This window comes from Salminus brasiliensis, chromosome 21 (genome assembly GCF_030463535.1).
Source record: "Salminus brasiliensis chromosome 21, fSalBra1.hap2, whole genome shotgun sequence".
Classification (NCBI taxonomy): Eukaryota; Metazoa; Chordata; class Actinopteri; order Characiformes; family Bryconidae; genus Salminus; species Salminus brasiliensis.
The window spans coordinates 22,233,273-22,514,618 of NC_132898.1; the positions used below are offsets into that span (position 1 = coordinate 22,233,273).

At 41.0% G+C, this 281,346-nt stretch overlaps 17 protein-coding genes and 1 long non-coding RNA gene across 25 annotated transcripts; 9 read left to right on the top strand and 9 right to left on the bottom strand.

Annotated features, from left to right (window-relative positions):
* The first annotated feature begins 4,991 nt into the window (after positions 1 to 4,991).
* On the top strand, positions 4,992 to 34,513 carry cacna1sa (calcium channel, voltage-dependent, L type, alpha 1S subunit, a). 2 transcript variants are annotated; one of them, XM_072665865.1, is made up of 44 exons: positions 4,992 to 5,179; positions 8,583 to 8,688; positions 12,393 to 12,532; positions 12,630 to 12,772; positions 13,245 to 13,397; positions 14,172 to 14,377; positions 14,642 to 14,745; positions 16,409 to 16,554; positions 16,649 to 16,730; positions 17,429 to 17,589; positions 18,731 to 18,956; positions 20,080 to 20,287; positions 20,610 to 20,730; positions 20,817 to 20,931; positions 21,276 to 21,375; positions 21,491 to 21,560; positions 21,797 to 21,929; positions 22,161 to 22,290; positions 22,511 to 22,570; positions 22,830 to 22,936; positions 23,030 to 23,117; positions 23,223 to 23,330; positions 23,592 to 23,644; positions 24,199 to 24,345; positions 25,174 to 25,375; positions 25,823 to 25,981; positions 26,129 to 26,239; positions 26,424 to 26,507; positions 26,877 to 26,936; positions 27,924 to 27,971; positions 28,119 to 28,145; positions 28,247 to 28,372; positions 29,335 to 29,400; positions 29,587 to 29,678; positions 29,830 to 29,989; positions 30,267 to 30,394; positions 30,574 to 30,670; positions 31,964 to 32,066; positions 32,351 to 32,452; positions 33,192 to 33,322; positions 33,408 to 33,533; positions 33,743 to 33,945; positions 34,025 to 34,157; positions 34,310 to 34,513. In XM_072665865.1, the coding sequence occupies exons 1-44, from the start codon at positions 4,992 to 4,994 to the stop codon at positions 34,511 to 34,513; spliced, it is 5,457 nt and encodes a 1,818-aa protein (XP_072521966.1). The 2 variants fall into 2 exon arrangements, with proteins under 2 accessions (XP_072521966.1, XP_072521967.1); XM_072665866.1 differs by lacking the exon at positions 26,877 to 26,936.
* Positions 34,514 to 36,658: 2,145 nt separating this feature from the next.
* Positions 36,659 to 53,513, bottom strand: stk38b (serine/threonine kinase 38b). Of its 3 annotated transcripts, none has more exons than XM_072665365.1 (14): positions 53,442 to 53,513; positions 48,572 to 48,708; positions 46,178 to 46,229; positions 45,867 to 45,989; positions 45,620 to 45,703; positions 45,323 to 45,446; positions 44,868 to 45,022; positions 44,219 to 44,321; positions 43,826 to 43,887; positions 43,327 to 43,444; positions 42,420 to 42,543; positions 41,932 to 42,027; positions 41,595 to 41,689; positions 36,659 to 40,876 (listed from the first exon to the last, which is right to left on the bottom strand). In XM_072665365.1, exons 2-14 carry the CDS (start codon positions 48,700 to 48,702, stop codon positions 40,734 to 40,736), a joined length of 1,410 nt encoding a protein of 469 aa, XP_072521466.1. In that variant the 5' UTR covers positions 48,703 to 48,708; positions 53,442 to 53,513; the 3' UTR covers positions 36,659 to 40,733. The 3 variants fall into 3 exon arrangements, with proteins under 3 accessions (XP_072521466.1, XP_072521467.1, XP_072521465.1); XM_072665366.1 differs by lacking the exon at positions 53,442 to 53,513 and adding an exon at positions 50,592 to 50,818 and having other exon boundaries at positions 36,659 to 40,873; XM_072665364.1 differs by lacking the exon at positions 53,442 to 53,513 and adding an exon at positions 50,592 to 50,818.
* LOC140542595 (uncharacterized) lies at positions 53,080 to 54,921 on the top strand. The gene is made up of 3 exons (XR_011978146.1): positions 53,080 to 53,344; positions 54,695 to 54,754; positions 54,852 to 54,921. It is a non-coding gene; the product is annotated as an uncharacterized lncRNA (long non-coding RNA).
* cept1b (choline/ethanolamine phosphotransferase 1b) lies at positions 54,917 to 60,729 on the top strand. Its single transcript, XM_072665367.1, has 8 exons — positions 54,917 to 55,249; positions 55,456 to 55,603; positions 55,682 to 55,823; positions 57,252 to 57,336; positions 58,189 to 58,320; positions 58,633 to 58,791; positions 58,927 to 59,052; positions 59,944 to 60,729. Exons 1-8 carry the CDS (start codon positions 54,917 to 54,919, stop codon positions 60,058 to 60,060), a joined length of 1,242 nt encoding a protein of 413 aa, XP_072521468.1. The 3' UTR covers positions 60,061 to 60,729.
* Positions 60,730 to 63,852: 3,123 nt separating this feature from the next.
* LOC140543246 (synaptonemal complex protein 3-like) lies at positions 63,853 to 66,595 on the bottom strand. Its single transcript, XM_072666304.1, has 8 exons — positions 66,550 to 66,595; positions 66,414 to 66,465; positions 65,829 to 65,872; positions 65,619 to 65,736; positions 65,381 to 65,480; positions 64,566 to 64,664; positions 64,383 to 64,487; positions 63,853 to 63,906 (listed from the first exon to the last, which is right to left on the bottom strand). The coding sequence occupies exons 1-8, from the start codon at positions 66,593 to 66,595 to the stop codon at positions 63,853 to 63,855; spliced, it is 618 nt and encodes a 205-aa protein (XP_072522405.1).
* Positions 66,596 to 68,257: 1,662 nt separating this feature from the next.
* Positions 68,258 to 77,229, top strand: dram2b (DNA-damage regulated autophagy modulator 2b). 2 transcript variants are annotated; one of them, XM_072665945.1, is made up of 9 exons: positions 68,258 to 68,386; positions 68,672 to 68,832; positions 71,543 to 71,694; positions 71,784 to 71,851; positions 72,924 to 73,066; positions 73,615 to 73,792; positions 74,172 to 74,254; positions 74,375 to 74,467; positions 74,580 to 77,229. In XM_072665945.1, the coding sequence occupies exons 3-9, from the start codon at positions 71,564 to 71,566 to the stop codon at positions 74,694 to 74,696; spliced, it is 813 nt and encodes a 270-aa protein (XP_072522046.1). In that variant the 5' UTR covers positions 68,258 to 68,386; positions 68,672 to 68,832; positions 71,543 to 71,563; the 3' UTR covers positions 74,697 to 77,229. The 2 variants fall into 2 exon arrangements, with proteins under 2 accessions (XP_072522046.1, XP_072522047.1); XM_072665946.1 differs by lacking the exon at positions 68,672 to 68,832.
* dennd2db (DENN/MADD domain containing 2Db) lies at positions 77,020 to 87,908 on the bottom strand. Its single transcript, XM_072665944.1, has 12 exons — positions 87,845 to 87,908; positions 85,333 to 85,431; positions 84,457 to 84,739; positions 83,962 to 84,031; positions 83,559 to 83,636; positions 82,443 to 82,583; positions 82,142 to 82,290; positions 81,190 to 81,361; positions 80,315 to 80,365; positions 78,857 to 78,938; positions 78,187 to 78,429; positions 77,020 to 77,437 (listed from the first exon to the last, which is right to left on the bottom strand). The coding sequence occupies exons 2-12, from the start codon at positions 85,418 to 85,420 to the stop codon at positions 77,349 to 77,351; spliced, it is 1,446 nt and encodes a 481-aa protein (XP_072522045.1). The 5' UTR covers positions 85,421 to 85,431; positions 87,845 to 87,908; the 3' UTR covers positions 77,020 to 77,348.
* A 2,805-nt stretch (positions 87,909 to 90,713) lies between these two features.
* Positions 90,714 to 96,839, top strand: cry4 (cryptochrome circadian regulator 4). 2 transcript variants are annotated; one of them, XM_072665544.1, is made up of 11 exons: positions 90,714 to 90,814; positions 92,166 to 92,636; positions 92,857 to 92,973; positions 93,262 to 93,421; positions 93,533 to 93,670; positions 93,762 to 93,932; positions 94,110 to 94,250; positions 94,549 to 94,700; positions 94,971 to 95,068; positions 95,275 to 95,385; positions 95,890 to 96,839. In XM_072665544.1, exons 2-11 carry the CDS (start codon positions 92,224 to 92,226, stop codon positions 96,024 to 96,026), a joined length of 1,638 nt encoding a protein of 545 aa, XP_072521645.1. In that variant the 5' UTR covers positions 90,714 to 90,814; positions 92,166 to 92,223; the 3' UTR covers positions 96,027 to 96,839. The 2 variants fall into 2 exon arrangements, with proteins under 2 accessions (XP_072521645.1, XP_072521644.1); XM_072665543.1 differs by having other exon boundaries at positions 92,215 to 92,636.
* Positions 96,840 to 98,225: 1,386 nt separating this feature from the next.
* Positions 98,226 to 101,365, top strand: LOC140542692 (transmembrane protein 263). Its single transcript, XM_072665546.1, has 3 exons — positions 98,226 to 98,368; positions 98,908 to 98,989; positions 99,830 to 101,365. The coding sequence occupies exons 1-3, from the start codon at positions 98,360 to 98,362 to the stop codon at positions 100,111 to 100,113; spliced, it is 375 nt and encodes a 124-aa protein (XP_072521647.1). The 5' UTR covers positions 98,226 to 98,359; the 3' UTR covers positions 100,114 to 101,365.
* A 1,076-nt stretch (positions 101,366 to 102,441) lies between these two features.
* cry3b (cryptochrome circadian regulator 3b) lies at positions 102,442 to 115,414 on the bottom strand. The gene is made up of 15 exons (XM_072665542.1): positions 115,262 to 115,414; positions 114,292 to 114,468; positions 110,749 to 110,857; positions 109,641 to 109,783; positions 109,343 to 109,527; positions 108,977 to 109,074; positions 108,319 to 108,459; positions 107,807 to 108,118; positions 107,287 to 107,438; positions 106,813 to 107,015; positions 106,275 to 106,385; positions 105,579 to 105,662; positions 105,389 to 105,454; positions 105,169 to 105,293; positions 102,442 to 104,627 (listed from the first exon to the last, which is right to left on the bottom strand). Exons 2-15 carry the CDS (start codon positions 114,447 to 114,449, stop codon positions 104,583 to 104,585), a joined length of 1,932 nt encoding a protein of 643 aa, XP_072521643.1. The 5' UTR covers positions 114,450 to 114,468; positions 115,262 to 115,414; the 3' UTR covers positions 102,442 to 104,582.
* A 1,282-nt stretch (positions 115,415 to 116,696) lies between these two features.
* rbbp5 (retinoblastoma binding protein 5) lies at positions 116,697 to 131,273 on the top strand. 2 transcript variants are annotated; one of them, XM_072666013.1, is made up of 14 exons: positions 116,697 to 116,836; positions 118,069 to 118,094; positions 118,206 to 118,378; positions 119,119 to 119,259; positions 121,056 to 121,218; positions 122,157 to 122,266; positions 122,554 to 122,673; positions 122,802 to 122,955; positions 123,080 to 123,151; positions 123,427 to 123,544; positions 125,046 to 125,115; positions 125,291 to 125,532; positions 126,412 to 126,609; positions 130,718 to 131,273. In XM_072666013.1, exons 1-14 carry the CDS (start codon positions 116,818 to 116,820, stop codon positions 130,768 to 130,770), a joined length of 1,659 nt encoding a protein of 552 aa, XP_072522114.1. In that variant the 5' UTR covers positions 116,697 to 116,817; the 3' UTR covers positions 130,771 to 131,273. The 2 variants fall into 2 exon arrangements, with proteins under 2 accessions (XP_072522114.1, XP_072522115.1); XM_072666014.1 differs by having other exon boundaries at positions 126,412 to 126,489.
* A 3,145-nt stretch (positions 131,274 to 134,418) lies between these two features.
* Positions 134,419 to 153,878, bottom strand: LOC140543247 (uncharacterized). The gene is made up of 6 exons (XM_072666305.1): positions 153,797 to 153,878; positions 148,099 to 148,126; positions 147,643 to 147,848; positions 146,072 to 146,183; positions 142,500 to 142,595; positions 134,419 to 139,030 (listed from the first exon to the last, which is right to left on the bottom strand). Exons 4-6 carry the CDS (start codon positions 146,165 to 146,167, stop codon positions 137,006 to 137,008), a joined length of 2,217 nt encoding a protein of 738 aa, XP_072522406.1. The 5' UTR covers positions 146,168 to 146,183; positions 147,643 to 147,848; positions 148,099 to 148,126; positions 153,797 to 153,878; the 3' UTR covers positions 134,419 to 137,005.
* An 8,974-nt stretch (positions 153,879 to 162,852) lies between these two features.
* On the top strand, positions 162,853 to 165,194 carry btg2 (B-cell translocation gene 2). The gene is made up of 2 exons (XM_072665669.1): positions 162,853 to 163,268; positions 163,833 to 165,194. Exons 1-2 carry the CDS (start codon positions 163,121 to 163,123, stop codon positions 164,180 to 164,182), a joined length of 498 nt encoding a protein of 165 aa, XP_072521770.1. The 5' UTR covers positions 162,853 to 163,120; the 3' UTR covers positions 164,183 to 165,194.
* A 15,934-nt stretch (positions 165,195 to 181,128) lies between these two features.
* znf76 (zinc finger protein 76) lies at positions 181,129 to 190,659 on the bottom strand. The gene is made up of 13 exons (XM_072666171.1): positions 189,507 to 190,659; positions 188,754 to 188,837; positions 188,559 to 188,645; positions 187,971 to 188,152; positions 187,583 to 187,654; positions 186,186 to 186,299; positions 185,289 to 185,490; positions 184,376 to 184,555; positions 184,034 to 184,213; positions 183,465 to 183,568; positions 183,088 to 183,246; positions 182,760 to 182,873; positions 181,129 to 182,455 (listed from the first exon to the last, which is right to left on the bottom strand). The coding sequence occupies exons 1-13, from the start codon at positions 189,577 to 189,579 to the stop codon at positions 182,366 to 182,368; spliced, it is 1,641 nt and encodes a 546-aa protein (XP_072522272.1). The 5' UTR covers positions 189,580 to 190,659; the 3' UTR covers positions 181,129 to 182,365.
* Positions 190,660 to 191,443: 784 nt separating this feature from the next.
* c21h6orf89 (chromosome 21 C6orf89 homolog) lies at positions 191,444 to 197,634 on the bottom strand. Of its 2 annotated transcripts, none has more exons than XM_072665772.1 (9): positions 197,544 to 197,634; positions 197,240 to 197,305; positions 196,312 to 196,570; positions 195,709 to 195,874; positions 195,266 to 195,408; positions 194,992 to 195,143; positions 194,215 to 194,350; positions 193,592 to 193,715; positions 191,444 to 193,464 (listed from the first exon to the last, which is right to left on the bottom strand). In XM_072665772.1, exons 3-9 carry the CDS (start codon positions 196,498 to 196,500, stop codon positions 193,382 to 193,384), a joined length of 993 nt encoding a protein of 330 aa, XP_072521873.1. In that variant the 5' UTR covers positions 196,501 to 196,570; positions 197,240 to 197,305; positions 197,544 to 197,634; the 3' UTR covers positions 191,444 to 193,381. The 2 variants fall into 2 exon arrangements, with proteins under 2 accessions (XP_072521873.1, XP_072521872.1); XM_072665771.1 differs by having other exon boundaries at positions 197,240 to 197,308; positions 197,544 to 197,631.
* Positions 197,635 to 198,796: 1,162 nt separating this feature from the next.
* Positions 198,797 to 210,032, top strand: arl8a (ADP-ribosylation factor-like 8A). Its single transcript, XM_072666034.1, has 7 exons — positions 198,797 to 199,224; positions 202,570 to 202,650; positions 203,599 to 203,672; positions 203,898 to 203,991; positions 204,740 to 204,807; positions 204,890 to 204,960; positions 205,100 to 210,032. The coding sequence occupies exons 1-7, from the start codon at positions 199,102 to 199,104 to the stop codon at positions 205,147 to 205,149; spliced, it is 561 nt and encodes a 186-aa protein (XP_072522135.1). The 5' UTR covers positions 198,797 to 199,101; the 3' UTR covers positions 205,150 to 210,032.
* A 7,627-nt stretch (positions 210,033 to 217,659) lies between these two features.
* gpr37l1a (G protein-coupled receptor 37 like 1a) lies at positions 217,660 to 225,895 on the bottom strand. The gene is made up of 3 exons (XM_072665841.1): positions 225,507 to 225,895; positions 224,591 to 224,942; positions 217,660 to 221,842 (listed from the first exon to the last, which is right to left on the bottom strand). The coding sequence occupies exons 1-3, from the start codon at positions 225,788 to 225,790 to the stop codon at positions 220,913 to 220,915; spliced, it is 1,566 nt and encodes a 521-aa protein (XP_072521942.1). The 5' UTR covers positions 225,791 to 225,895; the 3' UTR covers positions 217,660 to 220,912.
* A 46,792-nt stretch (positions 225,896 to 272,687) lies between these two features.
* elf3 (E74-like factor 3 (ets domain transcription factor, epithelial-specific)) lies at positions 272,688 to 277,639 on the bottom strand. Its single transcript, XM_072665843.1, has 9 exons — positions 277,468 to 277,639; positions 276,875 to 277,038; positions 275,240 to 275,470; positions 274,932 to 275,054; positions 274,689 to 274,802; positions 274,365 to 274,439; positions 274,137 to 274,241; positions 273,827 to 274,022; positions 272,688 to 273,707 (listed from the first exon to the last, which is right to left on the bottom strand). Exons 2-9 carry the CDS (start codon positions 277,029 to 277,031, stop codon positions 273,602 to 273,604), a joined length of 1,107 nt encoding a protein of 368 aa, XP_072521944.1. The 5' UTR covers positions 277,032 to 277,038; positions 277,468 to 277,639; the 3' UTR covers positions 272,688 to 273,601.
* Between the last annotated feature and the right edge of the window lie 3,707 nt (positions 277,640 to 281,346).

The following is a 281,346-nucleotide window of genomic DNA, read 5'->3' on the forward strand; positions in this document are numbered from 1 at the left end:
AGCATAATGCACTGTATAATACATGCTGTACAGTGTATATACATATCGCTGCTGTCCAATGAACAACACGTATCTCCATGTTTTCCATTTTTAGCTGCTCTGTACATTAAATAATTCTGGATGAATAGGCAATAGAAATGCTCTAAACTGCTTTTAGAAACTCTTATTTAACATTGACCATTCAAAGGGCATTTTTGCCTTCTTAAAAATCACCATTTTGAACATATAGGTTTTTCATTGGACAGCAACAATATATATACTGTGTCCAAATGTTTGTGGACACCCCTTTTAATGAATGCATTCATTACTGACATTAGTGTGCCAACTGTCAGTGAAATTGGGCTCTTTGGAGCAGATATGAATGTATTGGTACCATGCTGAATGCCAGGCATGGGCTAGAGGGGTATAAAGCCCCCCAGCATTAGGCTGTGAAGCAGTGGAACTGTGCTCCTCGCAATCAAATCCTGACAGCAATGTTCCATAAGTTACTTCAACAAAAGCAGAATGAACTATTTTTTTTACCATCCTAGTAATGGGACTAGGTGTGTGTGTGTGTTTGACTGCAGTTTGAGTTTTAGGTGAATGGAAGTGATTTTTTACATAATCAAAATACACCCCAACCAACTCCTGTCCTGAACCACCTTTACAGTGTATCATATTACAGTGTGTTGCAGTGCTGTATATTATATTACAGTGTATTACAGTGCACAGTCTTGTTTGAAGTGTTTTTATGAGGATTAATGGAGCCTGAGGTGGTGTGTAATCAGTCTAATCTGTGTGTATCTAATCTCTAGCCCTGAGTCTGACAGAGGAGATGAAAGTGTCTGATTGGCTGCTGCGACAGAAGCTCACCTACAAAGGCATGGAGAGACTGTGAGAGCGAACATGAGGATGATGAAGCTGAGGGCACAGTCTGACTGACGGTGTGTGTCCTATTTAACAGCTCTACAACCACCTACAGAGCAGCAGCTCTGGCACGCCCCCAGCAGGCCAAACTATGAGTGCAAACTGATTTTTTAAACCCTACATTCAACTGAAAAAGATCAGTTTTAATGTGTAAAACAGTAAGTTCTGATTCTAAGCACTAAGCCAGGGTTGGGTGTTTAGGTGGAAATGGACTGATTTCAAACGCACCATGAGCTCCACCTTTTCGCACCCTTACTGCCACCTTAGCCAGAGCAGCCTGCACTGCGCTATGTCTCCCCCTGGTGGCCACAGTGATAATCGCCTCCACGCTCAACTGCGATCCCTCCCTCTGCTGCTGTACCCAGGCAGGGTTCAGGCTGGACTCTACAACGGCCCGTACCTGCCCTATCTAGGGCCTCTGTACGAGTGCCCCTTCGAGCCTGCCTTCATCCAGAAGCGGAACGAGCGCGAGCGGCAGCGGGTGAAGTGTGTGAATCAGGGTTACGCCAAGCTCCGAGACCACCTGCCTGGCGGGACAGCCGACAAGCGCATGAGCAAAGTGGAGACGCTGAGGGCCGCCATACGTTACATTAAGCACCTGCAGAGGTTGGTGGAAGAGCGGGAGGAGGTGCGGGGTCACGAGAGGTCAGACATCACAGGAAGCAGTGATGGAGAAGCTCCGCTCACAAGCTCCTCCCATGAGCTCCACAGCGAGGCCACCGGAAGCTAGATGCGTAAATTGGGCTTGGACGTGGCCCTCACTGACCTTTAGTGCAAATATTTCCAATAAACTTTCAATAAACCATATTTTAGCTTTGTCCCAACCCCAGTCACACCTAAGCAGTGGCATGAACAATGCTAAGCCAGTGTTAAGTAACTGGATTAAGGAACACTGCTTGATCCAATTACGGAGAGACAACACACATGAGCAATGCAATACACCTGAACTAGGTAACATACCGATGACATATGACGGGAAGTTAATGAGGAAGTTGAGGAGGTGTTGTGCTCTTGGATTACCTGGCTCAGGTGTGTTGAGAGTTTGAACAGAAGGCAAATGTGGACTGGCTGTGAACTCTTGCCTGGAACCCCAAACTGTTAGAGGATTTGATTTAGTGGATTTTTAAAGATTTATAGTGAGAGACACTTCTATGAATCTTTAATGCCATTCATTTATGTCAGGAAAGACATAAATTCTACATGTTCATGATTTGGAGGACAAGATGTGGAGGGGACACATGGACAAATCTCAGACTTCATTCACATTGTTTACAGCAGTGTGCAAGACTGTACCTTTAAAAAGGTGTGTGTTAGAGACACACTTTGGATGTTTAGGGTTCAGTCTGCTGAAGTGCTTTAGTAAAGACTGGGGGTGGGGAGATGAACAGGTGCTGTCAAGAAAGACAGCAGGGAAGACACTCAGTGCTGCAGAACATGAACCCTGTTGGACATGTGTTATTGGAAGCGACTCCACACCCTGTATCTGTTTCTGCTTGTTTTACTGTTTTTCTAATAAAGTAATATAAAGAGACCCGCTTCAGAGATTAACCTCAAGTCCTACCCTGGATGTTTCTAACAGCATGCTGTTGTTATAAAGTATGATGGAGGCTTTTTGAACCTGAATAAACATCACAGCCTGTTTCTGGAGGTTTCGTGTGCACTGCTTTTGAGTAATGTGACAAGCTAATGTTGCACTGGAGCTACAAGGCATTGTAGCTAACAGATAATGGAAGCTATACTCCACCAAATAGCACAGAAGCTATGAGGCTAATGTAGCTAACAGATCATGGAAGCTATATTTCCCCAATTAGTACTGAAGCTATGAGGCTAATGTAGCTAACAAACAATCAAAAGTTTATACCTCACCAACTAGCAATGGAGTTGTGAGGTTGATGTAGCTAACAAGTAATGGGAGCTATAATTCACCAGTTAGCACTGGAGCTATGAGACTAATGTGGCTAACAAATAATGGAGCCTTATACCTCACCAGTTAGCACTATAGCTATGAGGTTAATGCAGATAAGTGATGGCAGCTATACATCGCTAAGTAGCACTGGAGTTATGAAGCTAATGTAGCTAACAAGTAATGGATGCTTACACCCCACCAATTAGCACGGTACCAACAGCATTGCTAAATCACCACACACTCTCCCCAAACCGTGTGGAGGTGTTCAGTAATCTCTAATAGATCTGCTTATGTTATGTATACTGCATGGTTGTTAGGTTAGGTTATGGGGTTTGAAGGGAATGTGTTATGATTTAGGCCCACAGTTAGCATCATGTTAAGCTCCTTTCAGACCTGCACATTAACCCAAAACTTACACCAGAAGTCTGGGTAACGTCTGAATGAGTCCATGTATGAATAGAGCACATAACTTTCCAGAGAAATCACAGGAGGGTCACGCCGTACCTCATGCACATGCTACACAGGTGCTGCCCCCTTGCCTAAACCACATGGAACATTTCCAGTCATGAGAACGAGTCTGACTTGGAAAATCTCCAGCTGTATGTGTTCATCTCAGACACTGAATAATGCAGAGAATTTTGGGACATTGGTGAAACTGTGGGAGTACTGCGGTGAAGATTATATGGTCCCACCAGGGGCCCCTTGTTTAGGTGGGTAAGCTAAACTAAGTCTTCAATGTTGGTATGTGTGTCCAGTCCTGACAGGGTCAGCAGTGACCCGGCTGAGAGGCTGGGGCAGGTTTGGGCAGTAAGGTGACACCACAGGTCCTTAGCTTACTGACCAATCAGAGCAATCATCTTTCAGTGTTTATAACTGATCTACTACAGTGAGTTATAACACACTTACAAACACAGTTCAGAGACATTCTTCAGTCCGACCGACTATACAGTCAACAAATTGTCCATGCACACACACACACACACACACACACACACACACACACACTCTGCAATCCTCCCCCGTTAGTGAGTGACATGCATTGTCTATATTTATTCTCTTAGAAAGACAGCTGCTCTACTGACCAACACCACCACAGAGAGAGAGGCAGAGAGTAGACTGGTAGAGCCCTGTTGAGAAGATTCAGTTGGAGAGTTGGGGAAGTGAAGGAGAGAAAGGTTAAGACTGCACCAGACAAAGTGGAATAAGACCTTCTCCAAGAACTAAGTGAGTTTTATGGTGTGTGTTACTGCTTGGTAATGGCTGGTTTCATTGATATGTTAAAGTTGGGTTGATTGGTTTGTTGCAGCTCAGTTAACTGGTTTAATGGTTGGATTAATTGATGTGTTATATCTTAGTTAATTGATGTGTTGTAGGTGGATCAACTGGTGTATCATATCTGGATTCATTGATGTGTTATAGTTGGGTTAATTGGTTTGTTATTGCTCAATTAATTAGTGTATTATAGTTAGGTTAGTTGAATTGGTATAGGTGTGTTAATTGATGTGTTATAGCTGGATTGACTGGTGTATTATATCTAGATTAATTGGTGTGTTATAATTGGGTTCATTGACATGTTATAGCTGTGTTTATTGGTGTGTTGTGTTAATTGACACATTATAGCTGGGGTAATTGGTGTCTTATAGCTGGGTTAATATTTGTGTAATAGCTGGGTTAATTGTGTTAATAGCTAGATGTGTTAATAGCTGTGTTATATCTGGTTTAATATGATTATTATAGCTAGGTTAATTGATGCATTATAGCTAAGTTAATTGATGTGCTGTAGCTGGAATAACTGGTGAATTATATCTGTTTTATAAGTGTTATAGCTGTGTTAATAGACATGTTGTACATGGGGCAATTGGTGTCTTATAGCTGGGTCAATTTTGTGCTATAGCTAGGTTAATTGTGTTCTAGATGTGTTAACAGATGTGTTATAGCTGATTTAATTAGTATATTATACCTGGGTTAATTTATGTGTTACAGCTCAGTTGATTGAAGCGTTTTAGCTGTGCTAACTGGTGTGTTGTAGCTGGGTTAATTGTTGTTTTATAGCTAATTAGTGGGTGTTACATTGTATATTATAGAAATTGTTTTACAGGAGGCATAGCGCATGTGGTATATTGTACATTATAGCAGGTGTTGTTAGAGGGTGCATTACAGCAGGTGTGTTGCAGGTGAGATGGAGGGTGGTGGCGAGGTTCCGATGAGTTCCTTCATCATGGACGAGGAGACGCTGAAGAGGAAGCAGCGTGAGAAACTGAAAAAACTTCAGGCCACTGGAGGAAACCCCCGACCAGCCCGCTCCCTCCTCTTCCTCACGCTGAAGAACCCCTTCCGTAAAGCCTGTATCAGCATTGTGGAGTGGAAGTATCCTTCAAACACACCACAGTAACTCTCTCAGATGGTTTAACACACTGATTAAGGATTAGGCTTAGACTTGGACTTGAAGAGCTCATTTTTATCCTGATCTATATTTGCTGCAAGTCCTCTGTCCATTGACCCTTTTATCAGCCAGTTCAGAGCTAGGGTGTTTTTAACTGTTTTATTTTCCTTGGTAATTGAGAGAACACCTGTGGTTCTCTCTTTATTCTTTGTTTAGTTGGATGGATCAGAAGCTCCTCTGCTGCACTCACACATTACTGAGATGTTACTGAGATTCTGTTCTCCAAAGAACCTCCTTTAATTTTATAAATTATTATCCTATAAATACCATATTTGCCTTGTTCACGTGTTTATGACAAAGTCTTTACAACCCTTCATCACCCCATCTCCTCCCTTTTAACTCTCTCATATCTCTCTCTCATTTCTGGCTCCACTTATCAGGGGGGACTGGCTTCCTGTACCACAAGCAGAACTCTTACAGTCTCCTTCTATCCAAATCCTCATATGCTGATGGCATGGCCTGAGGTAGCAAAGTTTACGCTTAAATCTACATCTGAAGAACTAGTCAGTTCATCTCTGAAGGATTTGGTTCAGATTAACCTATGTAAAGAATCCCTCATGACTGAGATCCAACTGGACAAATGTGGCTGCTGTAAGACTGGGTGCTGATTGGGTGTCAGTAATAAAGATCCATAACGCTGCAGTAAACACTTCTTTTTTGCTCTGAGGAGAGATTAGCTCATCAATAAACACACAGATATCACCAGCTAACGGTACTGACCTACTTACAGTCCTCCACCTCTCACTCTCATTTGTTTTAGCTGGACAGTGAGTGGTCAAAGGAGTGAAAGGTCAGTTAGCTGGCATTGAATGTGAGATTGTGCCTGTCTATTCCCTGTGGAGAAGTACTGCCAATAAAATAAAACTCTCTGAAGCATATGAACAAGAACCTATCGGCACTATGCCTCCACAGCATTGGAACTGTGTTCTCTGAAATGTTGGTGCTCCATTCAATACTTTTGTGATGAGTTGAAGATGAGGTGAGGTGGTGAGCATCCAAAATCCTGACCTTATTAATGCTCTTTTTGCTGAATGCAATCAAATCCTCACAGCAATGCTCTAAAGTAAATCTAGTAGAAAGCCTTCCTTGGACAGCAGAGACAGTTACTCCAACAAAAGCAGGATAAAAGCAGGTTTTAATATTCTTGATTTTTAAAAAAGAAACAATGAATAAGCAGGTGTCCCAATACTTTTGTCCATATAGTGTAGTGCTTCTTTGAATTAACTAAAAAATAACAAGTTCTTGGGAGATGCCATAGAAGAACAACTTTTGATTCCATAAGGATCATGCTATGAAGGTGTGTGAGTGTGAGGAACCTTTACATTGATTAACAATTTATATTTACAAATTAAATCAAGTGATCTTTAAAAGCCTCTACACACTCAACATCTCTATTACAAACATATAGTTTATTATGGAACCAAACTGGTTCTCTAAGGGGTTCTTTGCCCATCACACAATGCTACCAGTGCTGGGAGGATGAAGGCTAGCAGACGTTTTCCTCCAAAACATGTGAAGCTTCACCACATCTTCTTAAACTGCCGCTAACACAACACCACTGGAGCTTGACGTGCTTGGAGGAGAACGCTAACTACTGATTCTGTTATGTCAGCTAACAGACGCCTGCACTGGGTAGCATCGCCCCTGCTAGCTAGCATCACCCAAGCAATCAGAGGACTATCTTACATACTCAGAGAGAGAGAAGACAGTTATGGTCTCTGGGACTGCTGCATACGTATGGCTGTGGCATCACTGGGGACTGAACCTGCAACCTTTTGAGTACAGAGCCAACACTTACGAAGAGCCATGAAAATCTAGGTGTAAACACCCCCAGGATGCATTGTGATTTAATTACGATCGATCACTCAAACCAAATTTGGAGGTGGTCAGAGACGGATTTCACACACATTTAATGCAAGCAGAAACGATGTGTTATCTGTGATCATCTAGCGGACAGTCAGGCAAACGTAAATAACTCATAACTCATAATAAACATAAATACTAATTATAAAGACTAATTATTACTGTGGATGTTGGCTTCTCTCTCTATCAGATGATGGAAATATTAAGAAGAGAGTTCTGTAGTGGTTTAAATAGTACTTCACATTTTCTGAGCTGTTATGGAATGTGAGAACCATCTATTGTTCCATTATGTTGAAGAAAACCCACCGTTCCTATAAACTGCTCACGGTATCCCAGAACTGAACCACCTTGGTGAGACAATGTTTACAGGAGGTAAAATAAAAAGTAAGTGTGTGTTAATGAGTTCTTTATGTGGGGAAATAAAATCAGATCTAATCTGATCAGTCAAAGAAGATCCAGAGACTAAATACAAATACAAAATGCATGTTAATGGCAGGTGTAAACAGGCCCTCAGTGTTTGATTGTAACCGGTTCTTCTGCTCAAAGAGGAGCTTTTTTTAACAAAGCAGGGTTCAGTAACTGTAGCGCTGTACTTTTACATTATGTGTGTGTGAAGCAGCTCCATGCTGGTACAGAGCAGCTGTTCTGTCCCCTCATACACTAAAAACAGATACGCTAAGATCAGAGAATGCAGCCTGTCACACACACACACACACACACATATACACAATCAAAACCAAATACCCTACTAACACAGGTTCTGCAGCAGTGCTTTCAGAACACACACAGGTTCTCTCACCACAAGGTCAAAAAGGGTCAACAAAAGGCTCTCAGCTATGTGTGTGTGTGTGTGTGTGTGTGTGTGTGTGTGTGTGTGTGTATGTGTGTGCCACACCTGTCACACAGGTGTCTTATAGCACATTTTTAAAAGTATTATATTTTTTAGTTCAAAAAGTGTTGAGACTTTGAAACACTGAATGGGCGGAGCTGAACTGCTGTAGGCTGAATGGGTGGGGCTACACTGCTAGAGCAAGAATGGGTGGGTCTAAACTGCTGTAGACTGAATGGGTGGGTCTAAACTGCGGTAAGCTGTGAACCAAGTCAAACCAAGTTCTCTGAAGTCATAGAGTTTCACCCAATACCTTTAGGGTCTTTGGGATTAGTGATGAACTAATCATCCAACATTAGTACCTGTACTCACTGATGCTGATGATTACTTTTGGGGCTGAATAAAATCAAATCCTCCTCACAGCAATGTTCCAACATCTAGTGTAAAGTCTTCCCAGGCTGTTACTGCAGTAAAGGACCAAAATCCCCCTGATAATAACCTTGATATCAGGCGGAATCTTTGGATGAGGGTGTCTGGATACTTTTGCATATACTGTATAGTGTTACAATATATAATATAGATTGAATGTTTGGCTGAAAGAAATTGTGTGGGTTCTCCTTAACTGTTCTCTTCAGACCATTTGAGATTATTATCCTGCTGACCATCTTCGCCAACTGTGTAGCTCTCGCTGTGTTCATGCCCATGCCTGAGGAGGACACCAACAACACCAACAGCAACCTGGTAAATACACACACTCACACACATTACATACATTGCAGGTAGCTCCAGAGATCTGGGTTGTGGGTGTGAGTTCATTAGAACGCCAGTTAGCCTATTTATTAGCTGACCCTGCATAAGCGGTTAAATCTTCTATATAGATTCTTGAAACAGTTTCTGCTTATTTACTGAAGTGAACAGATTATTTATCAGACGTTAAGACACATTTTATATGTTTAATTTGCTTATTCTGTTAAATTAAGTGAATAAAGTGTTTAAAGTGTGCAGAAAACCTATGCACATGACTGTATGCTGGGAAAATATGATTAGAAATCTGATATATAATCTGCTATATTAGTAAACTATAAATCGGTCAGAGCTCCAGTATCTTCACTGTATATTTGGAGGCCTTCCAAAAGAAATAACTGTACTGTAATCTACACACATGCATAGACACACACACACATACACAGCATGCCCAGCTAAAGAAGATCATTTACGTAGCTGCGGTATGACATCTCTTTTTGTTCACTAGTGTGTGTGCGTGTGTCCATTACTGTGTGTCCATTCTGCCCTTGACTCAGGTGACTGAAAAGAGCAGGTGGCCGTGCCAGGCTCTTGTCTGAGTGTGTAAAATCTTTAAATTTAGAACACACACACTCTCTCTCTCTCTCTCTCTCTCTCTCTCTCTCTCTCTCTCTCTCTCTCTCACATACACACAAAGTATATGTTCCTATAAGCCCCAGTACAAGCTCTCACAGGTTCACACAGACTGCTCAGAATGAGATACTCAAGTCATGTTTGTTTACACTATTTGGACTAGAGCAGTTTGTTCAGATTGCAAACCTTCAAGACCTGGAGATCGGCTCTAAGCAAAAATTGAAAGTGAGCGACAAGGTCTGTAATGTGAACACAGCCTAAAAGCAATCTGTTAAACATGGCGGTGGGAGTGTTATAGTCTAGATCTGTATAGCTGCCACAGGCTCATTCATTTGTACTGGTGTAACGGGTGATTTTCAACAGTCATTAATTACCTTTTGGACATTTTGGATTAAACACAGACATTAGCAGCTTATAAAAGACGTTCCCCGTGTTTTATCTGAAGCTTGTTATAGATGTTAGCCTGTATTGGAGCTTGTCCATTGCAGGGAACCAGCGACTCTTTCAGTAAAGAGTCCTGCACAGAGCTGCAGCCGCTCCTTTCTCCATTTCTAAAAACTGAAACTGAAACCTGCCCACACTACCACTCACATCCTATGCAGAACCTTACAGAAAGAGTTAGAGTGACAAGTATACTGTTTACAATATCACTCTTATCCAAAGCCTACCTAGAACCCCCAGAAGGACTAGAGTTACAATTATTTTGTTCACACTATTGCTCCCACACATATCCTATCTAGAACCTCCAGATGGACTAATGACATTTATTCTGCTCACACTCATACTCACTCTCACAGCCTATCTAAAACCTCTAGGATTAGAGTGATGCTTATTCTGCTCACTCTACCGCTCACACATTTACACTGTCTATGTAGAACCTCACACTACCGCTCTTACAAAGGCCATAAAGATTAGAACAACAAGGTTTGTAATGTGAACACAGCCTAAAAGCCATCTGTTAAACATGGTGGTGGGAGTATTCATCATCTCTGATGATCTTTTAGAAGTTCTAGATTAAATACAGACATTAGAAGATTGTGAAGGAAGTTCCATATGTTTGTAACCTCATAACAGACATTGCATATGTGTGAGCCTGTTTAGAACCCCCAGAAGGACCAGAGTGAAGTTTATTCTGCTCACACTACTGCTCATACCAAGGTCATAACGACTGGATCTGAGCAAGAAATCGAAAGTTAGTGGCAAAGTCTGTAGTGTAAACACAGCCTAAAAGCTGTCTGTCAAACATGATGGTGGGAGTGTTATAGCTTCCACAGGCTATATATACACTACTGGCTCACTCATTTTTTACTGATATAAAATTTGATCTCTGATGATCTTTTTGATTTTTCTAAATTAAATACAGACATTAGAAGTTCCATAGTTCCATATGTTTGAACCTGAACCTCGTAACGGACATTAGCATATATGTAAGCCTGTCTAGAACCACACCAAGATCATAAAGACTGGATCTGAGCAAGAAATTGAAAGCGAGTGACAAGGTCTGTAATGTGGACACAGCCTAAACGCTATCTGTTAAACATGGTGGTGGGAGGATTATAGCCAAGACCTGTAAAGCTGCCACAGGTACTGACACACTCATCTTCACTAATGTCACTGTTGATCTTTGGCAGTCTCAGGTGATTTCAGAAGTCTCAGAAGATAAAATCTGACCAAGAAATTATATGTGAGCGACAAGGCCTGTAATGAAGTCAAGATTCAAGAATCTTTCTCTGTAGGCTCCGTCCACTAATGTGTTCATCTGTGGCTGCTGGTGTGAGATTGAGCAAGCTTTATCGAAGCTCTAGAGGACAGGGTTACTAATACAGGCCTGTTGTGGTTGATGTTGTTGGTCATCGTAGCACAGCGGCCTGACCAGATATACCAGATATGTTCACAACACGCGTGTGTGTGTGTGTGTGTGTCGATTGAATGACCAATTAAGGCTTCAACCTTCAAATAGCTGCCCAAGCTATTGACTCATCTATTTTCACAGCATCATTCTCACACACACACATATAGCTGTACAGACAATAAAGGAGTTGGGCTGTCAGATTGAGCAACTTGGCCGGCGTGGCTGCCCGATTAGTTCGGGCCATTCCCAGAGTTCCTACAGTGAAACCAAAACTGTATACCAGCGTTCTCGGCTTCACACACACTCTCACACACACTTCAGAGTGGGTCTGTGCCTTCTAATATTACCATACCAAGTGACATCTCTGATAGTGTTCGTTTGACTCGTTACAGTGAGACCAGCAGTAAGACAAAACAATTATGATAATAATAAAACTTCGTTAATGGAAGGGTTTAGTCATAAAAGCTAATTTTCTTAAGAAAAGGAGGATGAATCATCACAAATGAACATAATGAACGTAATGAAAGGAGGATTTCTGTGTAGACTGTAGATGATTCTGGCCCAAATACAGCCCAGTTGAAGCATTTTTGGGTCAGTTGTGGCATTTTAAATTCTTAAACTGTGTTCTAGATGTTACTCAGCACTTCAGTAGTTTTTGGAGTATTTATGAGTATTGTTATAGTTGTACTGTCTTATTCTAAGTACAGTATTCTCAAAACGAAGCTTTTTAGAACATTCAACATCTATCAGCATAGGAACTATGAGCCTGAAATATCTTGTAATTTTTTAAAACATTTCTATTCCATATATTCCAATTTTCTATTCCAAAGAGCACAGATGCCAGATGCACCAGAATGTAAGAACATTTAAGGTGGAATGGAAATTTCAAATAAGGTAAAATAAAACCAGGTAAAAATAAGCAAAAAAAGAAAAAACAGAGTGAGAGGAGTGAGCTACAGTAAACCAGTCCAGGAGCTTAACCAACACAACACATTCAAACTAAACCCAGAAAAGGAGCATCAGGAGATAAAAGATCATGACTAAATCAAGAGAATATCCTCACTTCTATGGTTCAGTAGAATGAAAAGTTTACTGAAGTACGTGGATCTAGATTGCTGACCTAGGGGTTAGGTTTAAGGTTAGGTTTGTTACACACTGAGGTGTCAAATCATACATTCTGGTTAAATCATTTGAAGACTCAACTCTGTGTTTTCAGGAAAGTCTAGAGTACATATTCCTGATCATATTCACTCTGGAGTGCTTCCTGAAGATTGTGGCCTATGGGTTACTCTTCCATGCAGACGCCTACTTACGGAACTGCTGGAACATTCTGGACTTTGTCATCGTCACTATGGGGTAAGACTTCAGTCTTTAATGAATTAACAATGTGTTACATGTCTTTTTTCAATTCCATCAAATTTAAATCATATGTATATACTTCCCTGTGTCTCAGGCTCTTCACCATTGCTGTAGACTTCATCAATAACATCAGTGGAGTGGAGGCTCCAGTAGAGCAGAAGGGTGGAGGCTTCGATATGAAGGCACTGAGGGCTTTCAGAGTTCTGAGGCCATTACGACTTGTATCAGGAGTTCCTAGTGAGTCACTTTGACTAAACCAATCAACCATCAAAGATCCTCTAACAAACAGCAATCACCAAACACTGAGTACCAAAAATTTACTACCAAATATTAAACACCAAATATTCTACATCAATAACCAAAAACCACCAAACATCAAATAATCACAGTCAAACATCAAACATCTGCATGTATCACTAAACATTACCCACCAAACATCAACGACCAAACACTGCCAAACACCAAATATTCTACATTAAAAAACAACCACTAAACATCCACCGTCAAACACCAACCCCCAACACCAAATGTTCACCACCAAACATTAATTACCAACAATTCACCACTAAACACCAACCAACAACCACTAATCAAACATTAAACACCAAACATCAACTACCAATCACAACCCAGTACCAAACATTCACCATCATACACCAACCTTCAACCATCAACCACCTAACATTTACTACCATTCTGTCTCCTGCAGGTCTACAGGTGGTGATGAGTTCCATCCTGAAGTCCATGCTGCCACTGTTTCACATATCCCTGCTGGTCTTCTTCATGGTCACCATCTATGCCATCATTGGCCTGGAACTCTTCAAGTGCAAGATGCACAAAACCTGTTACTACACTGGAACAGGTACCACATCTTTCACTGCACTAGAACACCAAACATTCCCAACAACCACAGCTTATTCTGAACTCACATGCACTGTTGAAGACACCTTCCTGGCCATATCAGATGTTTCACGAATATGTTCTCACAACACTGTGACAAGGCAGAGCATGCACACTGTATGGTTGTGGATGCCCCTTCTAATGAAAGCATTCAGCTACTTTAAGTTGCACAGGTTGCTGACACAGATGTGCAAATGCGCACATATAGAGCTATCCCTGTAGAATTGAATCGGCAATACTCTGGGGCAGATGAAATGAACCTTATTGGCACCATCCCTTAGCCCAGACAAGGGCTTGAGGGGTTTAAAGTCCCCCCAGAATTGAGCTGTGGAGCAGTGGAGCTGTGGAGCTCCAGCCAATACTTTTGGGATGAGGTGGGGTGGTGATCATCCAACATCCTGACATTACTAATGTTTTTGTCGCTGAATGTAATCAAAACCTCACAACAATGCTTGAAAATCTAGTAAAAGGCTATCCCTGGACAATAGAGACAGTTATTCCAACATAAGCAGGATAAACTGTTTTTAATACCCTTGATTAAAAAAAAAAAAACATGGTGCTGGTGTCCCAATACTTTTGTCAATATTGTGTATCTAATAGTAAAGATAAGCTTAAAGGATCACCTTGGTGAAAAAAACAAAAACGTTTGATTAATTAGTTTTAGGTTTAGCTTTAGTTTTAACCTGGAATGATGCGGCCATAGCCAGTGTGTTGAGGGTGTGTATGTGTGTTGCAGATATTGTTGCTACAGAGGAATATGAGGAGGCGTCTCCATGCGCAGAGGCAGGAAATGGACGACGCTGCACCATGAACGGCACAGTGTGCAAACCAGGCTGGCCTGGCCCCAACAATGGCATCACACACTTCGACAACCTCGGCTTCTCCATGCTCACCGTTTACCAGTGCATTACTACCCAGGGCTGGACCGACGTTCTCTACTGGGTCTGTTTATGAACTCTGAGCTGTGTGGACCTGGATTTGCCATGTCTAAAATTATGCATAAGAATAAGAAATGGAATTGAAGAAAGAATGTTAGTAGAACGGATACATTCAATTAAATAATCAAGCAATGATATATCAAGTAATAATTACATAATAATGAACTTTATTACACATGTTTATATATTGAATAACACATTTGTTATCCATCAAATTACTGATCGAATCAACAGTCATCATTCATTTTATCTGTGTGCTCATGTGTAGGTTAATGATGCTATCGGGATGGAGTGGCCATGGCTCTACTTTGTGACTCTGATTCTGCTGGGTTCCTTCTTCATTTTAAACATGGTTCTGGGCGTTCTCTGTGGGTCAGTCTCAGAAGCAAACCAACCTCAACATGCTACATGCTCATTACGTACACTTCTACACAAACATACATAAACATGTATTTTTAATCTGCATAGAGACACAGGGACATTTATGGGTTTATGGATACAGGTCTCAAAGAATATGGCAAAACCTCTAAAGTGACAACTACAGTAGTGTGCAAACATTTAGGCACCTGTAAAATATTAGAGTGAAAAGCTCTTTATCTGGACAGTAAGTGTTTATTTTTTCAGTTAAAAGTAATATTAGAATAAATATGAATAACATTAATAAAAAGTAATGCTTTTTCATCACTGTTTTACATCACTATGCTGTTATCCAGTTTAGATTTTTCCTCCGTTTTCATCTAATTTTGCACCATGTGTCTCATCTTGTAATTTTTAAGATATTGACACCGTTTCAATTTACGATTATTGTTTAAGAGGGTATGATGTGGGCTTGTATACAGCTTTTTGATTGAATTTCTGTGTAGCAACCAATTTTGGCTTATTTTTCCACATAGGAATGAATGGGGTTCAAAGGTTTTGGCACCCTTCTTATATCACACTGACATAAATACACTGTTAACATCTATCCAACCACAAGGACTACAACAGCAAACACTTGACAACCACCCAAGACACCAGCGTAACCATCTGTGATACAATAGAAACTGTCTAGCAACACCCTAGCAACCACTAAATAATACCATTGCAGAACACCTTCCAACACTGTAGCACTAGATTAGCACTTAACAACATATTAGCAACCACCTAGGATACCACAGCAACCAACTAGCAACACCGTAGCACCCAACTAGCAAGCACTTAGCAACACCATAGCAACCAACTGGGATTCCAAAGCAGCCACCTAGGAACACCCTAACAACCACCTAGCAGCAACCATACAACCCTAACCATAGAAACCACATAGCAACCACTTAGTAACACTATAGCAATCGCCTGAGATACCATAACAACCCTGAAGTAACACAATGGCAACCAAAAATGGATTTTTTGGGAACCTAGCTTTGTTCATTAAACTAGCTTACAAGATCTCAACTACTTTCTTTAAGATGATACATTCTTGTTATTTTTACTGCATTTATGTTAACTTGCATCTGTTCTAATGTGATCTAAAGTTATTACAGTCAATGTTTTCAAGTCATGTGACTAAAACCTCTGCAAAGTATTAGTAGTATTAGTAGTATATTATACCTCTTCTGTTCTCAACTATATGCCTAAACATAATTTTAGAAACACTAATTCTCTAATTTTTAAACTACACATCTCTAAAATCTCATTTTCAGGTCTCTGTAATTTTAGCTACATCACACCTACAAAATATAACTTGACAGAATATAATGTAATTAAAATGGTCTTCTACCCATCTTCCAGGCCCCTCAATCCCCGCTATCTCTACTGCAATCCAGTGCAAGGTTAAAATGGGATTTCCATTTCCAAGTTTCTTCCAAGTGTTCTGTAAAATTCTGGTTGGTTAAATTCAACATTGCCCTCTAGTGCTCGTCACCATTATGTGAATTTATGGTCAGACTCATACACGGACATCAGCTGTTCAAAGAACTATGGAACTCTGAGTAGTACTAGTTCTGTTTGATACTGTGTGAGAGTGTTCACTGCTGTTTATGTATTCCTCTGCTGGCAGGGAGTTCACGAAAGAGCGAGAGAAGAGCTCTCGGAGTGGAGAATATCAGAAGCTTCGTGAGCGGCAGCAGCTGGATGAGGATTTGAAGGGTTATATGGACTGGATCACTCAGGCTGAGGTCATGGACAATGACAATGACAGACAAGGTAACTTTTTGGAAGTAGAGAACAAGAAGAATGTTTGTTCTTCACATTAGAAGCTGTTTTATTGGGCAGCTTATTTGTCTGTTGTGGTCCACAGGTCTGCTGCCGCTGCAGGAAGGAGGTTCGGACACAGAGAGCCTGTATGAGTTGGAGGGACTGAACCGTCTCATGTACTATGTGTAAGAAAGAGAACCAACTCTCAGGAACACAGCAAACACCTTTCAATATATTTCACCAACTTGCTTGTTGCACCAACAGCTTGTTGCACTGGTAGCATCCCATTCCAGTACCACATTCTCTCACAGATGTTTGTAAAGGCAGACTGCGTGGCTAGGTACTTAATTTTATACGCCTGTGGCAATGGAGATGAATGAAACACCAGAATTCAATGATTAAGTGTCCCAATACTTTTGTCTACAAGTGTGAGGTTATTGTTGTTGAGGAAAACTATGGCCCATTCACTGCCCATTCACAAAAATTCACAGACCCCAGATTCAGTAAGTCAGTAAGAAATGTTTGGCATCTGACATATGCCTCGTTAGTTCACAACAGGAGATGTTTGGCTAATACTGCTAACAAACACTGGCCTTAGACTGTCACCAATGTCATCTCTGTAAACACAGCCCCAAAATCTTTCTCCTAGATCTGTGTTAATATGGCAAAATGATCTGGTTTAGAGCATAATGTCAAATTTGTACTAGTTCCCCCTAGTGGCTGGTTGGTAATCCATCTTTGTCTGATACATCTAATCAGCATCTGCAGAAGCAGAATCAGCTGAAAATATAAGATGATGAAGGTTTATTGACCCCTTCTGTAAAACAGAGCTTTCAGAAGTTCCTGGTATCGTTCTCAGCTATTCTATATGTGTTCTCTTCAGGCGTCACGCGCGACGCTGGAATCGATTCTTCAGGAGGAAGTGCCGTGTGTGGGTGAAGTCTAAACTCTTCTACTGGCTGGTGTTTCTGTTGGTGTTCTTCAACACACTGGTCATCGCCACTGAACACCACATGCAGACCCAATCCCTTACCAACTTTCAAGGTCAGTCAGGCCCAGAGGGATGTAAGTGCAGAGGTTTTCCGTCTCTGCTCCCATTATCTGTGTTTCTACACTATATGTCCAAATGTTTGTAGACACCCCTTCTAAGGGCCTAGGTGGGTAAAAAGTCCCCTTAGCATTGATCTGTGGAGCAGTGGAACTGTATTCTCTGGAATGATGGTACTCCAGACAGTACTTTTGAAATGAGTTGAGGAATTTGGGATGAGGTGGGGTCGTGAGCATCCAACATCCTGACCTCACTAATGCTCTAGTCTAGGCTGAAACTCTAATAAAAAGCCGTCCCTGGACAGTAGAGTAGTTTGCTCTGACAAAAGCAGGATTGACTCTTTTAATACCCTTGATTTGTGGAGGAAGTGTCCCAATACTTTTTTGTACAAGCAATAAAAGCCTGAATGTCAGTAAAGTCCATAATGTCACTGTGGGCATGCCAGACGAGTTCATCTCAGTTTGAAAAGCCCCCTTTCACAAACCTCCTGTTGGCTTTTATCCTTTCCTCCTTAGTGATTAGCTTCTTGTGTTCTTGCCATTTCCAACATAGAGCCCAACTTGAAAAAGTTTCCATTTCCAAAACGCCCAGGCTGGCAAAATAACTTTTCAACCAATTTAATTTTGGTTGAAAAGGTTCCATGAGTTGATTAGCAATGGTGCTAGAAGTTGCTCGTTCAGTCCCTACGGGTGTAGGGTTAACGTCAATGTCAGATAGCACTGATCAGCACTAGCACTCTTCTTACTCTCATTTGGATTAATGGTGCAGTTTACTACAGGTCCAACAGTTTATATACATGTATATATAGTGATGTTTGAGCCAACATATTATATTATACAGAATACATTATATGAAAGTATTTGTATTTTATTATTATAAAATGTTCAGTGTAGGTGAATTTCTAAGTGTGAATTTCTAACAATCCTGAAAAGCAAGGGTTGCTGCAGCACCTTCAGCACCCCCACTTCCCTCCTCCCTAGCGTTCCTTTAAACACTCTTTGCTCTCCTCTTTGCTCCAGCTCTGAAAATTGAACCACTAAAACACTTTCCACATATTTTTATTTTAGTATTATATCATTTTTCAGAATCAAAGATATAATTGTGAGGTTGGCTTGTGATTGTTTTTCTGCTCCACAGAGAACTCGAACACGGTTCTGCTGTGCCTGTTTGCGTTGGAGATGGTGCTGAAGATGTACGCTCTGGGGCTGCCCTCATACTTCATGTCTCTGTTTAACCGTTTCGACTGCTTTGTGGTCTCCGTGGGGATGCTGGAGCTGATCCTCGTCCACATGGGCGTCATGTCCGCCATGGGCATCTCCGTCATGCGCTGCATCCGCCTGCTGCGCCTCATCAAAGTCACCAAGTACGAACTCTTAAAATTAAGTTTTACAGTGAAACATTAAATAGAACACACAGCACTGTGCAAAAGTCAGAGCACCCTTCTTTTCTTCCACTTAAAGTCAAAAGTCATTAAGTACCAGTTGTTCATCATTCGGGATATATTTCAGAGGAGATCCGAGAGAAGGTAATCTTCATTTGCATACAGAAGGACAGGAGTCTCCAAAGCTGGAGTTCAATCTAAACCCTTAACAATCACCCTGCAAGACCTGGGAGAACCCTGCTCCCAACCCTAATATGAAGGAGGTGGTGATAATGTACTTACTACAAAAAGAGACTGTAAACAGTGTTAAAAAGTTCAGCCATAAGCTTCTTTTCAGCTGTGTTTCTTTTTCGTCCATATGGCAGTGGTCGTCATGCACAGTGCTATATATAGGTATATATATCTATGGTGGTTGTGTCTCACTTGAACTATTGGCTACACTACCCCCACACGTAAAGGAGGTGAAGAAGTATGTGGGCAGTGACGGTCACATCACACATTGGAATGGACTTATTAATGTTCATATGTAAAGGAAGTATTAATGCTGAACTTTCAACCAACAATTGAAGCTGAATTGAAGGGTTGATGCACTGAGGTGGATGTTTTGATAAATTTTATTAAATTCCTGAAGCTGAAATGTGAGGAATTTAATGGAAGTTAGGAATTGAACTTAATTTTGGGAGAAGGACCACATCCTTAACCCCTTCTTTCTCCAGGTCTTCACACCCTTTATATACCCCCATCTCACAGTCTATCCCCATTCGAACACACTTCACGCCCACGTCCTCCACATCTCCTCCCTCTTTTTCAGACCACCACTCTAACAGGGGGGCAGGCGTCACACACAGAACAGCTCCAGACTCCTGGCCAAAACACTATTGAGTCTGCCCTGCTGTTTCACCTCAGGGTGTGGTCTGCACTAGCAAAATTGTTTTCACTGCAATGAAATTAATGAAGGGTGGTCTGACTTTTCCACAGTACGATGTAGATGTCAGATACACTAGCTCTGATATTGGGATATTTCAATCAGTTAAATCCATTACAGTCATTCATATCAAGGTATGCACTGATTTTTGTCTAAAATGTGTGTGTGTGTTTGTGTCAGGTACTGGACGTCTCTCAGTAACCTGGTGGCGTCTCTGTTAAACTCGGTCCGCTCCATCGCCTCTCTCCTGCTCCTTCTCTTCCTCTTCATTGTGATCTTCGCCCTGTTGGGGATGCAGGTGTTCGGAGGGAAATTTAACTTTCCTGATCAGAGGGTTCGCCGAAGCAACTTCGACAACTTCCCCCAGGCCCTCATCACTGTCTTCCAGGTACTGCCACAGCCAGGCATTGTCCTCTTCCCTTATCTTCGAAAGGGGGTAAAAAAAGGCTGAACAAGCATATTTAAGTTGTTATACACCAAACAAGTTTAAAGCATGATCTCTACAGGTTCAGGTCCTCTGGTTGCTATGAGGTTGCTAGGCAGTTGATATGATTTCTTAGTTGGTCGCTATGCAGTTGCTAGTAGGTTGCCATGTGGTTACTATGCTGTTGCTAGGCAGTTACTGTGGTATTCACAGTGGTTTCAGTTGCTAGACGGTTGCTGTGGTGTCATAGGTGTCTCTCTCTCTCTCTCTCTCTCTCTCTCTGCAGATTCTGACGGGTGAAGACTGGAACAGTGTGATGTATGATGGGATAATGGCTCATGGTGGGCCAGTCATGCCGGGGATCCTCGTCAGCATTTACTTCATCATTCTCTTCGTCTGTGGGAACTGTATCCTCTAGCCCAGTGTGTGTGAGTGTGTGCATGTGTTTGTGTGTGTTTTTTTTATCTGCGTTCTCCTGAGCTGTTTGATGTAGATATCCTGCTGAATGTGTTCCTGGCCATCGCAGTGGATAACCTGGCTGAGGCAGAGAGTCTGACCTCTGCTCAGAAAGAAAAGGCAGAGGAGAAGAAGCGCAAAAAACTGCTCAGGTTTGTCTTATGCTAAACTAACATGTTTGCTTATGCTGTCTGATGAGGGGCCAACCTGTCTGATGCCATGCTAACCCATCTGATTATGCTGTCTGATGATGGGCTAACCTGTGTGACTAAGGCAACTGATAATGCTGTTACACGCCTAACTAATCTGTCTGTTTCTGCTGTTTGATATGGGGGAAACCTGTGTGACTAAGCTAACTAATTGTTCTGATTATGCTGTTTGATGATACACTAATCTGTCTAATTATGCTGTTTGATGCGTAGTGTTTAATTATAAAGTTAAGATAACCTGTCTGTTGACTCCCATTTTTGTTACTAATCTAACCTGTCCAATGCAGGGCTAATCTGTCAGATAAAGGAGATGAGGATAAGTCCACACTGGCTAAGAAACTGGCGGAGCAGAGAGCAAAGACTGAGGGAATCCCAACAACAGCAAAGGTCAGAGATAACACCCACCTCACACACACTTCCCACATTTACACCTTACAGATACCTCATACACACCTCTATAACACTACATCTTGAGTAGCAGTAACATTTGTGTTTTGAGCAGCTGAAGGTGGACGAGTTTGAATCCAATGTGAACGAAATAAAGGATCCTTTCCCACCAGCAGATTTTCCAGGTGAGCAGCTGCTGCAAGTAAAGCCATTACAAAGTCATTACTGGCATTTCACATAACATAATTATACAAGGTAATATATTAGGTAATTAAATTACTAAATAATGAGCAGCTTAGTTACTTAATAAATGCAGGGCTTTTTTAGCTTTTTGAATACAGTGATACTGTAAGATGTTAGAACAGCAACAGGCCGTCAATTTCTTGGAACTGTTGGTCGACTGTTGTGACTTTTTTCTAAGGTGATGATGAGGAGGAGGAGCCAGAGATTCCCAATAGTCCTCGGCCTCGGCCAATGGCGGACCTGCAGCTGAAGGAAACGGTGGTGCCCATGCCAGAGGCTAGCTCCTTCTTCATCTTCGGCCCACAGAACAAGTCAGTGGTCAGGAAGCGCAGGGGGCACCCTATAGTACTGTTCATATGATGCACACGCTTATTCTGACATACTGTAATACACTACAGGAAGCATAGGCGGCGCACTGTAATGCTCTGTAATGTTCATATGATCGTCATGCTTATTCTGACATACTGTAATACACTATAGGAAGCATAGGTGGTGCACTGTAATGCCCTGTAATGTTCACAGTCAAACTTCCCCACCCCCAGGTTCCGTAAATTGTGTCACCGAATCATCAACGCCACCACCTTCACCAACATCATCCTCCTCTTCATCTTGCTGAGCAGCATCTCTCTGGCTGCTGAGGACCCCATAGACCCCATGAGCTTCAGAAATCAGGTACACACGGCTGACAGCTCAATAAAAAACTCTTGGACGTCTTAAAGCGACAATCAATCAGTCAATGAATCAATGTAGGAGTCAATAAGCCTCCTACATTTTGGGATAAAGTGGGTAAATTGGAGTGTTGGTTGAACGATTGCTTTACACAAACTGTAGCAGAAAATAATCATGACTTTCTGTTTTGTGTTGTGTCCTTATGTCTTTTGTTGGGTTGCAGGTTCTGGCTTACGCTGACATTGTCTTTACATCCGTATTCACAGCTGAGATCGTTCTGAAGGTAATGCAGCAAGCAATTATACCTTTAACACCTATAACAATGTATAGTAATACCTATACCCATACACCCATATGCATATAATACCTGTAAAACACATGTAACTCATGTATAAGTTTGCATCTGCAATAGGTAACACATATAAAACGTGTAACACCAAAAACACCTGTAAACTAAGGAACACCTAAAAGTGTTGCTGCTTTACCATGAGTGTGATGGTACTGTTTCAGTCTGATAGGCTGTTCCTCCCTGTCTGTTCCAGATGACCACATACGGTGCTTTCTTACACAAGGGTTCCTTCTGCAGGAACTCATTTAATATCCTGGACCTGATAGTGGTGGGCGTGTCTCTGCTGTCCATGGGAATGGAGTGAGTTGGAGGGAGAGAATGTATATTAAAGCTGTGTGTGTTGATCTGATGTGTGTCAGCCATTAGCTAACTCTCCTCCCGCTCTGTTTGCAGGTCCAGTGCTATCTCTGTGGTGAAAATTCTCAGAGTGCTAAGGGTTCTGAGACCCTTACGAGCAATCAACAGAGCCAAAGGACTGAAGGTCAGTTGCGGTTACACTTATCTACACTTATCAGATTTCTGCATCATCTGCTATTAAAGTCACAGTATCACATCCTACTGCTGTCCTTTCTCTCCTGTACTTCAGCATGTGGTCCAGTGTGTGTTCGTGGCCATTAAAACCATTGGTAACATTGTCCTGGTGACCATGCTCCTGGACTTCATGTTCGCCTGTATAGGGGTTCAGCTCTTCAAGGTAAGAAACTCAGAACAACAGACAGGTAAGATTGGAAAGAGTCTGGTATTAAAGTGAGAGGACGCTGGAAATGGTCGCAGGCCATTTTGGGTTCCGCTTCTGTCAGACAAGAACAGAAAGCTGAGGATGCAGTGAGCACAGGATCGCCAAAACTGGCTTTATCACCAGAATATGTAATCCGTATTTGGAGTGACCTTAGTGTGCATGTCTGTTCTGCTGATATACCGGCTGGCTTTCTCATCCTTAACTTTTTCTCTACAGGGAAAATTCTTTTTCTGTACAGATCCTCTCAAAATGACTGCACAGGAATGCAGGTGTGTGTTTCTCCTTCTCTTTAATATTTTGTGAGGTTAAGTCGTAAACTAGCTTAAGTTTGAGTGTGATACATTTATCGAGCAGCTCAGAGTAAATGTACTGATCTAAGACCAGCTCTCATTAGCTGTCCAGTTGAATTCTGTGCCATGCAAAAGGCTTTATCTCTTAGAGGCTCGACCAATATGGGCCAATGTCAGTAAATGAAAGGGACTGCCATCTGTTAACAACAGCCATAATTCCTTTTTCTAACCTGTTCACGCTGTTTATGATACTGTGCCCTTAATATTAATGTATATGAGCTCTGTTCTGATTGGCCTCTGTACTGTATTGTGCCTCATTCAAAAAAAGAACAGTGAAAGCAATACAAAACAAACTACACAGAAACAAAACTTGTTTCTGTTCTGTTCTGTATGAGTGGGCGGGGCTAAACTACTGCATGATCAATCATATGTAAACATGCTGATGGGTGTGACATCACAGCCATGATAAACTGCATGCAGGCTGTTTTGCAGATTACCTTAAGTAATATTGTACTGTTCTGCTGTGTTCTCAGGGGAACCTACATCCACTATCAGGAGAACGCTTTGCACGAGATGGAAGTCCGTCAGCGACTGTGGATGAACAGTGACTTCAACTTTGATAACATTCTGAATGGCATGCTGGCACTTTTCACTGTGTCCACCTTCGAAGGCTGGCCTAAGTAATCACCCATTCAGCCTCAACCAATCACTATCACTATCATTTCACCATCCACCTCTTTATTATTGTCTATTCACCATCACCTGTTTACCAGCACTTTCCATCATCTCCTGTTCACCATCGCCTATTCGCCATCATCATATTTACTATTACCCATTTACTGCCACCTGTTCATTCTCACATGTTTAGTACCACCATCCTTCACCATCACCTGACATGACCCATTCATGATCACAACCTGTTCACTATGACAACCTGTTCACCAACAGAACTCATTCACTATTACCCATTCACCACCACCTGTTCATCCTCACAGGTTCACCATCACCTATTTGCAGTCACTCATTAAAAATTGTCCATTTACCATCATCATTAACTATCACCTGGCAACATGACCCATTTACAATTACAACCCGTTCACTTTGACAACCTGTTCACTATGACAACCTGTCCGCTATCATGTTCACCAACACAACCTGTTTCCTATCATCATATTCCGCATTCAGCACTGTCTGTTCATCCTCATTCATTCACCATCACCCATACACCATCATCCTTCACCATCCCCTGACAACATGTAGACACATGTATTTGTGTGACTGGTCCTGCTGGTCTTGCTGGCTTTTTAAACTTTTGTCTGTTGATATTTAATTCATACAGTATATGCAGAACGCATTTTACACAACCCCCCCCCCCCCCCCCCCAACACACACAGTGTATACATTTATACAACACTCAATGCTCCCTTTAGAGGCACTTTCAAGTTGTTGTTTTTTAATTTGTGTTAACATCATGTCTTACTGAATCCATCTGGTCCGTGTGTATGTAGGCTGCTGTATACAGCCATAGACTCCAACATGGAGAATATGGGCCCTGTGTACAACAACCGCACAGAAATCTCCATCTTTTTCATCGTCTACCTCATCCTCATCGCCTTCTTCATGATGAACATCTTTGTTGGATTCGTCATCGTCACCTTTCAGGAGCAGGGGGAGCAGGAGTACAAAAACTGTGAACTGGACAAGAACCAGGTACATTATCTGTCCAGGTAGACCACTCACCTGTTCAGGTATAACACACCTACACATATATACTACTCACCTACTTAGCCAGGCTATTCACCTGCTTAGGTACATCACTATTGCTGATGTATCACTCACCAACTTAGGTACATCACACTTACTCAGGGACAACACAGTTGCCCAGGTTTACCACTCACCATCCTTAGCTATGCACATCGTACATCACACCTGCTCAAGTACACTACACCATTCACCTGCACAGGTGCACCACACACCTGTTCAGGTAAACCAAAATCACACCTGCTGAAGTATAGCATACACCTGTTCGAGTACACCAAAATCACACCTGCTGAAGTATAGCATATAGCAAATCTCAGCAGTGTGGAAAATCAGTTCAGACTTTGTAAGTGAATGAATGCCTGCGTGTGTTTGCATTTGTGGTGTGTGTCTCTGCAGCGTCAGTGTGTGCAGTACGCTCTGAAAGCCCGCCCCCTCCGGTGCTACATTCCTAAAAACCCCTACCAGTACCAGGTGTGGTACATCGTCACCTCTTGTTACTTTGAGTACCTGATGTTCCTCCTCATCATGCTGAACACCATGTGCCTCGGCATGCAGGTACCACATTCTCATGTTCTCCGTTAATGTTCTGCTCTCTCAGCACCGCTGTTCTAATGGTTCCATTCTGCTGCGGTGGAGAATAAACACATGTTGAATAAACACAGTTTAAGCTTCTATTGTATTCTATTCTGTTTTTTTTTTCAGCACTGTAACCAGTCGGAGCACGTCACACATCTGTCTGACATGCTAAACGTGATCTTTACTGTGCTTTTCACTGTCGAGATGTTCCTCAAACTCGGTGCCTTTAAAGCCAAGGTGAGCTTTAATCTCATTAACTCATTACCAATATCCATAATGCTTTCTGCTAATGTCCTCATTCTTTAAATATCATCAACAGTTTCCACCTCCATAAAGAACTACACAGCTATTTTCACTGTTTACATAAAGAACTACACAGCAGTGTCACATGATCAGTAGCAGTGTTTCACCTCTCTCTCAGGGCTACTTTGGGGACCCCTGGAATGTGTTCGATTTTGTCATCGTTGTGGGCAGCATCGTAGATGTCATTCTGAGTGAGATCGATGTAAGTATCCTCCCTGGGCCTTTTTCAGAACTGATCTTCAACATTAAAGCGATAGTTTATGTTTTTTACTGTTTCAATACTATTCTGTTAGCTACATTGGGTCAATAACTCCAGGGCTAATTGGTGGGGTGTAACGTTCTATTACTTGTTAGCTAATTAAGCCTCATAACTCCGGTACTAATTTGTGGGGTATACACATCTATTACTTGTTAGTCGTGTTAACCTTGTAGCTCCAAAAGATGCAAACATAAGAAGGGGAGAAATGTGGTAAATCTAATTTTAGATGACTTTAACCATAGTTAAATAATATGAGAGGTATGTTTTCATTGTTGTGACTGTCTGGACTGTATCTATCCCACAATGCACCAGCGGCGCTCTCGCCAAGCCACCCTGCCAGCCTTACTCTTCAACTCTAGCACACCTGAGGCGGTCAGTATTTGTACCTGTCTCCCATGGCTCTGCACCCAAGCCCCACCCACCACATGTGATACACCACATGTGTCATCCAGCTGTCAATCATTTCCACCACCTGCTCACTGCTACCTCCTTGCACAAAGTTCTACCCAGAGCTGGTTAAGGGGGAGTCACCCTCTTTATTCATTCAGTAATCCCAAAACCACAAACTACAAACCCGAGGGGGCGCCAGAATGAATGTAATCAAATGGAGGTAAATGATTGAAAGTGTGCTGCATTTGAGGTCCTCTTCAGCTCATAGTTGGTTACGACTAGTTGTTTTACTTGGAGTGGTAATCAGTAATCAAGACAGAAATTCAGTGCTGGTTGGTTAGTGGGAATTACTGCTACTGATTGCTGATTGGTTATTTAGCTGAAAAGCTCATTGGATGAGTAAAGCAGTCACTTGATACTATCAATAAAAAAAATTAAGTTCTGTATCTGGACCTGAAAGGTTTTTGTTCTCTATTTTGAAGAACATCCATAAGAACCTATTCATTTTGGACTCTAAGAAGCACAATCTAGTATCTGACCAATCTGCTCTGAAAGATGAATTAGTGGGAGCTCTCCTTAACTGCAAACTCTCTGGCTCTACCCGTGCTCTGGCTACACCCTGCCATACACCTATTCCTGTCACACCTGAGGCCTTCCTAGCTTTCATTTCTGTTACAACAGCAGCAGAGTAAGTTTACTTACAGCTCACAGATTCAAAGACTCATTTGTAAAGAATCTTCATGCAGAGAGCTGATTCACATGATTCAGATTATTCAGACTTTTTTTCTGTAATGGAGAAGAAAGCTTCACCATCTCTGGTTTGCCATCCATTCCTTTACTTTCACAACCTTTATTTTGCCTCCTGCTTCTGTTCTTTCTCTTGTCTCCTGTTTTTCTTCCTCCCCAGCAGCCCACACACACTTACACACACACTAACATTCTCTCTGTCTCTTTTCCTCTGTAATGCAGGCTGCTCTATCTGCTCAGGGTGGACTCTACTGTCTGACTGGCTGTGCGGTAACTATCTCACATCATTTTGTAGACCATCCTTGAATGTTATTTAGACATATATATAAATATATAAAAGTGAGTAATCTGATCTACCTGGTCTGTTGGAAACTAACCAATTGACTGAAAACAATTTTTCCTCATTTGTCTCATCAGGAGGTGAACCCAATGCAAGCTATAGCTGTAAGTACTGACCCTCTCCATCTTGGAAAACAAAAACACGGTTTACAGTAGTACTCTGAGTGTATGTGAGATTGGCTGACTGATTGTGTGTTTGTCTGCAGGACTCAGAGAATATGAGTGTTTCCATCACACTCTTCCGTCTGTTCCGTGTAATGCGCCTGGTGAAGCTGCTGAATCGCTTTGAGGGAATTCGAAACCTGCTGTGGACCTTCATTAAATCTTTCCAGGTACCTCTGTCAATTCCTTCCAGGTCTCTTTATCATATCTCTCTAGGTATTATAACCAGCTACTCCCAGGCACCTCCACAGATATTTCCAGGTACTTTCATTAAATTATGCTGGATACTTTAGGATACTACATTAAATCATTCCAGGTACAGTCATCAAATTCTCCCTGGTACCTTTATCAAATCCTTCCAGATAAAGTCATAAAATCCTTCTGGGTACAGTTATAAAATTATTTCCGGTACTTAATCAAATCTTTATAGGTAGCTTCATCAAACCATATCCAGGTATCTTCATCAAATCCTTCCAAGTACAGTCGTCCAATCCTTTTCAGTCCCTTTATCAAGTAATTCTTGGCACGTTCATCAAATTATGTTCTGCATACTTTCACCAATGTATTACTGGTACGTTTATCAAATCATTCCAGGCACCTTAATCAATTTTTTTTCAGATACCATGATTTAAATTCTTCCAGTGTAGTTATCAAATCTTTCCTGGTCCCTTCATCAAATTCGTCCAGGTACTTTCATAAGATCCCTCCAGATACCTTCATTCAAGTCTTTCCAAGCAGCTTTGTCAAATGTGTTCAGATATCTTCATTAACATCTTTCAAATAGCCTCATCAAATTCTTCCAGTACCTCCATCCAATCCTGCAAGGTTTCCTCCACTGAATCCTTCCAGCTGCCATCATTAAATCCTTCTCAAGTACTTACCCAGTATTTTCAGTATGATCATATGTTTAGTATCATAAGTGTAATCATTCCAGGTTCCTTCATCAAAACCTTTTATGTATCACCTTGTATAGCCTTTTTTTTTTACTTGTTAGCTACATCAGTCAAAATGTAATGTAATATGAAATACAGACAAAAATGCTTTAGAATTCTCCCATCTGCATAAAACTTGTCATTGACATGTTCCTGCCTTCATTAGCATATCATTGCCTGTGTTTTGTGTGTTTTTGCAGGCTCTGCCGTATGTAGCTCTGCTCATAGTCATGCTCTTCTTCATCTATGCTGTCATAGGCATGCAGGTGAGTCACACATATTCATTCATATCAATGCATAAACACAACAACACTTTTTGTCATTGCCTTGTGTGTGTCTTTGGAGAAAGCTGGAAAATCCACCTTTGCAGTATTGCTCAGTAGGAGGTGGGAAGTTTCTACTTTATGAGTGAGAAATCGGTAAGGTGTAATTAGTATGTTCGTCCCCTGCAGGTGTTCGGGAAGATTGCGCTGATCGATGGAACAGTGATAAATCGCAACAACAACTTCCAGACGTTTCCACAAGCTGTTCTAGTGCTGTTCAGGTAAATCCCAGCCGATCACTTTGTACTTACCTAGAACATCTAGAGCATGTGTGAGGTTGGGGGACTGACTCCAGTCTGTACAGCTGTGTTTGTGGGGGGGTCACTCGAGTCTGTGGAGGTGTGAGGCTGACTTTGGTATATGTATGTTCAGATGTGCCACAGGTGAAGGATGGCAGGAGGTGATGCAGGGGTGTCTGTACGGTCAGCGCTGTGACCCCAAATCAGACTACCTGCCAGGAGAGGAGTACACCTGTGGGGCTGGATTCGCCATACTGTACTTCATGAGCTTCTACATGCTCTGCGCTTTCCTGGTGAATAACACACACACACACACACACACACACACACACACACACAGTGATGCACTCCTTAACACATTTTCCAGCAATGTTAAGACAAAATAGCATCACAGTAAAACAGTTGCTTGTTCATAAACGAGAATTACCAGAGATGTCTACTACAATTTGGTACTCTGACCCCATAGTGGCCCTTGAACTCACTTCAAAATATTTATTTATTTATGTATTCGATCCACCTTTACACACAACCACACACACATTGGACTGATTTCCACCCGGTCCCTTTTAGATCATTAACCTGTTTGTGGCCGTCATCATGGACAACTTTGACTATCTGACCCGCGATTGGTCTATCCTCGGGCCACATCACCTGGACGAGTTCAAGAAGATCTGGGCGGAGTACGACCCTGAAGCCACGTGAGTAGCCAGCCAATCAGAGCTCAGCTGTTACAACAGAAAATGTGAAAACTGTGAAAACAAATGTGATGATACTGCTACATTTAGTATGTGTGTACAGTAACAGAAATGTGTATTTAACTGTAAGGGATAGCACTGAGTGTGAGTGTGTAAACTGTGATGCCTGTGCTGTCCTGTAGGGGGCGCATTAAACACCTGGATGTAGTGACTCTGCTGCGGCGGATCCAGCCTCCCCTTGGCTTTGGCAAATTCTGTCCTCACCGTGTCGCCTGCAAGGTGACACACACACACACACACACACTCACATATTTAAAGAATATTGGGAGATGGAGGTAATATGACTAAACACACAAAACTGAAGAAATGTCTTTTAAAAATAATTTGTAAACTGTAATAATAAAAGTATTACTAGCTAAAATGCCTACAATTAGACATGAGGTGCACCATATTAGCTGCAGAAGATTAAAACATCATTAGAAGGGAATTTTGGAGGAGCCTGAAGGAAGACATTTGGATTGGTTTGCTCTTGATTGGTAAAGTGAGTGATATCACCATGGCAAGATCCAAAGAGCTCTCTAAGGCCTTCTGAAAGAGGGTTGTAGATGCAGATGAGTCTGGGAAGGGATTTAAAAAGATCTCAGAACACTTCGAAATCAGCCGTTCCACTGCCCTCTAGATCATTTACATGGCCAGGTCAGGCTAACCTAGCAAGTTCAGTCCAACAGCAGACCACAGTATAAGAAATGTCCAACAATCCTAAAATATCATCACAGGATCTTCAGGTAGCTCAGCTGCCACAGCTGAAGTCAAAGTACAGCATCTACCATCAGCTGTGCAAAGAGGAAACATTTGCCTTTAGCAAGGCTAAAGTTTTCCAGAGAGCTTTTTCCTAGACAGAGGCCAGGACATCTGGACCAATGTGCTGTGAATCATTTGGACACAGTAAGAGAGGACATGTTTGGCATAAACCAGACACAACTTTTCAGCACAAGAATCAACTATGAAACTAGAGGTGGAAATGTCATGGTTTGGGGCTGCTTTTCTGCGTCCGGGCCTGGAGAGCTCTACAACATAGAATCCACTAGGAATTCTGTATTGTATCAGAGACGCTGGAGGAAAATATGAGACCATCTGTCCAAAAACTAAAGCTAAAACTTCACACATCTGAAAGAATTCTACATGGAGGAGTGGGAAAAACGTTCTCCCAGTTGATGTCAGAGGAAACATCTAACTAAACATTTTCCCTGCAAGAATACTGTAATTAAATTAATTATAATTATATTACAAATAATATAAAATAAAATAGTTGTATGTGCTTAGTTAAATTACCTCCTACCCACCCTTGTAAAAGGTTTTCCTGGGATGCCTTAACATTTTCACATGGCTGTATCTGATAGCTTTTAACAATAATTAAAATTATAATTGCTTACGCCTGTACTATTACTCTGGAGTGTATTTTTTGTGGTATTGGGTTTTGTAATTCATTGACTGTGTTTATTGTATTGATTGATGTGCGCATCATGGTCTTACATGCTTTGGAGTGATGTTTATTCCTCTGTGTGTGTGCAGAGACTGATCTCCATGAACATGCCTCTGAACAGCGATGGCACCGTCACCTTCAACGCCACGCTGTTCGCCCTGGTCCGAACCGCCCTTAGGATCAAAACAGAGGGTAAACATATACACACACACATACACTTATATTGATCTGCATGCGCTATATGTTTGTTCCACAATCTATATGAAATAAAAGTATGCACAGTATACTCTCCTCTGTTGAGTGTGTCGCTCAGAAAACATTACAGTATGTGTGCTGAACATTTAAACAGCTGAATTGTAAACTAATCTGGGAGGCTGGGTCTGTGGATTTGTTTTTCTTAGGAAAGGGTCCCTGACTGCAAACCTTTGCTGTAATCTACTCTAACGACCCAATTCCTCTTTTCTGTGATTGGTCAGGTAATTTCCAGCAGGCCAATGAGGAACTGCGAGCCATCATCAAGAAGATTTGGAAGAGAACTAGCATGAAGCTGCTGGACCAGGTCATCCCACCCATTGGAGGTTAGCACAGATACCCCCCTGGGGTCATAAACAAGCTGCATTTAGTGTTACTGAGATGCATTTATTTTACACCACAAAGTAGAACAGTATCGGGCCTAGCCAGTATCAGCCCATATCATCAAACTCAACTAGATTTTATTAACATTACACCTAAAGTACCTTCCAAAATATCTGCCAGGGGTGCCTCGTTGTTTATTTATGGGTCTTAGTTATAGTAACAGTGTGAGAAACTTCCTCCACCATGTTTGGAGGCTGTACTTTAGCCTGGATAGCTCTCACTGTGAGTTGTCTTCAAAAACGGTGCTCTATTACATGCCAACAAGGTACAAATAATACAAGAGTGAATTACATGACATCAACACACAACTCAGTCAACGAACACACTTACCATGAAAACACTCACTGTTATGGTAGAGAAACAGTCTTCAGGGAATATCTGGAGAAATATCTGTCTGGGAAAACTGGTAGACCACAAGGTACACAAGGCAATGACCAAAACACATTCTAGTGGCATCAGTTTATCTAAAGAACAGATCTTAATTACATTTTAGGCTGTACTTCATTCTCCTCTTGTGCTTCTGCCTAATCCTCCAGTTTTGGGCTACAATACACACTTTTGCATATTACCAAAACTGATCAGTAGGTGCCTAAACCGTATATGGGCCAGAATTAACCCCCTTTAATGTTGAAGTGATGCCATCTGGTTTACAGGTTTATCATGTATATCCATGTGTTTCAGATGATGAGGTGACAGTAGGGAAGTTCTATGCCACATTTTTGATCCAGGAGCACTTCAGGAAGTTTATGAAGCGCCAGGAGGAGTATTACGGCTATCGTCCGGCCAAAAACAAAACCACCAACGAGATTCAGGTGAAAACACAATGTCCAATTCCACTCACAACACCAATAACCAGCATACCCTCTAATGCCTCCACTCTCCTCCCCACCCCAACAGGCTGGTCTCCGCAGTATCGAGGAGGAGGCGGCTCCAGAGCTGCAGAGGGCGATATCGGGTGACCTGCTGAACGAAGATGAGATGGACCGGGCCATGGACGAGGCAGCAGAGGACGCCATCTACAGGGTACGCAAAAAATGTCACAATCATGAACGCTTTTACATATGACTGCCCTTTCAGCCAACAGCAGTTTAGCCCCACCCATTTAGCCTACAGTAGTTTAGCACCATCCATTTAGCCTACAGTAGTTTAGCACCATCCATTTATTAATAAACAGGTTTCATCATTGAAACAAAACTGCTAAATATAACACGGTGTGTCTCCATGGTTATTAGCGTGCAGGTGGTCTGTTTGGAAACCATGTCGACCCCTTCAGTCTTCAGCGGGGAACCCCTCTGCCCACTCAGGTGACCAGCCAGCGCCCCCTGCAGCTGGCCGACAGCAGAACAGATGAGGCAGAGGCTTCACCCTCATACATCAGCTACACTAACAACTACAACACAAATAACAATACACACAACGACAACTTCACACACAGGTGAGAACAGGTGGTGTGTGTCCATTCAGTGACTTTTCTGATTCACTGTACGGTTACGATAACATTTGCTGTTTCTCAGGTTGTCCTACGAGGATGAAAACTCCTCCCACTCCAGCTCTGCATCTACATCCAGAAGTGAACTCCATTTCCCAGCATGCAACAGGACGGTGGCGCAGGGTCCTTTGAGTGCTGCTGATGTGTTGGTTCAGGAGGTGAGGCTCATGTTAGGTCATGTAGCCTTGTAAACACTGTCTGTTGAAGCATCTTAAAATGAGTAATACAATACTTAGGAATAATTATTCATATCAGATGATGGCTCTAAAGGTGGTCATGTGACTCCTTCTCACCTGTTTCTTGTTGGCAGGTGCTGGAGGCGGGGGGTGTGGCTCTGCTGGCTGCGGACCGCAGCTTTGTTGAGGTGACAAAGGCAGAGATGGCATCAGCGCTGCACATGAGCCTTGAACAGCTGGAGAGAAATGCGACCACTGTTTTCAACAGACGAGAGAGGGGCGGGGCCAGAGCACTAACCACACCCACACACTCAGATGATATACAGAGTCTGGTGTAAAGTGACACTAATTACTGTGTTTAAACAGACAGAGACAAGACAATCCCATGATGCAGCAGAGGGTGACCGATGATAGACAGGCTCTGACCAGCCCAACAACACAGTCCAGTAGTAGGGGAGGGCAAAAAGCCCGGAAAGCAGTGGTCTGTAGCTTCAACAGGAGTTCCGATAAATGCATGCGACTCCCCAGCGCCCTCTGGTGGTCCGTTACAGTGCTGGGCTTCTTTAAGCAGTCTGGCTTTGGGATGAATTACATAATTACATAATTTGTGTGCTGGGTAAGGTATTTTCCATTAAATATGAGTAAAGACTCAGCATTCTCAGAGTGTTTAGGTATTGGAAATGGAGCTGGTTTTCTATTAGAAATGTAAAAAAATATATATTAAAGATTATGTATTTAATTTGTTGTGTTTCAGCGTTTGTCTTAAAGACACGACAGCAAACGCGTCACTCTCACTAGCTGATGTTAAAAAAAAGTGCTTGTCTGCGTCCCAACTGCGTACTTATTAAACTGGCGGATAGCAAAACAAGTGCAGCAACAACTTGCAGTGACGAGACAAGACGACCATGTTCACCATTGGTGTTGGACTCAGATGGAATTTGGCATTTGCCTTTAACCTATCCGTGCAGTGAACACACACACACACACACACACAGTGATACAGTGAGCACACCTGCCAGGAGCGGTGGGCAGCCATTGCTTCGGCGCCCGGGGAGTCGCAGGTTGCCGAGTCAAATTATCGAACCCACAACCCTGTCATCAATAGCTCTAACCACTGAGCCAGCACTGCCCTGCCTACTTGAAAAAGGCCTTACTCTTTTACTGTCCAATAGTTCAGAGGAGAGCAGTAAAGGCGGTAGTTGATAGGCTGAGTCGTATGTCAATCAAGCTGATGACACGCGCACGAACGCCTTTTCAGCTTAGTCAACAAATTGAAATGTGGGCGCGCGCTGTTCGGCCGGGCTGTTCGGCCAGGTTAGGAGGTCAGGGTCACTGTGGCAAGAGAAGATGCGGTCTTGTTGTGAAGGGACAGCAACATACACTTGGTTAAGACCGGTGGATGGCCAAGCAGAGAGAGCTTTTTGCCATTTAGCTATGTAAAACAGTTTTTCTGTCGGGCATGGTCTCACAGGAAATATTTCAATAAAATAATTGCACTGAATATTTAAACTTGGTAATATTTTGTTGAGATTAAATAGGCTAGGCCTGATACTTTATTTGTGCCTAATTTGATTTTAAACTGTAGCAGCTGTGCTATTATTTGGGTCAGGTAGCTAGGGTCTTCATTTATTGGTCAGGAAGGCTAAAAAGCAAGAATAAATGTTTCTTAGTAAATTAGACTTTATATCTTAAGATTAAAGTTATTACGTCTGTCCCACATCGTCCCGCTGAAACATGCTACTTGTGCCACATTTTTTCTGTCTGGAGGTCACCCTGGTTCCAGGTAGAAAATTTTACCTGGAAACCCAGAGTTCAAAATCCAAGATGGCCACACCACACATGAACAATAACAAAAGCACTGGTATTCTACAGTTTACTAGCACTTCTCTCTGTTTATGTCTCTTTAAATCAGTCATACACAAGGAACTGTCCAACTTCTAAGACCCCCAGTGAGCAAGCCAAAGGCGACCGTGGCGAGGGAAATCTCCCTCAGAGCTGGAGGAAGGAACCTTGGGACGAACCAAGAATCACAAGGACCCATCCTCCTCTGGTCAGAACTATTAATAAATTATTAATAAAACTGCCACGTAAGACTGTTCCACTGCTCAGGTGTGCTCTTATATTTATAATATCATAATATAACAATCATAATAATCATGATATGGTACAACTCTTATAATCATAGTAGAGATGGTAATGAGCAATGAGTGGCAGGAGGGTGGACAGCTGGTCTGACACAGGGTGGCAGGGGAGCTTTGCGGTCAGTCTGGTGGGTGAAATGAGTGGCAGGGGAGCCTGGCGGTCAGTCTGGTGGGTGGCAGCTGGTCTGCTGCAGGTAAAGGGGACCCCAGCGGTCAGTTTTCTAACAAGTCGGGCGGGGTGAGTGAACAGCCATTTACTCTGGGAAGGTAAAGAGGATTTATAGAGAACAGAGAATGCTGAGCAGCATCAGTTTATGGAGAGTAATGGCAGCACGCGCTGTGAAGGATTTCTGAAAGCTTTTATTGTGTGATTTTGTAAAGCTAGCAGCTTCCACTGCAGCACCTGTGCAGTTTCTAGATAGTTTACATTTAACCTAGAAACAAAACAAAGGGTCATACATACACACACACACACAACGTCACACACATCCAAACGTGTGTGGAAATTCAAGAACGTATACACACAAATGCTAAAGAGGTGATCCAGTATTTTTCATCTTATTCTTCTCCTGCTGTGTCTGTAGAGTACGGCTGCTTACCACAGACTATCATTTCAACATGAGTCTCTGAACTTAGGAAAGAACAGAAACACACTGACTCTACACTCATAATAGAAGTGAGTGGGCAGATGCTGAAGTCCCTCTGTCAATGTTAATGCAAATCAAAGTAGCCTACCCCTGAAACATCAGCTTAGTTTACAAACACCTTTCACTAGAGAAAATATGAGTGCTATATAAAAACGATGTATTTTGCATAAATATCTACTTATGGAATTGAGCATCTGCTCACTGATTTCTATTATAAGGGAGTTCCGAGTCAGTGGGCTCTATCTTACACCCTGCGCAAGGAGCGTCGAGATGCTCATTGCTATCCTACACCCCGCCAACAGCCTACAGTCAGGCATTCATTGCTATCTTGGCAGTGAATAGTCAACACAGGTGCGTGCCCAACATTGCATACACCCCTGCTTCTTACACACACATGGACACGTAGCAGTGCGCAAACCAGTTGCCAGCAATGCAGACTTTTACGCCAACAGTATAGAGAGTGCAAAATAAAATATGATTATTCTAGAGGCGAGGCGCTCCATCTCTTTAGAAAGCCTTCCCAGACCGTACGCGATGCTCCACTGAAATAGCAATCCGCCAAAGTCAGACCGCACCTGTCTCTTAAAGGAAATGGAGAGTGACATGCTGATTAGTTTAGTGCAACACACCCATGATTAGTTAAAAGACTTAGTACATGGAAGGCATACTTTTGCTGTTGTTAAGATGGCCAAGACACACTGACGTGCCCTAAATAAAGCTGTGCAGTGTGCGGTTCATTGCTCACCTAAAGATCACTAAAATAGGGCCCGGTATGTTTCTGCTCTTATCTAAGTTTAGTGACTTGTGTTGAAATTATAGTCTAAATAGAATAAGATGAAAAATACTGTAATATTCCTTTAAAACCATGTTGATATTCTAAGACATACAGACTGGGAACAAAAATCAAACCGAAAGAAAAAGAAACAGAAACAGAACGGTTACAAATAATTCAACAGATAATAAACATAATAATGGCCTCTCCTGCCTGAGGCATGATATTGTATTTGAATATGCACTATTAAAAGCTCTGTACCGCATCATGTTCAGACAGTACCTTCTAAACACACAGATAAACACAGACAAATAAATAAAGCTGAGAAACAGGATCAGAATGAGCAGAACGTCAGTCTCTCCCTTTAAAGGGGATTATTTCAGTCCGGTTCAATTCTGTCGTCAACATTTAGAGAACGAGTACAGACTGAAAACGTAATAAAAAAAGCACTTATGTGTGTCTGATCCACAGCTGGAACATCTGAAGCTCAGAAACTCCACTAAGCGTCTTTGGTTTCTCCCATCAGATCAACTTCTTACAAAGCAAACAGCTCAAACAACTCAAAATGCAGAATATCTGTTCAACTTCTGAGTAGAAGATACAAAAATAACCACAAAAGGCGAAGAGCAAAAATACACGTTATAAAAAATATATTACAATTTCAGAAGAGCATTAAAAAAGAGCTTATACAGGAAATACAGCCGTCTGCATTCAGCTCATACAGTATCAACCTTTGGTTAAAATCCAGCATACAGAGTAATCAGATGTGTGTGTTTGTTTGATAAATGATGGGAACAGTAAATGTCTTTACATTGTTAGTATATGGAAATATTGATTAAATCCAGTATGTATTAATAAGAAGTGTGCTGTAGCCAGCAGTGCCACTGTATTAAAGAATACTCCAGACTGTATATCTGCTGCATCTGTAGCATACGATCAGTTACCACAGCACATCGTTTCAACATGACCCCTAAAACTTCGAAAAGGACGGAAAATCTGTTCACTTGAAATTTGATTATATAGAAGTCAATGGGCAGATGCTGAATTCTGTCAATAAACATTTACCGTGGATTTTGTGTTGAACACTTACAAACCCTTCAGTGAAAGGGGATTGGTTCTGTCAGTGTTGGGACTGCTTTGCTTTAACATCTACAGACGAAATTCAGCATCTGCCCATCTGTTCATTTGTATCGTTAGGGATGGTGACTGTGTGACGGTAAAGACAGCTGTATATCTTTAATTCCTCCAAAGCAATGAAACACTCATTAGAATGGGATTGAACGGTTGCTGTATTGACCAAATCAGGCCCCGTTCATGCCTGGCATTAACATGCGTGTCCTGTGACCGTCTGTGACCAGACTTCTTATTCATTATTTCTGCTGGAAAAGGGGCATGGCACATATTAATATACCAATATAATAATATAATAATAATGCCGGCCAGGAATGTCACCTTCATCCATTAGTTAGTTAGTTATTGTAATGTGTATAGCTAACTCGTGAGGACAGTGTGGTCTCACGGTTATTAATGTTATGTATTTAACAGCTGGGCGGTGCTTTGCTCTCTAATGTGGTCATAAGTGTCTCTGACCACGTCCAAAATTGGTTTGAGTGATCAGATTACAGTGCGTTCTTGAAACACATTGTACACAGTTCACACATGTACTTTGTGCTGGCCACTAATGATCGGATCACATAGGACGCTTTTTAATGCCAGGTGTGAAGGGGGATCCAGAGACCCCTTTAACACCAGGTGACTTCATGTGACTTGTATCTGAATTGTATCCTGATCAGATTTCAGCCACATGTATTTAAACTTGGCAGTAAAATGCATTTCTGGTTATTGTGATTGAAATCCAATTGCTGGGTGGGACAGATTATGCAAATTCTGCATTATTATTACTGGTGATTGGTTTGTACTGGGAGGGGTTTGGTTGCAGAAGGTGTCTTTGACAAACAGATGCGTTTACACTGCTATAACATGAGGCTCCAATGTGGCTCAGATCAGCTCCCAAAGTGGTTTAAGGGATTGGATTTGTTTCTGTTTAAAGGTCTTGGCCTTACCCAGATATTATCCTGATACCTAAGACACATTAAGTGACCAGGTGTAAACGGGGTGTTTGTAAACGCATACAGGTGGGTAGTCCCTCTTTGTGGATAACTCGCTATCAGAGTTGTAACTGTAAATATGAACATAGCCCAAACTGTTGTAAGCTGTCCCCTACCTGATGCAGGAGGTACTGGTGGACAAAAGTATTGGGACACCTGCTCGTTCATTCATTCATGTTTCTTCCGAAATCAAGGGTGTTAGGATGTTGGTTGATCACCACCCCACCTCATCATTACCCAACCCAACCAATTAGTCTAGGGACTAATGCTGTCTTCAAATGTCAAATGGAAATACCATATTTAGGAGGTGAGTGCACACGTCATACTCATGGGCTCCATCTGTGCGAACTTCTAATGAGGCAGAATAAAGAGCAGTAGAACTGCTGTAGAGCTGAACCCAGTGAGGGAAAAAGACACAGCAGGTTTTCTAATATCAGCAACAGCCTGATTAGGATCGTCTACCTTAATCAAACTGAATATTTAGTGCTGCACACTCTCAGTGTTTTACTGTTTTACACTGTCTAGGTTAAAAAACTCTCAGGACCCCGTTGTATCAGTATAGTTCTAACGGCATTATCCAACCAGGAGTAAGTTTATCATTACTGTCATGATTACAGGACATGATTTGTCCTATGATCATATAATGACACTCTTTGTCATGTGCAGTCTGGACTGTCTGGAAAGTGTGAAAGGTACAGCCACAGAGGGTCTGGGTGGAGTTGTGTTTGTTGGAGTTGTAGGAGCTGTTGGAGCAGTGTCCAAAGTTTAACAGTAACATAAAACTGGATTATTTGCAGGTATAATTGAATTAAATGGTTCTAAAGCTAGTCTTGTGAAGTGTGTGCTGAGGGAGGGCGTGTCGGTGCAGAATGAAGGCAGGGGCAATCCACTCATCTCTTTCCTCCTTTCATGTATGATGGAATGGCCCCCCGAGCTGTAAGCCCCTCAAAGCGCTTGTAGGTGTAGTTAACAAACACCCAGTCTTTGTTCTTATACTCCGCCTCCACATGAGCGCTGACCACAGCCGATGCTGCTGAAAAACACAGACACACATAAACACACAAATATAAAAAAAAAATACAATATATAACATGAACAATATTGTATGTAATGTGCACACTCATATTAGAATACCATGAATACCTACCTAACAACCCATGGCTTGGATGACACTAGCGAGACATTGTAGCATGGACTTAGTCTTAGATAACTGATTGCTCTGTACTACATTGTTCCCCTCTGGCATCAATGGCCCGTGGAACACCACTGTTATCTGGTTGGGAGGCACTCAATTAGAAGTTTTACTGTTTTCCATTATTATCCATTATTATCATGCCCTTTTGGACAAAGGTGGTAGTGGTATCTTTGAAACCAATAACTTGTGATGTTCTAGAGCTGTCGTAGTGAAGGTGTACAGAGAATTAACTTATCATATTTTGAGTGCCTCCCAATGGCATAACAGTGGTGCCCCAGGGGCCATGGATGCCAGAGGGGAACAGAGACTCCACCAAGTGGTACAGAGTAATCGACACACTAGTGTGGACCAGTTAACCTCTATAATGAACACCTTTTGTCACCTATTACAGCCCATGCAGCGACATCCCGCTAGTGTCATCCAAGCCAAAGGTGATTATGTAAGAAGCCCTAGGAGGAAAGTTTTTAATTCTAATTTTCATAGGGGACCAAACCCTTTGCACAGTGCTGTATGTCAAAACATTACGACCATTATGAACATTACTAAACATTCTCACCAGCGGGCTGTAAAATATCTGACTCTGGGAACTCGTCGAAGTTTGAGGTGTCATCAATGCTTTTGATTTCAATGGGAATAGCAGCGGGTCTCTCCCTATAGGAAAACATACATACACACACACTACATTAAACTCACAAACAAAAGACAGTAACAACTATTCAAAGCTCTAGACAGACACCACAGTAAGAGTTGTTAGAAAATTAGATAGAGATAGAGGAGTTCTAGATGCCACAGTAAAAAAAATTATTTCTAGATAGATCAGTTCCTAGATAGATTCCACAGTAAGAACCACTGGAAGGGAGTTCTAGACAGATGATACATTTCAAATAATAAACCTTATATGGTCATAATCGACACCCTCGAAGAATGGGTTCCTCTTTATCTCCTCCACTCCTGCAGCTCCGATACGATGGTCTGCTTCACAGCAAAACCTGCACACACACACACAATAAACATGAGGATGAGGTGTTTGGGGTGTACAGGTGCGGTGCTAACCCGAGGATGAGGTGTTTGGGGTGCACAGGTGTGGTGCTAACCCGAGGATGAGGTGTTTGGGGTGCACAGGTGCGGTGCTAACCTGAGGATGAGGTGTTTGGGGTGCACAGGTGCGGTGCTAACCTGAGGATGAGGTGTTTGGGGTGCACAGGTGCGGTGCTAACCTGAGGATGAGGTGTTTGGGGTGCACAGGTGCGGTGCTAACCTGAGGATGAGGTGTTTGGGGTGTACAGGTGCGGTGCTAACCTGAGGGTGAGGTGTTTGGGGTGTACAGGTGTGGTGCTAACCTGAGGATGAGGTGTTTGGGGTGTACAGGTGTGGTGCTAACCTGAGGATGAGGTGTTTTGCTCTGTCAGATATTGGAACTTCAGGGGGGAAGATCAGCGTCTCTTTCCAGTTCATCACTTTCTTGTATGTCTCCTGAGGAGTCTCTGAGCAGAAAGGAGGGTAACCTGCATAAACACAAACAAAATGAACACTATATGTGAGTTTAATCTCATTGGCTGAGCCACTGGAAAACACCGCTGGTGTAAAATACTGGATATTGAATTGTGTATTAATGAAAATTCTCTGAAGAGAGAGAGTCTTCTTAGCTGCAGCTGTAATGTTCATCATGATGCTCAATCCAAACATCAGAATGAGCTTTTGCCTACACAACATGTCTAAATGTTTGTGGACACCCCTTCTAATGAATGCATTTAGCACACACAGCTTTCAGGAGCAAATAAACATGAACTTATTGGCTCTAAGCCTAATGCGAGGCATGCCAGGCAGGCTTGAGCTGTGGTGCAGTGGAACTGTGTTCTCTGGAATGATGGTGCACAATCCAATCCTTTTGGGATGAGTTGGGAAGTTGTGGATGAGATGGGGTGTTGATCATCCAGTATCCTGACCTCACTATTGCTCTTGTCGCTTAATGCTATTAAATCCTCACAGCGCTGGACAGTATAAACAGTTACTATGACAAAATATAAGGATAAGCACTTTTTAATATCCTGGATTTCAGAAGAAACGATGAAGGAGCAACCGTCCCAATACTTTTGTTCATATAATGTATGTGGTTAATCAAGTTTGGGACTGCCATCAACACAGATAGCTGAAAATAGAAAAAAGACCCAAATCCATTTTGGGTCCTTATAACCCAGACTTCAGGGAGTGTTGTTTGGGGGATGGTGTGGTGTTAAGAGTTGCTAAAGGCAACATGCAAATGTAAGGTCAGACAGTGGAGCTCGTACCAATCAGCATCTCGTACATGATGACCCCCAGGCTCCACCAATCACACAGCTTGTTGTAGCCGGTCTGCATGAACACCTCCGGGGCGATGTAGTCAGGGGTGCCCACAGTGGAGAATGCCTAAGGGCAAGAACAGAACAAAGACCAATGTATTAAAGTGCATAAATGCAGCATTATAACTTCCTTAACATGCACTAAGACAAACTACGGGATACTTATATACCTAAAGCCATTAAAGTGATAGTTTGGCCAAATATCCTTACTTTAAATGATCCGCCACAACATGTTTGCCCAACCAGTTAATACTAAAGCTATGAGGCTAATGTAGCTAACAATTAATGGAAGCCTATGCCCCACCGATTAGCATGGTGCTTACTGCATGACAACATTTATAGATAAAATTAATAGAGTCATAAAGGCAGAAACCATTTAAGCAAGTCTGAGACTGATATTTTGTTGAAGTATTAGTGTGATCTTAACAATGCATGTGTGTGTTATTACCAGCTGTCTTCTGTTCCGCTTCCAGGTCTCCGCTTTCCTCTTAGAGTTCATGTTCTGCGAGGCTGTCCCAAACACACACACACACAGACACACAGATGTACACATTATAAACCAATAGAAACTCTGATCACTGACTCTATGTTTATTTGGGATTATTCTACATAAAGTTAATTACAGGTAGACACACTCACTGACCACTGATTTTTTGTAAATTTGGGTTTCCTCTAATGTTATATAAAGTTAATTACAGGTAGACACACTCACTGACCACTGACTATGTTTATTTGGTTTTATTTGAATGTTATATAGAGTTAATTACCTGTAGACACACTCATCTATAGGCATGCTGGGAAATGTAGTGCTGTGTGTATGTGAGGAGGTGATTCCACTCACTGAAGTCGTTGGTCAGGCTGTGGCTGAGGTTTCTGTAGAACTCAGTGCGGTGAGCTTTCTTCAGACCCGTACACAGACCAAAATCACTCAGCTTAACATGGCCCTGTAACACACACATACACATACACACACATACAGAGATAAATATTACACCATAACATGTTCTCAAGCATAAGTAGCTTGGTCAAAGACGCTTGCAGCATTGTATTTAGATTTATACAGATTTCCTAACATTATTATACATTATTTAGATATATAATATTATTTTGCTCTATAATTGTCTATTTTTGTGCTGCTGTCTGTTCTGTTTACATTAAATAGTATTGCATATTCTGAGAGAAACTGAAGAGGGGAGGAAGAGAAAAGCAGAAGAGGAAGAGGGTGTGGCGAGAGAGAGAGAGAGAGAGAGAGAGAGAGAGAGAGAGAGAGAGAGGGAGAGGGATAGAGAGAGAGAGAGAGAGAGAGAGAGAGAGAGCGAGAGAGAGCATGTTTGCTGTCTCTTCCATCCTGAACATCAGCATAACACAAACACACACAGACCTATCCAGCAGGGTAAACAGACCATTCATGTTGTATATGTGTGAGTAAAGGTCTACGTGTGTGAGAGAGAGAGAGAGAGAGAGAGAGAGAGAGAGAGAAAGAGAGAGACCTTAGAGTCCAGAAGCAGGTTGTCTGGTTTGATGTCTCTGTGAATGAAGCCCAGCTGGTGAATGGAGTCGATCGCCAGAACTGTTTCAGCCACATAAAACTGAGCCTCCTCCTCTGACAGAGTGTCCTTCTTCATCAGGAGCGTCATCATATCACCTACAGGAGGTGCAACCACACCACACTGCTGTACTGCCCTACTGCAATATACACTTACACACAGGCAGATAGACAGATAGACAGGCATGCAGATAGACAGACAGACAAACAGATGGATTGATAGACAAATGGATAGACAGATATATACGCAGAAAGATAGATATTTATATAGAAACATAGACAGATGGGTAACCCAACAGGCAGACAAATACAGACAGATGCATACAGATAGATGGATTGACAGATAAACAGACAGACAGACAGATGAACTAAATTATTGCTTTAATGCTGCTTCCTCACCTCCAGGCAGGAACTCCATGAGCAGGTAGAGGTTCTGTTTATCCTGGAAGCTGTAGAACATCTTCACCACCCACAGACTGTCTGCCTGCACCAGGATATCCCTCTCAGCACGGATATGACCGACCTGAACCCGTCAACCCATCACACACTCATTTAGTTATTGTACACTCATTCATTCATTCAGTTATTGCACATTTATTCCAGCTGTTATTACTCTATTATTTATGACCTTGGCATTAGCTGTTAATATAAGAGTTATTACACTATGTAATAGACTTAATAAAGTGTGTTTTTCACCTGTTCTTTCTCCAGCATGTCTGCTTTGCGCAAAATCTTCATGGCGTATACGTGACCCGTGTCCTTCTTCTGCACCAGACGCACCTGATACGCACACACACACATACGTTGTAATAGGCAATACCTCAATTTGAGTGCACAGATTGATCAGTGAGAGTGTTTATTGTGGTGTTTATCTGAGTGTTTATTGTGGTGTATATATGGGTGTTTGTTGTGATGTTTATAATTGTGGTGTGTATGACATTACCTCTCCAAACGCTCCCCTGCCAATCACTTTAAGGCTCTCAAAGTCGTCCAGCCCGAGTCTCGTCCTCTTTAAGCGCAGGAACTCTGTTTCCTTACGAGCATGCTGAGAACGCCGCATACGCTTCTACAACACACACACAAACACCTTAAATGCTATTCCACCCTAATGAGGACATGATGATGTTGACACAATAAGTGCAATAATTAAAATGAAATAAAGCTAAATAAACAAAGGTTAAGAGAGTAAATTAATAAACTGACTTCATTTATTTAAAAATCAATGTAAACATTTACATTAAGGCTCAAATTTACCTCTTCATCAGGCAGCCCCTCCTCCTCCATCACCTTTTCCAGCTTCTGCTGCCTGAAAAAAAGTTCAAATGCTCATTTTAAATGAACAAAATTCAGCCTACATCAGTTTAGCTCCACCCATTCATCTGAGAGCAGATTACACTCGTCCATTCAGTCTACATCAGTTTAGCTCCACCCATTCATCTAAGAGCAGATTACACTTGTCCATTCAGTCTACATCAGTTTAGCTCCACCCATTCATCTTAGAGCAGATTAGACTCGTCCATTCAGTCTACAGCAGTTTAGCTCCACCCATTCATTTAAGAGCAGATTAGACTTGTCCATTCAGTCTACAGCAGTTTAGCTCCACCCAATTATCTAAGAGCAGATTACACTCGTCCATTCAGTCTACAGCAGTTTAGCTCCACCCAATTATCTAAGAGCAGATTACACTCGTCCATTCAGTCTACAGCAGTTTAGCTCCACCCATTCATCTAAGAGCAGATTACACTCGTCCATTCAGTCTACAGCAGTTTCAGTCCAGACTGCTTTGTTAATGAGGCACAGGGCACAGGGCAGCCAATCAGAACAGAGATGATTTACTTATAGGAGTGTTGAGGGTACAGTAACAGAAACAGTGTGTTTAACGCTAAGGGATAAGGAGAGGTTGGAGTAGAAATAATTTAGGACTGTGACTCTGTAGGTGCAGCTCAGGGGGGGTAATAAAGGATAAGCCTTTTTAAACAGAACTGAGCGTTCCTCACTGTTCCTCTGTATACTTCCTCTCTGCAAGGGCGTCTCCTCTCCTGCATGTGTTTACTGCACGCATCACTTCCTGTCTGAACTCTCAGTGCTCTCTCTCTCTCAGCCCAGACTGCCCAACATCATTAGTGTCTGTGCGAGGGGCAGAGACTCCCCTTTTACATCACCTCCTAGTGGATCTGTAGACCTGCTGCAGCTTTAGATTCAAACTCTGATAAAGAACTAAAGAGTTGAGACAATGGAGGATAGAAACGGTTACTAAGCAGTGACTGGAAGGAGGATGACAACTATGACAGCGCTCACAAAAAAACAAATTCATTTTATTTTCTTAAATAAATATCACTTCTCCATTCTGACAGATGAGGCCAGTGACCAATCAGAAAAGCTTTGAGGAAGATCTGCCCACCTTAATAGAAAAGCGTCCATTTGATGGACAGACTGATGGTTTGTGTCAAATGTCAAAGCAGTGCTACAACAAAAACACACAGTAGAAGCAAAGTGTTGCACCCACCTACAAACACCACTTCTTATTGGGATTTTCTTTTCCACCTTAAATTGTGCAGCTGTTACATTCTGGTCTGCATCATTTAAGGTGGAATTTGATTTTGGAGGAATTTTAATTTGGAATCTTCTTTTTTCTCTTAATTCTGTCCCTTCTCTCAGTCAGACTAGTAATAACCATAAGCACAATACCAATAACTGTAATAATAATAATTATTATTATTATTATTTCTATTGGTTATTAATTTATTTTAGGGACTTTTAGGATATCCAAGGTCACTGTAGCATTTGCAGCAGTGCAGACACTAAATGAAAAACATTAACTGTGCAGTAAGCAGAGCAGAACCACAGGAGGTCTGTGTGTGTGTGTGTGTCAGGTCATGCTCTGCTAACCCTGAAGGACACTTCTCCTTCTCTCTCACACACATACACACACACCACATTGATTGGGCTGTTGGTTGTTGTGGTTCTTTAAATGTTAATAAGAAATAAAGTGTCTCTATATTAACTGGGTCAGCACTTGAAGGAGCCGTTCAGAAGGTTCTGGTTTCTTCAGCGTTCAGCTCTTTGGAGAAGATGATTGTGTTTATAGACTAAAGTATAGTCAGTCACAGCATATTCTAACCCACATCCATTTACCAAACTAATGAAGATTCTGAGAAACATTTTAAGGCATTTGCGTTTCCAGAGGTGAGACAGGTGACAGTCTACGTCCAGTGCTTATTACAACATTACAACATTAGCCTAGCATCTCTAACTAAAGATGCACATGTCAAATACCAAACATGATCGTCTGAATCTGTGGTCAGAAGTTAATCGTGACTCTGTGATTTTACGCTGAACTGAACTTTTAAATGTTCGGCTCCTATGTCTGTGTGTGTGTTTAGAAGCTCAGCAGCTTCATATTGCCCTGTCAACTGGACGGGGCAATATGACAATATATTCATTGTAACAGATTACATCACAGTCAGTATTTCTGAGTATACGGTGGGTGGGGTCAGTAGTTAAATAACACTGACCAGCGGCATGTTTCACTAGAGATTTTAAATAGTGTTGTTCACTGGATTCGAAGCAGTGTGCACAACAATCCCGGTATTTATATTTCTAAAAGTAAGTGTGTGTGTGTGTGTATGTGTGTGTGTGTGTGTGTACCTCATCTCTCTCTCCTCATGCTGGGTGATGAGGTTAGAGTAGAAGTTCTCCAGAGTGACCTTGGCCATGGTCACTCTCTCTTTGGTGTGGTTACTCAGCAATGAACCTGAGGACTGACCCCGCATCGCCATGGTTACCTGTAACAAACACACACACCACTGAGCACCAGGTTTGAAAAACGACCTAAATATGTGCCACATTAATTTCGAAAAAAAAAAATAATTATTATAATTGTTGTTAATAATGAAATTATTAAAATCTATAACACTGTTATTACCATTACCATATTACCATTATTTTTTAGATTATTTGACATGAATTAGAACTGTTATCAAATGTTATTAATAATTATTAGTTTACTTATTTATTGTTTTATTTATTGCTATACATTACTTGCCATGTATTAATTTTGTTCATTTATAATGATGTCACAAATATACTGTTATTATTTGCTCGTTTATTGTTACTATTAGCACAACAATGACAACAATTATGCCTTACCAAGTCAGAGCTTTTCTATTGTCTATTTCCACAAACACAAACACACACTGCATAATTTGCATGGCTTGTGAAAAAACACACGGCCCAGACATTCTCCAGTTACAACCACTTCCTGTTTTAAAACAAATCCATGAAAATCCATCTTACCTTCAACACACACACACACACACACACTGCCGCAAATACAAATAAACTCTGCCTGAACATGCCTCTCCTCCACTGTGTGTGTGTGTGAGAGAGAGAGAGAGAGAGAGAGGAGCAGTGTGTGATTTGTGGGCTGAAGTCGCCGCAGACGTGACTAACTTTAGAGTCAACTCAGAACAGAACAAAAACAGGAGAGGAGAACACAGACATCCACAACCCCGACACTGATCACATTCCTGATCAAATGACACTGATTGTACTTAACTATTGATTACTGATTGCTGACTGGTTGATTATAAGAGCTGGAAGGTGAGCTGAGGTACAAAGACAGGCTGAGTTGGTATAGAGGTGAAGCAGTGTGATATAAGGCAGTTATAGAGTCACAGCTCCACTCCCACTCAGCAGCCGATGGTTATTATGTCGGTGATGTTGATGGTAATGGCTTTTATGATGGGGATAATGGTCGAAGAAACCGTTGGTGACTGTGATCACTGTGGTGTTAGTGCTGACTGTGACTGATGATTTTTGTAATGGTGATGATGCATGTGATGACTGAAATTGTGACGGATAGTGTTGATCATGACGGTGATCAGAGGTAATGTGATGACAACAGTGACGTGATGGAGATGGGATGATAGCAGCGAGTGTGATGGTATGTGACTGTAATGGCAGTGGTGCTGTGTAATGAGGTGGTGAAGGTGATGTGATGACTGTGATGATAACGGGCTATTAGTCAATAAAACAACATGTCTGTACTGAATCTGGACCCGAAAACCAAATCTAATGACACTGATGTTTCTGAGTTTTAATGCTCACACAGCTTTAGGTCCTAATTCACCTGGTTCTCGGTACAAACTGCTGTATGGTGTGCACCCGTGACCCAAAATCTTCTAAAAACTCTGTTAAAACAGTGTCTCATGCTTTAGACAGTGTATTCATAACCATCTGGTGGAAGAACTTTCTGTGAGTTCACCACCACTGTGAACAATTCTGACTGGGCAAGTTTCTCTGGACCAGAGCTTTTCACACCAAACCCAACTCTGAGCGACTTTGCTCTCATCTAAGCTGTGTGATTATGCAGAGCATTGGAGGAAATTCGGTGGCTGAATAAGTGAGTGTGACTAGTCTCTGTGTAAAGGCCTACAGGAGCCGGAGCTCCGGGCTGAGAGGAGGACCTGCCTCCCCTACAGTCTGAGCAGTAGGGCTGAGGAACAGGGGAGAACCGAGGAGAACAGTCCTGAAGGGGAATCCAGAGCGATGACGTGGTCAGGAAAACTTTCTTACACCAGACAGGACCGATATCCCCCATAGCTGTGAGCGCGCACAGAGGAAGGCTCGGGCACGCGCGGCTTTAGTAAATAAAAGGCTTGTTTACCTGCTTTAGAAGTTGGTCTATGCTCTGTTCCTGGATGCTCCTCTCGAGGCTTTTGTTCTCGGCCAACTGACATCGAGCCAGTCCCAGCAAACACACACACTCACACACTCACACTCACACACACACACACACACACACACACAAATGTGCTTTGAAGTTCTGTCCTCGCGAGCTTCCTTAACTTAAACACTCTTCATGTGTTTAAAGTTCAGATCTCTCTCTCTCTCTCTCTCTCTCTCTCTCTCTCTCTCGCTCTCTCTCTCTCTCTCTCTGTCTCTCTCTTCCTCGAGCGAGCTGAGGAAAAGCGAAATTTCAGGCTAAATGCGGAAAGCCACGCCCACCACACACACACACACACACACACACACACACACACACACACAAATAGCCACACACACACACACAAAACCACAAGTAACGGTGCAGGACTCGTTTAGCAATCACACACCCTTTCACAATACACTCACTGTTCCCAACAGTACTGCTCTTAGCTACTGACACACATATACAGACAAACTGTCTGTAGAGATCTAAATAAAACCTTTAAAACAGCCTTAAAGCCTAATCTGCTGCAGTCCATCATCACACTCACCCAGAAATATCTGTTACTGCATTTCCACAAGGCTCACAAAACTCATTAATGTCGTTAAGCTTAGCTAATGTTAGCAAAACTGGACATCATTGTTATTAATATTAGAAATATGATTAATATGATCATTTAGCACTTCAAAATTATAAGATAAAATAACACTTTATTGATCCCAAAGAAAACTGCACAATGATCACAATGATACAAATATTTTTTATCATTGCTAACTAAAGCTAATCTAAGCAAACATGGATATTCTAATAATTTCTAATACCTATTCATGTTTAGACATTGCCTTTAACATCCATGCACATCATCACAGAAATAGAACAATTTCTTCTCCCAGAAATATTTGAACTAACTTTTAACAACACTCTTAAACACAGTAGCTAGCTATAGATAAACGTGGCTACTCTTGGCATACATGACAGTGTTATAAATACAGTTGTTATTGCATTTAGGTTCCATGTCCATCATTATATTCTTTTGCTAAAAACACTCTTCATATAGTAGCTAATCTTAGCAAACATGGCTATATATCTGTTCTAATATTAAAATGATATATATATGATATATATATATGATATAAAGTATACATAGTTATAGTTTTATATATGTTATAGTTATAGATCAAGTCAAGTCAAGTCAAGTGGGTTTATTGTCATTTCAACTACATACAGAGTACACAGTGAAACGAAACAACGTTCCTCCCGGACCATGGTGCAACATAGACAGTGCATACAAGACACAAGTGCAACACAAACAAACAAACAAGTGCGGACAGACAACACAGTACAGACAGAGGATAATAAATAATGACTGTAGTGTGCAAGTTGTGCAATGTGCGATAAATAGAGTCCAGTGAGGTAGTAAAGTTATCAGTGCAAATGCTTGTGCAAAAAAATGCTTCCCATGTTATCTGGGATAAATGGTTGGAAAGAGAGAGAGAGGGAGAGAGAGAGAGAGAGAGAGAGAGGGAGAGTGTAAGATATCAGTTCAGGAGTTGAGTTGTGTTGAGGAGTCTGATGGCTTGGGGGAAGAAGCTGTTGCAGAGTCTGGTCGTGTTGGACCGGATGCTGCGGTACCTTCTTCCTGATGGCAGGAGGGAGAACAGACTGTGTGAAGGGTGGGTGGAGTCATCCACAATGCTGGTTGCTTTGCGGATGCAGCGGGTGGTGTAAATGTCCATGACGGAGGGGAGAGAGACTCCGATGATCTTCTCAGCTGTCCTCACAATGCGTTGGAGGGACTTGCGGTCAGAGGCTGTGCAGGTCCCAAACCAGGCAGTGATGCAGCTGCTTAGGATGCTCTCTATGGTTCCCCTATAGAAGAGGGTGAGGATGGGTGGAGGGAGACGGGCCTTTCTCAGCTTCCGGAGGAAGTAGAGACAATAATATATATGTTTAGATATTGCCTTTAAGCTTTAAAAGTGCAGTCCATCATCACATTCTCCCAGATTGAGAATTTTTGGGCCTCTTGATATGTATATATATATATATAACAGATAATCATTAAATAACATTATATATATATATATATATATATATATATATATATATATATATATATATATATATATATATAAAAGATATATATAACCTCTGTGTACATTATGTAACCATCATATTCTCTCAAATATATCTGGCCAAAACTTTTTCACAATGCTAAAAAATATCTTTAATATAGCTAATATTAGCAAACATGATCATATCTCTATTCCAGCCTTAAGTATAAAACAAGTTCAGATACTATGTTACTCTATAACCATCAGATTTAATATTTTATATTGTATATTTTAGATCATGTATTTCTATTTCATTGCAGATCCTATGTAATGTTGTGGACAGTACAATACGCATGCGCAGTGTAACTCTGCCCACTCTGCCCTGTCGGGTGGCAGTCTGCGCAGCGTCGCGCCGCTTTGACGTTCCAGAAGCCCCTGCTGCTGAACTGCGACGCAGCGGCCGGCGAGTTTTACGTGCTGAGTGTGTGTGTGTGTGTGAGTGTGTGTGTGTGTGTGTGTGTGGTACTGACCCAAAGATCGGTGTGTTTTAGGGGATCTAACCTTTACCCCAGCTGAGGGCCGAACAGCACCTGTGAGAGTGTGTGTTGTTGCTGAGCCGTTCTGCACCACATTCCGGAAACAGCGCTGCGTCTTCAGCAGGTCAGTGACCGCACAAACACACACGCACGTAAACAACAAACAACACGGTAAACAGTTGTTTACTGACGGGAGGTGCAGACAGCACTGCCGATCTCACCGGAATGCCAGAACACAAGCATTAGAAGCCAGAACGTGGCGGTGCGAGACAGCTAGTTAGCCTTTAGCACAGTTATAGGGGGAGCTAGCGCAGACAGTCAACGCGCAGAGGAACCCCCAGTCCGAGCTCGGTTCAGCCTACAGGGGTCCATGTCCACTCTCTGCGGTCAGGTCCGGCTGCTCGTCTCATCCTTGAAGGACTTCCATTAGCTGTGTAGCTGTGCTCTTCTAGCTAGGTAGTTCTGAGTATAACGTCATTGTGCACTACTGACCCGTCTTACGTCACGCTTTGCCTACATACTACTGACCCTTTCCCTTCATACTGACCTGCTGACTGCTAATCCACACAGCTGATCCTTCCTGTGTCACAATAACCTACTGACCACTGTCAGATTACTGACCACTAAGCCACACTACCGACCGATAATCCACACTACTGACCCTTGGTGAGTAATGTCACAGTAACCTACTGACCACTAAGCCACACTACTGACCCTTCCTGTGTCAAACTACACTACTGACCACAAATCCACAACACTGACCTTTACTTTGGAATACTGACTGCTAATCCAGTCTACTGACCCTTCCTATGTCACACTGTACTTCTAACTGCTAAACCACACTACTGACCATTAATCCACAATATTTACCCTTCCTGTGGCACACTAAACTACTGACACCTAAGCCATATTGACTGACCCTTTCTATGTCACACCACATTACTGCCTGTCAAGACAAAGTACTGACTGCTAAGCGAAACTACCCAACGCTGAAACACACTACTGTGTTGGGGTGAGGACTGGTTAGATAATCTTCATCACTCTCAGTATTGGAGAGTGTTCAGTGGGAGCACTTTAGGACACTTAAAGTCTGAAGGACTCCTGTGTGTATTATTTCTGTGCTACAGGGTTCAGGAGTGACTAAACACACAGCAGGATTATACATCTGCACTACAGAACGGTGCTAACTGTAATCCTGCACAGTAATGAGATTACACACCCTTCTGAAACAGAGATTACATTCTGAATTAAAGCTATTCATTAGATGGAGCGCAGCATCAATACAAGAGCAACACACACGCAACAGTACAGCCGACAAGCTCCCACAGAGGGTGGAGTACAGTTGTTCCTTAGTGCTGAGACTAATTTAAGTTAAGTACAGTAATTAAATGCAATTCATAATCAGTACATTACTGAAGCTGTGTATTCTTTAGAACATTAGAGACAGCTACTGATTAATCTCTCCCCTTTCCAGCCAGAGGAGTGTGTGTGGGGAGGGGTGGCCCAGGTGTGTACCTCAGAACTGGGAGAAAAGGTAAGCTGATGCCACAACCAATGAGAAACAGGCTGTTAAATTTCAGTACATCAGTGCATCTCATTTCCGTAATAGTAACCACAGTGTTTGTATTTAGGTGTAGCACGGCCGCAGTGTGGGTGAGCGGCTGTTGGAGGCAGGTTGGGGTGTGCTGGGGGGGTCATGAGTGGGCAGGCAGGGGTGAAGGGCCGGCGGGGGGGCCGGGGGGAGCAGGGCATGGACTCAACCTGCTGGCTGTCTCCTGCGGTCCTGCGGCGGCTTATCGAGCTGCCCGCCCCAGTGCTGTCCCGGCACCAGCTAAAGCGACTGGAGGAGCACCGCTATAGCAGCAGCGGCAGATCGCTGCTGGAGCCCATCATGCAACGCTACTGGGAGTGGCTGGTGTGCCGCATGCCCCCCTGGATTGCTCCCAACCTCATCACCGTCGTTGGCCTGGCAACCAACATCTTCACCACACTTGTGCTGGTGTACTACTGCCCCACCGCCACTGAACAGGTACAAGACTGATTCATTTAGTACAGATAGATTTACTGATATACTTTATGATTCATTCTGTTTAGATACAGCTTTACTAATTCATTGTAAACAGTTGTTTTGTGATTAATAACTTTCAAATAATACATTTATACAGGGCAGATAGTTCAATGTGTGTATAGTGATAGTTGTGTTGTTGTATAATGAGGTGTATGTTGTGTGTTTAGGCTCCTCTCTGGGCATACCTGCTGTGTGCGGTGGGCCTGTTTGTGTATCAGTCTCTGGACGCCATAGACGGGAAGCAGGCGAGGCGCACTAACAGCAGCTCACCACTGGGGGAGCTGTTTGACCATGGCTGTGACTCTCTCTCCACAGGTGGGCCGTAACAAACACCTACACACTTCACTACATCCAACACAAGTCATGACTAACTCCCTCTCTTTCTCTGTGCAGTGTTTGTGGTACTGGGCACCAGTATTGCAGTTCAGTTGGGGACGAATCCAGACTGGATGTTTTTCTGCTGCTTTGCGGGCATGTTTATGTTCTACTGCGCACACTGGCAGACCTACGTCTCCGGCACTCTGCGCTTCGGCATGTGAGTGGTTCACTGAGCACCCGGCGTGGAGCACTAACCCGTTATTTACGTTTACTGCATCAACAGAGACTCTTACTCGGATGCTTTGTTTGCCACTTGAAAACCTTGGGCTGTGTCCACAGCCGCGCACTAGCATTCAAAACAGTATATCTTAACAACACATAATAACACCATTGCTACACTGTAAACAAAATCATTTTAAATAAGTAAACTTAACGTTTGTCATTTTTGTATTTAACATAAGCCCTGTCAGAGGGATGTCTGTCGGCTGAATGGGTGGAGCCAAAGTACTGGAGACTGAATTGGTAGGGCTAAACTGTTGTGGGGTGAATAGATGGGGCTAAACTGCTGTAGGGCAAATGACCCTTGATTACAGAAGAAGCAGATGTATGAGTGTGCTTCAATAGAGTTGTATGACCAGTAGTTGGCCACAGGGAGCGCTGTTGTGATGGTATCTCTGTCCTGGGATGTACAGATTTGACATCACTGAGCTGCAGCTCAGCCTGGCCCTTCTACATACCTTCACTGCTAGCATCGGGCCCAGATTTTGGAACCTAACGGTAAAACTGAGCACCATGCAGCCAATCACGGCCACGCTAACAACAGCAGCCAACCAATCAGCTGCTTGATTTTCCTGCACTGCATGAATAACTGATCCACTTCAAATATATTCAGTCAGTGACCTAGCAGTGAACTGCATGCCTGTGGAATCTGCTCAAAAGTTAATTATATTAATCAACTGATTTATTTATTTGTAATGATTATTATGTGTTAATTAGTTTGACCTGTAGGGGTTTTCCTAGATGAGGTAAAAATTGTTAAATAAACTTGTGACATGTAAAATCTATCTGGGCAATACTTGTGGAATACAAAATGTGATGTTGGTTTGAACTAATAGAGATTGATTAAAATTTAAATTTTATGATTCTTTAGTTCTTAGTTATTATTCTTTAGTTTTTTTTAAATATAGTTTTTTTTTATATAATATGAATAAACTATAGGACTCAAAACTTCAATCTATAATGATTCAAGGCTGAAGGTTTAGCTAGTGGTCATTACCTTAGAGCAACAATTTAGTGTAAAATCACAGTGTCATTGATCTCAGACCCAGATTCAATCAATCAACCAAGACATTTTGGCTATCTGGCATGTACTGCTTTAGTTAGGAGATGCTAGGCTAATGTTGCTAATAAACACTGGACCTCATCTCTAATACCCCCCACACACAAGTTTACTACTTGTTCGCCTAGCATTGTTCCTTGTAGGGTAGAAGTATACACATCAGATACCAGACAGATACCTGCTTGTGTGTGTGTACAGCACTGGTCCCTGATTGGCTCCTGGCTGTGCCGCAGCAGACATGGCCTTTAGGAGAGTGTGATTATGGCTGTATCTAACTCTGCTTTCTCCCCCCCCCCTCTCACTCAGCATTGACGTGACTGAGGTGCAGATCTTCATTATTATCATGTATTTGCTGGCTGCTGTGGGCGGATCGGCTTTCTGGCAGGCTCTGGTAATTCAGAGATTCACCACTGATTATGAAACCACTACAGCATTTATGTTTACATGCACTTTGCAGAGGCAACACAAACTAAAAATGTCTAAAGTGTGACTGCAGCTTTAAAGGCGCTGTATATGATTCTGGAGAATGGCGGTTAATATTTGAACAGAAATTTAATAGCGAAACAAACACACCCCTTCCTTCAGTGCTCCTTCAGAAACTCGGTCACTCAGATATCTGTGGCCATAAAACAAATGGTATAATGTTAATATCGTATCGTGTAGTATATATAATGTTGCTACAGTTGCTGCTGTTAACCAAACCAGTTGTAATTATCTATCACAAACATTCGAAAACACAACTGAACTTTTTGTTCGACTTTTGTTTGTCAGATCTTTCGTTTGTCAGGAAGACCAGACTTTTTTCCAGTGTGCAAACAGACCGGAGAGCTAGCAAACCGCAAGACCACATTCGCTGAATTATTGGACTGAAATCATATACAGTGCCTTTAAGGAAATAAAATCTATTCGTTAGAACTTTATGTCTTTCATTAGCTGCAACAGATTGTTGTCACAATCTCCCAGTGAGTTTCTGATTTAGGTATTCGTTTAGTTTTTTTAATTCTGACTGATCTGCTAGTTGAATTATTAAAGCCTGCATGTAAACATAGCCAATATCTAATAACTAATAAGCTGTTAACATTAACTAATGTAATTTGCCTTTTGAAGTCTGTGCTAATTTTTAATCTGAAATATATATGATTTTGCATCTGTACACTAACGTATTTTGGATTATTCATGTTCTGAATTTGTAATGAAATCCAGAGAAACTGATGTGACACAGTCTGACTCTCCTCTCTGATAGATCCCCGTGTTAAACATCCAGATGAAAATAGTTCCGGCGCTCTGCACATTCGTGGGTGCGGTGGTCTCTTGTACAAGTTATTTCAGAGTCATTTTTACAGGAGGAGTGGGCAAAAACGGATCCACAATAGCGGTGAGTTCCCATTCGCTGTCCTATAAGATTCCTTCTGATATAAAATAAAAGTAGCACAAAGGGTTCTTTGAGCAAAGTCATAGAAGAAACAAACTTGGTTGCATACATATCCATTTTTGTAAAAGTAGTGTAAAGAACCTAAAGGTTTAAAACAGTCGACGTAAAAGGTTCTTCATGCTTATCTCTTGGTTCTTCATGGAACCATAGCACACTCTTTTTGGTGCTATATCAGAGCATTTTAAAAAGACACAGAAAATACAGAAGGTTCACTTGGAGATAATTTTATAGAAATGTTGTTTTCTTTTCTTTCAGGGAACCAGTGTGTTATCTCCAGTCCTGCACATAGGCTCTGTTATATTGCTCGCTATGATGATTTATAAGAAATCTGCTATCCAGCTGTTTGAAAAACACCCCTGTCTTTATATTCTGGCCTTTGGCTTTGTTTCTGCCAAAATAACCAACAAATTAGTGGTGAGTAGCATATTGAAATTTTCCATTTAACCATTAATGGTGCCGCAGTTATATTGTAGAATGGAACATTTGAGCAAGACTTGTTTTGATGTCTAGTTTTCAATGTTTTCCATGTTCACTTTTCCTTCCTAACAGGTTGCACACATGACAAAAAGCGAAATGCATCTTTATGACGTGGCATTTCTGGGCCCTGGCCTTCTGTTTCTGAATCAGTATTTCAACAGTTTTATTGACGAGTATCTAGTGCTTTGGATCGCACTGGTAAGATCAACTTTTATCAGATGTACATCTAAGGTTTAACTTCTAAATTAGGGCTGGTTGATATCTAAGCAATAGTTCATATTTTGGTCACATTTCATATTAAGTAGGCCTATTACGTTTCTGTAACAGCTGTGTAATTAAGGTGGTTTATACAAAAAAAGGAAACGGTTTGCTATCATTAGTGTGAAAGCTCTCTGGCATTCAGATTTTTTGGTGTATATTGTGAAACTTAGTAGTGCCCTGCACCAACAAAGCAATAGAACGTCACACATAAAAGCCATATTCAAAACGGAATAGTTGCAGCCCCTGAATGACAACAGCCATTACTGTATCCTGTTGTTCCAAAAATCTGTATCATCCCTAATATTATCTGACAAGCTAAAATAAAACAAGGTCTAGCCAAGTTAGTTTTCCATGTAGAAATATTGCTGGTCGGTAATCAGCAATACCCGATTATATCGCCTGTGGGCAGTGGTGGCTCAGCAGTTAGAGCGCCGGGATATCGATAACAGGGTTGTGGGTTCGATACCCGGACTCGGCAAGCTGCCACTGTTGGGGCCCTTGAGCAAGGCCCTTTACCCTCTCTGCTCCCCGGGCGCTGGAGTTGGCTGCCCACCGCTCTGGGTGTGTGTGTGTACTCCCTGCCCCTAACACGTGTGTGTGTGTGAGTGTGTGTTCACTACCAGATGGGTTAAATGCGGAGGACACATTTCGCTGTACAGTGTACAGTGACAAATACGTGCACCTTTACCTTTTTACCTTGTTATCACCCAGCCCTAATCTACACTGTAACACAGATTCTTATTGAACACTCTTCATTAAAAACACTATTGTCAGCATTATTCTTCTCTTTCTGCATTAATTAATTGTAACAAACTGTTTGATTGGCAGGTGCTGTCGTTGTTTGACCTGGTGCGCTACTGTGTGAGTGTGTGTAATCAGATCGCGTCACATCTTCATATCTTTGTCTTTAAAATCAAACCTCCAATTTTGGGAGCAGCTCAGTAACACCAAGCAACGCTGCCACTGACTTTCTGCTGTGTGTGTGTGTGTGTGTGTGTGTGTGTGTTTATATGTGTGTTTGCCTGCCTGTGTCTCTCACGCCGTGTCTGGAGGAAGATTAAGTGAATTAGTGATTTGTAGAAGGAGTAATTATGAATTTATACTGGTGTTTCTGGTGGTTTGAGTGTTATTGAGAGCTGACGAAGGTGTGTGTTTGCTTTATTTAAATTATTACTATAAGAAACTAATGCAATCTGTAAGGAAGGCGGGTGAATGGTGTAATAACAGGTGCTAATACACTCCCACTCATTTCTGTGAGAATACTTGTTTAGGTACTCCCTTTTAAATAACAGATTAAAGCTGAAAACAGTGGGAGTGAGTCTGAATAGGCTTCCTTGTTTGTTTTTTCCTGTTCCAATTTGCTTTCATAGGCATTCACTTTTCTCGTTCTCAGTATTGCATGCCTTGTCTTTGTTTTTAAAATTCTGCTTACACAAGTTTCTCATTTGATTTAAATGTAAAAGAAGAACTTCAGTCCACATGAATAATGACTCTGCGTTGTCATGGGTTGCTGCTGCTGCTACTAATGTATTATTTTTATTTTTATTGTTATCATTGTTATTATTATTATTATTATTATTATTAAAGCTGTTTGTAAGTCCTTATTTAGACACATGAAGACTGTACTGATTTGTTTTGTAGTAACAAGTATCATCTCTCACTTTGCTTCATATTGCAGAAAGTGGTAACCTCTGACTGTGTTTTTACACATAGAACAAGGAAGCTTTTTGTACTGTTAATCTAAACATAAGCTTGTTCTCACTTTAGATTCACCTATATCTATGACCTATATCTATGTCTTAAAAATGAAGGTTCCACAATGGTTCTCAGCATCTTTAAAGATTGAAGAATCTCTGTACATGGGAGGTGCTCTATCCTGGCTATAATATATAATATAAAAACTATAAATTCTGAACAATTTAGAAACCTTCATTTTTAAGACTGTCTGACTGACATGTCTGATAGGGTTAAAGGTAGTTTAGTAGCGTTTTTTCATCCTGGTCTCTATCTGCTGTATCTGTGTGTATGGTCAATTACCACGGGATGTTATTTTAGTTTGTTTCCCAGAACAGAAAACGCAATCTGAAACTAAACATACTTTCAATAGAAGTCACTGGGCAGCTGCTGAATTCTAAGATTATACATGAACGTGAAGTGCTAGCCGGTTGACTCCAGCAGTACAGGTGAGACAGATTGTCAGAGAAAGCTGTTCTCATGACATTTCCTCTAACTTTACAACACTGGAGCAACATAGTAAAAATGTGGTTAGTCCATAAAACCCTTGTCAGTCTAAAAGGCACAGTCTCTTTAATTCCTATCAATAAAAACCTTTTAAGTGAAGTTTGAGGAGAAATAGTTAACACGAAAGCATAGGATATAGGCCCTTTAAGGTTGTTTTGTATTCATAGACCGTGGAAATCCTACACAGATCACTACAGTGGTAACAAATTACCATGAACTCTGGAAAACTAGTTCCATTCACAAATTTATTAAAGTGCTCCAGTGCTCTGGTTCGAATCCCGGATCATGCTGCTTGACATCAGCAGCCGGAGTCAGAGAGGGCACAACTGGCCTTGCTCTCTCAGGGGTGGGTGGACGACACTTCCTCCCAACTCCAAGTGTGCTGTTGGTCACAGGCATCTTATTATTATTTTTCTGGTGTGACCGTTTACTAAAAGAATTCTACATCTGCCCACTGACTTCTATAAGAAGTGAATTTGAATTTGTGTTTTTTATTTTAAAGAATCATGTTGAATTTACTGTTTGTGTTAACTGACTGTACGCTACAGATTCAGCAGACAAAATTAAGTAATTAAGTGTCTGGTCTTCTCTCTTTACTTTCTGCACTGGTGTTTAAATCAGTGAAGCAAAACACTGATTTACACAGTTTGCAAGTCCAGAAACGACTCCAAAAACAAGTCAGATTTGACATTTTATGTCCTGCGTATTGAACACGGATGATTGTGCAAGAAACCCCCTTTTCTGGAGTTTAGCAGTGGAATCTGCTCACACATTAGCTGCCGTTGTTATTTTATCACTTACGCTGTTGTGAAAGACTTTTTTTATGTAATGCTAATACGCTCATGTTCCTCTGTTGCTTCACAGTCTGTGCCTAAACCATTGTGTCGCAGTTTTCTGCCTATAACTGATGAATGGAATAAAAGTAAAGAAAAACATTTAAATGCCAACTATTGACTCCAACATTTTCCATTAAACTCTTCATGGAACATGTGTGTTTACCACAGGGTAAGACAGAGGAAAGTTTCTAAACCCTGTCAGAGTTACTAATACAGGCATGTCACCCAATACTGCATATTTTTTCAAAACACGTTTTACAGTAAAAGGAGTGACCGGACTGAACACCTACTGCCCAATGCAATAAGTTTTTTCTTATAATTTGGATTCTGTGGTTATTTATGCAGAAATGTTTCACCTGATGTTAAAAGTCAAGTAGCAAATCTAAAACGCATTTTTTTATTTATGCTTAATAATAATGGCTGTGTGTAATGGTGTCTCATTGCTTGCATGTGGTTCTGTTCATGTCATCACTTGCCTTAATTAGAACTGTTTTTGGTGTATATTTTGTTTTTGTTTTTTTGGCATCATTATTACCGTAACAGTGCTTTTCTGTGTCATGCTCAGGTACATCATGATATGCATAAATTAAACGTACTTCAGAGCAACATTAGACAATCTGTCTGCTAGCTAGCCAACAGTAGACATGTTTGAATGACTTCTAGATGTTTCTGCCCACAATCTGAACAGCCAGTATGAACGATTACTACTAATCACTGCCACTGACTTAGCCCTGGTTGGTTTGTGTTTCTACTTCTTACACTTGCACAAATGTTTATGCAGATTAAATGGTTGTGAATTACATGGTAGGGTGTAGAACCGCACTCTTGTTCTACACTGACGTTATCTGACTGGACTGTTCACTTCTTACACCCCTAAATAATGACAATGTGTAAGGATAGGGCATTGAGGTAAACAAAAAGTCCAACGTTTGACTTGTATTTGGTGTCTTTGTAGTGTACAGTCGATTAGCTTCGACAGTAAACTTCCCTGAAGTTGAAATCAATGGGCAAGTGAAGGTGCTGACGTTTTTTGTTATTTTCTTAGTTCAGCGAAATGTGTTGCAATTACTGTCCATGCTGATTGATTGTGTACTACAGATACATCAAATAGAGATAAGTTTAAAGTTGCTGAACTAATCCTTTAAAGTCTTGTTTTTGAATTGATGATCTATTTGTGTAATGCTTGCCAGTTGTACAGACTACAGACATCTGTACTTCAGCAATCCCACCATCGTAAAATACATTGAAATGTACAAACATTGTTAATAGTCATGATTTTCTGTCTGATAAAGCTTTCAGTTGCTCTATCTTCTTCAATTTTTGGCAGTGTTGTGAGATGACTAGTTCTGACTCAGTCTGTCTGTTACAGTGCTCTGATTTTTAAAAAATAAAAGTACCTGTTCAAAGAAAACAATGTACAATTTAATGTATTATTTCTCTGAGAGACACACATTTATTTCTCTGTCTCATTCCAAATGAAAGTAAGCCTGGACTAAAGTAAAGAAAATCAATACAACAGATTCAATCTTGAAAAATGAGCCAGAACTAAAGACACTCCAGTACAGTCTATTTCATTAAGGGAGTGAAAATGTCTGCCAACCAGAGTGTGTGAACATAGGCTTTTGTTTAGTTGTCCAGTATTATACAGTATATACAGTACCTATATCAGCATAGACTGCAGAGTTTTGCGCACTGATGCCATCTCCTCCTGCTGCTGTAAGGAAGAAGGAACACGTATCGGCATTGTCACTAAATTCTGCTGTAATGAAATAGTAATTTAACACCCATTTTATCATAAACCTCTCCCCTGCAGCTCCACCTCGCTGATGTTAATGTTTGGGCTTGTCACCCTGTAGCCCAGTCTTAGGAATAACCAACCCTTCAGTATTTACTTCTAAACGCTCCCTCACAGAAAGTTATTACACCAAATTGTTATGAATACTCTGCCTGATGCCGGAGTCTTGAGAAGATTTAATTGGGTAGAGGGATGAAATGCATTGTGTTGTGTGGCCAAAAAACACTCCAAAAAAAATGTTTTTTTTCAGATTTGCTAAATGGGATAGAGGGTCAGGTGGGCTGTGGTCTGTAAGTAAGTTCAGTGTTTCTGATAAAATAGCCAATAAGTGTAGGTGGATAAAATCAACCTAACACTCAGATTGTTTTATTAGATTAAGTCTAACTTCAATTTACTGTGTTCATGAGGATTTTCTTTTGGAGCAGCCCCATCTCCTGGCGTAATTCGCTCACTGCTGTGGTGTTCTGCTCTTCATGGGTGTTCTGCAGCTCTTGCATGCTCTGCGGATTTAAAGCAGGTACTAAAGCAGTCTTTCCAACATCATCCTAAACAAAAAACATTGTGTTGAGTGAGTTTACTTTGACATATTGGTCGACAAGCTGCTTGAGTGTCTTCAGCCTCTGGCCTTGGGAAACTCTCATTTGCTGGAACATCACCTGCTGGTGCTGGAACAAAGACTGAAACCAGACAAGTAGCTGATTAATGTGATTCTGAAGCAGCAGGGCATATGGATGCACTCACTGTTTTATGATGTGTGTAAAGAAATAGAGAATGTAAAATTCTTCACATTTGTGTGCTTTAGGTTGTTTAACAAAACCCCCCATAAAAAGACAATGTGCATAAGTAATACAATGTGCATATAGAATATATATAAATATTTGACCTCACACTGATTTTAATTCATTAGAAAACATTAGACAACAGAATTACTGCTTGAAAAGTTTATAAGTCTAGCACTACTAGAGCATTTTGTTGCCAAAACAATGTGATAAATATTATGAAATTGTCTTTAAATGTTGTAATGTAATAATGTAACCACTAACTGGAGCTAATAATTACACAATATGCTAAGCAGTGTTTACTTTCATGTTTGCATCAGGAAATAGGTAAGTGTCTTTTTTAATATTATTGGAAATTATTTCAGTCAATTTTTAAAAAATATATAATTTTTGATCATCACCTTCAGAACTATGCACTGATAAAAGATGTTAAAATGTGTGAAATGTTAAAATGTACTTTTTATGTAATGTAAACTGTACTCTTTCTATCAAAATCTTTGCACAAAGGTTTTAGAGCGTTTAAATTATGTCAAAAGGCAAAAAATGACAAATGTGGGCATACAAAGTTTTGTTCAGCATTATGATCCTGCCAGCAGAATTGTTAGAGAGATTACCATGAGCTTCTTGTCCTGATCCTTAGTCCTCTGTATGTCTGATTTCCACTGCTGGAACACGGAGATGAACTGGGTCCAGTAATAATCAGACATCTGAGCCCTGTGATACAGCAATAACAGATCAACGAGTAAATCAGTAATCAGTTAAGCAATGCATAGAGACTCTCTGTACATGCAAAATCTATGGACAAAACACTAACGCTCAACGCTACTCCACTGTGTCTATTGGGTTTGTTACCGCTCTTTCTGCTGGGACTTCCACATGTCTTCGATCTTCAGCTGGCTTGTTTTGAGAGCTGAGCTGGTGAAGGACTCAAAACATTTCCTCTTGGCCACAAATGATTTGTTTATATCAGCTGTCAGAAAAAGAGCTCATTAAAACAGTACTCATCCAACTAACAGAACCAAACATTATTTAGACACTGATATAAAAAATAAATCACAGCACCTCCAAAATTGTCCAGCAAATTCTCCATGTTCATAACCTTGCCTCTGCAACCACAAATAAAATTACATTTGCTGAGACAGGTCACAGATAATATTACACTCTATAGTAAAAAGTATCCTGATACCGGCTCCTTCTAACCAAGAGTTTGCTTTTTCTGGGAAGGCTTTACACTTGATTCATTCAGCCCCAAAAGTGTTAGAGCATCAGTGAGGTCGGTTATTGATGTTGGATGATTAGTTTTGTCACTCCAACTCATCCCCAAAGGTATTGGATTGAGCTCCATCACTCCAGAGAACACAGTTCCACAGCTCAATGCCTCTAGCCCACACTCAGCACTGGGCACAGTGACCCTGGGATCATAAGATCATGGCTGCTCCAGAGCATCCTGTTCTATTGGTCAGTGCTTTTCTATACAGATTACATGGCTGTGTGTGAACAACTTGTGTGTTAGACATCTTAAAGCAACTTCTTCTGAAACAACCCAGTAGAAGGGTGGCTGGATACTTTAGGACATGCAATATTATACTGTTAGAGTCTGTCTCTGAATGTAACACCAGTATATTTTGATCAAAACCACTTTAATACCCCTGTGAGATGTCTGTAGATGAGCGACGTTTCCTCCCTTTAAATGAAGCACCTGGACAAAAGCACACACATCTAAGGCCTTTGTAAAATGCAGATCAATGTAACCTGATTCTTAGCCATTTTCATTTTTCAGTACCAGGTTTGTTGGTGTCATTATTGGCACTGACATCCTTTAGAGGCATTGCTGGTGTTTTGCAGCCTCTGTAAAACATAAATGAGAGAATCTGTACTTATTTAGAAGACAAGCCTGTGTAAATAATATAGAAACAAAGCTCTAGCTATATGTAGATATATAAATAAGCTACTCTGAAGGTTGCTACATTGACAGTAAGGTTTAGCTAGTCAGTATTGCAAGCAATGGTTCACTAATTATAGAGTTTGTACAGCTACACAGCCACAACGACTTACACTAGGGCAGAAAGCTAGCTAATATGTTACTGTGCTGCTTATCTAGCTAACTACTCAATAAATACTGCTAGTGCTAGCTACTGTCAGCATTTCAGCTAATGCTAGGACAGAGAAGTAAAGATAGATTTAAACAAAGTTAATTATGCTTTGGGCTAATTTAGATAAGCAAATTAGCTATATATTTTATATTAAAGCCAGTACTGTGGTAGCTATAGGTGCCGTTTCTTCCAGTAGTCAATTTTATAGCTAGGTTAGCACTAGCTAGCTAAGTAGCTCTGGTTAGCCTGTTAGCTAACACTAGTATATAGTTAAAATCAGCCTGCAAATGTGTGGAAGACGATTTAGACAACAAAGTGACAATCCTAAAGAATGTTAAAACTGTTACACTACAATACTAATGAATCCTAATGTATGAGTAACAATTAGCACACAGGCTAACGCTAATGTACTGTAGATAGCCTAGCTACATACATAGATAGTCTGACTGAATGTGAGTAATAATGTTTTAGACGACGGTGGTAAATATGTCCACAATAATTCACCAGAAAACGATTATAAACTCCTAAGTGCTGATTGTGTTTAGTCGACCATTAGCTAGCTAGCTAGTTAGCAAACTGTTAGCCTCGTCCGAAGCCCGCTGGTTCGCTCCATCTTACTGCATCATCAGTACAATCAGCAGTGCGAACTGATTGCTCACACTGCACCGATCCATGCTTATTGTCTTTTTCGTTTATTATATATATATATATATATATATCACTTAATCTGGGTCCTTTTTGAGAATCGATCCTCGCATTAAAATGTCAGTAGTGAGGGCTTTCTTTAAACAGCATACGTGTTTATTAACAATATGTATTTAACATGTATTTATTATTATTTATTAATAATTATAATTATATTAACTTCAGAATGTATTTAATAATAGTTGTATTACTATTACTAACCCCCCCCCACACACACACACTCCCCCGTTTAGACCTGCATTAATTATTTGCTTGCCTTAACTGGTTTATGCTGATCCACTAAACATGCCCTCTTTCTTTCAGTACTCTCTTTCTTTCTTTCTCTCTCTCTATAACGGCATTAGAAACAAAGTGCACATAACTTATTTAATGCTTATGCTTTCACATATACGACTTTTATTTTTACTTAATAACTTAATAAAAATAATGTTGAACAAAATGTGTGTGTATAATATATAGGAGATGTCATACTCTTACACTTATTGAATATCTAAAATATATGAATATGATTTATGGCGCCTATTACTCAGTGTGCCCTCTGCTGATGACTTACATTGATGGTGGTTATAACGGCTGTGTCTCAGTGCGCCCTCTACTCATGATTTACGGTTATAACAGCCTGTGTCCCCCTGCTGGTGGAACCAGGCACCGCAGGGTCAGTGCAGATGACGTAAGCAAGGCGCATGAAGCTGATAGGAAGTGGACTGAGCTCACAGTGAGAGAGAAAGCAGGGTCTGATCTGCCGCTGCTTTTCTTCAGGTGAGGGGGAAATGACCCCGCCAGGCCATACCCCTAGGTGACGTCAGCAGCCCCCCTAAACAGGTGAGCGCGGTGTGGTGTTCTGAGCTGGGTCAGCCGCACTGTGGAGAGTGTGTACGGGGCAGTGTGTTTATGTGGGTTAAACTCGTTCAGAGGGAGAGCTGGTTGGCTGTATGTGCAGATCTGCTCTCAGACTCACTAAAATTCAGTTACAGTAGAATGAAACCGGTTCAGAATCGTGTTTAGACTCTCTAACGGCTCTCAAACAGGTCTGTAGATTTAATTAACAGTAAAAAAAAAAAAAGAAAAGTGCAGTAAACTGAGGGTAAAGTGTTATTTCTGTCACAGGACTCTCATGGGAGTCTAACCAGAGGAAGTGAGAACCTGTGATGCTAAAAGAAAATACGGTGGCTTTCATTTCATCTGAAAAGAGGAAAGCTGTTGATTGGTCGTTTAGACTGGGAGACCTGGGTGCAGAGGCAGCTTCTCAGACTGGACTGGACTTAAAGGTATGGAGTTACAGAGATGATCCACTGCTCTCATGCACAGTGTACAGCGGTCAGTGCTTTATCAGTACTATGAGAATATGTGACTATTTGTATGTATATATAATATATATGGTACAGATGGCTCCCCTTGCTCCCCGGAACAAAGGTGTGCTGTTATCACAAATACCAGCATGGTTAGAGCACTTCTCAACCAATTAGATTGTGAGGTGTGAAGCAACTGTTGTATAAACAGAGCTCATAAAATACAAAGGGAGGGGAATAGTAATATATTTACACTAAATATTCATAACTTAGAGACTTTAAGTTGAGACTTTATCTCGATCCAAGCTGGATTTCTTTACAGCACAGAAACACAAATCAATACTGCTTTAATATTCCAGATTAAATACATTAAAAACACCACTAATAGGTCACTCCTGATTTACTCCTCTAGAAATATCTTTATTTTTGTAATTTTTTTATTTATTTATACCTGTTTTCAAACTGAGTTATTGAATTGAGTTAAAACAAGTGATTTGATAGTTCTTATAACTATTAATAGAAGACGACCCGTGCCGCTGCATTCTGCATAAGTTGCAGGGGCCTGATGGTGCGCAAAGGGAGACCAGCCAGAAGACAGTTGCAGTAGTCAGGTCTTGAAGTGACGAGAGACTGATCGAGCACCTGGGCGGCTTCATTAGAGAGGAAGGGTTGAATTCTCCGGATGTTGTACAGGAGAAATCTGCATGACCGAGTTATGTTTGCTACATGACTTGAGAACGATAACTGATCATCCATGACTACACCAAGGCTTCAAGCTTCTGTAGAAGGAGCGACCAGTGAGTTCTCAAAGGAGATGGCAAGATCGTTTTGAAGTCCAGCAGTTCCCGGGATGTACAGCAGCTTTGTCTTGCTGGGGTTAAGTCTAAGGTGATGAGCCGCCATCCAAGAAGAGACATCAGCGAGACATGCTGAGATGCGGGTAGAAACCATGTGTGTCAGACAGTTTACCAAGAGAGCTAGTGTAGAGTGAGAAAAGAAGAGGACCAAGAACCGAGCCTTGTGGAACACCAGTGGAGAGACTACGAGGACGTGTCCCCCTGCTATGTTACCTGGTATGATGCAAATCATCGCCATGCAGAGCCGGTAATTTCAAGGCCGCCACAGATAGACAGAAGGATCTTGTGGTCCACAGTGTCAAAAGCTGCGGAGAGGTCAAGGAGAATTAGAACCGATGACCGTTTGGCAGCTTTGGCTGCATGGAGCTTATCTGTAACTGCAATGAAAGCAGTTTCAGTAGAGTGTGCTGCTCTGAAGCCAGACAGGTCAGGGTCCTGTAGATTGTTCTGAGTAAGAAAGAGAGACAGTTGGTTGTAGACAGGACGCTTGAGAACACCACGGTTATTGACCTCTGACGTGGATTTTTCAAACCTGCTGATGGTAATGCTGATGCTGGGGTGGATCCACAGTTTAAGCTATTGGCCCATTCTAGCATAACATATTTAACCTATATAAGGTATTAACCGAGTTGAAGATAACATAGTTGACATTTTCCACCACTTTGTACTTCTGTACTTTCCTCAAACTAGATTCTGCACGACACATCTAAAAACAATTTTTTTTTTGTTTTCATGTTATCACTTAAAAAATTAAATGAGAGATTTACTCAATATTGCAATAACACATCTAACATAATTAAGATACTGTTGGTGTGTGCTCAGCCTTTTATACAAAATAATGAGACAAGAACTGTGCCATATCTCACTGCCTTCCTCATGTTTCTCCCCAGAGGAAGTGACATCGCTGAGTGCAGGTCACATGTTTTTTATTAGAGCAATTTTTCTGCGGTTTTAAGTCAGATGTAAGTTGACCAGACAGAACAAAGGGGTTGACATAAAAAATAATTTTAGTCACTGAGAAATTGACAAACTAGGCTCAAATATATATTTTAATAATTTAGTTAAATTTTGTGTATAAATTGTGCCTAAACTCTGAAAGTCACCAGACCAACCAATGTCCTGCCTTCTACAGAACTTCATTAAGCCAGTTCAGATTGTCACAAAGAGGACCTTGTGTCTACCACTCAACCTGAGGACTTGTAACAGTGTGAATTCCTTTAGAAGACTAGCTGAAGTCCACTTGTTCCAGTTCTTTGAATGCTATTCTGATCAATGCTACCCCAATCACCTTACTTTGTTCAACCTAATATGTTAGCCCTGAGCTAATGCTTTAGCCATGAGCTAATACGCTAACTCTGTTGTAATGGCTAATTATGCTTCAGACTGTTTTATACCTACTGCGTGTTTGTTGCGTCCGTTGTAGAAGGGTTCCTGGCCACCATACACACCGCACCTGAAAGATGTTTAATTAAATGCAAAAATACAGTGTAATCTCCTTGTAACGTCACCTAAATATGCAATCCCAAAATTCCTTTACATATAAATACCGGGGTCCTTTATTCCACGTTTGTACTCTGCAGAAGAGAGCAGTTCATTCCAGCCTCAGGCTTCAATAGCTTTGCGCTACAGTGCCACCTCTCAGCCGTGGCATCAAAGCACATGATCGCCAGGGACGGTATGACCTTTTAGCACTGCGGATGGTCCGGCGCTACAGTGCACACTGTGCCGTGTCCACGTCCACAGTTGGTATGAACCAGCCTTAAGAGGTGATGAGGAGTATTTAGAGCTCTGGACCGAACTGGGTTTCATATGGTGTGTGTTCCTACCCGCAGGATCACGTGTATGTGTAAGAGATGTGGTGGTTCCAGGAGGGGATGTGTTTCCTGCCCGTGGCACTGGTTATTTGGACGGCGGCTACGTTTATCTTTGCCTACATCACAGCGGTCAGTCTGGGGCACGTTGACCCGCTCGTCCCGTACATCAGGTGAGAGATAGACTGACAGGTAAACACACACACACTTTATGCATCTTAAACATAACCAATCTGTGTGTGCTGTGTGTTGTGTGTTGCAGTGACACTGGCACTATGGCTCCTGAGAGGTGTGTGTTCGGGATCATGCTGAACGTGTCAGCGTTTCTTGGTATGATCTAGAAGCTTCCACTGTAAAAACAAACCTCCCCTTGCTTTCACTCAGAATGTAAACACATGAACATAACAAGTATTGGATGGAGTTACACTGCTCTACAGCTCAGTGCTGGGGGACTTTATACCCCTCTAGCCCACGCCTGGCATTAGCCTGGCATTAGGCACAGACTGAGGTTCTGACCTCAGTCTCCTATTCTATTGACAGTACTTATTTACAGGTACTAATCAAGCTGTGTGTGCACATTTGCACATCTGTGTCAGCAATGGTTGCAACTTAAAGTGGCTGAATGCATTCATTAGAAGGGGTGTCCACAAACATTTGGACATATGCACATTTTATGGTCAGTTCTTTGGGTTGCTTGGATGATGTTTGTAGAACTGCAGTTTTGGTCAGTGTAAAACATTCACATTTTTTGTACAGCCTTTTCTCTCAAAGGTCCTCCCAAATTTGAAGCACGTGGTCCTGCAGTATCTCCCTGTCTAGCCACCTGTCCTTCAATGTTTAAATAGGATGCTCAGTCCTGCTAAATAAATGTGTTCACATATTGCAATGCTGCCACCACCATGCTTCACTGTGGGGAGGGTGTTTGTTAAGAAATAGGCAGTGTTTGCTTTGGGCCACACATAATCTCATTTTTGTCTCATCTGACCACAACATCTTGTCCTACATTTGATCTGGGTCACTGTGATGCTTTCCGGTAAACTCCAGACGCATTTGCTTTGTTGTTTTTTTTGGGGTTTTTTTTTCCCTTACCAACACACCTAACCACCCCACCCCCATATAGAGCTACATAACCGAGTAAATTCTCTGGTAAGGATGTTCTGGTGTTGGTTTCACCTCCACAAAATGGTAAGGGTAAGGGGAGCGTGTTTTAAATATAGGGTCTTCAACCATATAGGTCATGTCATAATAATAATATCACAATACTGTATGTTTATTGTATCAGATGTTCTAACATAAAGTAAACAAAGATGGCTACCCCATTATTTAATGGAAAATAAGGTGGATTTATAATAGTAGGGTGAACATGCTTTATACATACTTCTGTGTTTGTGTGTTTCCGCAGGTATTGCCACCATGTATGTGCGCTATAAGCAGGTGCAGGCTCTGATCGGTCTGGAACAGAAGCGACTTCACCTGCTGAACACGACTGGCCTTCTGCTGGGCTGCACCAGCTCCTTCGGCATGTGTGTAGTGGCTAACTTTCAGGTAAGACTGCAGTGATCATTTAAACAGCGCTATAATGATCCACACTCTCATCATCACAGACTGATTAATTATAATGCCTTATAATTTTCATTTGATCGGCACTGTCATTTCTGTATGAAAGGCATTAAATTATATATAATATCTTTAGCCATTCACCTTTCACCTGGGCTCAGCGGTTAGAGCGCCGGGATATCGATAACAGGGTTGTGGGTTCGATTCCCGGGCTCGGCAAGCTGCCACTGTTGGGCCCTTGAGCAAGGCCCTTTACCCTCTCTGCTCCCCGGGTGCTGGAGTTGGCTGCCCACCGCTCTGGGTGTGTGTGTGTTCACTGCCCCTAACACGTGTGTGTGTGTGTGTGTGTGTGAGTGTGTGTTCACTACCAGATGGGTTAAATGCGGAGGACACATTTCGCTGTACAGTGTACACTGTACAGTGACAAATACGTGCACCTTTACCTTTATTGAAGCTTCATTACCTTCATCGTCTGTGGTGCCCCCTGGTGTTCATAGTGGGGAAGAACAGAGTAGTCTTGATTTTTTCTGCTTTAGAAAACGACACTGTTCTCTCTGCACCTGGTGGGGGCGATGTTGACATTCGGAGTCGGGGCGCTGTACATCCTGGTCCAGACGGTGCTGTCCTACTTCATGCAGCCGCACGTCCATGGCAAGAAGATGTTCTGGACCCGACTGACCCTCTGCATCTGGACCTTCAGCAGCATCATCAGCAGTATCCTTACCCGCTGCAACTGCACTCAGGCACACACACTCACACACACTCACTATATTTCTAAATGTAGTGTTTGTAGTAACCGGCAGGCTGGGACAGTGCATGTAGGCAAGGAGAAAGAGCACAAAGACCTGTGGGTGGGGTCCAAAGATCTGTGGGTGGGACATAGATATAGCCATGGACATAATTGAATGAGTTGTTAACATATTTATATATATATATATATATATATATATATATATATATATATATATATAGATAAATATATAAATATTTTGGACTCAAAAACAGATGAGTGTGTGTGAGGGGGTGTTAATGCAATTTTCTTGTTTTTTAAATCACTCTTATATGTCAGTGTTGTTCTTTAACTGTGCTGTAGTGTTTGTGTCGTCAGTGATTATGTACAGCAGCCTGTCCGGCGTGGATGTGCCCAAAAAACTGCACTGGGACCCCACTGACACTGTGAGTGTGTGCATATTCATATCCATGTACATGCACTGCTGTATTCCTTTGTGTGTTTATTAATAGTGTACATAAGCATGGTTATAATGTTTTGGTCTTGTGTCTGTGCGTGTTTGTCAGGGCTATGCGGCCCACATGGCCAGTACAGTGTCTGAGTGGTCTCTGGCCTTTTCCTTCGTCAGCTTCTTCCTCACCTACATCCGAGACTTTAAAGTAAGACCACACACACACACACACACACACACACACACACACACACACACACAGTTTTGTTCTTTGTAAGGTAGTCATGTAATTACTGAGTGTGTGTACCTTCTGTCTTTAGAAGATCAACCTGAGAATGGAGGCAGAGCTTCAGAGCAACACCCTGCATGACTCCACCCACCAGAACTATACATACGCTCCCAGGGAGACATCACCACTGCTCGCAGGGTCCATCTAACACACACGCACACAGGCATGGTCCTGCTCTTCTGTCTGAGGACAATTTTCTGGATAGTTTTGAAAACAACAGGGTCTACAGATAAAAGAGGAATTCTGTGGATCCTGGGAATTTTCATCTCACTGAGTGTATTTCTGTATTTGTAATACTTCGAGCAGCTCGCAGATCAGTGTTTATGTTTATTTTTTTAATTACTATTTAAATCGCTGCCCTCAAATTGGGACAATTTCATAATGAACAGAATAGCGGAAATGAGCCAAAATAATTTGTTACATACGTTAAAGGGCTCATATCCTGGAAAACCAAATGCTTACTTTAAAAACATTGTTAAAAATGCTGTTTGCCTCAGAAAACTGCCTGTTTTAGCTCACTGGTTTTGGGATGTCTACAGCAGTATAGCCCCACCTACTCAGCCTACAGCAGTTTAGCTTCTTCCGTTTAGCTTGTAGCAGTTTCCCTCCACCCTATTAGCCTACAGAAGTTTTTCTCCACCCGTTCTACCTACTCAGATTAGCCCCGTCCATTTAGCCTAACAAAGTTTAGCCCCACCCATTCAGTCTACATAATCTTAGCCCCACCCATTCTGCAGCAGTTTGGCTCTGCTCCTTTGCACTATATGAAAGATTCAATCAATCAAGGGCAGCCAATCAGAGCAGAGGTAATTTACATATCAGTCTTAAAGGTGTAGTAACAAACAGTATGTGCAATTCTAAAGAATAAATAGTAATTGGGGATCAGTTTTAAGTGCTAAAATAATTATTAATTAGATACATAGATATATATCACAAATGGAGGTCGGGTACATAAAAAATACAAATACAAAAATACAGGATATGAGCTTTTTAAAGTTAACGTCCTTTTACAAAGCGACCAGTTCAGAGATTTAAGACTGTGTTGACGCTTTGAGGAAAAGGACTCTTGTAAATGAGCCTGAGAAAAACACTTTCAGATTACAGGGTGCTGTTGTTCACACTTAAAAAAAACAAAAAACAGGGATCCTCAAGTGTTCTTAATGCAATGGCGCTACATAGAACCATTTTAAATGCTTATGTAGTTGGTTCCTTGCCTTGTTAAAGGGTTCTTCAGAGTGGTAAAAAAAAATGTTATCAATGGTTCTATATAACGACAAGAAGTCGTCAGAGAGCCCTGTTTGCCTAGACTGCAGATTTACAAACACTCTAAGCTACACAAGTAGTAAACTACCACTAGATCAGGGCTTTTCTACCTGCACAGTTCACTCACCAGATGGCGCTATTAACTAAAGACTGAGCTCACATGGTGGCAACTTATCGCCATCTTTGACTCTATCAGTGTTTTATTTTCTCAATGTTGTTGATAATTATTTTTTTATTTTCCAGATTTGTATTATTAACCCAGTGTATCATCTTTTTAAATACCATGTTAGCGCAGCCTGAGTCTGACTGAATCTGAGCTTCTTTACTGTATCACACACTTATATTATTGTACTGTTTTAATCACACTGATTTTTAAAAATGTAATCCTTATCATTTACTCTAGTTGTGGCTGCTTAAAGAAAAAATAACATGGCTAACGGCGAACAGCTGAACGGTGTAAAACGCGGAGTGGCTATACTCTTTATTAGCCACATCAGTGTTAGCTAGGATTAACGCTACTTCACAGAAACATTTATTTAAACAAAAAGTGACTCAACGTCACTGTTAGATTAGTGCTTATTAATTAATACCAGTTATTACCCATGTTAGCCTGTATTTACAGAATGGCAATGTGAATGAAGGTTTCTGTTAGCTGCTGGTTAGCATCATCAGTACAGTTTAATTTCAGTTTGCTAAAATGTCATAAGATGCCTTGATAGAGTTAAAGATTGACTTAGAGAGATCGAACAGTTTTTATTAAATTTTTTACATTCATCATAAAATTATGTTTTAGGCGTCTCCCACTATATGACCTCTCTTCTAGCATGAACGGAGAAAAGTTATGTAGCTTCATACAGTGGCCCCAAGAGTATTAGGACATTTGTGCCATTCTTGAAAAACTGTATCCAAGGTCAGTCCCCAAGTGGAAACATCATTTCAGATGGTGTTTCACACCAAATCCTAACTGTTTAATTATTGTTAGAATTGAAAAACTAGTGGAGCTCCCCTTTAAATGTGTTATAATGCACCTATACACATTTAATTTAAGTAATTAATGTGTCCCGATACTTTTGGGAACCACTGTATACATGATGTTGTATTGCACATGTATGATGTTGGGTTCAGGACTGTGGAGAGTAAATTAGTAGATGGCTTCGATGATGAACTGGTTTGCACTGGGAGCTGTGGTTCAGTAATTCAGACTCTGATTCATTTCTTCTGTTTTATTTTTGTTAAGAAAACCAAAGTGCATCTCAGTCGTCCATGCTGTCAGCATGAGCGCCACATAAAAACACATATAACAGTCCACAATAAAACATTCAGATTTTCAGATACAGATTCTCTCAGTTCAGAGCTGAAGGATCTCCAGCAAGAGTCACAAAACTGACCAATAAAGCTTTTTTTATATATATAACAAACAGCTTCTTATTTTTCTGCTTAGATGAACAGACAGCAGTCACACACACACACACACACAGGTTTAAAAAAAAAAGTCTCACACAAACACTGTTTATCAGAAATGAAACACACACACAGTTCAGACTACCACCCCCTTTACCCAGCCATTCTTTGCTCGCTCCTTCTTTCTCTTCTCCCGATACTCCACCACTTTCTTATGGAAGAAACCTGAATAAAACACACACAGAGAGACGGTTATGTCACAATCCACTCTTAGACTGAGCAAATTAAATAAATGAAGAACATTAGATTACAGCTAGGCTTAATGTAGTTACACAATACACACCCTTATTTACTAGATTGGTTATAAAAACCAATCAAACAACAGTTTGGTACTAACTACTGCATACCGGGAACACTGCACAAGACCGGTCTGGTGTTTTGGAGCTGTTCTGACCCAGTTGTCTAGCCATCACAGTTTGGCTCTTATCAAAGTGTCTCATATTCTTATGCTTTTGTCCTGTTTAAGCAAATCAACTTCAAGAACTGACTTCGTAGTGGTGTCCAGAAATGCACTGTAAAGATACACTGTAACTGTCCAATAACTGACCATAATACACATACATATACACTAAACGGATGTAAAATACCCATAATCCATTACATTGTTTGGTTTGAAGATTCACAGCTGTCAGCTTCTCTAAGGAAGACTTACAGTTCAGACTGCGAATACTTAGCCCACACAACAAGATTTCAGATCGTTCACTACCTTGTTGAATTCTGTTCCCTGTAATAGTGCCCTATACAGTGATCTGGATTTTCACATGTAGGTGAAGGTGAATAGGGCAGTTTTGGACACAGCTTATGTTTTTCGTAGACGATTTCTATGAAGATTATACAGATGGGTAATGAGAACATACTGTTAGTCTGATTAAAACAGCTTATGAGAGAGTGTGGGGTGGTGTGCTGGTGCGAACCTTCATGGTTGGGCTGTTTCTCCTGTTCCTGAACGAGCAGATCGAACATCTGCGTCTGGACAAACTGTTTAACAAAGGTCCGGCTGCTTTTGGGTTCCACAGCCTTCAGGAAGCTTTTCTTCTGGAACGTCCCGGGCTGTTCACGGTCCCTGGACTTCTTAATGTGATCCGCAAAATGACCCACAGTCTGCACAAAGAAGGTCACAAAGGCTTCGGAGACCACCTGGTTCAGCTCCTCCGTGGCTGCAGGACGGACAGAGAGTGGGAACGTCAGCTCCACTGACGCCACTGCACTTGCATCGTTATCTGCCATTCCCCCCCCCCCACATTTCTCCAGAAGTGAGTAGCTCCCCCTTTCCTTTCCATTTCACATTGCATTATGGGATAATAGTTTCCATCAAAGCCACACTCAAAAGCTGCGTTCCAAAGCCTAGGCAGCATTTCTCAGCCGCTACGCATTAGAAGGTGGTTCCAAAATGAAGGACCCTTCGTATACAGCCCACCTCATCTCCAGCCTAGGCTTCGGAATGCAGCTAAAAACTACATTTAAGTATACTTAACTGACACTTCTCCGTACTGCATACTACATGCTCAAAAACTAGTTAGTATTATTAATAAATATGCAAATTAGCATATAAGTGCATTTCATAAGAACAGTAGTGAAACTCACTGGCGTTGTGTCTTCTCATGCACAGTGCCTGCAGCAGCTCCTCCTGCAGTTTGGTCGGGATCAGTGTGTCCTCATCTCCGATCTACAGCCACAGTAACATCACTAACGTTAAGGCTAATCTTACACAGTTCACCCCATCCACACACCAGCCACTTTCACCACACTAAGCCAGTCAGCAGCTGTGTGAGAGCAATGAAAGAGTGAGAAATGAGCAAAACTAGCTTCTGAAGGCTGGCTAGCTATTACACTAATAACAAACTGTCCTGCAAACAACTGCTAGTTGACCATAGCTAGAGTTAGTGATAATATAGCTGGATAAAGTACACGAAAGCTCCAAAATCCAGCTAAAGACCCTTTTTGGTTGTTTCAGATGATCTTAACTGGTCTTTGATGATCAAGCTGGTCATATATTTGAGTGCAGTTCTTCTAGTTGGTCCACCAAGGTCGTCTAGCTTGGTCCTAATCGATCAACTTAGTCTTGCTGATAATGCTGGTTGACCAGCTTGGTCATGCTAGTAGAACTTGGTGTTGCTGGACATGCTGGTCGGCCAGCTACACCATCAACCTAGTGTAGGTCAAGAACCTACTGGTCAAGAGCAGGCTGAGGACAAGAGGACACGTCCCCTTTTTGGAATGTAAAATATTGTCTGGCCAGAGTTTTTAAACTGTGTAAAATGTCTGGGATTTCACATTGATTTTACGGCTTTACCTGTACCTGTATCTACACCAACCACTGGTCAAGCTCTTTCCGACCACAGCCTAAAAATACTTGTAAATGTAATGTAAATAAAGACCAGATCACATCAGCTGGACTTTACCTGACTTTTTTTATTCATGTATTTATTAATATTAATATAAAAAAAATGATTATGTAAAAAGTTTGTGCCATTTTGCTTTTTTTCCACTTTTTATTTTATTTTAAGACACAAAAGTTGAAATAAAAGGAAATGATTTAACAATATAAGCTATAAAGACCATTAGTTTTAGTAAAATGTTTACGTAACAATGTTCATCAAAATAGCTGCAAGATATTAAACTCTGTCCTGCCCTCACAAACACATACAGTCCTACTTTAAACCCCCAGCTACAACATCCTCACCACAACGTACGCCTGCGTGTCCCAGGTGTCCTCTTTATTAAGACCAAAATGTGTCACCTTAGTCACGAGTTTTGTTTTGTTTTCCTGCAGGCTGACAACTCTAACGCAAGAAGCTAAATAGCTGTTGTGTAAATGAGGAGAATTATTAGGCGTTTACTGTGTTAGAGAAAATGAACACACACACACACACACACACACACACACACACACACACACACACACACACACACACACACACACACACACACCTAAATAAAAGACATGTGGATGTCCTTGGGTGTAGGACATGAGTCAGAAAACTAGAATAGAGGAGTGTGTTTATGTATGCGTGGGTGTATGTGTAGAAGAACGGCACTCACTTTGGCAATGAACTTGCTCCCCGTTCGTCCTGACAGATCGACGATAAGCAGCTGTGGAACACACACACAAAACACAGTCAGAATGTGTGTGTGTGTGTGTGTGTGTGTGTGTGTGTGTGTGTGTGTGTGTGTGTGTGTGTGTGTGTGTGTGTGTGTGTGCGCGCGCACACACATTAGTTAATCTGGTTTACTAATGAGAGTCACTGGACCAGTTTTAGCTGCTGCCCTTCAGTCTAGAAGCTTTTATCCCCAAACGTCAAAAACAAAAACCACAGAGATAAACACATTCTCATAATACCTCTAGCATTAAAGTAGTAGTTATAGATAAACACCAAATTCCCCCACAACTACGAGGTTAATGTAGCCAACAAGTACTGGAGGGGTATACCCCACCAATTAGCATGCCTAAATCATCAGAGACTCTCAACCAAGAAAACTTGGCTTCTCATAGGAGGTGCCAGAATGCAACTGCTGCACCATTTAAGGTGGAACAGAGAGTTTGAGCAAGAAGCCGACCTAAGGCAACAAAATGTGACTGCAGCACCATCTAAGATGGAACAAAGAGTTAAAATGAGCGGCCAAGAACCAGAATATAAAAGCTACACCATTTAAGGGGAAACAGAGTTTGAATACAATGAATGTATTCAAACTCTTGACTCATGAATTAACATGAATTAAAGCATATTATACGATCCAGACTTGAAACTGGTAGCTAATTGTGACCACACACACACACATGCACACGACACACTTGGAGCATGGTACCATACCTACTAAATTATAGGTTTTACACACAGACTTCAGCTTAACTGCTTCAGAAATGTGTGTCATTACAAACCCATCTCTCTCGTTTACACACACTAGCACACACTTACGTCAGTGTGGTCTGTGAGCAGGTGCTGTAAGCTGCTCTGGATGCCCAGCAGATACGGAGTTGGGGCCAGGTAAACATCCAGCAGCACTTTTGGGACAATGGAGATGAAGGTGTGCTGCCATAGGAATGGGTACAGTAGTGCAGCAACAGCATGGAGCACCTGAGATAGAGTACTACACACACACACAGACAGACACAGACACACACAGACAGACACAGACAGACACAGACAGACACAGACAGACACAGACAGACACAGACAGACACAGACAGACAGACAGACAGACAGACAGACAGACAGACAGACAGACACAGACACACAAAATAAGATCACGATCAAAATCTGAATCAGACTGGCTGGAAATCTTTGAGTACCAGATTTAGATGTTTTGATCCAGTTTATTGACAATAGGCCATTCTAATAGAAACAAGTTTAGACCGGTTCTGTTTCAGTCTCACTTAAGTCTGTATAGCCTATAACACCACCCAGATCACCTTTCAGACCTGGACACTCTAATAAGAAGTCAGCCTTAGATGTCAGACTCTGCTGTACCTTTTAAGGTGAAACAGAACCCCCAATGCAGAGTCACCAAATTCTCACTCTGTGATGAAATGATGTCACAGCCATGAGAACCAGTATATAAAAAAAAGTGTGTTCTCCTGCTCTAGCACATTTAACCCAGTTTATAAAAGGGATTTATAAAATCTGATTAACTGAGCTAGAGCTCCTATTGGCTGATGGGTACTAGCTAGAGCTCCAATTGGCCAATGTGTACAAGTTAGAGCTCCAATTTGCTGATATATGTACCTGGTAGAGCTTCGATTGGCCAAGGTGTTCCAACTAGGGCTCAGATCATACTGGCAGCTAGAGTTCAAATTGACCTATGTGCACTTGACGGAGCTCAAACTGGCCAGCACATTCCAGCAGCATTGTGATTGGCTGAAGTGTGTACCTGAGTTCCTCTGCGATGAAGATAATTCGTCGCTCCAGCACTGTGGCAGCGAACACCTGCAGAACCTCCTCATCCGTCAGGCAGCGGAACAGCGTGCGGAAATCTACGTGTTCCAGCCAGGAGTCCAGTGGCCGCGTCAGACTAATTATCTACAGCACACAGAGACAGAAAGGCTAAGGTTAACCGGTAAAGTTCTATAAAGAACCCTTACAGAAGCTATAATTTTAAAAAGCATATCTCCATCACCATTACTGCTCCACAGTCCTCACACAGATTCTATGCACAGCGAGTGTGTGGGTACCTCTTTTCCTGACTCTGGAATGAAGCTTGTGATGTTTACAGTGTTTCCTGGTGCGGGAAACGGCGCCTCCCTCAGGCTCTGCATAAAGGGGTAGATCATTGCCCTGGAGATCTGTCTCCTCTTCTCCACCTCATCAAAGATCTACAGAACAAACCAAAAGACAGAGATCTACAGAAAGGATCACCACCCCCAATCTGCTTCATGTCTCAGTTTGAGATTCACCATTACATTAAAAACAATAGTGTGACGCAGACTGCCGCGTGTGAAAGTCTGAGTTTTTGAAAAGCTGATGGAACATCTTGAGCTGTTTGGGTAAACTGAGTCAAAACATGCCATGTCTAATCTCATCAGAGAGAGAGCGCGAGAGAAAGTTCAATGTGAAACTGTCGTGTTCTTTCGAGTGAAGAAACGGGCCAGTGTTATAAGGCTGAGTCAGCCCAGTTCTCTTTTCGACCCTTTATTACTCCACACTGTGAACCATCAGATCTGCATTCTCTGAAAAAAAAATCTCTGCACAGAGACGATTTACAAAGGGTCAAGCAAGCATCACACTCACTCTTCACCAGTTAAGATGATCACAAACATTTGGACATGTGGGGTATTTTCATGTTGGACACCCCTTTTAATGAATGCATTCAGCTATTTAAAGTTACACCCATTGCTGACACAGATGTGAAAATGCACACACAACTTGTCTAGTCCCTGTAGAGCAGTACTGCCAATAGAATTGCCAAATGACTCTCTGGGGCAGATAAACATGACCTTTTGGCATCATGCCAGGCATGTTTTCTGGAATGATTGTGCTCCAACCCAAACCTTTGGCATGGTCGGGAAGTTGGAAATGAGGATCATCCAACATCCTGACCTCACTAACATGCTGAATGCGAGCAAATCCTTAGAGCAATGCTCCAACATCTAGCAGAAAGCCTTCCCTGGACTTTAGATACAGTTACTCCTAGAAAAGTAGTATCATCTTTTCTTAAACCCCTAGATTTCAGGAGAAACAATGACTGAGCAGGTGTGCCAATACTTTTGTGGATCACAATGTGGCAGTGTGAATAGTTTGGGTAGCTCATTGTGAGTGTGTGTGTGTAGTAATTAAATTCTTTGCTTTACCTTGGAGAAGAGGCCAAAGCAGGCCAGCCTGCTGATTATGCAGTACGCCTCAGGGGGGCGTGCGCCTTTACCATTTGGCTGAAACAAGAAACAGGTCAGTAATTAAATTCATACCCACAAATCTAGTAAAGATTACTGAACACTTATACACAGTTTGAGGAGAATGTGTGATGATTAACATACAGTTAGAAGCATGTAAATTGATCACTGGCCAATAGTTTTTCTCCTTACATTAGCCTAACATTGGTTGTGCAAACATGGTGGTTATGGTATCTCAGGTGATTGCTATGGTGTAGCTAAGTAGATAGGATATGACAGGAGCCTGCTATAGTCTTAGTCAAGCCAACTTAAATTTAGTAAGTGCTGATAAAGGAAACTGTAGAGGAGTAAATGCGTTGTTTACCAGCAGGCGTCTGCAGTAGCCGTTTCTCCTGCTCCCATCAATCTCAGTCAGAACAAATGAAAACGTTTCACTGCAGGACAACAAAACACTCAACTCAGACATACGGAGAAAGATTTTTCACGAAGACCCACACGTACGTTATGATGTGAAGACAGAATCCTAATGGGAATCATAATCAGAGTCAGAATCCGAACCAACTCTGAAGTGATGCCCAGCTCAACGCCGAACACTTTGAATACGAAACAGCAGAAGTGAATCAGAAACCTGAGTCTGTTTGATCTGCTCTGTCTGTAAAGTGTGTGATCGAAACCATGCAGATAGCCTGGTGAGAGGTCAGCAACAGTATCAGTGTGAGGAGAAGAGAAACGGTTAAGGCTTCAGGAGGTTCAGGAGGGAAGAAAACAGCACTGGGTTGCTTTGGAGCAGCACCAGGTACACACTCATGCAACCGCAACGCAAAATATCATCCTCAGAGTGTGTGTCCGTGTGTGGTACCTGTGGTATTCTGTGAGGGGGGCCCAGTTGACCCCCTCCGGAAAGCAGAAGAGTGTGATGGCTTTCAGGCACTTCTCCTCCTCCTCCTTCTGGAATCTGCTGGTGGCTTTGGGGAACTGATAGCTGATGTGGGGTTCGTAGCCTTCATCCGCCCTCTTTTTCAGACTCACCACCACCAGGTGCTCAAAGAAGAACGTCTGGCCAGGTTTGTGTGTCCTGTTGGGGTGTGCAGGAGGTCTGGGCGGGGGCGCTGACTGGGGGGTTAATACTTTCTTCTCACCTTCTAAAAGCACACAGACATCATCCTTGATCACAGATCAGCCCAGATTGTCAAGTTTACACACTGAAAAGCACTTTTACATTCACAACTAACTTGCCCCAGACAGACGCGGCTGTGATTCTGATCACATGACCTGTCTGTGGTGTTTACAGTGCAGTGCTGAGTCAGGCTGTGTATTTACTGTGACCATAAAGCAGAGCAACACAGGTACAAGACAAGGGCCTTTATTCAAGCACAATGCACCCTTTATAGCGCACACACAAACACACAGCAGGAAGTGCAACCATGCAGACAATACCATCAGTCTATGTGAGACGCACGTTTGTGTGAGAGATGCACATTTGTTTTCAATGAATGTGAGATCTGTGTGTGTACGGTAGGATTTGGATTCGGTTCAGCTGGGCTCCAGCACAGCTCGGCCTGGTTCAGCTGAGCTTTAATAGAGTACGGCAGCGTTCCGGCACAAAGCTCAACCTGCTTTAGCGGTGCTGTATTAGGGTTCAGCACTGCTCTGCACAGATTCAAACTAACAAGTCAAACTAAGCTGAGTGGAACACAGACCAGGCTTCTCTTCTGTGTGTGTGTGTGAGACTTACTGTCTTTGTGGAGTTTCTCCTGCAGGGAGGAGAACATAGAGCTGATCTTCTTCATCGGCCCGGGATCAACATCAGTCTGACCAGACATCTCACACACCCCTAGAGAGAGAAAGAAAGAAAGAAAGAAAGAAAAAGAGAAAGTGCTGGAGTATAAAACCGCAAGCTTGTCCCACTCGCCTTGAACATAGAACAGGTCAGAACCGCCCCCGGTGTTCCTGGCGCTCCGCTGCTGGGAAGTGTGGAATTTCATGGAAAGCTGCTCAGAGTGTGTTTGTGAGATTGTGACGATGCAGGAGGGGAAACTGCGGGACTTTTTAATCTGTGCTGTATTAGGGGGGTAGAAGGTTCTCAGTCAGGATGTCAGCTTGACCCCTTCATCAGAAGGGGCCAATAAAGGAGTGATTGTGAAAGCAGCAAGGAAATCCTGAGAGTGCCGAACTGGACTTCCCCATCAATGAACACTCAGTAAACTGTTTCCAGTAAAGCAGTGTGTTAATGAGGCGAGGTATACTCCGCTGGAGTTCAGTGTCTAATTCACCAGCAATGCCACAGCCATTCGCAAGCATGAGCTAATGGGTAATGGAAGCAGTTAACTGCATGCCAAAAATCCCCACACTTAAAGATTAAAAAGGCATCCTGACTGAATTTTCTACTCTCTCTTATTTGATATTTTGGTTTTCATATGATTTGATATTAGGCTAAACTACACTGTTCCTCAAAGGTTCTTTCACAAACACAATGGTTCTATAAATAACTGACAACTCAAGAAACCATTGAGGCGCTTTGAGTTGTGGTTCTTTGCCTGGTAAAGCGTTCCTTGGATTGGTGGAAAACCTTTTGTGGATAGCTCTATATAGCACTAGAAAGGGTTCCACTGTTGTTACAAGAAAAGGAACCCATCTCCAGCACCCTGGAACCCTGTGTTCCTTTAAGCTATTTGACTAATCTTAAAGTTCTGTTTAAATTCAAGGTGGAATTTCTACAGTATCAGCAACACCTACGTCATTTTCCACAGGTTAGCGCGCGCACACTCTGCATGTGACTGAGCCTGTCCTGCCAGCCAGGTGAACTTCTGCCTCCATGATCTCACAGTCCCATGACGGGTAACAAACCACCTGAGAGTCATTTTTGCTTTCAATATTTTGTGACTTTAAAAGGTGAGAATATCAGAACTGATCAATTTGACATTGTTGTATGTGCTTTAACTGTACTCATAAAGGGGAACTCTGCCAACTTCCCAAAATTCTCTCTTCATACCTCAGTGTTTGAGGTGAACACAGAGTGGGTTCGGTGTGAAACAGTGGTTCGTCAAAAAGAAACTTACAGACTACTTGCTTTACAGTCGTTGTGAATGGAACCAGGTGTTGGTTGTCATGACAACAACACAAATACAGTCATTCAATTACCTATCCAAACCCACCAGTGAACCTACATGTGTCTTGTGAGTTTTATATGGGATGGTGAGTGTGGTAAAACTCTCACCGTGGCGGTAAAACGGTGTCAAATCGGAACAAATACCTTTTCTTTGGAGACCACTTTTTTGTTGTAGGACGCCCTGCATGTATCCCTCCACTATATTAATGTGTGATTTTAAGAACACGTTTCAGACCCAAAGTCTCCTCAAAACTATAGTAAACCAGTGTGTCAGGCATCAGGCAGTGTATCCAGACCCAGAACGTTGTGTGGGAAAGGTTCAGACTATGGGTTCCTTTCATCACCCCTGAACAATCCTGACTATTTATGTTGACTATTTACAAATGACTTTGCTGATATCACACCCTGTTAATTATGCAGGCATTTTGAACATTTGGTGCACTTCCCCCTTAAATCTTCCTTTTAACTCTGTATTTTGAGCACAACAACAACAACAACAACACCCATTAACAGCAAAAACACTGTTTAAATCTTGAACTGAACACTCTCCAGGTAGTTTATTTAGTATGGCAAGGGGGAAACACTACGGATTGCTACTGTTTTATGTTATACCTTCCTTAAACAACAGAACAATATTTTTTTTTATTTTACTGATTACTTTTACTGATATTATTTTTTGTAAAATCACATTTTATACATTTCAAACCTTCCAAAACATTCTTTAGATGTGTACTGAGGTGAATAAAGAGCATTTACCCGTTCAGAGACTGAGTTCACTGAACTTTACCATTAACAAACATGACTGGACCAGCATGAGACAGCAGAGGACAAAGCAAGGTTTCCATTATTAGAGTAAATGATGAATCATCACCCCTGATTTCAACACAAATGGACTGAATAATTGCTCGTAGTTTTTAGGGAGAAACGTGGGAGGATTAAGTGCAGAGTTTACAGACATCCAGCAACGTTTCCAGTAAGAGATCCAAAGAGAAACCAGATTCAGCTTTACAAACACCTTCTGCTTAATTCGACGCTTCTCTACGGCTCAACAACTGCCATTTCACCCTACAGCTCTGCGATATTAATATATCATCTTAATTTAAACACAAAAAGAGCTTAATAAAGCCGTTTTACTCACTTTCTGTACAACTCTTCTTCTGCTCAGAATCACACACACACTCCCTCTCTCTCCCTCTCAGCTTCTTCACTAACACACTCACAGCCCAGCTGACATTACCCCGCCCCCAATCCATAGCCACGCTGTATAAATAGGCCCCGCCTCCTCTCCATGGAAACGGCGCATAATTGATCCACGCGGGTTTAAAGCACGTTTGTTTCATTAAATCAAAGGTTACCTGACGACACGTGTCACCTGTTGAGAGAAGAGAAATAGGTGACGTGGTTTACTCAGAGAAAAGAGGGCACTGTGAGTCCGGTGTCTTCAGACTGAACTCTTCTGCTGCTGCTCTCTCCTCTAGCTTGAGCTGCTGCCAGCATCAGATTTAAAACACTGGAACAGCTCCTCCATACTTGATGGCAATGGTTAAAACCCAATCTGTACCAAGGGCCCTTGAGCTTCCAGTACAGCTCAACATCCTTCCAATTGCACAGAAGACAAGCACCCAGGCCTTTTCTGTGTGTGTGTGTGTGTGTGTGTATTCATTAGAAGGGGTGTCCAAAAACATTTGGATATATGGTATATCCATAGAAATTTTGTTTTACAGTTTTTATGCTTTAAACTGACAAGCTGGTGCCATAATCAGTGAACAATTCTTTATGTAAACATCACTTAATAAGAAATCAGCAGCCATAGAACTTAAAAATTAAATTAATAAATGATCAATATGATTAATAATAAAAATAATATAACAGTAATTATTATAGCAAGGAAGACCTTTTATTAAGTAGGTTTCTACATTATAAATGATATATATGATACATATATACACTTTACATATATGTGATACATATATGATACATCATATACTAAGTACACATTTCTGTTTGTTTGTTGGAGGGGGAAATGCATACACATGCCACAGGTCAGTTTCTTGCTATTAAAGATACTGATTTAGTGATAAGTATATTGTGAGAAAATCAGCAGACAAATAGCTTAAAAAGAAAAAGATGTGGATGACTTTACATATTTTCATATGTAATGTGTTATTATTTATTATGTATTTAAATATATTGAAATTAGTACTTCAGTCTGATGTAAAGAATTTTCTAAACGTGTTCAGATGAACAATAATCATGTATAATGTACAGAATTCTTCAAACGTAGATGATGGTAATTATTAAATTAAATATTTGACTTTAATAATTACCATCATCTACGTTTGAAGAATTCTGTGACAGTCGCTATACAACGGCGCCATCTGCTGGTGGTGTGTTTTTCATAATAAAAGTAAAAAAAAATAAAAAAAAACAGGGTGACAGCACTAATCATATTTTTACAATAATAATTTTACAAATAAAACCGTGGCAGGTTACAAGTGTTCATGTGTTAAAATGTGGAGGAGGGGTGTGTAATGTAAGGTAATGTTTATGCAGTACTAAAGCAGAGTTTTGTGTCTTAGGATCTAGAAAATAGAACAGATAAGTGAGCTACAGTGAAGAGACATGCTATTTATCTGCTAACACACATCGCACATCACATGAGAGCATCAAAGTGCACAGTAAAGTGATTGTACAGGAGCTACAGGTGTTTTTTAGTGTGTACTCTTGTTCTCCTGTCCTGTTAACCGGTTGCAAAGACGGATTAGGAGTCCATCCAGAAACGTGACCAGCTGCTCATATGCTGAGGCCTGGCCTGGCCTGACTTATTCGCATAAGTGCCCTTAAGTCCAAGCTTTTCCGGTTGGAATATGCTTTAAACATATTTTAATAAATAAACGATGTGACTGCCAAAACAATAATGTTGGAAAAAGTTTAAATATGTTCAAAATCATGTTCAAATACAATGACTAAGACGATATATGAAAATATGCTGTTTTTGTGAAATCATAACATAGAATTACAATAAAATAAAAAAAGGATTTTGTGCAGTGTGGTGAACATAAATGGGCTGAAGTATTGTGAAAGTTATTAGTGTGTTTTATAAAAGCTATATAATAACAGCTTGTGATTTGGGATCACCGTAATAGTGTATGTATAGTGCAAGTTGATGTTTATATTGATCCTATCCAATGAAAACGTTTCTTTTGTCCGTTTTTTAGTTTTCTTCATCATTCATTCATCATGTAAATAATTCTGGATGAATAGACTAATAGGGAATATACTTGGAATATACTATACTATTTTTTTTTACATGAACTTCCATTCAAAGTTAAGAACATAAAGTTAATAACGTATAAAAAGTCACACAGGTCAAACAAACATAAGTATACTGTGGGAAAAATAAGCAGAAAAATGTCTAATTGAGTTTTAATTACTGTTATTATTAATTATGTAGTCTGTTTACATAGACTATTTAAATGTATACTATTTTATACTAATTTTCATTGGATATTCTGTATGTTATTGTGTAAATGTGTATTACTACTGCGGGGGACTATGCACCTACGTTTTTCACTCACCTGTAAATGTGATATGAGAATAAAAGTTATGTAATTTGATTTTGCATCACACTCTCTAATGACAAAAGCATATATGGGACCTTTAATGATATGTACCAAACACATATATTGCATTTTACAGCGTGTTTGTGATATAGAAGTGTAGTACAACTGAATTGGAAAGCACAAGAAGACACAATCTACTCTACCTCAACCCACTGAATGCGTTGTATAAACACTTAGTGTCCAAATGTATTCGGACAGGCCTTCCAAAGAGTCAACTCAGTCTTTCCAGAAGAGTACAGGCAGTTATGGCAGCAAAAGGGGGCACACTTCCTCCTAATGCCCCCGATTAGAGGACTAGTGCTCAGTGTGGTGCACTGGTATTTAATATTGGGCAGTGAAGACGTTTGACCGCAAGGCGCGCGATTTGACCCACATTTCGCCGCCTCCTGTGTTTGACCCACATCTGAGGTCTCGTGAGCCGCGGTTAGCTCCTTTTTTTGGAAGCTGCAGTTTTGCTCCGGTGCCTCTTGCGTGAGACTCCACAGGTAAACCCAATCTCTGCGAACTCACCTGTATGTTTATCTGTGTGTTTATTTGTTTTTGTTTACCTCTGCTCAGCGGGTCTCCTTGGTTCGTCTGTATTGTTGGTGGGACTTTTAGTCACACGCTTAAGTTTAAGCTAAACGGCGTCGATTGTATATATGATAGAAAGGCTAGTTCATGGTTATGTTTTAATATTTTATAGTTTAAAATCAGCGTGTTTTTGTTTGTTTTCCGTGAACGTAGCCGGCTTTGCGAGTGATTGACACGCCTGCTGTCCAATTGGCTTCCAATGCAGCAGCGCGACGTCCAATCAGAGAAGAGGAAAGGGGCGGTGCCGCGATTGCAACGTGACTCGGGCAGGACCTTTTGTTTTTGCTGTTTTAATAAAACGTACTTTATAGTTATGCGCGTGCACGTGTGTTTATTACCATTATATATCCGTGTATAATCGCAAATGTAGAAATGCACAGGTCAGTAAAGCGATATGGTATATGTGTATTCAAACTGTGTTCATGCGCACATGTTGTACTGATGTTTGGTAGATTGACTTTTCAGTCCTTCTCTAGATGAGTAATCTTCTCAGAACTGCCGAGTCATTTTCCACTCAGGGCTCTTACTAGTTTGTAGTTTGTGTTGACTGTAATGTATCCTCACCCTGTAGTTTTACTAATAGGGGAACTTTACCCACTATTCAGAGTTTTATGCATAACTTTAACAGATTAACACATTCAGAGTGGAATTTGGTGTGACCTTGTGCTTCATTATAGAGAAACTTGCAGATTTCTTTACTGTGGTGGTGAATGAAATCCGTCATGTCTACAACATAAGTATAGCCATTTTATTTACTGTCCAATCCCACCAGGGAACCTGCACATCATCTGACTTTTATATGGAGTGTTGGGGGGGGGGGGGGGTGTTTTATTATGCACAGTGCACTGCATGTATTCCTCCACTGTTTTATTAATATGTGATTTCAAGAACATGTTCTAGACCCAGACTCCTTAAAACTCTGGTAAAACTGTGTTTCAGGCATCATTATGTATTCATAACCATTTAGTGTAATAACTTTCTGTGAGACAGCTTTTAGGGGTTCAGACGTCTGGTTCCGTTCACCATCACTGTGAACAGTTCTGACTGGGTTCGTTTCTTTAGAAGGGAGCATTTCACACCAAACCCTCCCTGAGCGACTTGGTGACTTTGTTTGCATCTTAACTGTTTAATTATGCAAAAAGGAGCAATGGGCGAGTGTAAAACTACAGGAGCACCAAACATGGTACATTTAGAGTGAAAGGGAGGAAACTGGGTAAATGTTATTGGTGACAAGTCTTGCTAATGTTGTTTTGTCTCTTACAGGTTCTGAAAAGCAGCTTGTTTGTTGATTTGTTTGTTTATCTGCGAGCAGGCCGGCACTATGCCGCACCGGACGCTCCACCTGTTCCGGAAGGGTCTTCGTCTCCACGACAACCCCACACTGCTGGCGGCGCTGGAGTCGTCAGCCGTGGTGTACCCGGTGTATGTGCTGGACCAGGCTTTCGAGGAGGCGGCGATGCGGGTGGGGGTCCTGCGGTGGCGTTTCCTCCTGCAGAGCCTGCAGGACCTGCACGCTCGACTCAGTGCAGTGGGATCGCGCTTGTTTGTGTTGCGGGGGTCTCACAGGGCCGTCCTGGGTGAGGTGGTGGCCCGCTGGGGGATCACTCAGATCAGTTTGGACATGGAGACAGAGCCCCGTTACGTGGCCCTGCAGCGGGAGCTCACAGAGATGGCTGAGGAGCTGGGGCTGAGTGTGTACACCCGCATCTCGCACACACTGTATGACGTCAGAAGGTGAGCACTGTAGGCATGGCCGATGTTTAAAGCTGTGTTATTATGTGTGCAAAAGTTTGTGCATCCCTGTTCAAACTGCATGTGTTGGTGATGTCCAGAAAGGGTGATGATTATCACAGTTGTTGCTAAATATACTGTATGTCCTAAAATCAGTGTGAATGCAAAGAAGCAAACCAGCGTATGTGTGTATGTGTGTGTGTGTATGTGTGTGTTTCTGCAGGATTATAGAGGCTAACGGTGGAGAAGCTCCTTTGACCTATAAAACGTTTTTGCGAGTTGTCTCAGTCATCGGAGACCCAGAGAAACCAGTCAGAGACATCACCGCAGAGGACTTTCAGTAAGAGCCCCTCAGGTCTTTGAGTCTGTCTGTCTGTTATTGCTCAATTTAGCTGCAGATGAGTAAAAGTTTTTAATTAAACATCTCCTACTGAGGCTCTTGAGTGGAGCAGCTGTCTAAGCGTTGGAATCCCAGTGATGCCACAGCCATACATAAGCTGATGTGCTTATGCGCATAACCCTCCTATCACTCAGCGCGGGCAGTGCTAGGCAGCACTGGTGTGTGTTAGCTGAAGTAAGAGAAACTTAAATTTAAAAGTTAATAAACAGTGTGTGTGTGTGTGTGTAGGCGATGTTATACCCCAGAGGAAGTTGATTGTGAGCAGTATGATGTGCCTTCTCTGTGTGAGATGGGGTTGGAGGGTCCAGATGAGTCTCAGGAGGAGGTTCTGTGGCCTGGAGGAGAAACACCTGCTCTGCAGAGGCTGAACAAACACTTGGAAAGCCAGGTAATGCGTTCTGAGTGGGTGTTTTTTTTTGTTGTTGTTTTTTTTCATGTGCATATGGAGGGAAAAAAATAATTTCCCCTGATGTGTGTGTTGGATGTGTGTATTCTGCAGGGCTGGGTTGTGAACTCTAAGCCCCAGACAGTTCCAAACTCTCTGTGGCCGAACACCACAGGGCTCAGTCCATACCTCAGCCTTGGCTGCCTTTCCGTTCGCACGTTCTACCACACACTGGGCGGAGTGTATGCGCAGGTAAACACACACACACACACGCTCACACAAATATAATACTAGTTATAATAATAGTTTCTAGGTGCATACTTGCAAATGTGTATGTTCACAGGCGAAGAACCACTCCCTGCCACCTGTGGCACTGCAGGGTCAGGTGCTTTGGAGAGAGTTTTTCTACACCGCAGCTTCGGCCACACCCAACTTCACCCACATGGAGGGAAATCCGATCTGTTTACAGATCCGCTGGTACGACGATCAGGAGGCCCTGCTGAAGTGGAGGACAGTGAGTGACCCATCATCAAATTACAGCTTAATAACACTGTTAATAATAATGTAAGAATACTGTAATTAATTAATCAGTGTCAGACGGTGAGTCTGTCTGATGCTTTGGAACCACTGTACTGTACCTTTAACACTAATTATGTAAATGAGCTGTGTTGATGTTTTGGGGTTTCTTTAGGCACAGACAGGGTTCCCCTGGATTGATGCCATCATGACCCAGCTGAGACAGGAGGGCTGGATCCACCACCTGTCCCGACACGCTGTGGCCTGCTTCCTCACCCGTGGAGACCTGTGGATCAGCTGGGAGGAAGGAATGAAGGTCAGAAAGCGAGTCTAGAACATTCTTATGACCTATGAGACTTTATAACCCTGTAAACCACACCTGATATCTGGTGTGTTTATCTGCTCAAGAGAGCCCTAGTGTATTGGCAATACTTCATCACAGGGATTAGACAAGCTGTGCATGTGCATTTGCACGTCTGTGTCAGCAATAGGTGCAAAGTAAGATAGCTGAATGCAATCATCAGAAGGGGTGTCCAAAAACATTTGTACATGTAGTGTAAGCAAACTATATAAATGTGTGTGTGTGTGTGTGTGTGTGTGTGTGTTTTTAACAGGTGTTTGAGGAGTACCTTTTGGATGCTGATTACAGTGTAAACGCAGGAAACTGGATGTGGCTCTCTGCTAGTGCCTTTTTTCACCAGTACAACCGAATATTCTGTCCAGTTCGCTTTGGCCGCCGCACTGACCCAGAGGGACACTACATACGGTACACATACACACACTAAAAACCATGCCACTACCCTGCCAGTGTCAATGCTGTGCTGAGTTTAACTGCTGTCCCCACCCCAATAATATCTGTACAGTGCTGGCCCTGTAGTGATCCTGTGTTAGAGGTGTTTCTGATAAAGTGGCTAATGAGCATTGCTAAAATTATTTCGAATTTGGCTGTTACATTGTACAGTGATAACACAGGTATGTGTGAGTTATGTCATTTATTGGGGTGTGTGTGTGTGTGTGTGCGCGCATTTCTCTGCAGAAAGTACCTGCCTATGTTGAAGAATTTCCCTTCCAAGTATATCTATGAGCCGTGGACGGCTCCAGAGGAAGTGCAGCTGCAGGCCGGTTGCATTATTGGTATACAACTCACACACACACACACATACACTCATGTTGTGATATGACAGGTACCACAATGTTAACTTCAGTGCTGAAACCAGCTGTGGGACCTTAGTATCAGCACCTAGATTACAGGCGAGTAAGGCAAACCAACAGCTCTAACTCTGTGTGTGTGTGTGTGTGTGTGTGTGTGTGTGTGTGTGTGTGTGCATGCATGAGTGTAGGTAAGGACTATCCGTTGCCGATGGTCCGCCATGCAGAGGTCAGTGAGAGAAACCTGGCTCTGATGAAGGAAGTGCGCAGCTGCCAGGAGAACACTGCTAAACTCACACGAGGTCAGATACTCACTGTTCCTCTCTTAATTAGCATTAAAATGATACTTTATTGACACATCACATTCCCCCTGCCCCCATTCCCCCTCCTGGACACTGGAATATAGGAAATAAAAATGACATGCAGTTAGCTCCAGTGCTAATTGGTGGGGTATAAGCTTCCTTTACTTGTTACATACATTAGCCTCGTAGGTCCAGTGTTAATTGGTTGTAATTAAGCTTCCATTACTTGATATCTACATTAGCACCATAGCTCAGTGCTAATTGATTGGGTATAAGCTTTCATTACTTGTTAGGTACATTAGCCTTGTAGCTTGTGTGCTAATTGGTAGGATATAAGCTTCTATTACATGTTAGCAACATTAGCCTCTTAGTGCTACAACTGAGGAAGCACTATATATGTCTGGGCTGATTGACAGCAGTTCTGAGGTTAAACTAAGTTTGCACTAAACTATTGCTTTAATAAACCCTGTGTGTGTGTGTGTGTGTGTGTTTGCATTCCCTCAGATGTGGTGGAGGAGCCGGTGGATGTCTGTGTGAAGCGGGACCTGGCGGTGGACTGTGATGGGGACCAGCGTTCCGCCTCTAAACGCTTTAGTCTGAGATGCCCATGCCTGCCGGAGATTACAGGACAGGCTGTGTGACATTGACCCAGAACATTGCAGGTCCGGTACTGACCCGAGACCAGTTTAATAGACCTGCATGCACATTAGGGGAAAGAGGCATTTCCTGTGAATCTACGAAGTTGCGTATAAACGAGTGCAGTTTAAAGGTCTGGAACGAGTGTGATATATGAGACATCTTCAGCTGTGCAGAAATAAGCACCACCCACTGGACCTTTATTTACATGTTATTTGCATACAACATGCATACGTTTACCCTTATGTGCGTTTGACCTGCTGCTGAACTCGACACTTATGTTCACTCGAACCCTCATCTCTTCCGAGGGCTCAGATAACCACCTTCACTCCGGTTAATGGGGTAACTGAACAGGTTCCCCACTGCCCCGAGGGAAGACAGTCAGGCCATGTGGACGAGGGTGCTTTTAGACTAATACTGAAACAGAGGAGTCTTCCATTTCTTTGTGTGCTTCCTCAGTTTGCTCTTCATCAGTAGCAGTAATAAATCATTGCTGTCACACAAAACCTTGTATCTCCATTTTTGTAGTTTTCCACTTCTTGCCACAATGTGAATTGTGTGGGAGTTGTTCGTTATACTGTATTAGATTTTCATGATGAACCGACCAATAGAAATGCTACAAAATGCCCTGGAATGAAATTTGTTTACATTAATTTCCATTGAACATACAGAAGATTTGTTCTTGTTCCTGTAAAGTAGCTTTTTTGGAGATACAATTTGTTGTGTGACAGCGACATGTTTGGGAAATGCTTCCTTTTATTCAGGTCTTATATTTATGTTTTTAGTTTTATGCAAAATACCAAATAAACCAGGTGAGATCTTCATGTGTGTTCTGTGTGTTCTGATCCCCCAGCTCCTGACTGCTGTACTGGTCCTGTGTTTACATTCATTACAGAACTGTATAGACCCCCCTCCCCCTTACTGCAGTAACAGCCTCTAGTCTTCTAGAAAGGCTTTACTCTAGATGATGGAACATTGCAGTGAAGAGGACTGCATACAGCCCCGAGAGTAAGAGTCAGGTCAGGTGGTGCTGGATGATCAGTTCTGTAACATCCAATTCCAAATGTATTGAATGGTCCATCACTCCAAAGATCCCCATGGACCACAAGCCTATATACTCCTCTTAGCCACTCTCGGCCAGAAGATTATACAGCTGTGTGAGAACACCTGTATCAGACACTTTGAACAAGCAAGGCTTGAGTCCTTTACCAGGCAGGGTCACATGAAATGCTGCATAAACATAATAGATGTCATTTTATGCTATATCTTAGTAATGAACTCCTTAGGACCTTCTAGAAGCTTGTAGTCAACGCTCCTGGTGCTCTGCTGCTCCTGTCATCCCCCACACCTTTACCCAGCTCCTTAGAGACCCCCCACATACCAGTTCCACACACACCTGAGACAAGTAAACAAGAACACTGTGGAATGATGAGCTTAGATGGGTGAAACAGAGTTAACCTATGCACTATTAGTATTGTCATTATTAATATTATTTATATTATTATTAATAATAATAATAATGATAATGTTATATGTGTATGTACACTGTAAGCTGCTTTAGAAGCCCAGAATTGTGTGGAGCTGGTTGGTTGATTGGTGTCACTCAACTAAAAAGACTTTTATTTTGTCATCACTGATTAATACTGAGTTATTGATTAAGAGTCAAAGCTGCTCGTGAGTGAATCCGGGCTGTTATTCCTCCGCATGTGTTTGTCCACGCTGGAGATCCACGCGGAACAGCGATGACGCAAGATCCGTGCTGGGTTGCCAGTTTCTTCGGAAATACCCCACAGCATGCTTTATTTTATTATATAAAAAAGAAGACTGATTTATTACCACAATGTGTTAATATTAATATTGAATCATGAAACATAACCTTAATAATCACCTCTAGTAAAATTAGTATTTTTAATTTAATTTTATTTTTTTTATTTTTTTTAACATACGTCCAACCAACATACGTTGTTGTTAACCATGTACAGTGTGTTGTGCTGTATGATGTGTTGTACCATGGTATTGTACTGTTGGTGTTAGCTGAATTGTTGGTGGAGCAGATCTAGGTAGAATAACACGACAACCATGCAAACCCGCAGAGAGTCAGAGGCTCCCTCTGGCGGCCAAAAGCGTAGAGGATCGTTTAAACACGGGGATTTCGACTAAATACAGCCAATCTGGCAACCCGACGAGCGAAGAGTAGCGGCAGCGCCACGTCGGCACAGAGAGAGAGAGAGAGAGAGAGAGAGAGAGGAAAGTTAGTTAAAGAGAGGAGTGTGTGTGTGAGTGTGTGTGTAGAGATGCTGCAGTGAAATTGTGCAGAACAGAGAATACAGCAAAAAACATGGTGAAGGTAAGAGGACGTGTGTGTGTGAGTGAGAGAGAAAGTTGTTATTCTCATGTTTGCACGAGAGAAAAAAAATGTGTGTGTGTGTGTGTGTGTGTGTGTGTGTGTGTGTGCAGTCTTCCAAAGCTGAGTTTCTAAAATAATATATGAGCTGCATGTGACTAAAACTGCTGCTTCACTAACTTTATTACAGATATTACTGTAAAGCTGGTGTAAAGGTTACTGTAGTATATCCATACATATGTATATCCATATTTATAAATAAATATATTTATATAATTTTTTTTTTCTTTTATGTCAAACATATTAAAGACATTAACTCAGTTATGATAGTGAATATTAATGGACTCACTTTAAAATGTTGTTTGTAAATGTTTACAGTATTGACACTAATAGGATTCCTAATCACATTTTAGAGTTATTAAGTTATGCAATAGTAGTGTGTGAGTCAGTGTAGTTGGAGAAGTGTGTGTGTGTGTGTGTGTGTGTGTGTGTGTGTGTAAAAGCATGTGTTGAATCTGTTGGTGTTTTTTGCTCTTTTCTAGAACGTTCACTGTGAGGTGCAGAGCGGGGCCGGAGCAGGGCTGGAGAGAGAGGTGGTTCAGACTGGGACTGAACACACCACAGGTACACACACACACACACACACCAACCCCCGCAGCCTCTGCTGCGTGTATAAATAACCCGTTTGTGGCCTCCTAACACACTGGAGGTAGCAATATGCAGGAGACATTGCGGAGTGTGTCTTGGGAGCAGTGTGTGTATGTGTGTGTGTGTGTATGTGTGTGTGTGTGTGTGAGAGAGAGCGTGTGTGAGCTGGGGGATGGTGTGTTTTCATCTTTGGTTGGTACAAGTGTGCTATGATGCAACAGATGAAGTATTTTTATAACACAGTTGTTCACCAATAAAAATAAGTCTGTTAAAGGGGAACTTATCCTGATTTTCTAAATTCTCTGCATTACTCAGCGTTTGAGGAGAAATCAGAGTCGGGTTCAGAGTGAAATTACGCTTCATTGTAGAGAAACCTACAGACTCTGATTTCTTTTCAGTGATGGTGAAAGGAACCAGATGTCAGTTGCCATGACGAGAACACAGACATAGCGATTTTATTTACTAACCAGTCCCACCAGTGAACCTACACGTGTCTTATGAGGTTTTTATGGAATGTTGATGATAGACGATGCATGTATTCCTCCACCATTTTAATGATATGTGATTTTAAAAGCATGTTCTAGACCCCACATTTTCCCAAACCTCAAACCCAGGACTTTGTCTCAGGCATCAGGCAGTATATTTATAACCATTTGGTGTAATACATTTCTGTGAGGGAGCTTTCAGAGGTTCAGACGTCTAGTTCCATTCACCGTAACTGTTTGTTTTAATTTTTTTGACATAATGTGAATGTTGTTCTTTACATTTTACCAATGTAAATGCTCTAAAATGACTTGAGCTGTGCTTATGTTGTAGATGAGTGTAAGGACGGTAAGGAAGGTCCGGCCCCTGGGGTCCTTTGGAGGGTCACCGGCGGACTTTACAGTGCCACCAAGGGTGTCGTTGGAGCAACAGTTGGGGGCGTGGCCTGGCTAGGTGGGAAAAGCCTGGAAATCACCAAATCTGCCGTGACCTCGGCGCCCTCAGTAGGCGTAGGCCTGGTGAAGGGCGGAGTCTCAGCTGTGGCGGGGGGCGTGGCCTCTGTAGGCTCAACTGTGGCCGGCAAAGTTACAGGAAAGAGGAAGGATAAAGCGGAGTGAGGAGGATGAGGAGGTTGAGGAGGAGGAAGACAAAAGGACAGTGCGCCCCTGAGCCGTAGCACCACAATCATTTTCTTGCATTATTTTTCTTCAGTCGGGGCCAAAATAACATTTATTTTTCCTTCCTTTTTTATTTTCGTCTTGAAGATATGTTTGTTGTTTGTTACATTTTGTGAGTGTAATCTGGTGCTGAGCTAGCTGAGATGCTAACGGTGTTAAGACAATCAGTCCGAAAAGTTCCAGTACAGTCAAAGGAACAAGTTGTCCAAGCATGCTAATGTTGTCGAAAAAATGAATTCATAGTAGCTAGCAGTTCGCTGAGATGCTAGCGGTGTTAGGACAATCATACTGAAAAGAATACCTTGACCAAACATGTTGATTTTGCTAACAAAGAATGGAGTGCTGGCAGTCGCAGTTAGCTGAGATGTTGAGGTGCTGGGTGTTAAGATGGGTTTTGGAAAGGAACAGGTTCACCAAACATGCTAATGTAGCTAACTGTGAACAGAAGCTGTTTGTCCCCAGTTTGGACAATGTTTTAGCATAATGCTGATACTAATTAGCAACTATTCACTTGTGTTCATTGTTAGCAGCATTTTGTTGATGTTTTGTTGCTGTTTTGAGTTTCTGAAAGTATAAAATGCATCACAGACAACTTTAAAAATCACTGAAAGTCAACAGTGACGATCTCTGAATTTTTCAGAGTGGTTCCTAAATCTGGTTATTTCTTCCGCTTTCTGTTTCTGCTTTGTTTCCACAGTTATTGTTGTTTTAGTGTTTTATTTTTCAGTGTTTATATTTTTTGAGTGTGTTTTTTTATGTGTGTTTGAAATTTGTGTCAAACACAAAAATGACGATGAAAGATGACAGCGAATATTATGGATACATTTCATAAACACACTTGATTTTACATTAGTTATTACACTAATTATTGGGACATGTTGACTCAAGGTTGGTTCTTAAATCCAAATTAGTTTTTACAATAAAAAACATTTATTGAAATATTTATTTTATAAGAGGTCTGTTTGTTGAGTCGTCCCAAATCCATTCCTGTTTCTTTAGCTTTTTAGTTACTTTTGTTTGTGGTTATGTTTTATGTAATTTCTGCAGTACAATGCAAAGTGCCAGGTTTGCCACAATATGTATGTGTGTGTGTGTGTGTGTGTGTGTGTGTGAGGGTGTTTGTCTTTGCTGGGATGTTGCTGGAAAAATTGTGCTGTACATTCCAGACTGAAATAAAGCCATATAGAACTTTTACTGTTTTACCGTGAACAGTTATATTATTTTAACACACTAGACTCTTAAATCGTTACACATGTGAAAAGTGAATACTGTGAGATGTGTTATGGTTGTGAATCCTGAAAACAGTTAAGTGCAATGTAAAATACCACATTATGGTGATTCTGTTTAGATTGTTTTAATTACTGTAACCTATTTATCTCACTGAACACACTGCTGCACCTGGAGGGGGTGTGTACTCAATGTTGGAACACCACAGGGTGATTATTTATTTACTTAAATGTCTACATAAACGTATTACTTTTATTTGGACTGTAATTCATTGAATATTATTAGAATGAATAATTATTGACTAAAATCCCAAAAGTATTTGCATCTTCATCTCTGCACGGTTTATCATTTAAGTGATAAATAGATAAAAGGAGTAAAAATTAGCACTGTTGGGATAAAAGAGAAAATATACAGTATTGTCGTTATTGTGATCAATTTTATTACATTGATTTGTTCTGATGCGTGAAGAGTTTGGTCAGCACTTCCAGATCACAGAACACCTGATTTAAAGAGCCTGTAAACATCTACAACAACCTGTAAATAACAACAACCAACAACCAGTCCACAACCACCGCATTATCTACCTAGCAACAAGTAGCTGACTGAAAGAGAGCTCATTATGACATCATTTTACATCATATTAGACATTTATAGCTTCATATACATTTATTTTGATTCTTGATCATTTGATCATTTTTCTCCTTTCTTTTCATAAATGTTTTATATTTGCCAACAATATTGCTGTCCCATGTTTTTCAGTCTTTTTGTAATGCTAGTTCTGCTGTTGGGCTGGTGGCTGACCTCCTGTACCAAAAGCCCTTTAAGCATCAAGCATGGCTCGGCCCGCCTTCCATCTTTTGGATCCCAGCCGATACAAACTAGCTAAGGGTATTTTCTGAGTAAACAGTGAAGCACTTTTGTAAGTCGTTCTGGAGAAAACGTGGAAAAACTACAACATGGTTCATGAAAATGTCTGTAAAGTATCTGTAAAGTATCCCACTGTTAGTCTTGTACTACAGAAACACACATGAATCAGACGTGTGGTTTTTCTCATCACTTTATTTTCTGCGTAATTCGGTACAACATTCATAGACTGAAGCTGCAGGACAGGTGCTGGTACGATACATCACAGTCCTAAATCCTCTATTTATAAATGTAAAACTCGGCAGAGAGAAAGTTACGAAATTTCAGTAGAAAAAAAAAAAGAAACTAATAAAAGGTGAATTTACAGCGTGGAGAGATCAACAAACTGTTACATAGAAAAGCGGTGGAGAAAAAGAGAAGCCGTTGGAGGGATATTTACAGAAATGCTGGGCTGGTTTGAGGGACTGGACATGGTTTACAGTGGACAAAAGGAAGACCAAATGAAGTGCTGCAGCTTTTACGCCAGCGCTAGTGCTGTTTAACCTGATTAGCAACCAAGCTAGTGCACAATCATCTCCTCTGGAGCTTCAGAAATGTTCTCAAACATGCTCTAAATGCTCTAAACATCACAGTTTAGTGTTTTGCTGCTCTAACACACCTGATTCAACTCATACAGAAGTGAACACGCTGTCAAAAGGTTTAGCACACCTCACATGTAGCTATGTCTTAGCATGTCGGTTTGCAATTATTTCACCACATGAAGGTATTAAAGTACAACATATGTTGTACAAGTAGTGGCGAGGATGCTTAATGAATGTTTTTATTTACGTTAAAGTGCATCAGATGTTTAAGGATAAATGAAAGAGATTGTTTGAGCTACTTCAGCTGTATTAGCTAGCACTTCTAGCTAGCTGACGCCACAGCTACTGTTGCATGTCTGAAGTTAAATGAGACAGAAAGTTATTTATATTTGATACTTTATCTTAAGTGCTTTATCCTAGGCTTGTCCTAGGTACTTTAAAAAACATGAAGCTGAGAGTTGAAGCTAAATATAGCTAGGAACCCAAAGCATTAGCTAGCACGCAGCTGCTTGATCATCTTTTACGGGGAAATGTTCTTACTTTATTGAAATGTAACAGTACAAATAGAAATTTGGGTGTGTTAGAGCAAGATAAAAAACTCCAAGAATAAGCAAAACTGGAACTTCATCTGAGAGAAAGCTGCATACAAGAAGCTGGTGTGAACACAGAGGACAGATAAGCTCTATACAGCCATTTAACCTTCAAATAAATAACAAGAAAGGAGAAAGAACCAGAAATACACAGCATTTACATAATCATCCTGCTTCTGAGATAAATATCTAACTGATTAATCCAGACCACACAAAGCAATGTGTTCTACCATAGCAAATGCTGTGCCTGTGGACTTCAGTCTCTCATTAGTACTGATGGGAAAAAATGTTGTCAGCATCTGTAAAGCTTGTCCAACCTAGCAACAGTTGCTGTGGAAGAGCACACATAAGTGGGTGGAGCCTCCAGATGGGGATTGTGCATTTTTGGACCCAAACTTGACCAGCTCTGGACCATGGACAAACCATGTATCGGCTAAACATCATCAGATCCTCAGATTCAAACAGATTCAAACAGCTTACAGAAACCTGAATTCGGGACCAAGTTTTATTATCTGTTTGTTATCTGAGGACGCTTCCTTCAGGGCAGAGACAAAGTAAAAGGAGAATTTCACTGATTTGTCAACATTTAAGCATAATCTGCTGATTGAGGTGTAAACATAAAACAGATTTTATATGTATTGTAGCTAAATTGGTGGGAAATCAGTGGAATTGCCCTTCAAATTTTTCACTTTATCTGGTAGGGTATAAGAAGCTGCTGCTCACACCACTGTTGCTGTCGACTCACTACTGATTAAAAGATAAAAGATTATCTGCTGGCCTCGTCATCATGAGTAGAGCGCACAGCAGTGCTGAGCTAGCGGAGAGGTTAAAAGTGCTGAGAGAGCGACAGCTCAAAATCTGGGGTTTCTGTAAAATGTATAAAAAGCGACCATAGATTTGAAATCACTAAAAGGCAATAGAATTACATCATAATCACGTATAGTTTTTTTTTCTTTTCAAAATATATCCAAAATGCTAAGCCGATTTAGCAATGCCTCAGATTTTATGACGAAAGTACTATGATAGTTACGCACATAGCAAATTTCAGCAGAATTTAGAGTCATTGTAAGTTTGGTACAAAAAAAGAAGGGGCGTGTTTTAACACACGTATAATACAGTAATACATATTCATCAGGGTGGGCGGGGCTCACGATGGGAATGCCTGACCTGCTCCTGGACCTTCGCAACCCTCCTACGAAAACATAAACAGCACATTATAAACAAATCTTCAACAGGGGATATCAGATATCTACATTTCACTGAACTCAAATTCACTAATAATAGAAGCCTATTGTGCCATAGTGCTTCAGCAGTGTACACTGCAATGTACACTGCAGATACTACAGTAGATATTAGAATCAACAACACTGGAAGGCCCCTTTAAAATTCCCCAATGTTTCTTATTTGTGGCTAAATTCTGACAATAACAAACATCACATATGATTAGAAAACACGAGCATGCAGAAATTACTTTAAAAAAGTAAAATATAAGCAAAAAACCCAAATGATTAAAACTGTAATGAAATGTTGCTTTTAAACATATTTAGAAATGATCAGTTTTTTTAATGTTTACATTTCATTTTGTCAGACAATTTGCATTTACTGACTATATAAGAATATGTGAGAAGACTGAAAAAGTAGAAAATATTTAATTCAGATTATAATAAACTTATATGTTATAAATAAATAAATGTAGTAATATCATAATAAAAAAAAAATCTTGGTGCACTGACCTCTGTGCTGTGGCGCTGGACCTTTAGAGCAGAGGATGTGGGGTCCTTGTCGCCATGGTTACCATCATGCACTGCCTCCCGCTCCCTCTTACCTGCCCCAGACCCCGGCAGTCGAGTCATCAGACCTGCACACACAAAATCAAAATCATGAAAACAAACAAACAAACACACAGAGAGTAATGAAGTGGAGAAAAGACCCCGCCCTGAGCTCTGAGCACACCTGGATGCTGAGGCACAGCGAACCTGTGTGCATGGGAGGGAGACAGTCTGGGTACGGTACGGTGGCCTGAGAGGGACAAAAGAGGAGAACCGTTCACAGTTTGAACATTAAATCATTAAACACTGTGACAGACTGCACACACACAAGGTATCACCAAATCTTCACTAGAGTGTGTGTGTGTTTTGTGTACCCAGTGAGTGGATGATGGAGCGGTGTTTGGCTCCGCTGGGTCCAGGCTGTTCGTCAGCACTAGCCCTGCGCTCTTTCCTGCCCCCTGCAGGACACAAACATTAACAACAGCCTCCAAAACTGATCTCAGCCCAATTTCCTAAAAGTACCTTGCTCTTAAAATCATCTCAACAGTTAGAGAGAGTCCAATATGAATGAATATGTATTTTGGTACCAGGATGCTTCTGGACAAGTTGATGTATAATTCATAAAAAGGGTATTTTCCACTCCTCCGGTTCAATAACAAAATCGTGTTCGAAAGTTTGCACTTTGTCAATTTTAGTGAACCTTAACACACAAACACGTTCTTGGCCCATTTCAAAGGAACAATTCAGCAAAAAATCTAACTTTTCAGCAAAAATCATGGATGATCTTAGACTCCAGATTCATTCAATCAGTAAAAACATGTTTAGCATCTGATGTGTGCTTCTTTAGTTTACAACGGAGGATGCCAGGCTAACAACCAACAGACTTAGACAGTCAGCTTCCTCACCAATTACACCACTATTAATAAGCTTATTATTTTTTTTTAGCCACAAATGGCAAATTTATTTCTCACCCAGTGTGAATATCTGATGATGAATGGACCAACATAATGTCACGTACATTAAAGGTTTAATGTGCTTCTATTAAGTTACTGTTTCGAGATGAGACTCACTGTATGCCAGTACGCTGCCTCTGATGCGCTTTCCAGGAGAGGGCGCTGTCACATTGATTATGTTCATATTCAGGTCCTCCACATGGTTGGATGGCACAGTAGCAAGAAGGCCTAGAGAGGAAGAGAGAGAGAAAGATGTTGTTAAAACATCTTGCTACAGCTGCTACAGATGAACAGACTGAATCCGTCATAAACAACTTATCAACCATACAGTACCTGTGTGCCTGTACAGATAGCCTAGACTGAATCTTTTGACTAGGTGAATCAACTAAGATTTATGCAAACTTATTATAAATTATTAATAAACCGTACAGCACCATCACAGAGCACATTAGATTACCAGAATGAATCTTCTGATGAGGCGAATCAGTTCATTCATCCAAAAAATTGTCCAAAAAATAATGAATTGTTCACAAATTACCAATTATCATATATGACATATGCAGAATGACTTTTACACAAATTTTATGTAAAAGAATGAATCGTCTGTTAACGCCATGTCGCTAGTGTTCAGAGCAGATGCAGAATCAGGACTCACTGAGGCCTCGGTAGCGCGACAGCTGCTGGTAGATCTGCCTCATGCGTTCGATGTTGAGTCTGCTGGCCTCTGCGTGGTTCACCATAGGCTTTGGGTAGTCCACTCCAATCACACACTTCGCTGCCACCTGAACGTCCTCCGGAGCGTTCCAGGGATCATAGATGAACTTGGCTGGGAATTCTTTGAGCACAGGTAAATAACGTCTGGAAGCACAGGGAGAGATTAAACCGCAGCGCCTCATCACAATGGCCTGGGGTTGGACACATACACACTATCCTCATACATAACCACCATACAGCCTCCAGGCGAGAGAGAAACACAGAGACAGAGAGGAAGACAAAGAAAAAAGAGAAGAAGAGTGAGGGAGAAAAAAGAGAGAGCAAGACAAGCTGGTAGAGAAAAGAATGGAGAGAGAGACAGTGTGGAGTCCTTCACTGTACATGATTAACACTGGTGTGTGTATGTGTTCCATACCTGATGAAGTCCCCATTGGGGTCGATGCGGCGACCAAAGCCGACAGGGCAGTAACAGTGGAAGAATTGCTGGAAGAAAGAACTGCAGGAATGACACATCCAACTGCCCGCGTTCACGCTCCAATCAGCGTCCAGCAGCAGCTCCTCAAACACCTATACACAAACACACACACTTTACATTCTGACCCCTCCACATTTGCGCTCAACACTGTCCCTGCTCCATCCATTGGCTCCCCTCTCACCTGGATCCACCCTGTCAACTATCCAATCCTATCTGCTAGACTCCAGACTTAGCAGGGTCCTACCCATGTCTAAATCAACCCCTTTTTTGACCCCACCCCTTCCTGGCTGGCCACACTCCATCATGGTTTCACCCTTTAACTAGCACCATCCCATCGCGGTTCCACCCTTGAGTATGGCTCCACCTTCTCCCTGGCACCACCCTGTCATGGCTCAGTTTAATGTCCTTGTCTCTGTCTCATCTCCAATGCGCACACACACAAACACTCTCTCACACTGACCTTCATGCCCTCCTCCCAGCTGATCCACAGGTCTCCACGGGTGAGGAAGCAGGCCACAGCATGTCGGGAGAGGTGGTGAATCCAGCCCTCTTGCCTCAGCTGGGTCATGATGGCATCAATCCAGGGGAACCCCGTCCGAGCTTCAGCCCATTTAGCTAAAGCCTCTGGATTCCGCTCCCAGGGTATCCGCAGGCAGATCGGATTGCCCTCCATCCGGTCGAAGCGAGGGTTGTTGGTGGCAGCAGTGTAGAAGAACTCTCTCCAAAGCAGCTTATCATACAAGGAGATGGAAGGAGTTCCGTTCTGCTTCACCTGCAGGTGGAGGAGTAAACAGTACAGCTTATATATACACCTTACACATTACAGCCATATACACCCATATCACAGACATTTACATCCACATTATTGACAAAGAACTGGAAGAACTGCTGGAAGGGCATGAAGGTCAAATATACCCATAGAAACATTAATGTAGATGTTTTGACAGTGGAATGTGTGTTTGCATATCTGACCCGTTTGTAGAGCTCAGTGAGTTTGGAGTGGAACAGCCTGCAGGACAAACAGCCGAAGCGCAGGTACGGGCTGAGTCCGAGTGGGCTGGCCAGCAGCGGGCTGGAGTTCATCTTTGGCCTCTCAAAATTCTCCTGCCATGCCTGCGGGAGACAGCACACAAGATCAGAAACACTGTTAAGAGAGCACATAATCAACTTATAGGTTACTGAACACCTTCACATGGTTTGATGATTAAGGCATAAAGGTAGCACCATGCTATTTGGTGGAGTGTACATTTGCACTACTTGTTAGCTACATTGGCCTAGTGTTTCCAGTGCTAATTGGTGGGGTATACACTTCCATTACTTGTTAGCTGCATTAGCCTCATAGCTCCAGTGCTATTTGGCTGCATTAGCCTCACAGTATCCAGCGCTAATGAATGGGATACACACTTCCACTATTTGTTGTACATTAGCCTAGTGGCTCCAGTGCTAATTGGTAGGGTATAAGCTTCCATTACTTGTTAGCTATATTATCCTCATAGCTTCAGCGTAAACTAAAGAAGCACCCACATGACTTGTCTGACAAACTGCATTTGGTGTAAGGGGAGTAAATTTAATTCTGCTTAAATTATCACTTTAATGTGTTGGTTTGTGTCAGGTGTGTATTGTGACTTACTGTGGACAGGTCAGGACCAAGGTGTTTCTCTATCCGGGCCAAGGCCTCCGACTCCCCTCCGGGCCAAACAGCAGGAGCCAGACCCTCAGTCTCAAACCCTTAAACACAAACACACACACACACACATACACAAATAAATAAATAAATAAAGTCCTAAACTGACTTGCATGCACAACAGAGCAATGCTCTAATCAATGCTTTAATTTATTCAGTATTAGTATTTAAAATAATAGCTCACAAGTTGCCTCGCTATTTCAGACACTGAAAAGCTCCCTCACTGCTGTCGTCCATTCCATCCCTTCTCCTTTTACCTACTGTGTGAATGTAGCCTAAGAACCCTGGTGTTCGAATTTGTGGTTTTCTTACCGAGTTCCTCCAGTGCAGGCACTCCATATTTCTCCTGGTGGTTTTCAGAGACCGGTGTGGTACAGTGGCCCATCAGCTCAAGCGTCAGCGGGTCCAGTGGCGCCTCCGGAGGATCAATACTGCTGACCAGCGTCTGGAAACGCTTATAGGTCAAAGGAGGCTGACCCCCGTTCAGCTCTATTATCCTGAGAGAATGAGAGAGATAGAACAAGAGGTTATTGTAGGTGCTGTTTGTGAACAGGTAGGTTTTTATAAACTATGTGTATTGCAGGGTGCTGAGTGGGTGTGTAGTTCTTACTTGTCCAGGTCATACAATGTGTGTGAAATTTTGACAAGAACCTCCACACCCGCCTCAGACGCCAGCTTCTTAATTGCAGCATCACGCTCCTTGCCGAATGGCTCCGAATCGCACTCAAAAGTCAGACGATTGATCTTCCACTCCTGCATGGGGCAGCAAACAGGGAGACACACCAGACAGCTATCAGTAACACCCTCTAATGATAACCTAATGCTATGTTCAGTGCATGTTATTAACTAAATGCTAACATAGCCGCAAATTTTAATTTAAATCCATGTTAATTTATGATGTTAGCTTGTTTTGAGCTGGTGTACCTACCGGTGTGTATTGTGCAGGTGTGTTTTGAGCAGGTGTGTTTAGTGCAGTTTTTGGTACAAGTATGTTTTGTACAGGGGGTGTGTGACAGATGTATATTGTGCAGGTGTGTATTGTGTGTTTAAAGCAGGTGTGTTTTATCCAGGTGTGTACTATGCACCTAGAATTCATAAAGGTGTGTTTTGCATAGGTGTGTTAGTGTGTTTTGTATAGGTGTGTCTGTGTGTTTGGTACAGGTCTGCATTGTACAGGTGTTTCTGTATGTTTTGTATAGGTGTGTTTTGTGCAAGTGTGTTTGTGTGTTTTGTAAAGGTATGTATTGCACAGGTATGTCTGTGTGTTTTGTTCAGGTGTGTTTTGAGCAGGTGTTTCTGTGTGTTTTGTGCAGGTGTGTCTGTGTGTTTTGTATAAGTGTGTTTTGTGCAGGTGTGTTTTGTGCAGGTGTTTCTGTGTGTTTTGTATAAGTGTGTTTTGTGCAGGTGTGTTTTGTGCAGGTGTGTCTGTGTGTTTTGTATAAGTGTGTTTTGTGCAGGTGTTTCTGTGTGTTTTGTATAAGTGTGTTTTGTGCAGGTGTGTTTTGTGCAGGTGTGTCTGTGTGTTTTGTATAGGTGTGTTTTGTGCAAGTGTGTTTTGTGCAGGTGTTTCTGTGTGTTTTGTATAAGTGTGTTTTGTGCAGGTGTTTCTGTGTGTTTTGTATAAGTGTGTTTTGTGCAGATGTGTTTTGTGCAGGTGTGTCTGTGTGTTTGGTACAGGTGTGTTTTGTACAGGTGTGTTTTGTACTGTGCTGGGTTACCTTAAATAGTCGGGGAAATATGTTAGCAGGCTGTCCACGGATAACGAAGAGACGGGAGTTGAGTTTACGAAGGCTGGAGTCCAAATCCTCTAAACACTGCAGCAGAAACCTACACACACACACAGCAGGTCACGAGAGGATTTTGCTCCCACTTCAGCTGTTATACAACAGCAGCCATGGCCCACATCCTCCATCAACATGTGTATGCACAAGCTTGTGGCCTACATGCACAAACTCTAGGTACAAGTAATTGTTTTACTGTACATGTAAATGTGTTCACTCCCATATATGGAAAATAAAGTGCTCAAACAGTCAGTGTCATACATACATACATACATTTACCACAGCCATCCAGCCTACAGCAGTGTAGCCCCACCCAATCAGACCAACAAAAGTTTAGCTTTACCCAGTCAAACCTACAGCAGTTTAGCCCCACCAATTCACCCTACAGCAGTTTAGCTCCACCTATTCAGCCTACAGCAGTTTAGCCCCACCCATTCAGTCTACAACAGTTTAGCCCCTCCCATTCAGCCTACAGCAGTTTAGCCCCACCCATTCACCCTACAGCAGTTTAGCTCCACCTATTCAGCCTACAGCAGTTTAGCCCCACCCATTTAGTCTACAACAGTTTAGCTACAGCAGTTTCAGTCTACAGCAGTTTAGCTCCACCTATTCAGCCTACAGCAGTTTAGCCCCACCCATTGAGCCTACAACAGTTTAGCTACAGCAGTTTCAGTCTACAGCAGTTTAGCTCCACCTATTCAGCCTACAACAGTTTAGCCCCTCGCATTCAGCCTACAGCAGTTTAGCCCCTCCCATTCAGCCTACAGCAGTTTAGCCCCACCCATTCAGCCTACAGCAGTTTACACCACACCCATTCAGCTTACAGCAGTTTAGCCCCACCCATTCAGCCTACAGCAGTTTAGCCCCGCTCATTCAGCCTACAACAGTTTAGCCCCGCCCATTCAGCCTACAGCAGTTTAGCCCCACCTATTCAGCCTACAGCAGTTTAGCCCCGCTCATTCAGCCTACAGCAGTTTAGCCCCACCCATTCAGCCTACAGCAGTTTAGCCCCACCCATTCAGCCTACAGCAGTTTAGCCCCGCTCATTCAGCCTACAGCAGTTTAGCCCCACCCATTCAGCCTACAGCAGTTTAGCCCCACCCATTCAGCCTACAGCAGTTTAGCCCCGCTCATTCAGCCTACAGCGGTTTGTTTAGTATAAGGATGTGGTGAACTGGCAACAGGGTCATGGGCACATTTACATTTATAGCATTTAACTGATGCTCTTATCCAGAGCGACTTACAAGGTTACTCGTATTACTCGTATTAATAGGTGTAGTCTCCACGTGGTGTGGTAGCTCACTGGCAGGTAGTGGTGTTATCTGTTGCGCCACACTAACCACACAAATCACAGGACACCTTCAGCGGTCTTGTGGGATATATATATATATATATATATATATATATATGTGTGTGTGTGTGTGTGTTGACAGAGAGCAAGAGGGAGCGAGAGAGAGAGAGAAAAGGAGAGAAAGACTGACAGACAGACAAACGGGCAGACTAACACCCTGCACACTAAACTGACCCTACTAACGTCAGTAAACACCGATCAGAGCACACTATTAGTGAATAATGAGTAATAACAATAAGTTGTGATCAGTAATGGAGTGTGTTTAATGTTTTTTTTCAGCAGTGTGTGTGTGTGTGCTGTGCTCCGTATGGTAGCGCTCCCTCCAAAACTAGGTCATCACCATGGAGACGGTGACGCAGAGCGACGTGCACGCGCACTGACACACTGACCCATGATCGCATTAGCACAAAACATACCAACATTCATGCCATTTACACTCAAAACCTTCACCATTAAACAACAGGGTTATTAATGAATATACAGCTTTTATTGAGATTAACATTCAGGTTTAGTTCATATACTGTAGGTATGTAAAACAAACACTCTAATACTATATCTACAGCAGCTACAGCAACTTTTAGCATGGAGGCTGTTCTGATTGGTCTAAACTGGAGGTTTTTATTATTTTATAAATAAAAATTATGTAAGTAAAATTAAATAAAAAACTAATCTGGATTACCTGTTGCTTTTGTTAAACACTAAATTCAGTTAAAAACTTAAAACAATAAAATTAAACAAATGTTTATTTATGTGTCACGGTACAACTACATAGCAGTAAAATGTTTTGGTCACTGTCTGTTCTGAGCAAGAAGAAAAGGCAAGACAGATTAGAAAATCTATAAAATATATACAAAGAAATAAAAATGTAAACTTGCATATGTAAAAATAAAAGATAATACAGGCCACATTTATCACATAATGAATTAAAATTAATGTTATTTCAGTTGGCAGTTTTTCAGAATGAGCCTCATTAGCTTTTGGATTTAACTGAACTACATATGGAGCTGGTTAAATCTCAGTAAATCTACTCCACACTGTGTGTGAGTGTCAATATACCTGTCTGCCTGTATGTGTGTTTATACATATGTCTGGGGTGTCCAGGTGTTGCAGACAGATATACACCTGTCTGCTCTGCACCAGTCCCTGACTGTATCCTGTTAACCAATCAGACATGTGGGATTTTAGAATGAGGCCCTGCACATTCACAGTCTGACCTGCTGCTGCTGAATGAAGCTCACACACACACATAGCCGTCTGTAAACGTGTCTGTGAGTGTGTGTATGTATGTGTGGGTCTGCTTGCACAGGGACAGAAAATAGTACAGCATAAGGCTGAATTATAATCATCATCATCATCATCATAATTACAATAATAATTATAATAATATTAACAATACATTTGAATTTAAACTCTTTTGAATATTGTTCTGATTTTCCCCTCCCACACAGCGAGGGATGTGTGTGAACAAACCACAGAACAGATCATGCAGTTTTCATCTCTGTCACACACACACACACGGTTCTCTGGACTTGTGTGGGAGATGTGATGGATAGCAAACTGCGTAATCATTTAATCACTGAGAATAGTGTGTGTGTGTGTGTCTGTGTGTAGGTTGTATCCCTCCATTTCTGGCTGTGTTGAACACTGTGGAAACCTTTAACTACATTGGTGAGTTTGTTATAACTCAGACATTACAACACTTTATTTCAAATAAAACAATAATCTTAGTGTAAACCATTGTTTTTCATGCATTTTCATTGTCATGCTGTTGTATTACATGTTACTATTAATTATTCAGTAACTATGATAAATTATAACATATCGACTATGCATTACTCATGATTCGCTATGACTTTATCAGTGTCAGTATTAACAAAATGAATTATTCATGATCCACTATAAATTACTCATTAACTACTATGAACTATTATTTAACCATTATGAATTATTCAGAATCCACTATGTATTATTTATAATCCACTATGAATCAGTCCACTTCCACTATGAATTATTCATCACCCGCAATGAAATATTCAGTAACTACTATGAATTATTCAGTATCCACTATGAATTATTCCTACACAGTATTCCCTGTGTAGAAGCTAAGGGCTCTATTCACTCTCACTCACCTCCACCTGTTCACACCCAAGTTGGATGACCCAGCAAACCAGGGGTCCAGAAAGTAGACGCAGCGCAGTGTGTCTGCTCCCCGCACAGCCTCCAGCAGGGCAGGGTTATCATGCAGCCGCAGACCCTTACGGAACCAGTGTATGGAGTTCACAGCCATGATCACACAGCGCAGGGGTCTTTTGAAACACCACAAATTACACACACACACACACACACACACACACACACAAATAAAATGTTAAAGCTGTTACAACACCACACTGCTCTATCTTCAGTCTAACACATGACCCAACAGGTTTACAGGTTACAGCGAATTGTTGATAATAAAATAAAATAATAATAATAGTAATAATCATTGTAATAATAAGTTATATTTGTTGTTGTTGTTATATTTAATTTTCATAGACCACATTTTAAAGCAACTGCTCCAAGTGTTTTACATGGAAATTTGAACAAAATGACTACAAAAGTATGAATAAATTAGACGTAAACAAACCAAGAGGTAAACATGTTCATTAAATGCTGGAAAACTGAAATAACTGATAATGAAATGCTGCTAATATCACTCTTTTGGGTTTAGAAGAGGTCGAAAAGGGTCAGTTAACTCAAGTTTAATACAGAAAATAGTTATTTAATTCCATGTAGACTAATTTTGGTTCTTTCATTAGCTCATCATTTCATAAGAGTTATCCTGTATACATTATAAGGATTATGAAATTAACATGGTCAGCTCTGGCCTAGTAAACTCCCATCTGTTCTCAAGATCAAGTGCATTTATCACGTTAATCTGACATTAAATAACTGTTCTGACTAGGAGAAGAGACACAACGCTGCAATAAATAAGTTTTTAGACTTTGTGTATGAATTAAAAGCAATAGAATTGAGGTCAGTAGTCCCCCACTTATGTAAGACTGTGATGGTTGACATTCCCCCTGTGTGAAATTAAAGGTGCTGAGGTCAGAAACTCACCTTTAGTGTAGTTGTAGCAGAAGTCGTCTTTATGTGAGTCCCGGTGCTGAAATCATGTCAGTGTGTTTTCAGGCTCTCGGTTCAGTTCGTTTCTCGGATTATTGACAATTCCAGCGTTCAACTTAACCGGGCCAAAATCAGTCTGTTTCATAACCGTTCTCGCTACTGCGCATGCTCCGTACACAAGATTTACAGATGTACGCTTAATAGATCCCATAAATCAGCCCATTCATGTAATTTCTGGAGCTATAAATACATCGTGTGCAACACAAAACAACTAACTTGATCATGGTTTAATTTACTTTAATTGTTAAACGTGCATTTATGGCTGTGAGATTGAAAAATCCATTTAAATGTTGTGAACTAGAGATCTACATCTATGCTGCCCGTATTCTTGCTGTCTACATCACGCCGCAGCAATTCTATACCTGATTGGATCATACAGGCGTGACGTACTAAAACTCGACTCACGTTTATGTGGCGTGGATGCGGACAGCCTTAGACGCTGTTTTAATCCGTTTTAAACAGCACATGTGCTATGTTTGTTTTTTAGGATCAATATCATGCTTTAATTGTTAAGGTAGGTGCAGTATTTCACCTGTTAGAGACACATTTCTGCGATCCTTGTCCCCGCCCCCTTTCCTCTTCTCGCTTTTCATTGGTCGTTATTTCAAACACCCGGATGATCACGGGGGGACCGTGAGGGAACTCCTTCAGGAGCCATTGTGGATCTGAGGCGCCCAGTTTCAGTAAAAAGAGAGTGAATTTATGAAACTGGATTAAAACGGTTAAAAAAGGGCCGTTTTTCCATTTTTTTTTAATTGAATCTATTACAAAGGATAAAGGATATAATTGAAACATTACGAAGAGCCAGAAATTAAATATACAAATATATAAAAAAACAAGATAAAAACAGATAAACGTCATTATAATATAATAATATAATAGTAATAATATTACACGAATCTTTCCCTAGCCATCACAGAATATGTAAAACACAGAAAACACAAAACAAATCCATCAAAAAGTCTCTTTAGGAGATTTATATTTATAGAAGTGTTATATTTGCATAAAACTGTAATGTTTTCAATCCTCATTGGTCTATCTAGTTTTTATTCCTTATAAAATACTTCATTAATATATATATTATCTATTATATATAATCTATCAGTATTATTACTTATATATTAACATGCAATAATAATAAAAATAAATGTGTACAGTTTCGAGTTGTCCGTATTCCGCCTGTACATAAGTACATCTCACAGGGTTTAGATTTGCATTTTGACTTGTGTGAAAATGTACCCATTCTGTGCAGTTCGCGTTCCAGTATTTTTTGTGTAAATCGTACTTTTTTAAAGCAGAGAGTCTTTTTGTTTGTAAACTGTTCACTTTTGGTTCAGGCGCTTCCAGACACGCTTTGTTTTGGGGTCCTCGGCCTTGGCGCTCTTCGCTCCGGGATTTGTGTGATTTGTGTTTGTTTATTGTGGAATATTTACTGCATCCCCATCACCAAACTCTTCTGTATTGAGGCTGCGGTATAAATAAGATCAAAGATGAACCTCGAGTTGCTCGGTAAGTTGCTGTTTTAGCTCATACGGAGCGGTGTGGGTGTGAGCTAGTAGTGCTAACAGTGCTAACAAAGCTAACGCCGAGTCTGTGCTGGAGTGTGTTCACTCACTTTAACCAGATACTTTAGTATCTTTACATTCTTTATACTTCTGTTCATCTCCTTTCTACTTAAACGTTTTTGTTACATCTATTGATGAAATTATATCTATAGAGTCAGTGCGGAAGATCTGCGGAGTTCTTCCCAGATCTGTCAGATAACTTAACTTGCTAGATAGCTAACTAGCTAGCTAATGTATTCAGATATTAAAGTATGTATTAAAGTTAAAGTTATAAATAGAGGCTATACGTTAAATGTTAGCTTATCAAGGTATTCTAAGCGTTTCAACTATTTAAAACATTAACAGTTTACACTTAGTTGGAGTAAGACGTTTCTGATGAAGCAGTTCCTTTAGTTTATTAAAGGGCGTTTATTAAAGGGCGTGTGTCCTACATCGTTATTCTACTTGGTTTCCCCCCCTGACCTGCGCCTACAGTCAGAAACAGTCAGAATCCCTTTCCTCTTTCCCTTACAATTAAACACTGTGGCTATAAGTCTGATATATGTAAACAAGCTCTGTTATGATTGGCTGCTGTATGTTGCACCTCATTCAAAAAAAAAACAAAAAAAAAAACAGCTTAGTCTGAAACACCTCGTATAACCTTACATAAGTGTGTGGTGTAACTGCTGTAAAATACATTGGCAGATATATTTGAATGTAGGGCTGCACCATATTAGGGGAAAAAACTGACTGCCTTTTTAATGCAGGTTTAGAAGGTTTTTACCAGATTTCTCTAGAGGTCAGTAATCCAACATGTCATGGAATTAATAATGCACTCTGTATCTCCAAGACTGGAGTAAAATTATATTAGAGTATCTATGATATTGGTGGATATGATCTCCCTCTGAGAGATGTCATTTTTAAATATATTTAATATATTTTTAATATATGTAAACATATGGCCTTTTAATCTTTACTTAAACAAAATTGGGAGATGAACTAAACTGACATATATTTAAAAAAAAATCATTTGTAAAAATAATTAAGAACGCGCCGCAGGGTGGAGGTTTGTTCGGACGTTTTAATGTGGACACAGCTTTTTGAAAACACTGATATTGTGCCGTCAACTTGCGCACCGTTGTGAAGTGTGCTCTTTGAGTGCCTCTCTTATATCTTTGTGCTTTCTTCCTCTTATAGAGTCGTTCGGGCAGAACTATCCAGAGGTAGGATCTTTCTCAATTCTTTTAATTGAAGAAGTTTACTGCAAGACCAGAGAACATGTTTTTGTTGTTGTTGTTGTTGTGGTGGTTTATCCCATGTGATCTGGTCGACAGGAGGCAGATGGCACTCTGGACTGTATCAGCATGGCTCTGACCTGCACCTTTAACCGCTGGGGGACGCTGCTGGCCGTCGGCTGTAACGATGGCCGCATCGTCATCTGGGATTTCCTCACACGGGGCATCGCCAAAATCATCAGCGCACACATTCACCCCGTCTGCTCGCTCTGGTGAACCACTGCTCTCTTACTGTCTGTGTTTTCTGTTAGAGCTGGAAACATCCAACCATTATTGTGTTAAAAGCCATCACTGTGCTCTGTTCTGAGTGCGTGATGGGTATGGTCAGGACTTCTACAACACAGAACACCTGCATTGGTAATGAAAAGGGGGAGTTCACACTGAATGCATTTTTGAGGCGTGTGGTAAGGTGAACCTTAATTAGTGGCTAGGTTCTTTAAGTACTGCTATCCACCATCCATTTAGAAACTCTGAAAAGTGTGCTGTTGCTCATGATCATTTATCACAGTAAGATATCATATTTCCAACACTAGTGTGAACACAGTTTTTGTTAAATGTGGCTCTGCTCTCCCAACATGTTCACAAACCTCAGAAAAACAAAAACAGTTTAGTGAACATCTACAGTGTAACTTCTTAAGAAAAATATATGATCAATTGTGATTCTGTTGTCTCACACATTTTATTTTTTTAAAATCTCCATTTATGCTGTTTTTTTTTTTTTTTTTTTACTTTCTGCCATTATTTGAGCCTGGCTTTTGGTATTTACACTGTATCAGTATAAAATATTTATACTGTATAAAAGTATAAAATCTTGACAGTTAAGAGTTTTACAAGGAGATATAAGCCTTGTGTATGTATATGTATATGCCATGACTGTACTGGAGGTATATTGTTCCTGGCTGTTTATACATAGTCTGAAATTCACTGATTGCTTTGTTTGTTAATTATTCAGTTGGAGTCGGGACGGACACAAGCTGGTCAGCGCCTCCACAGATAACATTGTGTCTCAGTGGGACGTTTTGACCGGAGACTGCGACCAGAGATTCCGGTTCCCCTCTCCCATCCTCAAACTGCAGTACCACCCCAGAGATGCGTAAGAGGCTAAACACTTAGATTACACTTTATCTCCACTCACCTTTCATCATTAATTGCAAAACAGCAGTTTTGGATATAGAATATCTAAATTTCGTTTGTGTATTAAAGTATCATTTGAACAAAAACACACTCCAGGAGCAGGTTATCATCCTTCTAATGACACGGATCAACAAGAGCTTTTTATTTTGATTGAATTCTGGTTAAAAAAAACTAGGTTTGTAGTGTTGCACGATATACAGTTGAAACCAGACGTTTAGATACACTATATAAAAAGACACATGCCTTTTTTTTTTCTCACTCTCTGACATTAAATCAGAATAAACTTTTCCTGTTTTAGGTCAATTAGGATTAACAAAATTATTTCTATTTGTTAGATGCCAGAATAATGAGAGAGGGATTTTTTAAAGGCTATTTGTATTACTTTCTTCAAAGTCAAAAGTTTAAATACACTAAGACTACAATGCCTTTAAACAGTTTGGGACAGCCCATATGATCACATGTCTCTGGAGGGTTTATTGACATTTTTAAGATTGTATTAATATTTGAGTTAATTAAAGACCACCTGTGGATGTATTTTTGTTACGTTTGGAGGAAAAAGGGGAAAGCTTGCACACCTGAGAACATCATCCCAACTGTGAAACACAGGGATAGCAGCATTATGTTGTGGGTTTGTTTTGCTGCAGGAGGGACTGGTGCACTTCACAAAATAGATGTGATCATGAGAAAAGAACATTATGTGGAAATACTGAAGCAACATCTTATAACCTCAGCCAGGAAGGTAAAGCTTGGGCGCAAATGGGTCTTCCGAATGGACAATGACCCGAAGCCAAACTGGTTACAAAGTGGCTTAAGGATAACAAAGTCAATCACAAAGCCCTGATCTATTGAACATTTATGGGCAAAGCTAAAAAAAAGGCTGCCTACAAACATGGCACAGTTACACCAGTTCTGTCAGGAGGAATGGACCAAAATTCCTGCCAACTACTTTGAGAAGCTTGTGGAAGGATATCCAAAACATTTGTTCCCAAGTCATACAGTTTAAGGGCAATGGTACCAAATACTAATGAAATGTCTTAAAACTTTTGACTTTGAAGGAAGTAAAGAAAATTGCATTTAATTTTAAATTTAATTTATTTAAATTAAATTTTCTATTTTGGTAATCCTAAATTTTGGTAATCCTAATAGACCTAAATGGGAAAAGTTTACTCTGATTTCATGTCAGACAGTGAGAAAAAAAGCATATGTGTCTTTTTATATAGTGTATGTAAACTTCTGGTATCAACTGCATACATCTCAAATATATAATTATATCTCACCAATATCATTTATTTTACTACAATATTGGGTACACTATCAATATCATCACGTTGGGTCACTGGCTTCTGTTGAAAATTCCTGAAAATTATTGCAATATTCCCTTTTAAATCCCTTTTAAAAATAGTAATTTTATTTAAAGCACTTAAAGGTTCTCAATTACACGTAGAGTTTCTGTGGAAAGTTCCAAGACTATTGTGTAATATTTAAGGATTATGTTTTAAGTACTGTGTTTTCTAATACTATGTACTGTTTCTAATATTTGTACTATTGTTTCTACTATTTCTAATACTGTTTTTTTTTTTTTTAAGTTTAGCCTTTTTTGGACTTTTACAGTTAATAAACTTACAATGTAATTTACAATGTTTTTTGGTTTGTGTTCAGTTTGGGTAGTCTGTATGAGTAGAGAATATTAGTAGGTTAAGTAGATAGTAGGTTATTGGCTGAAATACTGATGGTGTGTTTACATTTGTCGGTCAGAGATAAAGTCCTGGTGTGTCCAATGAAATCTGCACCGGTCCTGCTCACGCTCTCAGACTCCAAACACGTGGTTCTGCCGGTGGATGACGACTCAGACCTGAACGTGGTAGCTGCGTTCGACCGACGGGGGGAGTACATCTACACAGGGAATGCTAAGGGAAAGGTCAGGAAAACACCACACACACAGTTATTCATGAAGTGCAGCTTACAGTCACAGCTGTGTCTAAGTAGCATGCAGCCTGATGATCTGTCAATAGCTCAGTCGGAATATAATACATACACCTCAGTTGAAATGGGCTAGAATGTGGTAGAATGTGTACACAAGGTGGGTAATCTTTTAAATAATCTCTTAAATAGAAGAATAATTGCCATGTAAACATCTGTATCTGATTAGGTTCCCGTTTGTAAAATTTAAGTACGTTTTGCGTATGTGAGCCTAGTTTGTACAAGGCTATAGCAGTATGCATTTTTATTGGAATAAAGCGGTATGTTCTACAGGGACGCGATAGTCTTTCATCAACTCCCATAAAATCATGAACGACTGCCGAAATTTCACTTCCACTCAAAAACTGTGAATTCCATCCATAGAGCTCTCTCCCACCTGTCTTCACTGTGCACTTTTATCCAGAGGTTTTGAGGTAGCAGCGGTGGGACTGGCATCCAGCTCATGCGCCTCATAATGTTGCATCTTCCTCTCGCTCCTCGCCCCTTAAAGTGAATGTGAAGTACATTTTCCACAATAATAATAATAATTATATTTTACATAATAATTTTCCGCAATTAAAAAAACTAAACATCCAAACAACCAAACATGACATCAGCTGAAAACTTGGGTAAGACACTGCTGCTTCTCTTACTGTGATTGAACTGACGTGGCAAGATGTACAAGTGGTACTCTACACACAGAACCATGTGCATATAAACACCTACATCGGATTAGAGTATAATGGTGTGTGTAAACATAGTCAGTGTTAGGATAAACAGATTAGATAGACAGAAATGATTCTGTGGATTCAGACCATTTAACTGTGGTAGTCCTGAGTTGCCCACTCCTCTGGCATCCTGGCAGGAAGAAAAATTCACTGTGTTGTTCTCTGACAGATTCTGGTGCTGAACACAGACACGCAGGATCTAGTGGCATCGTTTCGGGTGACGACAGGAACAAGCAACTCCACTGCCATCAAATCCATTGAGTTTGCTCGCAAGGGCAGGTAAGACATTACTGACTTCAGAGTTTACAATAAGGAAATTACACTCAACCAGCTAGCAAAGTACTTATGTCACCCAAGCTGTTTTTAACTGAAGCACTTCACTTAAGATGAGCATCTACTAGTAGGCCATCCATCTGCTGCTAATTCAGTCATCAATGTGAAACTTCTTTCAGTATGTTTAAAAAATAATCAAAAGCATTAGCCCTTGATAGAAGGTGCGTGCTGAGCACAATGAGTCACATCTGCCTCAAAATTCATATAAAGCTCCTCTCCTCCTCTACCCTCAGCTGTTTCCTCATTAACACGGCGGATCGCATCATCAGAGTTTACGACGGCAGAGAGATCCTGACTTGCGGACGAGACGGTGAGCCAGAGCCAATGCAAAAGCTCCAGGACCTTGTTAACAGGTACACACACTTGTTTTCCCCCCTGCTTTTAAGACTAATGCAGAGTTAACTGGGGCTGAACTGCTGTAGGCTGAATGGGCAGGGCTAAACGGCTTTGTATGACAACGTTCATGCTCCCCCTGTCTTAGGACCCCATGGAAGCGATGCTGTTTCTCTGGAGATGGAGAGTACATTGTGGCAGGTTCTGCAAGGCAGCATGCTCTGTATATCTGGGAGAAGAGCATTGGGAACCTGGTGAAGATTCTTCACGGAACACGAGGAGAACTGTTGCTGGACGTGGCGGTGAGGAACATTGACTGACACACTTAGAACATACAGTCCTGTTAAACTGACCTGCCACATTGTTTGTAATATGTTTAATATGTAATGTGAGTTTGTGTATATGTGTGTTTGTGTGTATCTACAGTGGCATCCAGTGCGGCCCATCATCGCCTCCATTTCCAGTGGAGTTGTTTCCATTTGGGCCCAGAACCAAGTGGTGGGTGGAACACTTCAGTACAGTTCCTTACCTAAATATCACTTGTGTGTTTTCTGCTTTTTACATGTGCAAGAATACATTCAGTATTTATTCACTACTGTTTTACATATCTGCACTGTGCAACAAAACAGGGACCACTCAAAATTAAGTTGTAAGCGTTTTAATTAGAAAGAGTTGTTGGTTGAGAATGAAGTAAACAGTAGTAAAGCTATAGAAAGTAGAGGTGGAGTGTGCGAGGATGAGAGCTTAAAGCTGTTTTCTTCTGGATCCTGTAGGAGAACTGGAGCGCTTTTGCACCAGACTTTAAAGAGCTGGATGAGAACGTTGAGTACGAAGAGAGAGAGTCAGAATTCGACATAGAAGACGAGGACAAGAGTGAACCTGAGCAGACAGGTTACACAAACACACACACACACAGACACACAGACACACACAGAGAATAAAAAAGACTTGACAAACTAGACATGTCATTGAGAATTTGTATACCATTAGTAATAGTTTACATTAAATTGCATATACACACGTGGACCAAATTGTTGGTACCCCTCGGTTAATGAAAGAAAAACCCACAATAGTCACAGAAATAACTTGAATCTGACAAAAGTAATAATAAATAAAAATGCTATGAAAATTAACCAATGAAAGTCAGATGCTTTTCAATCATGCTTCAACAGAATTATTTAAAATAAAAATAAACTCATGAAACAGGCCTGGACAGAAATGATAATACCCTTAATTTTAATATTTTGTTGCAAACGATTCCTATAACTTCCTGAGACCTCTCAGCAGGTATTTTGGCCCAACTGCTCCAGTTGTCTCAAGTTTGAAGGGTGCCTTTTCCGGACGGCATGTTTCAGCTCCAAAGATGCTCAATAGGATTTAGGTCAGGTCTCATAGAAGGCCACTTCAAAATAGTCCAGTGTTTTCCTCTTAGCCATTCTTGGGTGTTTTTAGCTGTGTTTTGGGTCATTATCCTGTTGCAAGACCCATGACCTGTGACCGAGACCGAACTTTCTGACACTGGGCAGTACATTTCTCTGTAGAATCCATTGATGGTCTTGAGATTTCATTGTACCCTGCACAGATTCATGACACCCTGTGCCAGATGCGGCAAAGCTCCCATGAAGTCTTTGGCTCAAACAGCGACGGATCTGCATTCTGACACTGATGTTCCTTGAGACTTGAAGTTCATCTTTAATCTCTTTAGAAGTTTTTCTTGGCTCTTTTGTTACCATTCATACTATCTGTCTCTTTGATTTGTAATCAATTTTCCTCCTGCAGCCACGTCCAGGGAGGTTGGCTACAGTCCCATGGATCTTAAATTCCTGAATAATATGTGCAACTGTAGTCACAGGGACATCAAGCTGTTTGGAGATGGTCTTATAACCTTTACCTTTAACATGCTTGTCTATAATTTTCTTTCTAATCTACTGAGACAACTGTTTCCTTTGCTTCCTCTGGTCCATGTTGAGTGTAGTACACACCATGTCACCAAACAGCAAAGTGACTACCTGTAGCCCTATATATAGGCCCACTGACTGATTTACAAAATTGTAGACACCTGTGATGCTGATTAGTGGACACGTTTTGATTTAACATGTCCCTTTATCACATTATTTTCAGGGGTACCATCATTTTTGTCCATGTGTTTATGATTTATACAGTGATATATATAACAGTAATTGAATATAAATGCATCATACTTTTTCATACTGTAAATTAATAACTGAGCTCATTATAAACCCTGCATTTCTATTCAGTTTTATTCATTCAGGCCCATTATATCCTACTAGGAGATAAAGTATAAACATATTATTATTATTATCATTATTATTATTACTATTGTTATTGATATTAATATAAGTATTATATATGTGTTGATTGCGTGTGTTAGGGGCGAATGCTGCGGAGGACGAGGAGGTGGACGTGACCTCAGTTGACCCCATACCAGCATTCTGCAGCAGGTCAGTGTGGAAGGGTTTTAAAGCAATAGTTTGACTATAAAAAAGAAACAAAAAAACAAACACCATCAATTGTTCTGAAGTAGTATGTACTGAGCTGAGGAACAGAATACCAAACCTACCTCAATCAATCAGCTTTGGAATTTTGATGATATTATACGTGTGTGTGTGTGTTCAGTGATGAAGAACTGGAGGACTATAAGGCTTTGCTGTACCTGCCCATCGCCCCTGAGGTGGAAGACCCAGAGGAGAACCCGTTTGGGCCACCACCGGATGGTGGGGGTCAGAACCCGTCTGAGGATGGCTCCGCCCACACCGGCACTGGAGACAAGAAACAGAGACAGCCATCCGTCGATGGAGCGCCACCAAAGAAGAAAGCTCGCACAACCATCATTGAGCTGCAGGGCGTCCCCAGTGACGGTCAGAGCTGCTGCTGTTCTGCTAGAATAACTGTTTACACTGCTGTAGTACTGACACTTTAGTGTTTACTTTTAGGGCTTGACAGTATGGTCAGTCAGACATATCAGTCAATATCAGTAATCCTGTGTAAAAATGTTTTTTTTTTATACTTCCTTTTAAATCTGAATAGTATTTTGATCAATGAGAAAAACATCTCACAAATGTAGTAAATAAGAAGATAAAATAATGAAATAGAAGATAAAAATCTGTGTAAATGTACACAAATCTTCAAAATTTCAACATAAATAGGAATAAAAATAAAACTGCTACTGGGAACATGGCCATTTTTGTCAGTATAAGAGACACAGCACCACCTAATGCTGCTTAACTGCTACCACATCTGCAAGCCACTCAAGTGACTCCCACTGTTCAGATAATGCACTGCACTCTACAGTGCTGTGAAAGTGTTTGTCCTCCTCCTTGATTGCTTAATTTGTTCACATGTCAAACACTGAATGACATAACATTAAACCACATTCTAATGTGTTGATGAAATCCTGAGAGAACACAATGTGAGGCATTTAGTTGCATTTATTTAAGAACAATATTAACTTTACTGTAAAAGGGATTGTCCTTCTATTAATTTCTAATAGAAACCCTTTTATCAGCAATAACTGCAACCAACACTTCCTGTTGTTAATTAGTGTCTCAACACTGAGGAGGAGTTCTGGCTAGATCTGCTTCCAGGCACATTTTTAGGCCTGTAGCAGGACATTTTAAGTAGGATTTAGGTTGGGACTTTGAATGGACCATTTCTAAAGTTTATATTTCTTATCTTTAACCATCAGTTTTGAGGATCATCAAAACTGTTATAATGGTTTACTTTCCCCTCTCTTACAGAAGTGCACCCTCTGCTGGGCGTGAAGGGCGACAGCAAGTCGAAGAAGAAGACCGCCGGCCGTCCAAAGGGATCGAAAGGTAAAGAGAAAGATTCTCCGTTTAGGCCGAAACTGTACGGAGACAGAGAGAGGGAGAGAGACAGAGGGTTGGCTGTGGACGGGGCAGTGAAGGGCAGGCCGGAGGCTGTGCCAGCACCAGGTAAGACCCCACTGGGATCAGCCTGTGATACGCTTGTCCTCTGCCGCTCCCAGCAGCCAAAGCCTCGCTGCACCGCAGACGCAAACCAGCCGCTACGTCCCAGCGAAAATCAACCCTCCACCCCCCCCCCACCACCACCCAACACCACCCCCGACACACACAGCTTTTAGAAGAACGCTTCAAAATGGGGTTAGAAACAGCCCCCACATTTATCCCCTTACCGCTACTATAGTCCGTCAGCCAAGACATGTTTTCCTGCTTATTTAGTTTTGCACTGGAGCTACGAGGCTAATGTAGCTAATAAGTAATACAAAAGCTTATACTCCACTAATTAGCATTGTGCTAACTGCATGCCTAATTCATCACACACTCCCCTCAAACCTTGTGGAGGTGTTAAGTAATCCTTAATGGACTTGCTAATGTGTTTTTGAACATGGCTCACTGTTATCTAGAACATGAACTGAAACAATCAGAGTTCAGTCTTCTAGATGCTGCATGTATATCAATAACACTGTGGCTTAAAGTCCTTAAATATTTGTTAGCTGCTAAACTAAAGTAGCTGCCTTCACATGTCAATTCCTGGCTAGTTAGTCCAGATAAGCCCAGACTATTTAGTCCAGGCTTGTTAGGATTTGTTAGTCCAGGGGCTAATCCTGATTAGTCCAAGTATTAGTCTCTGCTGGTTAGTCCAGGTCATCTAGTTCGGGCTAGTTCAGACTGGTCAGTCTATGGGGCCAGTCTAGGACTAAGAAATCCAAATCCAAATATAAGTCTCTGCTTAGTCTAGGCTACTTGGGAATGGTTGATCCAGGGGCATGTCCAGACTGGTAAATCCTAGCTAGCTCAGACATTTTAGTCCAGGCCGTTTAATCTAGGCTAGTTCCGACTGGTTAGTCCAGTCTAGACTAGTAAATCCAAATATTAGTCTTTGCTGGTCCATGCTACTCCATGTGTTGGTCCAGGCCAAAATAACAGACTTGTCCAGACTGTGTTGTCCGTGCTGATTTGTTCAGGTAGTCTGTGGTTCGGGGGTGGATGTCCTGTTCCTGGATGCGTCTGCTTCCGGCTTGTCCCTGTCCTTCCTGCTCCGCTCACTGTCCCTGAGGCCTCTGTGTATGTGGGTGTCTGGGTGTGTTTGCTTGCTGCTGGTGCTACAAGATCTTAAAGTGTGTGTGTGTGTGTTTTTTTTTTTAATGTATTTATTTATTTTTTTTATCTGTTCTTAGAGGCAGATACTTAGTATTTTTAACGTCTAATAACTAATAACTGTTCCATGATTCCACATTTTTAATTTCTGGGTCTGTAATGAGGTCACAAGGTAAGTTCCCACAATGACCGTCTGACTGAAATGACCCACAGTGGCCTAAAACTGCAGCAGCTTCAGCTAAAAACACTGGGCAGTGTCCAAATTACAATCAGCGTGTTTTAAAGGTCTTAGAAATGGGAAAGTGTGGATCCCTGCCGTTAAACTTGTGGGAACCCAATAATTTGCATTGTGGGAATGCAATAAACACAATAAAGGTGTTGGTTTCTCAGAGGTTACTCTTCTCACACTCTAACAAACATCAGAAACTCACAACGTTAAAGGAGCAGTTCACCGCAGTTTTAATCACCCAAGATGCGTTAGGAACCTAACTTGGTTCTTTAGTTCACAAAGGTACAGTGAGGAAAATAAGTATTTGAACTCCCTGCAACTTTGCAAGTTCCCCCACTTAAAAATCATGGAGGGGTCTGAAATTTGTATCTTTGGTGCATGTCCACTGTGAGAGACATAATCTAAAAACAAAAAAATTACAATGCATGATTTTTTGATAATTTATTTGTGTGTTACTGCTGCAAATAAGTATTTAAACACCTTTGAAAATCAATGTTAATATTTGGTACAGTAGCCTTTGTTTGCAATTACAGAGGTCAAACGTTTCCTGTAGTTTTTCACCAGGTTTGCACACACTGCAGCAGGGATTTTGGCCCATTCCACACTGATCTTCTCCAGATCAGCCAGGTTTCTGGGCTGTCGCTGAGAAACACGGAGTTTGAGCTCCCTCCAAAGATTTTCTATAGGGTTTAGGTCTGGAGACTGGCTAGGCCACTCCAGAACCTTGATATGCTTCTTATGGAGCCACTCCATGATTATCTTGGCTGTGTGCTTTGGGTCATTGTCATGTTGAAAAACCCAGCCACGACCCATCTTCAGTGCTCTAACTGAGGGAAGTTCCCCAAAATCTTGCAATACATGGCCCCGGTCATCCTCTCCTTAATATAGTGCAGTTGTCCTGTCCCATGTGCAGAAAAACACCCCCAAAGCATGATTCTTCCACCCCCATGCTTCACAGTAGGGATGGTGTTTTTGGGATGGTACTCATCATTCTTCGTCCTCCAAACACGGCGAGTGGAATTAAGACCAAAAAGTTCTATTTTGGTCTCATCTGACCACAGAACTTTCTCCCACAAACTTAAGACGGGCCTGGACGTGTGCTGATTTAAGCAGGGGAACCTTCTTTAAACTATGATGTCTTAGTGTATTACTGCTGCTTGGCAATTGCCCCGTAGCCCTTTCCAGCCTTGTGGAGGTCTACAATTTTGTCTCTGGTGTCTTTGGGCAGCTCTTTGGTCTTAACCATGTTAGTAGTTGGAGTCTTACTGATTGTGTGGGGTGGACCGGTGTCTGTATGCAGCTAACGACCTCAAACGGGTGCTTTTAATTTAGAATAATAAGTGGAGTGGAGGTGGACTTTTTAGAGGTGGACTAACAGGTCTTTGAGGGCCAGAATTTTTGCTGATTGGCAGGTGTTCAAATACTTATTTGCAGCAGTAACACATAAATAAATTATTTAAAAATCATACATTGTGATTTCCGGATATTTCTCCATGATTTCTAAGTGGGAGAACTTGCACAAAAGTCGCAGGGTGTTCAAATACTTATTTTCCTCACTGTAGATGCTAGGCTAACATTGCTAACAAGCTAGACTGTCACCAATTTCATCTCGGTAAACACAAATACCCAAAAACGTTTGTCTCTCAACTCGTCTCTCAAAACTCACCCAGGTCTTCATTAGTAAGCTGAGCGATAAACAGTGGAGGAAGCGGAACCACTGCCACACAGTGTGTGGTATCACCCGTGGCACTGCGCTGTACTTTAAAAGTGGAGTAGTACTACAGAGCGGTTCTGCGGATGATGTAGTTCCAGGTTTTGTATATCCATGCTACTTAAAGCAACAGTATGGAGCATTTTAGCTCATAATTATCAAAATTATGCTCCACTGACTTACACTGAATACAGAGAATGGCATCGCTGTTGCTACTCCAGGTTCGGCGTGCTGCTAACATCGTCATATTTGTGTCAAATTTCAGAAATATTACTGTGCCACGTCATTCAACATGCTTCTTTCACTTTCAGTGACTTCCGTTTCTCTCAGCTTGTCCAGAAAAATGTATTCTTTAGAGGTGGCTCCAAGCACAAATTACACTTCCTGACCTTAAGGGGAGGCCAGGAGCAAGAAAGAAAGAACCTTTGCATAGATTTCTAAAGCAAATAAAGAAACAATGGGCATGTATTTACCAATATATAATTGGTAACAGTTGGATTTCAGTGTTTACAACGTTGGCTAAAAAAAACAAATGTCCGATGTGAAATGCCTCATTCCCTTCACCTGGGATCAGTGCTAAATTATGTTTACTTTTTAATTTACTTTTTTTCAGTCTAACTAAACTGTCCTCTAACTGTAAGTTAGTATGCAAGTGTTTGTTAGGGACTACTAGATACTAAAGGTAAGTACACTGCATGTGGAGTTTTGGTCCAGTTGGTGGTGCAACTGAGTCACTCTCTTAGGAGTGAACACTAGCATCTGAACAACTCAGAAAACATTGAGTGGCTGTTCTTCTCACTACAGTTTTTGTAGCCCCAGTGTGGAAGTTTTGTGTTACTTGGTTAGCTTAGCTTGCAGTGTGGATATAGCATTGTTCATAATTCAGCTCCTTAATGAGCTTGTAATTCAGAGGATCCAGAGACATTCAGAGGGACATGTACAGAGGACGAAGTGTATTTGTTGTGTAATGTTTGTGGTGTGGTGTTTCTGTTCAGTGTACTTAAATTGCGGCTGTTTTACAGGTAACCTGGTGTCCTCGGCCTACAAACAGCACGAAGTTCAGGGTCTGGACTGATTCAGCAACCCCACAATGTCCCCCACTGTGCGGAGGCCAAATGGACTCTATAAAGACTCTGTGCTGCTTCCTAAAGAGGCTCTGGCAGCAAACAGGACGTTTTGGATTCACCTCCTTCTGTTTCCGGATCAAACGGACGGAATCAGATCCATTCCCCCCAAACACACGGCAGCCACAGCATTTCTCGCTGGCAGAGAGAGGACGAGACTGTGGAGAAGACGAGAGCAGACTCTTTTTGTTCTGTAGACTAGGCAGCACTGTCTCAGCTTCCTCCAGGGCCAGCGCTCTCACTGCTGTGTGGTCTCTTGGTGAGTCCTGTTGGGTTTTAATGACGCCATGTCAACTTTCATGCCTTTTTCATACGTATTCAACCACCTTTTTGTGTTTTCTGAGGTAATATTTGTGCTGCATTTTTGCCCCCTTTGGTTATTCCAGTTTTAAGACTGTATGGACTAACCTTTTGGCCCTTTTGGGTCAAACTTTGGAATAAAATGATCCCCCAACTGGTCTGTAATGTTTATTGCAAAAATGTATTACAATTACATAGTATAATTTATTATTAATAATAACAGTAATAATAATGTTATTATTGTTGTTAATAATAATAATAATAATAATAATAATACAAATCTACATATTAATATCTCCTAGACACTTTATCAGAAACCCCTCCCTTGAAGTACACTATAGCCCATCTGTGAACAGATAAGTGTTCATAGTAAAGTGACCAGTAAAGAGGAGATGGGGATTTCCAATAAAGTGTAAAGGAAATACAGGAACAAGGTAGGGGTTTCTAATAAAGTGGCCAGAGATTGGAAGCCCAAGGTAGGCGTAACCAATGAAGTGGACAGTGAGTAAAAGCACAAGGTAGGTGTTTCTAATAATGTGGCCAATGAGGAAGCACATGGTGGGTGGGCAGTGAGTGAAAGTACAAGGTAGGGGTTTCCAATAAAGTGGCCAGTGTGCATAAAGCTCTCCATTGTATCTTCATGCTGTAGTCTGTGCTTGTTCTTTTAGTGTAAGACTGCATGTGCCACTAGATGGCGTGAGCAGAGTGGGAGAGGTTTCCTCAGAGCTCAGATGAGGAGAGAGATTTTTTGTCATTCGTCTCCATTTTGCAGGGCTTCACTGTTGGATTCCATTTTGTGTTTTCTGTGTTTCTTTCAGTGAGGGTTATTTTCTGATTCTGATACTCGACCACCCTCAGACTGAACGCCTCGGAACCCCTCCACTCACATGTGCAGTTAATTGAAGGCCAGGGTTATTGGGTTTCTGTTACCAACCCAAAAACGGCTTAGTCAGATTTCCCCCGCCCGAGTTCTGACTAGCCCCGCGATCTGGCGCTCTGATTGGCTGGTAGTTCACAGAAGGCTAAGACTCCGCCCTCCTACACCGGGATTGGTGCAAAATCATTGACTTTCTAAAATCCCAGTCAATCACACCACAGGAGGCGTGGCTTGTCAGAACCCATACAGATGGTTTAGTTTATTAATTTTGGGACTATTTCTGGATTTGAAGTAGGAAATTTACAGTTTCTGTATTTAAATAGAAATTCTGCTTTGTTTTATTTCTACACTGCTCATTTGTGCCAATGTGTTGCAGGAAAGATCGCAGTATAATCTATACAACACACAGATACACACACTGTCAGATAATCAGTGCTGTTCACTGTTTAATGGGAACAGGAACTAGCCTAGTAGTACAATAATAGACCACTACTTTGACTATCAGTACTACTTTTGAGTACTGAGTTTAGTTTCAGGATATAAAATTGTAATAAAAAAAATAAGACTAAAAAAAATAAAATCATATACAGGTCATATTTTGGATATTCATTTTGTCAGTTGTTTTTTCATCTTCTGGCTTTTTCATTCTGATTGTAAAAATTATCTATTTTTTCTTTTTAAAATATTGATACGTATGAAGAATAGTTTTAACCTTTTAGACAAAGGCAACCATATTCACCACTTTGGTTTAACACAAATGGAATTTGGCCTCCGTCTCTAACCCAGCTGTGCAGTGAACACACACACACACACACACACACACACAGTGAGCACACATTCCCGGAGCAGTGGGCAGCCTTTGCTGTGGCGGCCCGGGAAGTGAAGAGGGTGACAGGCCTTGCTCAAGGGCCCAACAGTGGCAAGTAGCGAACCTGGCAATCAAACCCACAACCCGGTCACTACTGAGCCACCACTACCAATCCACCTCCGGGGGGCGCTACAGTGCCACTTCTAATTCTACAATTAGAATATTTATTTCAATAGTAATATCTGAAATATCTGAAAACATTTAGAGGTGATATCTTTGCTAGCAAATGCATTACTGAGTTATGATTCCCAAGGTGCTTGGGGCCCATTATTTGACACTTTTTATATAAACAACCATAACATTAGTACCACTGAAAAACACTGATGATCTTTATCTACGGTGGTATCTGGGAAGGGGTGCATATATTAGGCAGCAAGTGAACAGTCAGTTCTTAAAGGTGATGTGTTACAACAGACACTTTGACAAAAGTCAAATATGATGGAAAGACGACTGGGTCAGCACATCTCCAAACATTAGGCTTGCGGAATCCATGCCTCGAACAGTCAGATCTGCTGTGGTGGCACAAGGGGGGTCTACTCATTATTAGGCGTGTGATGCTAATGTTACAGTGATTGGTATATTTCCCCCTGGCTTTACCAAAACAGCCAAAAATACGGCATATTGGATCATTTGGAAGATATTATTTAAAAATAATAAAGCAAACAGTAGATTTAATATCTACTTATTAAAATCTGTTCTTTATTACAACAAAAAGCAAAAACAGTGTCAGACGAACAGACCAATCAGAGCGCAGAGTTCCAGAGATCTATTTTTAGATGTTCAGTCCTTTATTCAAAATAAGTGACGCATGGCGAGGAGTGACGTGGAGGAGAGAGAGAGAGGGGGGGGGGGAGTGAGAGAGAGAGAGAAAGAGAGAGAGAGAGAGAGAGAGAGAGAGAGAGAGAAAGAGAGAGAGAGAGGGGGGAGTGAGAGAGACAAGGAGTGAGAGTGAGAATGCAAGAGAGAGAGAGAGAGGGTTACGGAAAAGGAGGAGAGAGAGAGAGAAAGAGAGAGAGAGAGAGAGAGAGAGAGACGAGGAGAAGGTTACGGAAAAGGAGGAAAGAGAGAGAGAGAGAGAGAGAGAGAGAGAACGAAAATGAGAGAGAGAGAAAGACACAGAGAGAGAGAGAGAGAGAGAGAGAACGAAAATGAGAGAGAGAGAAAGACACAGAGAGAGAGAGAGAAAGACAACGAGAGAGAGAGAGACGAGGAGAAGGTTACGGAAAAGGAGGAAAGGGAGAGAGAGAGAGAGAGAACGACAGAGAGAGAGAGAGAGAGAAAGACAATGAGAGAGAGAGAGAGAGAAAGAGAGAGAGAGAAAGACAATGAGAGAGAGAGAGAGAGAGAAAGACAATGAGAGAGAGAGAGAGAGAGAGAGAGAGAAAGACAATGAGAGAGAGAGAGAAAGAGAGAGAGAGAAAGACAATGAGAGAGAGAGAGAGAGAGAAAGACAATGAGAGAGAGAGAGAGAGAGAGAGAGAGAGAGAGAGAAAGACAATGAGAGAGAGAGAGAGAAAGACAATGAGAGAGAGAGAGAGAGAGAAAGCACACCTGTTTATTTGTTTTTGTTTTTTATTGGTATTTCGCTCGTGTGCCTCCAGTGGCTCGTGCACCACAGACAGAACCAGGCAGGTGCAGGAGAGAAAGAAACAGCTCATGTTGATCAAAGAAACAGAATTACGCCTGAATCAGCTGAGCTTCACACAGGATTACTCACTTAGCCCGATCTTTTAAACCCAGAGTGACATGACTGTCCCACGGAATTGTGATCATATGTACTACATATCATATATAGCTACAGTATATCGCTGCTGTCCAGTGAAAAACATGCATGTTTGCCCTCTTCTGTAGATCCGGGTTTTCACTGGACAGCGACGATTTATAGCTCGGAATTCCAGCCACGGCAGCGCCCCCTACTGGCCCCTCTGTACTCTGGCCTGTAATGGCAGTTGACCGAGGCGACAGAAAACCTAGGTACAATTTGTATCTTTATAATATTGACTTGTTTAATCACAAGATTTCAGTTTTTAATAGCAAAATAGTCCTGCAGTCTGAAGCTCCTCTAAACCTGCTCTTAGGCGCCGGTTCGTCATTTGGAAATGTCGAGTTCACGGTAAAAGCCGCAGCTGCAAATAAGAAGGCTAGGCTAGGCTAAAACGATTAACCTGAGATTTCTCTCATTGGGAATGTGGTTCAGCAGCCAAATAAATAAATATACCGGACACAGCTAATCTATTTAGACAGATTTTATTTGAATAGCTAAAAAATAAAGAAAAAAAAAAGAGTTTTAAAATATGAGGTGACCTGCGAGGGAGACCTTCAATTAGCCTAGCTATGTTAGCTAGCACGACAAGGGTCTGACAAATCTGTATTATTATTTTATTCATAATTAAAGTTACTCAGAGTTTATAATTCATTAAAATGATTGCTATAATTAACTGAATTATTTTAAAATACTTTTTTGTATGGGATGTTTTATCGGTTCACAGCTACTGAATCATATAATACAGGTATAGCTAGTATCACTGGGCTCAAATGATTGGGTTAAGTGCAAAATCCTGCTGTATGAAACACCTGGTGGGACAAACATGTTTATTAAATGTTTATTATCTCATGTTTATAAAATAAATATATTCACTGAACTAGAATGACAATTCAGCTCATATACAGTCACACCCCTCCCCCCCAACCACACACACACACACACACACACCATAACTATGACCCTAAAGCCCGTCTGATTCCTCAGTAAAATAAGAATTGATAATAAACTAATGAGAATTCGCACTTTCATTTCTTTTTTTCTTCTTGCAAAACTGAATAATTTCCACATGAGCACAACGAAAACAACACTGAGGTGTCATCAAGCTCACTCACAAAGAGTACAGCTCTGCATTAATACAGTTAGTGAGTTAAGATTTAATAATTAGGAAATAATAATTAAAAAATCATTTAATTTCATGACATCGATTGTGAGCACAAGAAAAATAGTTGTAAATGTATTCTACACAACTAACGGTTTATAATCTAAAACAGAACCAGCGCTCCTGCTCTTAATCCTACTAGTCCCTCTCTGTTTGCCACGTTTACTAGTGTAGATGTGTGTTCTGATGTAAATGTGTGCGTTTGGATGTTTGTTTGTTTCCCAGAGAAAAATTCATTCATGAGTCAGAAGAATTAGACCAGAAACGTGCTTCAAAGAAATTACGCTTGGTTAATGCATAGCAAACGTACGGTTCTCACTTGCATTACTGTGGTGGTTAAAACACCCAGTACACAAGGGGGCGCTAGAGGACAAATCAGAGCATCTGTAAACATGAGGACAGTAGAGGACTGAGAACGCTGCGTTACTGATTCTACTGGAATGAAAAGGTGATGATGGATATATAAATAAGTTCATGGGAGTGAATCAGTTCGGGCAGCTAGCGGTTCAAGGCAGCTTGGCCAAGCTTGGCTGTCACTATAGTGCCCCCTTGTGGCAGTGTTTGTGTATTATGACAGATTTTACCGTCTTTGCGCATCTCGAAACATCTGCATTACTATGCTTGCTAAAAGTACGTTTCTGGCCTTATGATCGTCTCTCTTGTGATGGGCGGAGCCTCAAGATGGAAATGCCACGCCCCTCTGCTTTTTTTTTACGTTCTTATATCAAATGGAAGACAATCAGATTATCTGACATCATTTTGTGCAAATTTGTTGGATTCCAAACAAAACAAAACGTTTCATTTGCCTCATTTTAGTTGAACAAAAACGTTGTCTAAATCGCGTTACTGTTAGCACCAGCTAATCTGACCGCAAACTGAATTTACGCCAACAAAACAGGTGCCCGCGGAGTGTCCGCCGCAGAACCGAAGTGATTTCAGGTCCAACGTTTCCGCAGTGCAGTATTGCTCAAAGTGGTCGAATTGAAATCGCAGCGTTCGCGTTCTAAATAAAACCTAAAGTCGCTAGGTGTCACCAGTGCCCAATCTTAACCGAGTCCGAGAAAAGCCTCCAGAAAAAAACACAACAAACATCTATCTACAGTAAACATCGAGAACAGGAGGTAGCCTCATGTGGTGAAGGCAGTATATCTCACGCACACATACACACACACACCGGTCAGAAACACACATGCAGTACGCACTCACGCCGTGTGTCGCTATACAGTGGTGACGGTGAGCAGTGAGCTTGGTATCTGCAGTGCGTCGTCCCCGGTGCCGAGCCGGTTACCATGGGTCAATAGCTCCTCCACCGTGGTCCAGTCGTCCAGCAGCTTCCTGTTTCGGAGGCGGCTCAACTTCCTCTGACTCAACTCCAGCACCGCATTGGCGCCCCCCTGCGACGTGCCGGCCACACCCCCGCCGGTGCTTCGTGCTTTTTTCTGCATCATGTGTTCCCGGCGTTCCGTGCGGCTCCAGTATCGTCCAGTTCGAATCTCACAGTGGCTTTCCTCGTCCGTGCTCATGCCGCTGCGCTCGTCCGCCAGTCTCAGTGCCCTGTCCCGGAGAAGCTGGTTCCGGACGGCGCGTGGGTTCGAAGCCCCAGCGGGTGGTTTCCGTGCTGACGTGGGCGACGTTGCAGTGATGTGACCCTCAAGCGTGCTGTAAAGGCCACCCGTACTCTGCCGGCTGGCTGGTTTTGGCCACGTGTCATTGATCTCCTGCGATGGAGTGTGACTCAGGGTGTGGAAGCGACCCTGGTGGCCAACAGGGGGCTCCCTCACAAAGCTCCGGTCCTCGTGAAGACCGCTGGGCGATCTGCCCCCCTTGTCATGGCGACGGGGTTCTTGGGGCAGATGGGGCAGATCACAGTGGGGGTCTTCGAAGGAGCTGGTCAAGCTGGGCTGGCTGATGGCATGTTTTGGGCGTGGTCGGTGGGCATGATGTGTAGGGTTGGTGGCATGGGCTGGGAGGGTGGCGTGTGCAGGGAGGGTAGCGTGAGCAGGACGGGTGTGGTGTGGGAGGTGGGTGGCATGGTTAACATGGTGTGTGGCGTAGTCAGCAGGGTGCGTCAGATGGTTAGGATGATGTGTGGCATAGTCAGCAGGATGTGCTGGGTGGTTACCGTGGTGAGTGGTTTGGTTAGCATGGTGTGTCGGGTGGTTAGCATGGTGATTAGTTTGGTTAGCGTGGTGTGTCGGGTGGTTAGCATGGTGATTAGCTTGGTTAGCGTGGTGTGTCTGGTGGTTAGCATGGTGATTGGCTTGGTTAGCGTGGTGTGTGGTGTAGTCGGCAGGGTGTGCTGGGTGGTTACCATGGTGAGTGGGTTGGGTTGTATGGTGCGTTGGGTGGTTACCATGGTGTGTGGCTTGGTTACCATGGTGCGTGGCTTGGTTCGCATGGTGCGTGGCTTGGTTCGCATGGTGCGTGGCTTGGTTCGCATGGTGTGTGGCTTGGTTCGCATGGTGTGTTGGGTGGTTAGCATGGTGTGGAACATCTGTTTCAGATTCCTCGGGCAGCTCTTGCTGGATCCTGTGCCCGTAGTTTTGCAGGGTCATACAGTAGTTAGGCGATGCTGGATGACTCGCTCTCCTGCGGTGTTCCACCTGCGGCGGACGATGATGCAGTGTTCTGCTTCTCCTCAGCATCCCTGTAGAGGCGCTGTGATGTGGTGGCAGCCTCCTCTGACTGGAGGGAGTACTGCAGGTGGAGAGGGCGGCATGGGGTGGGAAAAGGGCACCACTGCTGGAGCTGTGCCGGTTCAAAGACGGACGCTCTGCCTTCCGGAACTGCACAGAAGACACCCTGAACAAGCCCCTCGGATGCCCACTGATCCCACCAGGCAAGCAGACGTTCTGGGGCTGGACCGTTAAAGCTTCTGGGATGGCCTCAAGCTCACGGTGACCCTTCTGGTTGTCCCTAAGCTCCCCCTGGTGGTGCATGCGGGCATTGTAGAGGCGCATCCTCTTTTCCAGCAGCCGCTGGAACCGCAAGAACTCCCCTGTGCTGACGCTGTAGAAACCAGAGTCGCTCAGCTCTGAAGAAATAAACGACTCTGATGAAGGTGAGCCTCCTCCTCCCCCACCTCGGTGGGCATGGCACTCCTCAAGCCCCTCCTCAGTCTCAACGCCAGAAAGTTCCCCCTGATGGAAGCTGCCGTCAGTCCAGCCCAGTCCACTGTCCAGCTCATGATGCAGGGGAAGATAACCCATCGTCTTTTCTAGCATGTAGTCCTCGTCCTCTGTCTGTAAATTTATACACACACAGTTTACTGTAGCAACTGTTATACACACACAGTTTACACACTGCAAAGTTGCCGTCCCCCAGCCACCCAGGGGACACCTCGACTAGTTAATGTCAAAATATTAGACTTTGTTATACTGAATTATGCATTTGGTTGTATTGTGTTGCTAGTATATGTCCAAATGTTTGTGGACACTCCTACTGAAAGCATTTAGCTACTTTAAGTTGCACCCATTGCAAATGTACATACGCATCTTGTCTAGTCTCTGTAGGGATGTATAGCCAATAGAATAGGAATAGAATAGGAAAATAGAGCAGATTAACATGAACCTATTGGCACCTGTTGGACTGGCCATCAAGAGGACTGGGTGAATTCTCAGTGGACTGCTATGGGTGTGGGTCAATGGGCCATTCCGCTTAGCTTAGCTTTTTACTATCCTAGGGTATGTTTGAGGTTGAGGTGGTCTACTAACATGACCAACCTGACAGTAACTGTCAAACCGCACGACTATGACCACACTGGTCATGGCAATGCTGGATGATAGTCATGCTAGCAGACCATTTACTCTATCAAAGTGGTGGTCTACCAGGGCATGCTTTCACCTGAATCAATGAATTACTTACTTAATTAATTAATTAATTAATTAATTAATTAATTTTATGCACCTTCACCTTCAAAAAACAGGTTTCCAGCAATAAACGGTCTTGAGCTGGACTTTTAAAAAGGGATCTCACAGCAAATCATTCCGTTTTTTTTTTTTTAGCCAAGCTACCACATTTTCGACGTGCTTATACTAATAAACTACACGGACAAAAGTAATAATTATTGAATTCAGGTTTCATTGAGTCCCATTGCCCCAAGTGTATAAAATCTAACCATGCAGTCTGCCTTTACAGACAAATGAGTGGTTCAAAAGAGCTCACAGTATTCCAGCGTGGTGCTGTAATAAGAGCCACCGTTGCAAGTGAGTTGGTGAAATGTCTTCCCTCCTAGATATTCCACCATCAACTGTGAGTGGTATTATTGAAAAGTGGAAGTGTTTAGAAACCACAGCAACTCAGTTATGAAGTGGCAGATCATGTAAAGTTGCAGAGCGGGGAAACTGGGTCCTGACTCAATATCTGCAGATTTCCAAACCTGCTCTTAGAGCTTTAAAACGGGGGGGGATGTCATAAAAACTCCTGTAGGTGTAATGTGTAGGTATCACTATAGCTTTGCCAACATAGTATATTTCATAAGGACCTAATATGTTTATTGATAGCATGTTTATTTGTTTATTGCCTTTACTTTCAGTGGCATTTAGTTGTTTGGGAGGTCAGGGATTTTGTGGTGGAAAACACCGATGTTCCTGTAAAATAGAGGCCTGTTCAGAAAGTCTCTGGTTGTAATGAATAGTCTCCATGACAAACAACTCTATTGAGTATTGAGTCCTACTAAAGCAAATTAAGATTTTCTGAAGATGGTTGGTTTTGAGAATTGCATTTAAGAGCATTTGAAAGCCTCTCAGCTTCTCTGTCCGCAGAGACTTCATATTTGGAAAGCTTTCAAAAGTCTGGCCTCTGATTTGCTGATGAAGGGAAGTCGTCTCCAGGAAAGATCCCTGCACTCTCTAAAAAGCTAAGTTTGCCAAATGATGAAGATTTTCCTGCTCTGAAATCTGTGTTCGCTGAATCTGAATAATTCATTCGGAGCGGTCACATCCTGAATGTGAGTGCGTTCGACGACGCTGTAATGCGGCTCGTTATTCGCAGCCCTGTTTTCAGAGCTTCATCTCAGCATCTCACTGATTAGTATAACACGGTTGCTTAGCAACACATAACTTATTTACATAACATTTGGTTCTGCAGCTGAACAGTGAGGGATGTGGAGGAGGCGTCATGGCCGTCAGACACAACCGGACAAAATATTAGCCCAAAATCTGACAAATCATATCCGTAATTGTTGTGATTATTCATTACAGGACTATATGTGTACATGTAGAACCATAAAGCAGAGTTTAGTCCGACAGCATGTGCTGAGTTAAAACGGTATCCAGAAATAAAATCACACATAGATAATTCATGTGCCTTAAATAAACCTACACCAGTTATTGTGCTGTAAATAGAAACCTTAATAACTTCATTATGATGCGCAATCACACATTTCTGTCGTCAGCTCTGTTCGTTAAAGGAACAAATGCTGCCGTTTCCTCCGGATGAATCATTTAATCACAGGCGGTAAACTGGCAGACAGTTGACGCTCCAGCATTTCTCAACCATGGTTACCAGCAGCCAATCAGAATCCACCCTATTCTGAAACCAAACTGTGCAATCAGTATATCTGGAACTAATTCTGATATCACCTGTACCACTCTATTAATACGTGTACTACTCTAATCTCACCTGTACCACTCTGTTACTGCCTATACCACTCTGTTAATAGTAGTACCATTCTGCTCTCACCTGTACCACTCTGTTAATAGCTGTACCTCTCTGCTCTCACCTGTACCACTCTAATCTTACCTGTACCACTCTAACCTCACCTGTACCACTCTGTTAATAGCACTACCATTTTACTCTCACCTGTACCACCCTGTTAATAGCTGTACCTCTCTGCTCTCACCTGTACCACCCTGTTATCACCTGCTCCACTCTAATCTCACCTGTACCACTCTAATCTTACCTGTACCACTCTGTTAATAGCACTACCATTCTACTCTCACCTGCATCATCTTGTCTGTACCTCTCTGCTCTCACCTGTACCACTCTAATCTTACCTGTACCACTCTGTTAATAGCACTACCATTCTACTCTCACCTGCATCATCTTGTCTGTACCTCTCTGCTCTCACCTGTACCACTCTAATCTCACCTGTACCACTCTGTTAATCCCTGTACCACTCTGCCCTTACCTGTACCACTCTGTTATCACCTGTACCACTCTGTTAATAGCTGTACTACTCTGTTAATACCTGTACCACTCTAATCTCACCTGTACCACTGTAATCTCACCTGTACCACTCTAATCTCACCTGTACCACTCTAATCTCACATGTACCACTCTGTTATCACCTGTACCACTCTGTTAATACCTGTACCACTCTAATCTCACCTGTACCACTCTAATCTCACCTGTACCACTGTAATCTCACCTGTACCACTGTAATCTCACCTGTACCACTCTAATCTCACCTGTACCACTCTAATCTCACATGTACCACTCTGTTATCACCTGTACCACTCTGTTGATAGCTGTACTACTCTGTTAATACCTGTACCACTCTTATCTCACCTGTCCTACTCTGCTCTCACCTGTACCACTCCGTTATCAACTGCACATTTCTAATCGTACCTGTACAATCATCTGTTATCACATCTACCACATTTTTACTCACTTAGCATTAAAATCCCACCTGTGCCACTGTTATTATCTGTACCACTCCTATCTCCACCTATCTGTATACCTGTACCACCTGTGTCACAGTACACTCACCTGACTCTGGAAGCTACTGGGTTCCTCCAGGTTGGTGTTGCAGCAGCCAATGAGACAGTTCTGTCCTTGCGGTCCCCGGGCCGACATCTCAGGGTCCTAAGAGAAAAAGAGAGATAAAAGACAGGAGATGTTTAGGATCATAGCTACATCTAAAGCCTCTGAAAGATCCCATGGTCATGTAAAATGGGATTATGCTGTCTTATGTGCTTTCTGCTGTCTTTTGCTTCCCCCTGAAACCTGTTAACGTACCATAACAGTTTATGGTTTCATGCCAAGTGTGTCTGTAGTCACAGAATTCACTCTTCTATTATTTGAGTCTCCTATAGGTGGCGTAATAGAGCACCATTTTGAAGCAGATCTTCCAGTGAGAGCTAGCCAGCGCTAAAGTACAGCTACCACACATGGTGCAGGTTCACACACTGTTACTGTAGCTAAGACTCCCAATTAAATAATGAGACCCCCCCCTCCCCATCACCTCCTCCTCCCTTCCTGTTCTGTAGATGTAAGGCTAATACTACATTTGGTTTGATGGAGCTTGTGGGGCTGATATTGGCTGTTCTACTTTGTGGTGGAAAATAAATGTACAGTGTTTGACAGTGGCCTCTCGTCACTGATCACATTTATTTGGATGCTTAGATTAATTAATATGAGCAGTGTGTGTGTGTGTGTGTGTGCTTGTGTGTGTGTGTCTAGAGGAAATTTATTAGAGGCTGCTTCAGTGCCGCCCACCGCACACGTGAGCTCAGTGTATGTGTGTGTGTGTGTGTTTGAGAGAGAGAGAGAGAGAGAGAGAGAGCGAGAGAAAGAGAGAGCTTTCCGTCACGGTTGCTCAGTGCTCTGCAGCAAGCATGAATAATTTTACGGAGAGAGGCAGAGTGGCTCCATTTTAAACACACACTCACTCACTGCCTCAGTATTAACGGATAGTTCAGCAAAAACTCAAATTAGCACATATATAATTGGTCGGCCAAGAAAACATGGTGTCTGCCTCTGTAGTTTTAGCACTGAAGCTACAAAGTTAATGTAGCTAACAAGTAATGGAAACTCATGCTGCGTTCAAGTGGTGTTCGAAACTGGGAAATACCATTAGTACCACTTGTAAACCGCACTTGAACAGCCAATGAAGTGATGTTTACAAGAGGGAAACTCCGGATTCTAGATGAGACACGAGTTTAAGAGGTGACATATCGCAACCTTTTTTTTCTATATGTTTTTAAATTCTTTTTTTTTAATTATGTTTTTTTTTTGTTATTACACTCTTAAGTTTACTACCAAAGATCATACCAAAGATCTTTATGCTTGGTGGCACATCTTCCGACAAGCCCCTGAATGGAGTGAAGTGGTATTTACTAGCTAACCATCTGGTAAATACAGCCCTCCAATGAGCACTCGAATGCAGCATAATACTTTACCAATCAGCACTGGAGCAATGCAGCTAATGTAGCAAACAGGTATGATAGCCACCCAGTTAGCAAAAGAGCTACATGTTAAATAGCAAACAATTCATTGAACCTTTTTCCTTATTAGTTGTTTTTCAAGAATGCTCCGCTCCAGTGCCTTTACATTAGCAGCTTTCTGAGTTTCTAACTGTTTATGATTTCTCTGGATCGTTCTGGAATTTTAAAATTCATATTTTTATTCCTGGACTTAAAATATCCCAAAGTACTTTTAAGTATGGAGCGAGCACCCTAACTAATGTAGCTAACAAGCAATATCCTATATCCCATCAGTCAGCTTTGGAGCTACATAACTAATGTAGTTAGCTAAGAAGTATGGAAACCTACTGCAACAAATATCACTGCAGTTACAAGGCTAATGTAGCTAACAAGCAGTAATAAATAGTAGTTTATTATTGGATTTATGTATTACTTGTTTTTTATCCTATTATTTTTATTTATTTATTATTGTTTCTTATTTAACGGCTTATTTATTATTATTCTTATATTTATTGTTTCGTATCTATTTAGCTTCCAAATAATTAAATCAGCATTAGCTGTCAATTTTAGCCTTTACATGCCTGTTTTTCAACACAAATGTAGCAAACAAATGAGTTGACTGGAGATGTTAAGAAACAATGTTATTATTATTTGTACATTATTATTTAATATTATAGCGCTGATGAAGTGTTCAACCATGTTGGAAATAGTGTTTGGGTCACAACTAGATGCTGCATCAACAATTTTATTGTGTTTCATTGTAGAACCGACACCACTTGGTAGCAGCATTAGGCATGAATTTAGCCTCGTCCCTCTACTCATCTGAAACACACTGGGTCTAAACTGGAACACGGCTGTTTGAGTTAATTATGGAAATGCGTCTGGGTGTGTTTTTAATTGACTCTGAGCTCTTTGTTGTGTAAGCCGGATCTCGGCGGGACAAAAACTTTCAGCACGGCTGACCTGTTTATTCCATTTAGAACGTGAGCTCAGTTAGCTTCAGTTCAAAACACACACCCACACACACACAGAAAGAAAGACACACTCTAGTGGCGTGATTTCCAAATAGAGGACATGTAAACATGGCTAAGCATCAGAACTCTAAATGTGTGTAATTCAGTATATCTGTGCTAAGTACGTGTACCACAACACAATTGTCCCACACAATGGGATGTTAACTTTTATTTATTATGAACAAAACAAGTTTAGATGGGAATAAGAGATTCAATAAGAGCTCCAGCTGTAATTGCTTTACTTGTTGGCCAGTCTTGTAGCTTCAGTGTAAATTAGTGGCGTGCAGGCTTGTTCCACAGTTAAATAGTGGACAAAAATGTTCCAGTCTAGTAGCCTTGTAGGTCCAGGGCTAACTAGCTGCCACCTACCAGTCCAACCATCAGGCCCCCCACCCACCACCACCTATACCAGACCAGCGGCTCACCCTCCTGCCACTGCTACCTGTCTAATGACCATGTTAAAACCTAAATGGACTCGTAACTATCTGCCACTATTAATATCACCACTATCAACTATCTGCTCTATCTGGTTTGGTCATTTTTATCAATAATTTATAAATAGTTCTGACCAGAGGAGGATGGGTCCCCTTTGTGGAGTCTTTCTTCCTCCTTGCCACTGTTGCCGTTGGCTTGCTCACTGGGGGTCTTTGATGTCTTACGTTTTTTTTTTTTTTTTGTCTGTCTTTTATTAATTACTAATTATATAAAGCTGCTTTGTGCTGACAACAGTTGTAAAAAGCTATATAAATAAATCTGACTTGACTTGACTAGTGGGATATGAGATTCTAATTGATGGGGCATTGACTTCCACATGAGACATTTTGTGTACAGGAATGATTTTTTCTTCCCTGGACAGGGAAATCTAGGATGATCCAGGGAAATCCAGGATGGGCGGCAGCCCTATTTGTAGCTCCAACAACTTCCAAACTTGATCCTTTCTAATTGTGGATGAAGCAACATCGACCAGGCCTGTGTAGTTGAAGAAGCTGGTCCAGTTTTTCAACATTTAATTGAAAAAAAAAAAAACACCTTACATTTACAAAACCATTACCTCGAATGGAAATCAAATGACTTTCGGGTACATTTGATCCCCCCAAACACACACACTTTAAACTGCACCTACGTGGCATTGAATAGCGTGCATGTCCTCAAGGTCCCGCGGGGCATTGGGTAGGTACTCATACCTGCCTCCGTCTCCATGGTCACCAGGCAGAGTCATGTGATTGTAGTAGGGCCTGGAGGAAGAATACACAGCAGCCAATCAGACACTCTTACACACACACACACACCTTCATACCAACACATCTGCTGGCAGTATTAGCTCTCAGCACAAACCACCACTCCTGTGGGTGATGTGATGTTATCTGTAACGGCTGTAATTCACTGATAGATATACACCTGGATAAATTAGTGCAATATCACTTATAATCAATGAGCTTATTCTATATACACACACACATATACAGTAAACACTAGTGAGCCAAGACATTATGACCTCCTGTCCAACACTGTTGTTTCTCTGCATGGTGCAAAAACAGCTTCCTCTACTAACATCTGAATGTGGTATCTGTGTTTATTTCTGCTTATTCTAATGTTAAGTAGAGTTTTATATAATAAGTGTTGTGTGTTGGTAAGGTGTGGATGCGATGTTGTACAATGCAGCTATATCAGCATAGCTGCATTGTACACTCCCAGCGGTGTAATAGACAACTGACCTCATTTCTGGAAGAGAATAAAGACGAGGGTCTGAAATACTCCACTGTTCCTCAAGTAGCTCTACAGCCTACAGCATTTATACTGTACACACCCTGCTGACCCACTGCACACTACTGTACTGCCATTAATACACTAGCAAAGGGTCCCAGTCTCGGTCCGGCTGTTGTTTTTCCGGCTCTAAGACTCCTGATTTCACTAATCCACTCATGAACGGCCTTTGTAATCTCACAACTTGTATGAACCAGTCTTAAAGTAGAGTTGAAGCCCAAGCTTGAGTTGATAGTGATTTACAGGCTATAGGGAAATTCAGAATTTCAACCACAATCATTATATGATCATATTTACTACACTAGTATGTCACTCCTAAATTGGAATTCCAGAAACATTTTTAAAAGTATCTTCATGATTAAACAGTTAAGATGTGAACTGAGTCACTCAGAGTTGGGTTTGGAGTGAAACACTCTGTTCTAGAGAAACTTACCCAGTCAGAAACGTACCCAGTCTCAGTGGTGGTGAGTGGAACCTCTAAAGGTTCCCCACAGAACATTCTTACTCCAGATGGTTATACCTACCCTGCCTGATGCCTGAGACATTGCTTTACCTGAGTTTTGAGAATATTTTGTGTCAAAATGTGCTTTCGTCCTGGCGGAGGGATACATGCAGAGCGTTTTGTGGAAAAAAAACAGTTCCTAAAGAAAATATATTTGTTCAGATGTGCCACTGTTTTACCATAATCAAAATCCCTATATGAATTCAGCAGACACGTGTAGATTCGCTGGTGGGTTTGGACAGTAAATAAAATGTCTATATTTGTGTTGTAGTCATGGCGACCAACGCCTGGTTCCATTTGCCACCACTGTAAAGAAATCTGAGTCTGTAAGTTTCTCCACAATGAAACTCAGCATCACCCCAAACCCACACTCTAAGCAGCTGAACGTCCCCACGACACAATCCCATCACCCTCTCTCTTAGCAGTACCTGTCAGAGTACGGTCCGTGTGTTATGGCGAGGGTGTGTAAGGGGTCCCACGGCCGTTCTGTTTGTGTACTGCAGTCTGACGTTCGGTGGAACTGCAGGCTCCGCCCCCTCCGCCCCTCTATCTGCAGCGTGATTGGCTGCTCGTAGCTGGCCAGAATTCGTAGAGCCTCTCTCTTCCGTATGTGGCTCAGGTCCCGGGTATTCACCTAATACAAACACACACACACACACACACACACAGATTTATATGTAGAATTAATTATAACTCATTGCTGCCATAACCTTATTTCCAAAGATTTGTGGACACCTTTTTCTCCTGAAATCAAGGCTATTAGCCAGAAGACTTTGATTAGATGGTTTAGACCCTCCTCTTTTTTAAGTAACAATGGAATATTGCCATTTCTTGCTCCTGGGCTCTCCTACAGTTGAGTAAGTGAAATATGTGCTTTGAGTCACCTGTAAAGGATGTCTTTTTCTGGACGAGCTGAAAGAAACAGAACCGTCACTGAGAGTGGACTGACGTGGTAAAGTAATATAACAAATATAACTTGGGTTACGCAGCGTTAAGGCTCATTTGTGCTTAGCATTAAATACGGATATGGATGTAGCCTTATGTCTGCACTCTGCGTTCATATTGTCCACATTTGTGCACATTTTTTGAAAAGGTTACAGATACGGCTGGAATGGAGCAATAGCACTGGAAACCATGTGGGTAGTGTAGACAACCAAAAGAAACATGGTGGAGTTTTTACACCGTTTACACAACTGCCTCTTTCCCATGCTCTGAACTGCCCTCTAGAGGATGTAATGCTTAACATCCATGCCAACATAAAGGACACATAGACAGCTGTCTGGCGGTAAGGCTACATTGTTTAAAACTGACGTGCTCATTTATGTATAAATGAGCTGTTATGCAGTTTTATGAGCAGTGCCTTACCCGCTTCTCCAGTTAGCAGCGAGCTGAGCCTGGAGTAGCAACGACAGCGACACTATACTCCCTAATGCAAATAAGTGAAGCATTAAAATGTTTATAAATCTATTATTTCGTAAAAAATGCTACATAGTGTTGCTGTAAGCAGTGCTTAAACAATGCCAACATAGTGCTAACGTCAGCCATCTCTGCACAGTTCTTTATTAGACTGGATAAAAATTCAGAGGAAACTCCAGGGTGGTGGTGGTGGTGGTGGTGGTGTTGGTGTTGTTATTTCAGTCATGAAGCTAAAAAGGTTTAAATTAAACTACCAAATATGAAAGACCACACTTGCAGCTCAATGTCCACACTTTAAACAGCAGCTTTAAGCTATTTCTAGCCTTGTGTTGATATGATATGCAACAATAAATTGGACAACAGAACCGTGATAAGATCAGGATGCTATCTGAGTTAGTATTTCTGAACTCATCTGTTGACAGACTAATAAATGACTTATCTTAAACAGGTCAGTACTGCACATTATTTATTAAAATATTATGTGCGAAGGTACATACTGAAGCCCTCACACTGATAGTTTTAAACATTAGAGGATGATAAGATGTCATTTCTGGATTAAAACTTCCCACAAACTAAAAACAGTGCCAGCTGCTGGTGACGTCCAACCCAGCGTCCTCAGTATGAATTTGCAGTCCTGTGACAAATCTCCTCACAATGTGTCTGCAAGCTTAACACTGTGCCACTACTTTCATATGCAGTGTGTTCCAGTAATTACTGATGATTAAAAAGCTCCAGTAAGCTTCAGTCTACTGTCACACGAAGATCAAGACCTATTTGTGTAGGAAATCCCTGTCTAGGTCTGAAGTTTAATCGGCTCCTCTGCACTCATTAAGCATGGTTAGTTTTCGGGCTGAACGGCTCAGTGTGGAGTTTACCTGAACAAGCAAATGTGGTCCAAACATCCACGGATCAGCCATAACATTAAAACCTAACAGTGTGCCGCATCTTCCAACACCCTGACCTCACTAACACTCTTTAGTGTGAATATAGACAAAATTATTGGGACACTTGCTTATTCATTGTTTCTTCCGAAATCATAATAATGTGGTATAATATTAAAAATAGTTGATCCTGCTTTTGTTGGAGTACTGTCTCTTCTGTCCAGTTCTACTAGATTGCGGAGCATTGCTGTGATGAATTGATTGCATTCAGCAACAAGAGCGTGAGGTCAGGTTAGCATGTTGGATGATCACCCCACCTCATCCCCAACTCCCTAACTCAATCCCAGAAGTATTGGATGGAGCACCATCATCATTCCAGAGTTCCACTGCTTCACAGCTCAATGCTGAGGGGCTGTATACCCCTCTAGCCCATGCCTGGGATTAGGCATAGTCCTATTCTATTGGCAGTATGTATCTACAGGGATTAAAAGGACACAAGCTCTGTGTGTGTATGTGTGCATGTGCACATTTGTGTCAGCTATGAGTGTGCGTATATTAAGGTGTGTCCACAAACATTTGAACACATAGTGTATATAAACTACTGTCACATTAAATGACATTAGCTTCCAGATGAGTGAAGACTGACAGCTGTTCTGCTGTCATTCAGCACCGATGACTGTTGTTCCACAGACGCTCCTTATTAGTGAACCGTTGCTATGGAAACTTGTCCATTCGCACTGCTCTACAACACACATACAACAGCTAGAAACTGTCTAGCTTGTTAGTCTGCTCTCCTACACTCTTTTAGAGAAATCACTGTTGTCGATCCGGAGTGTATTTCTTCAGGGAAAGCCCGAGCGACAGTCCAATAGGAAGAAACCATAGTTCGTTAACATGCATGACAATGGGAAGTGAATAAGTAAGTAAATCATTTACATAATTTACATTTAGCACACACATGTGAATGCAGCACATAGGGGATCAAACCAGCATGAGATTAGAGCTACTGTGTAAGTCTCACATCAAGTGCATTACAGTTAGCAGCCCTTTCCCGTTATTTCCAGTCCCCCTATCTAGAACTCCCCTTTCAGAATAATGCCACCAGTGCTGGGAGGATGAAGGCTAGCACAGTATTCCTTCAAGAATCGAGAAGCTCCACCACCTTCACATCTTCTCAAACAGCCGTTAACACAGTACCACAAGACAAGTTATATTCTCTGGGACTTCCCATGACTGACGGTTGGCTGTGGCATCGCCGGAGATGCGACCTTCTGATGACAGAGCAACAATGACTGCAAATGTGTTTGCAGGGAACAGCTCAGCAAAAGTGGGGCAGAGTTCTCTAAATGCACCAGTACACACTCCTCACACCTTTACGTTTTTGTGAGTCATCAACAGCCTCCTGTGTGAAGATGCATTAAAAGTGGATTGAACAGATATAGAGTGGCTAAAGTGCTGCCACTGTGGTCCAGGGGTTGTGAGTTAGAATCCTGAGCCATGTCGCTTTGCCATCAGCAGCCGGAGTCTGAGAGAGCACAATGGGCCGTGCTCTCTCTAGGTGGGTAGATGGCGCTCTCTCCCCTCATCACTCTTAAATCCATGTTGGGCGGCATAGATGTCTGTTAGCTGGTGTTTTACGCAGGTGGGGACCTGATGTGTTTCTCTGAGCGTGTCGGCTGTCTACATCGGCGCCAGGCCAAAGAGAGGCAGTGACTGGCTTTGCATGTATCGGAGCAGACGTGTTAAGTCCTTACCCTCCTAGTGTCGGGAGCATTGCTAGTGCTAAGGCGTGTTCAGCTGTTTTGTTTGTAGTTGATAAATAAGATTTGACTTAATATTTGTGGTGGTTCTTTTAAAGATAGCTCTCAGCAGATTTTACGTGACGTTAATAGGGAAAGAGCTTCAGAAGGACTAGTGATGTTTATTCTGCTTAGTCCTACGCTCACACCCACCGCCTATCTAGAACCTCCAAAAGGAGTAGTAATGTTAATTTTGTTCACACTACTGCTTACATACACATCCTATCTAGAACCTCCAGAAAGACTAGAGCGATGTTTATTCTGCCCACGCTACCACTCACACCCACCGCCTATCTAGAACCTCCAAAAGGAGTAGTAATGTTAATTTTGTTCACACTACTGCTTACATACACATCTTATCTAGAACCTCCAGAAAGACTAGAGTGATGTTTATTCTGCCCACGCTACCACTCACATCCACAGCCTATCTAGAACCTTTAGAAGGACTAAGGCGATGTTTATTCTGCTTACACTAGCGCTTACTCACAGCTTATCTAGAATCTCCAGAAGGACAAGAGTGATGTTTATATAGCACGCACACACACACACACAGCCAATCTAGAACCTCCAAAGGACTAGAGTGACATTTACTACTCACACTACTGCTTACACTGAGTGCCTATCTAGAAACTCCAGAAAGAACAGGGGTGATGCTTATTCTGCTTACACTACCGCTCACAGCAACAGCCTATCTAGAACCTCCAGACTGTCTAGAGTAGTCTGATTTACACCCTCTAATTGGTTGATTCCTAATTGTGTTATTGGTTGATCTGAAGGCCTTCAGTTCTACCAGTGAAGTCCTGACCAATGAGAGGGCTTGTATAGCTGTATCTGCCAAGATACCGTAGAGAGAACAATACTGATTGGACAATTTTCTGAGAAATTTAACCCCTGAGTTTCCACCAGACCTGAATACTGACTAGTACTGAAATACTGCAGAGTTTAAACACCAGCTTCATTAGACATCTAAAAGGCTCTAGAAAAAGAAATGTCACTGTTAGTGTGTGTGTTGCCTTTAATGTATATTTTGTACTGTATTTATATTATTATTTCCCTGTGCTGGATTGACGTTAGCACTTCCCATTGCATGTTTCTACACAAAATAATCATATGCAACTATAGTACGGAGCAGCTGCAGCTCCATCACAACACAGCGTAACCCAGAAATGTGCTCGCCACAGCCAGGACACGTCCTTAACAGGACACAACCCAGGGCCCAACACACAAACACGCACACACACACACACACACACACACACACACACTGTTCTGCATCCCTGCCCTTCTGTCATGACACTAGCACAGCATTTTCATAACTAATGCACATCATAACTATGAGTCACGCTCTATACAGAGACAGATAGTGAGCAAGAGACACAGAGACAGTGAGAGAGAGAGAGAGATTTGGATACATGTGTTTTAGCTGACATGGATGAGGCCTGTCATAAACACAGAGCTGTGTGTGTGTGTGTGTGTGTGTGTGTGTGCATGGTTCTCCAGTTTGATTTCTACTGCACATGCAGCCCACTCATACACACACACACACACACACACACATACACACAGAGAGCAGGATTCCTCATATTGCGCACATTTCACAACCAGCTGAATATGAGCACACAGTGTGTGTGTGTGTGTGTGTGTGTGTGTGTGTGTGTGTGTGTGTGTGTCTGCTGCAGATTGGGGGCAAAAAGAGAAACAGGAGAGTCTTGGTTGTGGAGGATCGACAGCGCTGTCACTGCAAGTCATCATCAAGACTTGCGTACACACACATACACACACACACACACACATACACACACACACACACACACTCTGATCCCACTCACACACATCAGCTAATATCAGCCACTGCATCAGGTGTTTGCTGCTGTGTAAGCATCACGACAAGCTGAGAATCACTACATACACACACACACTCTAGAGCTGGAGATGTTACTAACATCAGCCACTGCACACACACAAACACACACATACATTCATTAAAGACAACGCAAGATGGATACAGTAGAGATCAAAAATAAAATCACACAAAAACACAGACTGAAAAAAAAACATGAGCATTAATTAATTGATTAATTAATGTGGAAAATACATTGAAAATGAAATGCAAATATAACAAATGATAGTATATCAAATAAATATAAAATAAAATGGATTACAAAGAGCAAATGCAGATAATATCAAATAAATAAATTGACAATGGAAAAAATAATTAATAGGAAATAAAATAATGGCAACATAATAGAAAGAAAATAGAAAATAAATGATGTAAAATAGATCAATAATAAATAACTTAATTACAGTGATCAAACTAAATTAATATCTACAGAAAATTTAAATGCATTTGAAATAATAATAGAATATATTTTTGGCTTCACACACACACACTGCATGTATTCTGATAATATCAGTCGATATTTGACAGTCATGCACAATAAATCTATATGTTCGTACACACACACACACACACACATCGTACTCACCCCCATTCCGTCCCCCGGCCACGGCCCAGAAAGCCGACAGCCCATCGCCACGGCAACGGAGGAGCAGACTGTGTCAGCCTCAGCACCACACCGGCGAAGAGACGAGAATGAGGATGAGGAGCGAGAGAGGAAGGAAGAGCAGCACACACACACTCACATCACACACACACACGCATGCATGCTTACACGCCCACAGAGACCACGCCGAGAGAGAGAATGTGTGTGATGGAGTGAAAGAGAAAGGAAGAAGGTAAAGAGAGAGAGAGAGAGAGAGAGAGAGAGAGAGTGACAGAAAAAGGGAGAGAGGAAAAGGAGAGAGAGAGAGAGAGAGAGAGAGAGAGAGAGAGAGAGAGAGAAAGGGAGAGAGGAAAATGAGAGAGAGAGAGAGAGAGAGAGAGAGAGAGAGAGGGATGGAGAGTCTCCTGCTTTTCTCCCCTTTCTGAATTTCTCCCGCTCACTTTCTCTCTCTCTCTCCCTGTCAATCTTCTGTTAGCTCTGCCCTCTTAATTCTCCTGCCAATCACAGCCATTAGCCCCGCCTTTTCCACATTGTTGCCAGTTGCACACATTAGCCACACCCCTCTAGACGCCCCCTGCCTGAATATTGTAGTAGCCCTGCTGGAGCATAAGCCAAGCCTTCTTTATTTGCATAAACGGCTCTGGTTGGTTGTTGACTGGAGTCCAGCAGTTAAAAGTGAGATTTAATTGATATGTATCTCTCTCTCTCTCTCTCTCTCTCTCGCTCTCTCGCTCTCGCCCCCTCTCTCACACATACACTCTGTCCCCTCTTTCTTTCTCTCTTTCTGTCTCTCTCTCACACTCACACGCTGTCCTCTCACGCCCCCCGTGTGTGAGAGTGTGTGTTATAGATACTGCATTGTGCTGTTCTGATATGAATATGAATATGCTGAATAATTAAAAGTATTAAAGTCATTACAGAAGCATTAATTTGGGATAATGACATAATTACCATACCACTGCCTCACCTTTTACACTGTTTAATAGGCGAGTTACCAACATATGAGGCATAATATTATATATATGTGTGTGATTACACACTTATACATTATACAATACATTATCATTACATATAGGTACTTACAACAGCATGAGTGTGTAGTGTGGGGGTGGCAGTAGTGAGGATAAAGGGTGAGCATGAGGAATGAACAGGCACGTGGCACGTGCCTGACACACACACACACACACACACACAAATGAGAAATGACGGTAAAAATGAACAAATCACACCACAGAAACATTCTATTATAATCACACACACACACACACACACTGGAGTCATCCTTGCATGTGTGTAACACTGATCAGTTTAATCCGCCATTGCAAGTCAACACCTTTTGGACTGGAATGGGATTTCTCTATGTTGCTATGTTTCAGTTTAGTAGAATATAAGGCATAAGCGTAAGCATTGAGTTAGCATAAACTAGCGATGTGCTAATGCTCTGGGTATCTGTGGTGAACTTTGACTGTATTACCTAGGCCTTCAGTTTGGGCCTTAAACATCACACACACACACACAAAACTGTGCTGTGATAGCACTGATATCTGTTTGCACCTTTATCATAAAGTTTAACATAGCATTATTTACCTTATATATGTTACAAAAGGGAAGCTTTAGTATATATTGGTATAGCAATAATATTAGTATTAAAATAATAAAAAAAAATTGTAAGAGCACAAATATTAGTATATATTGGTAGAGCCAAAAAAGTAGTATTGGTATAGCAGAATATACAGTATATTGGTATAGTAAAAATAGTACATATTAGTAAAGCAGAATTATTAGTATATATTGGTAGAGACATATATTATTAGTATAGCAAAAGTATTAGTAAACATAGCAAGAATATTAGTATATATTAGTAAAGCATGGCTGTGTGTTAGCTGAAGTAAAATAATTAGCAGTTAGTGTTCTCCTCCAAGCGTGTTGAGCTCCAGTGGTGTTGTGTTGGTGACAGTATGAGAAAACCATGACGCTTCCTTTGTGTCTCGAAGGAAGACTGAGCCAGTCCATTACTGGAAGGGGGTTCTGGAGCGTGGGGGTACCGGGAATGACTAGAATTATTCTATGTTCCAGATAAAACCAGGTTTCGTGTGTGTTTGTGTGGTGAGTGTTTGTCTCTGTGGAACCTTGTGAGCAGGTAGTGTCGTTTCTAAGAGCAGTCAAGCTCAAGGCCTTTATTTATTCATATTTCTGTGCTCCAGTGTTCCAGAGATCTTCCTGTTCTGACACAGATTTGCACTTTCCCTGAGAGTGTGTACGCTCCAAAAGCTCCCCCACACACACACACTCGCCTTGCCGGAGTGTGTTTGCCTCCAACTGTCAAACCGAGTTACATCCAGCCGCATCCCACAGGAAAGTGACCCGAGGAGACTGTGTGTGTGTGTGTGTGTGAAGCACTGAAAGCTGGAGTGTTTGTTTTGTTCTTTGCGGTCAGTCTGAGGCTGCAAAACCCAACGTTCTGTAAAACCAGGCTGGAGAATCCAAGTGTAGTGTCTTAAACAAAACCTCACGTCTCTTTCACAGGAAAACATTCGTAACTTTAGCGAACATTATCTCAATGAGTAATTAATCTATTATTGATCATTGATCATTATCAGTCCCACTGCTGGGATTTGCCATGTCTGGGTACCTGATCAGTCCAATCCCACCAGCAGGAAACAGATGAATACAGTTTGAATCAACTACTATCACTACTAGTTTGTCAGATCTGTCTGATTAGTCTTATGACCTAAGACTGCAACATACAGCGTGTCCTTATGACTCTGAATCTACTGAATCCTAATGTTATTAGCACTTCATACTGGATATTAATGTTATTAGCACTTCATACTGGATATTAATGTTATTAGCACTTCATACTGGATATTAATGCTATTAGCACTTCATACTGGATATTAATGCTATTAGCACTTCATACTGGATATTAATGTTATTAGCACTTCATACTGGATATTAATGTTATTAGCACTTCATACTGGATATTAATGCTATTAGCACTTCATACTGGATATTAATGCTATTAGCACTTCATACTGGATATTAATGTTATTAGCACTTCATACTGGATATTAATGCTATTAGCACTTCATACTGGATATTAATGTTATTAGCACTTCATACTGGATATTAATGCTATTAGCACTTCATACTGGATATTAATGTTATTAGCACTTCATACTGGATATTAATGCTATTAGCACTTCATGCTGGATATTAATGTTATTAGCACTTCATACTGGATATTAATGTTATTAGCACTTCATACTGGATATTAATGTTATTAGCACTTCATACTGGATATTAATGCTATTAGCACTTCATACTGGATATTAATGTTATTAGCACTTCATACTGGATATTAATGCTATTAGCACTTCATACTGGATATTAATGCTATTAGCACTTCATACTGGATATTAATGCTATTAGCACTTCATACTGGATATTAATGCTATTAACACTTCATACTGGATATTAATGTTATTAGCACTTCATACTGGATATTAATGTTATTAGCACTTCATACTGGATATTAATGTTATTAGCACTTCATACTGGATATTAATGCTATTAGCACTTCATACTGGATATTAATGTTATTAGCACTTCATACTGGATATTAATGCTATTAGCACTTCATACTGGATATTAATGTTATTAGCACTTCATACTGGATATTAATGCTATTAGCACTTCATGCTGGATATTAATGTTATTAGCACTTCATACTGGATATTAATGTTATTAGCACTTCATACTGGATATTAATGTTATTAGCACTTCATACTGGATATTAATGCTATTAGCACTTCATACTGGATATTAATGTTATTAGCACTTCATACTGGATATTAATGCTATTAGCACTTCATACTGGATATTAATGTTATTAGCACTTCATACTGGATATTAATGCTATTAGCACTTCATGCTGGATATTAATGTTATTAGCACTTCATACTGGATATTAATGCTATTAGCACTTCATGCTGGATATTAATGTTATTAGCACTTCATACTGGATATTAATGCTATTAGCACTTCATACTGGATATTAATGTTATTAGCACTTCATACTGGATATTAATGCTATTAGCACTTCATACTGGATATTAATGTTATTAGCACTTCATACTGGATATTAATGCTATTAGCACTTCATACTGGATATTAATGTTATTAGCACTTCATACTGGATATTAATGCTATTAGCACTTCATACTGGATATTAATGCTATTAGCACTTCATGCTGGATATTAATATTATTAGCACTTCATACTGGATATTAATGCTATTAGCACTTCATACTGGATATTAATGTTATTAGCACTTCATACTGGATATTAATGCTTTTAGCACTTCATACTGGATATTAATGCTATTAGCATTTCATACTGGATATTAGTATTATTAAAACATACTGGATATTAAATGTTATTAGAACTTTAGTCTTAATATTAATGCTATTGTAGCCTTATTCTGAAACTAAATGTTATTAGACATAAACTTCATACTGGATGTTAATGTTATTAGAAATTCATACTGTTATACTGTCATACTGTGGATGCTAATGTTATTAAAACTTCATACTGGATTTTAATGTTATTATAAGTTCGCACTGGATTTAAATGTTATTAGAAGTGGGCTCGGGAAGCTGCTACTGTTGGGCCCTTGAGCAAGGCCCTTCACCCTCTCTGCTCCCTGGGTGCCGCAGCAATGGCTGCCCACCTCTCTGGGCATGTGTGCTCACTGTCCACTGTGTGTGTTTCACTGGTGTGTATATGTGTGTGTGTTCACTGGTGTGTATATGTGTGTGTGTTTCACTGGTGTGTACATGTGTGTGTGTTCACTGCACGGATGGGATAAATGCGGAATCCAAATTCCATCTGTGTCCGTCACTAATGGTCAATGTGGTTGTAAATAAAAAAAAGAACTTAATACTGTTATACTGTGGATGTTATTCTTATTAAAACATCATACTGGGTATTAATGACTGTAGAACTTTATGCTGGATATTAATGTTTTTAGAATTTCACTCTGGATGTTGATCAGATCAGGTGTGTTTGGTTCGGAGCTGAGTGTGTGTGTGTGTGTGTGTGTGTGATATTTTGAGCGGGTTGCTGCAGTGTGGGTGAAACGTTCTGCGCATGCGCTGGACATTCTGGGTTTGCAGGGACACGACAGAGTGAAAAGCGTCAGCGTGGGAGGCACACACACTACTGTGTGTTTGTGTGTGTGTATTTTATAGTGTTCTGTCCTAGTGTGTGTACATTCTGCTGCCAACACATACACACGCACACACACACTGTAGGGGGATCTGGTCCCCAGAAAGAGTTAAATACACACACACACACACACACACACACACACACACACACCGCTGCAGGGAGATGTCAGCTCTGATCAGCGGAAAAGAGCTCTGTGCAGCGAGACCCGAGTGTGTGTGTGTGTGTGTGTGTGTGTGTGTGTGTGTGTGTGTGTGTGTCAGCAGAGGGCGCTATTTCCACACTTAAACGCTCAGCCCTCAGTAACTGCTCATTTAGCCACTCTACTCTAGACTACATTATTGCTCTGCATGTCCAGGCAAACGATCAAAACACAGGAAGTCCAGTTAATTACAACGCGTTTACGTCATATTTCTGTTACAAGCGGTAACACAAACGCTCACAACCTCGCCCTGGGCTGAATCCCCTCATTAGACCCTCAGCAAGGCTAAAAATAGCAGCGTCAGCGCTGATGGATGAACACAAACAGCTGTTTATTTTCTCTCTCCACACAAGAACCTGCAGCAGCAGCTCTGTATCAGGGTCAGCCTCCCTCACTGTGTGTGGATACAGGAAGGTTATCTCTGCCTCACAGCTGCTGACCTGTCCTCCACTTTACTGCTGAAGCCATTAAGACGGCCCTCCTTATTCAGAAGCTCTCAGGCCTCCCTCTGAGAACAGGCAGAGGGGTGAAAGGTTGCGTTTACACAACAAAGGTGAAACAAACACCCAACAGGAATCAACAAGAGCTGTGAGACTAACACAGTGTGTGTGTGTGTGTGTGTGTGTGAATGTGAAAGAGGTCCAGAAACTGTATCTTTATTTGTGTGTCCTGAAACCCTATGGAAGCCCAACTATCTCCAGGTTTGTCTAAATCTGTCTCAGTATCTCAGTATCAGACTCAACTTTACACTTTTCCAAATTAGTTACTGTATTTTTTGACATTTTATTTTATAACAAAATATAAAATGCTACTTTTTGTAACTATAATAATGACACGTTTCTCTAAATTCTGACTTTATTTATTTGTAACTCTAACTAGACTTATTTTACCAAATCTCTGCCTTATGTTTCTTTAAATTACTTTAAAATGTTTTATTTGTTCCTGAAAAATGTTTACTTTTATCTTAAAATAATGATTTATCAAAATAATTTCCCCAAATTCTAACGTGTTATCTTGAAATAATAACAAAAAATCTTGAAAGTCAACAGCAAGTCAGAATTATGAGAAAATCTAGACATGCACTGTTGAATATGAGCAAAACCAGCATGATGTTCTTTAGATGCTGGTATGCTGGTTAGTCAGCACAGCCTTGCTGGGATAACCCAGCACCCGACCAGCAAAAACCTGTGTAAACCCTCGGTGCTGCAAATACTAATTATTATTACATAGTAAGTCCACATTTTGAGTGTCATTATTATTTTTTAATGGTGCTGCCAGAAACAGAGTCAGAAAAGCAGAAATGGTCTGACATATAAAACAAGAAAAAACATTTTTTTACACTAATTTATCATAATTCTAATTTATCTAATTCTGTAGGTGACAGAATAAACCCAGCTCTCTATCGTGATCAAAATAAATACTTTGGTGTTTCTGGCTGTGGGGTGCTACATGTTGTAATCAAAGCCAGCAGGTGGCGCTAGAACGCCTCCATCAAAACCTGAGCATTCAGAACAGTAGAGAAAACTCACAGATAACTGTTAGATAGACAGTTATATTTATTTCATTATTTTATTCATATTTCAGAATAATCTACAGACCTGTTCATAGTTTTGGACACATTTAACATTTCTCTTATCCTTTTTTCTTTTCTTTTTATTTATTTCTTTTTTGTTTGTTTGTTTTTTCAGGTTCCCATTGCTTATCAGAAACCTGAGAAGTTACACAGGAAAAGAAGATTAGAGTCATTACAATTCCTTGAGGTACTTCAATTTGGGTCTTCAATTTGAAACCGTGAAGGAACCTCTTACGGTGCTTTAAAGAACCTGCAAGGAACCTTTTTCTTCTAAAACCTCCTCAAATTACCTCAAGATGTTCCTCTACAGAACCTCCACAAGTTCTTCGAGAAACTCGTACTTTTAACAGTGTGATTTTTAACTGAATGGGTTGTATTTAGTTAAAACCTGATTCCAAAAAGAGATTTCTACACAAAGACATTAGTGCACAAACCACACAAAACCATCACATTCGAATCACATCAGCGATGCTCTTCTGTTGTAATCCATGTTTCACTACATTAGCAGGTACTTGGTTCTCTGAATATTTTCAAATGCTGATACCCTCACTTCCACTGAACTCTACCAGTGAGTCCTCATCCCTCAGCTCCATTTCAGCCTTTAACATTTACCTCCTGACTTTCTTTTCTAAATGTGATTTTTTTGTTGGTTTAACTCCTGGACTTCTTCACTGTAGATCACTCCTCTCACTCTGGAGCTTTAAGTGTTTTGTTTTACCCCAAAAATGATCCAAACAGAGAAGAATAGTCTAACACCTTTCAGTTCCTGTTGCTGGGAAAGTACTCAACACTAACTGAGACTAACTGAGGTTTTCAGAGCTGCAGCTTATTGTACAGCTACTTGTTTTTGTATTTGAAATATACTTTTATACTTTTTAGTATTTAGCTATTTTTCAATAAAGTCATTTCTACTGGAGTATAAACCTAGACTCTCTTTTTACACATCCGGTGCCAAATATATGCCCAGTTAACTAAACTAGCTTGTGTTTGCTTCCTACTCAATGTTTTAAGCTCATTCTGGTACTTATTTAGAGTTTTTTTCTGAATTATCAGCTTACAAGTGACTTAAAGCTAGCTTTGACAAAAAACATCTAACATTTGTTATTGTTTGTTTGATAGCTTCCCAGTGACTAGCTGAAACCTGAGAAGTCCTGCAGGAAGAGAGTCATTAGAGTCACTTTTTAAACCAAATGGGTTTTATTTTGTAAGAGACGGATCCCAAAAAGTAACTATAGATATCTACACATTCACACAGTGCTCAAATGAAACTGAGTAGCTACACAAGACAGCTCTTTATATCAGTGGTTTGTATTGGAAAGATACTACTCCTTGTACCATTGTTTATTAGCTAGCTGGTAACTTCGACTTCAGTCTACACCCTGACGTTTAGCCAGGCTTACATCCGAAACTAGCTTGTTAGCTTTCCACTTTCGACGTTTATTCATAGTTTAAACTGGTACCAATAGTTATTTAAAGCTTTTTTGTGGAATTCTACCTTATAAACGACCTAAAACCACTAGTGAAACGTTGAGGTTTGACTTGACTGTCTCGGTAAATGAACAGATAGCTGGAACGAGCTAGCTAGTGTTTTGAGAACAATAGCCAACCCAGATTAGCTCTCCCGAATGAGCACCAACACGGCTGGTATCTCCAGATAACGAAACCGCCTAAATAGTGTTAAAGCTTCGGCTACACACAAAAAGAGGAACGTGCAAGGGGGGATTACAAAATATTTAGGTCGCTAGCGCTGTGAAAGTACGCTGAAAGTTACGGTAAAGGGAGTTTTTATCGCACTGTCGTCACGAATACTTGAGACTCTGTGGCCTGACGTCAATCTCTATATTAGGAAGCGGACGGAACAGCAGCGGAGTTCTGCAGTGACTCGTTTTCCATGACTGCGACCAATCAGAGCGCGAATACGCGGTGGGCGGGACTCATCCGGCGATTCTCATTGGTGGGCACGCCGTCAATCCAGCTGGTGAGGAGGAGTTGACGTCAGTCTTTGTGTGCTTGTAGGATAAAGAGGCAGCTGGAAGCTGTTTACACACACAGAGAGAGGAAGTTTGGAGGCAACAGGAGCCAGCTCGACAACGCTTGGATTTTTTTGGACGGTTTTTCCACTGTAAAAGAATGCTCGGATCCAACTTGTTGCTTTAATCTTCATTTTTATCGACGCAAAAAAAAACCTGACCTGTACGCCAGAAATCGCAGGATTCCAGTGTTTTCACCCCCGTCTGTTTGCCACCACGAACCTTAACCAGGCTCGGGTTTTTAGCAAGATACACTTTGGAGTTTAAAGAAAATGAACCACAGCTGCGGATCTAGAGGTGAAATGCTCGCTGAAGTCTCGGCTGCGGCCAGTTTTGTGTCCAGGTTGCTTCGATCCAGAGGCTTTTTGAGCGAGAAACAGCTCCAGGTGTTTAGAGACTATCTACAGCAGTCATTATCAGGTAAACATCCGCATCTATTTCCTCAAAATGCTCCTGTTTTGTTTTATTATGTTTGGTTGGAAGCGGGCGGTGGCCTTGGCTTGGCTGGTATTAAAGCCACACAGATGGTGAGCTTGTTGGCCCAGCAGCTCAGCATATGCTTCCAGACGTGGCTTACTTAGCTATACCCATCTAGATTAGTCAACCTGCATTTGAGGTTACATTTGCCTAACGCGCACTGGCTCTTTATAAATTTACTTAAATGGTGAATTTGAACCGTGAGCTCGCTTTGCCCGTTTCCCCTTATTGTAGTACAATGTGCATTGTTGTCTTTGTGACTGCGCACCATTATGGCCCCTTTAGTCCTGGCGTTGGTCGTGACGTCACGGTTGGGGGTAGGGGGCGATCTCTACACTGCGTTAGCTAAGATGGCCATGTTTTGCAACCAAAACAACTAGGCCAAAATAACCATGGGTTAATTAATCCAGTTTGCCATGTGTGGGTATTATTTTTTATTATTAATATTAACACGGTTTTTATATGCATTGTTTTCTAATGTTTGTTCCCCCCCTTTTCCCCCTCCAGAGCACTACCAGCACCACTGGTTCCCCGACAGGCCGCAGAAAGGTTCCGGCTACCGCTGTATCAGAATCAACCACGAGATGGACCCGCTCATAGGCAAGGCAGCTAGCCGAATCGGACTGACCAGCAGCCAGCTGTTTTCCCTCCTTCCCCGTGAACTGACCTTATGGGTGGACCCCTACGAGGTGTCCTACCGCATCGGCGAGGATGGGTCCATTTGTGTCCTCTATGAGGCCGAGCCCCCGGCGCCCGCGCCCTCGCCGTACGACCCGTCGCTGAACTGCAAAAACCGCTTCATGATGGGAGGACGCACAAGCCCACCCAAGAACTACCTGATGACCGTGTCCAGCTAAGAAGCGAGGCAGGGGGCAGAGACGGGCTGGAAGCTGGGCTCACATTGGCTGGCCTTCATCAGACTGGGGCTTTTGTTGTTTTTCATTTCTGGACATTTCACGTCTCCTCATTTGAAGCCAAATCTTAAGTTTTAAGTTCCAAAAAAAAAAAAAAACTAAGAAAACTAAAGCACTGCCTGTTGGGTGAGGTCCAAGTCATTTGTATTGGATATCTCTTTATACACGGACCACTTGGATGGGTTCCTTGCACTGTTTAAGTCTGTATCTGTACTTGTATTACAATCTGGCAACACTGTGACCATTTTAGCATGAACGTAACCTCTCGTAATTTAACTGAAGACGCTGGTGCTGGCAGCATCGCGGTGCAATACGAGTGCACGAGCTCTCCCAAGAATGTAAACTCAATCAGGACCTGGTGAGAGGTGCTAGCTTAGGTACTACACACTCACAGCAAACCAGTATTGCACACAATGGCTGCCAACATGGGTGCTGTTTAAAGGGACCTTACGAAGAATACTGAAACACCTACAACCCTCCAGTTTTTTGCTGCCTTAACGATGGTGTCGCCACCTCCTTAAAGCTGAACATACTGCCAAACGTCTTAACTCTTATTGTGCAATATGCAGGGTGTTCCAAAAATACTGCTTTTGGTTTAAAGTCGTCCCCCCATTTCCCCTCCTCATCCTCTTCATCCTGAGTCGTTGCTGTAATGTCCCGGAAATGAGTTAAAAAGCTGTGAGGTGATTGGTTGGTTGGTTGGTGTCGGCTCCGTGAGGCCTGTTCTCTTCGCCAGCGCGAGACGCACTCGTCTCCTGTAGCATTTCCTCACTTTCTCTTTTGGGCTGCTGAGCAGCTCTTTGTTTACTGTTTTAGACAGAGACAGTGTAGTTTGTAAGCTATTTGAAGCACAGTATGCTTTTAATGTACATTTTTTTTAAATGAATTTGTGCATATATAGAGAACTGTACAGTTTTGTGCGATTTTTATTACAATAAAAAAAAACCTTTATGAATGGGCTGCTCCTGTTTCTTCTTCAGCTATTAGTTAATACTGTTTAATCATTTAATTAAAGTCATGCAAATGTGTTTCACCATGTTGCTGGTCTAGTTTCTAAAAACGGTTCATTTATGTGTATATATATAAGTGCAATTGGGGAGGGCTGGTATTTATTTATTAATGTAAATCAGGTACTCTGGGTTTATATATATATATATATATATATAGGTTGACTTTGCAATGACACATGCTTTATGCAAAAGTCAGTGCACCCCTGGTTAAACTCTGAGGTATGGGTGTAAATGAGTCACATCCTCTTCAGAGACACATTAATACACAATTACTGTATTTATGTATGCTGCAATAACTTATTTTTACGGTGTTTTTCTACAAACAAAATAAGCAGGAATGCCAACACACCACTGTCTCCATTTTTAAATGTTTTTATTATTTATTTATTTATTTTTAACGTCATATGCAGCGTGTGTGAAGCTAGAGCTTGATGACCTTATGTCTTCTAGTTGTCCTACACACCCATTTTGTGGTTGCACAGTTGTGTGAGTCTGTTGCAGTATCCTGTGTCATGTTGAGTCCTGCTGATGCCCAGCAGGCAAAACGACTTATCTTCTCACACAGGCCTGGGCATGTTCTACAGGCACACCTACAACAGGAGATGGGAGGTGTGTGTGTATGTGTGTGTGTGTGGCTTGGGTGGGTTGATTTGTTGAGTTTTGGTTTCCACTGTTGCCCTGGCAGCCTGGAGAGGCTTCTGAGAAAGGAGATTACAAACCGACTGCAGTTACGAAGGATTTAACTAAAATACACAAACACAGAGACTCAGCCCGGCGGTCAGCTGCTGAAGATTTTACTGAATTTACTGACCTGTTGCTTGTAGATCTGGAGTATGTGAATAATAAGAGTACAGACACAAATCAAAGTGATGCTGTTTTGGAAAGTGAAATTGTAATTATCATCTATATGGTCTAAAATTGTTTCCCTCTTATGAGCCTTTATATAAGTCGTTTAGAGGTGGAATAATATATATAATTTTAGCTACACTAATCTCAAAATGTGGAAATATTACACATTTATATTAGTTTAATGTTCATGTGCTTACATCATTATCTACAGTACACTTTCACCTTTATATGAATGTAGTTAGTAGATTAAGGTTAGCCGTGTTTCGTGCTGATTTACTTTAGCACTGCAGCTACAATGCTATAAAGCTTATGAACACCAAATAGGAGTACAGATGTGGCCTGACAAGTGAGGGAACCCAACATTGCTCATTCTCAACTTGCTCATTCTTATAAACTAAAGATAAATCAGAGTTTATAGTTTGCAACTTGTCCAAATATTTGTGGACACCCTTTCTAAAGAAAGCATTCAGCTCCAGGTTGCTGACACAAATGTGCAGTTGCACACACACAGGTTGTCTAGTCACTGTACAGATGTACCGCCAATAAAATAGGCCTTTCTGAAGCAGATGAACCTAAAGCACCGAGTTGTGGAGTTTTCTGGAGTGAACTTTTGGGATGATAGCATTTCCTGGACAGTAGAGACAGTTATTCCAACAAAAGTCTGTTTAATAGCCTTGATTTCAGAACAAACAGTGAATAAGCAGGTGTATCTTAGTCATGTTTGGGCATGGGATATCGATAACAGGGTTGTGGGTTCGATTCCCGGGCTTGGCAAGCTGCCACTGTTGGGCCCTTGAGCAAGGCCCTTTACCCTCTCTGTTCCCCGGGCGCTGGAGTTGGCTGCCCACCGCTCTGGGTGTGTGTGTGTACTCACTGCCCCTAACACGTGTGAGTGTGTGTTCACTACCAGATGGGTTAAATGCGGAGGACACATTTCGCTGTACACTGTACAGTGACAAATATGTGCAACTTTACCTTATGTGCTAAACTAGTTAGCCAACTTTACAACTGTTGTAAATAAACATCAGATTTTACAGTTCACTGCTTCATCCCTTAGCTTAGCCAAGTGCTAAACCACCTTCATGGATTGTATATAATGTTAGTGTAGCCATGCTTGGACACTAGCCTGCTAACTCAAAGGTTTAGTTTTTAGCTTGCTGTTTGTATGGCTGGAGTGTGAGTGTTAGATTGGTATGAACACACACACACACACACACGACTGATTCAGCTACAATTGCTATATCTGGTGTATTGTTATTGTTATGAGGATAAGAAGGACTGTGCGTGTGGTAGCAGATGGCACAGGGGCGCTCTGTGTTAATATTCAAAGGCACTGCAGATATAGTACCATCTACACACAGCCCTGACCACAACTTCGCAGCACACACTCCAGTCATAGTTCTCCAGTGCTAACATTTCCATAAGAATGCCCAGTCTGAGGCCTGTGCCCACTGTGAATGGGCGAGTGGACGGATAGATTGAGGGATGGAGGGAGGGGTAGAGTGTGAATAGAGGTAAATAGGCCCTGTTCTACTCTACTCACTACGTTGGGACACTGCCAGCGTGTCCACCCCCTCCTCCCCCCCACCACCCCTTCAGCTGGGTCAGTCAGCTTCACTGAGCCGCTTCTGTCAGGATCAGGGCGTCTGCTGGTGGAGACAAAAGAGACCCCTCTAAACACCCCTCAGAAAAAAAACCTTCGGACACACTACCATCTGTCACTTCCCTCCCCACACCACTCCGCAGTGCCAGTTTCCTATTACTTCTCCAAATACGCACACACACAGGGCAGGGTCCTCATTGTGGATCATTTTCAGGTTTAAAGAAAACAAAGCTGTTTTGTCTACATGTCATTTTCCCTGCCTGGATATCTACACTACCCGCAGCTGAGAAGTCCTTAAAGGAGCGTCTGCCCATTCTTAACAATGCCCCCAGGCAACCACTGTATTTCCACTCACTAGACCGGTTCTGGACTCCTGGAACAGGCTGTTCAGGCTGAAAAATGGATAAAAAAAATAAAAGCGGTGAAAAAATCTGTTAAGCATGGTGGTGGGAGCTTTACTGGACTTGTGAGGATCTGGATGCATTGCTAACACTGAGGGAACTCTGCATCAGAGAATGTCAGCTAAGGTGTAGTCGGGTCATATATCAAGACAGGCTCCTCTACTTAAATGAGGCTAATGTTTCAAACACAGATCTGAAATTGCTCACAAATTCACATAGTTTGTAGTGTGTGACTAACTTACAAAAAGTGTTTTTTTGTAAGCTGGTTTGGCTTTATAAAATTAAATAGCTTAATTTGTCACATACTCTTGTACAGTACAATGAAATACTTCTGTTCTCATATGCCAGTTTAGAAAGCCAAGGTCAAAGGTCTATGGCACCCCCTAGCAGAGAGGGTAAGGGTCTTACTCAAGGGCCCAAGAGTGGCAGCCTTTTTTTATATTCAACAGCAGAACAGAAGTTACTTAGTATCCATAACCTTGATTACAGTGTGAAACCTAACATTTTTCACCTTGACTAGTAAAGCCCAAAGAAAACTCTCCCTCATTTGGGTATTCTTACTCAGAGAATCCTCACACCAACTCCCCAAACTCATCCCAAAAGTACTGAATGGAGCACCATCTTTTCTAGAGAATGCAGTTCCACTGCTTCGCAACTCAATGCTAGGGGGGCTTTATACCCCTCTGGCACACGCTTGGCATTAGGCATGGTGCCAATAGGTTCATGTTGTTTTGCTCCAGAGGGTCCTTTTGTATTGGCAGAACTTCTCAACAGGGACTGTCATCTGTGTCATCAATGGGTGCAACATAGAGTAGCTGTGACATAGTTGGACAAATGTTAAGGTGTGTGTGTGTGTGTGAGAGAGAGAGAGTGTATTTATTGGGCCTTACTAGTAGTAATTGCACCATAAAGTCAGTGTAAAAAAGGTGTAAGCTGTTGTAACTTAGCAGGAGTGGGATTCTGTGTGTGTGTGTGCGTGCAGCCATGTGTCCGCCATGGAAGCCTCACTGTCACATACTGTTGTTAGTTGGACAGCTTCATGAACACTGCACACACTCCTGCTCTATTTTAGAGCTAAAACACCTTATTCGGAAACTCATCTTTTTTTATTTGAAGAGATCATTTGTAAAATATAATTAACTAAAAAGGAAAAAGTTAGGACACGCCCACATTTGTTACTACTGAAAACCCCCATAATTAGAATCAGGTGCAGATGATTAGAACATTATTAGAGTAGATTCCAGAGGGGTCTGTCTTATATGAACCTCAGGCATTTCGTTTGGTTTGTCCTTGCCGGGTAAAGTGAGTGGTATCACCCGGGCCAAATCCAGAGAGCTCTCTGAGGCCTTCAGATAGAAGGTTGCAGATGCAGATGAGTCTTGGAAGGGGTTTAATAAGATCTCAGAACATTTAGAAATCAGCCATCAGAAATCAGTCCACAAAATAATTTAAGAGTAAAACAACTGCCAACATGGCCAGGTCAGGCCGTCCTAGCAAGTCCAGGTCGACAGCAGACCACAAAATGCGAAAAGAAAACGTGCTCACAGGATCTACAGGTAGCTCTTGCCACAGTTGATGTGAAAGCACCATCAACGAGACCAAAAAGGTAACCCTTGTTGCCAGAAAACAACATCAGGGTAACACTAAAGTTTGCCAGAGATTTTGAGTTTGCTGCTCAGACAAAGACCAGGGCTTCTGGAACAATTTGCTTCGTCTTTCTGATGCTGTACTTTGACTACCTGTAGATCTTGTGACGACCATTAACATGGTAATGTTAATTTCTGCTAATACAGGAATCTAGTAGTATGGTAGCACAAAGGTAATGACAGTGAGATCTGTAAAACATGGTGGTGGGAGTGTGATGGTGCTGGACCTGAATGGCTGTGAACACTTCATTATAACAAAAAAACAACAACAACAACAAAAATAACAGACATAATTGCCAAAAATCATTAGACCTTACAATTTTGCAGTGTTAACTTGCCCGCTTCAGCAACACAACAATTTGTTTATACCAGAAAGTTACACCAAATGGTTATGAATATACTGCCTTGCCTTGTTTTGACATAGCTTTGAGAAGATTTTGGGTCTATCACAAAGGCGGAGGGATACATGCAGGGTGTTGAGCGGCAAAAATAGTCCCCAAAGAAAGTGTCTTATTTCAGATGTGCCACTATTTTTACCATCATTACCATTCCATATAAAGCTCAGAAGACACGTGTAGGTTCACCGGTGGGTTTAGATAGTAAATAAAATGGCTGTATTTGTGTTGTAGTCATGACGACCAACGCCTTCATTCATTACCACTGCAAAGAAATCTGAGTGGGTACGTTTCTCTACAATGAAGCACAATGTCACCCCAAACCCCCACTCTGAATGTGTTCATCTCAAAGCACTGAATTACGCAGAGAATGAAACGAGCCGTCCTCCTTCTACTGAGTGAGTGTTTCCACACAGTGGGTCTGAAGTGTAGATGTAGGTGTATGTGATGTGGAGCTTCGCTGGGTGAAACTCTCCGACACTTTCCAAACTTTCTTCACTGTAGAGTTTCTTTCAGACCACTCTCAACCCTCCCCCGCAAACCCCCACCCCCTCCACACACACACTGCAGAGTTCAAACAAATGGGCGACCTTTGACCCCTCAGCAGCTGAAGCTACTCTGAGTTTGTTTGTGTTGTGCCGGAGTGTGATTGGCCGGTTCTGTATCCAGGCAGGATTTGCTGTGGGGTTTTCCCACAGTTCCACAGCAGGACCCCACCATCCTCCACTGAACCTCACACACACACTAAATACTCCACACAACCGTGTGTGTGTTGGGGAGGGGTTAACACTCAGGGACTTCCTGAGATTGCTATCAGTGAACCGCACACTCACACACACACACGGCCCCATTGTGTCTGTGCTCCCAATCTAACAGATTTCACCAATTAAACCCTGTCTCGTGCCGACTTTATGATTACAATCTCATGAGCAGACAGTAAACAACCTCACACCCCCCCCCACACACACACATTCACACTCACCTACTTATTTTAATACCTTGTAAGGACATGAGTAGATTTATCTACTCATAAGTATCTAAGTACATATATATGTAATAATGTACCCCATATGTATTCTATACGTGTATATACCCCAAATGTATGTGTCTATATGTGATCATAATATGTCCCATATATGCTATACAAGTAAAAACATGCCCTATATCTGTTATATGTATGTATGTAATTATGTATATTAATAATAATGTCCCATATGTTTTAGATACACAGTCCAATGCAAAAGTATGAAATTACATGTGTGTTTTGGTTTTCTAGGTTACTTAAGCCAATATACCAACCATAAACATTACAAACACTAAGTAAATAATTAGATCCAGTAACTGGATACTGGTGAGAGCCCAGGACTGAAGCACCCAGTCAAAACTAATCAATGTAGAATGGCTGGATCTCTGTGTGGACCACTGACGTAGACTAGTTGGTTAACCAGCTCTTTACCAGCATAAGCATGAAAAACAAAACACATATGTAAATTGCATAAGAGCCATGGAACATATTATTATTATACATAATTACACACACACAAACACATACAGACATATATATATATATATATATATATATATATATGTGATCTGGGGCATTTTTTATATAACTACGTACATATATAGTGCTAGTGTATATTACATTAGCCTTTGGTGATACTGGTCATGCTGGTAAGCTTCATACTGGTTGATTATGTTTGTAGACCAGTTAAACCATCAAACTCCAACTCAAACATACCCTATGCTGGTCAAGAGATGAGCTGGCCAACCAGTTTATCCAGCCTGACCACCTTTCTGCCGGGTATTTAAAGCTGGCCTGCCGCTTCAGAGGTCAGCAGGAACGTAGATGGTAGTTGTCATGAATTTAGGTGCCAATGTGAATGTTTTTTTTTGCCAGCAATCTGAAATTACTCATCACAGGGAATCCCACTGTAATTAATGGCCGACAGAAGGCCGGCATGACTATGGCTTCAGTGAGTATTTTGCGTCTTTTATAAACAATCGCTTTAAAAATGTATTTTCACGTCTCGCTGTCTGTCTCCTGCTCTGAGTGCGCATTAGTGTGTATGAGAGACTCACACTAAGCCTGGGTTCAGACTGAAAAGCTGTTTCTGTGCAGCTTCCTCACAGACAGTGTAATTTAGCTTAATCCACGTCCAGAAATCACACACCACAAACACACACACACACACATACAGCGATCTGCAGACACTGTTATAATATCAGTTGAACACTGACACTGATGCTTAAACTGTGACTAAATGTGTTCATTACTGTCAACTCAAGGAGAGACAGGGGTCCAGATCAAGGGTCACTTCATATTTTTATATAATAAATGATGTTTGAAATGATGCCACTTCACATTCATAACTACACTCATAACTGGCTGGAATTATTGATTTTAAGACTAATCTCCAGTGTATGATGAAACATCTAACATATAAAGCAATGTTCTTGTTTATTTCTCAATCTATATTTGATGTATTGGCACAGCTATGTTGTGAATGAGGGTCGACTGATTCATCGATTCATTGAAACAGACTTCAGATCAACTCCTGCCTGGTTCCACATTCACAGTGAAGTTACGGTTTCACAGGCCGCAGGTTTGTTACGACAGCAGTAAAATAAACTACATTAGGCCCTGTTCACACCTGCTATCAACACCCGTCTGCTCAGCGAGACGTCACCGTTTACACCTGGAGTCTCCAGTGATGGGATTTGTAGGCTGATGGCCCATGTTTACTGCGTCAGCCAGACACGCGAGGCGAGTCGTTGCTGGTGTGAACGTTGGGGCTAACTCACCTCCTGAGAAGGAAGCAGCTGTTCTCAGCTCTGCTGTGAATGTGCAGTTGATCAGGCGCTCCTTCCTTGCTGTCAGGGTGTCGGGCACCCTTCAGCACTCTGATAAAAGGTGGTTCTATGCGTAAAGCCCCTGGGAACACATTTTGATATATTGAATACTAAACATGGGTGGTAAGTGAAGTGAGTTTAAAAAGGAAATATAAAGCAGCAAAAATCATCAAAATGCAGTCATCAGACCTCTCTGAGAAAGGTCTGGGCGTGGTCTTAATATTCTAATTAACGCGCGTGACTGATATCCCCTTTATTACTAGGGTTTACTAAGGTTTTGCTGTGCTGGTAGTGCGGGGTACCGGTGGGTGGTGGCCAGTGAATCTCCCCGAAGTTGGAACTTCTGTCCCGGCACCCAGCTGCTAAGGGACGACGAGGGACGATGGGCCTCCTCCAGCTGAGGTGCTAGCTTCAGCTCACCAGGTTTAGCTTTAGCGTAGCTCTTCAGGTCGCTCAGACTCGAAGAGAGGGCGGAGCCATGTTAGCCTTGTGATTGCTCAGGATCTTCGTAAGACATACTTTGTACATTTACACTGGGGGCCAAGAGGAGCCAGATTACCTTCATTAGAAAGAAAACTCAGGGACTTTAAGTAGATTGTTAGCGATCAAGCAGCAAGTCACAGTTAAACTGTGGTAAAGGAACCTTGCTTTCACTACAGTACAGTTTACAGGTTGACCTCAGTAAGGAAAGGCCTCTATATTCTCCTCAGTTCTGTTTCAGTCATGATCATTTATCTCCTGATTCTCTTCTCTGGGTTTTAGCTGATGATGTTGTGGTGGTTCAGCTTCTGGGTGGCTTTACTGTAGATCACTCCTCTCACTCTGGAGCTCCAGTGTTTTATTTTACACCAAAATTATCCAAGCAGAGAAGAACAGAGTCACACACTTCAGTTTCTCTACTGATAGAAGCTGGATGTTCTAATGTTCTAGAGGGGAACTCAGCATTGTTTTTTACAGCTGCTAGATTAGTTTGGAAAAAGTGATGAAGGAGGGAAGGTTGGGTTTATTTTATGTCCTTAAATGTTAAAACGCTTCCGCTCCCACACAGACGCTCTCACCCACACACACACACACACACACACACACACACACTTTCCAGAAAAGGTCTTACACTGCTTCAGCAACCCCATAAACTCAACTGACATCAAAACAAAGGGGCCTAAAAGTATTCAGCAGACCATTTCTCGCTGCTCAAATAAATCTTTCAATGGACGATGCTTTTAAATGAGATTTGGATGAGTGTGAAGAACCCTTTTAAAGTTTAGAGAACCTTTACACTAAGGTTCTACACCACTTTACGGTAAATCTACACTCTTAAATATAGTTGTCTCAACACAATGCCACAGAATAACCACTAAATATCCAATTTTGGTTCCATAGATAAGTAAATCAAACGTTCTACAAGGTACGTACGTACTACACTCTTAAATAAAGGTTTCTCAATACAACACCACAACAGAATCACTTTTGGTTCCATAATGAAGAAGACAAGAGATGTGTGAGTGTGAATTATGTAAGTATATAAAGAATCTCCTTTTCAGATTTTTTACACAAAAGTAAGTGCATTTCCTAGAACCTTTACATTATGTGACGGTGCTTTAACCTTAAGCTCTGTGACATTGTCTTACTGTTCATTAACTAAATGCTATCTGACTATCTGAGCTGTTCCTCTGGAACGGTCTATTGAAAAGGAACCAAAACTGGTTCTTGAGGGACATCGCACGAAGAACCCTGTTTCCCATGTTTAGTTTACAGAGTGAACAGCACACTCAGAGCTATGGGGAAGAACACTCAAATATGAACAGTTCGGGTTATTTTGGACTTGCAGTCTTTCATTAGGGCTGAATGGGGTTCGTGGGCAGGGCTTGGAGAGGAATCTTGTAAACAAGATTCACATAAGGAAATATTATATTATATATTTGAATATGTGAGATGCACTTCAAGGTGAAGCACAAAAGTACATTAAACACAAATAGGATACATTTCAAAAGCTTTAAAAGCATGCTCAAAAGTATTGGCATCCCTAGGGAAACTCCATGTGTTGTTGGTGTTGTGTAAATAAGTATCATCCTCTGCAGATACAAACTCTATCACTGATTATTTACTGACTTTAACAGACCAGAAAACAAGAAACATGCAAATTTGTTTGTGTTGTTCTATTGTTGTTGTTTTTTTAACCGGTAAACAAACAGAACTTGTGTCTAAAATATGCAACATATGTAAGTGTAATTATGCCTGGAGTTTAGACAGGGGTGCACAAACCTTTGCACATGATTGTATGTTAAATAGATCTACACACTTTTTTATTTCCATATGGTAAGAGATTCTGAGTTCCACTGTCAAAGTTTATAAACTCACTCAGGGAAGCAGGAACTTAAAAGACCTGTTGCTACGGCTGGCAGGAGAGTGGAGGGGAAAACGACAACAGCAACATCATCATCAAATGTAAACACAAATAACTGAGAGTAAACAACTGTACACAGGTAAACAAGCACAGGAGAGAAAGTAGATGTCAGCTTCAGAGCAGAACAGGAAATACTTTTATGAGTTTATTAGTTTTGTACTGACTTTACTTCTACACAGACCCCCCAACCCCCTGTCAACACACACACACACACACACACACACACACACACACACACACACACTGCCTTTTCTTTCACGCACAATGCTCTTATTGTTCTGAAGGCTGCCGGGAATCCAAGCCTGCAGCAGCTGCTGCTCTAAATCCTCACACACTGCTGAGGAGGGTGTGCGTGTGTGTGTGTGTAGAACAGGGGGGTGGCATAAAAGCATAAAAAAGGCTCACACTCTCTTAGCCCCCCATTTGCCCCGGCCAGCATCTTCTAAGCACACACACACGCACACCAAACCCCCCACCGGTGTGGTCACACTATCTAAACACTTCGCTGCTCTCCCACTGCAGGTCTGGGCATGTTAACCCTTTCAGTCCCCCTCCTCCCCACACCCCCCACCCACAACACTTGGTGTTTTCCCTTGTGCAAAAGCTGGTGCACCCCCCTTTAAAGTATTTTTGTAGTGTAAATCCTCTACAGTAAACAAACTTCAAAACGTTTAATATTTTAGAAACAATTTCTGTTTATTTAGTAAACTTTATAAATGTAACTACATTTAAAAAAAATGTATTAACTTAAGTAAAGAGTAACTGTGTTAAAATGTATTAACTTAAGTAAAGAGTAACTGTGTTAAAAATGAACTTAAGTAAAGACTAACTGTGTTAAAAATTGTTAACTTAAGTAAAGAGTAACTGTGTTAAAAATGAACTTAAGTAAAGACTAACTGTGTTAAAAATTGTTAACTTAAGTAAAGAGTAACTGTGTTAAATGTTAAATGGTTAACTGAAACTAACTTTAGCTAAAAGAGTTAACTCAGACTAACCCTAGCTAACATAGTTAACACAGGTTATAAATGGTTAACTGAAACTAACTCTAGCTAACAGAGTTAACACAGGTTATAAATGGTTAACTGAAACTAACTCTAGCTAAAAGAGTTAACTCAGACTAACTCTAGCAAACAGAGTTAACACAGGTTATAAATGGTTAACTGAAACTAACTCTAGCAAACAGAGTTAACACAGGTTCATTTTAGTATTAAACTGGAATTTCGTTGAAAAGTAGGAAGAAGCTGTATGAAGTTCTCCCGTCTGCAGTGGAACTCTGAAGTGCAGCTACAGATAAAGCTTGTTTTTAGACCTTAATCTGTTTTGCTTTCAAAAGAGGAGATTACACAGAGCGACACACACACACACACACACACACACACACACACACACACACACACACACACACACACACACACCACATAAAACATATCTCTCTGGTTCACTTAAAACACATCTAACATTTGATCACACACACACACACACACACACACACACACACACATCCCTCTGGGCTTCAATTCGGATCCAGTTTAGCTTACCACACCCTGCTCTTTCTGTTACAGATAACACACACACTCTTATGCTATGAACCTCCTCCATGAAAACACAGAGCTGTGAAATATATATCCACTGGGTTCCACAACTAGAATCATCCTTCACTCACTCCAACTAAACTAACCCCAACCAAACTAACCCCATTTAACAAACTAACCCCAACCAAACTAACCCCATTTAACAAACTAACCCCGTGTAGCAAACTACCCCCAACCAAACTAACCCCATTTAACAAACTAACCCAGTGTAGCAAACTAACCCCAACCAAACTAACCCCATTTAGCAAACTAACCCCAACCACACTAACCCCATTTAACAAACTAACCCCAACCAAACTAACCCCATTTAATAAACTAACCCCAACCACACTAACCCCATTTAACAAACTAACCCCAACCAAACTAACCCCATTTAACAAACTAACCCCAACCACACTAACCCCATTTAACAAACTAACCCCAACCAATCTAACCCCATTTAAGAAACTAACCCCATTTCACAAACTAACCCCATTTAACAAACTAACCCCATTTAATAAACTAACCCCAACCACACTAACCCCATTTAATAAACTAACCCCAACCAAACTAACCCCATTTAGCAAACTAACCCCATTTAACAAACTAACCCCATTTAGCAAACTAACCCCAACAAATCTAACCCCATTTAATAAACTAACCACAACCAAACTAACCCCAACCAAACTAACCCCATTTAACAAACTAACCCCATTTAACAAACTAACCCCAACCAAACTAACCTCATTTAACAAACTAACCCCAACCAAACTAACCCCATTTAACAAACTAACCCAATCTGACAAACTCACCCCAACTGAACTGACGCCACCAAAAATAACTGCAACTAACCCCAACTAAACAAACCCCAACGGATTAACTCCAACTAATAAACTCCAACTAAACCAACCCTAACCAAAATAACCCCAACTAAACTAGCTTCAGCTAATAAACCAACTCTGACTCAAACTAACAAACTTAACCCAATTGTTGCCAAAAGGCCAAGACATGTTTCTTCTGTGCTTCTTTAATTTTTACACTGAAGCTATGAGGCTAATGTAGCTGACAAGCAGTGACATGATTTTACCCCACTTGTTAGCATTGGTGCTAATTGTTGTGATCTCTGCTCCAAATTTCAGCCCATGTTCTAGATAACAGTGAGTCATACAGTGTCAGAAACATGGTGAAGTCTATGACAAATGACTGAACACTCCCCCACAGTTTGAGGAGAGTGTGCGATTATTTACACTTGCAGGTAGCACCATGCTAATTGGTGGCACATGAGCATCCTTTACATGTTAGCTAACACATTAGCTGGCTTATACATCAGAAATGATCATTGTGCCAAATGCCCGATCTGACTAAAGGGGAAATATGACATACTATTACAGCTGTACTGATGCTTTCTTTTTGTAGCAAAAAGGGTTGCTTGCTAACTGGTGTTCTATAAACTTCCATTACTTATAAGTTACAATATCCTTATAGCTCCAGTGCTAACTGATGGGGTATATGTTTGCTTTATCTGTTAGCTACATTAGCCCTGTAGCTCCAACTGGTGGGATATAAGCTTTATTAGCCTCGCTGCTCCAGTGCTAACTGGTGGGCTGTATGTTTCCAATACATGCTAGCTGTGTAACAATAGGACAGTGAGTGAATCTGAGTGTGTGTAGAGTTATTACGCTTGTGTGTGTCTATGTGTGGTCAGCCACAGCTTAGCTTTTGTGTCTGTGAGAGTTTGTGTTTATATGAGGGGACGTGTGTGTGTGTGTGTAAGTGTGTGTAAGTGTAAGAGTACAGATTGAGTACACACTCTTCTATGGTGGTGAAACATGAGTTGCACGTGAGCCACGGCTGTTCTGTGTGTGTGTGCTCGAGTCCTCAGCACGTAGAGCACGTAGAACTGTTACAGCATCACCCTGCTGGAAGTACAGGGAACATTTCTCCACATCCAACACACCGACTATGAGAACCGTCTAACCATCTAACAGAGATCCCAGACTTCCACATGCAGCACTGTTACCACATCATCAACATACCTAATACCTTCACCTGGGAGGGGTCATAATGTTATGGCTCATCAGAGTGTATGTAACAATAAAATAGGTTACAATGTATTGTGTTGTTTTATCGTGACAAGTTTGACATGCTTTTGGATGGCGTGTTAGATGGGGACACTACAGGACTAATATTAGACATATATACATATACTGCACATATATACAGTTGAATTCACTAACAAACTGCATAGAAATATATGTGTATATATACATACAGTGAACTATACACATTTGTGTGTGTGTGTGTGTGTATATATATATATATATATATATATATATATATATATATGTGTGTGTGTGTATGTAGACAGTGAACTATACATATGTATGTGTGTGTGTGGTTGAATCTGGTGGTTGTTCTTTATATTGTAGCAGCATTTCCTGAATGGATCAACAGAAATGCTTCAAAATGATTAAGTTAAGAAAGGTTTTACTTCTGAAAATTGAAGATACGAGTTTCAGAGATACAAGGGTTTTATGTGACAGCGACGGTGACTGGTGGCTGAAAAACTGGCCTTGTTTAGGCTTAGGTTTACATTGTAGTGGTGAAACAAAGACAATGATAAACTATATGTATAAACTATAATACATACTATATTCACCCTTTAATGAATCAAACCACCTTCTAATTCTTAATGAAGTAAATAAGGAGCTGCAGTGAGAATCTGCGACAACACCAACACAGATCTGCACAAATCAAAATAGTAAACAACCTGACTGCACACCCCTAATTAATACACACACACACATAGACACTCACTTTCTCTCTCTCACTCTCTCTCTCACATACACACACACACACACACACACACATACATACAGGAACACTCTGTGGAACAGAGGAAACCCCCACACACACCTCCTTTTCCTCTTGGCAGGCATTGGCTCCTGGTTGGAGGTGATGTCACCAGGGGACAGCCAATCAGAGGCTGTTGTTGAGGTAGAACAGAGTAAGGAGTCCAAGCAGAAGAGTGTGTGTGTGTGTGTGTGTGTGAGAGAGAGAGAGCGTGTGTGTGCGCTAACCCAGAAGAGAAGGAGCTGCGGCAGAAACAACAAACATCTAATATAAATGTCTAATAAAGATGTGAATTATGACTAACCTCGTTTTTTATTTCTGATCTGATGAAGTGAGATCAGAAATAAAACACTTTTTAAATCTCTAAAAACATTTCACCCAAGGAGGAATCTTAATGTTTCTTAGTAACTAATGGATAACAATAGTAATAGTAGTTGGAGTGTCACACAGACATTAACAATATTGTTAACATTTATTGTTCATATGAAAAACAATAAAAGTTCTCATAAAAGTGTTAAAATATCATGATCTCTGAATCTGGTGTTTTGAGTGAGAGACAGAGGAAATGTTTCAGGCTGTATTTTCACCACTCAGCAACTTCCTCATACTAACTCACATTGGAGTGATTGTGGGTTAATACACCCCCTCCTGGTGAATTAGCAGTATTAACAACAATCAGTGAACTATAGAGTGTACAGAGCAAAGACTTAAAAGTCTGTAGAGTGCACAGAGTGTGGAGTATAATATGTAGAGAGTACAGAGTGTTGACTGTAGATAGTTTATTGTGGAGAGTATACAGATAATGTAGGGTGTAAAGTTTAGAGTATAATAAGTATAACCTGTGTATAGTACTGAAAGTGCATAGAGTGTAGAGAGTATATAATGTAAATAATGTAGAGTAATATGGAGAGTTTAATGAGTATAGAGTACAGGTTGTAAAATGTACAGAGAGTGCAGAGTAAAAGTATAGAGAATATGGAGTCCAGAGTTTAGTGCGGATAATGTAGAGTATAGAGAATGTAGAAGGTAAACAGTGTAGAGCATAGAGAATGTATAGGGTAAACAGTGTAGAGTGTATAGAGAGTGTGGAGTATAAATAATGTAGAGTGTAAACAGTGTAGAGAGTGTAAAGGATAGAGAATGTAGAGGGCAGAAAGCGTGGAGTGTAGAGAATGTAGAGGATAAGGAGTGTATAGAGAATGTAGAGAGCAGAGAGTGTAGAGTATAGAGAATGTAAAATGTAAACAGTGTAGAGAGTGTAAAGTGTTAACAGTGTAGAGAGTATAGAAATTTGAGCTCATATGTTTATGTATTTAATCTTTTATTTACAAATGTACATAGTATTAACACGTCTTTGAAAAATCTCATCTATATTAACTTTGATTGTGAAAATGCACATCTCAGCACAAACCATGCTCTGAAACTTACACACACACACAGCCAGCCAGCCACCCCCGCCCCCCCAAGATTAAAAGCAGGATTTCACAGTTAGCTGAAACGTTTGAGCTCAATGTGAGGACTGTCTTCTATAAAGCTGTGGTCACACTACACATCTGCAGTTCTCACTGGCTTGAGAAATGGGCTTAACTGGGGCTAGAGCAGAAGCCTATCCATGAAATGTCCTCCATTCTCACACAGTTAGCATAATAACTTCAGCCAACCCACCACCTATAACCAGTAAAACACACAAGTGAACATAATTTTAGCAGATAACTTAACACTGAGAGCTGAACAGCAAAACAAGTGTGGGTATCTACCGTGGTCAGATAGAACAGAATAGGACTCTCTCTGGCACAACAAAAAAAGCTCTTAGCACCATGTCTAATGCCAGGCATAGGCTAGAGGGGTTTAACACCCCCCCCCAGCATTTAGCTGTGGAGCAGAGGAAGTGTTCTCTGGAATGATGGGATGAGTTGAGGACAAGGTGAGGTGGTGATCATCCAACATCCTGACCTCACTAACAGTCGTGTTGCTGAATGCAATCAAATTCTAAAAGCAATGCACCAAAAACTATACAAAGCTTTCCCAGGACAGTAGAGACAGTTAATCCAACAAAATTAAAATATGAATGAGCAGGTGTCTCAATACTTTTGACCATTTAGCACATTGGGCTTAGGTGAACTGGCTAACTGAGAAAGTCCTGCTTTCTGAAATTCCTCCTGGTTTAGGCATTATGAAACACTTGCCTAAACTCGCAGATAAGACCGGTGTCAGTGAATCAGTGTCTTCTGGTTCCGTCCCGCTGCTCTGCTGTAATACAGAGATAACCCCAGACTCAGAATCCAGTCCTGGGTTTTGTGATCGCTGGATGTTGGTTTACATGACAGAACAGGGCTTCTCAGTTCCAGTCCTGACCAACACACCTGATCCAGCTCGAGTCAGATGTGAGGCTAGGTGACCAATCATTTACCTACCAGCAATTACAGACCCCAGACTGGAACCTGGATTCAAGATCCAGAGCTGAATACCTGCTGCAAGGATTCTGGTTGATCCTGGGTCAGTTCTGTGAATGCAGATGTTTTGTTTCTGTAGATGCTGGGGTCAGGGATCTGGCTCTTCCTGGGCCAGTCCCTGCTGTATAGTTGCTGTGGCCATGCTGATCGCTTCTTCTAATGTCTGCTGCTCCTCCAGCTTATCACAGAGGTAATAATAATAATAAAGGTAATTATTACTTCTGAAAATAAGTCACAGAAACGTATACTTCTAGGCCGCAGCATAGTCTAATCCAAGGTTATAGATAACCGTTTCTCTTACAGTGTCAGAAACCACATAAACCAATTAAAGTTTACATAATGGACAGTTATGAAAAATAAAGAAAAACTTCAGTAAATAAACAGTAATTATGTATTATGTCTCTGTACTATTTATGCAGGGATGACCAAACTTTTGCATGTGACTACAGCTGCATGCACATCTCCATATAACGCCTTCATACCTGTACTGCGATCTGCGTGCCGTTTGCCGTGGCCACCAGCGCCACCTGCTGACACTGGGAAGGGTTCATCTCTGAACCAACTGGCATGATGGCATCTGAAGTTACTATAGCCACCTGCAGGACAGATAGCAGAATTGTCTCTTATTAGTATTCTTATTGCTGCTCGCCATAGAATTATTATTATTACCATCATTATTTTTGTGATTTATTGAATTTTTTATTTACAATTAATTTTGTCAGCACTGTTGTATTTGTTACTGGGATGTGATGATCAATCTGATCTATTGGCAATCAGGGGAACGGCACTAAGTCACAACACACAGCCCACCTGCTGCAGCTCCTTGCCGTCTTGCGTAACCATGGCGACGTGTTGCTGCCTGCCACCCAAGATGCTCTGGTGGGCGGGAACGGTGATAGTGGTGCCGTCCTGTGTTACCATGGTGATGCCAGCGGTCAGAGCATGCAGCTCATCGACGGTCAGATCCACCTGTAAAACACACATTAAATTTCTTTCATACTGGCTGGTTCACATCAGTCAACATCACACCCTCAGCAAAGAACCTCTTAAGCCTCTAGTTTTGAGAGTATAGAAGTTGTTCATTTAGAAGCCTCACATTTTAGTGTTTGGAACAACTCACCATAATGGCTATTGAAAATAATTTGGAGCACGCTCAGTAATTTTTTCACATCAGTGATTGACAGTACCTGAGAGCCAATGACATGCTCCGCCTCCATGGAAGCCTGTGACTCCTCCTTCTGCTCTGCCCCCTCCGCATAGGTACTTTGGGAAGATTCCATAGCTTCTGTCTCTAAACACACACAAATTGCTAGAATTGAAAAACACAGATTTTCTAAAGCCTTAATTCTGTTATCCTGTGCTAAAATAAAAATAAAATTATAATAAACAATAAATACATTTTAAATTAACAACCACAAAATCCCTTGTGTAAATGGTAGTGTTACTGTGTTTGGGGCTTACAGAAGTAGTAGACCTGGTGTAAAGCTGAACCCAGTGAGGGAAAGTGAAGCAGCAGGTGTGCTATTATCAACAGCAGCCACATCAGGAGTGTCTAGTTTATCAACTGTGAATATTTAGAGCTGTTCACTCTCTCAGCATTTTATTATTTACCCTCTAAACTACTGAAAAGGGTTTTGCTTTACACTGTCTAGGTTAAAGGACTCAGTTGTTGGTGCAAGATCAGTGCAGCGCCAACAGGGTTATCCACCTGGAAGAGAATGTATTATTAAATGTGACTTAGTGCTGTGTGTATTACCCTCTCCATGTGCGGTGCGTGTGTGCATGGCGAGGGTGGAGGTCTGTCTGTAGGTTTTCCCGCAGTGTGTGCAGCTGTAGGGTTTGCAGTGTGTGTGTACAACGTGGTGTTTATATAGGCTGGAGTATTCCGTAAACCGCTTTCCACAGCCAGGAACTGTACACAGATACGGCTTCTCTCCTGTGCGCAAACACACACACACAGATATATTACACTTCTTTATATGAAATTTCTATATTTTACTCTATAAATGTTTAAAAGTGATTGCAATTTTTATATATATATATATATATATATATAGTAACCCTGCCGCGTGGAGTGTGCGTGTATGCGAGTGTGTACCTGTGTGTATCCTCATGTGGTTTTTGTAGTTAGTGGCGCTGGCGAAGCCCCGTCCGCAAGCCGGTTCTGGACACAGGTATGGTCTCTCACCTGTGTGTGTACGCATGTGGACCTTCCTGATGTTGGAGGTGGTAAAAGAGCGTCCACAGCCTTCAAATGGACACTTAAATGGCTTCTCACCTGAGAATGAGAGCAAGAGAGAGATGTATATTGATGCCATTAGTATGTGCCTTATTAATTTTAATTTTCTCTAAATCAGAGGTTCCCAGGTCCCAACAACGCAGTCGTGAGTAAGAGGACGTTTGTAGTCTGGTTCACAAACTAAGCTAATAGGCTAACTTTGCTAACAAACACTACGAGTCAATAGTCACTCAAATGTACACTTCTGTAATTACGTGCTCACACATTTCTCTCAAACCACATCCACGTCTTTTTTTTTTAATGTGACACAGAATTGTTGGCCTTTGGTAGCCTTATAGCTCCAGTGCAGAAAAAAGACTTCTGGTGTAAGTTGGCACTATGCAAACTGTGCAACTTGTATTTTTTGCCAAACCGTTTCTTTAAAAATGTTAATTAAAAGCTAATTACAAGTAATTATAAATATTATCAACCTGTGTCATACTATCTCTGTATGTCTATGTGTGAGATTGTAGGCTGCATTTTTAAGACAACTGAAGCAGCAAAAGCTAAAAACACGCCCAAGACAGTCAAATCCAAGCATTTTGAGTCACTGGAAAAGACTCAGAGTGCCAGAGTCAGAGTCGACTCTGTTGGAATTACCTCCCTATCGCTAGGTGATATCAGTCCTTGTGGAGCAGGCTGAGAACCTCTAAAATAAGCCTGCTTATGCTTTCATTCGATCATTTAGAGAAGCTCTTGACAGGTATATTGTGTATGTGCATGTGTGCGGTACCAGTGTGCGTGCGGACGTGTTTCTGGAGGTCTCCTGAGGTTTTGAAGGCTTTGTAACACATGTCCTCAGGACACTTGTAGGGCTTCTCTCCGGTGTGTGTGCGCAGGTGGCTCTTCAGGCCATAGCCGGTAGAGAAGGCTTTAGTGCAGGAGGGAATCTCGCAGCGGTATGGCCGGTCACCTGTGTGAGAACGCTCGTGCACCTGACCACAGGTGTGCGAGTCACAAGAACATATTTACTTTTTATTGGCTTACATTTATGTTACGTTTTAATTACAAGTTTATTAATGCTTACAAATTTACAATGAAAAATCAAAAAACCTAAAAGTTTTTAGTGCTTTATAGTGTCCCCACCCTACACTCCAGCCATAAGCTAATATGTGAGCTAAAGCTAATACACTTGCCATGTTTCGATAATCTAATACAACAGAATACATTGCATTGTTGCTTCCCTAACATGCTTCTAGGTCAACTGGGAAGGGCTGTTGTGGGCCAAATTAACAACAGCGGAGTTAAACTACTGTAAAATGGGCCAAATGGGAAGAGTTACAAATGCTGTATGCTGAATGAATGGAGCTAAACTGCTGTAGGCCAAGAAGGAGGTACTCTACTGCTACGGATCAATTGGGTGGGACCACAATGCCCTGGGCCAAATGGGTGGAGCTAACCTATTATGGGTCAAAGAGATTGTGTAGGCTGAATGGGCGGGGCTAAACAACTGTAGGTTAATTTGGCATAAACTGCTGCAGATCAAATGGGTGTGGATAAACTGCTCTACATCAGATGGGCAGGGCTAAATTGCTACAGGTTAAATGGGTGGGGCTACAATCATGATTTTGAGGACTGTACTGTAGCAAGATGTGTGTATGTTCACATGTGCGTGCATGTGTTTGTGTACCTTAAGATGGTGTGCAGTAGTGTATAGTCGGCCGCAGCCCTCGTAGCTGCACTGAAAGCTTTTCTCCCCCTGAGGAGTTTTACAGGACCCCCACGCCTTCCCCTCCAGCATCAACTACACACAAACACAAATACACACACTCGTCAAAAAAAACAAAAAACAAGCATCAACATAGTCGTTTTTTTAGCAGTTACACACATGGACAAAATTATTGGTACCCCTCGGTTAATGAACGAAAAAAAACACAATGGTCAGAGAAATAACTTGATCTGACAAAAGAAAAAAAATCTATGAAAATTAACTGATGAAAGTCTGATATTGCTTTTCAACCATGCTTCAACAGAATTATTTAAAACAATAAACTTATGAAACAGGCCTGGACAGAAATTATGGTACCATTAACTTAATATTTTGTTGCACAACCTTTTGAGGCAATCACTGCAATCAAACGATTCCTGGAACTGTCAATGAGACTTCTGCACCTCTCAGCAGGTATTTTGGCCCACTCCTCATGAGCAAAGTGGTCTAGTTTTCCAGACAGCATGTTTCAGCTCCTTCCAAAGATGCTCAATTGGATTTAGGTCAGGCCACTTCAGAATAGTCCAATGTTTTCCAACAGGTTGCAACAGGCAGCACATTTCTCTCTAGAATCCCTTGATAGTCTTGAGATTTCATTGTACCCTGCACAGATTCAAGACACCCTGTGCCAGATGCACCAAAGCAGCCCCAGAACATAACAGAGCCTTCTCCATGTTTTAGGAACAGTAGGAACAGTGTTCTTTTCTTGATATGCTTCATTTTTCCATCTGTGAACATAGAACTGATGTGCCTTGGCAAAAAGTTCCATATTTGTCTCATCTGTCCAAAGGACATTCTTCCAGAAGCTTTGGGGCTTGTCAACATGTAGCAAATTCCAGTCTGGCTTTTTTATGATTTGTTTTCAACAATGGTGTCCTTCTTGGTCGTGTCCCATAAAGTCCACCTCGGTTCAAATAATGACAGATGGTGCGATCTGACACTGATGTTCCTTGAGCTTGAAGTTCACCTTTAATCTCTTTAGAAGTTTTTCTGGGCTCTTTTGTTATCATTCGTATTATCCAGCTCCTTAATTTGTCATCAATTTTCCTCCTGCAGCCACGTCCAGGGAGGTTGGCTACAGTCCCATGGATCTTAAATTTCTAAATAATATGTGGACCTGTAGTAACAGGAACATCAAGCTGCTTGGAGATGGTCTTATAACCTTTAACATGCTTGTCAATAATTTTCTTTCTAATCTCCTGAGACAACTCTTTCCTTCGCTTCCTCTGGTCCATGCTGACCAAACAGTTCAGTGATCAAGTGATCTGGATCAAGTAAATATCTGTACTAAGCATGCTTTTGGGACAGAGACGGTTTACCTGCACTGTGGCCTGCTTCACTCCATTAGCCCCAGCACCGCTCTCATCCATTTCTACTTTAGAGCCTGTCAGCTACAGAAGTAAACACACACACACACAAATTTTGAATGAGCACATTGCCAAGCATCAAAATAACTGTGTTTAAATAGTGATTTGAAACTCATCAATGGTGTCATATTTTCTGCCTTTGTTTTATTTTTTGTTAATGTGACTGTAACCTGTTATACAGGCCATGGTGTACATAAATATATCTATATCTATACATAAGATAAATATTTTGGTGCTTGTTCTATGATAAGCTTATTGCGGTTATTATACAGTAAAAGCCATCTCCTGTGCATTAGTAATGCTGTGTGTTTGTGGGTGTTGGAGTGTGTGTATTTCTGACCCGTGCAGCGTATGTCTCCAGTGTGCTGATGGTGTCTGGGTCTGCTGTGAGCTCCTCCAGAGCACCCCCAGCCTGTACAGTGAGTATTGTGCCCCCCGCCTGAAGGGCTGATGGGTGGTGTATATATGCCGTGCTGCCATCCTCCAGCTGCACTGCCTCCACTGCACCAGGGTCATAACCATCTGCACTCCAAAAGATTAAAGGTCACAAAAACTAATGTAAAAGTAATTAATGTGTCTTAATCCACCTAATATCACAATAAATAGTATATCAAATCATATACTTGCCATCATTAAAAGTACAATACAGTATAGTATGGTAAAGTGCTAGACAGTGTAGGATAACAGTGTGGCATAGTTTCAGTAGTCAAGTACAGTATAGTATGGTGTATTATGGTATTTTACAGTATAGCATAATGTAGTAACTATAGTGCAGTTTAGTATATTGTAGTGTAGTGCAATACAGTGAAGAATAGTGTGGTATAGTATATTACAGTGTAGTACGGTCGAGAAACGTATAGTGTTGTATCAAAGAACAACCATAATACTATAATTTGGTATAGTGTTTTAGGCAGAGTGTGTGTGTTACCTTTAAGTGTGCGGTGTATGTAGGCAGTCGTGCCATCCTCAAGCTGGACCACCTGACCATCTTCAAACGGCAGAGTGTCTGAAATTACTTTTAGAGACAAAAAAAAGAGTTATCTTTATAGCTAATATTACTCAAAACCGGCTGCAGTACTCAATTCTTACACTTATAAGGACACTAAAAAGTGTGTGAACTGACATTTCTGCTGCACTGTGACCTGCTGGATGTACGCTGTGGTTCCATCCTCCAGCTGGATGGTGTCTCCTTCAACCAGGTTACTGTCTGAAAGAGAAAAGCAATGCCAGTAGTTCATCTTTCTCATTATATTTACAAACAACTGTACTACTACTACTACTAAACACTCTACTTGTAAAAAATTAAACCAAATAAACATAAACAAGTGTACATTTGGGTTTATTCTAATGTTATATAAAGCCAGTGGTGATTGTGTTTAACTGCAAGTAACTTTACATAACATTTGTGGGGCAGTGGTGGCTCAGCGGTTAGAGCGCCGGGATATCGATAACAGGGTTGTGGGTTCGATTCCCGGGCTCGGCAAGCTGCCACTGTTGGGCCCTTGAGCAAGGCCCTTTACCCTCTCTGCTCCCCGGGCGCTGGAGTTAGCTGCCCACCGCTCTGGGTGTGTGTGTGTACTCACTGCCCCTAACACATGTGTGTGTGTGAGTGTGTGTTCACTACCAGATGGGTTAAATGCGGAGGACACATTTCGCTGTACAGTCCACACTGTACAGTGACGAATACGTGCACCTTTATCCTTTACCTTTTTTTACCTTTAGAATAAACCCAAACAAAGTCAGTGGTGATTGTGTTTACATGTAAGTAACTCTATTTAACATTAGAATTAACCCCTATAAACAGATTTAATGTATAATGTATTTATTTCTGGTCTGAGGGAAGCAGGGGTGAACTTAATCATATTTTGTGTCATACCGGTAAGAGCCTGTTGGACATAGGCAGTGGAGCCATCGCTCAGAGCTACAGCCTGCAGCCCCAAACTCTCCATCCTATTGCCAGAGCACAAACACTACCTATACAAAACACACATACACACAGCTGTAAAATCTGATTCATACAACAATTTAACATAAATATTACAAATGAATCCCCAAGAGCATTTAATATAGATTTGTGATTGTTTGTTTACTATTGAGGGCAGTATTTTTGGGTGTAAGAGCCTCAAAGTAAAGTGCACTATGTGGGGGACAGGGACTATTTTGAGATTCAGCCATGGTGCCTTTGAGAATTGAAAAATGAAATCATGTTAAAGAGTGTTTTATGGACTATAAAGACAATTGTTTATACACAAATAGGCATGAAATATTTCTGAAAGTTAGCTAGATCTCCGCTACGAAGTTTGGTTTTTTTTAAGCCAGACAGCTTAGCTAATAAGCAGCCCAGGATGGAGTCATTAGCTAATGGGCTAACAAAACGTTAAAATCGGATGTTGAAATGCAAGAAACTAAATACAAAATAACCTCTGAACATTTAAGTTATGATCATGCAGTTTCAGCAGATAACACGACGTTGAGGTTGGCTTGTTGCTCGAATTGTGCGGTTAGTGCTGCACCATTTAAGGTGGAACGAGGAATTTGAGCAACAAGCCAACTTCAACGTAGTACAGCTAACTTTCTAGCTTCACTTCGCTGCTTCTATGTGAATAAATACTCTAACCAAATCATAAATAATGTGTTAACGATGGATATAAACATCTTAAATCATGCAGTTTAGGCCCAGAGTGAGACTAAACCCCCGGTAAACGCGTTGTCTGGAGTAAACCGCTCTGACGTCCAGTTAGCCTGCTGTTAGCGGCTAGGCTAACTGAAAGCAGACAGGGAGCAGCGGGCCGCTTTTCTTCCCGCAGCGCCTCAATCTGAGCGGGCACGACCCTGTAAACACGACCCCGCTTCAGCCCCGGGCGGTAAGTTTAGTTTAGAAGGCTGAAGCAGGCGTTAGAGAGCCCAAATTCACTGCTGGGGCTGAGTCTAGCTCCCTCTCCCCCCCATGTTCTATCCCATCTCTCCCTCTGCTGCAGCGCAAACTGGGATAGCTACTCACCGCCATGAGCCCCGGAACATGGATGAGTTCACTCACACTGACTGATTGACACACACACACACACACACCCTCACACATACACACTCTCACGCGTACACAAACATATTAAACATGTTATAATAATAATAATAATAATAATAATAATAATAATACCACATGAGGTATTAAATAATAATATGAGAGAATGTTAGGAATAGAATAGGGAAGTATTAAATAATACATTAAAGGAAAATATGGAACCCATATGAGCTCACACATAATAATAAAAGTAATATGGGAACAATAATAATAATAATAATAATAATAATATCAATAATAATAATACCACATAAGGTATTAAATAATAATATGAGAGAATGTTAGGAATAGAATAGGGAAGTGTTAAATAATACATTAAAGGAAAATATGGAACCCATATGAGCTCACACATAATAATAAAAGTAATATGGGAACAATAATAATAATAATAATAATAATATCAATAATAATAATACCACATAAGGTATTAAATAATAATATGAGAGAATGTTAGGAATAGAATAGGGAAGTATTAAATAATACATTAAAGGAAAATATGGAACCCATATGAGCTCACACATAATAATAAAAGTAATATGGGAATAATAATAATAATAATAATAATAATAATAATAATAATAATAATAACAATAACAACAATAATATAGGGGTCACACAAAATATACAAAGTGATAAAATATGGATAACATTTTATAATTATAACAGGGTGGAAATACTGTAAATGCCCCCAGTGCTAAAATCTTTCTAAAAATACACACAAAGTTCACACAAGATTTTTCAAGAGGAAAAACTTTATAAACAGCAGCGTTTGTTTACATTAGAAATCCCGCAATAGTGCCAGAATCATCATTTTAGATTCATTTAATTATTTATCTGCAATTATAAACATCTTATTCTCAAAATAAACTGATTACCTATCAGCAGTATCAGCCCCATATTGTAAATAACAAACCACAAATATCATCTGCATTAAAGTCTGGAAACGGTGGAATGAGCATGCTAACGTGGCTAACAATGAATAGAAACGAATAGCCACCTAGTTAGCATGATGGTAGCTGGGTAACGCTAATCATGCTATCTAGTGGCCACTGGTTTAGTTAGCATATTGTTATCTATGTGATGCAAACATGTGGCTATTCGTGTTTATTCATTGTTAGCAATGTTAGCATGTTCTTTAAGGTTAGCATGAAGTTTAGCATTCCTGATATCATTATACTCTTATCCACAAAGAAAAGAACCTCAGGTTAAGATAGCTGATCTTTGTAAAAGAAGACGAAGAGCTGATAATACTGATGAACATGAGTAAAAGAGGGCTAAAAGTGTGTGTGTGTGTGTGTGTTTACAGAGATAAATGACGATATAAAGGAGACTAAAGGAGAATCAGTGTGTTGGCACACAAATGCACAATGCCAACCAATCTTAAAGTGCTTTTATGGGTTATTTTTGCAAGAGGCAACAGGAAAAAGAAACCATGCAGGCAAATACGAAAAACTATGGCAGTGGTGGCTATGCTTCAGAGAGCTTAGCGCTGGCACACGGCACGTAATATTAAAGAACCCACCTACAAGTCAAGGAAAAGATTGAGAAAAGAGATAGTTTGGCCAGAAACTCATTTTTCACTCAGTTCAAATGTAGTCAAGACTTCTTCAGTTGCACACCAGAGCTACAGGGCTAATTTAGCTATGTAGCTTCACTATATGGACAACAGTATTGGGACACCTGCTCATTCTTTATTACTTTAATAAAGAATAGAGGAGGTTTTGATTGCATTCAGTGAGAAAAGCATTAGCAGGGTCAGGATGTTGGATGATCACCACTTTACCACATCCCCAACTCGTGCCAGAAGTATTGGCTGGAGGACCATAATTTCAGAGAACACAGTTCCGCAGCTCCACAGCTCAATGCTAGGGGGATTTATACCCCTCTATCCTCTACCTGGCATTAGGCATGGTGCCAATAGGTTCATGTTAATCTGCTCCAGAGAATCCAATTCTATTGGCAATACTTCTCTACAGGGAAGAGACAAGCTTTGTATGTGTGCATTTGCACATCTGTGTCAGAAATGGGTGCACCTTGAAGTAGCTGAATGCATTCATTAGAAGGGATCCACCAGCATTGATCATTTAGGCATTCAGTTAGCACCAAGCTAATAAGTATGAGAGTTTTTTTTGCTTGTTCATTAGATTAGCCTTGTGACTTTGGTGTAAAACTGAAAAAGCAAACATTCAGTTACCTAACATGTCTTAGTTGATTGAGCACATTTGGCATAAGGCAGAAAAACTGGGCATATCAGCCAAACCATCACTTCACGAGACGTTTTGATCCGCTTAACTCAAACAGTTAATAATTAAGTCACATATTTGCATCTTGCGTTTGTAACTGTTCACTAGCAAGCAAACGGACACGTTATCATCATTATTATTTCAGCATGTGGACAAAAATGAAAATTTTCAAACCATGTTCCAATTTCATAATTAAAGCAACAAATCCTTAATCACATGTGGCTGAATTTAAAACGTACAGTACATTCCCTCATTCATTGGCTCTGAGCGTTCTTGGCACCAGCATGACAAGCCAGTCTTTCTTAAACTCCCTCGTGATGCTCTTGGTCATGTGAACGTGATTTCAAAACAGAACACAGCAACATTACTAGCATTAGCATCAGTTCCACATGTGTAGTCTGTGCAGCTTTCTTTCCTTAATCCGTCCTCTCAGAGCGCCGATCCATCACACATGACGTTTTCCCCCCGGCCAGGGAAAATCTCCAGCTGCCAGTAGCGTGGATCTGCGAACACTGTCAATCAGATAAAGAAAGAAAGCTAAATGTACATATATACAGGTGATATACAGGTGAGGTCTACAGTCTTTCATAAGGGTGAATATTAATAACACTGTAAATGTAGGTATTGTGATAAACTTACCCAGATTCCCTGGACTGAGCCACAGGTTGAAGGAGCTGCAGTGTGTTTGGCAGCGATGAACCGGTAGCACTCGCACGGTTGGGGAGCCGTCACCCACCAACAACCAACCCAACACACGCTCTCCCTAACACACACACACACACACACACACACACACGTATATATTACACACACATATTGGTGTGGTAGATAGGTCCATTACTTGTTAGGTACATTAGCCATATAGTACAGGTACTACACTACAGAATCCTCTAACATGTCTTGTCTAATTGACTGTGTTTGGTATAAGGAAATGGGGGGGGGGGGGGGGGAGATAATGTTCCACTATTGAAATGGTCACTTTAACACGGTACAGTGAGCCCCAGTACTGCACTGAAACTCCATAGAGAGGAACGTGCTCTAGTGAAAGCAAATAAAAGGAACTAGTACCGTAGTGTTCTGAGAGGAACACAGCAAAAGCTTAAATCATACACACACACACTTCTTACTCTTTCACTTCCTCTATGGGGGAAACCAGTTAAAAAGCCTGATGAAGATTCAGTTCCGTCATATTCCAATCAGTAATGTAGAGTAACAGGAGGGTAAAAAGATGTCTGCATCCACACACACAAACATTGACTCACTCTGCTCTGAGAGCCAGTGCTGTGTGTGACTCGGCAGCGCCGCAATGTGGTTCCTGCACCTTCCACTAGGGGGCAGAGCAGTGCGTTAGGGAAAAGCCACTGAAACACCTCCTCCCTCGAACCTGAGTCAAACCTCCTGTAGGAGAGTAGAGAACAAACAAAAAACAAAACACAAGACAGTTCAACACAAACAGAGCACTTTATGGTGATGCTGTGACATACACAATGTCCAAATGTTTGAAGATACCCTTTCTAATCAGTGTGTGTTAAACAGATAAACCATTCCTATTGGTTCCAAGTCTAATACCAGACATGGGCTAGAGGGGTATAAGGCCTGAGGATTGATCTGTGGAGCAGTGAAACTGTGTTCTCTGGAATGATGGTGGTGCTTCACCCAATACTTCTAAGATGAACTAAGCAGTTTGAGATGAGATGCGGTGGTAATCATTCAACATCCTGACTAACGGTCTTGTTACTAAATGCAAGCAAATGCTCACAGCAATGCTCCAAAATGTAGTAAAAAGCCTTCTCTGGCTAGCTAACTCTAATAATAGCTAACTCTGCTACCTAAAAGTAGTGTGTACTATTGTGAGTAAATCAAGAAATTCTTTTCACTCCCTGTCTAGACATTACTGCCAAAACAGTGCCACCTAATGTACTGAAACACTGATTACTTTAATGTTTAAGCCTTCGAAGTATACACACTGCCAGTGCTGAAATATGCTTTGGTAATTGTTGGTATTGTTTTAACACTCCAGTGCCGGCTGAGTTCAGTACCAGAGCAGACTGAAGTTAGCTGGATGCTGAGGGAAACCCGCCTCCGCTGACATAACCTGCTCCTCCTCCCCCAGCAGGACCGCCACAGAGCCGGACTGAGACGTGTAAAGCTCTTCTAATTGCTGCCTTCGCAACCACAGAGACTGACCAGCCTACAGAGAGAGAGAGAGAGAGAGAGAGACACACACAGATACTTTTATGGCTGTTTCTAAAGATGTTTTTTAGAGTAATCAGAAAGTTATTCAGATGAACTATGAGACATCTGTGTCCATACCTTCAGCAGTACAGGCTGTGTTCCTGTATGTATGAGATCAGTGTGGAGCGTGTTTAGTTCCAGCACTGCGGACACACTGGCACAACCAGAACAGTTGAGCAGCGTCTGTCTTACACCACCTACACTCCACCATGCATGGAAACCTACACACACACACACACACACAAACTAACTGTCAAGAGGCATTTTATTTTATGTATGACTTTTTACAAACAGACTCTTACTGTGTTGTTTTACAGTTTCACTGTGAAGTTATTATAGAGACTCTTACTGTGGAGTTCTACAGTCCTACTATGCAGTTTTATAAAGGGGCTCTTATTGTGAAGTTTTTTTAGAGAGATGGTCTTACTGTGTTTTTACAGAGACTGTGAAGTATACAAAGAGACTTATATTGAACAATAGGGACTCTTATTGTGTATTTTGTTTTACAGAGGGCCTCTTACTGTGCAGGTTGTATTTCTTGGCAATGGGCAGGGATAACAGTCTGATGTGGCTGAGTGGGGAGGACCAGTTGTGGGCTGCGGGGCTGAAGGGTCCAGGGTGGGGAAGGCTCTGGGGGTAAGTGAAGGCCAACACCACTATCAGCAGAACACCAACGGCCACAACAAACTGCAAAACAAAAGCATGGAAAAAAAAAAAACGCCAAGGCTATCAGGAGAGAGCAGTGGAATAACAATCATTGATGTAAATTAGAGCTTTGTGGGAGAAACATTCAGTACAGCAGCAGTAGACATTAAAGCGAAAGTTCAGAACACCAAACACCTAGTTCTTTATTTTGACACTGGAGCTACAAGGCTAATGTTGCCAACAGGTAAGAGAAACTTATACTCCAGCAATTAGCATTGTGCTAGCGCTGTTATATATAAAATTAACTACAACTACTTTAAACTTTATAACCTAAATGTTAACTAAAGTCAGTCACTGAACACACACTGGACGCCCACGCAAACATGCACTGGACGCCCACACAAACACGCATGGGACACCACAGATCTAAAAGTAAAAAACACATCAAGGTCTAAAGAAAACCCGTTTATAATCTGTACCTTGATGGTCGCTCGCAGGATAGGGAACTGCGGTGGATCCCTCCGCGGCTCGTTGGTCTCCAAAACCTGCTTAATAAACTTCTCGATCTCTCTCTCAGACATGCCGTATCGGTAACCAGACTGCCGCAGGATGTCAATACTCTCCGATAGCTTGTCATAAATGCACGGCTCACTCAGGGTGGACCCCATGGTGCCCAGTTACCTGAGCTCAGTTGGACTCTGCTGCTCCGGCCTTTTATTTCCTCCTCATCACCCTGCACTGGAATAGAGGGAGACGGTTCACATATGCACAGCTATAAGAGGTAAGTCTGAACAATAGATTGTTTGTATTGATGTACTATGATATTAACACACTGTAGTATTGATTTTCAGTTTCAGATATTTCTAGCAGCATGCCTATTAAGATGCCCATAAATCAAGATTATGTTTTGTAAACAGCTCTAGGGACAATCTGGTTTAACCTCCTGTTTAAGGTGGACCCCTCTAGTAAGATGAATTTCTGCAAGACAGTGGCTATGCAGGGCGCTGTTAGGCCCAAATAGTCTACAAAGAAAGTGTATTTTTTTAGATGTTCGACTTTCATCATCATCAACAATCCATATAAAACTTAGAAGACGGGTGTAGGTTCACTGGTGGGTTTTAATACTAAATGAAATGGCTATATTTGTGTTGTAGTCATGGCAACTGACACCTGGGTCCATTCACCACCACTGTAAATAAATCAGAGTCTTCGTAAGTTTCTCTACAGTGAACCACAATTTTTGCACCAAATTCACTTTGAGTATGTTCAACGCAAAATTGACCTCAAACACCAATCTGACTTAATTTTGAATAGTTGGTGAACTTCCCCTTTAATTTAATTGTTAACATATCCATCTGCTTAAAAAAACATTACGTATCACTAATACCAGATCTGTTCATGTATTACCTGCACAGGTGAGAATTTCACTTAGCCCAAATCACGGGGGAACGCTGTGGCCTTCATGGTCTTCAACTGCTGAAACACAAACAATATAAAAAGATCATTTTGGAATCATTACATCTAACAGATTACATCTGTCAGTCAGGGCTGTTGACATGTCTGCATAACACCACTAGCATTAGCATTAGCTCCAGCTACTAATGGAATGGGAAACACAGCGAGGACGAAGCTATTTCTTATATTATTAGACTACATGTACAGGTTAGTTCCTCAGTCAGCTCACACACATTAAACACTGAAAATAACTCACATTAACATAATTAAACTCTTCACTGCAGACCGTTTATCAGCTCCGATCGCTCAGTTCCTCTCCACCAAACTCCACTCTCCCTCCTAGCGCTCAAACACTGACCGCACATTCGACACGGTGAACATCACCACACAGTCAAGTGGGGTGGTGTTTAATGTGATTGACAACGTTTGTGAATTAAAATAAAACGTTTTATGGTGAAATGTGATATTTTAATGTACATATAACTCCAGGGGCCGTGTTCTGTGCTTTTCATCACTGAGGTACCGAATGTGCTGTAACAAATAAGTAAAAGCTATCACGTGTTTTTGCTCCGTCACCACTGTCAGTGTTCGTCACACGCATATATATATATATATATATATATATATATATATATATATATATACACAAACATATGCGATCAACCATAACATTAAAACCACGTTGATTCTACAGTGATTCCAGTGGTATCTGTCAATATATATATATATATATATATATATACATATATATATATATGTGAATATATTAGGCAGCAAGTGAACAGTCAGGTCTTGAAGATGATGTGCAGAAAAAGAGGGTAAAATGGGCAAGCGTAACAATCTGAGACTGACAAGAACCAAACTGTGGTGACTAGACTAGATAAGTGGGTCAGAACATCTTCAAACATCAGACAGGTCTTGGGGTGTAGCCGGTATGCAGTGATCTGCACCTACCAAAAGTTCTCCTACAAAGGACAACCGACGAACAGGAGTTATGGGAGCCCAGGCTCATTGATAATAACACAGTAATTACATATAGCAATGTAACATTTATAACATACAGTAATGGCATGTAGTAATAACATAGTTATTTACAGTACAGCTAGCAGGGAAATGCCTTGACTGTCCTGTCACACAAACTAATAATATTAGAATAAACGATAGAATGTAAAATATATAGAATAAATGTAATATATTCATAATAATACACAACACACAATATAGAAAGATCAACCGCAAATCAAATCCAATAAAGAATAATATACACGATAATAGGATAAAATCTATATATCGATAGGAATAACAATATATATACACACACCAAAACATGTAAATATGTAATTTAAGCATGCAAAATGTGCAAAAGGGTGGAGTGCAACATAATTCTGTGGGATTTGCGTAAATGTAAAATAAAATAATATAATAATATATAACAATGGTGTTGTAATGTAGTAATGACACATAGGAACACCTGCGTGCAGCGCTGTGGGGTGTCCAGCAGAGGGCGCGGCGCTGGATCAGGCGGAGCGAGTGTGAAGCCGCACCCAGAGAGGAAACAGAGGAGAAAGGGCAGGAGGGAGAAATTACCCCGCACAGAGGAGAGAGAGGGCAGCTCGACCACCCCGGGCAGCAGGGCATCCATCGGAGAGAGAGAAGAGGAGGAACGAGGGGCAGCACGGACGATCTGCGCTGGAGAGACACGGAGCAAAACCTCCACCATAACACCCGTCCATCATAACAACAGCCAGCCCGGAGTGAGCTGCTGCTCCGCTCCACACACTCTCTCTCTCCCCCTCACACACACCGGGTTCAGGATGATCGCCTTATTTAACAAGCTGTTGGACTGGTTTAAGGCTCTGTTCTGGAAGGAGGAGATGGAGCTGACCCTGGTCGGGCTGCAGTATTCCGGGAAGACGACGTTTGTCAACGTGATCGCGGTAAATGTGGTGATTTTGCTGTGCTGGACGTTTGCAGGCCTCTCCTCCTCCTCCTCCTCCTCCTCCTCCTTCGGGTTGAGGAAGGCAAGGCCGAGAAATCCTTCAGCACTGATTGATAGGTCTGATCGGGGCTGTTTGACCTTCTAAAAGCTGGTGTAAATGCTGATGCTTGATTACAGTCTTCGTCATTTAGGCTGGTGGGTTGTTTTAGGCTAGAGACTGATTGCAGCCCGCAGACAGCCGCTCTGTGTTTACTGTGGCTGCTTAAAGGGCCAATATCCAGCCTTTTCCCCCGGAGGATGTTTTGTAGCTGTAACGGTCATCATTCATGTTTGCATGAATCCTAGGATATCTTAACGCCAGGCTGGCTTTGTTACCTATGCCTGTTAACTGTGTACCGATGTGTGTAAGTGGCCTCTCTTCTGAATGCTGCTTGCTTAAAGAGCCCATATATCCTCTTTTTTTTCATCATATTTTTCTCAGAGGATTTTTGTGTGGGTTTATGTACCAAAAATAATTACATAACGTTATTCATGACTGTTTTCCAGCATGTCTTCATCGCAAGCTGGTTTTTGTTATTGCCTCACAGCTATAGACTGCCTTTACCTGCTTAAAGGGCCCTTGTCCCACATTTGTGCATCATATTTTCCCCCAGACTGCATCTGTGTGGGTTTATGTACCAAAAATTAGAAATTATGTTTACATGACTCTTCTCTGGTCCATCTGGTTCACCCCAGACTGTTTTTGTACTGTGCCTTTAAGACCGATATATGTAAATGACCTGTTTTCTGATTGGCTCCTTCAGAATGCAGTCCGGGGCTTAGCTACTGTAGGCTGAATGGGCAAATGTGTCTGTCTGGGTTTTGTGACGTCACAAAAGCAGTATGTACAGAACGGGCTGTTTTTACGGTTAATGAGTGAGCGGTGCGCTTTAAAATGCTGAAACTCTTTTAGTTATTGTATTTTGTTTTAAACACAACAGATAAAAATAAGGTTCTCTGTGATCTAGGCCCTTTAAATAGCTACTACAGTTACAGTGAAGTCTTGGATGTGTTTCAAATGCATCGTGTCGTTACAATGAACACTATTGCCCATAATACAGTGCAAAACAGAAAGGGAGGAGCTTGCAAAAAAATAAAATTTTATTTATATATATATATATATATATATATATATATATATATATATATATATATATATATATGATGTATGTATGTATGTATGTATGTATACACACACACACACACACATATATATATATATATATATATATATATATATATATATATATATATACAGATAAGGTTGCCAGTGCAGTGGCGACGGTGGCAGGAGAACTCTTGCTGACGTAGGTTGGCACAAAACGGATTAGTACGTTAATATTTTGTGTACTAACCAGCCAAACCCGCCATATTAAGATTAGTAAATAGTGCTTTCGGTTATTGTTGTAGTATTAGTGTGCAGTACGCAAATGGGATGCAGCTTTAGACTTGATCCAGTGTGTCACCTTTTAATAAGTGATGAGACATTCGGGTGGGGTTATTGACAGTGGAGTAAGGTATTTAAGTCGGGGGTGTATGAGAGTGTGTGGGTGTGTGTGTGGGTGTGGATGTGGGTGTGGGCCTATCATGGTTGGAGGGTTGTCAATATTAGCCACACAGATTCATGCAGAAGGTCCAGTGAGGCTAACCAGGGGCCTGTATTGGTAAATAAGCCCAGCTGGGTCAGAAACCCACTGTGTTTACTCAGTCAGTCTCAGGGTCCGTGTGTTTACTACTTTCTGTTCAGAGCACCTCACAGCCTCACATTAATCAGCATTAGCGTTCCTCGTGTACCTGCTTACAGCTCGCCTGGGCCTTAAGCCTTTCTTCAGAACGTGCCTCTTTTAATACTCCGTATGAGGCTCATGTTAGCCACCTGACTACAGCCTTGCCTGGTGGCTAGTTCTTAGCTATAGTACATGCTAATGTTAGCTAGATGGTTAATTCTCAGCTACAGTACATGCTAAATAAATTGCCTGGCTTGTTCTCAGCTGTAGTACATGCTAGGGATGTCGGGAAAGCACGTGTTTTCAGCTATAGATTTATATTAATGTTTCCTACCTGTGTAATTTTTGTTAGCTATAGTAGCTACATGCTAATGTTAGCTTCCAGACCAATCGATACCTGTAGCCCATGCTAATGTTAGCCTCCTGACTAAACTACAGCTGTAGCCCATGCTAATGTTAGCTTCCTGACCAAACTACAGCTGTAGCCCATGCTAATGTTAGCTTCCTGACCAAACTACAGCTGTAGCCCATGCTAATGTTAGCTTCCTGACTAAACTACAGCTGTAGCCCATGCTAATGTTAGCTTCCTGACCAAACTACAGCTGTAGCCCATGCTAATGTTAGCTTCCTGACCAAACTACAGCTGTAGCCCATGCTAATGTTAGCTTCCTGACTAAACTACAGCTGTAGCCCATGCTAATGTTAGCTTCCTGACCAAACTACAGCTGTAGCCCATGCTAATGTTAGCTTCCTGACCAAACTATAGCTGTAGCCCATGCTAATGTTGGTCATCTAGCTCATTTTAGCTATGTTACGTGCTAATGTTATCTAGGTGGTAACTTGTCAGCTATAGATATATTAATGTTAGCTAGCTACCATGCTAATTGTCAGCGGTAGTTCATGCTGACGTTATCTCGCTGGTTAATTCTCAGCTATAATACATGCTCATGCCAGTTAGCGGGCAGATTTTTTTCTTTAAGTACATGCTAATGTTAGCTAGCTGGCTAATTTGCCAGTACTGTACATGCTATTTTCAGAAAGATCATTTTCAGTTATATGTCATGGGATTGTTTGCCGGCTGAGATACAGGTTAGAGATGTCGGTTAGCCGACTTGTAGGTGAGAAGATCAGTGTGTGAAATAAAAGAGAAAAAGAGGGTGATGTTAGTTGTTTTGTTGTTGTTCAGCTGACAGTCAGAGTTGGGTTGACTGTGTGGAAATGAAACAGGCGGAGGTTTAGTTTGCTCTGACTGTCCACAGGGTTTAATAGAATTCCAGTTTGCCCTGATGCTCTCATCACGCCTTCTGACAGCTGTCAGTCAGTTCGGCCTCCTGATGTTCAGTCGGGGGATATCATTAATTTTCACAAATATAAAAGTAAAACTTTATGCATTTGACTGAACTGTGTCTCCCTTACAGCTTTTATTTACATTTGAATAATATTGATTTACATAATTATTGTTGTTGTTGGGTGACAGACAGATGTTAGCTGTGGTTAATCTTTCATCTTTTTGTTTATTTACATATTTAGTGTATATTGTCATAAATGAAATTCATTGTCTCTTATGTTCTCCATAGTCGGGGCAGTTCAGTGAGGATATGATCCCTACGGTCGGCTTCAACATGAGGAAGATCACCAAGGGAAACGTCACCATCAAGGTCAGTGTGAATTCACAGCTCTGTGTGGGTGTCTGCAATAACAATAAACTTACTCCTGGGTGAAAAACATTGTTAGAGGTGCACTCATAGAACAGGGTTCTGCACCAGTCTGAATTGGGAGTCCCAAACCCAGACAGTCCCAAACAGAGCCGAACCCTTACAGTTATTAAGTGAGTAAATATTCACTCTCCTAATTAAGCTGCTGTTGATATGAGTAAACCTGGTGCTTCTCTTCACTTCAAAATCACAGTTGTGTGTTCAGTAGGCATGTTCAGATCTTTTTTTTTTTTTTATTTTTTTTAAACCCCAGATCGGATCAGAATTCCTGGATGCTGACTATTGGCCTCCGCTGATCAGATCCAATCTTTGTGTTTCTATGAGTAATACAGCTCCACAACGTGCTAATACACACTAGTAAACACCAGTAAATCTAATCTGTTTTACTTTGCTTGGAGCAACTTTTTAAATGACTGTAGTGTTTAATATTTTACAGTCCAGTCTGACTGACCCTCCTGACCATTCAGCTCCCTGTTCCTTCACAACTGCAGTCAAATTGCTTAGTGTGTGTGCATTAGCATTAGCATTACATGGTTCTGAATGCTCTGTTCAAAGCCGGCTTAGAACCAAAAAGGACAGAGTTGGTAGAACGGAGCATTTCCACTGTAGTGTTGGTTTCTAACCAGGTATAATTCAAGATTAGTTTAGAAGCCAACTTTTGCTTTGGCTGCTAACTGGTAACATCATAGCACATATCAGTTAAAAAAAAGCTCTGTTTTGTTTTGATCACAACTGAACTCTGTAGAATCAAATGTTGATTGTAACCTTAAAGGCCTGTATGTTAAAAATGCCCTGATCATCCCCTGATCCACAGTCACTTGATCGAATCTGGACATCCCTAGTGTTTAGGTTTGTAACGTGTGCGTGTGCATGTGTGTGTGTGTTTTGTAGCTGTGGGATATCGGTGGTCAGCCCCGTTTCCGCAGTATGTGGGAGAGGTATTGCAGGGGCGTCAGCGCTATAGTGTAAGTATCATCTCATTTCAGCATCATTACTACACTCTCATTACTGCAGGACACTACTATTATATTATAATATTATATCTTAAAATTAGTAATATTCACCCTGATGAGAGACTGTAGCTCCATCTCAGTGTATAACACAATACCTACATTTAGAGTGCAATTAATATTGTTACACCCCCCCCCCCTCTTTTTCTCTCTCTCTCTCTCTCTCTCTCTCTCTCTCAGGTATATGGTTGATGCTGCAGATCCAGAGAAGATTGAAGCCTCCAAAAATGAACTGCACAACTTGTTAGACAAGCCACAGCTGCAGGGCATTCCTGTGAGTGTTTTACTTCTACACACACACACACACTCCCAACTGTGAGCTGTCAGCTTTGACTCACGTTTGAGCACTTAAAGCTCATCTGAGTGGCAGCCAAAATAGAGAGAGACGTGCCAAAATAAGCAGAACTGTCTCATAAAGAGCTTTAAAATGGACAGTTCTCCTCAAACCAATCTTTCCTGTTTTTTTCTCTGATTGAAGGTCATATATATATATATATATATATATATATATATATATATAGATAACTGAATTTCAAGTGGTTAAAATTAAGGCTTGCTAAAAGGGAGATTGATAATGGAGAGTGACATTTGGGGTTAGAGATGTTTGAGCGATTGGGGTTGGAGATGTTTGAGCGATTGGGGTTGGAGATGTTGGGGATTTTGGGCGATTGGGCTTGGAGATGTTGGAGCTGTTGGGCTATTGGGGTTAGAATTGTTGGAGCGATTGGGGTTGGAGATGTTTGGAATGTTGATGTTGGGGATTTTGGGCGATTGGGGTTGGGGATTTTGGGCGATTGGGGTTGGGGATGTTGGGGATTTTGGGCGATTGGGGTTGGAGATTTTGGCAATGTGGACGATTGGGGTCAGAGATTTGGGCAACTGAGGTGATTGAGGTCGAAGATTTGTTTGAGCTTATAGAGGTTGTAGATTCTGAAAATTTGAGTAATTGAGGTTAAATAAGCTTTTCATTAATAATCCAGTAATAATCATTAATGCACTAATGAAGCTCTGTGTGTTTTTAGGTTTTGGTTCTGGGCAATAAAAGAGACCTGCAGGGAGCGCTGGACGAGAAGGAGCTCATTGAGAGGATGTGAGTTTAATTCATTTACTCTGTCTGGTTAAAGCTCACTAAGAAGGAAGGTAAACTGACAAAGATCCCTCCCCTTTATTAGGAATCTGTCAGCCATCCAGGACCGGGAGATCTGCTGCTACTCCATCTCCTGTAAGGAGAAGGACAACATCGGTAAGACAGTAACCTTAAATGAAATACGGTTGAAAATATAATAAAAAAACACACAATAACTTACCTTATTAAAGAGTGTTTAACACTGAACCGAGCCTGTGGTCTAAAAGCAGTTCTTTTCTGTGCTCCGTTGTTCTAGATATCACACTACAGTGGCTGATCCAGCACTCTAGAACCAGGCGGAGTTGAGACGACAGTGTCTGATTGGAGAAACAGAACCATGACATCACCTGTATGCCGCGCCCCCTTGGTTTTATTCTCAAAAACACCCCCCCCTCCTCCTCCAAGCCCCTCCCTGAAAACCAGGTTTTGTTCTTGTAAAATATTGTGTGATAAATATGATTTGCACTGTTATGTTTTTTGGTTTGTTTGTTTACTTTTTGTTAAAAAAAACTTGTATGCATTTTTATAACACATAATACAAACTGGACAGATTTGATAGACACTTATCAAATAACTTTTTTTTTTTGTTTACTTCTGCCATCCTCTCTCTCTGTGTGTGTGTGTGTGTGTGTGTGTGTGTGTGTGTGTGTGTGTGTGTGTGTCAGCGTCAGCCTGTTGGTTCAGACAGAAAGATCAGCATTTCTACTTTAGTCCAATAAGACCAATGAGAGAGCTCTGGATTCAGCCAATCACAGAAGACCATTCACTCTGTGGTCAACCTCTCCAGGAGCCTTCCACTACTGTGTTCTACCTTAGCCACTGTTGGGAGGTTGGACAGCATTACTTATTACCAGCGTTCTGTAAAGCTTATGCATCTTAGCAACAGTCGCTACGAGAGAACACGGATGGGTGGAGCTTGGAAAGGGCCATCACCAGACTATTAACACTACACACATTGCCAACACATACTGAGTTCAGGGTTCAGCCCTGAGGTCCATCTGGTTCAGATTCTGACGTGGCAGTCAGAAATGGCACCTGATTGGCCAGCAAAGCTGCTTTTAAAGGCCACACCTCCTAGTTTTTAGGCTGTGTTGGTGACAGAATGGATACAAGTTGTGTAGTAGTGAATTATTGTTTAGAGGCAGCTGTAGTTTTCTGGCAGCTTTTTTCAGCTTTTATTTAGCGTGGCACTAAACATCAGAAATAATTACCTCAGATCAGTTCCGAACCTGTGATGTAGCACAGCAGCCATGTCTGGGATTTTATAGAAAGTCATAATTACACACATCTTACCGTTTCACTCAAATCTACTCCATCAGCCGAGATATACAGTGTCAGAAACCACACGAACAAGTCTATCACAGACTGCTGAACGCCTTAGCATGGTTTGAGGAGAGTGTGTGCGCAATGACTTAGACCTGCAGTTAGCAACATGCTAATTGATTGGGTATTCACTTACATTGTTTAGCTATATTAGCCTCGTATCTCCAGTGTAAAACTACAGAAGCACCAAACGTCTGGGCTGATTAATTACATTTGTGGTGATTTTTGGCTGAATTCTGGATCTAAGAGCCTCCCATCCCTCTCATTTCTCCTTTCAAAAGGGGAAGTTCTTATTCTCACTGGCTTTAGTCACATGTGAAAGTAGGTGTTATTTACACCTACTTATTGACTACTGTGGTAACTGTGTTCCTGTCCACGCTACAGTGTGTCCACACCAGTTTACACCAGTCCAAGAGATCAGAACACCCCCGACCAGCTTAAAATGGGGTAATTATAGAGGTCTGTTGTCTAAATGCCGCTTTCCATCTGTTTCAGTCTTCAGTTTTAGGTTGTCTGCTTCTCATTTGCACTAAAGGCTGATTTTTTACTTCTGTGAAAATGCATGTAAACATAAAGTCACTGTCTAACCAAAACCAAGTATGTTTTAACAACAATTTAATAGATCCACAGTCTGTTAGAGTCTGTCAGAGTTTCATAATGAATGGACCAATAGAAATGCTTCAAAATGACTGGGAATAAAGTAGTTCTCCATTGACTTCCTTTGAAAGTTAAGATTTCTCATTTCCTAGCCATTTGGAGATTCGAGAACAACGATGACCTGTAAAATAATTGTTGACTTCCGCTGCAGAATCTGCTTAGAAATCACTGGCGCAGAGTCACTGCTTAGTCATCTGACGCAGTTCCCGTTTTCTTAAATCCGATATTATTATTTTAGTTTTTACCATCATTTTTACCTTCATTATCACATGATGTGATGACTAGTGCTTGGAGGATGAAGGCTAGCATGGTCTTCCTCAGAGTCCCATGAAGCCCCACCACATTAGCACCGAGCTACAGATGGTTCCCTTTTTCCAACGTGAAAATAGCAATAAAAACTTTGGTAGCTTGCTAGTTTCCACAAAAAACAAAGACACTGCAGAATGGTTCTGGAGCGAAGCTTGCATCCAATCTCAGCAGTCTATACACAAGTACACAAGTTCGCTATGTTCAGACTTCTCCGATTGAAACACATTTTCCATTGCAAAGGTAGAATGGCCAGCTAATTAGCACACTCAGGCTAACCTAACTGAGGCTGAGGAGGTCACTAAGATGAGGCCGAGACAGCTGCCCCTTAATGCACATGTTATCGTTATGGGCAGAAACCTATGCCAACATCTGTAGCTGCAATGTATGTTTATGCTGACAGATAAAAGTAGTCTAAATATCTGATATTTCCCATTTTGAGATTATTGTAGTAATATTATCAGATTTATTAAGTTGTTTGTACTTGTTTGGAGTGTGTTTGCTGTTAAAAAGGTCTTAGTATTTCGTCAGATAATTTGACTTAATGCTTTGTCAGAAAATAACAAGAAAGATTTCCTGCCAGTGGAATAAGATACTTAATAAATACTTAAAACAAGTCAAAATCATTTAGTAATAAGATGAATAATCCTAGAATATTTGCACAACAATGTAAAAATGCAAAATATCAGATGTTTAGATTTAAGAGGCAAAGCTTATTCATAGCAGCTCAGATAGATCAGACAGATCTGTTGTGCTGTTTCCTCCCAAGCTGTGATTGATTAACAGATAAACAGCATTAGGAAGTGGAAAGAGGGGTCAGATTTGTGTTTAGCCCAGGTGTGAAGTGTGTGAAGCGTGAATGCTAGTTACTGTGTGAGGGTGAGGTATTTGCAGGTCGGCTAAATATATTCAGCTGCGTCATGTCTGCAAACCCACAAACATTGTGGTGTTTCTAAGCTTTCGAGCTTGAACGAAACCACAAACCAGAAATCGTTTGAGGATTAAATGGCTGTAAGCGAGAAGCGCAGCTCAAGTGCGCTAGTTTACATTCCCTAGTTATCCCTAGCTTTAGCATTAGTGTTAGCATGAGGCCTTTCAGTTCTGCATTCTTAGGCTGCCTGGGAAGTTTCTTTTCAGCTCACTATGAGGAACTAACTTCAAGATTTGAGCTCAGATACAGTGTTACATGTTTTTAAAGCCTGATCAAGTCACTTCTTTCCTTTCTTTTTATTTACTGCGAAACGTTATTGAGCTGAATTAGCAGAGCGACTTCGGCTGACGGGACAGCGCCAACCTTCCTGTAGTTCATTACCGTTATACACCTGTACAGCCGGTTCTTTTCAGGTGCATGCGTTTATATGTTATGATTCGATGTTGTAAATAGCAACACAAACCAAAATCCTTCACCTTTCCTGACCTTTGAGTCGAATGGACTCACCTGATTTCTGTATTACAAAATTAAAATGAACAAATAAGACCACTTATATCCAGTGAATTCTAAAATGTGTGTGTGTGTGTGTGTGTGTGTGTGTGGCTGTTGGTTTCTTTAGCGATACAATAGAAAAAACACCATCATTTTGATACAGCATGAGAAAAATCACTTATTTATTTATTTATTAATTCATTTTTAGGTTTTTGCTATCATTAATCATTTTGTATCGATCCTTTCTTTTTTATGTATTTGCCTTTTGCTATAACATTGTGGGGTTAGGTCTGCAACTAGTGATTATTTACCACATTTAATTAATCTATTAATTCTGTCATTTTGAGCCAGATAATTTAACGAATTATTATTAAACTAATATTACTCTGCCGCCATCATTCAAAGTTCTGTTTGTGCCACAGTCAACAAAGCAATAGAAGCCATAGCGCCCTCTAAGCTTCCTGTAGTGTATTACAGTCTGTCAGAATGAGTGTGTGGGTCATATGAACATTATAGAGCATTAAAGAGAGCCCCCTACACTTCATGTACTGCATTACAGCCTGTCAGAATGACTGGCTCATATGAACATAAAAGAGCATCTTAGTGACTAATAGCGGTTGGTTACAGCGGCTAATCTGCTTTAAACTGACTAACCGCTGCAGCCCTAATAAGAGCAGGCATTGGGGTGGCTGTCTTGGTGTTGGTAAAGAACAAGAGTTGTAGGCTTTACAGCGTTAATGCCACATGCTGTCATATATTTCTCATGCTATGGCCTTATTGCCGTCTGCTACAGTGTTTATGCCATATTCTGCAGTTTTTAAGCCACGTGCTGTAGTATTTGACATATGCTGCAGTATTTGTGCCATATGCTGCAGTTTTTTAAGCCACGTGCTGTAGTATTTGACATACGGCGCAGTATTTATGCCAGAGACTGTGGTATTAGTGCCACATGCTGTAATATTTGTCATATGCTACAGTATTTACACATTATGCTTTGACCTTTTTTTCAGTTCAATTCCATCGTTGTAATTTAAAAAATAATGATTTGATCAGTTTGAAGTCGTAGCGTTTAAATGTTCACTGGAACAACATGTAGAGCCATCGGAATGAATTTTCATCTTGCATACTGGTGTGTTCATCTTTACATAATAACTGTCTCTCACACACACACACACACACTTCCTCGTGACTGGTGACTGGATCAAGTTTCCTGATAACCCCCTTCTTCTGCTTTCTGTATTATACTTTTTTTTAACCTTACTTTTTTTGTTTTTCTTTCTGAAAATAACTTTTTAAAACTTGTTAACATGATCAGCTATGATGTTCCAGGTGTTTGTGTATTATTATTACTCTGGAGAAGAATCAGGGGCAGGTGTGTTTCTGTTTTTTCTCTACTCATGTCCTTTCAGTGCTAACTGTACATGTTGCTCTTGTTATCTTGAGATAATTTAAAAGTGACGAATAAATGAATACTTCCTGATGTTTGCTGTGTGTGTTTGTGTGCGTGTGTTTTAAAGGGTGTTGTTTCACAGAGAACTAACTTTTACTCACTCATTTCAAATAACAGTGTGCTGTAGTTGGTGAAACTTTGGAAATGTTTGACACCCTGAAGGTGTCAAAATGTGCTGTTTACTCCCCCAGGCTGTGTGTAAAAGAAACTGCACAGACTATTTTGAGAGCAGCATGGCTGTGATGTCACAAACCTGAACACATTTCCCCTTCAGTCTGTGATACATGATGCAGTATGTGGGCCATATGCGTCAGTATTTCTCTCTTGCGATAGTATTATGTCACAAGCAGTGATATTTATGCTATATTTATGGCATGTCCTGCATTGTTTATGCCATAAACAGAGTTCTAGTGTTGTGTAGAGACTATTATGCAGGGATTGCTAAAAGATCAATAATTTCCCCTTACTTGTTGCCATTCTTTTGTTTTTCCACTAGAGGTCAGTACAGGCCTTTGTTCCATGCCTGTGCACTCTCTCTCTCTCACCCTCTCTCTCTCTCTCTCTCTCTCCCTCGCTCTCTCTCTCTCTCTTTCTTACACACACACACACACACATACAATGGCTTTCCCATGTTTTTTGAAGTCCTGAAGAACTATGTAGTCCAAATGATTGTGTAAGCTGACTTTAGTAAATCCCCCTTTTAAAAAAAGTATTTATGCAACATAGTTTAGGTAATTATTATAATGTATTAGTGCTTTATTTTAAGTTTGGACCTCTTTTTTCTTATTTTTTCTTATTATACATTGTGGATTAATGCGGAAGACGTCAAAACTACGAAGGAACGCATGTGGAATTATGATATATTTTGATATGTTGATATGCCCCTTCTCTCAATCAGCTTCAGGAGGTAGTCACTGGGAGGATTTTTTCAATAGTCTTGAAGGAGTCCCCTTTGACTGCTTTTCCCTCACTCTGCAGTCCAACTCAGCCCAAACCATCTCAACTGGGATTAGGTTGGATGATTGTGGAGGCCAGGTCATCTTATCTCAATCACTCCCCTTCTTGGTCAAATAGCTCTTACATACTTAATTCCATATGTGTTCTTATTTTTGTCTTCAGTATTAATCTACAATGTAGAAAATGAAAAATAAAGAAAACACATTGAAGGAGTCCAAAACCTTTGACTGACACTGTGGTATTTAAGTAAAATATATAATAATCATTCATATTTGATTCTTTTTAATGTGTTTAATTGTTTAAGCTACTTGAAAACAGTTACTCTGGTGAGGGCTGTTGCTTTCTCTCTAAGTTCTGTCACCCCAGTGTTTCTGTACACCGGTGATCCTTGGCCAGGAGTAAAGAGCTCCTTAGTGCTCTGTTGGTTTTTAGAGTTGTTGGGGGTGGAGGTAAGGGGGGTGGAGGAGGCTTTTGTCTGAAATGTCTGATCCCGGCTTTTTTTCCACCAAAACAGGCTGGAGTTGGATGTTCCTGAAAGGAGCCCCCTGATGGTGTTGGTTTTGGACCAGTCTGGATGCCTACTTGTATGTGTGTGTGTGTGTGTGTGTCTGATTTAAGGCTTTTAATGGTTGCTGCAGTTACAGTGTGGTGGAATGGTTGCAGTGGTGATTGTGTTACTGAGCAATAAAGAGAGAGAGAGAGAGAGAGAGAGAGAGAGAGAGAGAGAGAGAGAGAGAGTGTTCATTAGGAAGCAATGAAAAACAGCAGTGCCTGATACACTCGTACTAACAGCAAACGCGCACACACATGCACTGTTCTGTACTGACTGCTTGTGAAGAAGTGTCTATGTAATATTTATGACATAAGCTGCAGTATATATTTGCAGCAGCATTATATAATAAATGTCAGTGTTTATGCCATATGCAGTATTAGTATATATGAGACTATATGAGAATATTTATTGTTTCAGAACTCTAGTGACCCCCTGACCCATGCAGGCCGGACGGTTGCCCCGGGTCTAGTCCCACTGGGCCGGTGACGGCTCCCTGATGGCTGGCGTTGAGTGGTTCTGTTTGTTTTGGTTCCGGATCTTACCCGCAGAGAGCTGGACCTGGAACTGGCCACAAATCATACCATAACACACCCAATTACTGTTACTGTGGAAACCGCGGGTGGGGGGGCACCCTGTGAGCTCAACACACACACATCACTTCCATCCTGTTCCCTGAGGGGACAAAACAAACAGTGTTCCAGAAGTGTCAGCCCACACAGGGGGTGGCAAAGAACACACATAGACACATTCATGCTGAAAGGATGGTTCTCACATAAACAGATAACTTTAGGCCGATGTTAAAAGAACACAAACCCAAGACAAACCCAAAACAAGCTCTCAACACCAGCACTCTAATGAGAAAGTCCATAAAGAGTCCATTAGAGACCCATCAGCCTGTGTGTTCGGGAAGACGTGTCTCTCTTTCAGGACTTTCTCTGCTTCTCGGAGGGGGGAGGGCCGATGAAAGGAGAGTTTTCGGACTGTCAAACTCACACAGACAGACTTTAGCCGGGTCACTCGCTCTCAATGAGCGCCTCTGTGACAGCTGCGACAGGATTAGCATCATGAAAAAATTGCCAAAGTGTGATTTATTCTCAAACAGGAATCAAACACAGCAGCTCGTTTCGCAATTCTTTTCTCACATCTGTGGATTCTGAGCCATGAATTAATGCATGAGTCCTTTCAGAGGCATGCAGGGCTACAGAGGCCCTGTTTGTGTGTTTCAACAAATACAACGCATAAAGCTCTTGCAAAGCAGGCTGAAATGCATCTACATAGAGGGTGAAAGAATTTATTCAGTATTTATTCACAACACTGTTTTTCCATGCTACCATTAAACAAGGTGTTCATTACAGTTATGGTGTAAACTTGGGGTAACTTCTTGTGGTGAATAGCAAGCCCAGTGGTATCTGGACACCTTCTGACATTAGAAGCAGATCCTTTAAGTCCTGTAAGTTGTGAGGTGGAGCCTCCATGAGCATCTGTGAGCTTTGGGCGCCCATGGCCCTGTTGCCAGTTTACCAGTTTTTATTTTATAGAGCACTTTTAAGAGGTACTGAGCACTGCTTATGGGAGAACACCCCACATAACCTGCGTGATGTTTTGGAGATGTTCTGACCCAGTCGTCTATACACCCCTTGACTGGAACCAGATCATCAATGTTATTGACTTCACCTCTCAGTGGTTTTAATGTTATGGCTGATCAGTGCAAATACCCTGCTTGTACAGAAGACATTCCTTTCTCTTGAAGTGCTTGTGCACAGCAGATTAGCTTATCAGAGCTCCAGGACACTGTCCAGTCCACCACAGGCTGTAGGAACAAACAACATGCAGTTGGGTTCCACCCTTAGGAACCCAACTGCATGTTGTTGTAGTTTTGGGAGCCCTACTGCCAGTTGTAAAAGTATTACCCTCATGAACCATACTTCTAGTTATCAGAGTACCATCCTTGCTAACTAATAGTCAGAGTATCCTTTGGAACGTTGTCTGAGTGCCTTGCTCTCTGGAGTACTTGCTTACTTGCTGTTGCTGTCCAAAAACCACCTTTGCTAAATGGCTCTCTGTGTGGCCTTGACTACAGCCATGCTGAGAGACTAATTGCTACCTTTTGTCAAGCGGCAGCTGAAGTTTCTAACCACAATTTGGCTGTTTTTTAGCTGCTCTGGCACCTCAGAAGAAGCTAACAGCTCTCTCACAGCCTGCAGTCATTACAACACCTGCCCAAAATCTAACTGTCCCTGCATGATGGGTAGTTTTTCACAAGCCTTTTTTCATGCTGTAAGAATAAATAAACATGCATATCTATGGGAGAGAGACCATATTTTGGTTATTAATAAAAAGTAGACTGGGGACACATGGACATCCACTGTGGTTAGGATGTTAGGCTCTGGGGGGGTGGGCACTTCAAGTAGGCCTAAGTTGTTGGGTCATATCGGTGTGTACGGGAGGGCAAGAGGGACTTAAATGCCTTTAAAACATGCATTATACATTAGCATAACATATAATAATAATTATTATTATTATTATTAATTAAATGGACATTTCAGAATATTTGGTCGACTTGGTTCTGTGACTGATTTGCCTTTTTTGCTGTATTTTTGACAGCATATGAATCTGAAGTTCATAATGAATTAACTAATAAATATGATCCAAAATAATTTGGAATAAAAATCTTTTACACTTGCAAGATCCATTGATTTAGATGTTTTTTTTCTTGTCTTCTCATCTCGCTCTCTCTGTAGATCCCAAGAAGAGGACATGGCAGCGAAAAAGAGGACATCTGGTCACCCAAGTGTGCTAGTTGGGGAGTGAAGTAAGAGGTAAGGACGCCCCTGATTCATCTAAATAAACATTTTTTGCATATGAACAGAAGCTAATATCATTCCACACAAGCATGTATAGCTATGGGAAGAACAACCACAAGACAACACATGCTACCTTGCTAACACCGCAATAACTATGGGTAATAATGACTAGTACAGCTCTGGCTTTAGCACACGCTAAACATAGCAACAGGGTTAACTCAGGCTAACACTGGGGCAAACCTTAAATAACAGGGTTAATAACTGGCCTGAGGGTCTTTGGGAAGTGAAATCAGAATAGGGTTGTGGGATTGGACTTCCCAGTGACAGCCATGTGTTACCATTTGCAAAAGAGTCAGATTCATTGATTACCTGATCAACTAATCAACTGCGGGAACAGTTACTATGAGCTAACTGCAGGCCGGGATCGCCTTGAGCTCTCTCTACACTTCATTTCGCCATACTTCCCGCGTCACAAAAGCGTGCGCCCAAATCGGCCTGACGTTTCAGGGGAGGGGGGTGGTATTAGGGGCAGGAATTAAAGAAGTTCCCGGTGTCCATGACAACCAGCCAGGCTATGAAAGAGGAGGCCTGAGAGAAGCAGAGTCTGTTTGGGGTCCGAGGTGAGAGACGGGGTGTGACAGTCACTTAGCAACCCTGCGCTCCGAGAGCCGGACTGTGACGACAGTAACTTAGCAACCCCCCCTCCGTCCCGGACCGAGATCCAGAGAGAGAGAGGGGCTCGGCGGGGGCGAGCGAACAATACAGCCGTTATAGAAAACACCCCCCAACACACAGTCTCACAGTTCAGCTTGAGAAGCAGCAGCCAGCCAATAACCAACCTTCCCTGTGTGTGAGAGTGTGTGTGTGTGTATGTGTGTGAGGGAGAGAGAGTGAGAGAGAGAGAGAGAGTGTAGGAGTATGAGAAAGTTAATGCACTGAATGGAATTTCGGTGCCCCCTGAAGTTCACACTGCGTCTGTGAATGTTCCTCTTTGTGCAATACAAAAAGTTCCAAAACCCTTTTAGCATCTTTTTATTGAACTGAGAGCAAAACAAAGGCGTCCAGAGACCGAATTCTATATTTCTCTCTCTTTCTCTCTCACACACACATTTACATACACTCAGGGGAGCAGGGGCGGCTCAGTGGCTAGAGACCTTGGTTATTGATCACAGGGTTGTGGGTTCGATACCCTGGTCTACCAAGCTGCTGCTGTCAGCAGCGTAGCCTAAAGGTTAGGGAAGATTGGTTCCAGAAGGTTGTTGGTTCAATCCTCTGGATGGAACAGTGCTTTCTCCTCCCTCAACATTCATGGCTGAGGTGCCCTTGAGCAAGACACCAAACACCCAAATCCATGGAGGTACACTGTAAAACCTAACTGCACTTCTTATTAAAATAATTAGGTTAACATAATTTAAATATTACAGACATTTGGAATCACTTAAGCTGGTTAAGCTCAAGCCAAACTAACTCAAAAATGAATGGCTGAAATACATACTCTGCAAAGATTTGAGATAAGGTGAGATAAGGTGAATGTATTCCATTGAGTTGTACTGATTGCAGTAAACCAAGTTGTTTCAGTTAAATATGGTGGCCTTTAGGGTGTGCCTCATGCTTGTGCCGTGAAGCCTGTTTATGAGTTATTCTAACCTAATGTATTTGAGTTATTCTAACATGCAATGTTTAGTATCTTAATTATATTAAACTTGTTCAACAAAGCCTAACTTTCTAAATTTATTTAAGGAATCAACTGGTTACTTCACTGGTTTTTAGTCGTGATGTTAAGAATCCTCTCTAAAAGGTTACAATTTAATTTTAATTGCCTAAAATTAAAATCTGAATCTTAAATCCAGTTTCTAATCCTGGACTTTGCAATTGTTAGTGGGTGTGAAACTATGTGACAAATCATTAGAGTATTATCACACTTCTGCTTTCCTGTTAATGTTGTAATTACTGGCTGAGGCTACTGCCCTTATCTAAATACACCACTAATTCTAACTAAGCACACTTACATGAGTTTCCACTCAGTTCAACTTAAGCAGAAAAGCATTTTTAACGAGCATTTTTAACGAGAGTTAAACTGTACTGGAGTGAATGCAGGGTTCAATGGTGGGACAGATTTACTCGTAATTGACATTAATTGTAAATTGTTATTAGCAAGGTTCGGTTCAAAACCCTGAGCAACAGACCCTCCGAATGTTTACATGGACTGAGTGGGAGGAGTTAAACATACCAGATTTGTTCTCCTTCAGAATGAAGCTCAGTAAGTGGTGGTCTTCAGTCTGTCCAGATATAGGGTTAATATAAAGAAACACCCTGATTCTTCTCTGCTTGGCAAAACCCATCATTAACATCCAACAAGAACAAAATCCAGGACTGGGAATTGGACTCAAGGTCCAGATTTAGACCTTGGGCTCTGTCAGGTTGGTTCAAGACCTGGGCTCTATGGCATTGTTTAAGACCTGGGCTCTATGGCATTGCTCAAGACCTGGGCTCTATGGCATTGTTCAAGACCTGGGCTCTATGGCATTGTTTAAGACCTGGGCTCTGACATTGTTCAAGACCTGGGCTCTATGGCATTGCTCAAGACCTGAGCTCTATGGCATTGTTCAAGACCTGGGCTCTATGGCATTGTTTAAGACCTGAGCTCTATGGCATTGTTCAAGACCTGGGCTCTATGGCATTGCTCAAGACCTGAGCTCTATGGCATTGTTCAAGACCTGGGCTCTATGGCATTGTTTAAGACCTGAGCTCTATGGCATTGTTCAAGACCTGGGCTCTATGGCATTGTTCAAGACTTGGGCTCTATGGCATTGTTTAAGACCTGGGCTCTGACATTGTTCAAGACCTGGGCTCTATGGCATTGCTCAAGACCTGAGCTCTATGGCATTGCTTAAGACCTGGGCTGGCATTGCTCAAGGAAACCTTTGAAGTAGCTTTATTTGGAGGATCCAAATTCCACCATCTTCCTAACGTCACATGCTTATTGACTTAACTACCTTTATTTAGCCGAGCTATGGTGCCCAAAACGTCATACACATCATAATGTTATCATATCACTGATATGTTAATGTTTGACATCTTTTGATATTGAGTGACCAGAATTCAGCATCTTACATTAGAGCTGATGTCAACCCAGTGTTTGTTCTTGAATTGATGTCTGGTGCCTGAACTGGCCAAGAACGTCTTTGAAATCTTGGAAAGCAATTGCTCAGCATCTGATGCAAAAAACTGTCCTTTAATGTGAAGTAGGCCACCCTGCTCTCAGTGGTATGTTTGAGGAAACATATGCTACAAAATCCAACTCAACATTCAGATTTCTGCTTAAATTTATTACAAATGCAATCCACAATGTTTCCATAATCACTTCACAAGTAATAACAAGCCACTTATATGCTATGTGTAAAAGATTACAGGTGTCTGCTGTTTCCATCAACCATTTCTAAATATTATAAACATTATGTTCATATAAACTGCCTCCCTGCTGAAACTGACTGTCCAATGAGTGCCACAGGGGGTGACGCAGCACAGACATGACGACAGGAAATTCCCACTGCTCTGCATGTCTGTGTGATGAATGGTCTCCATTAGAATAATGCACAATAAAGCAGGCCGTTTCGAGAGTCTGTAAGGAATGGTCACTCCTCCTCCAAAGAGTCAAACAATAGAGTAAGAGAACAAACAGATGAAGGAGAAAGCACAGTGTCGGCATTCTGGGCATAGGTCAGTCGGCCACAGCGTTGTTTCCATGGTTTCTGAGCATGCCTTTAGCATGTTTCCTCACTCACTGGCCACTTTAATGGAAACACCCTACCTTCTACTTCCACTCACCGGCTAATTTATTGGAAACACCCTACTTCTTGCTTCCACTTACTGGCCACTTTATTAGAAACCCCTACCTTGTGCTTTCATGCACTGGCCACTTTATTAGAAACCCCTACCTTGTGCTTCCACTTACTGGCCACTTAATTAGAAACCTCTTACTTGTGCTTTCACACACTGGCCACTTTATTAGAAACCCCTACCTTGTGCTTTCATGCACTGGCCACTTTATTAGAAACCCCTACCTTGTTCTTCCACTCACTGGCCACTTAATTAGAAACCTCTTACTTGTGCTTTCACACACTGGCCACTTTATTAGAAACCTCTACCTTGTGCTTTCACGCACTGGCCACTTTATTAGAAACCCCTACCTTGTGCTTCCACTTACTGCCCACTTTATTAGAAACCTCTACCTTGTGCTTTCACGCACTGGCCACTTTATTAGAAACCCCTACCTTGTGCTTCCACTTACTGCCCACTTTATTAGAAACCTCTACCTTGTGCTTTCATGTACTGGCCACTTTATTAGAAACCCCTACCTTCTGCTTTTACTCACTGGCCACTTTTTGAGAGTGTAGGATGCATCACTGAGAGTACCACCTACCATACAGATCACTAAATATGTCAGGAATGTTCTCTCCAAGTACTGATTCTGATGTGGAACTCATAGCACAGGTGGACACAGAGAACAGATACGACACTGAAGATCTGTTAAGGCATTTGTGATTCATTGAAGTACATAGAAACAAATATACACAATACAGTACAGGTTAAAGTACCTGGATGTTCCAAGATTCAGTTCCATGTTAGTGCCAGTATCTCACTAATACATCACTACTGTATATTTACAATATGTAGAAATATGCATTTACAAACATGTCCAAGTGTATCAGGCACAGCAATTTGTATTGCTGGAGTTCTCACACACAAAGGGGTCATTGCTAGGCTGAGAGTGGGACCACCACCCAGAAGTATCCGGACAGAAGCAGCTCTGTGGTTGGAAAGATGGCTAGTACAAACACTGCATAAACAGAATAGGTGGGATTACTGATAAAGTGGCCAGCAAGGTGGTGCTGCAAAGTGAGGGGTTTCTAATAAAGTGGCCAACTAGTGAAACTACAAGTAAAGGGTTTCCAATAAGGTGACCAGCAAAGTGGAGCTACATGCTAGGGGTTTCTGATAAAGTGGCCAACTAGTGAAATTACAAGTGAAGGGTTTCCAATAAGGTGACCAGCAAAGTGGAGCTACACGCTAGAGGTGTCTGATAAAGTGGTCAGAAGGTGGAGCTACAAGCCAGGGGTTTCTGATAAAGTGGCCAGCAAAATGGAGCTACAGATGAGGGATTTATGATAAAGTGGCCAGAAGATGGAGCTAGAAGAAGGGGGGTTCTGATAAAGTGGCCAGAAGGTGGAGCTACAGGCAAGGGGTTTCTGATAAAGTGGCCATCAAGATGGAACTATAAGAGAGGGGTTTCCAATAAGGTAGCCAGCAAGGTGACGCTACAAGGTAAGGGTGCTTCTGATAAAGTGGCCAGGGGGTGTAAATAGACACAATGCATGGTCCTGGGTGTCTCAGGACAAGGCCTAATAAACAAAACACCATGGCAGTCAGTCATTCACAGCACATGGTACAGATATATGCTGTGGATGTGGAGACGTACACAGTTAGGGAACTGACAAAAGACACATAGATATTGGAATAGTCACAAAACCAGCTGCAGTTCTACAGAGCTGATCTCAGATCTGCTGTTGGTGAGACTTGCTGCTGGTGTTTCAGTCAGAGGTACTTCAGTTTCAGCAACTATATCAAGAAAACAAGTCTTATACGTTAAAGAAACAGATCAGTGAATCCATACTCCTCCAATTTCCCCACCATTATGCCGTCATTTAAGTGCTTCTTTAGTTTAACACTGGAGATACGAGGCTAATGTAGCTAACAAGTAATGACTACTACCTCACCAATTAGCATGGTCCTAACTGCATGCCTACTATACATCATGGCACGAAGTCAGGGTGGCATCATTTCACATCAAACCCCCAATGTGTTCATCCCAAACACTGAATTATGCAGAGAGTCTTGCCCTATCTTGAAAATTGCCCTAATAGACTTACTTACATAGTTTCTGACACTGAATGTTATCAGAACACGGGCTGAAGACTCACATATTGCACTCAGGTTTAAGGGAAAGGAGTACAGGGTACTCATTACACACATTCGCCACATACCTCTTGCGCAAATCTAAAGAAGCTTTAGCATCTTGGCTAATCGACTAGACACTGATCAGCCATTACATTAAAACCACGGAAGGTGAAGCGAATAACATTGATGATCCGGTTTGGTTGGATCTACATATTAGGCAGCAAGTGAACAATCAGTTCCTAAAGTTGATGTATTGAAACAGAAAAAATTGACCAATGTAACTTTGACAAGAACCAAATTGTGACGGCTAGACAACTGGGTCAGAACATCTCTAAGGCAGATCTTGTGTGATGTTCCCAATATGCAGTGCTTAGTACAACCGGTGAACCGGAGATAGGATCATGGGCTGCCATGGCTAAATGGTGTTCATGGCCCTAATTCACAAATAACAACTTTTAAAGCCTGAATATGCCACAGGACACCTTAAGAAGTTTTGTGGAGTCCATGCTTCGATTGGGGACCTACACAATATTAGGAAGGTGGTTTTAATGTTTTGACTGATCTGTGTATTTTGGGTAAGGTGGGTCCCACTGAACTCTCGCTTCAATCAGTGATCCATTCTGGATGTTCTGGGCTGCTCAACACGGAGTCCCGATGGCCATCTCCGCAGAGCCATCCTTAATCTTATCAAAGAAGACGTTGGCTGGAGTTGTGCCAGAAACGATCTGCAGCTTCTCTTCATTCACCGAAGCCGGAGAAGACAGAGAGGAGGACATGGCAGTCGCTGTAGTGGACGAAGATGTTGATGATGACGACGATGAAGCTCGGTCCGGCAGACACTCTTCGCAGCAGCAGCAACAGCAGTCAATGAAGCTCCGGCCAAGCGAGCGGCTAGCGCACAGAATTAGCATGGGCGTGGCTGCGGCTCGCACAAACATCAGAAACTGACCAATCAGAGCCAAGAGGGCTAGCGTGTTCTTACTGACATGCAGGCTAGCGTATGTCAGGCCTATGGTCCAGGCATGCTCAGGCAGGCCGCACAAGCCATAAACAGCTGTTAGCATGGTCAGCATGCGGCTCAACTGGTCCTCCAGGCCTCGTTTCTTCTTCTTCTTCAGGGAGGAAGAAGAGGATGAGGAAGATGAAGATGATGAAAGGCGGGTCTGTCGCGTGTTTTCCTCCACCATGTGGTTGGTGAGCAGCCGACAAGCCAGAGAGAACAGCAGAGGCAGGCAAAAGAAGCAGCCGAAGGTCCACCACATGCGAGCCTCGTGGTAGGTCAGAACCAGGGAATACACTGCCTCAGGAAGCTCCGCAGATGGCCGTCTGGAGCAGGAGTCCACTGGTAGGCCGGAAACAGATGAAACCTCGGTGTCCAGCTGCCAGAGCAGCAGCTCCGGAGTGGCCAGCAGCAGGGAACCGAACCAGACCACGGAAAGCTTTGCCACAATGGAACCACATGACTCCACCTGCTGCTGCGGAGGCCTGGAGGGGGCGCCAGTCAGCCTGTGGAAACGGTCAATGCTCAGAGCACACAGGCTGAAGGTGAACACGCCCAGAGAGGTCACCTGAGAGAATAGGAGGGAAAATGAGACTATTAGTTTCCGCTACCTTGTGTTGCGCCCACTGTGGACACAGATGTGCAAATTCTTAATGCCAAGTGTGGACTAAAGAGGTATAAACCCCCAGCATTGAGCTCTGGAATGATGGTGCTCCATCTAATACTACTTATTGAACATCCTGAACTTACTCTGGTTTAAACGCTGAATGCAATAAAATTCTCACAGCAGTGCTCCACAATCTAGTAGAAAGTGTTCCCCAGACTGCAGAGACAGTCACTCCAACAAAAGCAGAAGGATTTCTTGTGTTAATACCCCTGGTTTCAGATAAAGCAATGAACGAGCAGGTGTCCCAATACTTTTGTCCATATTGTATAATAGCCAGACATAAATGTATAAATACTTTTATTTAAATTATTAATAATTTATTTCGTGACACACCTTTAATTAAAATTTTTTCAATTGTCTATTAAATGTGCCTATTAAATTGCCTATTAAAACTCATACTGTGTACAAAATATACACAATTACTCAATTATTAAAACAATGTTCTTTAAGGGGTCTTTACTGAAGGAAGAGGTTATATAAGAACCATGACAAAGCTCAAAGAACCAGTAGAACTCCTGCATTCTTAAGAATAGGGTTCTTTAGTAAAAGCAGTGGTTCTATACAGAACTATAAAAACCATATAAGAACCATTTGGGTGGCTACAACCTTAAAAACAGGATTCTTTAAAGGTACTTGAGTATAGACAGCAGTTCTATATAGAACCATGATTCCTCAAAAAAAACATCTGACCACTTGTTCTTCTTGTGGACAAAATACTTCTTTGGCTTGTAGAAATTCTTTGAACCTGTTTTGGTGATATATAGAACCATTTTTAAAGGTTCCACGAAGAACCATCTGCAAAAGGTTCCCCACCAATGCAAAAAAAACCAACAACTTTAAACCAGATAACAGTTATTTCAAACCCAGTAGTCATTTATATTCAATAGTTATTAGTCAGTTGCTATTTATATTCAGTAGTTATTTATATTCAGTAATTATTAGTCAGTTGCTATTTATATTCAGTAGTTATTAGTCAGTAGTTATTTATATTCAGTAATTATTAGTCAGTTGCTATTTATATTCAGTAGTTATTAGTCAGTAGTTATTTATATTCAGTAATAATTAGTCAGTAGTTATTTATGGTGGGTATACGTTATGGTAGGTATAAGTTTCAATTACTTGTTAGCTACATTAGCCTTGTAGCTGCAGTGTGAAACTAAAAGACAACACATTTGGGTTAAGGGGGGAATATGGGGCCCAAAATATTACTTTATAGGTGCATCAGGAACACAGAAGAATCCCAAATGAAGCCCTAAACAAACACAGACTGTCGGTTCAGACCGTTTGACCTAAATCTCCATTTAACTCACTAATGACCTCAATTAGTTCTGCTCAGCTATTCAGGCTCGTAGGAGCACAGATTTGCATCTGAATGCTTTGGTTTAAAATGGAAAACTGGAATAATGCAGTGCAGTTCCAGACACAACAAACTGCCTGTTTACCACTTTACAGATTCAGCAGTAACCACTTGTCTGTTACTGCAGTCTTTGCTAAAGAGCAGCTCATTGTTTTTGCTTTCTGCAGCTTAGTTGTTTTATAAAAATAAAAATCTGTATCATGAATACCAAATCCAAATCTGTATGATGAATACCCAATCAGGATCAGTATCAAGAATATTAAATTGTATTCAGCTTTTTGAATACCAAATCGGAATTAGTATCAGGAATACCAAATTAGAATCAGTACAGAGAATTCCAAATCGGAATCAGTATCAGCAATACCAAATTAGATTCAGTACAGAGAAAACCAAATCGGAATCAGTATCAGGAATACCAAATTAGATTCAGTACAGAGAATTCCAAATCGGAATCAGTATCAGGAATACCAAATTAGATTCAGTACAGAGAAAACCAAATCGGAATCAGTATCAGGAATACCAAATTAGATTCAGTACAGAGAATTCCAAATCGGAATCAGTATCAGGAATACCAAACTAGATTCAGTACAGAGAAAACCAAATCGGAATCAGTATCAGGAATACCAAATTAGATTCAGTACAGAGAATTCCAAATCGGAATCAGTATCAGGAATACCAAATTAGATTCAGTACAGAGAATTCCAAATCGGAATCAGTATCAGGAATACCAAACTAGATTCAGTACAGAGAATTCCAAATCGGAATCAGTATCAGGAATACCAAACTAGATTCAGTACAGAGAATTCCAAATCGGAATCAGTATCAGGAATATCAAATCAGAATCTGTATGGAGAATACCAAATCAGTATTAGGAATATCAAATCAGTATTAGGAAAACCAAATCAGAATCTGTATTAGGAATACTGAATCAGAATCTGTATTAGGAATATCAAATCAGTATCAGGAATACTAAATCAGACTCTGTATTAGGAATACTGATTCAGAATCTGTATTAGGAATACTGAATCAGAATCTGTATTAGGAATATCAAATCAGTATTAGGAATACTGAATCAGAATTTGTATTAGGAATACTGAATCAGAATCTGTATTAGGAATAGTAAATCAGTATCAGGAATACTAAATCAGACTCTGTATTAGGAATACTGAATCAGTATCAGAAATTCCAAATCAGAATCAGCATCATAAATAGAGAAATTGTAAAAATGGAACTCAGTATCCAACAATACCAGAAAGAGAAGACGTTTGATTGATACGCCTCCACTAACTGACCTCCATGTACGGAACGAGTCGGCAGGACAGGTCCCCCATCAGCCTCCTTTTGGTCAGTTCATTGAAGATTACCACAGGAAGGCAGAAGAAGAGCACTATGAAGTCCCAGAATGCCATGCTGGCCAGGACACAGTTCCAGGTGTTCTTCAGGTAGTAGTTGTGCCAGACGATGCACATGACGGCCAGGTTCCCCACCACTCCCACCGCAAAGACCACCAGAGACAGCAGCATGACAGCGTAGGCGCTGTACGAATCATCCGTCACAGGGTACAGCGGGTTGTGGACAAGGAGCGACCCGTTGAAGACTCTTGGAGTTGTGAAGTAACCTTCCGGGTCAAAGGGTCTTGAGTGCCTGCAGTCAGTTACACACATTTCAGTAGAACCGTTTTAGAACCCTAACAACTCTAAGAACTGTGTTGATGCCTACACCCTTTTACACACTCTTCCAGGGTTCCTTAGTAGAGGCGATGGGTCTATACAGAACTATGACAACACACAGAACATGGGTTCATCAGCAGATGAACAGCAGATCTGTACTGACCCAAGACAACACATCATTCCATTTGGATCACTACACTCATAAGAACGGGGTTTCTTAATTAAAGAACCATTTGAATGCTAGCGAGGTTATTTGCCTCATTAAATGGTTCTCTGCGTTGATTGCCTTATTTGCCTTATTAAATGGTTCTCTATAAAAGGTTTTCACCAATCTGAAGAACCATTTAACCAGGAAATAAACCATTTACCCTATAAGCCAGCATGGTTCTATATAGTCCTGAAAAAGCGTTCTTTAACCCTTTGGGCAAAAAAACATTTGAGTATCCAGTGGTTCTAAAATTATCATGACCCAATATATAACCACTGCCTTTACTAAAGAACCCTCAAAGAACCCTCTTTGAAAAATGTTAAACATCACCTCTGGTTATGAAGCACTTGATGCTCCTTTTGCTTCAGTTTCCGATCCTTAGAACCTCTGGGAACTCTTTTGTGCTGCTTCTCGAGTTGTGAAACCAAAGAACCCTCCATTTCCACATCTTCAGTTCTGCTGGATCTTAGCGCTGAGGCCGGGCTGTGGATGGACGGTGCAGAAAGAGGACCATGTAATGGAGCTTCTACCCAGAGAGACGTTTCCTTTGCTGCTGTTTGACCCATCTCTAAAGTTCCTGTAAGAACCATGACCATGCAAACCAAAGGAACCATCTTCCTTCAGAAGGCTCTGGAGTTAGTAGAAGTGCAGTGAGGAGATAGTGAGGAGATGGTGGAGGGATGAAGCTGAAGGAGAGACAGTGAGAGCATTTCAGTCGCAGCTGCTCTCAGCTCTGGATGGCGGGGGGTTCTGAGCAGCTCTCTACTGACCCTCATTCTCCCACACTGCTGGACCACAGTGAAAAGAGAGGAAAATAGCGCCACCTGGAGAAACACAAAGAGTTTCACATCTTCCAGAACAGAGAACTTGTGATTAAACAAGAAATTTAAAACAGAAGGAAGATAAAATAAACAGATACTTTTATCTTTACTACTTTGATACACAAAGAGGACAGTTTGCCTTTCTCTAAACAACTTCAAATAAGATGATCTTAAGAAAAATTAGATGAAACTATATCCTGAATAATTCATAGTTAATACTGTATAATTCACAGTAGCTACTACATAGCCCATAATGGATCAATAATTCATAGTGGATGCTGGTAATTTGTAATAGACATTAAATCATTTATAGTGGATAGTGAAAAATTATATTATGTATCTGTATTCACAAATAGTTCATAGCTGATATTGAATAATTCGTAGTGGATGGTAAAGAATTAAAAGCAGACCCTGAATAATGTGTAATAATTCATAATGATAATGAAAATGTTATTATAGATACTAAATCGTTCATAGTGGATAATGAAACATTTATAATAGATACTAAATACTTCATAATAGACACTGAATAATTCATAGTAAATACTGAATAGTTCATAATGGATACTGAATAATGCACAGTGAATACTGAATAGTTCATAATGGATAATAAAACATTTATAATAGATATTGAATAGTTCATAGTGGATACTGAATAATTCATAGTGGATACTAAATAGTTCATAGTGGATACTAAATAATTCATAGTAGATACTGAATAATTTATAGCAGATACTAAATAGTTCATAGTGGATACTGAATAGTTTATAGTGGATACTAAGTAGTTCATAATGGATACTGAATAGTTTATAGTGGTTACGGAATAATTCATAGTGGATACTTAGTAGTTCATAGTGGATACTGAATAGTTCATAGTGGACACTGAATAGTTCATAGTAGATACTGAATAATTCATAGTAGATACTGAATAGTTCATAGTGGATACTGAATAGTTTATAGTGGTTACTGAATAATTCATAGTGGATACTAAGTAGTTCATAGTGGATACTGAATAGTTCATAGTGGATACTGAATAGTTCATAGTGGATACTAAGTAGTTCATAGTGGTTACGGAATAATTCATAGTGGATACTAAGTAGTTCATAGTGGTTACTGAATAATTCATAGTGGTTACTAAGTAGTTCATAGTGGATACTGAATAGTTCATAGTGGATACTGAATAGTTTATAGTGGATACTAAGTAGTTCATAATGGATACTGAATAGTTTATAGTGGTTACGGAATAATTCATAGTGGATACTTAGTAGTTCATAGTGGATACTGAATAGTTCATAGTGGACACTGAATAGTTCATAGTAGATACTGAATAATTCATAGTAGATACTGAATAGTTCATAGTGGATACTGAATAGTTTATAGTGGTTACTGAATAATTCATAGTGGATACTAAGTAGTTCATAGTGGATACTGAATAGTTCATAGTGGATACTGAATAGTTCATAGTGGATACTAAGTAGTTCATAGTGGTTACGGAATAATTCATAGTGGATACTAAGTAGTTCATAGTGGTTACTGAATAATTCATAGTGGTTACTAAGTAGTTCATAGTGGATACTGAATAGTTCATAGTGGATACTGAATAGTTTATAGTGGTTACTGAATAATTCATAGTGGATACTAAGTAGTTCATAGTGGATACTGAATAGTTCATAGTGGTTACGGAATAATTCATAGTGGATACTAAGTAGTTCATAGTGGTTACTGAATAATTCATAGTGGTTACTAAGTAGTTCATAGTGGATAATGAATAGTTCATAGTGGATACTGAATAATGGTTTGATTGGGTTCAGATTAATAGCTACAGAATAATTGGTTAAACTTAAACCCCATCAGATTCCTCCGGATTGTCCAGGGGGAGTTTTTGAAGGCCCATGACTGAACTCTGAACATGACTGTAGTGCTGCTATTTTTAACTACATCTAAGCTATAACTGAAGGTTACAAAAGGCCAGGTGTGTGCGTGAATGTGCGTGTGCTGTGTAAACAGCAGTGTGGCCTCGAGCAAGCCAAGCAGGGATATTTTTAGCCTCCACTGATGTGTGTGTGTGTGTGTATGTGTGTGAGGTGTGGATTTCCCCTTAGTTTTTAGGTTCTTACAAGTTATTTTTTCTGTCAGGCGTCATGCGAGGCTCTCTTTTCACTTCCTTCTCAAACAGAGGAACAATGCAGCAACGCAGCAGCATTACCCAACACAGATCTTATGAAAGTGGTGGAATTCCTGCCGAGCACTGGAGCTGAAGACAAATCTGCTGGAGAAAAAAAATAAAGAATGGGGCTTTATGATGAGGAGATAAGAACTGCACGCTATTGTAAATGATTGTTGGTGTTTTGCGAAAGGTGGAGTTAATATTACACCACTGTGAGTCAGATCAACCTCCCCTCCTCTGAGGGTTCACTGGAAGCAGCATAATGGAGCATCTGTGCATCTATTCAATCTTCTGTCATTTCTTTTGGCAGATTTCTGACTTCTGACTTCTGTATAAAAAAGAAGACTGGAATGAAGAACAAAACTCTGCTGTCCCTACACTACATTACACTAAACACTAGATAATTCATAGTGGACACTAATAAATTCATAGTGAATATTGAATAGCTGATAGTAGATACTAAATAATTCATAATAGATATTGAATAATTCATAACAGATACTGAATAATTGATAGTAGATGCAAAAAATGTGTAGTAGATAATTCATAGTGGATACTAATTAATTGATAGTAGATACTAAATAATTCACATTCTGAATTATTCATATTCGTGGGTCCTGTATAATTATTTGTAGCTACACTACACTATAGTAAATACTGGATAATTAATTGAGGAAACTCATTATTTCATAGTGGATACTAATACATTCATAGTGAATACTGAATAGTTTATAATAGATACTAAATCATTCTTAATGGATACTGAATATTTGATAATAGAGACTGATTAATTAATAGTAGGCACAGAAAATGTATAATAGATACTGAATAATTCACAGCGTATACTAATAAATTCACAGTGAATACTGAATAGTTTATGGTAGCTGCTGAATAACTCATAGTGTGTACTAATGATTTATAATACATACTAAATAATAATAGTATATGCTGAACGATTCACAGTAGATAGTGTTTATGTGTAGTAGTTGATATATAATTTACAGTGGATACTGAATAACTATTTGCATTAAATTTAGATTTACAAAAACTTCTGAAGTCTTCTGTATCCACCTACAGGTTAGAACTGTAGGATAAATATAACTGTATAATAATAATAATAAAAAATCCCTGACATTAACTCACTATACAACAATTTCATACTTCTGATGCTATTATTAACTGTCATGTTATTTTTTCTGTTCTGCTTGTTCACTCTCTCACCATCTGTGGAGCTTTGGCTTGTCACTTGTACCTGAAGTTCGTTACCAAACCAGCCAATAAGAACAGGGTAAAAACTCCATAACTAGCTGTATTAGCTGTAACTTGAAACAAATTCATACTGTAGTTTGACATCTTCACTCTGTACATACTAAGCCCCTGTGTCACTCTTTATATGATAGATGTTGAGAAAAAAGGCTTGTGTTTATCTCAGCCAGCTTTTAGTCTACATCCTCTCACAGCTCCAGATTAGAGCAGCAGCACCTCCCTCAGGGTCCTAGCACCCTGCCGTCTCTGAATGTGTTGAATTTAGAGATGTGGTGGCCCAGCTGAATACTAAAGAACAAGAAATAGTGTTTAAAGAAAATGCTACATTTATGTATGAGGCTAAAGAACATTAAGGGAGATAATGGACTTCTGAAACTAGCCTAGTGATGTGCCTGTAACATGTTTCTCCTTTTGAACTTTCAGTTACAGACAGATGTGGCATTGCTAGGCTCCAAACGAATGATGTCCTGACAAGATGTAGCTCCGATTCTTCAGGTATCTTCAGAATATTTTTTTACCGTAATTGCAATGTTCTTACTGTAACTGTAGCCCTATTTTATACTGTAACAATATTATTAGCACTTTATTAACCTTTCTTCACTTCAACACTTTCAACACTTCATTAACACTGTATTACCTGTAGAATTGGTACAGGTAAAACATTTGATCAAAAATTAAAATACAGTGGTCTACCAGTGTCTAATATGCATTTGTGTACCAATGCATTTGGTACACAAATGGTTAACAGATCTCGTTCGCTACTATGTGTCTCGTCTCCCTAAACCAGGCCACCGAAAGGATTGGCTTTGCCGTTTGAGGCTGTGAAAAGCGCCAAAACCCTAAATGTTAGTGTGTGTTCGTGTGTGTTTTTGCTCCCTGTTCATATGGCAGCATCAGGGTGTTATTATGTCAGGTGACAGAAACCTGACTGTGCAGTCGATCAGATAGAGGAGAGGCAGGTGGAGAGGCAGAGTCACAGGTACAGTCAAATAAGGACATGGTGATATGTTGGTAGTGAGATTCAGCATTGTGACAGATGTTAGGCTGATGTTGTACAGTGTTTCAGTGTCAATGTGTGCTCTGAACAGGCACAGATCTCACTGTTCATATGGCATGAACCAGTGTGTTATTTTATCAGGTGACAGAACGTATGAGAGCATGTTGGCTACCATAGCTATAAATTTATAATGACATGAAATTGGCAGTCAGAAGTCTAACAAACATGCCAAAAGGAGCAGTTTGCAGGAGACGCCCTGTGGACCGCTTTTACGTCCCCACCACCAATATCAAACCTACACCCTTGCATACACATTTTACACACTTCAGACTATCAAAGACTGTAGTGCCCAAACTTTTGGTCTTGAGGGTCCATATTGTAATGTTTGTGGTGAGCTGACAGCTCCCGAAACAAGACAAAACAGCATATAACTACAGCAGGTAGGCAGGTTATGGAATTCGCATTTAGCATAGCATGTGTTTTATAACACTAAACTCCATTAGATTACTAGACCTTGTTAGAAATACAGTTTTAAAGCCTGAATTTAGAAAAAAATGTATGTTATTATCACAATCATACTCTGACTTGTCATCTGGCATGTAGGCCTGGTTTGCTCAGCTGTAAACAACAACAAATTCCTGACTGTGATTCCAGTCGTGATTTGAGCTGTTACAGTAGTCACTTTGCAAACAGCTACAACTGGTTTATGGAGTTACTGTAAGAGTTATGCTTGGTATCAGACTCCTAATCTGACCTTACACCTGCCGCACTGAGCCTGAATGGAGCGTATGGCCTACAGCCGGCGACAACAACAGCATCACCACACACAAATTCACTGTGGTTGGTATTCTTGGTTGATATTAGGGTATTCTCTGGAGTTAACATGGTTCTTTATATGGGGTTGCTGTGGTATTACTGTGGTTGCTATGGTAAGCTGATGCATGTATCAGGTGTGTGTGTGTTGTGTATTAAACCATACATCAAACTGGGCCTGTTTTACAATGGCTTAGCATCTGAGAACAAAAGACCTAGCATTCCCTCTTGAAGTGTCACTTATCAAGCATACAGTATATCCATCTTTTTCAGGCATGTATGTGTATGTGTGTGTAAATGTAATTCTTTATGTTTGCAACAACATACTTACATTTCTATTTAATTTCATTTAAATACTACAGTAAAAATCATGAAGCACTCCAGACTTCTACGTTTTATTCCCAGGAGAACTTTGCATCCTGACCACATGAGGGCAGTAGCTGGTCAGGAGAATCAGCCTCTTTTGAACGGTTTGACCTGTTCTAGTGTCACACCTTGCTAATCTAGGCCTGAGCTGGGAAGTAAAGAGTTTAGCCTTAGTCAGTGTAGACATACAGGATATACCATCCGTACTGGTACTACTAATCATTGTACACCTTCTGTTCTGCAGAGCTTAGCACACTTTTTACACTGTAACGCTAACTTTTACACATTGTAAATTAGCACTGTAAAAAGAACACTGTGAAATGTACAGTAACTTGCTGGCAGCAACTAGCTAGTAAAATGCTGTAGTACATTTCACATTTAGGAAATAAAGCTTTCAACACGCCTGGCATCAGTTTTCTACATCTTCATAGACTGACCGTGGCTAGTAATGTTAGCAAGCTGAGGTAACAGACCCCTAGCATATGTCTGTTTATCTGAATAAATCTACATATCCTCTAACTTACTGAAGCTTTCTGTGATTATAAACCATTATAGAGGATATAAATACATCCTTCTGTGTGTGACATTAAAAGTAATATCTGAGTTGGGAATAACAGAAAAAGAACCATTAGCAAAGATGTATTATTGTTCAAACTGCTGAAAATAAATCCTCCTCTCTGATGTTAATTTACAGGCTAAAATCTCTTTACCGCCACTGAATTTTGACCATGACGCTTTACAGATCTGTATTTAGGTTCAGTACAGTACAGTAAGAATTTGTTCATTTTATAGTAAAAATGCTGTTGCAACTACAGTAAGGCAAACGGATACCTAAGCACAATGTTGTTATACATATATATATATAATAACAATAAATATCAATAATTTAAGGGACTGTCCACTTAAAACCATCTTGATTTTTTAAATACACAGCTAATCAGCTCAAATTATTGATATAATAACAATAAATTGAGTCGATTAGCTGTGCATTTAAAAATCAAGATGGTTTTAAAGGCATTCCCTTAAAGGCATTGTTTTTTATTTTTGAGGTATGTGAGCACATAAAGAACCTCAGCATAATGTAACTGTAATGTGTAAATATTGTATTAAATAATGTAAGTTAAATGTACATAAATAGGCTGAGTGATTTCGCTTTCAGTATTCATGTTTATGGCTTTGAGGGGTTGAAACATGAGCATAAACACTGCCGTGCACACTGCAGTGTTTTGGTGTAGTGGTTGACTGTTCATTTACATGGCGCCGGTGTTTGGTCTCAAATCCATACTGGAGTGTGTGTGTGTGTGTGTGTGTGTGCGTGCGTATGTGCTTACGTGTGTGTACATGTGTTGTGTTTTAAAATCTGTTTGAAATCTGTCCCCACGCAATATAGCGTGAGCTGGATTTCCAGTGTGGGAATAGTAAACTGGGTCAGTATGTGGAACTGGAGCTTTCTGTGTTTTCTTTAACACAGTGGAACATTAGAACATTTGGACGTTTTCACACTTCCTGTACAATATAGCTAAGTTTTTAACACTTTTTGTAAACCTAACTTTTATACAGTTTGTGTACTATATAACTATACTTTATACTTTCTATTATACTTTACTATAATTTTTTTGTACTTTCTAATATAATATTCAGAAAACTTTTTGTACCTTAAACCTTATATACTTATATGTTTATATACTTTCTTTACAATATAGCTACATTTTCAGCACATTTCTGGACTGTAAAACGTAACATTTATACAATTTCTTTATAATATAGCTACATTTTTAAACACATTTTTGGACTGTAAAATCTTGCATTTATACACTTTCTGTACAATATAGCTACATTTTAAAACACATTTTTGGACTATAAAATCTTGCATTTATACACTTTCTGTACAATATAGCTACCTGCTGAATACCTTTTGTACTTTATACTTAATGTTTATACACTTTCTGTACAATATAGCTACATGGTGAACACCTTCTGTACTTTAAACTGAACATTTATACACTTTCATTACAATATAGCTAATTTTGTAAGCATCTTTGTGGACTGTAAAACCTAACATTTATACACTTTCTGTACAATATAGCTACCTGTTGAACACCTTCTGTACTTTATACTTAATGTTTATACACTTTCTTTACAATATAGCTTCATTTTCAACACATTTCTGGACTGTAAAACACAATGTACAATATAGCTACATGTTATACACTTTGTACTAATCATTTACTTTGTACTTTCTAATTTAACATTTAAAAACATTCTGTACTATAAAGCTAACTGCAATCAAAAAGCTGTATTTTGTACTTTTTTCACCTTTTTTACCTAGTGTTTATACACTTGTACTATAAAGCTACATTTTGAATACCTGTTGTACTTTAAACTTAATGTTTATACACTTTCTGCACAATATAAAGTTTTGAACACTTTTTTGCGCTGTAAACCTAACGTTGATACACTTTCTGTACAATATAGCTGCATATTGAACACTATTTGTACATTTTTCACCCTTTTTACTGTAAACGTTGACACACTTTTTGTACAATAGCTACATTTTGATCACTTTTTTCCTTTTTTCACATTGTGTACTATAAGGTTACATTTCAACACTTTTTTTTTACTGTAAACCTAACATTTATGCCCTTTGTGTACTACACTGCTCAAAAAAAATAAAGAGAACACTCAAATAACACATCCTAGATCTGAATGAATGAAATATTCTCATGGAATACTTTGTTCTGTACAAAGTTGAATGTGCTGACAACAAAATCACACAAACATCATCAATGGAAATCTAATTTATTAACCAATGGAGGCCTGGATTTGGAGTCACACACAAAATTAAAGTGGAAAAACACACTACAGGCTGTCCATAGCTTCAATGCCTTCATTTTGCAGGAACTGCTGACACACTTCAGCCACATGAGGTCTAGTATTGTCCTGCATTAGGAGGAACCCACTGCCAACCGCACTAGCATATAGTCTTACAAGGGGTCTGAGGATCTCATCTCGGTAGCTAATGGCAGTCAGGCTACCTCTGGCGAGCACATGGAGGGCTGTGCAGCCCCCCAAAGAAATGCCACCCCACACCATTACTAACCCACTGCCAAACCGGTCATGCTGAAGGATGTTGCAGGCAGCAGATCGCTCTCCACGGCGTCTCCAGTCACATCTGTCACATGTGCTCAGTGTGAACCTGCTTTCATCTGTGAAGAGCACAGGGCGCCAGTGGCGAATTTGCCCATCCTGGTGTTCTCTGGCAAATGCCAAGCGTCCTGCACGGTGTTGGGCTGACACCTGAACAATTTTGACCTGCTGGAGGTCATTTTGCAGGGCTCTGGCAGTGCTCCTCCTGTTCCTCCTTGCACAAAGGTGGAGGTAGCAGTCCTGCTGCTGGGTTGTTGCCCTCCTACGGCCTCTACGGCCTCTGGACACTATGCTGACAGACACAGCTCACATTGATGTGACATCCTAGATGAGCTGCACTACCTGAGCCACTTGTGTGGGTTGTAGAGTCCGTCTCATGCTACCACGAGTGTGAAAGCACCACCAACATTCAAAAGTGATCAAAACATCAGCCAGAAAGCATAGGTACTGAGAAGTGGTCTGTGGTCCCCACCTGCAGAACCACTCCTGTATTGAGTGTGTCTTGCTAATTGCCAATAATGTCCACCTGTTGTCTATTCCGTTTGCACAACAGCATGTGAAATTGATTGTCAATCAGTGTTGCTTCCTAAGTGGACAGTTTGATTTCACAGAAGTTTAATTTACTTGGAGTTATATTGTGTTGTTTAGGTGCTCCCTTTATTTTTTTGAGCAGTGTATAAAGCGACATTCTAAGCACATTTCATACTATAACCCTAATGAAGCCAATTATTTTTACACAATTTTCGTAGTGTGCGGTTAACATTTACGATATATTCTGCCAAATCTGTGCCATTTCCCTGGAAATGTATAAATGTGCACAAAAAACTGTAAAATAAATTTTATTATTAAGCAAAGTGTCTTGTACATTGACCTAATTGCAAATGTAAGATAAATAATTAAAAACATTAATAAAAACTACCTAGAACACTTAAAATAAAAAATAATAAAATAACATTTGTTACCTGTTCCCGCTCTCTAACTATACGCTTTACCATAAAATATAATTATTAAAATCCTTTTTTAATTTTTAATCCATTTTTTTTATTTTTTAGCATTGTTGTGAGACTTATGCTAAAAGTCTCTCTCATCTATGCTTTTAAAAGATGTTTTTTATAAAAAAAAAATCATAATATTTAAGTTAAAATACACATTGAGTTATTTCCCTAGGTTTTCACTCAGTCCTGTTACCGTAACACTTACCCCATCTAAAAAATATCTACAGTTCAACAGGAAGTTGCATCAGTGGGATCTTCTGAAGGCCAGGGGAAGACCAAAAGTAAGTTCCCTCCTTTTTTGTTCTGTTTGATCATATTGTAACTATTACTGAGGAGGTCAATCTCAACATTCTGTCCTGTTACCTAAATTAAGTCTTAGATGATATATGTTTATTTATAAAAACCTAATTTTGGAAAAATCACTATAATGTGCTCAGTGTCCTCATGCTATTACACTTCCAGGTGTAATGCCATAGATCAAATATATTAAGTTTAGTATTCTGATCCAAAGTTGACTGGCTGTAGTGTGGGCTCAGAATGCTGTATTGTGGCTGATTATAGAAATGATCTGTGCATGTGATGGAGGAATGACCAGTGCAGGGGAGGAATTAAACTACATATAGGGTCCCTGTTAAAGGCCAGTCTGTAACTGCAAATTTTTTGTTTATTCCAATTAACTCCCATGGAAAGTTTCCAACTTAACATTTTTTCAATTTTAGTTGTGCAACAACCAAATGTCAGAACGTAGAAAGTAGCTAATATAAATAGAAATGATTGCATTGCAGTATGAAATTCTGCTTATTGAGTCACAGATATAATTTAACAGTACATTTTATAAACTTAAATGTGTTATTTAATGTGATGCACATGTGTGTTTAGGCAACATGAAGGGCAGAGAATAAGACAAAAAAAAAAAAATCTTCAGAAGCAAATTCAAGAATTACAGATTCTGTTGAAGAAACAAACCTAAAAACACATTAAGTTCATTCCTGTTATCTGATTATTTATAAAAAGAAATTAAAGATAACCTACTTTTTTCCAATTATGTTTGGTCCATTATTTATCCATTTGTTTAATAAATTACATGATGAAAAAATAATACATTTCAGGTTTGGGTCTTCTTGAAAAAATAAAAAGATGTTGCATCTTTTAGAAAAATACAGCATGCAGGCATATATAGTGATTTTGTAGTCATATATATCAATGATTTGAACATGTAGTCAGTCATTTCTTTAAAATAAACACTTTCTTGAGGGAACATCAAAGGAATTAGTTGACATGCTTTTAAACATTCTTTTTAAATGTCCCATCAGTTTTGGTAACAGGACTGAGAAAAACGTAACCATTTTCAGCTTAGAAACCTTGTAAAAAAAGCTGCCTGAGATAATACATGTTTTATATAGATAATATATTTAATAGTTAAGTATACGTGTTATTATATTCAGAGTTGAAAAAACAAACAAAATGAAGTTTAATTTTGAAGAGTTACAACCAGCAAATGGCACCCATTCGGTGGAATGGCCCTTACATAAAATGTTTTGTACTGTAAAATGATGTCTTTATTATTGAACACTCATCTGCTTCATCAGAGGTATGATAAAAGTGTCTACTTGATTTAATGGAATTGCTTGATGGTGTTTTAAGAAATCTGAGAAATCCCACTGTCAAAGCAGAAAAGCAGAGTCTTTAGAGGATTAAATAATGAATTGAACTGAAGCTCATTGTTCTGTTCTTGTAACTCCTGCCCTGTTGTCCTCTAAACTGCTTCCATTTCTCCCTCAGACAGGCCAGACTGGCTCTTCTGGTTCCTGTGGATTCCTTACATAAGAGCCGATGTTAGCCACACATCTTCTGCGGTTCTCGTCAACGCACTGACGCTCATGCCAGCCTGAAGAATGTGTCGGAGACGAGAGGATCAGTCTGCCTGTAAACACTGCAGTAATTAGCATTTATATAACAGCCAGGCCTTGAGCGGAATGAGGGTGACACAGAGAGGAAACACATTATAAGGCTTCAAAATGAGGTCATACCTGAATAATCTGTGTACAGAACTCTTTACAAGAAGGCCCTGAGAACCACTCTGTTCATGCATGATCTCCTAAGCTTTAAACAATATATGGGAGAGTGATGAATGTGTGATCAGTGGGTGTTCTTTGGATGATTTTTGGGTGGCCAATGGGTGTTCATCCAATTGGGTAATTTAAAATCTTTAAATGATCTTTGGATTAGATGTGGCTTGCTTTTGGGCAATTTATGCATGACCTTTTGGTGATCTGTAAGTAACTTTTGGGTGATATAACAGTGACCTTAGGGTGACATAACATTTGGGGGATCTAACTGTGATCTTTGAGTGATCTAATGGTGACCTTTGGGTAATCTATGGGTGATCTAATGGGTGATTGTTATGCCAAGAGCCCTTTAAGCTTCAAGTATGGCTCGGCTTGACCCGCTATCCTTTAAGATCTATGGAAAACAAGTATTCAGATCGGCACCAAAGTGGTGGAACAAACTTTCCCAGGGTGTCCGAACAACAGAGCCGCTCACCATCTTCAAACGCCGACTGAAGCACTTGGGCGAAGTGTGGTGCCGGCTATTGGTGTCTCCATACTGACCTTTGTATTTAGTTATGTCTAAGCTTAGAGGTATCTTTTGCGTCCTAGCCAATACAAACTAGCTGTGGATATTTTGTTATAAACTATGAAGCACTTGTGTAAGTCTCTGGATAAGAGCGCCTGCTAAATGCCTTAAATGTAAATGTATGGTAGACCTTGTCTCCTAGGGTATAGCTTAGATTGTTGTAATATTTACCAGTTGAACAACTAATTTTATTCTCTCTAGGAGAGGCTGTGTTTTTTCTCTCTGTTGTCTCTATTGTAGAACCTAAAATCTCTAGATGAGCTCAGATCAGGAGTGTTGATCCTTATTCGTCCTAGACATTGCACTTTTGAAACTCCTTTGGTAGTTCTCAATGAAGCTTACTGTATCTATATGTTTTCCTGTCAGGTTTTCCCATTTATATATTGCGGTCTTCTCGCAGTCAGTGTCAGTGATCTGACAGTGATCATTGGGTGATCTAACAGTGATCTTTGGGTAATCTAATGACCTAATCTTGCAACCTTTGGTCCATCTATAAGTAATCTTTGGTCAATTTTTGGGTGAATCTTGGATGAGTGCTTTTTTAAGTAATCTATGTGTGACCCTTGGTGATCTTTGAGTGATCTTTGGGTGCTCTAAAAATGTCCTTTGGGTATTCTATAAGCAATCTTTGGGTGATGTACAGGTAATCTGTTAATGCTCTTTGGGTGATCCTTATGTGACTTTTGGATGATGTTTGGGTGATACATTCATGATTTATGTGATACTCTGATGATGAATGAGTGATCTATGTATGTTTTATGAAAGACTTTTGAGTAGGAGTAGAAGTGTAGGGGTAATCTTTCATTGATCCATGTTTTTGGTTCAAGTTCAGTTTGTTTGTGGATTGTTTAGAGGGAATGGGGTTTTGATTGACGTATTCATGCATGCAAAATAAACAATGACTCAGCAATCAAAATGCATCTCATGACTTCAAACTTCTGTAAAACCTGGTTTTAGACAGCTTGATTCTCTCTCTCTCTCTCTCTCTCTCTCTCTCTCTCTCTCTCTCTCTCTCTCTCTCTCTCTCTCTCTTCTCTCTTTTCCTCTCTAGGCCTGCTAACCTGGTTTTCTTGCCATGTAATGAACACAATCTCGTCTAGATCTGATCTGATCTGTCTGCCGCTCACTTTACCCCAAGCTCTAGTTGGACCGGTCCTTCCCTGTACAATGCGAGGCCGCCATACCTCACATTACTGTGGCACGAGGACCACATCAGACCTGCTGGACCACCATCACACAAAGAGGTTTCTTTCAACAAAACGTATCTCTATATCTTCATTTAAAGGGGGTTGTGTTTTTAAAGTTAAAGTTTAAATACTGTTTTTCAGCCTGGACTGGAGAAGCTTTCTTAAAGTGCAGTGTCATGCAATACTTTATTGCTGACAAATAACATTTGCATGCTCAATCTATTGAGACATGTTTGGTGTCAAAGTTTGCTTTTGCAGTTTTACACTAGAACTACGATGCCAGTGTAGCTAACAAGTAATATTTGCTTATACCCATCCAATTAGCACTGGAGCTACGATGCTATTGTAGTTAACAAGTAATTTACACTTATACTGCACAAATTATCACTGGAGATGCTAATGTAGCTAATAGGTAATGGAAGCTTATCCCCCCCCCCATTAGCACTGTAGTTAAGATGCCAATGTAGCTAACAAGTAATGAAAGCATATACCCCACAAATTAGCACTGGAGCTATGAACCCAATGTTGCGAACAAGTATAGACAGCTTACACCCAATCAAGTATCAGAAGCCAATTTTAACCACTGGCTGGGGAAACATCACGCTAATTAGAGTCTTTGGGCAGGACTCCTAACTCTACATTCAAATGTAGTATGGGTGACCCTGCACTCTAAACCTGGCTTTTTAAAGCTGGGATTTATGAGGAGAAGAATTCCAATTTATTTTCAAAGTAAATAAGTATAAAAGTACTAAAGCAACATGTTTATCGGAAAATAGCAGCTTTAGTATTATGGTGATGATCCACTGACTGTAGTCAAGTCAAGTCAAGTGGCCTTTATTGTCATTTCAGCTCTGTACAAGTACACAGTGAAATGAAATTACGATTTTTCCAGAACAAGGGTACCACATGGAACAAAACAAGAACAAAAAACAAATCAGTACAGATAAAAACAATACAGTACAGGACAGACTGCAGAAAGTGCAACATGCAAGACAGTACAATAAATAAAATAAATATGACTCAATTCTAAGTAGAGGTAATGAGTGTAAGGGGAGAGAGACACCTATGATCTTCTCAGCGGTCCACACTATTCACTTTAGGGTCTTGCGGTCTTAGGCATTGCAATTCCCAAACCAGGCGATGATGCAGCTGGAGGAGGAAGCTGAGCTTTCCTCGCAAGTCAGCAACCATCTTTCCTCGCAAGTCAGCAACCATCTCTTTAGTTTTGTCCACATTCAAAGACAAGTTGTTGGTTCTGCACCAGCCCATTAGCCGCAGCATCTCCTCTCTGTATGCTGTCTCGTTCATGGTGTGATTTGTGTTGTACTTCGCAGCACAGTCATGAGTCAGCAGAGTGAACAGCAGTGGGCTTAGCACACAGCCCTGGGGGGCACTGGTACTCAGTATAGTGGTACTGGAGATATTGTTGCCTATTCTGACTGATTGTGGTCTATCAGTCAGGAAATCCAGGACCCAGTTACAGAGGGAGGCGTTCAGGCCCAGCACACTTAGTTTTCCAATCAGGTGCTGAGGGATGATGGTGTTCAATGCTGAACTGAAGTCTATGATCAGCATTCTGACGTAGGTGTCTTTATTGTCCAGGTGGAAGAGAGCTAGGTGGAGTGTGGTGGTGATGGCATCTTCTGTAGAATGGTTGGGACAATACGCAAACTGCAGTGGGTTCAGAGAAGGGAAGAGCTGTCCTTTAATGTGCCTCATGACAAGCCTCTCGAAGCAGTTCATGATGATAGGAGTGAGTGCAACAGGACGGTAGTTGTTGAGGCAGTGAACTTCTTTGGCACAGGGATGATGGTGGTCGTTTGCAGTGGGATGCAGTGCTCAGAGAAATGTTAAAGATGTCTGTAAAAACATCTGCTAGCTGTTTGACACATTCTCTGAGCAATCAAGGAATGCTATCTGGTCCAGGGAAGGGAGGCGTCACTATCACATGTAGGTGATGGTGTTTTGTAGTTGGTGACAGCCTGGATGCTCCACCGCATGCGCCATGTGTCTGCAGTGTCTTGAAAATGACTGTGTATTTTCTGTGCGTAGGTGCACTTTGCCTCTCTGATGGCCTGGGAGAGCCTGGTTCTGGCTGTCCTGCTTTATTCCCTGACTTGAACACATTGTCACGAGTTCTTAGCAGCATGTGCACCTCTGCAGTCATCCATGGCTTCTGGTTGGGGTGAGTTGTGATGACCTTGGAGACAGTAACATCGTCAATGCACTTGCTGATGTAGTCAGTCACTGACTCTGTGAACTGCTCCAGGCTTATGGAGTCACCAGAAGTTACTGCTTCTCTAAACATCTCCCAATCAGGTTGTGCTTGGAACAGTCCTGAAGAGCAGAGACAGCACCTGGGGGCCAGGTTTTCACCTGATTTTTCCACCAGCGGTGAGCAGTGACTGGAGACAGCACAGCATTCTTATACCATTCTGTGATAATGTAAACACACACTCCTCCACCTCAAGCTCCACCTCACCTAATAACACTGGCTGAATCATAATTGTAAAATCCTGTTGTACTACTGTGCACCATCAGTCCACATGCTTCTTTTACTTTCAGTGACAGTTCTGTATTGCTCAGTTCATCCAGAAATGCATGTGTAAAGCCTATGGTGGCTTAAAGTACAAACTACACTTCCTGACTACAGGGGGAGCCCAGGAGCAAGAAATACCAGTTCTTGCATAATGCTGCTTAAACTTTAGTAGATTAGCATAGCTAAACAGATTAGCAGTCAAGCAGAAGTCAGAGTCTGTATTTCAGCTCATGTTTACTGACAACAGTGAGTTTAATGAACACATGAACAGAAGAATGTGGGTTTTTCCGTCACTACTGTCTAACTGCTGGACCGCAGCCCTGCAGGACTGATCAAACAGACCGATCTAAGATAAATAAAGCTTCTGTTCTCTCCTAAAAATAATCCACACAGCCCCTCTGTACGGGTGTGCTGATGTGTTGGTGAAGGTGGGAAAGTCCACTGGGCTGTCCGTGCATGGGGTCATTAAACAGATTTACCCTCCCACAGAAGAACAGGGCTGATCTAGGAACAGCTCTCTGCTCTTCTATTAACTCATTCGGACATTTGTTATCACAAAACGACAAAATGAAAGTAAAAGTAGCAAATGTTTTATAATTGTTCAGCTTTTCCTGAATTATTCCCACATTATTATCTGTCTTTCCCACATTCCAATATCCTGGCCAACTTTCCACCAATGTGTTTTCCAGTTATGTTATGTTATGTATTAGTTATGTAGTTATGTATTTTACCTAGTCTGTCCTACTTTTTTTTCCACATTTCCCAATGTTTCCCATTCCCAGTTAACACAACAATGTCCTACAGATGTTTTCAGGTTTAAAAGTTGTAAGGATGTTATTTGGTTAGGTCATAATTTTTTTTGTGACATCCTCTGAAGCTGTCCAGACACATAAGCATGGGATGAATTTTTACTTGCTGGCCCTGAATTTGCCACCTCTGGTGCTGACAGTGGTGTGTGTGAAGTGTACTGGGTAACACCTCCACCCTCCTGTGGCAGACTGGGATTCAGCTATGCTACACCAATAAAGAGTCCCTGGGCAAGATTCCTAACTCTATTTTCAAATGTTAGGAGCTCTGGATAAGAACAGGAAGGGACTGGGAACTGTAAAAAAATTATAAGTAATAAAAACTATTTTCTGGCTTTATATGGCTTTAGATATCCATAAACCTTTTAAATACTTATCAAAATATCAAAATCCACACACTGAAGCCTAGCGATGCCTCCACTGGACTAGTCCAGCCTCGTTTGCATATTCAAATGAGCAGTGGGCTTCAGGCTCCTCTTAGGGTCAGTGGAGTTTTGCTATTTGAATAGCAAATCCATAAATAATAACAGTCCTCAGCTCTAACATGCAAAACTGACTGTGTGTATAACAGCACAGCTGTATTTATGTGACATGTTCACTTCAGAAATAACACTTGAATAATCCCACTGTTGTTTTTGTCAACGCAAATCCAGCAACTGAGGAGTTTTGTGCCCTTGTGTGCCCTTGCTGGTTTTGAGTTTAGCTCTGTATTTGAATCACTGGGTTCTGTTATGTTTCTTACTTTTAGTTTAAGGTGATACACCTCATGTCCAAATATTCATGGGCACCACTTCTATTTGAGGCATTCAGCTACTTTAGGTTGCATCCTGATGTGCTGTAGAGAAGTACTGCCAATAGAACAGGATTCTCTGGAACAGATAAACATGCACCTGTTGGCATGCCGTGGAACTGAGGTTTCTGGAATGATGGTGCTCAATCCAATCATTCTGGGATGAGTTGGGGATGAGTTATGGTTGTAAATGCAATCAAATCCTCACAGCAATGCTCCAAATCTAGTAGATTCTCCCTGAACAGAGCGTTTTTCCAACGCTAGCAGGATTAACTCTCACATAACAGACATATTTGATATAAAACAAACATATTAAACAAGATACACTATACAGACAAAAGTATTGGGACACCTGCCCATTCATTTCGTCCTAAAATCAAGGGTATTAAAAAGAGCTTATCATTCTTTTGTTGGAGTAACCATCTCTAATGTCCAGGGTAAGCTTAATATTAGATTTTGGACTATTGCTTTTGGACTATTGGATTTGATTGCATTCAGAAACAAGAGCGTTAGTGAAGTCAGGATATTGCATGATCACCACCCCACCTTATCCCCAACTCATCCCAAAAGTATTGTACGGAATTAGGCGGAATTAGGTGCCAGTAGGTTCATGTTTATCTATTCCAAAGAGTCCTACTTTATTGGCAGAACTTCTCTGCGGGACAAAATAAGCTGTCTGGGTGTGCATTCGCTTAGGATAAACAAATACAACACATATGGAGGAGAGGGAGAGAGAGAGCACGCGAGCGAGAGAGAGAGAGAGAGCACGAGCTAGTAGTATGTAATGTGATATCTAATGTGTTGTGTTGTGTTATGGGTAGAAAAGAGGAGATGGGTGAAGACAAGCTCAGATGGAAAATCACCTGCTAATGTTTATCATTCTTCAGGTTAATGAGAAAATCCGCATTCCTGCCCAATCAGACGCTGCTGGTGGGAAAGCCTATCAGCTAGTCTGATAAGTGCCTGTTTGCTGAAGCTCTATTTTTAAACCAGTGTAGAGATAGAGTCTAGAAACACTGCAGGGCATCAACACCCTTAAACCACTCAACACATCGTTATTACACACTCCTACACACACTAACACACACAGTGCACACAAGCAACGTCTAATGAAGCTGAAGTTACATCCTCCGTTCAGCCTTAAATGGTGCAGCAGTTCAATCCCAGTGTGAAGTCCAATCTCACACCCTGTCCTGATTTCACTCCACAGTGACCCTCAGGCACGTACTGCGCACTCCTCTACACTATGAACTATCACACTGCTAACTAGTTAAGCCTGTTAGCTAGAGTTTGTCTGAGTTAAAAGTGTTAGCTAGGGTTAGCCTGAGTTAAGCCTGCAAACTAGAGTTACCCTTTCTTAGCCTGAGTTAGCCCTATTTGCCAGGGGTAGTCAGTTTTAGCTTGATTTAACCCTTTTAGGTAGAGTAAGCCTGTCCTAGCCTAAGTTAAACCTGTAAATTAGAATTAGCCTAAGTTAAACCTGTAAATTAGAATTAGCCTGAATTAAACCTGTCTGATAGAGTTGGCCTGAGTTAAATATGTTAGAGCTAGCTTGTATTAGCCTGGTATTGTATTAGCTTGAGTTTAACCTGCTAGCTGAAATTAACCTGTCATACAGGGTGTATGATTAGACTCCATGCTGGCCACACAATGTTCTAGATAACATAGTCATACAGTGTAAGAAACCACATAATCAAGTCTATTAGGGATTACTGAACCTCCTTTGAGGAGAGTGAGATGATTTAGACATGCAGTTAGCGTCTAACTGTTAGACGGGAAGGGGGGGTTAAGTGTGTGTACAACGAGATTGCCGTGATTCAGACATTAAAACCAACCAAGGCTGGTCATGTTTTGATAGAGGGCTGTGGCTTGTATGTGTGTGACTCACACCTGGGGTATTCTGTTTTAAGTAACCTATTAAAGATTAGGCCACAGTTCTAACCAGGTCAAACACATAGCTCTTTTCAGAACCTGCGCGGCCTTTATAACACTGAGAGACAGATTTCATCTGAACGGAGAGAGAAACAATAGATTGGGTGAGATTAGATTTTAAGGTCATATTTCAGGGCCTTTTTTTCATACCCTCGACCTGCCAGGAAACATAACCTGCCCTAAATAGCATTCATCAGATCATATCAGACTGAAATGTGTGTTTGTCTTTGAATCTGAAAATAAAGAATGTTTCCATTTGCATAGAAAACATGTTTTTTTTTGTTTTGTTTTGATGAGCATTAACAGGTTTAGCTCATTCATATGTTAAAGTTAAGTAACATTAATGTTGGACTAATGTTTTTTTCTAGCTTCCAATCTAAGCACCTTACTACTAAGTTTTGACTGATACAGATCTGATAATACAGACAAGCAGTTGAAGTGGGCTTGGAATAACGTCCTATTATGGAGTGCCAATACAGCAGTGCAGGGCCAAAAAACAAAGGATCGGAACTGATCTGGTTTAAAGTAACCAATACCTTATTCTTTAAAGCAGCATTATGCAAGAATTGGTATTTTCTGCTCCTGGACTCCCCCTACAGGTAAGGTGTGTAATTCACTTTAACTCCACTGGAGTAAATACAAATCTCACTTTGAGTGCCCCCTTATGGGCAGCTGTACACATGCATTTGTTGACAAGCTGAGAAATACAGAAGTGGAATCTCAAGTAAAGTTCTAGAGAGAGGTCTCGTGCAGCTCCACCAAAGATCCATAGTGGAGTGGTAGCGTTCAGGCCCAGAGTAGGAATGACAGAGATGCCATGCTCCCTGTTACAGTCAGTTGAGCATCAACATGATTCTCAATCTGTTGTTTTAAGGTACAACTATTACATATACATGACATTTTCAATGATGTCACTAAAAGGAAGGTTCGAGCTTTTTAGGCCTCATTTTAAAGCACTGTTTTCCATTTCTGTTGATTATTAGCTACATTAGATAATAACACTTAGTTAGGATAACTGATATGAATGCATTCTTAAGCATTGCAGCATGATGAACTGTTCTAGCACTGACTCTAGCACTAAATAAACTAATAAAAGCAGTTTAATTAGGTATCATGGTTGATCACAAACACTGGATTTAGATTGTCATCAATTTCATCTCTGTGAACACATCCTTAAAACATTTCAGTAAAGCATCACATTTAGACTAAATTTACACATTTCATCGAAAACTGGAACTTATCATCCTCACAATGTCCCTCACAATGACCAGACACTGTGCTGAGGTGAAAGTGGTTCAGTTCTCTGCTTGTGTTTAGAGACTAAGCAAGTAAGATTGCACCATGTTCTAAATCACATCCACTTACCAAACAAATTGAAATCTGGATGAGTTTTGAGAGACAGGTTGAGACACAAACCCTTTTAGGGATGTGTTAAACAGAGATTAGTTTGTGACAGTCTAAATCCAGTTTGTTAGCAATGTTAGCCTAGCATTTCCTGATGTGGACACACACAAGCCTTCATTAAACTGACATCTGTTCCATTTCTAACTTTTGTAATAAAACATCATTTCCTCTGTAATGGAGCTTATAACGCACAAGCTCTGCAGTGAACTTCATATGGAGTTTAAAACTGAAATGATCACATTTTAACATGATTTCGGGTTCATTTACTAAGATCTGGTAATCATTGGTTACCTCTGTGTAATTACTATTTAAAAACAGTGCTAGTAAATCATTAAAATAAGTAATTCATCTAATTTTAGCAGACATATTCATTGTTATGTGTAAACGTGCTCTGGCAAGTAGTTCTGATTCTGTTGTGCGTGTGTGCTTGTACTGAACTGTGTGTAATACCTTCACACTGCAGGGCATTTCAGATGTGCAGTGTTTAAGTCCCACCCACATCCGGCCCCGCCCCCATATGACCTCACTGTGCTGATTTGCATAAGCATGTTGGGATTTTCCCTGCTTTCCCCCTTCATACTTCCCAGGAAGGTCCAGGCAGTAGGCCACACGTAACATGACCAGACAAACATGCTCTATACACACACACCCTTGACACATTCACATACTCCCTATTTGCTCATCCCAAACTGACGCAGTGCTGGAGTGAGTTTACTGTGCTCTGAAGGATCATCTCCTCACTGTCTCGTATCTCCAGAATACCTGCAACTTTACAGGAGGAGGAAAACCTTCCTAACTTTTAATGGAAGTTGATAGAAAAATATATTATTCCAAAACATTTTGGATCATTTCTGTTAGTCCATTCGTTGTGACATTTTACCACAATATAAACAACAGATTCACATTATGTCAAAAAGTATAAAACGACAACAATGAGCACATCTGAATGAAGTTGTCATTCAATCACTAAGTCCTTATAGGCAATTGTGTTCCTTCTGTGGTCAATTTTGCAATGTTGTCAGGCAGTAATTTCCTGTCACACAAGGCCAGGCTCCCATCTCTATGAACGGGGAGAGACCAACATTTTTTTTAAATTTAAGGGTTTTCAAATCTTACAAAAACACATGAATAGTTTGTAGTGTTCAGCTTATAAATTCACAAAAACATGATTTTTGATGAATGCACTTGTGCATTAGACATGGTGACAATAAGTTCTTGTTCTAGAGAGTCCTATTCCATTGGCAATACTTATCTACAGGGACTTGACAAGCTGAGTGTGTGCATAAACTTGAAGTAGCTAAATGCATCCATTAGAAGAGGTGTCCACAAACATTTAGACATATAGTGCATATATAGTGTATATAGTGCATATAGGCAGTAGTGGCTCAACTGATGACAGGGTTGTGGGTTCGATACCAGGGCTCTGGGGTTTGCTGCCCACTGCTCTGGGTGTGTGTGTGCTCACTGCCCCTAGTTCACTAGTGTGTGTGTGTGTGTGTGTGTGTGTGTCCACTACCACAAATGGGTTAAATGCGGAGGACACGTTTCACTGTACATAGTATAGTAACAAACACTTGCACCTTTACTTTTTATTTTTATAAAGACAATAATTCAGTTATTAATTTTAATTGAGTGTTAGATGTAATTATGATTGGCTGTTTTTGTTGAAGGGTGGGCCATGCTAAGCTTTATGAACTCATAAAGCTTGATTTATAACTTCATATTTCGTCCAGTGGCTGATCTTCTCATTTGTAATTAGTTAACTTATATAGTTCATTTGTGTTAGTTGTGATTAAAATGTTATCTTTAAATACTGTGAAGTTTAATAGAAACAGTGTTAGCATCCATTATTAGGATAAAGCAACTGTTTTTTTTTTTTTACAGTGTGTTTACTGGAGGCTTTTTATGTCATTACAATTACATTATAAATTACATCTAACACAATATTCTTGTCTTTATATACACTATATGTCCAAATGTTTGTGGACACCTCTTCTTATGGATGCATTCAGCTACTTTGTCTTTAGCTAAGCTGCACCCATTGCTGACATAGCTTGCCAAGTCCCTGTATATAAGTATTGCCAATAGACTCTCTAGAGAATAAACTTATTGTCTAATGCCAGGAGTACAATAGTTTACCTCTACCCAAGACCAAAGAGCCATAAAAGTGCACAACTCCCAGGTGAAGTGAAAAACATTGGTTATCTACAGTGGCATCGGTCAAAAGTTGGATACATTAGGCGACAAGTGAATAGTCCGTTTTTAAAAGTGATGTATGTTAAAAGCAGGAAAAATAGACTAGCTACATCACTCTGACGATAACCAAACTGTGATGGCTAGACAACTTTCAGTGGCACCTGTCCAAGGGTGGGATCTACACATCAGGCAGCATGTGAAAAGTCCATTCTTGAAGTTGATGGGAAAATGGGTCAATGTAAAAATCGGAGACACACATCTCCAACACATCAGGCAGGTCTTGTGAGGTGGTCAGTACCTATGAAAAGTGCTCCAAGAAAGGACAACCAATAAACTGGTGACAGGGTCATTGGCGTTTAACATTACATTTACATTAATGGCATTTAGCTGACACTCTTATCCAGAGGGACTTCCAAAGTTACTCGAGGTGGACCAATGCAGTGTTAGGAGTCATATTGTTGTAGCGCACCCAGACTGGGAATCAAACCCTGGTCTCATTAGCTCACTGGCAGCTAGCAGTTTTATCTGTTACGCCACACCAACCAAGGATTATTGATGGACATGGAGGCCCCACCTCATATCCTACAGCACTTAAAGGATCTTCTCCTAACGTCTTGGTGCCAGATACCACAGGACACCTTCGGCGGTTTGGTGGAGTCCGTGTCTCAATGGGTCAAATCTATTTTGGTGACTCAAGTGGATTTTTAATGTTATAGCTGATTGAAAGAATGTGAACTGTCTCTTTCTCTCTCTCTTTGTCTCTCTCTCTTGCTCTCTTGTTTCTTTTGACATCATGGTGACACTCCAGTAGACAATAAGTATCTGTTCCTTTTGTTGTTTGCCGTCACCTACAGGATTGTGTCACTCTTATTATCTGTTAATTCCACCTGTGCTAATGTTCTATTCAGTATTCTTTAGGACTGGCTTCCACTGTTTCTTTGTGCGTTTGTGCAACTTCACAAAGTCCTGTTTAACAGCTACAATTGAGTTCCTCAACATACAAACAAAAAAACGTACGTCTAAAGATAAAACATGGTACATCAGGTCAACTAGAAAACCTTCAGGCTCCAGTAGTTCTCTCTGCCAATAGAAAGGGAGTTCTGTATCCTTTCATAAGTCATAACCAAACCGTTGTTTTTGAATAGAGAACCAAAATAAAAGTCTATAATTCATGTTGTTCTGGTCCACATTCAGCTCATGTTCTCCTCAGGCAGTATTTGAAAGCAGGAAAGTACAGTATAAAATACTGCCTTCTAAGGTACCTTCATATTGCTGAATTGTGAAGGCAGTGTAGATGTATCCTTCACTGCCTTACGTATCCCATGATTCTCTGGGTTAGTGCCAGCTCATCTCAAGAGAAAAAGAAAAATGGCAGAAGCAAGCAGCAATCTGTGCAAATGTGAGATATTTATGATTATGATTATTTTCCCTTTAAATTGTCAGTGTAATTGCCAACGGTAGTCTTTTAATGTCTGGCAATTTTAATTAGTTACGCCACAAGCTGACAGTAGCTGTCAGCATCCATGACGCATTGCTGCCTTTAAAGTGGGCCTCAAACCGTGATTCAATTGTACCTTTATCACAATGCTTACTTCTAAGGTACTCAACAGTGCCCTAAAACACAGCCATAGTAAACAGTTGACAGTTTTTTTCACAGTTGGTGAAACCGGCCCCAGACACCACAACAATTAAACCTGACAGCTTTTAATCAGCAGAATGCCACAGACATTTGCTCCTGCCACACACACACACCCACGCACACACACTCAACACTCTACCGTCATTGCATTCCAACTCACCTGCCTGACATCAAAGTCATCAAAACAAACAAAAAAATATATTTAAAAAACTGCTGTTGGTGTTGCGAGAAATCTGTATAAAGCTTCTGCAGGAAACAAGAACAACACAGTTTCATAATAACCTCTCTCATTCCTTCACTTCCCCCCCCTTTTTTTTTCTCATTTGACCCCCCCTCCTCGTTTCTCCGCATCAGGAGAATGTGTGCCGGTACACTTTAATCCACTTCCTCGACCTGAAACAGACCTATTATTGTTATTATTATTATTACCATTATTAGTATTAGGTGCTAATTAGTCTCGATGACGTGCAGATAGGTGTGTCTAGGAGTGCTCATCGCTGTTCTGCTCTGTGGAGAAGCAGAATGACAGATGCAAGAATGGAATGAACAGAAACCAGGTGTGAAAACTGAATGTGAACAACTTCACAACTGTATTTGCAAAAACAAAGAAACAATATAAATATAAACACGTAAAGTTTTTACTCATGCAAAGACCAAAGTAATCCAAAAGAATTAATATATTGAATATTTTTTTTCAGACGTTGTGTTTATTAGGCTCTTAAAGTTATGGATTTAAAGTATTACACAGAATGAATTTATTAAATTTAACTGTGAAACCAAGAAACAGTGACTGCATCCCAACTGCAAACTACCCACTAATACTATAAGATTACTGCTATACACTAATCTGAATAGTGCAAGTTTGGCAAGTTAGCACACAGAATATTAATATACAACTGTGTTTTGTACTGATAGGAAGTGATGAAGTGGTGCTGTGCCATTTCTTCTCCTTTTTCACACCGTGAGTAGCCCTTCCTTTTCCTTTTGGGATAAAAATGTCCATCATAATCACACTCTAAGTATACATCACAGGTATTTGAGTAGACTCCCCCAGTGTTGTTTTGGCTGCACTCTGAGCAGTAAGGGTTCTCTATAGTACTGATGGGTTCTTTGGCCTGTAATGGCAATGAAACACTGTTTGCTGCTATATTTTTTATAAAACACATTTACCCAAGAATCATTTAAGCAGTCAAATAGTTTATTTGAGTTCTGGTGGTTCTATATTGAACTGTTACTCTCTCTAAAGACCCATTGAAAAACCCTGTATTTAAGTAAACCAGTAAAAACAGATCAGTGGGTTCTGATTAATCAGTTTGTTCCAATATGCAGCTACAGAACCTCCCTCTCTCTCACACCCATACACACTAATACCTCTGGTGAGTAATATATTAGTGTTTTTTGCTTGTTTGTTTTGTTTACGGTTATCTGAGCAGGTTCATAAGACTGCGTCTCAGCCCAGTTTCACCATGCCACTCACAGCTGTGTGTGTGTGTGCGTGTGTATGTGTGTGTGTGGGGTTTCACTTACTCTAACTGATGTGAATAGTTCTGCCGTGTTTGAGCCGCAGGCCAGTTTCACACTGAACACACTGCAGCACACACACATCTAAGGAAGCTCTTCATCATCATCATCATTATCACCATCATCAGTTCAGTCTAGTCTTCTATAGAACTGTGAAGTTACTATATTACTGTTACTACTATTACTACTATTACTACTTTATTACTGCTGCAACCATTAATGCCATTTTTAATACTATGGCTATTACTACTGTAAACATTACTGCTATTACTAATACTACTGCTATTACTATTATTACTACTTTATTACCACTGCAAACATTACTGCCATTACTAAAACTACTACTATTACTGTTATTACAATTTTATTACCACTGCTAACATTACTGCCATTACTAATACTACTGCTATTACTATTATTACTACTTTATTACTACTGCAAACATTACTGCCATTACTAATACTACTACTATTACTGTTATTACAATTTTATTACCACTGCAAACATTACTGCCATTACTAATACTACTGCTATTACTATTATTACTACTTTATTACTACTGCAAACATTACTGCCATTACTAATACTACTGCTATTACTGTTATTAATATTTTATTACTACTGTAAACATTACTGCTATTACTAATACTACTGCTATTACTATTATTACAATTTTATTACCACTGCAAACATTACTGCCATTACTAAAACTACTACTATTACTGTTATTACAATTTTATTACCACTGCAAACATTACTGCCATTACTAATACTACTGCTATTACTATTATTACAATTTTATTACCACTGCAAACATTACTGCCATTACTAATACTACTGCTATTACTATTATTACTACTTTACTACCACTGCAAACATTACGACTATCACTAATACTACTGCTATTACTACTGCAAACATTATTGCTATTACGAATGCTACTGCAATTACTATTTTATCATTACTACCATCTCTACTACTATAGTAACTATTATTATTACCACTTCTACAATTACTACTACTACTTTAGTACTACTCCCATCATTACTACTACATCTACTACAACTACTACTACTACTACTACTACTATTACTATTGCTACTACTACTACTTAATTACTTATGCTATTTCTAATGGTACTAGTACTGCGACTACTGCTTTATTACTAATGCTGTTAGTATTACCATCACTACTGCCTCTTCTACTATTACTATTACTTCTGCTACTATTACTACTTTATTACTACTGCTATCATCACTGCTACTTCTACTATTACTACTTCTATTATTCCTATTATTACCACTGCTATCACTTCTACTTCTACTATTACTATGGCTACTATCACTACTTTCTTACTAGTGTTATCGTTACTGCTACTTGTACTGTTATTACGTCTTCTATTCCTATTATTTCTACTGCTATCATTACGGCTACTTCTACTATTACTACTACTACTTTATTGCTACTAATACTAATACTAATGATATTATTACTTTAGTAATAAACTACTGTTATTGCTGCTATTATTACTATTACTACTATTTATAGGCTGTTACTACCACTACGATTATTGCTAATATTAGTACCACTACTGCTACTACTGTGACTATAACTTCTGCTATTGATACTGCTGCTATTATTTTTACCACTACTACTGCAAGTCTACTCCAATACTACTACTGCTATCAATAATAATAAAATCATCATAATCATCATCATCATACAAGGGTATTATTTATACTTTAATTATACTCTGCTTTAACACCTTCTGCAAAACCCTCCATACAATACTCTAATATCTCCTCTGACTGAAGGTTCTCCTGGAGCAATTCTGATGATCTATTCATCACCACAGGTGTAAATAGCAGCTGAAGCTTTCACATGGTAAAAGATGTGTGTTGTGGTGTGTTGTGTAACACAGCAAGGTAAATATGAGCTGTGATGTAACACAGATCCTCCATTCTACTCCAAGAATAATAAAACAGTTCTGCAGAACGGAACACACACACACACACACACATCTTCCTCACTTAGACCAGGTCTTGATTTATGTCAAGTTGTGCTACAGAGCACAACATACACATCTCTCCACAGTTTCAACAGCCCCTGTAAATACACTCACTTCACACAGTTAGAACATAAATCAGCTGAACAAACACACCTGGCCTGTGGTCCTACTGTGCTCTCCAACATTCTTCATCTAATTAGCCACCTAGCAACACTATAGCAACCACATGGTATACGATGGCACCCATCTAGCAACACCATACTGTAGCAACCACCAAGCAACACTACCGTAACTACTTAGGAACCACTTTGCAACACCATTGAAACCAGCTGTGATACAATAGAAACCAATTAGCAACCACTAAACAGCTTAAGAGCAACCAACAAACAACACTAAGGCATTAACATAGCAACACCACAGCAACCACCTAGCAACACCATATCTGCCACCTAGCAACCACTAAACAGCTCAATTGCAACCACTAAGCAACACCACTACAATCACAAGTGATTACTTAGGAACCAATTATCAACACCACAGCAACCACCTGGGATACAATAGCAATCAACTAGCAACAAATCAGCTAGCAACACCAAATATACAACCTAACAACCTCTAAACAACTCGATAATAACTAACAAGCAACCACCTAGCAACATTACAGCAAACACTGTAAAAAAAATGAGATGCGATGGTGTGTGTGTGTAGCCATCAGATATGTTTCCAGTTCAGTGAGACATCTGCTCCCACACACACATCTGTAGGACATTTCTGCTGAATTTAAAGTGATAGTGGTGAGACATTGCAGCTTAGTTTATTTAAAGACACAACTGGAATACAGATTAAATAGAAAGCAGATTGAATTGACTTCCTCAAGCTTTACAGTTTATGTTACAGTGCACCTGATCCAGCACTGTGTGGTTAGATACTGCTCAGTTCGTCGGGGGCGGGGGGGGATTTCAAAAAAGCAGGAATGACATCACAATAACCTCTAATTAAAGAGGCTGCTCGGATGAGCCCTAATTAAACAATGACCCATAACAAACAGGTCACAATGCACCATACCAAACAGGCTGCACTGATGACATCACAATGACCAATGACGGACAGGCTGCATTGATGACATCACAACAACCCCTAATTAGAAATGCTTCTTGGATGACATCACAATGAACCATACCAAACAGGCTGCACTGATGATATCACAATGACCCCTAATTAGAAAGGCTACTCGGATGACATCACAATGACCCATAATGAACAGGGTGCATTAATGATATCACAACAACCCCTAATTAGAAATGCTGGTCGGATGACATCAAAATGACATTCAGGCTGCACATCACATTAACGAACAGGCTGCATTGATGACATCACAATGACCCTTAATGAACAGGCTGCATTAATGGCATCACAATGACCCATAGTTAAAAATGCTGCTCGGATGACATTGCAATGACCCATAACAAACAGACTGCATTGATGGCATCACAATGACCCATGATCAATAGTCTGTATTGATGTGACAATGATCCCTAACTAGAGAGACTGCTCTGATGACATCACAGTGGCCCATAGCTGCATGGCTGCTCTGAGGACATCATAATGGTGGCCAACGAACAAGTTATTGTTGTTACAATTTTCTACCACTTAAAAATTAAGCAAAAAAATAAATAAACATCAACAAAATGTAGATAAATAGATAAATAAATAAATAAATAAATAAATAACGTGTGAGTAAATGGTTTTGTGTGTCACCTGTAATAGACTGCCGCCCTGTCCATGGGGTATTCCTGCCTTGCGCACAATGATTTCGGAATCAGTGGCTCTGGACCAACCGCAACTCTGGCCAGGTATTTGGATAAGAGGTTGGGTGGATTCATGGTGCAGTCCTGTTCTTTACATGTTTGAGCATGTCTGAAGTGCATAGTGAAGCACAGACAGTAGAGTGAGAGTGAGAAAGTGAAAATGAGTCTTTCCTCAGTAAGACTCTGACTGTGCATAGACAAAGACTTGTATTGTTTCAGTGCTATCACTTTTAATTCAGGAGAAATTTTCTGTAGTAGTGTGTGGTATCAGACTGACTGAACTGGAACCGCAACCGTAACTGAAGATCTGTGTCTTGGCAAGAACTGTGCTCATATAACATATATATATAATTAATTCACAAACACTCGGAAATCTTAAACCACGCACATCTAACGTGTCATTTTTTCCAGTGTAGTTATGGATAATTGTGATGTGATCAGAGCAGCCTGTTCTGATCCATAACTACAAAAGCTGCCATAACAATGGTCCATCTGTACAAAGGCTGGACTAGTGACATCACAGTGATCCATAACTACAAAGGCTGGACTGGTGACATCACAGTGGTCCACAACAAAAAAGCCTGCTCTGACGACATGTTTCTTAAGATTTCCAGAGTTGAGCAACTCCCCCATGAGCAGGACCTGCACCTGAAAAAAATGTTCCCTTCACTCTAAGTGCAGGATGTGGGTGGACAGAACTGCGACTGATTACATTTTCTTCATATGGAACGTTCTGCAAAGTCATCATCAAACATGAACCAACATGCCTTCTTCAAAAGAATTACAGTGACTGATGGGTCAACTTTCCTGCAACTTCCTATGAAATAATACACCATCATTGAGTGTTCCTTACTAAGAAATATTACCACTCAGCAACAAACAAAACAACTCCTACCAACAAATACCAACAGTCACCAACAGACACTAATATCAGCACTCACCAAGAAAAACCAACACTTACTTATAAACACTACTACTCCACAAACACCAATACAACTCTGACTAACATTGATACCAGCACTCACCAAGGAACCCTGGCACTTACTAACAAACACCAATACCAACATTCACTAACAAGCATCAGTACCAGCACTTACCAAGAAAAACACCAGCGCTCACAAACAAACATCAGTGAACACACATTAGCCTGATAGTATTAAACCAGTTTCTTTACTTCTTTACATCTTTGAACTCCTGGAATCGCTAAAAGAAACATAGAAGTCAAAAGTGAAAATGTAAGACTGCTGACTTTCTGAGAACTGACAAGCCAAATGTAGTTTTATTGGACAAGCGCTCTCTCACTCTCTCATACAGTGGTGTTTGCTGTGTTTATAATAACTCTGTATTTACATTACAGCTCAAACCTCTTTATTTATCCTCCTTATGACTTCAAATGACCATCAGCGAGCAGCACGTGTTAGCACTCGTGACAGGCATGCGGCCATATGTCCACTGTGGTCCTGCTCGCGTTTATAAATGCCATAATGACACTGATCAAACACTGCAGGCCGAGTGTATGGGTTCAGAACGCTGGTGTGTGTTTAATGTGTTCTGTAGCGCAGAGGCTGAAGCACTGTAACTCATTTGGTATTGCAGAATTAATTTACACTTAATGTAGTGGTCCACGGGACGTACACATTGATGCCATTTATAGATTTCATGCTTTTCTAAAGTCACCAGTGGTGGCGATGTGTGCTGTGTGCTATCAATACTTTTGTGGGTTAATAATACAAATGATTCATTTTAATTTGTTTAATAAGAATTTCACTATTCATTTATTGTTTAACGAGTTCCTGCAAGTCTCTCTCTCTCTCTCTCTCTCTCTCTCTCATTCTGTCTCTATGTCTCTCACGCATGTCTGCTGCCTCACGTGTTCACGTGTGTTTTATAGAGGGATTCTCAGTAAACAGTTATGCCGAGCTGTATCACAGTTTTATAGCCGCTGTTTTGATCAGATGCTGTTTTGACCGGGTCTTGTTTTGAATAAAGAGATTATAAACTTTGAGTGTATACCAGAAGCTGAACCCACTGACCTGCTTTACGGGAACTGATAACAGAGAAATAAAATATAACGGGAGCTGCCCTCATGGCTAAACAGGGCACTTGGCTGAGACTTGACCTGCCAACAGAACCAACGTGCACCTGATAATCTGGAGGGGGGGGGGCAAGAGAACCCTCAGCGTATTCAGAGGAATAGACCAGGTAACACTTGTGTACATCTTTAGTCTTACGCTGGAACTGTGAGGCTAACATAAATGAATGTATTTGTAAATGAAACGAGTGCCCATATCATGACAAAAGAGATTACACTCCATACAGTCTGTACATGTAAGTTGAACAACCTTAGGCAAAACTTACATTGGTGCTTTAATCATTTTTAACTTTTTTTATTTGAAAGAAAAAAAATAAACAGTTTAAGTTGAAAAAGTTGAATGTCATGTATAGCAGTGAGCTACACTATATGGACAAAAGTTTTGGGACACGTGCTTATTCATTGTTTTTCCGAAAATCAAATGTATTAAAAAAGAGTTTACTCTGCTTTTGTTGGAGTGCCTGTCTCTACAGTCCAGGGAAGAAGGCTTTCGACTTGATTTTGAAGCACTGTTGTGAGGATTTGATTGCATTCAGCCACAAGAGCATTTGTGAGGTCAGGATGTTGGACGATCTACTATCCACTTCATCCCCAATTCCCCATCCCCATCTCCTCCCTTAAGTATGGAATAGAGCACCATCATCCCAGAGAACACAGTTCCACTGCTTTACAGCTCAGTGCTGGGGGGCTTTATATCCCTCTAACCCACGCCAGGCATTGGCACGCTTACATTCAGTTGCCAAGTGTGCAACTGGACAACTGAATGCAAACCTGTATAAACCCTAAACATGTTAAAGGACAAATCTAAACCACTTTCTGTGTGTGTGTGTGTGTGTGTGTGTGTGTGTGTGTGTGTGTTTATTGGGTGTTTTATGTAAACTGGGTGTCCCTGCTATGAACTGTTTACTATAGTCATTCATCATGTTGGCAGCACATAACGGCTAGTGCCATTCTGAGAAATAGTCAAAACACACATGACCCCTAATCACTGCTCCCTACACTGGAGCCATACACTGAAGCCACACACAAAAGCCTTACATTGGTGCCTTACACTGAAACTCTTCAGCACAACATTAGAGCCCTACATAGTCATTAGAGGTGCCCCTAATCAGCCTAAACTGGAGCCCTACACTGGAGCCCTACACTGAAATCTTACAGTAGAGCCCAACACAGTAAACAGAGATGACCCCCTAATCACTGCTCCCTCCATCCCTTCACATAAGCCCTACTCTGGAAGTCTAAACTAGAGTCCTAACACTGAGGCCTTACATTAGAACCCTACACGTGAATGCAACTGGGTGCCTAAATTTCCTTTGGACAAACTAAATTACACTAAATGGCCAAATAAATGCATTCAGCTAATTTAGGCTGATTTTGAGAAAAAATATGAATGAGCAGATGTCCCAATACTTTTGTTCAAATAGTAGTATATATATCTATCCACACTAAAGCCAACCCCACACAGCGAATAGGGTGTATATCGGTTTACTCCAACGCAGCACTCTCAGATTGGAAATAAGTCCGACTGAGGTGTGCAGAGTTCAGTACAGGCCCACCAACAGACATGACTGTTGCAATATAGGCCAGTTTTTACAGAATGCTATTAATCTAATGCATATGATCAAATCAGTAACCAAAAATCAATCACTCTCTGCACAATTATCATGCATAATTTTCCTCATGTCAGTGCATCGTTCTGACTGGTCAAATGCAATCCCTTTGCAACTGTGTTATGATGTCACTAAAGGATTCCCGGAAGCCACTCCAGGAAAACAGGAAACGCATCATTGAGTCAACAGTCCCTGAAATCATAGGAAACGTGATGCCATGGACACAATCCAAATAAGGTAATTAGTGCCGGGTGTGTTTGTAATTTTTTATTGTTGACGGGAAATGTAAGGCAGGAATGGGTGTGTGTGTGGGTGAATAAGTGTGTTTTGATGTTTTGAAGGGTGTGTAGAGTTTTTATCAGTGCACGTGTTTAACACAGGCTGTAAAGTCGTAGACAGGACTACTGCTCCTTTTTGCCGTGTGAATGTGTGTGTATGAAATATAGGGCATATTATTATGTATATATATATATATATATATATAAATATATATATATATAGTGGGGCATATTATTATTACATATAGATACTTAAATATATAATACATAGTGGGGCATATTATTATTACATGTAGATATTTCCATATATATAAAATACATACAATACATATAATACATCTTACGTGTGTTTAAATTAGTAGGTTTTGATGTTATGAGAAGGTTGTCGGTTCTTTATCAGCGCACATGTTTAATTTAGGTTGTGAATTGTATATAGAACTACTGCCCTCTTTAAAAATCCTCTATCTCCACTGCCCCCTCTCCCACTTAGCCACATGTGTCATCTATAGTTACTGCTGTTACTGCATTAAGTAACTTTGTAACTCTCTCTAGAACTGCGGTGTTTGTGCAAAAGTGAATTACACTCCCTGACTGTAGAGGGAGCTCAGGAGCCAAACATATCAGTTCTCCTATAAGGCTGCTTTAAGCAGCCCACACTGCTTAAAGTAACATAATGTAGCATTTTTCCCTCATCACGTTAATGCCCCACTGACTATAATTAGGAGAATAGCGTCTCTACAGTTGGTACTCCGGACCTGACACGCCGCTAATTTCACAATTTATGTATTTTCAACTTGTCCAGAAATGTGTAAAGCATGGCCTTTAGTGGTGGCTCATAGCGCAAATTACACTTCTCGACTGTAAGGGGGAGCCCAGGAGCAAGAAATACCAATTCTCACCTAATCCTGCTTTAAGTGGCAATAAGGGCACAGGGGAGGTCCCTAACTACAGGGTCAGCCTACAGACATCTAAGGTCAAATAGCCCACCATGGGTTCCATGGTTATTTTCTAGTCCACATTGCAGTCATAGAAAGGTTGTTTGGAAGGCCTCAGACTCATCATGTACACACATTTTAATTAAATACAAATAGAATAATTTGATGTATGTTATTGTATATTACTGATATTATTTATTAATTTCATTTAGAATCTTCTTTGTTTATTTCATGCAGTTGGTGAACACCCATAATATAAAATATAGGTGCACTTGTTTTCGCGTGTGTGACTGGATCAGTGTATGTGAGCTTTATCAGTGCACGTGTTTAATTCAGGCAGTAAACCAGCACTAAGCTCCACTGCCCTCTTTCTGTCTTGGTCCTGTGTGTGCGAGTGTATGTGAGTTTGTGTGTGTGTGAGTTTCAGGGCTGTTAAGCAATTAAGGCCAGCAAGTCCTGCACACTGCAGCATCTCTTATATCAATTTATAATAAATACAGTATTATCTAGTATTAGATCTAGTATCTGTCAAAATACACTTAAAAAAACAAGTGTTTGACACTATGAATTAATATATAACCATAATATATAACCATTCTGCATATAATTTTTTAATAAAATATAATAGAATAATAAATTCATAAAAACAAAAATAAAATTAAATGATACAAATTAAATAATGATGTGAAATGCAAAAATAAGAATAAATACAAAAAAAATAGAATATATTACAATAAACATAAAACAAAGATTAAATTAAATTAAATTAAATACAATTAAAAATAAATAAAATGCACAATAAAATGTAATTGAAAAGGCGAAGAATTAAAAATGAAAAAATATATTTTTTATTTATAAATATAAAATAAATAAATAAATGGGGCCATAGACAGGACATAGTGCCAGTGCTGACCCCTGTCCACTATTGAAAGCTCCTTCAATGGAGATGGAAGAAGATGGTCTGCTCTGACGGGTGCTGTTTTCTTTTTCATCATGAGGGCGGTTAGATGTTTGTGCGATGTTTTCCTGTGAGAGGCGCTATAACAACAAGTCAGATCTGCAGCAGCTCCACCTCACAACTTTCAGGACTTGGATGCCACATACCACCTTCAGAAGTCAGTAGAAGTTGCCCATGGGAATCTAGTGGAGCCAAGAAGAGTGTAATTAGAATACCACACAAAAAAGACAGGGTAACCAATGTCTTTACTGAAGAGCCTCTGAAGAACCCCTTTTATTGAGGTTGATGGCAGTGGCCAACGATGCACCCCAAGCAAGAGGTTTGGTGGGGACAGATCTGGACATATGGAGGGGGTTTAGGCAGGAATATGTTGGGAATTGGGCTGGGAATGGCAAGGGCAAGAGCTGGAGTGACCTTAGTGTGAACAATGAGGTGTGATTATGGCCCAGAGTAACAGCAATGGCACTTTACTGGAAGGCTGTTTTATTAGAGTGATAAAACACGGTACACGTGAGGTAGAAACAAACAGCATGTGAGCATGTGAGAGTGTGTGAGTGTGAGTGTGTGTGTGCAGAGATCAAATGGAAAAAAAGGAGTGAGTTATCAGAAGCACTAGTAGGTTGTTGACTGTTATTATGTACAGCAGTCAACCAAACCTACAGATGATTGTTCCACTGCACAAGCAGAGTTGCTCAGTAAACTGTAAACTATGTAAACAAGGGGTGGTAAGCGTGCACGGACAACTCGCCCTCTAGACACACACATATACACACACGCCAGTAACCATAGCCACAGTCAGATGTCCAGAGGTAATTTAGAGCAAGTTTATTTGTTTCACAATGAATTTAATTCTTTATACCTTTCCAACAGGATCCTTAAACGTCTTTGGGATAAGTTGGAATTATGGAGCTCCATTAAACGTCTTTGGGATGAGTTGGAATGATGGAGCTTCATTAAACGTCTTTGGGATGAGTTGGAATGATGGAGCTCCATTAAACGTCTTTGGGATGAGTTGGAATGATGGAGCTCCATTAAACGTCTTTGGGATGAGTTGGAATGATGGAGCCCCATTAAACATCTTTGGGATGAGTTGGAATGTTGGAACTTCATATGTTAGATATATGAAATATACAGTATATTGAATGCATCTAAGACAGCGCCCATCAAGACAGCTTTCCTTAGCAGTTTAACATCTTTAATTTAGAAAACAACTGTTGAATAAGCAGACGTCTAGATATTTTTGTACTTTATGCTACCTGCCAAAGTTTAGGTTCGCTCAAAGATTAGAATATGGCTTGAGTAGCATGTATACATGTGCTTGTATACGTGTCTGGAATTAAAGCAATCATTTGTGTTGAAATACTGTGTAAAACTGCAACTCAGTACAGTACTCAGACTGACTCACAGAAACCACTGAAAAACCAATGCTACAGGCCTGAGGCAACACACACAGACATCAAAATGGCAGATACCTCAGGGGAGGTATCACAAATGAACCGCAAAAGTAATAACCTCAGGAGTGTATGAGTGTGTGTGTAGGTATCTAAACTATGAGCTGCATGTTACGTGCAGTTTTTGTGCAGCTGTGCAGTTTTGTTGTGCTTGATTTCAATGACTGATAAAAAACTTGCCCAAAAAATCAGCTAATCAAAATCAGAGTTTCAGAGTTACAGAGTTACGTCACAGTGACTATAAACTCCTTCTGGGGTGGATAACACTGTTAGAGCTGCACTGATACAACAGATTTCTGCTCCAGACCTGAGAGTTCTTTAACCCAGACAGTGTAAAACAGAATCCTTCAGTGATCTAATGAGTAAATATTTCATTAATGAGACAGTAAGCAGATTTAAATATTCACTCAATTTAAGTCACTTCATACCTTGTTGAGAAACTTAAATTGAGCTACTATGAATCTGACCAGCTTCTTATTAAAACTCAGATTCATATTCTAACTCTGATTCTAACTCTGACTCGGATTATGATTCTAACAGATTCTGATTCAAATACATGATTCTAATTTTAATTCCATGTGTAATTCTGATTCTAACTCTGAGTCTGACTCAGATTCTCATTCTAACAGACTTAGATTCTAATTCTGAATCTAATTCTGTGTCAGCCCCTCTGTATCGCGCCCTCCCCTGGGGCAATTCTGAGCTGCCGCCTACAGGCTCACATAAGCTGAGCTCCTCGCCGAAAAGCCCGAGAGGGTTAGGACACGGATCATGGTTTGTTTAGGCCAGCTTCGGTTCTTAGTTCAGGTCCTCGATCAGACCATCCGGCTATCTTCGGATTTAGTGAGGCACTTTCGCTCGCTCCCTGGTTGTATCCTCAACTCTCGCTCCTACTAGGCGACCCTCTTCCATGTTGCGTTTTCAGGTTTGGTCCGCCTAGCTGTTTATGGTTCAGCGGCTGGTTCCCAGCTCTCTTCCCCCAGTTTTGAGTAGTCTCAGCGTGGTTCACGCGCGTCCTTAGTTTCCCTCTTAGTCTCCCCAGACACAGCCTGGAGGTTTTGTTTGTATTTCCCCTGTTTCCCTACCCTGCTCACCCAGCTCCCAGAGTCCCCCTCTCAGGTCTCAGGTGTGCTTTGCGTTCGCCCTTTTGTTTGTCCAGTTTACGTTGCTTTCCTGTTTATGTCCATTAGTTGCTGCATTACTTGCTTTCGTTTGCACTTTTTATTTCCCTTTTTGTGTTATTAAAGTACTTGCAATGGACCCATCTCTGGGAGTGTTCGTCCCTCGGTAACCAGCCATGACATTCTGATTATAACCCCTATTCTAACTACACATTCTAATTCTTGTTTTTTGTGATTCCATTTGTAATTATAATGTCAACTGAATCTTTGATTGATTCTGATTCTAACCCAAATTCATAATTCTAATTGTGAATTCAGTTGTAATTCAGGTTCTAACTCTGAATTTGAGAACTTGAGTTTTGATCTAACTGATTATGATTCTGATGGTTGAGGCTGTGATGGCTTCTTTCTGCTGTGGTTAAAGTTCTGCAGTTTTGTGTGCTTGCCGGTTCTCCTCTGTTAATTTTAACTGCATGGTTGTGACCTCATGCTGCGGTCAGAGGGAGCTAGACTGACCCCCCGCAAGTCAGATTTAGATCATCAAATAACCCCAGTGTCACACTCCAAAAAGAAAACATAAGTGCCTTAAAGGTGCAATAAGTAACCATTTCTATCCCCGTATTCAGAGTTGCGGGTTTCTTTCTGGTGTGTTAATTGCTGTTAGCTCAGATCCACTCAGATCCTGCCTTACAGTCCTGATCACTGCTGCTGAGCAAAGTTCATTTTATTTCAAATTAAATCTTTTTTGACAGGAAAATCTCTTGGATAACAGAGTTAATGTTGTGAACTTCACTTTTCACTCTGAAAGACTCGCAAATGACGGTGCAAATGAGGGTGAATGGAGCTGAACGACTAAAAACTCAAAGTTAAAATAGTGTTTAACCACTTGTCCAGGATCTTCCTTTAATTTGTGAAGGCAGAATGATGTATTTTACTAAAAAGGCAAAGAAAACGTATCTGTATATTTAAATAAATTTTACATAAAATGAGTGCTGACTGGTTGGCGAGCTGACATTGAAGTTATGGCCAGTGATGACAGAACTGCCTTTGCGTTTGATGATAACTATGGTTGGCAGTTAAGGTCCTTGACAGCTAATATGCTAATATTTAATGCGACTACTTTTGCAGTATTTAATATGTACATTATTCCAATAAAGGAATCAGGAAATGAGTGCATTAATGAAAATGATCAAACATTTATAAATTATGATTTTGCTTAAGTGCTCCATATTAACCCATACATTTTGCACTCACATGAGATCAAGTGTCTGAAAAACATGATAAACATTCTCAAGTGGTATTTCTCCTGTCTCCAAGTTCTCTGGAGTAGCTTCCACTACTTCTTAGCTAGATTAGCTTTATAACTCTAGTGTAACTTTTTACAGTGCTGACTGGTGGGGTATAAGTTTATATTACTTATAGCCTCTTAGCTCCAGTGCTAATCGATGAGGTATAAGCTTTCATTACTTGTCTGCTTAATTAGCCTCATAGCTCCAGCGCTATTGGTGGGCTTTAAGCTGCCTGTACTTGTTAGCTTTATTAGCCTTAGAGCTCTACTGCTAAACTAGACACACAAAACATTTCTACATTTAAGTAAAGGAGGGAAATAGTGTAAATGTGAGCTTTCACTTTAAAATATTTTTAAAATGAAAGCTAAAATAATTACCCCAGTCAGACACAGTTGTAGCGCGAAATGCTAATCTGCACATCTCGCGCCACAAAATTTGCCACTCAAATTCCACCTGTGTGTGAAGGCATTGGAGTTAGTGAGCGAGAAAGTGAAAGTGACCTGGTTGCTGTTCGGCTGCCTTGTCACGGCTTAAGAATAGAAAGGCCTGATACCATTTTCCACCAATCACAGCACTCAGCCCCGCCCGCTGGCTGCTTTACCGGCACTGCTAACGGAGTTTCCAGTAAGCTACGTGCTCAGAGAGGCCTGGATCTGTGCCAAATGCACCTGTTCGACAGGTATGTCTCTCTCGCTGCAGGTGTCTATAGTCTTTGTGCCCTTTGTATGGAGACGGTGTCAGGTGTCTTTGTGCCTTTGTGTGTTTTAGTGTGTGTAGGTGTATGTAGTTGTGTGTGTGTGTGTGTATGTGTGGAGGTGTTTTTGAAAGAATAGAATAGTCTTATTCTAGATTCTTTTAATGGAAAGCCATACAGACAAATGCACTTGGTGGAAATCCACCAGTTTTTGGCTGGGCTCAACCAGTCTGTCTCGCTCCAGTTACCCTGTACTTTACACTTTACACACCCCGGCCACTTTATCAGAAACTCCTCCTCCTTCTCTTGCTGGTGTACAGCAGCCAGTGAGTGAGGCACAAGAAAAATAAAGTGGCCAGGTAGTATAAGCACAAGGTAGGTGTTTCTAATAAAGTGACCAGTGATGTAATACAAGAAATGTGTTTCTACTCAAGTGGCCATTGAGTAGAAACCTTCTAATAATAAGTGTTATTATTATAATAGCCAGCGATTAAGCAGAAGGTAGGGGTTTCTAATAAAATGGCCAGTGATGAAACACAAAATAGGTGTTTCTTCTAAAGTGAATCACAAGATATCTGTTTTACTAAAGGGGTGGAAGAAGTGGGAGCACCATGTCGGTGTTTCTACTAAAGCGGCCATTGAGTAGAAACCTTCTAATAACTGGTGTTATTAATGAAGTGACCAGTGAGTAAAGCACAAGGTATGTTTCTAATAAAGTGGCCAGTGAATGTCTAATAAAGTCTAATAAAGTGTTGAATGTTAAATACTGTTGCTATGGAAAAGTCTAGAAGATCTACAGTTTGCACTGTCATAAAGTGACATGCGTTCACAAACACAGAAGAACAATACAGACCAAAGCTCAGACAGTTGATTCACCTGCAGTAGGTAAATGACAGACTGTGGTTTACATAACCCCTCTATTGTGTAGAGAGTGTGTCTGTAGGTTTGTGGTGTTTAACCCTTTGATGTTTACACATTTACCCTTTCAGTTTACACAGTTCTCTCATTTTTTCTGACAAGGAACAAATGTCTCATTATATTGATAATTCATAATTCATTCATTTTACACATCACAGGCTTTTATTTGTACCACTGATTAAACAAATCAATAATAAAAAAAATCCATTTCCAACAAGACTGGAGGCTGGATTTGAAGTGTGGAGTAATTGTAAAGCTTAAGTAATTCTAAAGTGGCTGCTATGGTATTTTAGGTGGTTTATAGGGTGTTGTTGGTTGATTGCTGGGATAGCTTGGTGCATGCCATAACTAGTGGCTAGAGGATATCTAGTGGTTGCTAGGGTGTTGCTTGCTGGTATTCCAGCTGATTGCTGATGATTTGTTAAGTCACTTGTTAGGTGGTTACTATGGGGGAGAAATAAGAATATAAGAATAGATTTGATGGTTTGATGGGCCTACAGTGTTGAGAGTAGGTGTGTGTCGGGAATAGGTGTGTGTGCCGGGGGAAAGGGGACACACACATACACACACACACACACACACACACACTGTGATTGACAGTCCAGACGGCTGCTGAATTTCCGGCCCTAATAATTTTCATGTGTCTGCTTTTTAGCGACATCAGACATGCTCAAATACAGGGTACCAAATTCACCTGCAGCTCATCTTACACCGACACTCACACACACAAACAGACATAGTGTTCTTACACACACAAGAATACTGTTTAAAAAAACTGGATTGGTGACAGTCCAAGTCCATTCTTTGACAGCAACATTAGCCTAGCATCTTCCATTGTAAAAGAAAGAAGCACACATCAGATACCAAACATGTCTTGGCTGAACAACTGAATTTGGGGTCAGAGATCAATTATTATACTTTGATTTTACACCAAACGGCTCCTTTCAGCTACATTGCATGGACTCAAATATTGGGACACCTGCTCATTCATTGCGTTTTCCAAAAACAAGGGTAGTAAAAAGAGTTTAACCTGATTTTGTTGGAGTAACTGTCTGTACTGTCAACAGAGTGCATTGGAGCATTGGAAGATTTGACTGCATTCAGTAATAAGAGAAGTGGTGAGGTCAGGGTGTTGGATGATTACCACCCCATCTCATCCCCAACTTCCCAGCTCATCCAAAAAGTATTGAATGGGACACCAACCAAATTTATACCCCTCTAGCCCACCACTGGCATTGGACATGGTGCCAAGAAGTTGCTGTGTATCTGCCCCAGAGAGCCTAGTTCTATATTTGAACATCTGTTTCAGCAATAAATGCAACCGAAGGTAGCCGAATACATTTATTAGAAGGGGTGTCCACAAACATTTGGACATATAGTGTACACACACAAAGCAATCATAGTGCAATGTGTATTCTAATGTTAATAAACTCTTACTGTTCAGATAAACCGCTCTACAGATCAGTTCTTCTACCCTGTACAGACTTGCTTCCCATTAACTCAACAGACACACACACACACACACACTCATCTTTTCTGTTCTGCAGCATTTCTGTGTTTATTTGAGGAGGAAATCTAATAGGGTTAATCATAACTTTGAAATATCCACGTTTTACTTCAGTCTTCAATTAATATAATCTAATGCCAGGTTTTTAGGTGTGTTCTGTCCATTTAAGTTCCACAGTAATGTGAACACAGAGGAACTTAAAGCTGCTGACCCTTTCCACAGTGGTCCCATTGATGGAGATAGTGGTGTACACTTTCTTCTGTTCCTCCTCTCTATAGGCTGTCTCATCATCATTGGAGATCAGGCTCACGATTGTCGCGTCATCAGCAAATTTGTGCAACACTTGTGCATTCTGAACTTGTGCTAGAAATCATCCTTATATACACACCTAGAGCATATCAGCCCCACACTCAGTAACAAACACCAACACTCTCCAAAAAACATCAACACTTTCCAATAAATGACATCACCACTCTCCAGCATATGCCAGCACTCTCAAATAACATTTCTTTCCAACAAACACCAACACCACTCTCCAACAAACTCCATTACTCTCCACACAAACCCCATACAGCATATGCCAGCACTCTCAAATAATATCCCTTACCAACAAACACCAACACCACTTTTTAACAAATGCCAACACTCTCCAGCAAACACCAATTTTCAACAACAAACATCAACAACACTCTCCAACACATGCCAACACTCTCCAACAAACACCAACAACACTCTTCAACAAACACCAACACCACTCTCAAAAACCACCAACACTCTCCAACAACCATCACTCTCCAGCACATGCCAACAAACACCCACACACCAGTGCTGGTGAGGATGTTGAGTGATGTTCATCTTTGTTGGAGATTATTGGTGTTGGTGCTGTATAGTTGGCATTTGTTAGAGAGTGTTTGTTGTGAAGTGTTGATGCTGGTGTTTGTTAGTGTCAGTCTTTGTTTTTTAAGAGTGTTGGGGAGTGGTGATGTTTATTGTAAAGTGTTGGCTCAGTGAGTTTAACAGATGAGTGCTGTATTAATGTGTGTTGAGATTATGGTTGAGATGTTGAGTTGTTTCAGAGAAGGTCTTTTGCAGCATAGCCAAACATCATACACTTCTTCTGAGCTAAATCACCAGGAGGACTGTTTTTCATGATTTACCCATAGCTGAAAACACACAACAACAGAGGTCAGATGAAGGAAAAATGTCAAAGTCCCTGGTGCTCACCTGGGGAGCAAACTCTGAACATATTTAGTGGGTTCTGCCCTTGGTGTAAGCCAGTTTTTGCTCTCCAGAACTGAGACAAACGAGACAAAAGAGGCTCTCCAACAGAAGGTCTTAAATTGATATTTACTACAGTACTGTCCAGTGTTCCACTACTAGTTCATACATTGGTTTCACCCCATTAGTAACATGGTTCACTCATTCGATCAACAACAGTCTCAGTTCTTTCTGAATAGCAGGCCGCCTGTATAACCATCAGAGCACTTTAGCAGGAGATTGGCAGTGTTTGAGCAGGGCAGAAGTCCAGGGCAAGAGGCTGTTTCCAGTGAATCCCTGTGCATGAGCTGGGTGTGGTGAAGGCTGGGAAAGGAAGAGGATCTAATAAACTAAGGAACAAAAGCCAATAATAAAAACTTCATGCTTTGCTACACTTCACTGTTTCTCTATGATTTAAAATGTACTGGAGAAAATGATGTGTCGGCACTGTAAGTTTCAGTAATGATTTATTCAATAACAGAGAGAGCGAGAGACAGATTCTGTTCAGATGACTAACCAAATCTGATCATTAGACTTACAAAGGATTTTAGGACTATTAAGAGTACGGTAGCACTGAACTGAAGGTCAGTGTTCATAAGCCTTGACACTGACATAAATCTAAAGCATATAAACAATTGGGGGGGGGGGTGATACCAACATTGGCAATAGCATGGACATGATGGACACTTTATATATGTTTATGTAGATTTATGTCAATTGGCAAGAACAGCTTATGTAGGTGTCATGTAGCTTTATGAACACTGGTCTTCAGTAAACTGTCTACTGCTCTGGGTCTGCATTCTCACCACAATATTGTGTGACGGAGGGGTTATTCACAGTATTGCATGCAGGGGTGGACGGTTAAGCAGATTAGTGAGTCCTGATTTAAACAACATCTTAATGATTCGTTTTTGCAAGTGATTGCACTTTTTGGAGAGTGTCACGTCAATATATATTGGGATGAGGGTTATGATGTACCTCAACAGTCTTTTGCAGTGTAACCAAGCACTCAAACATGTCATGTGAGCTGAATTGGATCAGCCAGAGAATCAGTATTAACTCACAGTAAGATCAAGCTGCAGTTCTTCCGTCTTCTCAAAATGTTGGAGGATTCCATAATAGTGCTCATCTGAGGATCAAACTATGAACCCATCGCCAGTGGATATTGCAGCAGGGGGCTAATATTCAGTGTTGCACAGGGGAGCATTTGGTTAACCTGTCATTCATTCATTCATTCATTCATCATCTTCTTATCCAGTTCTTCCTGGTCAGGGTCATGGTGAGTTTGAAGCCTACCCAGAGTTATTGGGTAGGAATACCCCCTGGACAGGGCACCAGTCCATTGCAAGAAACCATTCACAACATTCATCGCACCTAGTGGCAATTTAGCATAGCCAATTCACCAACCATGTGCATTTGGGAGGGAACATACATTTACATTACATTTACATTTACATTTATGGCATTTAGCAGACGCTCTTATCCAGAGCGACATACAAGGTTATTCATATCACAGAGGAGGGCCAATGTAGTGTTAGGAGTCTTGCCCAAGGACTCTTATTGGTGTAGCACAGCATAGTGACCCAGACTGGGAATCGAACCCTGGTCTCCCACATGGTGTGGTAGCTCACTGGCTGATAGTGGTGTTATCTGTTGCGCCATACCAACCACCAACCACCATACCAAGCTCCTTAAAGACAGTGACCACCATGTCACCCATTAACCAGTCCAGTGTACTACATTTTTAAAAAGTCCTAACAATTAGCATGTCTCAATATTCTAAAAGCATGAAAGCACAATAATGAAACAATACAGTAATTCTGAATAGTTGTAAAGCACCAATAACAGCAGCAATGTGTAATTTTACACATTCATACTTGTAGGTTGCATCCCAAGCATGGAAGCACACTAACTAGTAAAAAAACAGTTAGTGCACTTTAAATGCACTTTACTGTACAACGGATGGCCACTGCTGTGTGTAGCCCACCAAAACACTTAATTTGATATGTTAATTGGGGATAATAAACAATTGTCTGTTGTCCAAGTAAGCAGTATTTCAGAAGTAACATCTGACAAAAATGTCAAACAATTTTGGAAGCAATGGAAATTGTGGAAAGCAAAAGCATTCTATATTGTCTATAATGTAAAAGGGTTGTAAGCCATTTTGGTGCTACCTGGAACATTGTTTTGAAAATATTATTTTAGAATGACTCTTTGATCTGTTGTGAATCTTTATAGCCATCGTTTTCAAACTAGTGAAGTCCTTCATGTGAAGCAGAGGGCCCCTGGCTGCAAAACAGCAAAGGCCCTGAAACAGATCCTTGAGGGGCCACACAAGGAAATATGACAAACCAAAACAAAATATGATATCAAGAGCTTTATTTTATAGAAAATGTTTAAAAAAAACACACAATATGTCATACATAGTGTCTCTTCAGTGATACAATTTGAGAAGAAATTCTCATACAGAATTTGTGATTAAATCACAGTCCAACTGAACAGAATAACAATTACCCCACACACAAAATAATAGTCCTGATTTTCAACTGATTGTTGACACCATGGCCGAGCAGAGAATACATGGAATAACCTCTTTGATAAAACATTCTTTATAAAAGTGGATATTTAGTAAAGTTGAATTTTACTTCATAGACAGCAGTTTTGTAAGATTCCTATCTTCATCATGTCAGAGCTTGTTCCTCACCAAAATTGACCAATTTGGCAAAACTCAAAACAGCAAGCATTTTGTTTTGAACCTTCAAGTTTCTGAAGTTTCCCTGGAGTGGCGCAGCCTCTCAGAATACGTCCATTTCAGAAACGGCCGTTTACTTTCAGTAAACACGTATTCGTGGTATTGGGAGTCTATACCGCTTACCAGACCTCATATGAAGGACATATCTCAGCGACTTTTGCTTGGTCACGCCAGCGTGCCCAATGGACCAAAGAAGGGTCAGTCAGAAAAACAAACAAGAATTACACCTTAACAGTATTATTATTATTATTATTATTATTATTATTATTATTTTTGGTTCATAAAACCTACTTTAGCCAAACTTGGCTTACAGTTTGTCTGTATGTCTCTTTCCCATGTTCGGGAAGTTTCTGTCTTTGTACAAAAAAGCTCCTTCTGACCGGAACGCTGTCTCAGCATTAAAGTCCTTCATGGTAGGAGTCTCAAGCTTCTACGTTCAAGTGCGAGAGAGCGTTCTTTTCTGTTCTGAATCCGCAGCTCTTCCTCCATCGTTTTTTCATCTCAATCCATCCATCACCTTCCCTTCACATTCCTACTTCCTCCAGCTTCCAACCACTTGAGTTCTTCCCGAACTTGTAGACAAGTCTGCGTCCGTCCACACGTTCCAGGATTTCTCTCTTGTAGTAGTACCTGAAGGACAGAGAACCGGTGAGTGCACTGATTTTACATGCTATATTCCAGTATAAATGGTTCTTTATAGAAAAAGAAAAGGCATCTTCATAGGATTAATTTAATAAAGTGATGCTCACCTCATGGCCCTGCTGAGCTTCTCGTACGTCATGCTGCTGTTTTTCTTCTTCTGACCCCAAAGCTGGGCCACTGCCTCTGACTTCAAGAACTTAAAGATGCCGTCTCTGCGGTCCTCCCACTTCATCAGGCCCTGGTTCTTCTCTGGGTGGATGAGGATGTCTCGGATGAACTCCCACAGGTGTGTACCACGAGGAGCTGTCGGGTCAGAGAGGAGCGTTAATTAATAACAAAGCCTATTGATCGATAGCTTGTAGCTTGTTGGTTATTGATTGTGAAGACAGCTCTAGGCTTCTTTGTGTGCACACTCACAGTGTTTGTTTTTCTTGGCCTCCATAAAGTGTTCGGATCCACGGCTAAGTTTAGGAGGTCTTCCTCTCTTTTTCTTTTCCACAGGCTCCTGCTTCACGAAGCTCTCTGTGGAAAGAACACGTCAAACACACGTTAAAAAGAGAATAACGAGCTCCTCCAGAAAAGTAAAGTATAGAGTGGGTATACAATGGCTAATAATGTGTCAAAAATTAATAAATCTGTACTCACTTGTTGGGATGGGGTAGTACTCTGGATCTGAGTCACTGATGGTGGATTCTGGTGAACTTGGGTTCAGAAAACTGCCTGAATAGAGAGAGAGAGAGGCTTATTACAACAGGCTTATTATTCACCTACTATTTGTGGGACTTACTCAGTAACGACTATGAACGATTCAGTATTCGTTATGAATTATTCTGTATGTAGTTTTTAATTATTAAGTATCCAGTGTGGATTATTCAATAGCGACTATGAGTTATACAGTAAATAAATAGGCGTAAGAGGTTATGAGGTTAAGACTGGGTAGATGAGAAGATTAGTGGAGAAGCTTCTGACCTGCTGTGGAGCTCTGAAGACTCTCAGAATAAGAGTCATAGCCGTTGTCGCTGCCCGGTGTCAGCTGGGTCTTGTACTCATTGTAGTAGCCAAAGTCAGACGCCTCCTTCTTATCTATAAACAAGCCGAAGATCACCACATTATACTACCGTTAGCATTAGCATGTTATTATAGTGGATGGATCTACATATTCTGGGTCAGTGCTGATGCTTGTAGCACAAGTGGGTTTGAAGGGTGGCTTACCTATGGGTCCATTCTGAACAACGACAGTGTCCAGCAGACCAAGACCCTGAGGAAACCCCAGCAGGAAGTCGTCCAGCAGCTCGTACGTTTCGTGCAGGGTGCAGTTCTGTGTGAGGTCATCCACTGTGGACAAGAACATGCAGAGCAATCAGTCAGTGATTCTACAGTACTTGGGTGTGAGAACTTAACCTGCATACATTTCCTTTTGCTAATATACTCATTTCAACTCAGCAAAGGTTTGCCAACTGTAAAACGTTTTAAATTGTATGCCAGGCAAATGTAAGGCTAACTGTATTTCTGGCTCTCACCATGTTTGGATTTGAGTGCTTCAAGGCTCTGGTAGAGACGATCTCCAAACACCAGCCCAAACATGCCAATCATGGTGTCTCTGCTAAGCTGGCACAGCACAGTGCCATCCATGTTGCAGTACTCCATATTTAGCAAGCTAGCATCGAATTTGCTGTCCTCCACATGGTACTCGATCCAGTCCAGAACGTTCCTCTTGGTCCAGTACTGTGGGTTAACCTGGTGCCAAAGACCTGCAGGAGAAGGGGAACATGTTAGCATGTTAGCAAGGGGGTCGGTAAATGGACGGCAGCACACACACAGATGTGAACTCAGGTAAGTCAGTCGAACAAACAGGTAATGAACTACACATGTGTTCTTCCACTTTATTGGATGTGGGAGGACAGGTTCAGAGGTCAAGATCAGGTTTATTAGCTATAGAGTTAGCAAACAAAGGTTTGGCTGCATGGATGAGAAAGGAGAAACTAGTTTAACTTTTTCACCTGAAGCAAAACAAACGTATCTGATTGGAATCAGTGCCTGTAAAACTGCCACCTCCAGGTTTTAGCACTAGCGCTTAGTGTTGTGCTAATAAAAAGCTTGTGTCATTAAAACACAAATAGAGATGAAAAGGCCGCATTCTTGAGGCCTAGCTGCAGGGGACGTTAAACATTCCCCCTGGTTAATGATTTTTCAGCTAGCAGATGAAGTCATTGTGAAGCCCAACCCTGTCTCGCTAGCCTGTGTGCTTTCCCGCTAAGATAAGACGTTGGCTAACAGGAGTTTCAAATCGTTAACTTGGAGCCTGCTTGGAGGTTAATTGCCACACAGGGCACTTGTTCCCACATCCACAACCTGTAGCCACATGTATGCAATGGTACATATGTTTGCTAAGCTATTTGTTAGCCACCGGATAGCTTTTGGACATTGGCGTTTGGCTTAGGTGCAGAAAACGTGAAGAAAAACTGTACTTTAGTGAAAGTATGGGAACTTTGTCAACATAATATACTTACAAAAAGCTTAACTTCAAAAATCAAACTCAAGTGTACAAATGTTAGCATACTTATATGCAGCATCGTGTTGCACTGATGAGTTTAGATGGGTGCATGACACTTGTGTAATAGTGTAAAGTGGTCTGGTGGTCAGGTATTTTACAATTGCACCAGTGTTTGTTTTTTTATGTCATTATGTTGCCTCAGCGCTTGTACCGTTCACACCAATGATAATTTAGCCAACATGTTGAAATCCTATCAATCAAAGCCAGGTACTGAACTGGACACCCACTAATTAGCCATCATTGAGGTGTTTACCCAACAGAAATGACATCTTAGCAAGTGGAACCAGTCTAAATGGAATCTAATTTGTCTTTACAAGTATTGTTGGAGATTTTTGTGAGATAATTTTGCTTATTATTTGATATGATATCTACTGAAATTGCTAAAAACAAGCTAGTACTAATCTGCCAGCATTTTAAAGACACTTTAATTAGTTAAAATGTCACATCACACCTAGAATTCAGTTAAATACTACAAAAATATCCTCAAAATAAGAAATATTACATTTACATGTTTCACTTCCTAAGGCATGATGTTAAAGCAGCATCGAAGCTGCTAATTACCCGTACAGTGGTTCAGTGGTCTTGAGGCGGGGAGTCTTACCCAGTGATGTAGCGCTGCTGGAAAAGGACAGGTCTGAGAGATGGGGACTACGCAGCAAGCTGGGAACCATCATAGTGGTCAGGGTTGGCTGGGGATCCGTCGGGTACAGGTTAGCATTAGCATTGTTGAGGATTCGACTCAGCTCACTTGAAGCCATTGCGGTTCTGCATAAATGAATTTACAATTATATATGAACAATATTTGAAAATATATTACACCTGTTATGCACTTTCTGTATTTAAAAGTAAAATATATTTGAAATATGAATTGAATAGTTATTTTGTTTATAAGACATTGTAATATACCGATATACAAAAACACAGTTTTTTAAAGCACTTTTTGTATTTAATAAGTGCTCAGTACTTGTTTTACCAATATAAATATAACATCAACTATACCAGTATATTAATATTGTTGTTATTATTATGGTTGTTAATCAGCAAGTAATTTATAGACTAAATATTAAAACTAACTAGTTACTTCTGAATATTAAATTAAATCTTCTATCCTGATTTCAGTGCACAGGTGAACCCCTGTGTGTGTGTTTGAGTGTGTATGTGTGTGTTACTGGTGCACAAAGGTGAGTGCATTACCTGTCTGCCCGTGCAGGTGGAGGTTAGATGTACAGGTCCAATCAGGGTCAAAAGGTCAAGTTGTAGTCAAGTAATCCACTCAGTGTGTGAGGCGCTGCACTTACTTCTCAGCGAGTGTGTGAGAGTGTGCGTGTGTATGTGTGGTGTTGTCTCTTGCGTTTACCTGAGCTGCTTTTACCTGCAGGCTTTTATAGTAGTGGAGAGGGGGCGGGCCAGGTATGTTTATGTGCTGGGAGGGGAATTCCACAGAAACAGGCCTAACACCCCTTGACACACACACACACACACACACACACACACACACAGACACAGACACATGACTAGCACTCTAGCCGCCCCTCTCTCTCTCTCTCAATCAATTTCTTGGGAATTGTTATGAACAAAATAACGTCACCTCTCACACACTGATCTCTCTCTCTCTCTCTCTCTCTCTCTGCCTCTCTCTCCTTCATCTGTCTGTCTCTCGCTCTGCTGCGCTCTCTCTCTAATCTCTCTTTTTCTCTCTATCTCTGTTTTTTTTTTCTTTATTCTCTGTCTCTCTGACTGTCTCTTCTCTTTGTAGCAGGAGTGTGAAAAACATGGAGTTAGCATACAAAACACACACTCATACACACACTGCTGTATTGACATAGCCCCATTTTTCAAACTCTCCTCACCCCTACAGTGTGTGTGTATGTATTTGCACTCAGGCAATGAAGTCATGCGCGCTAATATTTACTGTTTACCCAGTGTGTGTGTGTGTGCAGCTTTATCGCAGGTTTCAGTTTGATGCTGGCTGGGTAATGTTTACTCAATGTTGGTGCTTTTCACATGCAGTCACACACACAAACTTACACACACACTTGTGTATTGGTGTTTTTAAATGTGTGTGTGTGTGTGTGTGTGTTGAATATGGGTCAGTTTAATGAGTCAGATTCTGAAGAGTTTATTAGTAAAGGAGTGAAAGCCAATCTAAAGGTGGAGGTTGTTGTGAAGGTGGTAGTCCATGTGGTTCAGGTGGTGGTGCAGGTGGTGATGATGGTGCATATCTAATTTGTTTTAAATACATAATAAATCAGATATATTTAATTATAATTAAATATATATTCATTCTAAATAATTCATATTTAAATGAGTAAACTGATTTGTTGTTCTTGTCAACAGTGTTTTTGTTGTTGTTGTTGTGTTCCACTTGGCTACAGGTGGTTGGTGTGGCGCAACAGATAACACCACTACCTGCCAGTGAGCTACCACACCAATAAGAGTCCTTGGGCAAGACTGCATTGACCCACCTCTGCATTGACACTGCATTGACCCACCTCTGTAATACGAATAACCTTGTAAGTTGCTCTGGATAAGAGTGTCAGCTAAATGCCATAAATGTAAATGTGTGTGTTGGGCTTCATTGGGTTCTGTCTGTGTGTGAACTTGACCTGTGTTTACCTGTGCAGTGTGTTTACCGTTGTGCAGGAGGTGACATTTAGCAGCTCTCTGCTGCTCCCTAGAGAACCAAGTGTACATGTCTGCATGTCTTGCTCACATAACACTAAGAGGACAATTGTGTGGTTATTTATTTTTAGCGTAGAACTTTTAGCACCCGTTTGATCCTGATCTGAAGCATCTGAAGACAGAACCAAGAGACATTCTGGATCATTTCTGTTGGTCAAATCATCACCAAACCTTCACACAGTCTAGAACCACAATGACTCAAAAAAACATTTCTTTGCCTGGTTAAAAGGTTCTTCTATACTGTGAAAAATGTTCTATATCTTACTAAAATGGGGTTCATTACTGTTAAGTCTGAGAATAACTCCTCATTACTATCTAGAACCTTCTTAGGATGAGAAAACTGATACAGAGTTTCTCTTATGACTGTTACAAAATGGTCAATTCTTGAATAATCATAACATGATTATTTACACAGTATCCTACGCTCTTACAAAAGGGTTCTTCAAGGGTTCTTTACTAAAGGCAGTGGTTCAGAATAGACCCATGACAACTCAAAGAGCCCTTTTGTGGAAGTCTTTGTAGATGATTCTAAATAAAATGTTTAAAGAAATAGCTCTATTTACCCTCTCTAAAGGGTTTCCCTATTGTTGGAAGTGTTAGTCAAGAAAATCTTTTGATACTATAGAGAACCTTTTACCACTGTGGAGCCTCTTAGAACATTTAGCATCTCTCAGTAGAGAAATGAAACTGTTTACAATTTAACCACAAACGTTTTTCCATAAACCAGGTGCAGAACTATTTAGCATCTGAATGGTTCTTTGAGTTTTATTGGCTCTGTATAGAACCACTGGCTTAAAGAACCCTTGAAGAACACCAGTGTACCACAGTAGAAGCAAGAGTGTTCATGTTTAAAAAAGAACCGATCCATCAGAACTGCACCCACCTGGATCCCACCTTTACCCTGCACAGGTGCACAGGTGTGCACTCTGTTGTGTTCTACGCTCTCAATCGGGTTACAGGAGAACCAGGTGTGCTCGAGCAGGAGAGGGTTTACACTGTATCATGTATCCTGTGTTGATAGCAGCGGCATGAGCGGTTTAGGACGTTTTATGTTCTGTAAGAGAGCTCGGTTCTGCAGGTTCTGGATCAGTCAGGTATGTTTACGCTGTTCTCCTAAAAGGCCACTAGATTCTGAGTGTGTGTGTGTGTGTGTGTGTGTGTGTGTGTGTTTGATTGATGGCTGTGCTCTGGGTGGTTCCGTGACGTGTTCTGACTCTTCTTGTCAGTTTTTTTCCGCAGATATAATACACTTGTCCAGGTAACTCTACCTGTCCTTTCCCACATTTCACAAGCGCTCTCAGTCCCGCCCCCTTTTCCGCTTCGCCGCAGGAATGCAGGAGAGCAGCATTTACATTGTACGTGAGTGTGTATGTAATGGATAACTGAAAACGGCCTGCACAGAGTTGCATAATTCACACATATATAATACAGGGTATATAATGACAGAGTATAGTAAAACAATATGTGTGTGTGTGTGTGTGTGTGTGTGTAAGAAGTTTTGATGTTGAAGTGATTTTCACACCATAATCAGTTAAGTTGAGTTTAGCAGGTTTCAGTGGTCATATCAGAGCAGCAGTTTCTCATTTCACGCCTGAATTCCTTTTAAACAGTTGGTCAGATGAGCTCCAGTTCTGCAACACCCTTTAAACAAGACTGGACACACCTGGGGGGAGAGGCATCGGATTGGTTCAGTCCAGTTTATTTCCATTTAGCTCAGTTTAGTTCCGTTATTCACTTCAATACAACTCTGTTCTTTAAAATTCAGTTCAGTTCAATGCAGCACATTTCAATACAGTTGTGTTCAGTTCAGTTCAGCTTAATTCAGTTCGGATCAGTTCCCTTCACTGTAATACAGTTCTGTGCGTTTTACAGTTCAGTTCATTTGAGTTCAGCTCAGTTCAGATTAGTTTAAGTCACTTTAATACAGTTCGGCACTTTAAAACTTTTCATTTTAAGTTCAGTTTACCTCAGTTCAAGTTCTTTACTAAAGGCAGTGGTTGTTTAAAGAACCATGATGACTCAAATAATGTGTTGGATGCTTGTCTGGTTATAGAGTTCCTCACATTGGTGGAAAACGTTTTGTAAAAATGGGCTTCATAATTGTTACTGTTACTCTTACAAAAAGGTTCTCCAAGGGTTCTTTACTAAATGCAGTGGTTCTAAATGACATCTGAATTCAATACAGTTCAGCTATTTTAAATTGAGTTAAATTTAGTTCAGCTCCGCTGAGTTAAGTTCTTCACTTCAGTTCAAATCAGTTTATTTAAATTCAGTTCAGTTCAGTACAACACATTTACAGTTACAATACAATACAATACAGTTGTGTTCAATTCAAGTCAGCTTAATTCAGTTCAGATGAGTTCACATTACTCAAATACAGTTCAGTATATT

Coding starts and splice junctions, on each gene's coding strand:
- LOC140543246 (XM_072666304.1), bottom strand. CDS start 66,595: ATGCCTCTAAAGGATGTCAGTGCCAATAATGACACCAACAAACCTG. Junction 66,466..66,549: donor TAATGACACCAACAAACCTG/GTACTGAAAAAT, acceptor GCTTTTGTCCAG/GTGCTTCATTTAAAGGGAGG. Junction 65,737..65,828: donor TTTGCTGGACAATTTTGGAG/GTGCTGTGATTT, acceptor TTTTTCTGACAG/CTGATATAAACAAATCATTT.
- c21h6orf89 (XM_072665772.1), bottom strand. CDS start 196,500: ATGGGGTCCACCCTGAGTGAGCCGTGCATTTATGACAAGCTATCGGAG. Junction 195,409..195,708: donor CAAGAAATACAACCTGCACA/GTAAGAGGCCCT, acceptor GTGTGTGTGTAG/GTTTCCATGCATGGTGGAGT. Junction 193,716..194,214: donor GCACTGGCTCTCAGAGCAGA/GTGAGTCAATGT, acceptor TGTGTGTGTTAG/GGAGAGCGTGTGTTGGGTTG.
- gpr37l1a (XM_072665841.1), bottom strand. CDS start 225,790: ATGGTTCCTTTGGTTTGCATGGTCATGGTTCTTACAGGAACTTTAGAG. Junction 224,943..225,506: donor CAAGTGCTTCATAACCAGAG/GTGATGTTTAAC, acceptor AACTGACTGCAG/GCACTCAAGACCCTTTGACC. Junction 221,843..224,590: donor GACTCGTTCCGTACATGGAG/GTCAGTTAGTGG, acceptor CTATTCTCTCAG/GTGACCTCTCTGGGCGTGTT.
- stk38b (XM_072665365.1), bottom strand. CDS start 48,702: ATGGCGATGCGGGGTCAGTCCTCAGGTTCATTGCTGAGTAACCACACC. Junction 46,230..48,571: donor CATGAGGAGAGAGAGATGAG/GTACACACACAC, acceptor ACTTTTTTTCAG/GCAGCAGAAGCTGGAAAAGG. Junction 45,704..45,866: donor GCAGGGGAGCGTTTGGAGAG/GTAATGTCATAC, acceptor TGTGCGTATCAG/GTGCGTCTGGTGCAGAAGAA.
- cry3b (XM_072665542.1), bottom strand. CDS start 114,449: ATGGCTGTGAACTCCATACACTGGTTCCGTAAGGGTCTGCGGCTGCAT. Junction 109,075..109,342: donor GCCTGCACTGGAGGAACTCG/GTAAGAAAACCA, acceptor TTTGTGTTTAAG/GGTTTGAGACTGAGGGTCTG. Junction 108,460..108,976: donor TTGGTCCTGACCTGTCCACA/GTAAGTCACAAT, acceptor TGTCTCCCGCAG/GCATGGCAGGAGAATTTTGA.
- arl8a (XM_072666034.1), top strand. CDS start 199,102: ATGATCGCCTTATTTAACAAGCTGTTGGACTGGTTTAAGGCTCTGTTC. Junction 202,651..203,598: donor AGGGAAACGTCACCATCAAG/GTCAGTGTGAAT, acceptor TGTGTTTTGTAG/CTGTGGGATATCGGTGGTCA. Junction 204,961..205,099: donor TAAGGAGAAGGACAACATCG/GTAAGACAGTAA, acceptor CCGTTGTTCTAG/ATATCACACTACAGTGGCTG.
- btg2 (XM_072665669.1), top strand. CDS start 163,121: ATGAACCACAGCTGCGGATCTAGAGGTGAAATGCTCGCTGAAGTCTCG. Junction 163,269..163,832: donor TCTACAGCAGTCATTATCAG/GTAAACATCCGC, acceptor TTCCCCCTCCAG/AGCACTACCAGCACCACTGG.
- elf3 (XM_072665843.1), bottom strand. CDS start 277,031: ATGGCTTCAAGTGAGCTGAGTCGAATCCTCAACAATGCTAATGCTAAC. Junction 274,803..274,931: donor TGTTCAGAATGGACCCATAG/GTAAGCCACCCT, acceptor GCTTGTTTATAG/ATAAGAAGGAGGCGTCTGAC. Junction 273,708..273,826: donor AAGCTCAGCAGGGCCATGAG/GTGAGCATCACT, acceptor TCTGTCCTTCAG/GTACTACTACAAGAGAGAAA.
- cacna1sa (XM_072665865.1), top strand. CDS start 4,992: ATGGAGGGTGGTGGCGAGGTTCCGATGAGTTCCTTCATCATGGACGAG. Junction 23,118..23,222: donor ACAGAGCCAAAGGACTGAAG/GTCAGTTGCGGT, acceptor CCTGTACTTCAG/CATGTGGTCCAGTGTGTGTT. Junction 32,453..33,191: donor GGTCATCCCACCCATTGGAG/GTTAGCACAGAT, acceptor CATGTGTTTCAG/ATGATGAGGTGACAGTAGGG.
- dram2b (XM_072665945.1), top strand. CDS start 71,564: ATGTGGTGGTTCCAGGAGGGGATGTGTTTCCTGCCCGTGGCACTGGTT. Junction 73,793..74,171: donor CTTCAGCAGCATCATCAGCA/GTATCCTTACCC, acceptor ACTGTGCTGTAG/TGTTTGTGTCGTCAGTGATT. Junction 74,255..74,374: donor ACTGGGACCCCACTGACACT/GTGAGTGTGTGC, acceptor CGTGTTTGTCAG/GGCTATGCGGCCCACATGGC.
- cry4 (XM_072665544.1), top strand. CDS start 92,224: ATGCCGCACCGGACGCTCCACCTGTTCCGGAAGGGTCTTCGTCTCCAC. Junction 92,637..92,856: donor ACACTGTATGACGTCAGAAG/GTGAGCACTGTA, acceptor GTGTTTCTGCAG/GATTATAGAGGCTAACGGTG. Junction 93,933..94,109: donor CCCTGCTGAAGTGGAGGACA/GTGAGTGACCCA, acceptor GGGTTTCTTTAG/GCACAGACAGGGTTCCCCTG.
- dennd2db (XM_072665944.1), bottom strand. CDS start 85,420: ATGTCTGGTCAGACTGATGTTGATCCCGGGCCGATGAAGAAGATCAGC. Junction 78,939..80,314: donor GGAGCAAGTTCATTGCCAAA/GTGAGTGCCGTT, acceptor CTGTGGCTGTAG/ATCGGAGATGAGGACACACT. Junction 77,438..78,186: donor GAAACAGCCCAACCATGAAG/GTTCGCACCAGC, acceptor TGTTTTATTCAG/GTTTCTTCCATAAGAAAGTG.
- LOC140543247 (XM_072666305.1), bottom strand. CDS start 146,167: ATGACTCTGCCTGGTGACCATGGAGACGGAGGCAGGTATGAGTACCTA. Junction 142,596..146,071: donor TGCACGCTATTCAATGCCAC/GTAGGTGCAGTT, acceptor TTTTTCTCTTAG/GACCCTGAGATGTCGGCCCG. Junction 139,031..142,499: donor CCAGTAGCTTCCAGAGTCAG/GTGAGTGTACTG, acceptor ATAAATTTACAG/ACAGAGGACGAGGACTACAT.
- rbbp5 (XM_072666013.1), top strand. Junction 118,379..119,118: donor CACCCCGTCTGCTCGCTCTG/GTGAACCACTGC, acceptor TTAATTATTCAG/TTGGAGTCGGGACGGACACA. Junction 121,219..122,156: donor CAGGGAATGCTAAGGGAAAG/GTCAGGAAAACA, acceptor GTTCTCTGACAG/ATTCTGGTGCTGAACACAGA.
- LOC140542692 (XM_072665546.1), top strand. Junction 98,990..99,829: donor TGGGACTGAACACACCACAG/GTACACACACAC, acceptor CTTATGTTGTAG/ATGAGTGTAAGGACGGTAAG.
- cept1b (XM_072665367.1), top strand. CDS start 54,917: ATGAGTGGGCAGGCAGGGGTGAAGGGCCGGCGGGGGGGCCGGGGGGAG. Junction 55,824..57,251: donor GGCACTCTGCGCTTCGGCAT/GTGAGTGGTTCA, acceptor CCTCTCACTCAG/CATTGACGTGACTGAGGTGC. Junction 58,321..58,632: donor AAAACGGATCCACAATAGCG/GTGAGTTCCCAT, acceptor CTTTTCTTTCAG/GGAACCAGTGTGTTATCTCC.
- znf76 (XM_072666171.1), bottom strand. CDS start 189,579: ATGGAGAGTTTGGGGCTGCAGGCTGTAGCTCTGAGCGATGGCTCCACT. Junction 184,556..185,288: donor ACACGTCCGCACGCACACTG/GTACCGCACACA, acceptor TCTCATTCTCAG/GTGAGAAGCCATTTAAGTGT. Junction 184,214..184,375: donor CCACATGAGGATACACACAG/GTACACACTCGC, acceptor GTTTGCGCACAG/GAGAGAAGCCGTATCTGTGT.